The following is a 237,901-nucleotide window of genomic DNA, read 5'->3' on the forward strand; positions in this document are numbered from 1 at the left end:
TGACCAAAATGTCAGACCTGCAGTTCCCGAGACGCACATACTGAATTCTGTCTATAAGATAGTCCACGATCCATGCTATCAGGTATGAATCTACTCCCATCTCTGTCAGCTTGTCCCTGAGGAGCACAAGTTGGATGGTGTGGAAGGCACTGGAGAAGTCCAGAAACATAATTCTTACTGCACCACTGCCTCTGTCCAAGTGGGAGAGGGATCGGTGTAGTATATAGATGATGGCATCCTCCGCTCCCACCTTCTCCTGGTATGTGAACTGCAGAGGGTCGAGGGCGTAGTGGACCTGTGGCCTCAGGTGGTGAAGCAGCAGCCTGTCCATAGTCTTCATCACATGTGATGTCAGGGCGACAGACCTGAAGTCATTCAGCTCACCAGGACGTGATACCTTTGGGACTGGGGTGATGCAAGATATTTTCCAAAGCCTCCGGACTCTCCCCTGTTCCAGGCTCAGGTTGAAGATACGCTATAGAGGACTCCCCAGCTCCAACGCACAGGCCTTCAGCAGTCATGGCGATACTCCATCTGGACCCATTGCTTTGCTGGCACGAAGTCTCCTCAGCTCACTGCTTACCTGGGCTGCTGTAATTGTGGGTGGGGGGAAACTCTCTCCTATCCTTGTATCAGCAGAAGGATGGGTGGAGGGTGCAGTACACTGAGGTGAGAGTGGGTTAGGGTGGACAAACCTGTTAAAGAAGTTGAACATCTGGTTTGCTCTCTCCACGTCTCTCTCGATGGTGGCACCCCGCTTCGAGCTGCAGCCAGTGATGATCTTCATCCCATCCCACACTTCCTTCATGCTGTTATTCCGCAACTTCTGCTTCAGCTTTCTCCTGTACTGCTCCTTCGCCGCCCTGAGCTGGACTCGGAGTTCCTTCTGCACGCACTTGAGCTCATGCTGATCACCGCCTTTAAAAGCCCTTTTTTTCTGGTTCAAAAGACCCTTGATGTCACTTATAATCCATGGCTTGTTGTTAGCATAGCAGCATACTGTTCTTACTGGAACTACAATGTCCATACAGAAGTTGATGTAGTCAGTAGTGCAGTCAATAACCTCCTCAATGTTCTCACTATATGATCCCTGCAGGATATCCCAGTCCGTAGTTCCAAAGCAGTCTCTCAGAGCCTGCTCTGCCTCAGGGTACCACTTCCTGAATGAGTGTGCCACATGAGAGCTTGGGCATCAAACTAAAAAAAGAGTGGGAGGTCAGGGTGTAGTGTGTTGATGGGTGCAGAATTGGCTCAGACACTGGAAGGAAAGTGTGATGGTGCGAGGAACCTTATCAGACCTGGCTGATGTTAAGAGGAGTGTTCCACAGGGGTCAGTGTTAGGGCCGCTGCTATTTTTAATATATATAAATGATTTGGATAGGAATATAAGTAACAAGCAGGTTAAGTTTACAGATAGTGCCAAGATATGTGGATTGGCAGGTAATTTGGAATCTCTTAAATCATTACGGAAGGACTTGGATAGCATATAGGCTTAGGCAGATTTATGGCAAATGAAATTTAATGTCAGTAAATGTAAAGTATTACACATAGGAAGTAAAAATTTTAGGTTTGAATACACAAAAGGAGGTCTGAAAATCGAGAGTACACCTTTATGAGAAGGATTTAGGAGTCATAGTGAACTCTCCGCTATCAACTTCCAGACAGTGTTCAGAAGACATTAAGAAGGCAAACAGAATATTAGGTTATATAGTATGATGTTGGGAATACATGGTTTATATGGAGCATAGACAAGGAAGGAGCGGGTCCAGGAGAATGGAAACCGGAAGTGATGTCATTGGTGGCAGAGTTGTCAGTTGGCTGGTCTGTGACAGGAGAAAGAGAGAAAGTATTAGAGCACAGTGCCCACCCCTGATTTGGTGGTTAATCACATTTACTCAAGCTCATAAGCTGTCTCCTATGTACACTCACGTGACATACAGTATATTATTCCATGGGAACTTTTGGAGAAGTTATTCTAGTGATTCCTGTTTTAAAGGGTATTGAATGTGTCTGTTCATAATATGCATAATATATAATTCTGTGTTTATTTTTCCTAATAAGAATGATATATAATTGCACAGTTTTATCACATATGCATATTTAAAATAAACGAATGACAGTTTATTCATTTTATCTAGGACAGTTTAGGTAATGTTTGACCTTCTTCTTCTTTCGGCTACTCCTGTTAGGGGTTGCCACAGCGGATCATCTTCTTCTATATCATCCTGTCTTCTACATCTTGCTCTGTTATACCCCCCACCTTCATGTCCTCTCTCACCACATCCACAAACCTTCTCTTAGGTCTTGCTCTTTTCCTCTTGCCTGGCAGCTCTATCATTAATATCCTTTTCCCAATATACCCAGCATCTCTCCTCTGCACATGTCCAAACCAACGCAATCTCACGTCTCTGACTTTGTCTCCCAACCTTCCAACGTGAGCCAACCCTCTAATGTACTCGTTGCTAATCCTGTCCATCCTCGTCACACCCAATGCAAATCTTAACATCTTTAACTCTGCTACCTCCAGCTCTGTCTCTTGCTTTCTGGTCAGTGCCACTGTCTCCAACCCATATAACATAGCTGGTCTCAGTACTGTCCTGTAGACCTTCCCTTTCACTCTTGCTGATACCCATCTATCACAAATCACTTCTGACACTCTTCTCCACCCATTCCACCCTGCCTGCACTCTCTTTTTCACCTCTCTTCCACAATCCTCATTACTCTGAATTGTTGATCCCAAGTATTCAAACTCATCCACCTTCACCAACTCTACTCCCTGCATCCTCATCATTCCTCTGACCTCCCTGTCATTCAAACACATGCATTCTGTCATGTTCTTACTGACTTTCATTCCTCTCCTCTCTAGAGAAAACCTCCAACTCTCCAGGGTCTCCTTGACCTGCTCCCTACTCTTGCTACAGATCACAATGTCATCAGCAAACATCATAGTCCATGGGGACTCCTGTCAACCTGTCCATCACCATTGCAAATAAGAAAGGGCTCAGAGCCGATCCCTGATGTAATCCCACCTCCACTTTGAATGTATCCATCACTCCTACTGCAGTTCTCACTACTGTCACACTTCTGTCGTACATATCCTGTACAACTGTAACATACTTCTCTGCCACTCCCGACTTCCTCATACAATACCACAACTCCTTTCGAGGCACCCTGTCATATGCTTTCTCCAGGTCCACAAAGACACAATGCAACTCCTTCTGGACTTCTCTATACTTCTCCATCAACACCCTCAAAGCAAACATCGCATCTGTGATGCTCTTTCTTGGCATGAAACCATACTGCTACTCACTAATCATCACCTCACTTCTTAACCTAGCTTCCACTACTCTTTCCCATAACTGCATTCTCTCGCTCATCAATTTTATCCCCCTGTAGTTACTACAGTCCTGCACATCCCCCTTATTCTTAAATATCGGCACACAGTACACTTCTTCTCCACTCCTCAGGCATCCTCTCACTTTCCAAGATACCATTAAACAATCTGGTTAAAAGCTCCACTGCCATCTCTCCTAAACACCTCCAAGCTTTCACAGGTATATCATCTGGACCAATGGCCTTTCCATTTTTCATCCTTTTCATAGCTGTCCTTACTTCCTCCTTGCTAATTAGTTCCACTTCCTGATTTACTATCTCCACATAATCCAACCTTCTCTCTCTCTCTCATTCTCTTCATTCAACAGCCTCTCAAAGTACTCTTTCCGTCTGGTCAACACACCCTCCTCACTTGTGAGTATGTTTCCATCTTTATCCTTTATCACCCTAATCTGCTGCACATCTTTCCCAGCTCGGTCCCTCTGTCTAGCCAATCGGTACAGGTCCCTTTCTCCCTCCTTAGTGTCCAACCTCTCATGCAACTCATCATACACCTTTTCTTTAGCCTTCGCCACCTCTGTCTTCACCTTGTGCCATATCTCCTTGTACTCTTGTCTACTTTCTGCATCTCTCTGGCTATCCCACTTCTTCTTTGCCATCCTCTTCCTCTGTATACTCTCCTGTACTTCTCCATTCCACCACCAGTTTTCCTTTTCCTCCTTCCTCTGTCCAGATGTCATGCCAAGCACCATTCTTGCTGCCACTCTTACTACTTCTGCTGCAGTTGCCCAGCTGTCTGGCAGCTCTTCACTGCAACCCAGTGCCTGTCTTATCTCCTCCCTAAACTCAACCTTGCTGTCTTCCTTTTTCAACTTCCATCATTTGATCCTTTGTGTGTCCTCCCTCTCCTTCTCTTCTTCTTGATCTCCAACGTCATCCTACAGAACACCATCCTATGCTGCCTAACTACACTTTCCCCTGCCACCACTTTGCAGTCTTTAATTTCCTTCAGATTGACTCTTCTGCATTGGATATAATTTTCCTTGTGTGTATGTTCCTCCACTCTTATACGTCACTCTATGTTCCCCCCTCTTCTTAAAATACATATTCACCACAGCCATGTCCATCCTTTTTGCAAAACTATCCTCTGACCTTCTTCATTCCTCTCCTTGATACCATACCTGCCCATCACCTCCTCATCTCCTCTGTTCCCTTCACCAACATGTCCATTGAAATCCGCACCAATCGCCACTTTTTGTTCCTTGGGTACACTGTCCATCACCTCATACAACTTACTCCAGAAATCTTCTTTCTCATCCATCGAACACCCACTCGGCCTTTCTCCCCTTTCATTTAGTCTCTTGCATGCACAATATATCAATCTTCCTTCTCTCCAACATATCGGCTAACTCTCTTCCCTTATCACTCATACTGCCAACATTCAAAGTTCCTACCCTTAGTTCCACTCTCTTTACCTTCCTCCTGTCCTTCTGCCTCCTGACACGTCTCCCCCCCTCTTCAAAGTCAAAGTGAACTTTATTGTCATCTCAACCATATACAAGTATACAGGTAGACGAAATTGCGAAGCTCAGTGTCCACAGTGTAACAACATGACGTGCAAATAATAAATTAAAAATAGAATTTAAATTTAAAATTAAAACACAAACAAGACGACATTGTGCAAAGACAAGACAAAGAAGTAGTAGCAATATTGACGTGTAGTTAGCAATATAAACATTGATGCAATGTATGGTATTTGTAATCTAGATACATAAATATGGTCAATAGATATGTAATCTATACATATTAATAAAAGGCAAAGCCCTCACTGACTCACTGACTGACTGACTGACTGACTGACTGACTCATCACTAATTCTCGAACTTCCTGTGTAGGTGGAAGGCTGAAATTTGGCAGGCTCATTCCTTACAGCTTACTTACAAAAGTTAGGCAGGTTTCATTTTGAAATTCTACGCGTAATGGTCATAACTGGAACATGTTTTTTGTCCATATACTCTAATGGAGGAGGCGGAGTCACATACTCTAATGGAGGAGGCGGAGTCACGTATCGCGTCATCACGCCTCCTACGTAATCACGTGAACTAAAAACAAGAAAGAGATTTACAGCACGAGTCAGACGCGGGAACGAAGGTAAATGACGTTAATTTTTGAGTGTCTTTTAATACTGTGTAAGCATACATATTAACACATGTGCAATTAAACGTGTGCATTTACGGGGTGATTTCTCAGGCTTAAAAGCTCGCCTTTTATCAAACGCGGGAACAAAGGTAAATGACGTTGTTCACTGTCTTTTAATACTGTGTAACCATACATATTAACACATGTGCAATTAAACGTGTGCATTTACGGGGTGATTTCTCAGGCTTAAAAGCTCGCCTTTTACTAAAAAGGTAAATGCAAAACTATTTTCAATCATTCTATGATCTGCTTCTCACAACTGAAGGCACCGTGGCTGATGGTAAATGACGTTAATTTTTGAGTGTCTTTTAATACTGTGTAACCATACATATTAACACATGTGCAATTAAACGTGTGCATTTACGGGGTGATTTCTCAGGCTTAAAAGCTCGCCTTTTACTAAAAAGGTAAATGCAAAACTATTTTCAATCATTCTATGATCTGCTTCTCACAACTGAAGGCACCGTGGCTGATGGTAAATGACGTTAATTTTTGAGTGTCTTTTAATACTGTGTAACCATACATATTAACACATGTGCAATTAAACGTGTGCATTTACGGGGTGATTTCTCATGCTTAAAAGCTCGCCTTTTACTAAAAAGGTAAATGCAAAACTATTTTCAATCATTCTATGATCTGCTTCTCACAACTGAAGGCACCGTGGCTGATGTTACGTCACTTGCTGTCCAACCATAAGCGTTACCTGGTAGGTAACCAGCCACTCACTTCACTCCCTTACCGGAATCGAACCTCTGAGGTTTTCTTTTGTTCTTAATTAAAATTTAAAAGCAATACTTCACTGCTGCTAAGCCCCTCTAGCGCTGACGTCTGAGGTTCGATTACCGTAAGCAAGTGCAGTGAGTGTGTAATTACATTCACGGCATTCGTAGTCTGATTCACAATCTGATTGTATGGGTGGTTACCTACCAGGTAACGCTTATAGTTGGCCACCAAGTCAGGTCGAAGTGATCACTCGAGTAAAGGCAGCTTCATAAAAAAACAGATCCTTAACAAACTGTTATTAGTATACTTTCCCTCAATTTAAAAGGGTTTTATTTTCTTCTTAATAAAAATTTAAAAGCGGAACTTCGCCGGTGCGAAGCACGTGGATTTGACCGACTGACACATACAGACATATTCATGAGTGCAGGTACTTCGGAAAGAAAGCACCGTGTAAACCTAAAGTTTAAATTAAGTTCATAGACCTACAAAAGGTTGCCATTCATTTGAGGCAAGATTGCTTTTCTTCTGTACAACTATACGTTGCATTCTCAAGAGTGTGCTTGCACGGCTTCGGATATAGATATATATATATATATGTATGTATGTCTATATATAAATATGTAAGCTTATAAGTACTGCCTTACTTCTCTTTAAGAAAGGAAGATGTAATGATACTTGATTTAAACGATTCCATGTCTTCCTGGGTTTGCTTAGCTTATTGTCAATATCTTTACACGTTTTTTTAAGACTTATTGACTGAAACGGGCTTTCACGAAAAAAGTTAGGGCTTTGCTACAGGATACACCCTCCACAAGTTAAGCAAGTAAAAATAAAATATATATTTCTGTTTTATTTAAACCTTTTAAGTTCGTATGCATAGCCCCAATTGGCTGTTTAATTTTTTTTTTCTTTCTTCAGTAATATTTAATCTCCTTAAAGAAAAAGAACATATCCATTTTACTTTTTTTGTATCTCTTTAGTAATATTTAGTGTAAAAGGATAACCAGTATTTAAACCTTTTATGTTACTTTATACATTTATTTTATACAATGTTGAAAAATTAATAAGAAAGCTACATATTTTGGCAGCTGCTGCTTTAATTTTCAATGAAATGAAAAAAGCTCTCCAAGAGAAAACGTCAATGAAGAAGAAACAGTTTGCACTATCTAAAAATGAGAAACCCTCATTTATAAAAGTTTGCTACAGATGACTTAACTGAAAATAAATCAATAGTTCCTATGTGTATAATACATATTTATCTATTTCACTTATGCCTTTATTCCAGCAACTTACAACATCTGAGGTACAATTTGTTACATTACTTTTGTTTTTTGCAGCACAGGCAGGTGAAGTGACTTCCTCAGGGTCACACAGTGGTGTCAGTACCAGGATTTGAACTGACAAGCTCCGGGTTTACTGAAATATTACTGAAGAAAGAAAAAAAATGAAACGGGCAAATACGGCTATGCATACAGATGTCCATCCATCCATTATCCAACCCGCTATATCCTAAATACAGGAGCCAATAAGTAGATATGTATATATACAGTATATATACAGTATATATATATATATATATATATATATATATATATATATATATATATATGTGAATGTATGTATGTATATATGTATGTCTAAATTTATATATATATATATATATGTAGATATGTAAATTTGTATATGTATATATATGTATATGTGGATGTGTATATGTATATATACGTATGTATATGTAGATATGTGTATATGTAGATATGTATATATATGTATATATGTTTATGTATATATATAGTTACATAACCTCTTTAACACACTACTTCTCCGCTGCGAAGCGCGGGTATTTTGCTATATGTAGATATCTGTATATGTAGATATGTATATATATGTATATATGTATATGTATATATATATGTTTACATAACCTCTTTAACACAGTACTTCTCCGCTGCGAAGCGCGGGTATTTTGCTATATATATATATTTATATATATATATATATATATGACAGCAACACTCATAACAATGACAACACAATTACATATATATATATGTACTGTACATATGTATATATATATGTGTCAATCTATCTATGTATGTATGTCTATATATATATATATATATATATATACATATATATATATATATGTACATATGTATATATATGTGTATATATATCTAGATGTGTATATATGTAGATATGTAAATATTTATATATATATATATGTGTCTGTGTGTATATATATATATATATATATATATATATATATATATATATATATATATATATATATATATATATATAATATATATATATATATGTATATATATATGTATATATGTATATATATATGTGTGTGTGTGTGTATGTATATGTGTGTGTTTATGTATGTGTGTATATATATGTTGATATGTGTATATATATATATATATATATATATATATGTATATATATGTGGATGTGTATATGTATATATATATGTAGATATGTGTATATGTAGATATGTATATGTATATATATGTTTATGTGTGTGTGTGTGTGTGTGTATTATATATATAAAAGACAGCAACACTCATAACAATGACAACACAATTACATTGACAATCATGTTACGTTATTTTTAAAATGTTTCCTTTTTTTTTTCATAACCTCTTTAACACACTACTTCTCCGCTGCAAAGTGCGGGTATTTTGGTAGTTTAATAAATAAATAATAGATCTTGTGAAAGTTTAAGGGTCTCCGTGACCCCTTGAACCCTCAGACCAGACGTCAGACACCAGATTAACAAATATTGAATTTATTATAATAATAGTAATGTGCACCAAGCACCCTCCTCTCCACAACACTCATATAAATCAATACAATAATCTATCCTCCACACCCAGACGCATTGCCACCCTTCCACCCAGCCCAGCTCCACGTCTGGGATTTCCCACAATCCTTTTATAGTCCTTGACCCAGAAGTGGTTCTGTCCCTCAGTACATGTGACTTTCTGTCACTTCTGGGTCAGGTAGAAACTTCTCCTTTTCTTCAGCCCAGAAGTATATCATTTCTTCCATTCCCGTGACTTGGAAATACTTCCGGGCTATACGGAAAGCATAAATCCCTGGGCCTCCCTTCAGCGACTCCTGGCGGCCCCCATGGTATCCAGCAGGGCTGTGCATTAAAACTCCAAGGTCCATGAGGCCCTGCTGGAATTCGGGGCACCTGCATGTTGCAGGGAGGGCTCCATCTGGCGACCTGGGGGTATTGGCCAGACTGTATGGCTGGCAATCCCTCACAATCTACATAAAACAGAAATTATCAGTGTATGATAATAGTTGTTTAAGATGTGTAAACAATGACAGGTCAGAATGTTTCACAGCAGAAGGATATCAAGAGTGTCAAAATACTTAAAGGTCAGTATGAGATTTTCAGTTCTTTTTCTACATGCACACTAGTCTTTGCAGGAAAGTGGCTTGCATGTATAAAAGTTCTGTTTTTAGAGGTGGTTGAGGCAGTGTGGAAGATCCCAGGGGGCAGCATGGTGTTAAGGAGTCTAACAGCTTGAAGGTAAAAACTCTCCTGCAGCCTGGCATATCTGGGTTTGTTGATGCAGTATCTTCTCTTGGATGGCAGAAGTGTGAAAAATCCATGTGAGGTGTGTAAGGGGTCCTGCACAATGCTGCAGGCCTTGCAGACACTGCTTTTGTAAAATATGTCCTGTAGTGAAGGGAAAGGCATCCCAATAATGTTCTCTGCTGTCTTCACCACCCTTTGCAGGCGCTTGCAGTCAATGGTGCCTCTGTAGAACATGGTAAGGATGGAAGGGGGAAGACTTGCTCGCTTCAGCTGCCTCAGGAAGTGTAGTCTCTGCTGGGCTTTCTTGATTAGTGATGATGTGTTATGTGTCCACATAAAGTTCCTCAGTTATGTGCACACTGAGGAACTTGGTACTCCTAACAGTCTCCACATCTAAACCATTGATGCTGAGTGGGATTTTGGCAGGATGTGATTTTCTGAAGTCCACGATTATCTTTTTTGTCTTGTCAACATTGAGAGATGGATTGTTGTCTTCACACCATGCAGACAAACGTTTCACCTCATCTCTGTATGCTGTTTCATCATCCCTGCTTATCAGTCCCAGCACCGTCGTATCATCCGCAAACTTGACGATGTGGTTGGTGTTGTGTGTGGCTGTGCAGTTGTGAGTCAGCAGGGTGAACAGCAGTGGACTAAGCACACAGCCCTGTGGCGCTCCAGTGGTCAGTGTGATGTTGCTGGAAGTGTTGCAGCCCATCGGAACTGACTGGGACCTCTCTGTCAAGAAGTGCAGGATCCAATTGCAGAGGGTGGTGTTCAGGCCCAACCCGCTCAGTTTTACCACCAGCTTTTGAGGGATGATTGTGTTGAAGGCAGAGCTAAAGTCTATGAACAGCATCCTGACATATGTGTCTTTTTTATCCAGATGTGTCAGGGAGAGGTGAAGGGCAGAGCATATGGCATCCTCAGTTGACTTGTTTGAGCAGTATGCAAACTGAAAAGGGTCAAGGGAGGCAGGGAGATTACTCTTTATGTGTGACATGACTAACCTTTCGAAGCACTTTATTATATTTGGCGTGGGTGCAACTGGTCGGTAGTCATTTAAGCATGTCACTGATGACTTCTTCGGCACTGGTATGATGGTGGTCAACTTGAAGCATGCTGGGACTGACGACTTTCTCAGAGATGTGTTGAAGATGTCTGTGAGGACACCAGCCAGTTGACTGGCACATTCATTGAGCACATGACCAGGTATGTTGTCAGGTCCAGCAGCCATGCCTGGATTGACTCTGGATACAGTCCTCTTCATGTCAGTTATGGAGAGACAGAGTACCTGGTCAGTGGAGGGAGGTGTTGCTTTTCTCGCAGGCTCTTTGTTCTGCGCCTCAAACCATGCGAAGAAGTTGTTCAGCTCATCCGGAAGGGAGGCATCACCATCGCTGCTGTTTGGGTTGGGCTTGTAGTTTGTAATTGTGTGAACGCTCTGCCACATACGACGTGTTGTCTCTGGTGCTGCTGAATTGTTTGTTAATCCTCTGCGTGTATGCCCACTTAGTTCTCCTTATAGCGCGAGACAGGTTGGCTCTGGTCACCCTGAGGGCGGCCTTGTCTCCAGATCTGAAGGCTGCATTTCTGATCTTGAGCAGCTTGTGCACTTCTCTCATCATCCAGGGCTTTTGGTTGGCTCTTGTGGTAACATCCTTGGTAACAGTAACATCCTCTATGCATTTGGAGATGTAAGCCAGTCGCAGAGTCTGTGTACTCCTCCAGAATGATGGAGTCACCATCCATAGCAACCTCCCTGAAAATGTCCCAGTCTGTCAATTCGAAGCAACTGATGTTGTTGCAGGCTGGTTTAGTGCGCTTCAACAGGGACTTGTATGCAGGAACCATAAAAATGCTGATATGGTCTGAGTAGCTGAGGTGGAGGCGGGGTAGGGCCTTGTAGGCGTCAGGAGCGCTCGTGTAAACATTGTCCAGACAGCTTCCCCCTCTAGTAGCAAAGTTCACATTCTGGAAGAATTTTGGGAGAACTGACTTCAAGTTGACATGATTGAAGTCCATCCATCCATCCATCCATTTTCCAACCCGCTGAATCCGAACACAGGGTCACGGGGGTCTGCTGGAGCCAATCCCAGTCAACACAGGGCACAAGGCAGGAACCAATCCCGGGCAGGGTGCCAACCCACCGCAGGACACACACAAACACACCCACACACCAAGCACACACTAGGGCCAATTTAGAATTGCCAATCCACCTAACCTGCATGTCTTTGGACTGTGGGAGGAAACCGGAGCGCCCGGAGGAAACCCACACAGACACGGGGAGAACATGCAAACTCCACACAGGGAGGACCCAGGAAGCGAACCCGGTGTCTCCTAACTGCGAGGCAGCAGCGCTACCACTGTGCCACCGTGCCGCCCATGATTGAAGTCTCTAGCAATAATGAAAAATGCCTCGGGAGTGCATCATTTGCAGTTTGCTGATGATCTCGTAGAGTTCCGCTAGCGCCTGGTTAGCATTTGCGCTAGGCGGGAGGTAGATGGCAACCACCAGCACGCAACTATATTCCCTCGGCCGGTAGAAAGGCCGACACCTTACCGATAAAACCTCTATCAACGGGGAGCGGTGTCGCGCAACTGACGCAGCGGTCGTATACCACCTCTCTGTTCGCATAAACACACATCTCTGTCCGCTCAGAAGATGGTCAGTCTGTCTAGCTGGATAGCCGAGTCTACAGTGTTTTCCTGGAGCCATGTCTCAGTGAAAATAAAGATGCAACAGTCTCTCATTTCCCACTGCTTGGCCCGCTGCAGCTTTATAAAATCCAGCTTGTTGTCCAGCGATCGGACGTTCGCGAGAAGAGTGGACATTATCGCAGGTCTGGTGGGGATAGTTTTTAGCCTTGTGCTAACACCGCCGCTTTTCCCTCGTTTCTGCTTATGATCGCTGTGCTTGCATTTTCGCCAGCTCAGCTTCTCAGGCTGCTGATGTAAGCAAAGTCTGTGGAGCGTCTCTGTCACCTCATTGGATATTTTGGCGCAGTTTCTTCGGAAATTGAGCAGGATTTGCCGCTCGTAAATGTATGTCTGCGTACTACTATCACTTTAAATCTAGTTCTTTTCTTATACTTGTTGACAAAGACGAACACTAAAAACTGCAGACTCAGGAGCTCTGTAAACCCTCTATTTCTCCTTCTTCGGTCAACAGTAGCCCAATTTCCGCCAGCACCATGTTGACTAACAGTACTGGTGGCGGCCGTTGTTAACCTGGGCCTTGACTGATCCGGTATGGAAATTTGTATCCTTGTTCGCATATTGATCTGACAAAATTTTACACCAGATGATCTTCCTGATGTAACCAGGCTTGGGACTGGCACGAAGAAACACACTGGTTTGTGCATCCCCTGTGGCTGGGTTAGTGTTTGACCGTATGTTACTAATATTATGACCTGAAGAAATATAGTGCATGTTTCAGTACCAAATATAAATTTTTGAAATCTAAACCTCAGATTTGTTTATGATTAGTAACAAATTAAAAAATTGCTTGAGAATTTTTTTAAATTGACCATCTAATATGGTTAAAGGTTGTATTACTTGTGAGGAGTAACTATCATTAAACATTAACGATTTTGCAATGTCTCTAATAGCCTTTGGTAAATCTAAATTCATATCACAGAAAGACAGTACATGGTCACATGGTATAATTGCATTACGTGAAGTGCAAAATTAAGACAAGATAGTTGTCTGGTTTGGCATTGCATGCAAAGGCTGAATGAGCTGGTATAAAAATTTTCACCTCAATTTAATATAAATTATATTTAGTGGGAGTATAAGAAATACAGTAGGTTAATATGTGTAATGTACATGTAACTCAAATGTTGATGATGAATATGACAACTGAAAGGATGCCTTACATTTACTATGTACATTCCTTAAAAAAAAACACAATAGGAAGTCTATATTAAATAAGAATGTGCAGAACAATTTTCCATTGGAATGAACCACACACATTTAAGTATTATCATTTTTAAGCTAAAATAATGCAGTAATTCTTTAAAGTTTGCATTGATATCATTTCAGTTGACATGGGCAAAAAATTATCATAAAAGAAAACAAGTAAAGACTGACAACACAGAGTATGCATAATTACTACGAAACCACACAAACCTCAGTCCCACCTATGGGAAATCATTTTGCCATAGAAAACAGCCGCTTTGATGAGGAGGTTGAAGAATTTCTTTTGTTATCATTTTGGTCAAGTGGCTTTGTTTGCTGGAAGATGGGATAAACAAAAGACAGTGAGCCTAAATAAAAGCAGTGCAGTTGAAGTCCTCATTAATATCTCCACCAGTGCCATTTTGTTTTTATGTCTCCTTGCTTGGCTTATTAAATGCAATGAATAAAGTTATTGTTACATCTAATGATCTTTAATGTTTGTTTTAGATAATATATACTATTTAGTAGGATTATGTCATTTTTATTATTTATCTGTTTACAATAGCCACAACTTTAAAATTACTGGTAGGTGAAGTGAATAAGTTTGATTATCTTGTTACAATGGTGCCTGTCAAGGGATGGGAAATATTAGGCAGAAAGTGAACAGTCAGTTATTGAAGGTGATATGTTAGAAGCAAGAAAAATGCGCAAGCGTAAGGATTTGAACACACAGTGCATCACAGCTTGCTGCCTATGGGGTTGCATTCCCACAGACCAGTAAGAGTGTCCATGCTGACCCCTGTCCACCACCCTAAGTGCCTTCTTTTAGATAATGTGGACGGCTGGCTGCATGTGTGTTGTTTGCCAGGGAAAGTGGTTGCAGCACATAGATGCAATATGGGGAAAAATATAAACTGGCGGAGGCAGTGTAATGCCCTTGGCAGCATTCTGCTAGGACAATTTGGGTTCTGGCATTCATGTGGATGTTGTTTTGACATGTACAACCTACCTAAAGATTGTTGCAGACCACGTATGCCCCTTCATGACCACCAAATTCCTGGTGGCAGTGGCCTCTTTCAGCAGGACAGGAATGGTTTGAGGAGCATGACAGAAGTGTTCAAGGTGTTGACTTGGCATCCAAATTTCCCAGATCTCAATCTGATCATACATCAGTGGGATGTGCATGAAAAACAAGTCCGATTCATGGAGGCCCCATCTCTCAACTTACAGGACATAAAGAATCTGCTGCTAACATCTTGGTAGCAGATACCACAGGACACCTTCAATACAGTAGGTCTTGTGGAGTCCATGCCTTGAGTGATCAGAGCTGTTTTATCAGAATGAAGGGGACCAACACAATATCAGGAAGGTTGTTTTAATGTAGCTTCTCAGTGTATATTTTGTGTTTCAGTTGCAGTGTACCAATTGCACTGAGGTCAAGTACCCTAGATCCCACTTTTACTATACAAGAATTTTCAGCAAGTGGTATCATGGCAGATATTTTATAACAAAGTTTTAGAGGTACATGGCTTCCTTGTCTGTAATTTGTTTACAACAGTAACCACACATTCTTGTTAATTCTGAAAGACATTTCTCATGTTAGATTGGTATTGTTTTATTACATTTTTTTGAAGATTTCATTTAACATAGATCATTTTGAAAATAATAGTTGTCATTTAAAAATAGACTGTCAGAAATGAAATCCAGAGTTGTCAAATGATTAAATGTTTAGATCAGTCTTTTAGACCACAACAACCATAAAATTAACAAGCTTCCTATTTCTACCCAAGTAGTTAGTAGAGTATAATCTATGCAAAAATATGCTCTACCTTCCTCTTTTACCACTCATTAGATAGGTTTTATGATGTTGTCATAATAAGAGGAGTTTTTTTTGTAACAATGTTCAGAAATATGTTTTTACCCAATCTGGAAAACAGACAACCTAAAAAACATGTTCTGGAAGTAAAACCTGGGGGAGTGCCACCTCTCTTTTCTTCCCATTAAGAGCTTTAGGTAACAAGTAACATTTGGTTGATAAATCAGAGGGCAGAATATACTAACTTTAGAGGGGGAGAAAAAGAAATTTTAAAAACATACAACTCTTTCAAACAGTCTTGTAAGACAAAAACAATAATTCATCCATTTCACTCATAGAATTCTACAAATGAATGTTACCAGAAAACCTAAAAACATGCTTCGTATGAGGAAAGTCACATGCAAAACTTTCCTAACAAAGCTGAGGGCTTTGATTCACTGATTTTTGTATGTTATTACCAGTTAGACCTGAATTTGTTGCTGACTAAATTCACTTGCTGCCACCTAAATGGCATGATTGGCTCAATGTTAGCTGACCTCACATGAACAGTTTATTTTTCTAAGAGAGGTAATTCGTTTGTCAGGAAATTATCACATATACGACCTATCATCTCAAACTGGCCCTTTTAAGAACACACAGGCATCTGCAAGAGTACTCCTCCATTTTATGAGGCTGCACTTATCATAAAGCAACTCTTATGAATGTGGCAAGTCTAATTAACATAAATATGAAACCTGGGACAACCCTTCTTAGGTCTAGTATTCATGTCTGGTGTGTTTCTTTATTTAGTTTTCTTGTAGTTTACACTGGTTGGCAAGTATAAACACCCTAAGCATACTAGTAGAGAGAAGCCAAGCCAGTTACAGAAAAGTGAAACACTTTCTATCAATAGAGCAATCTCAGGATTAGGGAATACAAGGCATATAACTTTTGTATGAGTCAGATTTTATAATTACAATAACAGGGTTAGGTCATTCACCAAAGAGATGATGCTGCCTCAAGAGTTTAAGATTTAATGAGATTAGTCTACAAAGGTTTTGGATAGAGTCCAGAAAGGCTTAATATAATCACTGGATTAAATTCCCACAAGGGCAGCATCTCTTGAAAAATAGTATGAAGCTAAAGTACCTGGTTCAGCAGGAAGTCTAAGGCTAATGTTATACCATACTTTTTGTTTGATAAGACCTCCTTATCATATTTATGAGGGGGAAAAAAAGATTTGCCACATTGATATTGGGAATGCCTTAACCGGCATCTTGATGATTTTCTGGCATCATAGATCAGAAGTCAGAAGCACTAGGAAACTCTCCAAACTCTACTCCTCTTGCAGTAACATCTATAATGGAACATTTGCACCCATAAAGTTGGGCAAAATGTGATGTTTAGGCAGCAAAAACACTTCACTGACTGTGCATTAATTAATCATGTACTTTTATCATTGCTGTGACAGTAAAGATTTAAACCCTGGCTCTACACAAAAAATGCTCATGATGAGTAGCCATTATTTATTAAAGAATTTATAAAATTATGTTTATTGTTATGTAGTACTGTATACCGATAACAAGTTTGGAATGCTTGCACATATTTGCAAATAAATACAAGTATAAGAAAAGTACAAAATTTTGCAACATTTACATAATCACACATAGCTTTAGTAATACAGAAACCCATAAACTTTGATTAACATGTAGTATTTAACTAAACAAATACACATTTTTAAAATACTTTGCATTAATTGTATTTCATTAATTATAATTTAACATTTCTCAAACCTCTCCATATCATTTCAGTTTCATGGGATGCTGAAACCATTCACAATGTAAGCATCTCTGTTATGTACATTCAGACACTCACATGGGTACAATTTAGAGTCACCAAGTTAACCTAACATGCGTGCACATGGGATGTGGGTAAGCAAACAGAGTATCACTAAAACACCTCCTGCAGGCACAGGGAGAAAATGCAACCTTGATAAAGACAATAATGTATACCTAGGGTGCAGGATCAGTCAGGTAGCATTGTTAACCACTGTGCCCCGTGTCTCACTATTTTTGATATATTGAGGAGTGATCAATGTTTTTATTATTAAGGATAATAGCATTCAGATATTCAGATGATGCCTTTATCCAAGGCAACGTTTTAGATCAGTGTGCACAGTTGTTTTAGTTTTTCTTTTTTTTTTGGTAGAGTATGATTATAGTCAAATAGTGATTTGGAAGGTGGGAATTTAACTAACATCTTTGATGTGATAATTAAGGTGATGAAATGAGAGTCTTCTCATGGATGGTAAGTATGCAGATACTCAAGGTATAACATTATAAAATTAATGGGTAAGTAACATATAAAAATATATATATTTTTTATCTGTGGAGATTGTTTATTACTCCCCATGAGAATTCTTGAGTCCCTGCTTGATTCTATGACCCACTTTTCACTGAATCACATTTCACATACGTAATGTGCAGCAGGTCAAAAAAGCACTTCTGTTTGATTTGCATTAGATGGTAAATATGCAGATACTCAAGGTATAAGGATGGCTGTAAAGAATAATTTCTAGCATTGATTGAAGCAGGAGCATTTCTTCTGTTGCACAAATAATTAAACTTTAATAAACAAGGTGGTAACTTTTTTTCTCTGATAAAAATGTGAATACACAAGGCTGATTGCAGTTTCTTTTTTGTTGCTTAAAATTATTTTGTAATTTCTCATCTTTGTTAGGCCAGTTTTGCAAACTTTGGTTTACTAACAGTTGAGCAGATGCACTGAAGAATCTTATTTGTGGATCCTATTTTCCAATTACTGCAGTTGATGTAAACTCCTTCCCACAATTATAATCAGCAAAAGTGGGTAGAAAACTGGACATAAAATAGGGAGTGTAATATAACATTTCTTATCAGCCACCTATTTGTTTTGTAATATCTTAACTTAAAATATAAAAGCATAGTGCAGAGTGAAATGATGACTTAAAATGGTTGGACTCTGGTTCACAACCCTGTTTTCTTGAGGAATTTATATATTGTCCCTTTACTCACATGGGTTTTTGCTGTGGAGTCAAGTGTTCTGTCATAGTTAATTCATATATGGTTATAATGATTGCAGACTCCTGGTATGATGGTGCTTTTCAATGCACTTGCCCAGATGCACACTTCTGAGTTGAATGATTCTCATGTTGATGTTTATGCTACTCTAAAGTAATTATTTTTTTTCACAAGTATTACTGTTGCACATAGGCATTGACATTTAACATGAAGGTGCAGCTTACCTGTTCCTTTTTTGTGTTTTTTTTTTTTGTTTTCTGCCTGATGACAAATGTGCAAACAGGACTGAACCTTTCTACTGAAGACAAAATGTATGACCAATGAATAAGAGGGAGAAGGGATCTTCAGTGAATGTGCTTCCTGTTTGTTCATTCATCTGATTTTCATGAATGCCTGCATTTTGCACATTGTAAGCGTACAAGTTGATAGCTGACATATAGACACAAGTAACCTTACATTTTTAATGAATGCCTTATTACTTTTTGTTGTCCAGTTTTGGTTCCCATAGACACCTATTCAATCAGAAACTTTATTGCCTCTTTTCTCAATTAAATCATGAGATTGTTTTTCTTTTCTTTGCCATCACTTCAAACTACAATGGGTAAGTAACATATAAAAAATATATATCATTTATCCATAGAGATTGCTTAATACTCCTCATGAGAATTCTTGAGTCCCTGCTTGATTCTATGGCCCACCTCTCACTGAATCACATTTCACATACGCAGCAGGTCAAAAAAGCACTTCTGTTTGATTTGCATTAGAAAAGATGGGATGTTTTTTTCCTGTCATGAACTTGAGCAGTTCAGTCTATTTTAAGGCCTAATGTTTGCTCTTTTCTATTTAGGAAGCCAAGGCCACTGTTGCTTGTTTAGTTATGGAGCATGGACAAGTGTCCCAGCAAATAATAGCTCCTGTAATAGTGAGCTGGCATCTGATTACCATCCTGACCTTGATACTAAACATGCCTTGAGACAGCTGGCCCATTCTCTTTAAGGCCAAATCAAGCACTGTGATCCACACAATACACTTCCTGAGACTTGCCGTGGAACAAATCATTTCAAAACCTCAGTGCATATTAGGCTTGACTTTGTCTAAAGATATCAGTAGCTTAATTTAGGAAAGCATTGTTTAAAGTTCATAAAAGTGATCCAGTAGATAGTGACGCAAGGAGACAATTCTCTAAAATGTAACTTTTGTCAGTGTTGATCTGAAGTAATACTTAGTTTGGATAACATCAGTGAAGAATACAATTTATCTGTCCATCCAGTTTTCAAACTGGCCAATTCTTGGTTAACAGCAAGGGGATAGCCGTGTAATTGCAGCCTTTATGTTATTTACTATTAAACTAAACTATGAGAGGAATCTAACTTCTAACAGCTTATGGTAGTGTTTATGAAACAGAACATGGCTATTGATTAACTATTTAACTTGTTTAAATTTTTTTTTTTACCCAAACATTTGTGGCTCATTTTGAGAGATAAGTTGTCAGTGAGGCAGAAATTCATGATACCTAGCTGATTGTCTTGGAATGGCTATTGCCTTGCAGCGTGAATTAGCTCTGGCTTTTATTGACCTTGAGTTTTTATGAACGTTATATAACTTGACTTTCTGCAGCTGCAATATCCTTTTTGTAGCCGGGAGGTCAAAACTGTACACAGTACTTGAAGTGAGATCAAACCAGTGCATTATAAAGCATAACATCTTTGAATTTGTTTGCACACTGTACTATATAACCTAACATTCTGTTGGCTTTATTAATGGCTTCTGAATACTATCTGGCAGTTAATTGTGTTGAGTCCACTACATCTCCTAAATCCTTCTCATAAAGTGGACTTTTACTTTTTAAACCTCCAATTGTGTATTTAAACCTAATATTTTTACTACCTACATGCAGTGCTTTACATTTACTTATATTAAATTTCATTTGCCACAAATCTGCTCAAGCCTGTATATTGTCCATGTCCCTCTGTAATGATTCAGCAGATTCTAGATTATCAGGCAATCCACCTATCTTAAATGATGTCCGTCAAAAACCGCAAAGCTCCTCTCTTACTGTTTCCCTATGAATGGCAACTCAATTTAAAGTAAGTGTCCCTTCCTGTCTGCCCGGAGTACTCCTACTGACTACTGGGAATTGAAGTCTTCTCTGTGGTGCTGACACTAGTTCAACTCAATAACGGGCTTGTTTATTGCACAACAATATACAACAACACTGCACTCTAAGAAGCTAACAGAAGTGATGATTACACTTTTCCTATTTTTTGGGTCTCTGGAAACACCTCCATAACACTGCTGGTATTATGATATCTGCAATCACCAGTTCACTCCTCATCATACCTGAGATGATGGCTGATAAAAGCAAACACTAACACCTGCCTGTGTTCTGATCTTTTCATTACACAAGATAGTCTCCATGTTCTTTCTCAAACCCCCCCTGATTTCAAGGATGAACTCAGGTTATTGCCACTAGGACATCTTGCCCTGCCCAGGCTTTAGCCACACCCACTTGTACTTTTACCTATGGTGAGAGTGGTGGTGCACTGCTCAAATGTGCAGCATTATTTACATGAAATGGCCTTCATGAAAGAGCCATTATAAGGAAACCTTACCTGCTATCTCATCACAAAAAACATGTTACAAATGCAAAATAACATCTGCATAAGAAACAGGTATTTTGAAACTTGCAAAAATTCTGGTATGGTGATATACCTACTCACATGCGCCACCTTTTGGTCATTTGTTTTAACTAATCACAGTACATACATACCTTCCATTTTTCTTGGCTACATCTCTATATGTCATATGTATATTACTTATTATGAGAAAATTATGTGTGTATCTTTATTAATGTAAAAAATATGTTTACATATTCAATATTTAATTTTAATAAAAATATATAACATATAACACCTTTTGTCCAGTTTTTTTTATTTGAAAGCATACCACTTTAACCTGGGAAAAGAAGCTTAGTGAGAAAAACAAAGTGAAGAAAAAAGTATCCAATTATATTGACATGGAAACAGTTTTCACTATAACCGCTAAAACATGATTAATGCATCCCTAGTTTTTTTCAATAAAATTGCACACATAGAAAGGACACCTTGCACTCCACAAAACCTCTAATCTGGCCTACTTTTTGTGTGTTTAATGAATTATGACATTAGAGTATGAAATTATTGTGATTAAACGTTAAACATTGAGTCTTCAGGTGAGCCGAAATAAAAGCAGAAGATTTCACATGAAGATTTTCTTAACTGGCTATTTCAATGTATATTAGAAAACGGAAGAATGAATGAGCATTTAGTGACATTGTGTCTCTTACTGAAGTCACTGTATGACTTGTGCAAACTTAACACTGTAAATTGGCAGGCTGCTTTTGATTAGTAACTATAAATTGTAATTTAGGGTGAGCTATGCAGTGGTGATGCAAGACGCAAAAAGAAACCACTAAACTGCTACGTGAAAGGTGAGACATTCTCATGAGCTGTACCATATGTACTACTTTAATAATAACATATGCACATCACCTATGTAATTGTATATGTTTAACAGAATGGGAATCATTACTTCAGTTTGTAAAATGAAGCCTGTTACCACTCATATTAAAAATACTGAGTGGTACAGTTCTTAATGCAAAGAAAGTGCTAGTTAACAAACATATTGTATATAAATGTTTAGCAGATTGTTAGTTAATGTACATTGTAGCAAATAAGCCCTTTGTCCACCTCTTGAACCCTCAGGTACCACTCTGAACACCGGATGAAAGTATAAATATTCTTTCTTTTATTATTAAACGGTGCACAAAGCACTCTCCCTACCACACTATTCATACACAATTACTCACAAAACCAATACAATCCTCCACTCCCAGACACTTCGCCCTCCTACCTCCCAGCTCAGCTCAGTGTACTGGGCTTCCCACAGTCCTTTTATAGCCCCTGACCCGGAAGTGGTTCCTGGCACAACCCACAAGTCCGTTTCCTTTCGGGTCAGGGCAAACAGTCCTCTTCTTCATCCCGGGAGCACGTTGTTTCCTCCAGTCACGTGACTGTGACGCACTCCCGGGTTATAGGGCACGCAAGAGCCCACTAGCCCCCTTACAGCGACTCCCGGTGGTCCCCAAGGTATCCAGCAGGGCTGTGTATACAAACTACAAAGTCCATGAGGCCCTGCTGGAACTCGGGGCACCATCATGCTGTCCGGAGGGCTCCTCCTAGCAGCCTGGGGGTGGCAACCGGAGTCTGTAGCCGGTCGTCCATCACAACATGCAAATAATTATAAATGTCATCAAATGGTAATTCATATATTGGTAATACTTTATATTTCATTAACAAGTCATTAATAAATATTAAAGGATAACTTTGGCATTTTCAAGTCAGTTATTTCTTCACAAGCATGATACAGTATACAGTAATCCCTCCTCCATCGCGGGGGTTGCGTTCCAGAGCCACCCGCGAAATAGGAAAATCCGCGAAGTAGAAACCATATGTTTATATGGTTATTTTTATATTGTCATGCTTGGGTCACAGATTTGCGCAGAAACACAGGAGGTTGTAGAGAGACAGGAACGTTATTCAAACACTGCAAACAAACATTTGTCTCTTTTTCAAAAGTTTAAACTGTGCTCCTTGACAAGACAGAGATGACAGTTCTGTCTCACAATTAAAAGAATGCAAACATATCTTTCTTTTCAAAGGAGTGCAAAGCAAGCAGTCAAAAAAAAAATCAATAGGGCTTTTTGGCTTTTAAGTATGCGAAGCACCGCCGGTACAAAGCTGTTGAAGGCGGCAGCTCACACCCCGTCTGTCAGGAGCAGGAAGAGAGAGAGAGAGAGCCACAGAAAATCAATACGTGCCCTTTGAGCTTTTAAGTATGCGAAGCTCCGTGCAGCCTGTCCTTCAGGAAGCAGCTGCACACAGCCCCCCTGCTCACACCCCCCTACGTCAGCGCAAGAGAGAGAGAGAGAGAGAGGAAGAGAGAAAGTAAGCTGGATAGCTTCTCAGCCATCTGCCAATGAAATCAACTGGGCAAACCAACTGAGGAAGCATGTACCAGAAATTAAAAGACCTATTGTCCGCAGAAACCCGCGAAGCAGCGAAAAATCCGCGATATATATTTAAATATGCTTACATATAAAATCCGCGATGGAGTGAAGCCGCGAAAGGCGAAGCGCGATATAGCGAGGGATCACTGTATATGCATTTTCAACGTGAAATTTTGTTCAATAGTTAAGCATTTCCTATGCCTTTAAAAAAATATCTTGCTTTCGCTGGTGCTTTACAATGAAGAGTATGGGGCATGTAGGAAATGTTTTAGAAGGCAGTTGTCAAGTGTTGATCCATGCCATCCATTTTTCCAACGTGCTCGTGACAACAAAAGAGATCTGCTCATTTTATTGCATATTCGTGGTACTATTTTTCTCGTGACAAGGATACATTTTCTTTTTTTGCTTGTATTTGTTCTCATTTAAATACAGTAGTAAATCAAAACAAAATCAACCATGTGGCACAAAATGTTTGCTATGATTTGGTATTTCAAAAGGAAAGAGGGTGAACGGTTGTTGTGTAGGAAGATTGAGTGCTGAGTTATCATGCACAGCTGAATTTTATAATACTAGTGTTTTTTGTTCACAGATGACATGTTTAAACTATTTTACAATGTGTATGTAATCACAGACATGAATCAGTACTCAGCAACTGTCTGGGCTTGAAATATGGACATATCTTGTAAGTTTTTAAGCTTTTCCTAGGTGCCCCATAGATTAAATTGAAAACACATATTTTAATTTTTTTTAATTGCTTACAGAACACAAGTTTGCATATATACCATGTTTGTAAAGAAAGAACTGACATTTCCAGTAATGCTTCTTTGAATCTTTAGAAAACATGTATATTCATTTGTTATCAATCTTTTGGCATTACCTAATTTAAAGTTGTAACTTTTCATCCTTTGTTGCATATATACCTTTTTATATTTGTAATAGTTGGTACACACTTTCAGCCCCACTTATTGAAACTTATTTGAAAGACTTCAGTTCACCGTGGTCATAGTAAACACACAGCATTAATGTGTGTTGGTACTTTAATGTCACCTGATAAAGGAAACACTAGATATTATGTTTTTAGATTTAAGGGCAGAATTTCAATCCATTAACCCAACATTATATTGATTTCAGTACGTACAGAAGCATGATAATGGTACGCCTTCTTTTCCTTCTAAAGTTAAATATGATGGCCCTCAGGGTTGAGTGCTTGGACTGCTTTGACTTTACATGTTGCCCTCGGCGATGAAATAAAAAAAAAAAAAAATCTATGAAAATTAGATTCCAGGAGCAGGGGAAGAGTCCATGGGTTAAATAAGTAGGATGATCAGTTGTGTTTTCTTTGTTTTCTTTGTTTCTGTCCACTTGCCTGCAATGGTGGAGACTTCTAACATTGTACCTAGACAGGCATCATTATACTTTACAGGAAACACTGAGTAAAAAAATAAAAATGACAGATCATTAAGCCAAGCAGCACCAGTCCTACTGTGATTCACTCACTTGTGTGCCCTGACCTACCTCATTTCACCATCTCCCTCCCTTGTACACTGGGCATTACATGGTATGTCAACACACCTAAAAATATTTTTGGAATTTATGAGTCATAAATAATAATATACAATCTTATGTGAACTGATTCTTATCCGACAGGACAAAATCTTAATTAAAGGTTTTACTTGGCATTTCCAGATTCCAGTAAAAGAGGTAATTAATCAAAGTGTACAACCTAGGAACCTCAGATCAGCAAAGGTTTTTCCCCAGATATTGCAAGAGAAATCGGATAGATAAAATTAGGCAGAATGTTGGAACCATTCCGTAAAATTTCAAGTAAAGGCCTGATAAACTGTTTTCTTTGGAGTGGTTCCTAAGAAAGAGCTGGGCAAACTTAGGATTATTCAACATTTATTCTTCTCCAAGGGAAGTCTGCTAATGATATCATAGATGGTACAGTAAAAACAAATTCTAATCTGTGTGGAATGATGTTGGAAAAATGTATGAGGATGTGGAAGAAATCATGATTCCAGTAGCATAAGACCCACCACTATCCATATTACTAACCGAGAATGCTAAACCGGATGATGGACGCAGGCACATCCGGCAATGGGCTGTAGCTGCAAAAAGACGTACTGTGCAGGCGCAAAAAGAGTCCGCGAGGGTCGGCTGAGGAGCCGAGAAAGGCGGATAAAAGAGGGCGAGAGAGGCGGATGAGGGGCCGCGAGAGGCGGACAAGACCACAGAAAAAAGGAGTGAGCACAGGAAAAATTGAGAAATGAGGCGCAAAGAGCACCGAAAAAAGGAAACGGCACATAAAAAAGTATTCAAACGCAAGCAAAGCACGAAACACATTGCACACGAAACTAGACCCAAAAAAAAAAAAAAAGAGGCTCGCGCACAACCGCAAGGCACCCCCCCCCCCCCCCCCCCCCTACAGGCACCAGACGGGACACACACCAAGAGGGGGATTCAACAAGCCCATGGAACACAAAAAAAAGAACACAAAACCACCCCACAGACCCTACAAGCAAGGGACGGGACACACACAAATAGGGGGATTCAACAAGACACAGGAACACAAAAAGAAAGAAGACGCTCGTGAGACAACAATCCTCAACCCCCCCCCACACACACACATCCATAAGAAGTGACACCCAAAGCCACATATTCTAAAGTGAACATCAACACCTTCACACTAGACAGCATAGGTGTCAGCATTGGTGGATCTCCTTACAATAAAGCACTATTAACCGTTCAACTGCAGAAAAAGAAACATATTAACAGTGACTGCGATCCTCCTTATTACTTATCCATATTTCGCATGCTGAGAAAGAAACAAGTCATGAATACACGGTCACGGGTACAAAACGAAAAGGAAATGATAACAGGAACAAACACACGAAAACGAAAGAAACAACAAAATAGACGGCTATGTAGCATAGGTGGATCTCATTACAATAAGGCACTATTAACCGTTCAACCGCAGAAAAGGCTCCATATTAACAGTGAGTGCAATACTCCTTATTACTTATCCATATTTCTAAAAGAAAAAATGTCTCGACTCCAAAAACGCAAAGCTCAACTAAAGCTTCTAACTAACGATGTACCTAAAAGTAAAAACTTTATGAACTGCATTAGATCCTACAGTGGTTCATTTGCTTTTGCATATAACCCGGAGTAAATATCAGGCCACCAAAAGGCAATGGCCCATACTACTTTCGCATATGTGCACAAATACTGCATCGCATTGGAACAGTGCACCCTGAAACAAATCAACAACGCAAATATGCACAAATCTACATCCTAGATCCACATTACACAAACTATCAATCAAAGTGCTGCATCGCAACAGGCACGGATTCAAAACGAAACACCTCCCGTCTCAGACATACGTTAATGGCAGCGAAGGCTACAACGGGCTTCTCACACAGCACAGGCAAATCGATTACAGATCCAAAACAACACGTCCCAAATACTACACATGCAACAACGCGCCTCTCAAACGGCACAAGAAAAACATACACCAGTAAAATTCATTCGGATTAATGAATGTCATTTGCAATCATTGTCATTCAGTTCACTTCCCTGAAGAAACAACTGGTAATACAAGTTATACATTTACACGTTGTTGTCAAAAGGGTCAAATTCTACAGAGGCTTATAACTGACGATGTACCTGAAAGTGAAATCTTTATCAACTACATTAGATCCTACAAATCGGTATCCACTATGAACATTAACGGTGGCACTGCACGTGACATCCGTCTTGAAAAAATGTTGTTTATTGATGAATGTTCAATGGCATGAAGTCACTTACTCAACACCATTCATAAACTTCTACAAACGTTTATGAATAATAATATTCGATTTGGAGGAAAGGTACTTTTATGAGGAGGAGATTTTAGACAGTGATTAGCTATTCTTCCAGATGCCATGCACTCAGCTATTGTTCAGTGCACCTTAAAATACGCAGACAATTGGCATTGCTTTCAAAAGATACAGTTAGTAAAAAAGATACGATGTCCAGAACCAGATCATAACAATTGCTTATTACAACTGAGAGATGGTACACTCACCAATACAGCTGGACTTCAGGCACATATTATTACAATTCCTCAAGCCTTTATCTGCGACAACTTAGTTACAGAGACATTTGGAACAGCAATCTCATTAGACCAAATGCCCCTTTTAACACAACGCACTATATTATGTCCAAAAAATATTAATATGGAAAACATTAATACCCAAGTCATTCCATTACTTCCTGGAGAGACACAACTCTTTCTAAGCTCTGACAAACTTGACTCTGATCACAACAATAACCATCTTAAATGACCTTACAAGTTCTGAGCTGGAATTACCTTTTACACTTAAACGGCGTGTACAAAGAAATTTTCAAATAAACCTTTACACTGTGCCACACACTTTATTGTTTGCTTTCTATTTGCATCATCTACACCGTCACACTATTCTATATCTCATTCATACATCACGCTCTTTGTCATTCCCAACACCAGGGGTTGGCGAGCGAAGCGAGCAGGGGGCGGAGCCCCCTAGTATGTCAGATTTGAGCATTAAGATAAACACCATAGTTGGTCTATCTCATCTACCCTTTTGAAAGAAATCCAGTCACTCAGTGAGGCTGATCTTAGCTTGAAACTTATCATTATGGAGAGAATTTTTAATAGAAAGCATGAGTTTAGCACAAAGTTTAAAAATCAGTACCACAAAATTAGGATAAGCAGATAGCTGAGGGAAGATTTTAGGGTGTAAGACAATTTTTAAAGGCTTCATTGGAGTTACAGTTTGGATGCAGGATACTAAATCACACTAGCATGTACAAGTATTAACAGATGTAGCAAGTCCTGTTGGTTTTAGAGCATACTTGTGTATGGTGTGGTCCCTCTCTGCTCTCATTAGGAATATGATATTGTTGAAGCTTTCCCGTATTGTTGTTGCTGTGGATCTGTGGTGTTAAGAATCTCCAAAAAAAAAAAAAAGTTAATTTTTGAGCAAATAAAATCCATTCTATTAACAATTTCTTTCCTCACTAGTAATTAATGTTTTGTGACAGCTGATACTTTGATGCATAATATATGTGTTAATTATATGTTATATGTAACATTTACTTTATAGCCACAGATATGCCAGGAGTCAACGTCTTGGTGGGCACACTGTCAAGAGGTAAATGGGAAACATATTTTAGGCTTGACCCCAACACTAATTGAAAACTCATTGACTGTTGTATAAATATGTTTGGCAGCTTATGAACCGTACCTTTGTGACACCTTCTTAGATGACCTAGTGCAAAGTTCCTTAGCCCCCAAAAGATGCAGTGCTGTTAAAAGGGCATGGGAAGAACGGTCAATGATATGCGCACAACAAGCTGGGTAAAGTGAGTAGAGTATACTTTGGGGATACCTTGGTACATTAAAAAGAAAGGGAGTAACAGGTTAAGTTGGCATATTTAGGGGCAGTATTCAAGTTGTCCCAGTATACTAGATGAGATTCTTCTATATTTTGGGGATACCTTGGTACATTAAGAAGAAAGGGAGTAACAGAGGTAAAGTTGGCATATTTAGGGGCAGTATACAAGCTGACCCAGTATACTAGATGAGATTCTTCTTCTAGTATAGATTTCAAGAAAACTTTTACTAGTACATTAAAAATTAGTAGCTAACATTGGAATACATGTAAGTGTAAAACACAAACGGTGCAAATTTGCATATTTAAAACAAAACAGGAAATATGATTTTTCTGTTGGTGTATCAGTATCTTTGTGTATGGACCTACAGTATGAGAGTTACGTGTGTGATATGTGTGTGTGATACCCCTTTAAGAATATTACCCAGAATGATGTGCAGCCTGTCCTTGATTGGTAAGTTGTAGCAAACGAGAAGAAATGAATAGGAAAAACCTGTGTCTTGTGCTGTGTTTGCATGGCAGAGGAGAGTTCTTTTATTGGTTAAAGGTTTGGAAAACCTGCTACTGAGGGTCTGGGAGAAAAGTTATCAAATATTTTTAGGAGCACAATATAGTCCATGAGTGTTTGGACAGTGACACAATTGTTATCAGTGTGTCTCTCTACCCAAGTATACTGCTACTGAAAAGAAACAAAGGATATAAGCTTTCAGGGCAGACGTAACATTAAATCAAGGGTATTTACATTTAAAACGGTTGAATGGTATAGGAATGACAGCACTTCTTATACGTAACCACCACCACCCGGTATATTAAGGAACCAAAAATAACTGGACAATTTGCAGTTTAACTGTTCCTTGACAGGTGTGTGTTATTGCATCTTCACTTCATCAACAACAACATTTATTTCTATAGCACATTTTCATACCTAGAATATAGCTCAAAGGCTTTAAAAGATGTCAAAGAAAGAGTGACACAAAAATAAAAAGAAAAAAAATGTGTAAGAAAAGTAATGAATATATAAAATACAGAAAATACATACTAGCATAAAGCAGATACAGTATATAATTAGTAGAAAAGTAAAAAAAAAAAAAACTGCACAGGTGAGACAAATATGTAGGGGTTCTAAGTCCAAAAGACCCAAGCCTCAATGGACATTCATAATAATGTGACAATTTTAACACATCGGTTTTTGCTGTGACACAATGTGAAGGATTAATATTTTTTCATTAGTACTTGGGGAATAATTGCCCCAAAGGGGCAAAGAAAATCATAACAGAGTTTAGGAAATGTGCTTGTGGAACTGATCACGCATAAGAGATTTTAGAAAATATGCCTACAGTATTTATTTATTGTAGGACTAGCAAAATACCCGCGCTTCGCAGCGGAGAAGTAGTGTGTTAAAGAGGTTATGTAAACATATATATACATAAACATACTGTATATACATAAATATATACATATACACATCCACATATATATACATATATCAACATATATATACACATACATATATATATATATATATATATATATATATATATACACACACATGCAGACACATATACATATATATACATATACATATTTGTATATCTACATATATATACATATATATACATATACATATTTGTATATCTACATATATATAAACATATATACATATATATACATATTTGTATATCTACATACATACACATATATCTATCTATATATATATATATATATATATATATATATATATATATATATATATATATATATATACACACATATATATATATATATACACATACATATATATATATATATAAATATATATATAGCTGATTACCCAGTGGATTCGCTCACTGAGTGCAAGAGAAAAAAATAAAATGTATGTATAAAATAAGTTTAATTGCCAAATTTATTTTTCCACAAATAAAGAGTACTTACAATAACATAGAAATCAATATAAACAACATTAACATCATTATCATTTGAGAATATGAAGTAATATATAAGAAGCACATTGCATATAAATATAAATGATGAAACATTAAAATGTTCTTCTATAAAACACTACCGTGGCTATTTGTTTGTCTGTCCAGGATTTTAAATCAGCTGTAGCTCGCAAACCGTTTCACCTATTGACTTGAAATTTGGTACACAGATACTACGTCACGTCTACTATTAGCGTTCCCACACATATGAACATATATATATATATATATATATATATATATATATATATATATATATATATATATACACACATACATATACACACACATACACATATATACATATACATACATAGTGCGTTGCAACACGGGCTGTGATTGTTACATGGGAGGGAGACGACAAATCACAGCTTCCCGCTTTCTAATCGGGCTTGTGATTGCTGCTTTGAAGGATGCCCAGATCACACAGTATTTCCCCTTAGGAGAGGCGTTAGGCAAGTGTAATTGAATAGCGGTGCTGCAAGTTATTACTCTTTTTATCTTTATTTTATTTTATTGTAGAATCAACTCACAGCTGCGCGCACCAGTGCGTGCGTGGCGGATGCGTACGGCTGACGTTTTCATTGTCTACCACCTTCGCTAATCATTCTTGAGGCAGATTGAAGACTTAAGTGCCAGCTTAACTGAAAAATTAAAGAAAACATACAAAGTTTTAAAAAAAATCAGTTTTAACGGGAAAAGATGCCGACGAAAGAAGAGAAGCAGCGGGACGTTAGCTAAGACCCGGCAGTTAAAAGTTTCTCGCTACAGCAATTTTAACTCTGTTACAAAGTGATGCAAACTCTCGTTTATACCTCGTGTCTTCTCATTAAACTTGTATCTCGCGAATATGGCATTGCAAACGGCAGCGGGAGCGTTTCTATAAAGTTAAGGTTACGGTTTACACCGTGCTTTTTTATACCTCGTGTCTTCTCATTAAACTTGTATCTCGCGAATATGGTATTGCAAACGGCAGCGGGAGCGTTTCTATAAAGTTAATTTAGACTTACGGTTTACACCGTGCTTTTTTATACCTCGTGTCTTTTGAAGATGCTTGTATGCGTCACTCACTCGCTTCTTATTGTTTCGCTGCCTTGTCAATTGTGTAATGAATGTTTTCTTCTGCGCTCTTTGGGGCTCCTCCTTCTTTTCTACGTACTGAGTTCACAGTCAGTTCACGTGATTACGTGGGAGGCGTGATGACGCGACACACAACTCAGTCTCCTACGGCCATCTTGCTGCCTACCATTACAGTATATGGACAAAAAAGAGGTTCCAGTTATGACCATTACGCGTATAATTTTGAAATGAAAACTGCCTAACTTTTGTAAGTAAGCTGTAAGGAATGAGCCTGCCAAATTTCAGCCTTCCACCTACACGGGAAGTTGGAGAATTAGTGATGAGTCAGTCAGTCAGTGAGTGAGTCAGTCAGTCAGTCAGTGAGGGCTTTGCCTTTTATTATTATAGATCACAGGTTCCACTGGACTGTAAAATTAATGCAGTATCTTCTGTGTATAAGATAAGAGCGGTAGTTTCACATCCTCTTTCACAGCAGTCAGTGTGCTGCCGGTGTTTCAGTGATTTTTAAAGTTTGAGCGTCATCAGTCACGTGGTTGTAAAGCCTCGATCCAAGCTTTGATACACTGCTTCAAAGTAACGAGCTCCATTAAACCGATACCACCTTTGAAGCTTCTGTATCAAAAATCCCATCCATTCCAAACAGCATGGATGTTCTATCCTCCTTATACCCTGTGTGTTATTTGAAAGGCAGTGTAAACTAATTCCCCAATTACTAAACCAGAGAAGTTTACTTAACTTGTTTAATGTAGCAATTTGGAAAAGGTTAAACAGAAAATAGAAAAATTAAGCATTAACCTATAGAAAGCAAAGATAATACATAAAATAGATGAATATTACTGCTGCTGGCAGTACATATTACTGCTAGGGAGCATACAGCCCATATCAAGATCATACTGAAATTGAAACTATAAAGAAGAATTTAAACTATCTTAATACAATATTATATCCTACAATAAATACACACAAAGAATATTAAACATACCAATGATACTTTGAATAGCTCGAACAGAAAATAGATGGACAAGTGAATAAACCACAAACCATGCTTCTTCCTGCCAGTTACTACTGATTGCATCAACTGACATATTTAAATGAACTGCAGTAGAACAAAAGATCAAACACAGAACTCCTAAACACAGTCTTCTGAACACAGAACTCAACTAAAACAGTGGTAGACAAAGGAAGACCACTGAAGTGGGTAACTTATTTAAAAAAAAATCCTGTTTAACTGTAGGACAGATCAGAACACTGTCCAGCATTTAGGAGTATCCAAGTTGACCATAATGAAAAGACTGCACTAGCATAAATTCAGAGGGTTCATGCCAAATGCAAACCACTGGTACGTAAGCTTTAAGAACAGAAATGTCAGGTTACACCCTGCTGAAAACTACATCAGAAAACATACAGGCCTGAACGTGGACAGATGAGAGTTAAGACTTACCTTTATCAGAGTCACGGAAAAAGAAAGGTGTGGAAAAGGAAAGAGACAGCTCATGAATACTACCTGCTCTCTGAAACATGGTAGAGATAGTTTTATGGCTTGCACATATATGTCTACTATTGGAACTGGTTCCCTTCTATTTTTGATGAGGTCACAGTTGATTAAAAGAATAGCTTCAATTCTGAAGTGTCCAAAGACATCTAGTCTCCTCAGGTTCAACAGAAGGCATCAAAACTCATTGGGACAGTGCTTTCCACTATTGCAGGATATTGACAAAAAGCATAATGCTAAAACAGTTCTTCAAGGGCAAAAAGAAGAATGTTCTTGACTGGCTCAGTCAATCAATTGACCTGACTCTGATTGAGCATGCATTTTACTTGCTGAAGATATGATTGAAGACAATAAGCCCCCAAAATAAGCGGGAACTGAAACATGGCTGCAGTATGCCCCTAGCAGAGCATCACCAGGAAAGAAATCCAGTTTGTCAGAATAGTTCTGGTACCTTAAAATAGGGAGTACTGGATAAAAGAAGTACCTCAATTCTTATACCATTCGTCATTTTCTATGTAAGTACCCACAATTTATTTCTGAAAGTCTACGGTAAAGGATCATATCCTTTGTTTAATTTCGGTATCAGTCTGTATGGTTAGAGAGCCATAGTAATACATTTCCAAAACCTCTGGACCTGTGCAGCCTTGATATTCTCAATAAGATATGTAGGTTTTTTTCCCTGCTGTACTGTCAGCCAATCTTACACATCTGGCTAACCTTGCTTTCCGTTGCAGATTCTTCAGATGTTTTGCCTCAGAAGACTTGGTTCCTGGGTCACTCTTTTATCTAATGAGCTTAAAGAAAGACTACAGGTGGGGCACAACTCCGAACTACCATTTTTGTGAAAGGAAAGATACAGTAAAGGTAAATTGGCTGGGAAAAAGAGGACTAAAATAGGCAGAAAACTTTCTGCTGCTGCACAAGGCCACCAGGAAGTGGGGTTCATCCTTTGTGATTGGCCTCCTTATAGGCATCAAGACCTCTTTTCAAGTTGCTGGCTCTGTGGCCAAGGGTTAAACTTTTTTGGTCTTCCAGTGTACCTTGGCAAACCTGGAGGGACAAATCATAATTACCAATGGAAAAAAACAATGAAGAAAATTAACAAAGCATTGGATGTTTTTTATGGCTTTGGTGGGCGATGCAGTTTTACCCCAGGGGGAAATCTAATTGTACAGGGCTGTATAGATTATATATAGTGTCCAACTTTCTGATATAGTTAATGTTTTTAATAATATTAAGAATACTGGCTGTTTGACCAAGTTCAAAAGTACTGCTGGGTCAAACACAAAGTAAGGGATGAGCCAGGTTGGTGAGCAGCACGGTACTTGTGCATCAGGGTAATGGCAAGAAACCTGAGCCCTGGGATTGGCTTAGTTAGTTAAAATAGGAAGCTGCACTGAATGAAGGCTGACTAAGCTTAGGAAATGGTGAAATGCTGCAAACTGAAGGGGGTTGGGATTGTTTGGATTTCTGTGTATAGGTACATTTTGATGTTATTTTAACTTGTTAGTGATAAAACAGTGACTTCCACAATATTCAACAAACAAAGTGTGCTGTTTTGCCCTTAAAAAGGGGAGAGAAATGGTGGCTGTCAGGGCCTTCACACCTTAACACAATTTAAAACCTGTTTTTTCTAGCTAAAATGCATAGTCATTCTCTAAATATGGAAAATACACAGAAGTCAATTCATGAATTAATTTTGAAGAATTGATTGCTTTAATGTTTTATTCACAGTATTGTAGTTTTAGAAATTTGTTCTTTTAAATTTTGAGTTAAAATCTGTGTCATGGCAGTGGTTTCCTAGTTGCCTGACTCTGCTATGACCTGTGGGACCACTTCCAAGGGAAACTTCCTGCAGTAGACACCAAGGTGACCTCACCTTTACCCTATACACACACAAACAGTTGTACCTCTTGGACTCCTTAACCTGCAAGGTTATGTGTTTTTCAGACTACCCACAATTTAGAATTCATAGTACAAAAGCTTGTATCCTCTTATGGAGCTATAATCTTGTGAAATTTGATCAATAGAATTAAGCATTACAATTATCACAAAGTCTAGGGAAAATGTAGATATAACCAGCAACAGCAGTTAAATATTTGGGGTACCTCCCAAAAGGATATACTGAAAATATGGCACATTCTTGTGTTCTTGGCTTCCAGCTTGCTGGGAGGCTGATGGCTGTTATCTTGTTAAAGCTTCCTTTCAGTGTCTAGCTGAATCATTGCCTTTGCAAAATGCGAGTCTGCCCTTTATGGAATAATCCTTACATTCGTTACTTACTTCATTGTTTTCATAGTGACAGAGAAAGGTTTTCCATGTTCTCATGGATAATGGGGATAACATAAGTCCACTTGAGGTTTTAAATTGGAGACATGTCTCAGTTTGAATTGTGTGTAATGGAACTGCTGAACCATAATGACTGAAAGGGTGAACAGGCCTCCAAAAGCACACAGGCTAGACTTGGATTACACCGAGTCAGGGCCTCAGAAACAGGCCATACCCAAGAATATGGCTAATAAGAAAAAAGATTTTTTTGATTTTTATTTCAGATGCCCACTACCCTCTATTTACATGTATTACCCAAAAATGAATGAATTTGTATCACTTTTTATTATTATTCAACATTGAATCGTAATGCGTTGATCAATAGGAAAAGACACTTTAATGTCAAAATGAAAATACATCTCTACAAATTGATCTAAATAAAGCAAAAAATAACTGATCACATAAGTTTTCACCCTCTTTCATGTGATACACCTGTATCATCGGTGGTACAACTGATTGGTCTTGGAAGTTAAGGTGTTTCAATTGAGTGCAGTATAAATGCACCTGTATCTGAAAGATGTCTAGATCACGGCCAGGAGAGATAGCCAGCTTACCCATCTCTATCCCAGGCAAAAAGGTGAGAGATGTTGAAGCAGAGGTGACTTTAAAGTTCTTAAGGTTCACCCTGCAACTCTAGATCTCTGGTCCTAGCACCTGGTTATGAGACTTTAACAGGTTTGGTTTACCTGTTGTAGACGCTAGTCTCACAGACCTGTATTTAGCATCCGTAAGTTTGCTTAACCCTTCAGTAAAGACCGTAAATTCACCCACCCGAATGCCACCTGAATGTTTAACATCAGAAAAATGTAAGAATCTAGACCAAATTAATATTAAAAGAGTTTATATTATTTATTAAAGGACAACAATAAATTACAATGATAAAAGGTTCAATAAAACTATAAGTAATAGAGAAAATTAATATTTTTACAACATTTCAGAAAAAATGACACAAATTCAGACCTTCTTCTTTATCTTCAAAATGATCCATATTAATTACAAATCTTGTTGTGTTTTTATTTAGAATTTGTTTTTCAAAAGTATCTGGGAACTACTGCTATTTACTTAACTTCACTCAGGATTTTCCCTGCTGAGATGGTGCAATACTTCTTTTGACATAGATGGTTTCTTTTAATGTCTAGCAATCCCTAAAACATTTGCTTAATTTGATTTCACTTCTATTTGTCATAAGCTTCATGGTTTAAATTATTTAACACATTGACTGGTACAGTAAAAATAGGTAAGTTTGCTCTTGATGCCAATGTAAAATCAGAGTGCAATTTAATTTTATATTCATAATTGTATGCATTTTGGCATTTTGCAAAACTCACAATAAATATTTATTTTCTCTAAAAAATGTGTTTGAATAACATTGTAGTTTGTGCATGGAACAGAAAATTCTGTTTGCGCACTAGCTGCTTGATAACTCGGCAGGGTGAAACAAGTCATATCTTGCACAATTAGTGCAACGTCTTGCAATAATGCTGTGGTTTGCATTTCAACTTCATAGTGTTGAGCCGCTGTGCATTAAGGGAGATTTCGATGGTTGTGGTTCTACATATGTCAATTATTTTTGTGTAAAATAAATGTTTACAAATATGGCTAATAAGAAAAAAATAATTGTTTTTATTGTTATTTCAGATGCCCACTATCCTCTCTTTAAATATATTACCCAAAAATATACTCTTACTCTGTGGTGGGTTGGCACCCTGCCCGGGATTGGTCCCTGCCTTGTGCCCTGTGTTGGCTGGGATTGGCTCCAGCAGACCCCCGTTTCCCTGTGTTAGGATTCAGCGGGTTGGAAAATGGATGGATGGATATACTCTTACTTGGCACTATATTTACAAGATAACTCCTATTTGGCTTCCATGTATAGACTGCCTACTATAAGTTTGCTTGTATTTTGCATTCAATGTATTAAACATGCTATTATGATTAAATAGTTACTTTTTTCAAAGTGTAACAGTTCAACTGTTCAGTTTTTTGAGCAACTCAGTACAGAATACTTGAGTAATAAAATCACTAGGTTGAAAAGTTCAGTTTTCCATGCTGCACTTAAAAGATGCATTATTGTTTGTGCTTTGAACTGATACCCTTATCTTTGTGTTTAGCTCATTGCTTTATTTTCAGTTTTTCCAGGTTAACAGTTAGGTCTTGAAACTCGGGTATCAAAAAACTGAAACTGACATATCATCAGTCCATTTCTGACCTACTATGGATCTTAAGCTGAGCTTTAGCTATTGGGCCAGGGTGTTCTGTTTTCTTGACCAAGGTCCAACTTTTGGTGAGTTGTTATTGTGGCTTAACCCACTTAAACACAATGAAGACAATTAATACTCCAAGCAACTCCATGTGAAGAGGACTGAAAAGCGTAAGTCTGGGAATGGATACAAGAATATACCTTGGAGTACTGTATAGTTAAATCAATCATTAACACATTGCAGATAAATATGAGTTAACTCATGTAGGTGATCTATACCTGTAGATGGACATCACCCAAGAGTTATCTCGCAAACCCTCTTCACGGCTGTAGTGTGAAATATGAGGATAATGGCTGTATGAGATAAGAATTAAAAATCAGCATGGCATCACAGAACATACAGTGGTGTGAAAAACTATTTGCCCCCTTCCTGATTTCTTATTCTTTTGCATGTTTGTCACACAAAATGTTTCTGATCATCAAACACATTTAACCATTAGTCAAATATAACACAAGTAAACACAAAATGCAGTTTTTAAATGATGGTGTTTATTATTTAGGGAGAAAAAAAATCCAAACCTACATGGCCCTGTGTGAAAAAGTAATTGGCCCCTTGTTAAAAAATAACCTAACTGTGGTGTATCACACCTGAGTTCAATTTCCGTAGCCACCCCCAGGCCTGATTACTGCCACACCTGTTTCAATCAAGAAATCACTTAAATAGGAGCTGCCTGACACAGAGAAGTAGACCAAAAGCACCTCAAAAGCTAGACATCATGCCAAGATCCAAAGAAATTCAGGAACAAATGAGAACAGAAGTAATTGAGATCTATCAGTCTGGTAAAGGTTATAAAGCCATTTCTAAAGCTTTGGGACTCCAGCGAACCACAGTGAGAGCCATTATCCACAAATGGCAAAAACATGGAACAGTGGTGAACCTTCCCAGGAGTGGCCGGCCGACCAAAATTACCCCAAGAGCGCAGAGACGACTCATCCGAGAGGTCACAAAAGACCCCAGGACAACGTCTAAAGAACTGCAGGCCTCACTTTCCTCAATTAAGGTCAGTGTTCACGACTCCACCATAAGAAAGAGACTGGGCAAAAACGGCCTGCATGGCAGATGTCCATGACGCAAACCACTGTTAAGCAAAAAGAACATTAGGGCTCGTATCAATTTTGCTAAGAATCATCTCAATGATTGCCAAGACTTTTGGGAAAATACCTTGTGGACTGATGAGACAAAAGTTGAACTTTTTGGAAGGCAAATGTCCCGTTACATCTGGCGTAAAAGGAACACAGCATTTCAGAAAAAGAACATCATACCAACAGTAAAATATGGTGGTGGTAGTGTGATGGTCTGGGGTTGTTTTGCTGCTTCAGGACCTGGAAGGCTTGCTGTGATAGATGGAACCATGAATTCTACTGTCTACCAAAAAATCCTGAAGGAGAATGTCCGGCCATCTGTTCGTCAACTCAAGCTGAAGCGATCTTGGGTGCTGCAACAGGACAATGACCCAAAACACACCAGCAAATCCACCTCTGAATGGCTGAAGAAAAACAAAATGAAGACTTTGGAGTGGCCTAGTCAAAGTCCTGACCTGAATCCAATTGAGATGCTATGGCATGACCTTAAAAAGGCGGTTCATGCTAGAAAACCGTCAAATAAAGCTGAATTACAACAATTTTGCAAAGATGAGTGGGCCAAAATTCCTCCAGAGCGCTGTAAAAGACTCATTGCAAGTTATCGCAAACGCTTGATTGCAGTTATTGCTGCTAAGGGTGGCCCAACCAGTTATTAGGTTCAGGGGGCAATTACTTTTTCACACAGGGCCATGTAGGTTTGGATTTTTTTTTCTCCCTAAATAATAAAAACCACCATTTACAAACTGCATTTTGTGTTTACTTGTGTTATATTTGACTAATGGTTAAATGTGTTTGATGATCAGAAACATTTTTGTGTGACAAACATGCAAAAGAATAAGAAATCAGGAAGGGGGCAAATAGTTTTTCACACCACTGTACCATTTCACGTTCAGTTAACTTTTTTCTTATTAGCCATTTTTTGGATAGCATTTATTTTTCAAAAAATAACTAACATATAGAACCACAACCATCTGAATATCTCTAGCGTCTCATCACTACCAAGTTGAAATGGAAACTATGGCTAATCAATTGTAACAAATTGTTCAAAATCTAACTTGTTACACCCGGCCGAGACATCTGAGTTGCACAAAGCCATTGACATATAGCTGACGTGCACAAAATATTTTCTGTTCCATGCCCTAGCTGTGACTTAACCCAAATAGATTTTTTTTTTTTTTTTGAGAAAAGAAATTTCTGTTGCAAGTTTTTTTTATATATATATATATATATAATAGTAAAATATAAAGTAAATATTGATAAAATAAATATTGTAATACTAAAAATGCATTTGATTGATATAATAAAATAACACTGCAATTTTACATTGGCACCTGGAACAAGTTTGCTAAATTTCAATGTATTTAGTGTATGGCACATCTATAAATCTACTATCAACAAAAACTGAGTAATCATACAAGAACAAGACTAGAGTGTGAGTCAACCAGGAGGCCTATGATAACTCTAAAGGAGTTGCAAGCTACAATGGATGACATTGGAAAGACTGTGCATACAGCAACTATTTCCTGGTTATTTCACCAGTCACAAATTTTTGGGAGAGTGACAAAGAAAAAAAAAGTTTAAAAAAAAAAGAACCAAGAGTTTGCCAGAAGGCTAATCAGAGATTCTGAAGTCCAACAGAAGAAGGTTCTTTGGTCTGATGAGACCAATATTGAGCTTTTATCAGTCAGACTAAAAGCCATCTTTGGCATAAGCCAAACAAAGCACATTATCAAAAACAACACCGTGAAGCATGGTGGTGGCAGCATCATGCTGTGGGTGGGGATGCTTCTTTGGAGGAGGCCCTGGGAGACTCACATAATGTAAGTATTTCTGAGAATAGAAAGATGGATAAGTAATATATTAAACATCTTTTACTAGGTGTTCTACCTTTTTAAGATGGGTTGAAATCTAAGCAATCAATGTAGACTTCTCCATTAACATTTGCAGTACACCATCTATTGGAATGTATTCTGTAATGCTTGTAGTAATAAAATGAATTGCATTTGTCATTCCAACAGGTGGCACATCACAAACATTTGTAGTAATAAAATACATTAACTACAAATACTTGTGATGCATCATCTGTAAGAATGACAAATTCAATGTATTTGTCTCTCATATGTAATTTGGTATGAGCTTCATAAAAGTAGTGTTAATGTTTGATGTACCAACTGTTGGAATGACAAATGCAGTGCATTTTATTACTACAAATGTTTGTGATGCGCCATCTGTTGGAATGATAGAGCCATTGCAACTGGATGGAGACACAGATACACAAACACTTATTCTTTTATTAAGGACTAGCAAAATACCCGCGCTTCGCAGCGGAGAAGTAATGTGTTAAAGAGGTTATGAAAAAAAAAGGAAACATTTTAAAAATAACGTAACATGATTGTCAATGTAATTGTGTTGTCATTGTTATGAGTGTTGCTGTCTTTTATATATATAATATGCACACACACACACATAAACATATATATATACATATCTACATATACACATATCTACATATACATACGTATATACACATCCACATAAACATATATATACATATACAAATTTACATATCTACATATATATATATATATATATATAGACATAGATATATACATACATACATTCACATATATATATATAGATATATATATATATATATATATATATATATACTGTATATATACATATCTACTTATTGGCTCCTGTATTTAGGATATGGCAGGTTGGATAATGGATGGATGGACATTTGTATGCATAGCCCTATTTGCCCATTTTCGTTTTTTTTCTTTCTTCAGTAATATTTCAGCAAACCCGGAGCTTGTCAGTTCAAATCCTGGTACTGACACCACTGTGTGACCCTGAGGAAGTCACTTCACCTGCCTGTGCTGCAAAAAACAAAAGTAATGTAACAAATTGTACTTCAGATGTTGTAAGTTGGTGGAATAAAGGCATAAGTGAAATAGATAAATATGTATTATACACATAGGAACTATTCATTTATTTTCAGTTAAGTCATCTGCAGCAAACTTTTATAAATGAGGGTTTCTCCTTTTTAGATAGTGCAAACTGTTTCTTCTTCATTGACGTTTTCTCTTGGAGAGCTTTTTTCATGTCATTGAAAATGAAAGCAGCAGCTGCCAAAATATGTAGCTTTCTTATTAATTTTTCAACATTGTGTAAAATAAATGTATAAAGTAACATAAAAGGTTTAAATACTGGTTATTCTTTTACACTAAAATATTACTACACAGATACAAAAAAAGTAAAATGGATATTTTCTTTTTCTTTAAGGAGATTAAATATTACTGAAGAAAGAAAAAAAAAATTAAACAGCCAAATGGGGCTATGCATATGAACTTAAAAGGTTTAAATAAAACAGAAATATATATTTTATTTTTACTTGGTTAACTTGTGGAGGGTGTATCCTGTAGCAAAGCCCTAACTGTTTTCGTGAAAGCCCGTTTCAGTCAATAAGTCTTATGTGTGTGTTTATGTATGTGTGTATATATATGTAGATATGTGTATATGTAGATATGTATATATATGTATATGTATATAAATGTTTATGTGTGTGTGTATATTATATATATAATATATATATATATATATAAAAGACAGCAACACTTATAACAATGACAACACAATTACATTGACAATCATGTTACGTTATTTTTAAAATGTTTCCTTTTTTTTTCATAACCTGTTTAACACACTACTTCTCTGCTGCGAAGCGCGGGTATTTTGCTAGTATATATATATATATATATACATACATATACACACATACATGCAGTTTCAATAACATAGAAATCAATATAAATATTAACATCATTATCATATGAGAATATGAAGTAATATATAAGAAGCACATTTCATATAAATATAAATTATTAAACAGTAAAATCTTCTTCTGTAATTTGCTACCGTGGCAATTTGTGTGTCTGTCCAGGATTTTAAATCACCTGTAGCTCGCAAACCGTTTCACCTATTGACTTGAAATCTGGTACACATATAGTACGTCACGTCTACTATCCGCTTTATGGGTGATGATTGTATTACTCTTTTTATGTTTATTTTATTGTAGAATCAACTCCTATCTGCGCACACCAGGGCGGCCGTGGGCGGATGCGTATGGTGTATTCACTCCATGTTATCGTGCATTGCGCTGTCACTGGTATTTTGATAAAAGAATTTGAACAACATATAAGAAGCGTATAAATTATTAAACAGTAAAACATTAACATTTAAGAAGTAAAGTTAGATTAAGTACTACTGCAGTGCCCTCGGGTATACCTCATTTTTTGTTTGTCCATTACATGCTTAAATGTATACATTTTTTGGTGTACCTACCAGAGAACATGCGACATATAACCGAGCGTGGGAGAAGCATGGATTTTAAACACGCGTTGAGTTCATCTGCTGGTCTCTCTCGTGGAATAACTGGTAATGTTTGAATAAAATCTACAGCGAGTAAAACGACATTACCTCCTATTTTTTTTTTTACGATCTCTGAGATGTTGCTTTTTTCGGTTCAAGGCTTCATAAGCTCTTTTATGTTGTATGGTGTACTTATCCCAAACCATCATCTTTGAATGTTGCAAGACTTTCGCCTTGTATGTAGATCGGGGTAATTACATTCATTGCATTCCTAGTCTGAATCACAATCTGATTGTATGGGTGGTTACCTGGCACTGTAGGGTTGCCACCCGTCCTTTAAAATACGGAATCGTGCCGCATTTGAGAATGAAATTGCGCGTCCCGTTTTGAATCAATACTGGACGGGATTTCTCCCGTATGTTTTTTATCATTTTTTTTAAAGCAGCGTCTCATGCAAATCATCCCACATGCATTTTATGAAGATGCCTCCTTTCCTACTTTTGATTGGGTAATACTTGATGTCATCGTTAGTTTGATTGGTCTTTTTAACTGTCCAGTGAGGAGGGCGTGTCTTTTAAGTAGAGTCTGGAAAGTGTTGGCACTGAGATGTGGCGTCAGCGCCAGAGTTGAAGCCCCTAATGTTGCGGTCAGCAAGTCGGCTAACATCCACCATGTGCCGTCTTTCAGTTGCGAGAAGCAGATCATAGAATGGTTGAAACTGTTGCCCCTAACGTTGCGCCACGGCGTGTGGTTCGTTTATACCTCGTGTCTTCTCATTAAACTTTTATCTCGCGAATATGTTATTGCAATCCGCAGCGGGAGCGTTTCTATAAACTTAATTTAAACGTACGTTTTACACCGTGCTTTGTTTCCCTTATGAACATGCTTGAATGCTTCACTCGCTCCCTTCTCAATTGTTTAATTAATTTTTTGCTCTTCGCTGTTTGCGGCTCTTCCGTCATTTCCCCCTACTTCGTTCTTTTATCTCGCGAATATGTTATTGCAATCCTTAACGGGAGCGTTTCATTAAACTGATTGAAAATAGTTTTGCATTTACCTTTTTAGTAAAAGGCGAGCTTTTAAGCCTGAGAAATCACCCCGTAAATGCACACGTTTAATTGCACATGTGTTAATATGTATGGTTACACAGTATTAAAAGACAGTGAACAACGTCAGTTACCTTTGTTCCCGCGTTTGATAAAAGGCGAGCTTTTAAGCCTGAGAAATCACCCCGTAAATGCACACGTTTAATTGCACATGTGTTAATATGTATGCTTACACAGTATTAAAAGACAGTCAAAAATTAACGTCATTTACCTTCGTTCCCGCGTTTGACTCGTGCTGTAAATCTCTTCCTTGTTTTTAGTTCACCTGATTACGTAGGAGGCGTGATGACGCGATACGTGACTCCGCCTCCTCCATTACAGTGTATGGACAAAAAATATGTTCCAGTTATGACCATTACGCTTTGAATTTCGAAATGAAACCTGCCTAACTTTTGTAAGTAAGCTGTAAGGAATGAGCCTGCCAAATTTCAGCCTTCCACCTACACGGGAAGTTGGAGAATTAGTGATGAGTGAGTCAGTCAGTCAGTGAGTGAGTGAGTCAGTCAGTCAGTCAGTGAGGGCTTTGCCTTTTATTATTATAGATGAATTTTTTATAATTGCATATTCCTCATTGCTTTGTATGTGTGTATATACCCTGCATGTACTGTATTTCTCCTCTCTTTTTTTCAGAATTTACCTTTTTTTCTCCATTTGTGGAATATGAAGAAAACAATATAATAGTGTCAAAATATTGACTTTGAATGTTTGGCAGACGTACTTGTTTTAAGCATTCCTGAAAAAGTTTGACAATTACCAGTATTATGTCTTTCTGTGTATCAATGCGTAGTAATATTCATAAACCTCATTAGATTAATTACAAAAAGCAAACAAAAAAAACCACCACGGCAAGAGTTTGAATCAACATTTATAATTTACAACAATTTTAGAGCAAAGGATAAAAATCAGCCTATCTATAGCAAAATAACCTCATATGTCCTCTCAGTTTCCCCCCACATCAAACTTCCGCGTAATGTACTTAAAAGATTTTTTTTTGCTCTAACTACGTCTGTAAAATGAGCAGTGATGTCGTGTTTTTTTATTTATAACTTTGGATTATGGATGTGCTGCCAATGAGATAAGAGTAGGGTGAAAACTGGCTGACCCCACTCAGCCAGATGGACAGCTAAAAAAATCTAAAAAATATTCAGAAGCTTTTTTCTTTTCTGTTATGTATTTATTTAGTTTTAATAAAATAACAATCTTGGCTGTAGTTTCCAGGCTTTTCCTGGCTTTACCAGTAATTGTAGCAGGCGAATGGCTTGTTTAAGTGCACAGTGTGAATGAATGTCAGAATTCTCACCCTTTTTGCCCTTGACTGTAAGCAGATTCCCAGTTATGAGCAGCTGTCCCCAACACACACATGCAGCACACCTGCTGTTTTCAGACACAATGACAAATGGCTTTGACGCACAAGATTAGGATTTGCTGTAAAATGCCTTATTTATATTTAGTCAATCAGTCAACAGTGAGCATCTAATTAAACCAGAAAGTTCTAAATGTGAGACTCAAAAACCATAGAGAAAAAAATCGATTTTAAGATGAGGGGCACCAGTGGAAAGTTAGGCAAAGTGGCATTCATTCATATGCAGAGAAAAATACACTTTGAAAACAGTTTTCAATAATGAGTCATTTAACCAACTGTTTAAAGTAAGTAAACAGATGCAGTGATGGTAGAAGTCACATACTCTGCATAATCAGAATGATTAACCTCATTATACAAACTATGAGGAACTAAGAGAGCTTTGCTTAAAATAAAAAAAAGTAATTTTAAAATTAATTTGCTCCATTGATTACATGAGAGACTTATTGATTTATTAATTCTGAGGTAGCAGATAGGCTGTGACTCCCTGTAAATTGGATTAAACGTGTTCAGTAAATTGATGGATGGGTATAGACTCCGGACTCCTTGTGAATGTACTCTGGCTCTATCCTATACTGTGTATTGTCTTCGGATATTGTCAATAATAATAATTGTTTTTACATTTTTGTAGTCATAGTGTAGTCTTATTGTAAAATAATTTTGCATAGAAATATCAAATTCAGACCATCCCGGGATGCTAGGCATGAGTGTAAGTGTATGTGTATGTCCTGCATTAGACCTGCACCTTATCTTTGCCCCTGATGCTGCTAGGAGAGACTTTAGACCTTACAACCGAATATCAATGGTTTGATGTCTTTGCAAACATTGTGATTGTTAGAATGTGCTTAACAAGCAGTGACTAGGGATGTTTTACTAGATTTTGTAAACCAAACATGCTGCTGCATTTATGTATGTCTTCTGTTGGCAGTGTGGGACCTCTTTCCTTTCATGTTTGACTGTCAAGCAAGTTGCCTCTTGGAAGCCAAGGAGAAGCGACTCAGGAAGTGCGCCTCCTTCTAGGATGAGGAATGGTGAGTTGCCAGGAAGGGCAGTCCTCTTACCTGAATCTGGTGTTACCATGGGGACCTGGGAGAGAGAAACATGCTGTGGGAAGGCTATCCTGAAAAGCTGTGCGGAGGGGGTGTGTGAGAAAGCAAAGGTATGCAGGGTCAAAGGGCCTGTCCATATAACCTGGAAACAAACTAGCAGAACCAGGGGTAAATTTTACATGCTCTAAAAAGAAATATTTTTTCTAGATAAGAAGTTGCATTTTGCATATCATAGAAAATTGGAAAAACATAATTATGTCGACAAAGTTTGCAGTAAAGGTTTTAACAATATTTTAGGTTACTGAGATAAATTTACTACTTATTTAATTTTTGCACAACAGCACCAGGTAGTGACTGAAAGAACGAGATTGTGAATACAAGCGGCTGAAATGAGTTTCCTCTGCACGATGTCTGGGCTTTCTGTTAAAGACAGGGTGAGAAGCTCAGTCATCCGGGAGGGGCTCAGAGTAGAGCCGCTGCTCCTCCTCATCGAGAGGAGTCAGATGAAGTGGCTTGGGCATCTGATCAGGATGCCTCCTGGATGACTCCCTCGTGAGATGTTCCTGGCATGTCTAACCGGGAAGAGGCCCCGGGGAAGACCCAGGACACGCTGGAGGGACTATGTCTCCCGGCTGGCCTGGGAACGCCTCGGGATTCTCCCGGAAGAGCTAGAAGAAGTGGCCGGGGAGAGGGAAGTCTGAGCATCTCTGCTCAAGCTGCTACCCCCGCGACCCAATCTCGGATAAGTGGAAGAGGATGGATGGATGGATGGATGGATGGACAACAGCACCATCTGCTTGGTGATGGGGTTCAATGCCTCACTTGCTCTTAATGCCGAAACACAACTGCAGATATTATCTTTTGGGATAAGAGACTAGAGTGAAGATCTAGAAGAAAATGTATATGGAAACGGGAAAACCCCATGCAGGTACCTATTCCAAAGTTTATATGTAATATCCATGTTCCAACACTGTTAGTGTATAATACATTTATACACAAGCAGTACAGTACAGTGAAATTCTTTCTTGTCCTTCCAAAATGTAACACATTGCCACTCTGAAGTGCCATGATAAACAGGAATGTATTAAACTGCAGAACAGAGTTTTGTTAGTGTATAATACATTTATACAGCAGCAGTACAATGAAATTCTTTCATGTCTATCCAAAATGTAACACATTGTCACTCTGTTGTGCCATGATAAGCAGGAATGTATTAAACTGTAGAACTGAATTTTATGTAAATGAAAACAAAAATCAACTCCCTTGTTAGGTTTTTTACTCAGAAACACTCTAAGCTTGTGCCCAGTTAAGGGTGCTATACAAAAATAAACGGAAGTCAATTGAATATTAATTAACTGAATTATCAAACCCCTTCCCTCTACAGTTAGATTCCTTATTTGACATAGAAAAAAGAAGGCCAGGATAAAAAGTGCCCCTATATTCAGGGTGTCCTTTTGGGATAGGTGAAGCCCTCTGCCATAATACATGGAACAGGCAATCCTTGAAACATTAAAAACAGTATTTTAAACAAGAAGTGGGACCCAACAATTAAGGCAGAATTGTGGCCACCAAGAAGAGTGAAGGGTAGGTCTTAAGGCAGGGGTCTCCATCTCCAGTCCTGGAGGGCCAAAGTGGCTGTAGGTTTTCATTTTAACTTTTTTCTTAATTAATGGACAGTTTTTGCTGCTCATTAACTTCTTTTGCCACAGTTTTAATTGGTTTGCTATTTAAGACTCAGATAGCCAAACAGTAATGAGGTACAAAATGAGCCAATATATGACCAGCAACCTGTGTCCATCATAGAATATCTGAAAATAAAGAAAGGTGAAGGCTTTGGTCATGTTGATCTGTTCAGGTCCACAAAATATTTTGACAGTGCTCTTAGATAAAAAAATCAACAGTTTTGGAAATGTCTGCTGTGGCAGAATGAGACCACCAAGAAGCCATGGAATTAAATAATGAGTTTATTTAAGAGTGCTAATCTAATTAAGAAACTGATTGGAGTGAAATTGTTTGGAGTTTGATGCCCCGATTTAGCTGGTAATCTGTTTTCTTTCACATCTCATTTCTGTTTGGGTGCCATTCAAGGAAAAATGGAAACAAATCAGAGAAATAAATGTTGAAAAATAAGTCAATTAAAATGAAGGGAAAAGAAGTTAATTTGAAACAAAAAATGGTCACCAATTATGAAAAGGGTTAGAATTAATATCTGCAGCCATGGTAGTGCTCCAGGACTGGAGTTGGAGACCCATGCTTTGAGGCTTCCAGAGTGTGTTCCTGACTCAAAAGTAACCCCAGGGTGGGACTGAGAAGGTAGTCACTACCAAGTGGCTCACATAGCAAGAGTGATTTGGTCAAAGGAGATTGAATTTGTGAATTCCTTCAGAAAATGTGTTGTTTTTATGGCACAGTATGTTTAGTTAGTGGAGAAATAAATGAACCAACCCTCAATACAGATGTTTATTGATTTACTTTGAGCCTTCCCATTATTTAATCCACCATTGTGTATTTTGTTTTTATTAAAATATTTTGATAAGGATGCTTGATTTAGTATTTCATTCTAAGCAAGGTTGCTACACAGTGTATACACTGTGTTATTGAAAACACATGTAAGCATGATGAAAGTTGGAATCCTATATGCAGAAAAACTCAATATATTGGTAATGGTAATGACAGTGAGAGGTAATGTGCATCAGGCCTGGCAGTTATGCAGCCTTTAGTGGCCATCATTTTGATGAGCCTTTTAGATATCTGGACATGAATGAAATAATGACATTCCCTATTTTATAATCCCGGATTATTAGGTATGCCAAACAAGGTCGAGTTAATGGTCTTCCTCCAGATTACTAATGTCTGGATTATTAAGGAAGCAGACAAACATGTTTTACTGCTAGTGTATCTTTTAACCACCCCCTGTATTACCTTTTATTTAGTCCCCATAGTACTTCAAGAATGGGCAGATCTGGACAAGTATATAGCGTTTGGTCAAACTGGCCACTTAGCCTCCTCTGTGTGCATTCCAATGTGCAGAAGGGTGTAGCCCAGTGTCCATAATATTGAAAAAGTTTTTTTTTTTTAACATTTAAGTACAGGCAGTAATGCTTCCAAAAGAAAGTTTGCATGTCATGTTAACTTTGGCTATCACGTAAACCTAACAGTTTCAGGGTGGTGGTGTGACGGTATTAAAACTACATCTGAATGACATGAAACTGGCTGCAAGAAAATAGAGCTCTTCAACCCTAATTGCAGAGTTATACAGTACAGTATATACAATCACTGAGCAAGTTGATAAAAAGAACTAAACCAAAACTGGGTATGACCTTTTTTTGCTTTCAAAACAGCCTCCATTGTTTATGGCATGGATTAAACAAGATGTTGGAAGCATTCCTTTGAGATTCTTGTCCATGTTGACACAATTGCATCATACAGTTTCTGCAGATTTTTTAGCTGCATGTTGATTCTGCAAATCTCCCATTCTACCAAATTCCAAAGGAGTTCTATTGCAATCACATCCAGTAACTGCCACTGAAGAACACTGAACTCAACGTCATGTTCATGAAACCAGTTTGAGACAACATTTGCTTTGTGACATTCTGTGTTATCATGCTGGAAGTAGTCAATAGAAGATTGGTAAATTGTGTTTTTTATTGGTAAATCAAGCATTGATCGATTAGTATTAACAAGCCCAAAATGTGCCAAGAAAATATTCACCACACCATTACACCACCAATATTACCACCAACCTGGCTGTTGACACAAGGCAGGTTGAGTACATGGATTCATGCTATTGACTTTGCTGTTCTGACCCTGCCATCCATGTGCTTAAAAGAAATTGAGATTCATCAGACCAGGTAACATTTTTCCAGTCTTTAGTTGTCCAGTTTTGGTGAGCCTGTGACCATTGCAGCCTCAGTTTTCTGTCTTTTTCCCCTCTAAAGGAGCAAAATCCAACCTGGTTTTCTGCTGTTGTAGCTCATCATCCTCAGTTTTTAACATGTACATTCTGAGATGCTTTTCAGCTTACCACAATTGTATAGAGTGGTTATCTGTGTTACTGTAGCATTTCTATCAGCTTGAACCAGTATGACCATTCTCCTATGTCCTCTCTCATCAACAATGTATTTTCGCCTATAGAACTAGAGCCCACTGAATGTTTTTTGTTTTCTGTCCCATTGTGAGTAAACTCTGAAGACTGTTAAGTGTGAAACTCTCAGGTAATCATCAGTTAAAGAAATACTCAAACCTGTGTGTCTGGTACCAGCAATCATGCCATGGTTGGAATTACTGAGATTACAATTTTTTCCTCATTCTGGTATTTCATGTGAACATTGACTGAAACACCTGAACTCTGTCTGCAAGAGTTTATGCATTGTGATGCTGCCATGTGATTGACTGATTAGATAATTGCATGGATAATCAGGTGTACAGCTGTTCATAATAATTTCCTCCATGAGTGTATGCTGTCACTGGCCATTTTATTAGATACTGTATAACTATAGTATTTAGTATCATGTAGGACCTTGTTTAAGTTCTAGAACATCCTGAATCCTTAAAGACATGGGTTCAGCAAGGTGCTGGAGACATTCCTTAGTGATTTTGGTTCATGCTGACCTAACAGTGTTATATAATACCTACCTATTTTTACCCACATATTCATATTCTTATTCTGTGTCAACTTGAAGATGTTTTGCTGGTTTGAGATCTGGGGATTGAGCAGGCTATTGAGTATACTGAAATCACTGTCTTGATTGTAGAACCAATGAGTGCTTTATGACATAGTGCAATATACTGCTAAAAGTAATCAATTGATATTCAGAATGTTATTAAGTGACAAGATAACTTTGCACACCATTACATTACTACCACCAATTTGCACTACTGGCACAAGATATGATGGATCCAGGTGGATTCCTTGCCTGTTTATGCTACATCCTGACTTTCCAATGTGTACTTTTGAGCAGAAATCAATATTTCTCAGAGCAAGTGACATTTTCCAAAGTTCAATTGTTCAGTATTGATTAGACGTGAACCCAGTATGCTCCTCTTGTAAAGTAAAGTAAGAGGGGTATCTTTGAATATTCAACACTATATCACATCACTGTTATGAAGAACTCAAGTATGTGTTGTTCTTTCTGAACATTATATTCTGACCCTTGCCAATTGAGAGTATGTTTTCACTCGCACAGCAGCTTCTCTTTGGATGTTTTTTAGGCTCCATATACTGTGCTGCCTGTACATAAATCGATCTGATTGGTTTGTGTACCATTTAGCACCAGCCGTGAATGCAGTCTACAGAAGTAACAAGCATGACAAGCTCATTTAACCAGAATAAGACATCCTGTTTTAACCATAAGTATTACAACAAAAAAGTACAAAAAGTAAAAACAAAAATATACCTTCAACGTTAGGAATGATGACAATGTGCAGCTTTGGTAAAATTTGGGAGCATCTTTAAACAAATAATAATTTAATAAACAGTGGAATTATGTAATAAGCAAAGGTTGAGGTGGTGGCAGAACAGAGAGCTATGCATGGGATTTGCGGCCAGGATCAACAGTTATATAATTCTATTGTGTTTCTGTTCATTATATTAAAATGATATGTAGAGTAGGAAATAATGTCACTTTAGCAGTACTGTATATGAATCCTTTCTCAAATAATAAATATAATTTAAAACAGCAGGTGAGTTTGTTGGGTTGGTTGGGTAGGGATTGGGATACTGTTTGGAGTTGGGGTTTATTGTAAGTATTGGCATTACATTTCATCATGAGCACGATAACGGGCAAGATTGCTGTAAGGGAGGTGGGGGTTTGGCAGGGATGGGACCCAGGACCACCAATGAATCAGAGACGCAAACGCACCCACCCCTGCTGCCATGGAAGAAGAGCCGGTATTGCTGTTAAACAATGCCGACTCAAGTCCCAGAGCTTGGATTCCTGATGCCTGCGAATCGTCTATGACCCATCTTCTCCTGCACAGGACTCCATCCCTGGTCCATGGGTGCTGGATACTGGATTTAATTTCTCCATCTCAAGGTGGCATCACTCTTCCTCAGTGTGCTCTCAGGGAGTAAACGCTGCTAATCTTCGCACGCTCACCTGTGGTTATCCCGCAGCAAGCTATTGTACTTCTATCAAGGCTGCTCTTTTTTATGTGAGATCAGTGTCTAATAAAACTTTTATTGTGCAAGACTTTATTATCTCAAATAAACTGGATTTCTTTTTCATCACTGAGACCTGGATTGTAAATGGTGACTCTTCATGGTTTACTGACTTGGTACCATCAGGTTATTCATTTTTAAACTTTTCTCGGCTAACTTGTCGTGGTGGGGGCATTGCCACTGTTTTTAAAAGTATGTTCTTGTGTCGAAGCCTTACAAGGGGTCCGTTTAGTAGCTTCGAACTGCAATTTTTCGAAGTGTGCAGCTCCCCTTTGTTGTTTGCTATGGTTTATAGACCTCCTGTAATTAATGATATCTTCATTTCTGAATTCTGTGATCTCCTGGCTGATATTACCCTCTCCCATGACAAAGTATTTATTGTTGGTGATTTTAACATTCACGTTTGTTGTCAATCAAAACTTTTGGTTAATGACTTTTTATCACTATTGGACTCATTTGATTTTATCCAGCATATTAATACACCAACTCACTGTCTCTGTCACACCCTTGATCTTGTTCTTACATGTGATATTTCAGTTAATAATATTGATTTTTGCTATGTTTCTTTTACTGATCACTTTTGTATAATGATGGATTTGAATATTACTGTTGATGTTTCTACTACTAGTTGTGCTCCACGCTGTTCTCGCTTTTTAAATTCTTTTATTATATATCCGAATTTAAAACCGTATTCTCTAGTCTTGATGTACATGTCCAATATGATGGTATCGATGATTCTGTCTTAGAATTTAATTCTTCTTGTAAAATGGTTTTAGACTCAATTGTTCCGCTCAAGATACGTTGTAATAAGGGAAGACCTGCTCCCTGGCTAAATGAAAATTTGCGACTGCTACGCACTTCAAACTGTGGAACGGCGTTGGAAAAAAGATGGACTGATTGTTTCTAAACAGATTTTTAGGACTTCTCTGTTCAACTTCCAGGTTGCAGTTAAGAAAGCTAAACATGATTTCTTCGCTGATTTAGTATACTGTCATTCTAAGAATTCTAGGGTCTTATTTAATTCTATTAATGTGGCTGTAGCTGCGTTTTCCCAAAGTTTCCAAAATTCTGCAGCTTTAACTCAAAAAATGGGATTCAGCAAAGGCCTGACGCGCAGAAATGATTCCACAGACAAAATATCTTCATTTTTAAAAGTTTAGTTAAGTTTCAAAGTAAAACAGTTCACACAAAAAAAAAATTAAAATAGCAAAAAAAGGAAAAATTATAATAAGAAAAATTTAGTTCTAAGCTTAATCTTGTTACATCTTAAATCGTTACTATTCACTTATAATTTCTGAACCATTTCAAAACGTTTCTGAACCATTTCAAAGCGTTCAGAAAACTGTATGCTTATCCCATTTCTAACTTGAAAATGGGTCTTTCAAGTCCCTGTTTACTGGGACCTGCTCTAAACACAACAAGAGCTTATTAACACACTGTTTCTCAGTTAAAGCAAGAAGGTTCTATCTCTTACTCACTTATAGGAGGAAAAGACTATATCATTGACTATGACTATGGAAGAAATTATATTCTATTCAAATAAAGCAAACATTAATATGAGTTTAACTCAAAACTTTAACTTTCTATGATTGGCTCTTACATTTCCGGCCCCTAATTGTCTATTCAAGAGTTGAGACAATTACTATACTTTACTTCAATATGAGTCAGTTAACTTTATATTAACTATTGTTTTCAAATCACTAGCAATAACACAGCAAACAAACATTTTAAAAATTTCTCATTTCAAACATTGGCTGTTTCTTGAAGCAGGCACAGTTTGTTCACTGGTCTGTCCAGTGTGCTGGTTTTGGTTTGCACGCAAACTCTTCTGACTGCACCTTTGGCATCTGGCATTGTCTTGATGACTCGACCCATTACCCAGGAATTGCGAGGTGTAACTTTATCTACAATTAAAACAACGTCCCCTGGTTCAAAATTTCTTCTTGGTGCAAGCCATTTTTGACATTCTTTTGTCCATCTTTTCCAAAACAAATCAGCCATGTATTGAATTTGTTTCCAGCGTCTTCTTGGGTATGGTTCATTTTCTGAAACGAGTTCAGGTGGAATTTCAGGTTTTGTCTTCAGTAACAACAAGTGAATAGGTGTGAGTGGTTCCAAATCATTTGGGTCATCTGATATCTTTGTAAGGGGTCTGTTATTGAGTATTGATTCCACTGTACACATCATTGTAGGAAGGTTTTCATCATCGAGTGTTTGTTGGTTTAGTGTTGAATTTAAGATCTTTCTTATGCTCTTGATTTGTCTTTCCCACACTCCACCTTGATGAAAAGCTGATGGTGGATTGAAAATCCATTTGATTTGTTCTTGCATCATAGCGTTGCTGATTTTTTTGTGTTCCAATTTTTTAATAGCTTCTCGTAGCTCTCTTTCTGCTCCAACAAAATTTGTTCCATTGTCTGAGCGCATGATTTTAACTTGTCCTCTTCTATCCATAAATCGGAGTATGGCTTGGATACAAGAATCAGTGTCTAAGCTATGTGCAATCTCTATGTGCACAGCTCTGGTTGTTAAACATGTGAAGATTACTCCTTCCCTCTTGACTAGGCTTCTTCCTCTTTTGACTAGAAAGGGGCCAAAGTAATCGACTCCAACATTTGTAAACGGTGGTTGGTTTGGTGCTAGGCGATCTTCTGGCAAATCTGCCATTTTTTGCTCACCTACTTTCGCGTTGTATCTTCTGCACGTTGTGCACTTTGAAATTATTTTTCTGATAACTGAATTTGCTTGAGGTATCCAGTATTTTTGGCGGTGCGAGCACATAATTGCGCCGACAATGTCCAATTCGTTTATGAATGTGTTGCAATATGAGAGAAGCAACATGTGAATGCTTGTGTAGAATTGCAGGATGTTTAGCATCTTCGGGCATTGCAGCTTTCCAGAGTCTTCCTCCAACTCTCAGTATTCCATCTTGTATGATCGGGTCAGGTTTATAGATTTGACTGTTCTTTTTAACACAAGTCTTTTTCTTTAAAGCCTTTAATTCTTCTGGAAATTCTTGCTGTTGACTGAGGCGGATAAGCTCTGTTTTGGCTTTAACTAAATCGTCTAGAGAAATTGGACTTGTTTTTAGAGTCAGTTTATACCTTTTCATGTACTTTGCGATGAGTGATTTTTGTTTTTCTGGATTACTTTTAGTCTGACTGACTTCTAGTTGGAATGTTTTTCTTTTATTTCTTAAGTTCAGCATTAAGTCTTTAAACTTGAGGAACCAAGCCACTGCTTTCTTCAAGCGATGCCAATCTGAAAAATAGTTGATTAGTTTGTTGATGGGCTCGGTTGCTTCCTCTATTTTTGTCATGTTAACTGCACAAGTTTTAACTTCTGGATCATCTTCAAAGAGTGAATCGTTCAGTTGATCTGGTCTTTTTGGCCACTCCCTTTCAGGCTTCAATAAGAAGCTTGGACCTTGTGACCATGTAGTGCTTTTGAGAAAGTTTTCTATGCTTAGCCCTCTGGATGCTTGATCAGCTGGGTTAAGGGCAGATGTGACATACATCCACTGTGAAGGCTGTGAATGATCTCTGATCACGGAGATTCTGTTGGCAGCAAAGGTCTTGAACCGAATGCTTTCATTTGAAATGTATTTTAGCACCGTGGTGCTGTCAGTCCAAAATGTAGATTCTTCTAAGGGCATTTGAAGCTCACCTTTAAGCATTTTGTCCATTTTAACTGCCACAACGGCTGCTATCAGCTCCAATCTTGGAATCATGACCTGTTTCAATGGTGCAACTCTTGACTTGCCTATCAGGAATGAACAATGCTTTTTGCCCTCTTCATTGGTTAAGACAAGGTAATTGACAGTGCCATATCCATCTTCAGTAGCATCTGCAAAATGGTGCATTTGTGCTGTCTTTATGGTTCCAAACCCGGTAGATTTGAAGCATGTGTTCACTTTATAGTCTGTAAGTAACTGCAAATCATCCATCCATTTTTTCTATTTCTGAATGTGTTTGACTTCTACTTCTTCATCCCACCCAAATTTCTCTTTGCATAAGTCTCTTAGAATAAGTTTTGCTGGCAGTAGGGCAGGCGCTAGAAAACCAAGTGGATCATAAACTGAGCTAACAACAGACAGAATACCACGCCTTGTAGTGGGCTTGTTTTGTAACTTAATCTGAAATTTGAAACTGTCTGTTTCTGTGCACCACTGGACACCCAGGGCACGCTCTGTGGGAAGAAGACTGTGGCTCAAGTCTAAGTCCTTTTGTTCATGAGCTCTGTCTTCTTCTGGTATAGACAATAAAACTTCTCTGTTGTTACTCACCCACTTAGTCAAATGAAATCCCCCTTTGAGGCATAGAGCTTGGAGGTCCTTTGCCAGCTTTATTGCTTGTTCTTCTGTTGTCACTGACCTTAAACAGTCATCCACGTAGAAGTTGTTGAGAACGGTGTTAACTGCTTCCTCAGGAAATGTATCTCTGGCATCTTCGGCTGTTCTACGCAAAGCATAAGAAGCACAACTGGGTGAAGAAGTAGCACCAAAAAGATGTACTGTCATTTTGAATTCTTCAAGGTCTTTACTTAGATTACCTTCAGGCCACCATAAAAAACGTAAAAGGTCAGTGTCTTTATCTGGTACTTTAACCTGGCAGAACATTGATTTAATGTCTGCCATTAGTGCTACTGGCTCCTTTCTGAATCTTGTAAGGATTCCAATGAATGTGTTAGTTAGGTCGGGGCCTTTTAATAATTGTTCATTAAGTGAAATCCCCTGATAGGTTGCTGTGCAGTCAAAGACCACTCGAATTTTATTTTTCTTTAGATGATACACATCGTGATGTGGAATGTACCACACTCTGCCTTCATTGCAATTTAGGCTTTCTGTGGGTACCTTGACAGCGTAACCCTTGTCTATAATGTCTTTCATGAAAGCTTTATAGTCTCCGTGGAAACCTGAATTTTTGCTCAATTTTCTTTTAAGTCCAATAGCACGCTGTTCAGCAATACTGCAATTGTTTGGCATTTTAAGTGTTTCATCCTTCAAAGGCAAATTTAAAGAATAGTGGCCACCTACCAGACTCGCAGATTCTGAGGCTATGCACATGAACTTGATGTCTTCCTGTGACATCTCCTCCTTTTCTTCACAGCTGCGCTCTGGAAAATCTGTGTTATACTGTTGCAGCAACATATCCTCAATCTCTGTTATTGACACATGATTGATTGAATGTTTGGGCATCTTACCACTTTGTTTTGTAAGGTCATCTATCTCTTTGTATGGTCCACCAACCACCCATCCAAGTACAGTCTTCATAGCATAGGGTCCACCTCCTTGGCTAGGTATGATTCGCCACTGCTCGAAGATTTCTGAGCAGTTGATTCCTATTAAAAGATCAACTTGAGAGTCAATATGAGATAGACGTACCTCTTTAAGATATGCCCACTTATCGATATCTTCTTGTAGTGGAATATTTTCTCTGTCCACTGGAATGGAAACCTGTGTAAAGACCTTTGGCAAATCAGTATATTCATCATCATTGAGACCACAGACTTGTAAATCTGATAAGACAGAACTTTGTGTTAGCACTTTTGAATCATCATCATAGTTATTCATAGTTTTGAGAAATACTTGTGTTCTTCTCCCTTGAAGGTTTAATTGTTTCTGGAGTCTTTCAGTGCAAATTGTTACTGTACTGCCTTGGTCTTTAAAGGCATATGTTTCTACATACCTTTCACTTTTCTTTGATTTTACCTTAACAGGAACTACTTGTAGTGCACACTCTTCTCCGGCCCCAGTAAAGGCACACGTTCCAGTCTCTGTTTCCTTTTCAGCAGGTGTTACCACATTGGCTGCAGCTTTAGATGTTGCTCCACTGTCTTTTTTGATGTGCAGGATGTCTGGGTGCTGAAAAGAACACGTCTGACATTTCATTCTTTCTTTACAGTTCTTACGCAAGGTGCCCCTGTTTGAGACAGCGAAAACATAAACCTTTAGATTTTAAAAAGTCAATTCTTTCTTTGTGTTGCAATTCTTTGATTTTACTACATTCAGCAAGAATATGTTGACCATTGCAAAATACACAAGGCTTTTTAAATGCACATGTATCATTAGCAGACTTTTTGACAGAGATTTCTTGAGTACCCTTTTCGGCAGTAACAGATATACTTGTAGTGAAAATACCCCCGATCTCTGTCCATACTTCTGAGGAGGTCTGGCTTTCTCGGTCTTTTCTTTTTTCTCTATACAAGTGTCACCTTGTGAAACGGCACTGTGCACAGGGTCTAGAAGCATTTCAGCTTCGTTACGCAAAAAATTAATTAGTTCAGGTATGCCAGGTCTCGTTTTATTTTCTTTAAGCTTATAAGCATACCTCATCCATTCGTTTCTCAGAGAGAATGGAAATTTCTTAAGCACAGTGCGCACATTATGACTATTATTGAATTCTCCAGCATTCCCTGAATCATTCATAGTGTTCATGCAGATTGAGAGGAAGTTAGCGTAACCTCTTAAAGCTTCCCCATCGTTTTGCTTTATTTGAGGCCATTTCAATGCTTTATTGAGGTATGCGTCTGCTACGAATAGCTCATTGCCATAATATCTTTCAAGCAATCTTCTAGCTTCTGAGTAGCCTTCATCTGGTAACATTCGTGAACAGCCTTTAACTATTTCTTGAGGCGAACCTCTGGTGTACTGGATCAGGTAATCTAATTTATCTTGTGAATTTGCTAATACACCCACAGCGTGATCAAAGGCTCTGATGAAATTTGCATAGTCAAGTGGGTCACCTGAAAATAAAGGGACCTGTCTGTGTGGTACTTCACCTCGTGGTGCTGGGGTTGGTGGTGGAGGTGGTGGAGTAGTAGCTCTGTTTTGTTGGGTTAACGATTTAGCCATTTCAATAATTGCTTTCTGATATTCGGCTTGATTTTGTGCTAGCATATCAACGAGATCTTGTTTATAAGCCTGCGAAGGGGCCCCTGAGATAATTACTGGTCGTTCCTGCCTTTCCGACTCGAATTCATCCAACCTTCGTAGGATTCTATCGAGTGTCGATTGTTCAACCAACACTGCCGAAGAAGGTGATGATGCTGCAGTGCTTTTCTGGGCTGAAGAGTCCAAAGCGCGCTTTAACTGCGGAGAAGCCTTTCGCACCTTTGACTTTGAGTGATCCCGTTCTTGCAATTGCATCTCTTCGAATTTGTTAACTAGCTGTTCGTCGGATGTGTGTGTTAACAGTCTATTTGCATCTTTCAGCCATAGCTTTGTAACATTAATAAATTCGTTCCAATTCTTAGAGCTTTCGGCGAATGTCGTTTTCTGTTTTTTAATTGCTCCTTCTTTACTCAGTGCTGATATTAGCCTTTGATGCAACTCCTCTATCTCACTGTGCGTCTCGAAAATTTTTCAAGTCTTTCTGCTACTTCTGAATGATTTTCTGGAGTATCTTTAAGACTTTCTATTTCAGCTATAAGCACAGAAAGTTTATCTTTCCTCTGACTTATGTGACCTTTAAGATCTCCGATTACATTCTCTGGCTTCGAGTCTGTACTCAAGTCACTACTAACTTCACTGGAATTATGCTTAGACATTGCCATGACAACAGCTCAAAAGACTGACAGCTGGTTCTCCTGACGACAACAAACGTCACAATCGGCACGTTCCAACAAAGCAGATACTTCCTTATAGCGAGGCTTCAAAAACTCAGGCGAAAGCAAAAGTGATCATCCACAAAGTCTTTTATAATATCACAGTCTCTTAAAATCTTCTCAAGTTCAGGTGCGGTGACCTTGCTTTCATTACGATAACGCAGAGATAGAAGATAAGAGCACAGTACCTCAGGATGACTCAGTTCTTTGTCTTTCATTGACGAGTTCTGGAGCAGAAGCGTCCTCAGTCCTCAGATGGTAGATTCCAGTTTCAAGACCTTAAGATGGCAAGTTTTCTGACGAAAATGTAGCTTCATTTTCCCAAAGTTTCCAAAATTCTGCAGCTTTAACTTTAAAAATGGGATTCAGCAAAGGCCTGATGCGCAGAAATGATTCTACAGACAAAATATCTTCGTTTTTAAAAGTTTAGTTAAGTTTCAAAGTAAAACAGTTCACACAAAAAAGAAAATTAAAATAGCAAAAAAAAGTAAAATTATAATAAGAAAAATTTAGTTCTAAGCTTAATCTTGTTACATCTTAAATCTTTACTATTCACTTATAATTTCTGAACCATTTCAAAACGTTTCTGAACCATTTCAAAGCATTCAGAAAACTGTATGCTTATCCCATTTCTAACTTGAAAATGGGTCTTTCAAGTCCCTGTTTACTGGGACCTGCTCTAAACACAACAAAAGCTTATTAACACACTGTTTCTCAGTTATAGAAAAAAGGTTCTATCTCTTACTAACTTATAGGAGGAAAAGACTATACCATTGACTATGACTATGGAAGAAATTATATTCTATTCAAATAAAGCAAACATTAATATGAGTTTAACTCAAAACTTTTAACTTTCTATGATTGGCTCTTACAGTGGCCATTCACCCTCATTCTGTGATGGGATTAAATAGTACTGTTCTTTCATATGAGCAGTTTATTTCATTCTTTATCAGTAAAATTGATACAATCTGCTGTGGTATTGTTCCAACTGGCTTTGAACTTCCTACTGTTAATCATGGCATTGTCTTGGAATCTTTTGATCTTGTCTCACTTTTACAGTTAAAAAGTACTATTGACACCATTAAACCTACTCTGAGTCCTCTTGATATTGTACTACTACGCCTCTTAGTGGAAGCCTTTGATATTTTGGGTCCATCTTTACTAGCCATTATCAATGATTCTATTAGTGAGGGGGTTGTGCCGTCATTTTTTAAACATGCTGCGGTTCATCCCTGTCTAAAAAGGCAGAATTAAATCCTGGAGTTTTAGCCAATTTTCGTCCGATTTCCCAATTAGAAAGAATTATTTATAATCAATTGGTTGATCACCTTAACTCCAATAATTTATTTGAGATCTACCAATCTGGCTTTAGGCGTTATCATGGTGTTGAGACAGCCCTCCTGAAAGTATTCAGTGACATCTCTATTATTACTGACTCAGGTGGCGCTGCAGTCCTTGTCCTCCTTGACCTGTCCGCTGCCTTTGACACTATTGACCATGAGATATTGCTGTTGTGGCTTGAATATCTTGTTGGGCTTAAAGGGGCTGCTCTTAACTGGTTCAGGTCATATCTAATTGGTAGACACTTTTCAGTGACTTTAAATTCCTCTTTTTCGTCTGCTTCTCCTCTTAAATGTGGTGTTCCTCAGGGATCCATTTTAGGTCCTGTTTTATTCTCTATACACCTTCACCCTATTGGAGCTATTTTTAGGAAATTTAACATTTCTTTTCACTGCTATGCTGATGATACACAGGTTTATATTCCCGTCTGCAATTCTGCAATGAATCAACTACACAACTGTCTTTTTGAACTAAGATCCTAGATGGCTAATAATTTTCTTGATCTGAATCAAAATAAAACGGAGGTGCTTATAGTGGGTCCATCAGCTAAAGCCCAAATTTTCTCTGTCTTTTGCAAACCTCAAGTCCGCAATCTTGGTGTTATCTTTGACAGTAACCTCTCTTTTGAAAAACAGATTAATTCTGTAGTCAAGAGTTGCTTTTTCCAGCTTCATCTTTTAGGTAAGATCAAGCCTTTTTTTTATCTTCTATGGATCTTGAGAAAGCTACTCATGCTTTTATCTTTTCTCGCCTTGATTACTGCAACTCGCTGTATTTTGGGATTAGCAAATCCCTGATACGCAGGTTACAGTTGATCCAGAATGCTGCTGCTCGCTTTCTGGTTTGGGCAAGAAAGTCTGATTCTGTTTCTCCAATATTAGCTTCTTTACACTGGCTGCCTGTCAGTTTTCGAAACGATTTTAAAATCTTGTTGCTAGTTCTTAAATCTTTAAATGGGCTTGCTCCTGCCTATTTATCTGAATTGCGTGCTTTACACCAGCCATCTAGAGTCCTTAGATCTTCTGGTCAGTTGTCTCTTGTTGTCCCTCGTACCAAGTGTAAAACTAAGGGGGACAGGGCTTTTGCAGCTGCTGCTCCTCGCCTGTGGAACTCTTTACCTCATCACATAAATGAATCGTCTATAATTGAACTGTTCAAAACAAGATTAAAGACTCATTTCTTTTCACTTGCTTTCCGTGACCTTCAGTAATACTGATGGTTTCCTCATTGTGATTATGTAATCTTATTTCTATTTATTATTTATTTATTTATGTTCATTTATTTTATTTCTATTTATGTTATTTATGTTAATTGTATGTTTTTTTCTTCTTCTTTTATTGTAAAGCACTTTGGCCACAGCATTCCGATGTTGTTTTAAATGTGCTATATAAATAAATTGACATCCTTCCACTCCTCACCTTAGACAGCTCTGTCTTCTAATCTGCCTAGTGTATAACTTGGCAGCTATAGCAAAAAAAATATTGGTATTGTTAAAAGTGATCCTGACAGACACTTTTTTAGGTAAAAGCATAGTCATTTAGTGATACTGCAACACAGGCCTCTGGCAATTAAACTTGTATAGAGAAAGCAGCATGAGGATCTAAATGCAGTTTTATCAAAGTTATCAAAAGTCATTGATAAAGTTCATCCTGCAGAATTCTTTTGAAATAATTCATCATCAATTAACAAACTCCCGAGCGATATATCTTTAGTGAAAAACCTTAACAAGTTCTTAAAAAACTATGCATGAGGTATTGGGACAACAGAGCAAATAGCTAATTAAACTAACTTCCGTCCATCCATTTTCCAACCCGCTGAATCCGAACACAGGGTCACGGGGGTCCGCTGGAGCCAATCCCAGCCAACACAGGGCACAAGGCAGGGAACCAATCCCGGGCAGGGTGCCAACCCACCGCAGGAATTAAACTAACTTGATGGCCCAAATTGTTTTCACACATTCTGGCTCCCACTCCCTCTCAGTATAAGCAAGTGCATTGTTAAAAATATTCTTTTAACGAGCAAAATACATGCTTCCTTCAATAACCGCATGTCATCCAGGTTATGTAGCAGCAAAGCATCTCAACACCATCACTACACCATCTCTGTGTTTTTTTGTAAGTATGATGATTTTACTGTCGAATGCTGTATTTGGTTCTTTTTTTTTCGTTATTTATTTCGCCTTATACAATTTCTTGTATTAGGAATTTGTTAGTTTTTGCATACCCCTTTGGGTCAGAGCGCAGGGTCAGCCAGTATCAAGGGCTCAGCAGAGTAGGATCTCTTTTGGCAGTGACGGGGATTCGAACTGGCAACCTTCTAGATACCAGCACAGATCCTTAGCCTCAGCCACCACTAGTTTTACATCAAACACCGTCGGATCTATGTCATTCAAGGAGTTCTACTTTTGACATTACCGTCCATAGGACATTATTTCAAAAGGCCTGAGGATCATATAAGTGTTTCTTTGCAAATGTGAGACGTGCACTGATATTACCCTTGGATAACAGATTTCAATCTTTCTACTCTCCCTTGAATTCTATTTTTCTACATGTCTTTCATTTCATGGAATCATGAACACTGAGTTAGCTGATTCCAGAGAGGCCTTCAGTTCTTAAACTGTTCTTCTGGGATGGATATGTAACTTCTTGAATAAGAAGTGCCCTTGGGGTAATTTTTTCAGGCCATTTTTTCTTGGGAAGATTCATCACTGTTCCAATTGCTCACTATTTGGTGATAATAACACTGTCCTCCTACACATTTCTTGATGGATAAAGCTCAACAACTTTTTTTCCTTGTGGAATTTTCCTTAGTTTAGGCACAGTATTTGTTTTGAAATCTTGTAACTACAGGTAAAATTCTGTTACAATGAATATCTTTACAATGAAATTTTCATTACAACGAAGTATTTTTATGGTCCCGACAGCTTCCCCATATGGCGCGAGTCTATAGAAATCTCATTACTACAAAGTACATTCAGCAGATACTTCATTACAACGAAGTGCCCAAAAGACCTTGAAATGCCTGAATGAATCATCCACAGAGCAGGATAGGCATGCAGGCAGGCAATCTATCTTTGGGACATCCTTGATTTACAACAAACCTCTGCTCCACAGTTTACATCTGAATTGTCTAATTTGTAATTTTAAATAAACTGACATAATTTAAGTGTACTTGCATACATTTCGTCTCACAACGTAGAAATGACAACGCTTTTTTTACATGGTCCCCCCCCATGTCATGGCACCATAATGTTTGGGAGAATTGCTGTCACAGGTGTTTGTGATTACTCAGGTGCGTTTCTTCTACAGACTACCTTTGGACTCAGTATTTGCCATTGTTCAACATGAGGGCAAGAACTGTGCCAATGAAAGTGAATGAAGCCAATATAAAGCTGAAAAACAAGAATAAAACAATTAGATACATTAGTAAAACCTCAGAATTAGATAAATCAAATGTTTGGAATATCATTAAGAAAAAAGAATGCACTGGTGAGCTCAGTTATCTCAAAGCAACTGGTAGACCAAGGAAGACCCACACTGCTGATGACAGAAAACACCTCACTAAGATAAAGAAAAAGCCCCAAATGCCTGTCTGACAGATCAGAAACAATCTTCAGGAGGCAGATGTGTATGTATCAGAGACTACTATCCACTGAAGTTTTTGTGAATAGAAATACAGAGGCAACACTGCAAGATGCAAACCACTAGTTAGTCATAAAAACAGGATGACCAGATTACAAACTGCTTAAAAATGCTTAAAAGAGACTCCAGAATTCTGGAAAAAGGTCATGTGGACGAACCAGACAAAGATTAACCTGTATCAGAGTAATGACAAGATCAAAGTATGGAAATGAAAGGAACAACCAAAGATCTGAAGCATACCACCTCATCATTTAAACATGGTGCTGGAGGTGTTATGGCTTAGGCATGTGTGACTGCCACAGGTACTGGCACACTTACCTCCATTTATGATGGAAGTGCTGACAGCAGTGGCAAAGTGAATTCTGAGATGTATAGAAACATCAGCTCAAGTTCCAGTAAGTGCCTCCAAACTCATTAGATGGCACTTCATCCTACAACAAGTGAATGATACCAGACATAATGCTATGGCAACACAGGAGTTTTTCATACAGTAGTTACAAAATGGAAAATTCTGGAATGGCCAAGCCAGTTGCCCGATTTAAATCTAAGTGAGCTTGCCTTCCATATGCTGAAGAGAAAACCACGAAACAAGCAGGACTTGAAGATAGTGGCATTAGAGGCTTGGCAGAGTACCAAAGAATATACTAGGCACCTGGGGCCTCGTGTATAAATGGTGCGTACACCCATTTCCATGCTCACTTCAAGATGTATAAAAACTAAACTTGCCATAAAGCTATGTACATTTTCACAGCATGCCAAACCCCCCACCCGCCCCCATGTACACGCTTTTCTGCTCGGTTTTGCAAACTGACTGCACCAAGCGTCAAAGCAGTGCTTCTATTTCTGTGGTCTGCTTTTCTTTATTGATTCATATCTTTGATGCAGATTTTTTCAAATGTACCAAAATTAATTGCATATCATTTACAAATTTAATTTACTTGATTGTAATCATACTTTAACAATATAATGGTGCACGGAATGGCCAGACTATTCCAACTACAATGGCAGCTTTAGTGTTGGTAGAAGACATTGTAAATGAAAGAATTAGAAGAGAGTGCATTTTTACAGATGATGATGACTGGCTTCTAAGTCAATTTCAACATCTAAGAGATATCCTCTTGGAGCTGTGTGCTGAACTGGCACCAGCTTTACAGAGGCAGACTTTGAGGAATTGTGCTCTACCTGCTTGTTTGTAAGTTCTGTCCACCCACAGGTTTTTAGTCACAGGAGCTTTTCAGCGTGAATTTGCTTGAGATCGGGTATTTCACAAACATCACTGAGTGGCTCCATGGCAGATGTATAGGATGGTATTATCCACTTATTATCCAGATATTCAAGATTTCCTTACACTATGGATGAACTGGAAAACATAAAAACACAATTCGCAGCAACGTCTGGTGTTCCAGATGTAATCGGAGCAGTCAACTGCACACACATTGCTATTGCAACAGTGCTGAACAAGTTACATCAGCCAGGGATGAATCAGCAAAAGAATGAGCTGGCATTACATCATATATAGCTGTAGAACCTATAAAAACAGCAGCTCCATAAAGTTGCCGTTGCTTTTTCCAAAAAGTGCGGCAAAAGGCAAGCAGTCCTTTTAAGGATAGCGAGTCACCTCAAAGTAAAGAGCAGAGAATCGATCCGTTGTGTCACTCTGTGCTGACGCTACACTATAAAGGCACCTTCAGAGAATGATTTTGCTTATGTAAATAGAAAGCATTCCCACTCTATTAATGTGCTGCTCTATTGTGTTCAGAAAGTGTGTTGTAGTGTGCATGTACCTGAAGAGATGCACTATGATGAACCTGACCCTGACCCACCAGCGTTACAACTTCATTTGAATGTAATTAGCAGAATGTAAAAACAGGTAATCAGATGCAGCAGTTATTTTTTAACCAATTCATTTAATTTGTGGTCAGTATCACATAGTAAAGCCCTTATAATCCTCAGTTCATTGGCCACATCTCTTACAGCATCCACTATTACATTTTGTGACTCCAGAACAATTCATCAGCACACAGCCAGATGGCCTCCCAGCGGTTTCCAAGGCAGAGGTGTGTGTGCAGCTAGCGCCTGAAGACCTGAGGTCATCATACAGGGGTCAGCTTTTGCAATATTGTCTGAAACAGAATAAACAGATAGTGGGCTGTGACTCACCTTTTCATGTCGACTGTGATATCTGACCACCTTTTTTTTTTCTTTTGGGCACTGTGCGACTTTCTGAACTTGAACTTTCAAGTGTTTCCACCACGCTGTTATTGCTTATGACATTGCGTAAACCAACAAATAGTACATTTTTCCTTGACTCCACTTCACATTTGCCAAAATTCCTCTTTTTTCACATGCCTTTTCTATTGTTTTTTAACGTTGACTGGAAGGTGATATTTATATTAATTTGCATATTAAAATATGCAAAATTCTGAGCGGAGGTGGGGTGGGGCTGTAGGCACATGACGTGTGTTATATTTCACAATCGTTGGAATTTATTAAGGGGAAGTGTATGGAACATGGAGTATGCAAAGATTTATGCATCTGGATTTTTTTTGCGTATACACATTTCCACTTTTGTCTGTATGCTATGTCTAAGAATCGCAGACTTCAAGCAGTCATTGCATGCATGGGATGTATGACAAAGTATTAAATATGACTGCTTTATATACCTGTCATTGCTATGTCCTAAAACCTAGTGGACCATGTAGAAAAAGTGCTATGTGACTGAAATATACTGTATGCAAATACCCTTAAATTAAAGTCTGCAATGTACATTTTAATCATACCTGAATTGTTTGATTTGTAATTCTAAACTGTGGAGCAGAGGAGTAATGTTCCAAACATTATGGAGGACACTGTAGATGGATTGATACTTTATTAATTCTGAAGGAAAGTGCAGATTACAGCAGCAGAAAAAAGGCACAAATATTCATATAACAAGAATTATAATAATCCTAAGTACACTAAAGGTACAAATACACATATAATAAGAATTAAGTTATAGTTTCACAGTACAGGGTATCAGTTATTGACACAGTATATTGCAGATAGCATCAATGTGTGTTAAGATGTCTGATGGACCTACTCAGTACTATTCAGCACAAAGGGAATAAGACCACCTCGTCTAAGGGGTGACTCATTATAAAGCCTGATGACTGAGGATAAAAACGATCCCACATATAGCGCACCTTGGATCAACACAGTTGTCTCAGTCAGTTACTGTAGGTGCTCCTCTGTTTAGCTAAAATCTCATACAGAGGGTGAGAGTCATTGTCCTGGATAGTAAGCAGCTTGCTGAGTGACCTCTGTTCTACCACTTCCCCGAAGCGAGTCCACTCTGAATCCAAAGGTTGAACTCGTCTTTTTAATCACTCTTATTAGTATGTTGGCATCACAGACACTAATGCGTACTTAAACATATTAAGTGACAATTTAGAAATGGTTTTATTTGTTTGCTGTTTTCCCTTTATTCAGTATTACAATTTGTTGATCTGAAGCCATTCTTTGTGACAAATACACAAAAGTAAAATACATCAGGAATGGGGAAAATATTTTTCAACAGCACCTGACCCTTATTTCACATTAAAGTCTGTTTGCAAAAGGTTCATAAAATTAATTCTGTATAAATGATGGGATGCAAACTTTTTTGTACTTTCACCAGTCCTCAAGAACAATAAGGAATTCTTTGACATCTTTATTACTGCTTGATAGTTCCATCCATCCATTTTCCAACCCGCTGAATCCGAACACAGGGTCACGGGGGTCTGCTGGAGCCAATCCCAGCCAACACAGGGCACAAGGCAGGAACCAATCCCGGGCAGGGTGCCAACTGCTTGATAGTTTTTCAGTTCTAATTGTCATGAAATTCTTTGCTTTTAGTGACAGCTACAGTCCACAAGGAAAGTAATGCTCAGATATACAGTGGTGTGAAAAACTATTTGCCCCCTTCCTGATTTCTTATTCTTTTGCATGTTTGTCACACAAAATGTTTCTGATCATCAAACACATTTAACCATTAGTCAAATATAACACAAGTAAACACAAAATGCAGTTTGTAAATGGTGGTTTTTATTATTTAGGGAGAAAAAAAAATCCAAACCTACATGGCCCTGTGTGAAAAAGTAATTGCCCCCCTGAACCTAATAACTGGTTGGGCCACCCTTAGCAGCAATAACTGCAATCAAGCGTTTGCGATAACTTGCAATGAGTCTTTTACAGCGCTCTGGAGGAATTTTGGCCCACTCATCTTTGCAAAATTGTTGTAATTCAGCTTTATTTGAGGGTTTTCTAGCATGAACCGCCTTTTCAAGGTCATGCCATAGCATCTCAATTGGATTCAGGTCAGGACTTTGACTAGGCCACTCCAAAATCTTCATTTTGTTTTTCTTCAGCCATTCAGAGGTGGATTTGCTGGTGTGTTTTGGGTCATTGTCCTGTTGCAGCACCCAAGATCGCTTCAGCTTGAGTTGACGAACAGATGGCCGGACATTCTCCTTCAGGATTTTTTGGTAGACAGTAGAATTCATGGTTCCATCTATCACAGCAAGCCTTCCAGGTCCTGAAGCAGCAAAACAACCCCAGACCATCACACTACCACCACCATATTTTACTGTTGGTATGATGTTCTTTTTCTGAAATGCTGTGTTCCTTTTACGCCAGATGTAACGGGACATTTGCCTTCCAAAAAGTTCAACTTTTGACTCATCAGTCCACAAGGTATTTTCCCAAAAGTCTTGGCAATCATTGAGATGTTTCTTAGCAAAATTGAGACGAGCCCTAATGTTCTTTTTGCTTAACAGTGGTTTGCGTCTTGGAAATCTGCCATGCAGGCCGTTTTTTGCCCAGTCTCTTTCTTATGGTGGAGTCGTGAACACTGACCTTAATTGAGGCAAGTGAGGCCTGCAGTTCTTTAGACGTTATCCTGGGGTCTTTTGTGACCTCTCGGATGAGTCGTCTCTGCGCTCTTGGGGTAATTTTGGTCGGCCGGCCACTCCTGGGAAGGTTCACCACTGTTCCATGTTTTTTGCCATTTGTGGATAATGGCTCTCACTGTGGTTCGCTGGAGTTCCAAAGCTTTAGAAATGGCTTTATAACCTTTACCAGACTGATAGATCTCAATTACTTCTGTTCTCATTTGTTCCTGAATTTCTTTGGATCTTGGCATGATGTCTAGCTTTTGAGGTGCTTTTGGTCTACTTCTCTGTGTCAGGCAGCTCCTATTTAAGTGATTTCTTGATTGAAACAGGTGTGGCAGTAATCAGGCCTGGGGGTGGCTACGGAAATTGAACTCAGGTGTGATACACCACAGTTAGGTTATTTTTTTAACAAGGGGGCAATTACTTTTTCACACAGGGCCATGTAGGTTTTGGATTTTTTTTCTCCCTAAATAATAAACACCATCATTTAAAAACTGCATTTTGTGTTTACTTGTGTTATATTTGACTAATGGTTAAATGTGTTTGATGATCAGAAACATTTTGTGTGACAAACATGCAAAAGAATAAGAAATCAGGAAGGGGGCAAATAGTTTTTCACACCACTGTATGTAGTACAAAATTTGACTCTTCTCTTTCCATGGCAAAAATAGACACATAAAATAGGTACTTGTTATGAAATACTCATGAATGTTTTTCTGTTTTTTTTTTATCTTGTACCCATTTATTCCTGTGTTTTGTGCTCTGTGCAAGAAGACATTATTCACATATTTTAAGGAAATGGAATGAAAAATAAAAACATGAAAAGCCAAAAAACTACACCTAAATTGACATAGAGAGAATGTGTGCACAGACATAGAGACATGGCCGTGACATAATCCAGTTTATTCATGAAAGCATGCTAAAATTGACATGTTTTCTGTTAAAGTAATGTTTTTGTGCTGTTGTAAACTAGAACCCCACTATGAAAACAGTCCCTACAAGATTTCATTTTACTCCTCAAGTCTGCGGTTTATCTCACATCTGAAATTGATGTTTATTCAGTTTAAAATGAGCACCTCTGACTCCCTCTTGTGGACAACCGCAGGATTTTGTACCCCTTCAGGAATAAATGAAACAATTCAGATGTTAAAATTTTATATTTATTGGAAGTGTTTTTTCTATTTTAAGTCAAGACCTTAGACTACCTACTGTGGACATAGTAACCACACTATTTCGTTTCAAATCTTAAAATGGTGTGTTTGCTGCTAATGATTATAGTGTTTATTTACTAGGATCTCTGACTCACTCTGAACCTAAACCCACACATTTTCATTCCACATCTTAGGTTTTTACTCATTTTCATTCATTCATTTTCTTATCCTAATAAGGGGACACAGTCCACCAAAAGAAACAAATGCCCACACAGTTGCAAGAACTATTTAACCCAATGCATTACAAGGTTTGTTTGCTTCTTTAACAGAAGGCAAATATGAGTAAGAATGGCAATGTTCCAGTGGCATACAGCAAATAAAGCAACTAACTTCTTTCCACAGGTTTGGAATCAGTAAGCTGGTGCCTTTGATTTCCTCTTAAGAACATGTCAACCCTCCCTCTTAATCTAGTTTTAGTGTCATGGGGAGCTTATGTGTTTCTTGCAGCATCGGGCACAAACCATAATTCAACTCTGGATAGGTTTCAGTCCCTCACAGGGCACACTCACTTGTAAGCCCTGGTGCACCCATACCAGCTCTATTTAAAGTTGACAGGCATCTTAATTTGCATGTTCCTGAGAGGTTTAAAGCAATATTTATTCTGTTTTAAATTGAAATCTCTCACTCCTGCTGTAAGTGTATTAAGTCTATTTCTTGCCATTCTTCAGATTAGTAGAATAATTCCAGTCTTCAGGTGTTTGTGTTTGGAGGTGAATTACAGATGTGAAATGAAAATGATCTCTCTGTGTCAACTGTTAACATCAACACTGTATGTGCAGATTGACATGACATTTAACCAAGCAGGGAGAATTTAATAACAACCACTTAGTTATTTAAGATTTCATCAAGGAACATATTGATTATATGTGACATTAATAGAACATGTAACATCCATTAAATAATTTAAAAAATAAGACCTTTGACAACAAACTACCTGAGTTTTTGGTCGCAAATTGTACATCACACGACTCCCATTTATGTCTACCAGCATTGTATGGGCAATTTGGCCACCACTAACTTCACATGCCTGACCATAATTAGAAAATATGGAAACCTTGGAAAAGAACTGAAGAAAACCAAATATTTAGAAAGTAGGCAAAGACTAAAATATTTTATCTCTTCAAAAGGATCCACCTTCACTATTTTTTTTTTTGATGGTGATTAATATCTAACAAAACAAAATCTTTATTTTAAATCAAAAAGCACACCAACCAGAGGTGTATAAATCTGTGTCAAGTAGTTCAGAATGGTATTGTCAGTATAGGACAAATTAGCCAAATTTTCTAGAGAAGTAAACATTATTCTTATGTCACAGTACTGGGCCATCTGATAAATGAAGGTCCATGTATAAATCTTACTAGTCATATAAATATGATCAAAATTGTATCTCGCAAAGAATTCATTTATGTTCTTATTGAGAAAAAGGAGAAACAATTTTTTTATTTTATTGGTATTTTTGAAATCACACAACATTCCATACAAATAAATCAATTTTTACAAAAATAGGATTGAAAAAAAATCAACCCCCTCCCCTGAGAAAGAGAGCTAGGCTAGCAGAGTAAAACTGAAAGCTAGTAAAAATAAGTAAATAGTTGAATTAATAAGTGAATAAAGATAAATGGAGAAGAAAAAAAGGGGAGAGAATCTGCTTCCTAGGTACTTTAAAAGCTTATTTTTAATTGTTATTGATTAGATCCTGCCAGGTTTTGAAAACTTCTACACAGATCCTCTAAGTAAGAATTTGATTTTTTCCAATTTCAAATAGTATATAACATCAGTTACTTACTGACTTAAAAGAGGAGATTTAGGATTCCTCCAGCTGAGCAAGATAAGTCTATGTGCCAATAGTGTAGTCAAGACAATTACAGTTTGTTTGTCCTTCTCCATTTTAAGCCCATCTGGGAATACACCAAACACAGCTATTAATGGGATAGATAGATAGATAGATAGATAGATAGATAGATAGATAGATAGATAGATAGATAGATAGATAGATAGATAGATAGATAGATAGATAGATAGATAGATAGATAGATAGATAGATAGATAGATAGATACTTTATTAATCCCAAGGGGAAATTCACATAAGAGGGATTGTGACACCAATGCTGTCTGATAGGCATTTAAAGATTGTGGTCCAGAATAATGTTAATTTGGTGCAGGCCCAAAACATGTGGCCTAGTGAGGTTGAAACTTGATTGCAACGTTTGCAGGTTGGATCTTGCCCTGAAAACATTTTGGACAATTTTAAGCGAGACAGATGTACTCGATATATAATTTTGAGTTGAATAATTGTATGCTTTGTGCATATGGAGCTCGAGTGGATTTTCTGCATCCTTTTCCCACTGTACTCTTGGATCTTTGAAAGGGAGGGACTGTAAAATGGTTTTATATATTGCAGAAATGCTGTCTGAGTCCTCAAGACTGATCAGTTTTTTTTCCGGCATAGAGGTAGGTGGGAAAAATTGGGCAGGTTCTGTTTAACAAAGTTTCTGATTTGAAGTTAGTGAAAGAAATGTGTTGCTGGAAAGTTAAATTTGGAGTGTAATTGTTTGTAGGATGCAAAGACGTTGTCTATGTACAGATCTCTTAAGTGATTTAATCCCAAATGTTTTCTAGACATTAAAAACTGCATATGTTTGAGAGGGTGGAAAAAGGTGGTTCTCGTGCAGAGGTGCCACAGATAAAAGCTTCTTTATCTTAAAATGCTTCCTACATTGGTTCCATATTCTGAGTGAGTGAAGCACAATTGGGTTGTTAGTATATTGGTGATAACTTGCATTGGGGTTCAAAGCAAGGAATATAAAGAAGTACTGCAGGATTTTATTTCTTTTACGGACCAAGCCGATGTATGTTCATCTATTTGTGTCCATGTCCAGGTTTTAATAGCTTGTATATTTGCTGCCCAGTAATAAAATTGAAAGTTAGGTAGAGCCATGCCGCCTTCCACTGTAGGTTTTTGTAGGGTCGCTCTTTGGATACGTGGGTATTTTGAATTCCAAATAAATGAGGTTATGGTTGAATCTAATTTCTTAAAAAATGATTTATTGATGTATATTAGAATGTTTTGAAATAAAAAGATTACATCTTGCCTGAAGAAGGGGCCTGAGTTGCCTCGAAAGCTTGCATATTGTAATCTTTCTAGTTAGCCAATAAAAGGTGTCATTTTGCTTGACTTTTCTCTACATTCATAATGGCTAACACGGTACAGCACCCTAGTACTACTTGAAATAAAAAGAGAAGCTTAGGAAGGATATTCATCTTAACAATGTTAATTCTTCCAGCTAAAGTGAGATGAAGGGTTGGCCATCTATGCAAGTCTTGCTGAACACCCATGTACAGTATACTTCTGCTTTCCAGCGTGTAGTTTGCAAAATGAAAAAACAGTCTAATTGGATGCCGTGTTGTTAAATTTGTTTAATTTATGCAAATTATTTTCCTCTATCCTTCTTATGTACTCAAAAATTCATTCTGATTCCTTGTATCCATTTCCAGTTGCTCAACAGATGAAGCTGTTTCTGTAACTTTAAAGTGTTGATCAGCATTTTATTATTTTGTTTACTTAATAACTGTCATTGTCCTAAAGTAGAATTGTTTAATTTTTATGACTGTGACTGTCAGCATAAATGTGAAATTACAGACGAGGACCAGAAAGGCAGGAACAAAACCTGGACAGGGCGCCAGTCCATCACAGGGAATTTTCTCAGATAACAGTTTAATTATATGATAAGTATTATTAATTATATTTTTAGGATTTGTCATTATGATTGTGCACATATGCTTCCTTCAGCTGCACATCTACTAAAATTGGAATGATACAGAGAAGATTAACATGGCCCCGGCACATGACATGCTATTTTGTGAAATGCTCGTATTTTGTGGGTGGCAAGGTGTCATAGTGGTAGTAGGAAACAAGAGTTCACATCCCAAGTGCTCTCCGTGTGGCGTTTGCATGATCTCCAGATGTTCACATGGGTTTCCTCCCCTAATTCAAAGACAAAGGTTAAGTGAACTGTGAAATGTTAGATTGACCCCACGATGAACTGATGCCCTGTTAGAATGCTGGAAGCAGTGTAGACACAATTCAGATTCAGACTCCTTTTGCTCATTGCTGTATATAAACTATTAGTAGAGTTCCGGAACTCTGTTTTATAACCCAGCAGACAAACAGTATTGCCATTAAACAGAATTAGAATTTTCAATAAACTGACACAACCGTGTTTTTTACTCATATGATATCACTGTTTCAGTCTACAAATTTACTCTGTAGTTTCTTTGCTAAGCACTGCCCATCAGTTACAAACCTGGAATTTTCATATCACAAAGACGGTGTCCCATCTCAATGAGCCATAGAGGGAGAGCCCCTGTCGTACTGCAGATTTGACAGTTTCTAAACTGATGAGCTGTGAGCCAGAACAGAGCAGATTTGATATATCCCAGAATATTGTTTCATTATGAAGTAGTCTTTTGATCCATATGATGCTGTTAAGGCAGTTGTGCTTCAACTATCATCGTGCATGTTTGTCACTTACTGATCAATAATGCCTTGCTGACAAATCTTCTGGGCTATATATGAGTTACTGCACTGTGAGAGAAGGGCTCCTAGACATTTTTTCTGCTTTGGAAGAAGAGAGATGGGTACTGTGTGGTGTTTCCTTCAAAACAGACAAATAAGACTAACAAAATACCCCTATAACTGACAGGAAGATCTGTGGAACTGAAGCTAAGGTCTGTGATATGGTTTGCATAATTGTAGCTAGTAATCTGTGAAAGGAGAAAATTAATTGCATATCTTAAAATAGTGTTTTATTCCTAAGCTTTTGACAACCTATCAGGTGTCATCAGAGGAAAATGATTAGACATACAGGAATCAAAAGCAATATATAGCAAATTCACAAGGGGAGGGGTGAATAAGGTCCTTCTTTTTAAGCGTGCGTAGACTGGGTTCATGTCCAAATGTCTGTTAATGTTGTTTTCATTTGAGAGCCATGATTCAGTCAGCTCTCTGGCACTTTTAGTATTAGCCCTGAATTTTACTTGCACTGTTTCTCAGTTGAACGTGTGTCCAAATAAACTTGTATGTGCGTGTATCAGAGATACACGTCCTTCCTTCTGACAGTGTTTGATGTTCTTGTATGCGTGTTGCGAGTGTTTTAGATGTTTGTCCCATGTATTCAACTGGGCAGTCACTGCATAATATACTGTATTCTGTGTCTCTGATGCAGATTTCTTGCTTTTAACATTAAAAAGAACAGTTTATAGAGTGTTGACAGGTTTATGGATAGGTTTTTTCTGTTTTCACAGTTTAAGGATGGCTTCTTTCACCTGCATGTTGTCTGTTCACAGCAAAATCTTCCACATGCAAGCACCACACCTCAAATCAACTCCAGGCCTTTTAACTGCTTAATTGATAATGACATAATGACGGACTTGCCCACACCTGCCCATCAAATAGCCTTTGAGTCAATTGTCCAATTACTTTTGAGCCCCTGAAATGAAGGGATTGTGTTAAAAAATGCTTTAGTTTCCTCACATTTTTATGCAATCATTTTGTTCACCCCATTGAATTAAAGCTGAAAGTCTGCACTTCAACTGCATCTGAGTTGTTTCATTTAAAATTCATTGTGGTAATGTACAGAACCAAAATTAGAAAAAGTTGTCTCTGTCTAAATATTTATGGACCTAACTGTATACTATTTAAGATAGTATAGTATTAAGATGGACACCGTTTCATTAAAACTTAACTCGCCCTTGATCAAACACAGATTCTTAACCTGTAGACTATCGCTATATGTTCCGCCTCTTTTGCTGCTGCTGTTTTTCTTTTCTTACACTTACCAAGCTTTGGCTATAAACATTTCACAGCTTCAGTGCACCCAAGACTATAGTCCAATACCTTGGGACTACTGTTATTGTAGCTTCTGTATTTATGAGTGTTGTATCTCCCTCACCCTGACTGACCCTGCTGAAAAAAGAACTCAGTTCCTCAACTCTCTGTAAGAAAGTAGAACAAAATCCACAAGCAGAAAAGCAGGTTTAACATATCTTAATCTTTAAATATTATAATCAAATAGTTATTGTGTCATGCACAAAAGTAAAATAAAAATGTGCCTATCCAAAGTATATAACCTGATAGTTTTAAATGTTTAATCTCGAGTGGGACTCAATCTTTTAGTTACAATGATTCTTTCTGTTCAGCTCATCTCTGGTCAGCTCCCATTTGCTGTTTCTCAGCCTCCACCGTTGGAGCATTTGCAGGTAAGAATGAAAGTCAGAGATGGAGAACAAACATCTCATCATATATTCTAGTTAAAAGATGCTGCAATGAGAAAACAGAAGTTTGCAAGCAACTGTTCAGTTTTGGTTATTGTGATAAACTGAATCATGAAACAGCTAAAAGATTGTCTTTTAGGCAGAGAATTTCTGCTGATCACTGCTCCTGTTTACAAAGCATAGCAACCAATCAAGAGTTTAACACTTAATGGATAGGCTGGTTCCTCTGTGCTCTAGACATTTATTGATCCAAGTGCTGCACTGGTAAGTCTCATTGAAATGTCTCTCGTCCTTGCATACATGAACACAGGTCAAACAGGTATCCTGTGCTCTTGTTATTTGAGGAGAGTTTTCAGTATGAGACTTCTATTTTGATGTGCCTGGGGTATTCATGTTATTTTTGTCAACTGTCTGCTTGAAATTTATTAAAGGGGCATTCCCTTATTTGATTTCCATCTACAGTTTCTGCCAGACATGTGTGGAATGTAAATTATTGAAGGGTTTCTACACTCCTGTGTCTTTTATGTTTCTGTTAACAATCACAATTATTTCTGTTAGCTAAAAACCATTAGAGGTAGGGACACAAGTTGTGCCCAAGGATTACTGTGAGAGAATGATGGATCATGAGATGGATGAGCAATAACAAGACTTAGTTAGGCAAAGCAAGGGTTCAAAACAGTAAGATAAGAAATAATAGAAAAAAGGGCAAGACGCTGATTAGAAGTCAGGAGCAAAAAGAAATTGTAATCAGAAGCAGAAGTCTAGCACTAGAACCTAATTGAATTTAGAAACTAACTGTAGTAATGAAGACTTTGTCAATAAATGTATCCACCAAGGGATAGTGCATGAAGTGACTGTCGCATTTATATATTGTCACTTCCATGATTTCATTAGAGTAACAATTATGGTCAAATGTTACTTTCAAACAATGTCACTTAAACAATGAAAACAAAATACAGGCAAATCTGGTTAATTCAAATTAAAATTAAAAAAAAAATACTGCTCTTATATTTTAAGGGTCAGAGCCCTATTGGCATTTTCTGGGTGGCACCTGACTCATTTGGGAGCCCTTAGCTGCCATCTGTTGTCTTAATCTGCTTAATTCCCTCAAAATATCTACTTTCTGGGTCTCCTTTACTCCTACAGTGTGACTGGCTCCTTGTGGCCCATTTTTATCTAAACTGTTATTTTGAGGGCCTCCAATTTTAAATGTGTGGCTTGTTTCTATTTAGTCAGTCAGTGCATATACAAGCACACACAAAACCGGCATAAAGTGATCGGGTTAATGCAGAAACCTGGTTTCTTAAAAACCTCTGATTACATGTGCTAGTCCACGTATAGAGTAATCATTTGGCAAAACACTCTGATATCATAAAAATACTTTAAACAAAAGGTTAAACATCATCAATGGCTGAGGTGAATCCGAAAAGAAGCATGAAGCTTGTGTCTTCTGAACAATGTTGGGAATTGTTACATTTAAAAGTAAAGTTACATTACACATTCCTCACAAAAATAATACTTAATATGTTATATAGTTGCTTGTTATAAAATGTATACGTTATAACAGTGCATTACTTTACCTTTTTTTCATCTATATGATAAACTATACATTTCACTGGCAAGCATTTTTTAATAAATTCTATGCCCAGAGCTGGCTCATGCCAATATTCACTTTGTGTAAGCAAAAAGAAAAAAACACTTTCATATGTTGAAAGAAGGAAAATTAGTTGTTTTTCTATTTATTTTATTTTTTTTAAATTGCCAAGGGATGAGTTACTTAGTAGCTGGCATTCCACTAGGTAGATAAGCAGCTTCAGTGCTGACTGTACGAGAACCAATAGAAGTTTCAAGACTATCAAAGTCTCATTAGAATTCCATCTAGTGGGGCAATGGCAAGCAAGCTACCTGAAACAGCGACATAAAAGAGCAATTGGCATCAGTGAACACCACAGTGGCCCAGCACTACAAAATTAAATAAACCAATCATAATGATTGGGCACTTGTGATGATGCTTTAAAGCAGCATCAAGTCAAGTTGGGGAGCATGTACTGGTACAGTGCGTTGCCACACCCACTACACGATGAAACAACTCGGGATCCCAGTTGGCAACACCCCAGGCAGACACGCAGTCCAGTTCCACCCCCTGGAAATGACCCTCTATCTGCCGCAGTCAGATGTTACATGGGTGACCCCTTGCCCTGGTCCAGCCACTTGGGTCCCCAACAATGAGGAAATTACGAGCTGGATCAACCTCGGGGAAACGCACCACATGGCCGTAGTGCCATAATTGATGCTCCCTCACAATGCAGGTAATGTGCCTCATTCGGGACTCCATAAGCAACCGCTCATGCAACACAAAGTCAAACCAATGGTACCCAAGGATTTTCTGGAGAGACATAGTACCAAAGGAGTCCAGTCTTTGTCTCAGGTCACTGGATAGCATCCATGTCTCGTAACCATATGGCAAGACAGGAAGCATCAGGACTCTAAAGACTTGGACCTTTGCCCTTTTTCATAGATATCTAGAGTGCCACACACCCCTTTCCAGCGACCTCATGACCCCCCATGCTCTCCCAATCCGTCTACTGACTTCATAGGAAGAGTCACCAGAGACATGAATGTCACTGCCAAGGTAAGTAAACCTCTCGACAAGGTCGACACTCTCTCAGCAAATAGACACACTGCTGATGGCTATGCCCAAAAGGCCTGGATCTTGGTTTTTATCCAGGACACTCGCAAGCCCAGACATTCAGTCTCCTCACTTAGTCTCTTGAGTGCCCCAATCAGAGCCTCCATTGACTCCGCAAAGATCACAGCATCATCAGCAAAGTCAAGATCCGTGAATCTTTCTTCACCAACAGATGCCCCAAAGCCGTTCGACCCCACGACCTTGCCCAACACCCGGTCCATACAAGCATTGAACAGAGTACGAGCAAGAACACATCCCTGATGAACCCCAGAATCAACTGGGAAAAATGCAGAGGTTCTGCCTCCACTATGTACAGCACTCACAGTACCAGCGTACAGGCCAGCCATGATATCCAGCAACCTCGAGGGGATCCTGCGAACCCTCAGGATGTCCCACAGGGCAGCTCGATCGCACACTTTACAAAAATTGACAAAGGCTGCAAAGAAACTGCTGATATTCACGTTTGCGTTCCATGAGAACCCTCAGTGCCAGGATGCGGTCTATGGTAGACTTCTTAATCGTAAAACCAGGCTGTTCTGGTCGCTGATAGGTGAGCAAGTGATCACGGATCCTATTGAGGAAGACCCTAGCAAGGACCTTACCCAGCACCGAGAGCAGTGTTATCCCCCTGTATTTGCTGCAATCCGGGCGATCACCCTTCCCTTTCCAGATAGGGACGACAAGTCCCGTTTTCCAGTCAGTTGGAATAATGGTAGTCTCCCAAATGGAAGCAAAGATTACTTGCAATGCCAGGAGGACAGCTTTACCACCAGCCTGAAGAAGTTCACCCCGGATACCACAGATCCCTGCAGCCTTTACCCCCCTCAGCTGGTTCACCAACTGTGCAATCTCAGTTGGGTGGTTCTCAGCTAATTGGAGGCTCAGCCTCAAGGACCGTGAACCCAGAGATATCCAACGTCCTAGCCGGAGGATCAGCTTTGAACAACTGCTCAAAGTAGCCGGCCCAGCGAGTCACAACTGCAGTGTCATCTTGCCTGACAGATGAACTGAGTATAATTTAAATTTGTAGTTTGTCAACGTAATAAACATAACAAAATACCAGATCCTTTCTTTATTTGCAGACCAGTATAAAATCCTTCATGGATTGCTGTCTGGAAACCCTTGACGAATGCATTGTTGAGGTGGGGGTCAGGCACCTGGCCAACCCTTAAACTCCGCCAATGGCTGTTCACCACGTTTTACAATATCAAACTACCACTTTGATATAATATACAGCCAAAAACATGTATAGAAAATGTAGTATTAATTAAAATGTTTGATGTATAAAAAAAATGAATGCACCTTTTTCAATTGCTGTCTTCGGCACCTGTATGTCAAGCACCCTTCACAGCCTCCATATTTTAAGTAAATGCCAAAAGGCATGGAAAGTGTTTTTTATGTAAAAAAGTAACACAAATCTGTTTTATTATTATTATTATTATTATTATTATTATTATTTAAATAAAGATGCCATTATTAAATAAAATAAGTATTGCGTTATTTTACTCATTGCTTTAAAGTTATTCTTACTATGTAACACGCATTACTTTTAATGCGTTACCCACAATCATGGGTTTAGTAGTGGGCGGAAAAAGAGTAATAATTACCCAGGGCCAACTGGGTGGGGGGCACTTGAAGCCTAGAATAAAAAGGAAGGGGCTCACAGAGATTGCTTATATATGGGGCCCAGAGTTCTGTGCTGCACTGCTGCCCCCAATACTGCTCCCAAGCAGTTTGTAAAGAGAGAGAGGTCAGGAGCACATGTTGATACAGTGCATTTCCGTACCCACCACATGACAAACCAACTCATAATCCCAGATTAGGACCTGAGTGCAGCCATGCAACAGGTGACACCTTAGCACCACACTAATTCAGATGGAATGGAACCAGTGTGAGCTTTTTTATGGTGGCTGGAGTGCCAATTCTGCCACCAACCCCTAGGTTTTCCCTGTAGGATGGAGCAATTGCAGGTTAAGGGTCTTGCTCAAGGCCCCAACGAAGTAGAATGTTAATTTTTTCAAAGTAATTTAGTTACATTACTCATTACTTACAAAAAAAGTGTTACAAACTGTGCATTGCTTTTGTGTTACTTATTCTTTTTTTGTATGAAAAACTAAATATTTCACTGGCCATCATTTGTTATTAAATCCTAAGCCCAGGCATGAAACAGACCAGAAACACAGTCATACATGATAACTTTCTTCTGTTTAATAATTATGTCCTTCATGTGTGGTGAAATAATTCATCCTGTTTTTAACATCCTTGACCTTACCCACCAATGATTTGTGGTATAAACACTGGCTACTGTATCACCCAATCACACTGTTTCAATATATCTATAGCAAAGAGCTGTAAAAAAATGTAAATTGACACTTTATTAATATGTGTCTGTTACTAGGTTGCATGTAGCACTCTTTTCTGCTTAGTTCGATTGAATAGCAACATACTTGTACATTTGCTACTTGCCTTAAACCCAGTGTTAGGTATTAAGTAACACAGGTATAATTAGTAAGCATTAATATATAATTGTATATTGTGTATAATTAATAATAACTCAGGTATTTTTACTTCAATAAAATAAGTATTGCATTGTGTTACACGTTACTTTAAAAAATAATTGGACTTGTAGCACATGTTACTTTTAATGCGTTACCACAGCACTGCTCCCAATTGTGCTGCTGAGCTTAGTACTATATGTTCAGCTTATCAACATAAATTTAGCGATTTCAGACCGATAAGGAAGGAATAATTCAATCACCCAAGTATTTGCCACAGAAATATCTTAGTGGACTCACCCCCTTTGTACATAACTTGGTGGCATGATGATGCAGTGGTACCACTGCTGCCTTGCAGTAATCAGACCAGGGTTCACGTCCTGTATTCTTCTTGTATGGAGTTTCCATGTTGTTTGTGTGGGTTTCCTCTGGGTGCTTCGGTTTCCTCCCACAGTCCAAATACATGCAGGTTAGGAGGATTGGCAATACTAAATTGGTCCAAGTGTGTGGTTGGGGTCGTGTGTATGTGTTTTCGCCCTGTGATGGACCGGCGCCCTGACCAGGGCTTGTTACTGTCTGGCTCCCTAAGCATGCTGGGATAGGCTCCCACACCCACCACTGCAACCCTGTTCAGGAATAAGTAAGTTAGAAAATGACTGACTTTGTATACAACCACTATGTGATTTACACACCACACTACAGTGATTTAGTGATGAGAATTGACCCAGCAACTTTATAATATAAAGTTCAGTGTTTTAACCATTTAGACAAACTAGAAGAAACCCATCCGGAGTAACATGTAGTCAGAGTCTGCACTGATGAAAGGTAAACCCTTCCAGAAGCCAATGTGGGCAACACAGTGCAGCTTGGTGGCCAAAATCATGTAGTGTATACAGTATAAAGGGAGTACCATATTGAAGGAAGTGTCATAAGGCACTGACCCAAAACAATCTTTATTCCACTTAATCATAAGACACTGGTAAGTTCTAATAGATTATCACAAGAGCACTTATTTATAGTATAAGCTAGTCTGTCAAGAATCATTTCAAAGCGCCTGTTTAGCAACTTAAATGTTGGTCTTAGAACAGAGATGATGATCCAGTGGTTGTTAAGGAATGTTACCCTTAAGTCATTTTTGGAATTAACTGACACTAGAAATGCCTAACAGCTTTTGTATTATTGGCTAAGAAATACATATTCAGAGTTTGCCCTGTTTCATCCATACATGCCAGCCAAGAGGAGTGGTTGAGTATTCTTTCCTATCCAAGAACAGGATATGCTGCTGAAGATCAAATCAGAAGAAAGTAGAGCCAATCTATGGTTGACCTTAAACCTTATAAAGGCAACAGAATTTTGCAACCATTTAGTGATCATCTTTGTAATAAAATGGGCCATTAATTGCTAAAATATTATTGTTTGAGTAGAGAATTTCTATTTTATAGAGCATATCAATTGATCCTAGATTGTATATCTCGACATTTGGTGGCTCTTTGTCTTCCAAACAGCAGGAAAATCTTGTCTTTATCTATTGCTGGTTGGAACTCTGGGCAAGGGTTTGCTTTGAATATTGGGAAAATAATACTGTATATGATGACATATTACAGGAAAATGGTTGGGAGTTAAGACGATGAGCTGCACTGGTTTTATAAAGACATAATGCAATTTTGATAAGAAAATACTGTTCAGGTCAGCATAGTTTATTCATCCCAACTTGCCTAACTTGTTCATTTTCATCAGGTCAGTATTTGAAAGTTATCAAAGTACTGTTGTTTACTGCTTGGTAACTTTCTCATTTATCTATAATTCTATATTTGAATAAAAAATGCTAATGTTTTTGTCAGTTGAATAAAAATATTACTATTTGTATTTGAATACAAATTTGCTAATGTTTTTATTACATTTATCCTTCCATCTGTAGCAAACCCCATTGTGGTTGCCCATTGTATACTAGTGTTATAGTTTTAAATGTTTTATTGAGCTAGGCCTAGTAGGATGCCAGAAATATTTAAATCTAAACCTACCATGATTTCTTCCATTAATGAAATATCAGCTCCACGGTTGCAGTCCTTACCTTTTTATTGAATAATTGGGAATAGATGGAGATGGTAGGATATTACCTGTGTATACGAGACAAGAGCTGCTTAAGGTCATATTTAAAAGTGCATTCAAACACGTGAAACTTTCTGCCATAGAACATACTGTAGATAAATTGAGTAAAAACCTGTCAACTGATAAGATAAAAGTTTAAATGAAGCAAAGTGGTATACTGTCAGAATTCAGAGAAGGATTCAGAATCACAGAAAGGAAAAACTATAAATCTCAAGGGATAGGTAAAACAAACATCAGCTAAGCCAAACCAAAAACAAGAGTTATGATTTAATGTCAAAGTACTGAGCAAGGTTCTGGAGCCTGTTTAAATTACGAGGTGGACTTCATCTAAAGAAAAAATTACATATACTGTAGGAGTGCTTTGTACAGCATCAGGCAAAACAATAAGTAGGCTCTTGTACTGCCACATGCACAGATACAGGAGTCTCTGGCAGCAACTCATTGTAAACAAACCTAAATAAAGTGACTTTTGCTGCACAGAAAGGGGGTTTCCAAACACTACCCAAACTGCATCCCTGTAACAGCATGGGCACAATGTGGCCTTTCACTGAGCACTTCTTTCCAAGATTTCCCTCAGCAAGCTCAGCAATATACATTTCAAATGGACCATTGCCACACTCACCATGGCACCCTGTTTGCATTCAAAACAGAAGCTTAAGGATTTTCTGTCTTTATTATTATTATTATTATTATTTTTATTTTATTATTATTATTATTATTATTATTATTATTATTAATGCAGACCAGGTCAGACATTTTTTAATGCTTGGTTGAGCTATGCAGCTAGCTACTTGTGTATCAATGATAATAATATGTATATATAGTCTTATCGGATATTCTGTAATATGTAACTGTTCATTAGTTTAGCTTATGGGAGGAAAAATGTTTGAGGGACCACAGGTTTTCATGAAAAGAGGTCTTTGTTAACATTGCTCCACCTCCATTTCACTTGACCAGCTTCTTTTTTTTTTTTTTTACATACTGTTGCATTGAAGGCAAGCAGTGCAGCTCCCTCATTAGCAGAGGTTTGATGTCAGACACGTCCTGAATGTGACAACTCCTCCAGTTTGTGCTTCTAGGCCTACCTCTGCAACATGAAGATGTTTCTAATCTTACTGTTCATTGCTTTATGGGGTAACAGTTTGGCAAGTGTGAGGGTACAGGACAGAAGATTTCAGAGGAACACAAGAATTGATCCCAAGCCAGCTAACAGTCCTGCTTCACTTTCTTCAAACCTATTTCCAGGTAAGCATTCATCTTTGAAACTGCATTTGTGTGTAGCTCTGAAATGTTTGTATAAATAAGAATGACAGCATACTGTGAAATCAAAGTCAAACCAATGTCTCTTTAATAATTAGTTTCAGAACAAAATGAAATTATTTGAGTCAGAAAGCAAATAATTGGATTATATTCCAAGTCCTACTAAGACAAAAAAAAGGCTGGTTCAGTAGGTTTGTTAACAAAAGTGTGTTTTAATTCTAGGTAAGAATATTCCTAAAAGCTATCACTTTTTATTATTTTCAAAGTCATAAGCTGCAAAAAAATGTCAGTGATAGTGAATCATGTCCCCATCTCACCCAGTTTAAGGGCAAGCCCAGTGCAGTATACTCAGATAAACAGTCTTCTCGACATGCACAATGATAATGAACAGATGTACAAATGGGTTCAGAGAAGATAAAGGCCAACTCCAGCATTCATTCATTTTTTCACAAGCACATACTGTGTCCTGACTGCTCTATGACCAGCAGAACTCACATGAGACTCTCTGCAAGGCACGTGCAACACATGAAGCAAAAGAAAACACATGCTCACTGACTCCTGTGGGCCTCCACACAAGGACCACACATCTGGTGGCTTCTGAATTGTACATCATGAATCATGACAAACAGCAAGATTTCATCCATTTGATTTAACATAAAAACTACTTTTAAAAAATTAGTGCTACGTTCTACTTTAGTCTCATATGAATAAATGGTAAAATTTAAAGAAGTGTGAAAAAGGAGATTAGTGCATTTAGGAGAAGAAAAAAGTGGTGAAAGTTAATTGCACACTTGAAAATTTAGAAAGCCACATTTACACCTGCTGTGATGGTAGGCATTGCAAAACTGCTTGTAATGTAAAAGTCAACCCAAGATCATTATTTATCATGTTAGCATTAAGAGAATTGTCAAGAATGAAGGCCAGTGTTTTAACAACTGCATATATAACTAAAATAAAACACTGAGTTATTTGAATTCTTATTTTTTTATATTTTCAGAATTTAACAGTTTAGAATATGCCAACTGAGAATATTAAACAAATACTGAACAGTCTGGTGACTAAATACAGGAAAGTGGGCAGCACAGGGGCACAGTCAGCCGTGCTGTCACACAGCTGAAGAAAACTCCGGGTCCTAATCTGGGATCCTGAGTTGGTTTGTTATATGATGGGTGCGGCAATGCGCTGTGTCAGCGCATGCTGCTTTCTTCTCTCTCCTCCTTAGACCCTGAGCTCTGCTCCTTTTCCTGTCTGTGTGGAATTAGCACATTTTCCCCTTGCCTGTGTTTTTCTACACATAATACAATAATGTGCATGTTAAGTTATTCTGCAACTCTAATTTGACATTAGAGTGTATGTGTGTCTCCTGAGATAGACCGATGCTCCTCCTGGTGACTCCCTTCAAGTCACTGCTATTTACCATATGCTGGTGAGATAGGTGTAGGCTTCTATGACTCTGAACTATTTTGAATGGATTGGGAAATGAATGAGTGAATGGACAGAGAGAGAACAATGTGGTACTAAAACCAAATAAATAGCCAAGATGTAACCATTTAACCATGGGTTTTCAGACAAGATGATCTTTATATTTACAAACCTTTAAGTACTTTTAGAATATTTTTTAAAACTGGAAAAAAATCTTTAGGACTGATAGCTAGCCAGTGTTCTTAAATCATATAAAAAGGGAATTGTGGCAACTTTGATATTGTTAGACCACATAGTTTAGTGTGCATTACAGGAGCAATAATAAAAGGGATTATAAGTGTCAAAAAAGCAGACATCTAATAAATGTGTGGTAACTGACAATGAGCACTGGTTTGAAAGAGTTTTAATAATATAACGGAGTTTTACACCACACCACACTTAATCCTGAGCAGAGTTTCTTAAAGTTTGTGTCCTGCTAGGTAATGCACATACATTAAACGTTTCAGCTTTTTTCTACAAGTTTGGAATTTTTTTCAAAGCACAAACAATCAAATTCATATATAAAGGAACCTTCCCAGAAAAAAAGGGTGCTTTGTCAAGCAATTGTTTTATGAGGACCATACAACCCAGTAAAAAACCATGAATGCCATTAAAGAACCATTATTTTTAACAGTGTGGGGAATTTGTTTCTTGGTACAAAGAGAACTGTCTGCAACTCAACATCACTTGGGAATCTTACAACTAGTGTGGAAATATTATTTGAAAGGCTGAGACTGGAACACCAGTCAAGAAAGGTTAAGCTTAATCTGTGCAACACAATTATGTGGCCTAATTGTGAATACTTTATGCCATTTTGATCCCTTTATTTCAAGACATAATGGCACTAGAGAAAGTCAAGTGGAAAGCATTAAGTAATGAGTAAAGACTAGATTGACCATCAATTAGATACAGTATAAAGCCATTTGTTCTGAGCATCAAATCAGAAGTAACATGAGAAGGAAAGATCAGGGACCCAAACAACAGATTTAACTGCTCTTTAGGCAGATTTGTCATATACATGCCTTCAGTGAGCTGTGAACAGTACATCTCTAGTTGTAACTATACTGAGGATGAATAAGTCACCTGAACGGTTCTCTCAAGTCGAGAAGTTGCTCTGCTCTGTTTTTTAACCTAAAAAACTATGAAGGTTGTCACAAACAGCTGCTTATAGATGCAGCTGTGATTTTGAAGTTGTTAAAAAGCTTGTAACAATAGGAGACATTTTTTCTACAAAAATTCAGTTCTCATTTCACTAATTTGGATTTATCAATCCCATGCTTTTTATATGCTCACAAGGCCCAATTTTTGTTTCCCCCATTGAGGGCAATTGACCTCTATTCACATGAATGAATATGTCTATTGGCTTATAGTGATGGAGAAATTTAGATTTTGTCATTTGCATGCTCATTCTGCCTTTGTTTGCACTCTGGGTTATGGCTGAATGAGACCAAAAGGTAAAAAATCATCTCAAAGAACAGGAATGCCACCCTTCAAACATTAAACTATATATTGTCTCAATCTGGATTACTGTGGATAGCAGAGGACAATTGCTCTGTAAAAATATTTTTTATTTTTCTTTTATTTTTTACATTTTTTTAAAATTGCGATTAGCAAGCCGCCACCACCACCCCCAACTCCACTTCACTCTTTGGCAAAATCAAAATGATCACTTTATAAATTTAAAATGAAGGACTGCACTTAGCTTTTCTTTTTAATTCATTTTGTTTAATTCCTGTGTTGTGTAGTAATAATTATACTAAATCTTTCATTTAACATGACTTATTTAATAGCAAGCTACATACATTTTATGTAAAAAGTAAATAAATACATAAGTAACAATAATGGTAACAGATCTTAGTGATACCTAAATCTTTGATTATAACAACTATGTTCTAATAGTGCATACTTGAGGGCTATAGACTGCCTTCTTGAAACAACGCATCCTTTATGTAATCCTGCATCTGCTTTAAATGAATTCAGGCTTAGTACTAGTATACAATCCTGACTCCTGCTGGATATTTGCAATCATTTCAGAAACATACGGAGAGCAAAACACAGTAGTACTGTCCACAAGACACGATGAGGATTTGCTCTTTCGCCCAACCCATCAAGAAGATATGTCAGATTCATGCAGTTATAAGACTATTCAATTAAAGTTTGTAAAGCAAAACAAAGATGTTTGTAGACTATTAACTTGGGAAATAAAAACTGTAAGGGAGTTGTTTCAGTTATGCCGCTTGAAGTTGAACAGTCTTATTGCCATGTGTATCCAGAAAGGATGCTTTTACAATGCATTTCGTCCTTATAGTCTCTGTTATCGTTAGTTATGTACCCAGTATAGTACACTGTGCAGTTTTCATAAGGCTTACAAGGCCATCTCACAAAAGACAAGTGGTGCTGTTTATCAGAGAAAACTTACATGGAAAAGATAGCAAAACAACAGTTCCGTTTCTACATTTAGGGCTAGTGGGACACATCTCCTCTATATGTTGTGCAAAATAAGTATTAAAAATCCCTAAATAATTTATTAATATAATTTTTACATAACTCTCAATTTTGTCGTCTTAAGCAGTTTTTTTTCAGTTTTTCATCATTTGCTCAATGTAATTTCTTATCTAGAAAAATACTGGTTTTTGTAGTATTTAGAACTGTTTTTGTGCTGGATGCTCAACAAGCCTGTTTCTGAAAAGTCCCATCCCAGTACTATTTTAAATGTAAGACAATACTTTAAGGAAAAAAAATTGGATCAATATCAGGAATGCATCAAACACAGACATTATGCTGATCAGAGTAGCTGAGCAGCCTATTGATCCTCACTCATAGCTGTGGAGGACCTCCTGAAAGCAAAAATTTTGAAAAAGCCACCAAACAAGCCTTATAAGTGCTCTTTGACTTTGTAGTATGATGCAGAGTCCTGATGCAGAAAGGACAGATAAGTAGAAAATTGTTTATCAACTGTCTTCTGATCATGCACTGTCCTGTAAATACCTGGTAAGTACTTCCTACCCCAAAGGCATTCAGTTCTAATTGCTGTTAAAATGTATAACTTTTCTTAGTGTTTATTCATGTTAGGGTCCTAGGGTGACCCTATTCTTTCTTTTATATTCTTTAATGATGTAAACCTTAACAAAATGTATCAAATCCCAAACTCTAACCACACTGTCAGGTATTGTGCTTCAGCACTTTCATCTTCTATCTGTAACACCAGGCAATTAGGCATAGTAAAAGAACAGGCAAAAGAAAGTTACACATTTATTTGTGTATTATACATACTACGTTTTATTATAACTAATGCCATCATATAAAAACTAACTGAATGTAGCTTCACACAACCATATAACCTAATACTGCTTGGCATGTAGTTTCAGATAGTACATAAACTTGTAGTTACATTCACTTCTCTCCTTAGCTAGCTTATTGTCTGCATAGGGTCAAGTAGCCTGCCTGTCTCAGTATGGCTACAGAGAAAAAGCTGGTCTTGTCAAGATGGAAAAAAATGGCTGAGAGTCATTTTCTTTGTTAACTCTGTATTTTTCTTCTTGAACCAGTAAAATAAGCCATCTCCCTACTGCATACTAATTCTGTTTAGGCATATTTTCTCCCCCATTCTAGCCCTGGTTTTCCCCCTAGAAGGGGAAGGGATGTCATAAATACTACTAATCTATTTCACCCATTTCAATCTCTGTCTGCCTGTTAATGGTTTTTCATCTCAAGCTAGCTGGCCACTTTCACTTTGCTTATCCCTTCCTGGGGGAATGGCTCAAAGAATGTCCTTGTAAATCTAGTTGAATGTGGGTTGATGAATGCCCCCAATGTGACAGCATTCTTAAATGTGTGGAGAGATTGACTTGTTTAAAGAAAGCTGTCAATAATTAATTCTTAAATGACAATTTACAAGCAATTATCAAAATATTAAATGTTAATCTACATTATAATAGCCAATACTGTATGTTTTCCTGGTTAACAACTGGTTGTGTGGCTTTCAGTTTACTTAACATTTAAGTCTGTATTTCTGTATTTTCTTAGATGAAGATATAAAAACAATGCGATGCCATTTGTAGTAGCACTTCTGCTTTGCAGTAAGGAGATCATGGGCTCATGTCCCAGTCCTCCCTGTGTAGTAGCTCATTGAGTAGTGAGAAAAGCACTATATAAATGTAAAGAATTATTATTACTATTATTTAAAACAGACCAGGCAACAGAATTCCGTTGTTTAATTGATTTTTAACTAAAGTGAACAAATTGTGAATTTGCATATCTTGCTAGTCATTAAAGTCAAAAGAGGGACAGATATTATTATTATTATTAGGTATGTTATTATTAACATTAGAGATGTATGTACACATAAAGGAAAATTCTGGTATGATTCCACCAGAATTTTAATGTCAAAACACTACTGAAAGTGAAATTTGGTTTTGGAAAGAAATGTGTGCAAATTATAGATGATTACACAACCTGAATCAGTACAAGGTAGTCCAAACTTAATCAGCCCTGCATATAACCTGTTGTTGAGTCTGGAGTGTTTGAATGCCCTTAAGCTTCCTGTCAGAGTGCAAGGAGTTGCAGAGCCCATGAGAAGGGTGATAAATGTTACCTGTTTATGGCCAGAATCCTACCACAGTAACAGCTGTTGTAGAGCTGCTCAAATGAGACCATTAAAAAGCAGGAAGAAGAACATGTGTAATGGGAACGTAATTGCAGCTAGTCCATCAGACTTGTAGTTTCTGCCATTTGTGAAATGTATCTATGTTGATATCTGTTGGCATTACATCTTGAGGTCCTTTGACTTCATAGAAAATATTAAGAACGTTTCTCAAGGAAAGTCCTCAAGCAACAGTTGTAAGGATGAACCCATTCTGAATGATTAGTTACATTATTAGTATTGCATTATTAGTGGTTATTATTTGTTGATTCATATGTTCTTTTATGGCTGATACACAGTTTCGTTCTGATATGAATGTGAACACTGCACTGCCATTGAGAAAAGTGTTTTAGATTGCATACTTTATGTACTGTGTAAGCATTAAGTACTGTTTGACATGTAACTCTGCATACCTTACAAGAATTGCCAAGATGGCCATTTATAACAAATAAACCATGTTTAATTATTAGTGAAATGTCTGTTTTTCAGTTATTGAATCTATGCAATAATACATTTTACTAGTTAAAGAGTGATATTTAGGTGTTGTGTAAGATGTATGATGTTAGTGTTAGATGGTGTCCCTGGAATAATGGCCAATAACCCTATATAGTCTGGTAGTGAATCAAAGAAACTTTGCTAAAAATTGTATTGCACTAGCTCATTCCATTCTCAAGTTTGCTATTTTATAGGACGTGGAAAAGTGCATCTGAAAACTATTTTTCCCCTCCTTCTCCTCTGTCCTTAGCTAATTCTGTACCTTTAACTGAACCCACAAATGAAAATGAATAGTGTAAAAAGTTGTGTTTGCTTTCTTTTCACAGTAATCATTCATTATTCCCTCATAACCAGTTGTGTATTTATTTAATTATTTATGTCATTCTTCTTGTTTTGATGGGGGATGGGAAGCATGTGAAGAAAAGTTTGTAAAAAGTGATGAATAAATAAATGAAACTTGATTGACTTACCAAAGGGTTCATCAGCATTTATCATGTATTAAATCAAAATCTTTCTTTCAACTGCTCCCAGTCTAAGTTAGACAATCAATCTACACAATCTTTTTTTCCCCCTAACATTCAGTGCTATCCAAATTGAGAGTGATATTTAAACCTTATGACCACTAGGGGTCATGTTTTGTCTATTTCTACAATTCACCTCCCTTGAATAAAGTACATACAGCAAGTATGAAGTATAAATAGCATTTATTGAGGCTTCTTTAAAAGTATATATAGTCTGTTAACTAGCTGCCCAATCTTTCTGATGATGAATACAGTATTTTTAAGAATGCAAGGAATTTTCAAAATAGCTAACAGAAAGATGCGTTCTCTTACTTAGTTTGCTGTTGAATACTGGTAATTTTTCTACTACAAAGAGTAATTCATATATTGTATATTTCATAGAAAAGAATAGACTGGGTTGGTGTAGAGTGATTACGCATAATATTTTTTTATTAACAGCCTGCCATATTTTTTTATTTGATATACCTCCTACTCTTTTCAACAAAAATAATGATATTTGATAATATTTGACTTTTGATAATAACTTGGTTTAACTTTTCGTTTTCTAAAAGCACTCAGAGGCTGTAAAAAAATTGTTCATTGGATAGAGACAGAAAATATGAAAAGGAACCCATGTCTCTGATTCTCCAACTATTAGTTAGTACTCTGTACTGCTTCAAGGTCGTATTGAAACTTTGTGTCACTAACTGTTTTTGTTTTTTTGTTCTTTTTCCTCTTTTGCCACACTTTGGAAGGTGGTCACTGTCTTGTGAATGGAATGGTCATGTTTGAGAGTGCTGTTTGGTCCCCAAAGCCTTGCAGTGTCTGTTCATGTAAGCGTGGGAAGGTGAATTGTGAGAATATGCTGTGCAGCTCTTCTGCATGTGTAGGTCCAGCTTGTGTCCCTTCAGGTAAGTAGGCATCACTCACCCTACAAGAATCTTGTATGCAAGTATTGCATGGCCTCCAAGGACTTACTTTGGGTGCTCTCAGTTGCTTAGGTTCCTAATAACTGTGTAGAAAATTATTGTAAAGTAAAACTTGATAATAGATAATATTGTTACTGTATTGATTTGGGTATCCCTGTGCAATTTTGCTGCTTTGAAACGTATAAAGACCTGTGCTCCAGTGGATTGCACCCATCCATCTTATAAGCTCACTTATTTAAATACAGAGCTGTAGGGAGCCAAATTGTGTTTGATTAGCACTAGTCAGGAACCAAGCCTAGAAGAGGTAGCAGTCCATTTTAGGAAGCTGTCAATCTCACACTACAAACCCTAATCAACCTAAAGAACAGGAAGCCATCACTCACACTAGAGGCCATAATCAATCTAAACAACACATACAAGGGATGTGGGAGGAAATCAGAGTGCCAAGTGAAACCCACATAAATACAGGGAAAATATGCAAACTCCATTCTGACAGCTGAAATGCTGAATTAGCACTGCTAGCCCCCAGACAACTCAGGAATGTTGACATTGCTAAGTTTGTTGGGCTTCAGTGAGTTTATGAGGTTCTAAAACACCCATTGTGAATTTGTGTACACACATCTGTGTTTGTTTCTAGTTTGTGCCATATAAGGCTTTAGTATCTCAGTTGTAGTAGTTACCAAATCTTAATTGCTATTACTGAAGCACTGGCTTACACAGCCTTGGATAAACAAATAAAACAATGACTTAATGAATTGAAGTTTTTTTCTGTTTTTGTGTGTATTTTCAAGTTTTTACAATGCACTTTTGAAATATATTACAATTTAAGAAAAAACTTTTGTTAAAGTACAAGGCAAACGTTATGGCTGTAGGACTTTTATTGATGCTATTGTCCCTCTTTCACTCAATGCAAAATTGACTGACTCACTCACTCTCTCCTCAACAAAAAACTTATTTCTTGTTTAATTTATAAACTGAAATTTGGCAGGATTGTACATCTTGAGCAGTATGTTTTCACTAAGAAAGGATGTTTTAATATATCAATATTTATGGCTTAAAAACAACCCCTACAATAGAAAAAAAAGCCCAAAATCTTAACATGCTTTAACAGATTTGATTGAAATCTGAGAATGTAATAGAAATGTTTTTTTCTTATGTTTATTGCAATACCGTAGTGAGTAGGCTATGCTAATGCACTGTATCTTTTCTGGTGTATGCAAATGAAGGCCGCCAGTAAAAGTGATGGACAGGACACACAAAGATCAGCATGGAGCAATAGGAGGGAACAGACATAAGAAAAACAGAAGCTGTCCTAGACAGGAAAAAGAGACAAGATATGTGTCATGGAGAGTGAGCTGTATACTGGGAGGAGCACAGTTCAGCCAAGCTCAAGTAAAATGACACAACATAAAACTTGAGTGCAGGTGCCAAACACTGTGGCTGTGATCATAGTTGTTGCATCACTAGAAGTAAAGAGGGAGGGAGGGAAAGATGACGAGGAAGTGGTATTCTCAGGTCCAAGACAATCCAGGAGTGACAACATCCCTAGCTCAATTTAAATGTTAACACAAGTCAAATAAATGGTCCACCCATGACAAGAACTAAGAGGGGTTGGACACGGTACATGGTTCATGATATTATTTCTTTTCAACTGATCTTTTCTGTGTACTCCTTACTGCACACCTGTTTTGAGCCTCACTGCTTCATAAAAGTTCCTCCCTTGGTTGTCATGTGTATTCTTTCCTGTACACATGAAGCTTTCTGTACAATATTTACAAGGAAAAAGCAACACTAAAATTAAAAACGTTCAGGTCATTGCATAGACTACTCGAATATGCAGCCTGCAAATATCATTACTGTTTGTAAGTTTAAGTAAAACATTATTCCGGGTTAGAACTTTATTGCCTTTATTATAATACTCCACCCCAACCAAATGGTGAACATACAACTGCCAATAAACTCCAAAGTAAATTCTTGAGTGAGTCTTATAGAAATTTCAATTCTGCCTTATTTATATAAGCAGTGAAGCGTGATGAGGCATCATTTCCATGCTGTGCTGTTGAGTGACAAGTACAATATCAAATATTCAATGATAAGTTGCATCATACCGTGAGATCATGCAGTGATGAATATCTCAAATACATTGTTACTGTTATTTCCAATAAGCCCCAGTTTATAATTTGTCGAGAAGTGTTGTCAGAAGAAAGTATGAAGTCGTCAAAGCTACTTCAACATTTAAATGCCAAACACCCAGGCAAAAAAGACAAGCCCGTGGAATTCTCTAACAGAAAGCTAAACTAACTTCACAAGGAACAAGCTGTTTTTACTTTGGCAACCACTACTAATTAAAAAGGATCACTAGCAAGTTAAAGAGTTGCATTTCACATTGTGAAAGCAAGTAAGCCACATGTAATTGCAGAAAATCTGATTTTACCAACAGCTGTTGATATGGAGCAAATAATGTTTGGTGAAAAAGAGTCTGACAAGCTCAAAACAATACCTCTCTCAAGTAATACGATCCAAAGAAGAATAAGCGACATGGCAGAAGATGATATTATCAACAAAGAGCTGGTGGTGGATTTTAGGAGGCCCAGGCCCCTCACAGACCCCGTGATTATCAGAGGTGACTGTGTGCAGAGGGTACAGACCTATAAATACCTGGGAGTGCAGCTGGATGATAAACTGGACTGGACTGCCAATACTAATGCTCTGTGCAAGAGAGGACAGAGCCGACTATAATCCCTTAGAATGCTGGCGTCTTTCAACATCTGCAATAAGATGCTGCAGACGTTCTATCAAATGGTTGTGGCGAGTGCCTTCTTCTACGCGGTGGTGTGCTGGGGAGGCAGCATAAAGAAGAGGGACGCTTCACGCCTGGACAAACTGGCGAAGAAGGCAGGCTCTATTGTAGGCATGAAGCTGGACAGTTTGACATCTGTGGCGGAGCGACGGGCACTGAGCAGGCACCTGTCAATCATGGAGAATCCATTGTATCCACTGAACAGTATAATCTCCAGACAGAAGAGCAGCTTCAGCGACAGACTGCTGTCACTGTCCTGCTCCACTGACAGACTGAGGAGATTGTTCCTCCCCCACACTATGCGACTCTTCAATTCCACCGGGGGTGGTAAACCGTAACATAATACGATGTTATTGACTGTTATATCTGCCTTGCACTCTCTACCTGGCACTTTTTAACTTGCACTGTGTTTTTATCACTCTTTAATTAATATTGTTTTTATCAGTATGCTGCTGCTGGAGTATGCGAATTTCCCCTTGGGGATTAATAAAGTATCTATCTATCTATCTATCTATCTATCTATCTATCTATCTATCTATCTATCTATCTATCTATCTATCTATCTATCTATCTATCTATCTATCTATCTAATCTAATAATAATAATAATAATAACAATAATAATAATAATACAATTTGTTTAAATCTTGATTTCTGGACAAATTCAATTGACAAAAAGACATTTTATTCATTCCAGTGCATTCAAGAATTTATATAGTTTAATATAGTAAACTAGCCAACCCGTGGCATAGCAGTTGAAAGACACAGTTGTCCAAATGGGGTGGGTTTGAGGATACGACTGTGAGTGAATGAAAAGATGGAACTCCGGAGAGAGCAACATACAATTGTCCGTGACTGAAAACTGGTTTTGGCAGATACAGGCATATCTTTTTGAAAGTTTGGCCCTGTGCCTTATTAATCGTCATTGCAAAGGCCAATCTAACAGGAAATTGTCTGTGTGTAAAAGTAAAAGGCAAATTTGAATCTGATGGGGTCAGGGATATCTCGGAAGTGAATGGTGATAGTAGCTGGAAGCATTTGGGACATTGCCACAATTTCTGCCTCGCCACCATAAACTCCGGAAATATTCATGTAGTCAGCGTATTGTTGAGCAGACTGTATGACTATGCTTCCGTGACTAAGAACATCGCTCTGTCGTGAGTACCCCATGCGTACTGCCTGCTAATGCCTCGCGAGCGAGGGTGGACGCAGGAGGAGGGTTAGAGTTGGTGGGCGTGTCTCTTTCGTGCATACCCCATGACATTGGAGGAGGGTTAGAGTTGGCGGGCGGGGCTCTGTTGTGCATATCCCATGGTCTTAGAGTTGGCAGATAGAGGCATGTCTTTTTGAAAGTTTGGCCCTGTGCCTTATTAATTGTCATTGCAAAGGCTAATCTAACAGGAAATTGTCTGCGTGTAAAAGTAAAAGGCAAATTTGAATCTGATGGGGTCAGGAAATTGTCTGCATGTAAAAGTAAAAGACAAATTTGAATCTGATGGGGTCAGGGAAATCCGGGGAATAAGGACAGTTTGTGAGGTAGCAGCTGTGATAGTTTTACACTCCAGTAGATTGCCGTGAATGCTGGTAACAGTCAGGCGGGCAGGCAGGTGGTGCAAGCCAACAAAAACACTATGCTCTTAGTATGGTGTGAATCAGGTTTTTGTAGACAAAGGTTTTCCCTGTTCCTGCAGGACCATCTAAGAAGAAGCATGTTTGTCGCGGATGGGAATCGCTGTGTGCAGCGTGTAAAACAGTTTGCGAGGATGGACGTGGTCGTGCGTATCCCATGACGCGGGAGGAGGGTTAGAGTTGGCGGGCGGGGCTCTGTCATGCGTATCCCATGGTCTTAGAGTTGGTGGGCGGGGCTCTGTGAGTTGGCGGGTGTGGCTCTGTGGTGCGTATCCCATGGTCTCTGTCTTGCGTGCCATGGTCGGCTGCTTAGTGAATTGTTGGCGGGCGTGGCTCTCTGTCTTGCGTGCCATGGTCGGCTGCTTAGTGAATTATATATATAGATTCTAAGCACACACTATGCTGCTTTGATTGAGAGGAAAGACAACTTCTATTTCTCATACTAAAAGTCCCAAAATTTTTTGTACCATACAATTTCAAAATTTGAGATTTTCAGTACTTGTCCAGTATTGGCATACCGTGCAGCATTAGTTACAACTAAAAAGCAGGAATTGATCTATAGCAGGAAAATTTTATTCATGGGCAAGGACATCATAATAATTTGGAATTGTTATAAATAAAATTTTAACTGGGTTAATTATCAGTTTTCCCTTTTGCAATACAGGTAATTAATCAAATAATTCGGCAATAATACCTTACCTTTCTCTGTAGGTGGTCTCCAGCCTTTAGACTTGTATCAAGGTAACTGAGGCACATTCATTTTACAAAACAGAATAATACAATTTATTGATAAATACAAGGATTATAGAAATATTATAACTGCATATATATGCCCTCATATAAGACACAATAGACAGACAAACATATAACATATAGGCTGGCTGTTTATTGGTATTTAGAGTTCTGCTTTATCTTGGCACAGATAAATAATTTATGATACTTTATGGACTATGTCCGATGTTGTGTGGAGTTTTTGCTTTGTTGTTTTTCTCAGTTCAAGTGGAAGATTTTTCATGCGTTGGAGTGCACTGTGCGTTGGAGTGCACTGTGCTGCTGCTTTCTCAGCTTGCGTTCTGCTGTCTTTTGCCACTTCATAGTGAAAGACATTAGACGTTTAGGCCGTAGATTTAGATGCTGAAGTTCCCTTCTTAAAGTACTGGCTTCTCAGCCTCATCAGACTACTGGCACACAGCTTTGATTTGTCAAACTGGGTCTCAGCTTCTGGATAACAAAGGAAAGAGTTTGTTGAATTCGGCGCTCCAAGAGCAGCTCGTAGCTTTTAATTTGAAAAGTTATTTTGGAGAATGTGCACAGAGTGCCCTTGGAGGAGTCCCAGAGTTTTCTAGAATTACCTGGAGTATTCCAGTCATTGTGTTCAATTCATAATTCTCCAATATTCTCTTTGCTTCTCCCCATTCTCTGCCATTTTTGTTTCTTCTCACTTAATTTAAGAGATGGGTTGCATGTTGTTTTAAAGGAAGGTGGAATCTTCTCCTGATTGGATTAAAGTCATTTTCAGCTACAAAATCAGTGTCTTCTAATAGGTGGGTTCTTCTGTCCATCTTAGTTGTCATTCCTTGAATTATAGGTTTTTGTTCTTGCTTGAGTCCATTTCGCACCTTCTGGCTCAAGAGGTCTGCGGAGGTTGCCTCTGGAGAGATGTGAGAGCAACTCCTGATTTACACCTTTGTTGTCAGATGAAGTCCCTGCAGATCCTGGTACAAGCTGGAGTTCAGACACTTAATTTGGAATGCAAGGAAGAAGCTTAGAAGAATAGGCAGGTAGCATGTTCAAGAGTAAGGCACTCTAGTGATGTAATAATATTATACACTAATAAAAGATTTAATAAAAAAGTGTATAATTGTAGACAAAAAGTACTTAGTTACATAGTTGTTCTGATACAGTATATCTGATTATCTGACAATATAACTGGGGCCTGCTGTCTTAAGAAATTCTCTAAGCAAAGCAGAGTAATACAGCTAGTTTATTAATATCACTGTTTTACTTCATAATTTTTATTTTGGCTGTTTAATGATAATGCTGACATGATAGCTCAGTAGTTAGTACTACTGGCATACTGCCACAGAAAACTGGGTTTCAGCCTGGGCACTCTGCATAGAGTTTGCATTTTTCTCCAGGTCTATGTAGGTTTTTCTCTGGATACACCAGCTTGCCTTCCATATCCCAAAACTATTTTTGTTTAATTTTTTATAAACTCTAAATTTGCTTGATGTGCTTCATGAGAGACTGACATACCATCCAGGGATATTTCCTGGCATTTGAAAATCAGGTAGGTATACATGGTCAGCATAAGCATAATGATATAGGCTTCATTGCTGATAGTTTTTTGTTTTTTTTTGCAGATTCAACATATACATTCCAAAATTCAAAAATGAAATATTTTTGGATAGATGTTTATTTTTTTGGAAGCAAAATTATTGATCTGAGAAAAGGTATGACCTTTGTGCTCTCTTTCTTTCTCTTTTCTAGATCATAACCCTGCAGCATCACTGGTGCCAGGAAAGAAACTTGGAAGAAAAATTGCTCAGGCATCTCAGACAAAAACACCAGCTGACAGGATGAAGCAAAAAAGTGAAAAAGTCCAGGCTGCCGCCAGCCCCCAACAGGATGTGCAGCAGAATGGCAAACCAAGAAAGCAAGAAGTGGTCTCACAGAGAAAGGAGGTTAAAAAAAAAAAAATCGAGCTGAAGTTATGAGAGAGAATGAATGGGGGGGCAGGGGGGGGGGGGGCAGGGTTAACAGGAAAATGTATGTATAATATTTCACTTTAGTCCTCCTGGGACAGCAATGAGTAACAATACTGAGTATACATTCACAAATGACGCTGGACCAAGTAAACAAATACACATGAAAAGAAAATGTTGAAATATTCTGCCATCCATCCACTCCACTGTTTTCACAGCTTGGTTCTCCTGAGTCACAATCCCACATGTGGTGGACACTGTTAATTTAAATGCATAGTAAGTGACATAAATATTTAGGGCAAATACGATTGCAATACTCAGATTGGCGGTTAAATGTAACTCAATAAGACTCCAAAACCATTTTCATTTTAATGATCCATAAAGAGGAAAGCTTATTACATTTTTTCAGTTCTTTCGTCACAGAATCTCTCAAGTCAAAAGTAAAACAAATTCTATTTAGATGCAGTATTGGCTGATAGAAGGGAAATGTAAAAAAAATAATAATAATTGGTCGTTTCCTTATAATGTTATTTATAATGTGTAAATAATGTTAATAGGTACTGTTTATACTTAATAGACTTGAATTGTCTATAAGGCTTAAAAAATAGAAATTTAAAATAAGTTAATGTTATTTTCATAAATAATATAATAATTAGTAAAGAGAAGGAATTTTTTTCACTCTACAGATACAGCCAAGCTTGTATTGTATTGTACCTTACTGTGCGCAATCATACTCTTTCAGAAATTGACTGCACTAGCTTGAAAATCCACCAGGTGGGGCAGTGAAAGGTTTAAATTGCATTTCACCAGTAAAGAGCCTGTTCAGATTCAGGTCAAGTCTCAGCAACCGTCTTCTCTTAAACTATAGAAGTTAAGTTGAACACCATTTAAACTTTTATTGGCTTTAAACTGTTATTATTTCAGGTTTAAATCCTCACAGAGAAGGTACAAGCATTAATAATAATACATTTTTTAATTGTGCTTTTCAAGCAATTCAAGGGTGTATTACAAGATAAAACCATAAAATGGTATCAACTCTGTAGATAAATATTCAGTGAAAATGTATACCCTAAATTCCCATTCATAAACATTCTGTGCATCATTTTGCAACTCCTATAAAGGGATTGTTGTTGTTGTTGGATTATTGTTTATGTTGTTATATATCATTTTGCACCCCGATGACAAATCCATTCCAACGTTCATTACAAACATGTTCATTACAATCTGTTGCCAATAAACCAGTGAAATATTAAATCATTATAGATATTCATTTCTTTAGGTTGCCAGTTCTATATTAAACTTCCTATTGAGAGGTTTCTAAAAAATAGGTATTTTTCCACTGTGATACACAAAACAAAACTTCAAAGTAGCATCAGATTGAAATTACTAGTTATTAGTAATATAGCGCTCACATCATTCACAATTTTATTTTTAATAATGCTTATTTACTATTCTGATTTAAAAATACCTGCATGTTAAGTGAAATGCTGGGGTCGACCCCCAATCTCGGCAACACAAATTAACTAACTGATCCACTAAGCTATTTAGCCACTGTAGGAGCTGAAGGTGTCAAACTCATGGTGATGTTTTCAAAGATAATAGATTCAAGTAATACTTTCAGTAGCAACTGTCTTTACATGTATACATTATTGAAATCATAGAGTTGCACCAGTTGGGTTTTTCCTGGCTGATTACGCTTGCTGTTTTGTGTTTTTTTTTTTTTTTTGTAATGTGTCCAGAGACTGAGAGAGTTTAATTCAGTTTATAATAATTCGATAGTTATTTTGATAGTTTATCAAGCAGTTATTAAAACACATTTTGGCAGCTTTGGGCACTCTTTAATTAGCAGCTGAACTCAAAAGTGCAAGGTTATTATTTTCAGAAAGTTACTGTAAGTTGCAGAGGATACATTTTTCATTTTCGTTGCTCGCTTCATCTAGCAATCTATTTTATAATTATGCCTTCGTGCAATACTGTTCACCAGCAAATTAAGTTAAACTACTTAAATAAGACATGTCTGTTAGAATTAACTTCAGGAAGCTGTCCTAAACCAAAAAGAGAGGTTTTCCAACTTTACATTGAGAAGAGGCAGCTTCCAAATTTGCTCCATAAAATCAGACCAGCATTATTGTCAATGATTCCCAGCTGTGTGTGGTGCACACATTTTTGTTGTGTCAGGATTGCTTGTTATCATTTTGACTGAGCATTTTGATTGCTTCACAGTGTCTGGTTTCTTTTTTCTTCTTTTTAACTTAGTGGAATGTGGACTTTCATGCCATATTTTCAGCCCATAGATGTGAAGGAATGTCCTACTTTTATCATATACAGAGACAACACTTTCTCTTTTTATGTGCAGGTTCACTAGCACTAGAACAGGCCTAAGAAAGTAGCACTGCAGACATTGTTTAATTTGTTTTAGTGAAAGATGTAACTACCTTAACGAGCATTGCTTATATGAGTGTCTTACACTTTTTCACACAAATCATAAAATCAGTAAGTAAAATGCTGGTTTGCCAATTGCATGTTTTGAGCAAAAAAACGTTCATTACAATCTGTTGCCAATAAACCAGTGAAATATTAAATCATTATAGATATTCATTTCTTTAGGTTGCCAGTTCTATATTAAACTTCCTATTGAGAGGTTTCTAAAAAATAGGTATTTTTCCACTGTGATATCAAATGTAAGTGTTCAGAGAAATTAAAGTGTATAAACTCAATAAAATCAGAACATACTTCACACTTCAAAATGTTTTCCAAATTAGCAAGTGACCTACAATAGTAGCTGTAAAATTTGTTATTAAATGTGTGCAATGCAAGAATAAATGAAGCAATTTATCATAAACACATGATGCATCATGAGCATCACCTTTTGGTCATTTTTGCTAGCCAAGCTCCTACCACAGTAGTTCTCTTGTGAAATACCACAAGCAGAGGTTGATTCACACCTTTTTCTTGGCTGGCACTCTCTATGTCCTTTAAATAATATAATTCTGAAAAATACAGATTCAAATTAGGTAGAAAGGACACTTGAGTATTAAAAAAGTGATCAGGCATCCATTATGAGACAAATTCTAAAACAAAGAGGTTCTGAGGCCTTTTTATAAAAGAAAAAAATGTTTTTCCCTTTTGAATGTCTAGAATTGGGGTGAAATTAAATCGTCACAAGGGCATATCTGTATGTTATCCTTGACCATGCCCAAATTATTAAAATATACTCTTTGTTTGACTTTTTACACTAAATAAATACATTTAAGTGGTAGTTTGGAGGAATTATCCCAGTCCTCTTCTGGAACACCATAACCTCCAGCTCAACGGACAGCTAGACATCCTCACTGTCTGCTTGTATACCTGCCCATTAACATTCTGAGGAAGCAACACAGAACCTATTGCATCCTTTATTAAGCCCATGCTACTCTTATTGCAAGTCTTTTGATTAGATTATGTTAGAGTTCCCCTTGGGATTAATAAAAGTTTATCTAATCTAACGTAATTAACAAAAAAATTGATTATACCTGGTCCATCTCCCGTTGTTGTTCCCTTCCTGTCGCAGCTATGCCTTGCACAGCTTTGTCACCATGGTACTCTGTAAAAATAGTAAGAATAATTAAGACCATGTACATAATGAAGTCACTCCCAATTCCAGTGTCTAAAGCTGTCTTGTTTCTAAAAACAGAAAGCCCCCCTTATGTCCGAGAGGCAAAAAGAGAGAAAAATGAAGAAACAGGATGTTAAATCTGGAAAACAGGAAGTGGGTGGCAGTACCATGAAACAGGAAAGAAAGAAAGGAAATATGAGAAAGGAAGAGAAAGCAGCTAAGACTTTTGAGGAGAAGGAAAAGGTGAAATTTCTTACAAAGGGTACCCAGCAGACTAGTCTCAAGTGGTTGGATGGACCCAAGCTGAATGCACCAAGCCACCCAAGGCTAAATGATCTAAATGATTTTGATGATGCAGACAGCAATGAAAACAATCATGAAGATATCTATGATGATCTAGGAGACTTTTTCTTTGGAAGGACACTTCCTGATCAGCCACGCCCATCACGCACAAGACATGCCATCATGGAGTCACTTCCAGTTGGCTGTATCCTTTCTGAATCTACTATTGGCTGCGGTGGTACCAAGATGACCCATGTCCCTATCCTGAATGATCCTGGTATCAAGACACTTTACTTAGCAGGTTAGAAGACATTTTGTATTATGTGTGCTACTAAATGAATGTTAACACATCAAATGGATGTTTGCTCACTGTAGGTTACATTGTATATAATCCATATAATACTGCATTTAAAAGATGAATGCTACTGTTGTGTCAGCTGTCATTGATGGGCGTGAGGCTTCAGTTAAAATGCATAAAATGTGCCCATCGCATTTTTTTCATATTCAGTTAAGTTAGTTCAGGGTGACAGGCAGCTGAACACCCTTCCTGTCCACAACAACTTGTGGATCATGGAACTTCTAGCTGATGGATCCAACATTCTGGGTTTGAATTCAGTGCCTGGATGCTGTCTGTATGGAATCCATACATTTGCCCATTGTCAACAGTTTCATCCAGTGTCACCAAAGATGTAATGTTAATTGTTAGTTGTTCCATGGTTGGCTCCCACCTTGCTCCTGATGCTACCAAGATATGCACTGGCACCCTGAACTGGATTAAGTGGAATTGAGAATGTGATTTTATGGTAATTTTTACATTTTTATACATTAGTTTTAACCTTGCTTTTGCACAACTGCATTAATATGTTTTGAAATGTTTTGTTTTATAAATTAAAAAAAAAAAACTAGTGCTAAATTTTACCTTGTGCCAAATCAAGTACCATCTCCCTGTCTTTCTTTCACTCCACAATGAAGTCAAACAAACTCCAAATGAGTGATATTTTTAAAATGTCTTAAACAGAAATACCGTATTGACACTAGTATTAGAACAAAATGTTATTTTATTTCTTTATCCGCCCTTCTAAAATGTTTACCTACTTTTAGCATTTGGATAGATAGATAGATAGATAGATAGATAGATAGATAGATAGATAGATAGATAGATAGATAGATAGATAGATAGATAGATAGATAGATAGATAGATAGATAGATAGATAGATACTTTATTAATCCCAATGGGAAATTCACATTTGTAGCCACAGGGGAAATTTGTTATCTTTACTTTTGTCAAAAAGGCAATTACCGTAATTATTATTGTGTATTTTAAATGTTCTCTCTAGAAAATGAAATATCCAAGATTCCTGCTGGGGCTTTCTCAGGACTTACAGGTCTGGAGTGGCTTGATTTGAGCAAGAACCGCCTCAATGACTCATCATTTTCAAGTGAACTCTTCCAGGTAAGGGCCAGATTACATTTGTTCAATTATATATCGAGCACATCTGTCTCGCCTAAAACTGTCTAAAATTTTTCCAGGGCAAGATCCAACCTGCAAATGCTGCAATCAAGTCCCAGCCTCACTGGGTCACATGTTTTGGGCCTGCGCCAAATTAACATAATTTTGGACCAAAATGTTTAAGTGCCTTTCAGACAGCCTTGGTGTCACAATCCCTCCTAATCCATTAACAGCTGTGTTTGGTGTTCTTCCAGATGGGTTTAAAATGGAGAAGGGCAAACAAACTGTGATTGCATTCACTACACTTTTGGCACGCAGGCTTATTTTGCTAAACTGTAAGAATCCTAACTCTCCTCTTTTAAGTCAGTGGGTAACCGATGTTTTATACTAATTGAAATTGGAAAAAATCAAATATTCAATTAGAGGATCTGTACAGAATTTTTTTAAAACCTGTTAGGATATAATCAATAAAATGTTAGAATAAACTCTTAAAGCACCAAGGAAGCAATTATCTCCGCATTTCTTTTTCTTCTCCATTCATCTGTACCGGCCTATTAAACTCATCAATTTAGGTATGTTTACAAGCCTTAAGTTTTACCCCACTGGCCATGCTCTCTCTCTCAGGGGTGGGGGGGTCGACTTGTTTTTCAATCCTATTTTTTGTAAAAATTGATCTGTTTGTATGAATGATTACAACACAATGAATCAAATTATAAAAAATAAAAAAAAAGATTACATTTGTTCAGGAATTATAATATACATACTGGACTTGTATAGAATAGCATTCCTAGTTTCTCAGACATTTTGCAAATGGCATCCCTTAGACACTCCTTCCAGTTGCCTCACCCTATTTTTTGACATTTGGCCTAACAAGGAATAGCGATTTCTTATTCTGCTCTTAGCGACATGGACATGGACATGGATTACCTCTTACTAGGGCAACACAGTCTTGCAATGGTGCCTGAGCATACATCCCTAAACTTAACCAACAGTGTGTTATTTTTCAGGATATGGCAGAATTACACTCCAGAGCCTTAGTGTTTCCTTTCTGGACATCATTTTTCCCATCTAGCTTCAGGATATATAGTTAAGGTCTTTCTTTTTGTATAGCCCAACAAATCGCAGTGCACCCTCTGTTAATGGGTATATGTACAAGGGATTATAGCTCTCTTCATCAAATGTCTTATATCACCCTAATTCTGCAAATTCTTAAAACTTTTTCATACTCCTCATTATGAACTTCTGTCTCTGATTATCACATTTTCCTAGGCCAAATATTGGAGGACTGCATTTTTCTGTTTGAGACACTTAATATCACCTCTGCTCTGTTTTTCAGCCAATTGTGTAAGGAATACAAGGACTAGATCTTCTAATCATATTATCCATTTGAACAGCAACATCTTTCTATATATAAAATCCGTCTGTATGTCTGCCCACTTTTCACGAGAGAACTACTTAACATATTTAGATAGGGGTTTTTTTTCTGTAATTTGCTTGAACATTCCGGTTGATTTTGCAACTCGTCTCATTGCGCCAAGTATCATAGTACCAATTTATTTGCATGAATCCAAGGGAGACGCAGCGGGCCAAGGGGAAGGAGGCAGGGCCCTCCTCACTCACGCTGCAGCCTTGGGGCGTGTACCTTACCTCCGCTTAGCTAGCAAATGAGAGAACTACCTGACAGATTTAGATTGGGTTTTTTTTCTATAATATGCTTGAACATTCCAGTTGATTTTGCAACTTCTTTCATCACACTAAGAATCATAGTTCGCTTGCAGGAACGATATATTCATGTGGGCTGAGGGGAAGGGGAAGCGTGACGTCAGTAATGGGGAGCCGGGCAGAGCCCTCCTCACTGTCCTGTTTCACTACTATGCTGGCGGAGCCATGGGGGACAGCTAGTCTTGCATAATCTTTAACTGTCCAATTACCAAATGGGCTTGATAATTATGTATCAGAAGATAGCAGTAGTTTTAACCTACTATTCACTGATTACATTATTAATTCTAACTATGCACATGTCTAAATCAGCAAAGAGACTATACTATTGCTCTCAGTTAACAAATCTGATAATTGTCTGTCTATATGTTTTGTTTATGTATTTATTGTAATAAATTTTATCCATGTTCTTTCAGAACCTAACAAAGCTGAAGAGGCTGAACTTGGATGGGAACTTCCTAACCAAGATTCCACTCCTTCCTCCATCATTAGAAGAGCTGAAAATGAATGACAACAAATTGAAAGGCTTAGATCAGCAATCTTTTAAAGGTGACATTCTTTAAGACATTGAATATTGCTTTTGTATTTGTCAGTTCAGTGAGAGTGAAAGCAAATATAATCTTGTTTCAAACAATTGCGCCTAGAGCATCACTATGTGAACCAGCCCAGGGATTTGGTGTGATTCATTTGTTCACACTTGCAAGGAGAGGCCATTCATTTCCAGAGTTAATAACATTCACATAATTCACTCCTAGGTAGGTGAAGGGGGTCAATCAGCAGATTTATAACTCTTTATATAAGTTTTATTGGCGTAAGTTTTCATTAAGAATAAACAAATATTCTAAGCATACCAATTAGGATACCAATCAATTATTAGGATAACTAAATTCAGTAAATTGATGGATAGACTAAAGTAATATTTTTATAAAGTAGTAAAATGACTCCCAAACACTGCACCCTTATTTCCCCTCAATATTTACATGAAGCTGTAGCGCAGTGACTACTCCAAAATGTTTTGGTTAAAGAACATATTAGGAGCAGGTGTGCAGTGGTTCATATGTTCTACTTTTCTTTTTGTATCTGAATTTGAGATAATAGTTCATACTGTCTCCCATATTGGAAAGATAAAAAAGATCAACTGCTTGTGAAAGTATTTGTTTGTATACTTAAAAATGAAAGTATCAAAGAAGCAAAAACTAAGAAACAATGCATAAAAAAGAGAATTTGTACTGTTTTTGCCTTCTAAACATCCAGATATTAGGCCAGTACACAGTAAATAAGCAAAATGTAGCTATTCTAGTTTGGAAGACAGCTAAATGGTCTCTTACACTCTTTGATATCTGGCTTGGTAAGTTTCACTTTTCCCAGTTCTTGCCATTTCTGGATTTTCTAATGGCATTGTGCATGACTACCTCAGCTCTAAATTTCCCTAAATATTTTTCAAATTACCCTGGTGAAACTTGTTTGTAAAATGTCTAACTGGAAAAAAAGTGGTAAAGAACTGCTAAATCCTTTTTATCAATATTGTCTGTACATGTGAATATACTATAACAAGATAGTTGTCCATACTGTGGAGGCTATGCATTAGAATTAGGGTAAAACAGTGAATGTATTATTAAGTCATTTCTTACATGAGACCCTGAAATGCAGGTGCTCTCAGTTGTGGTCATCTGCTCAAATCGAGCCCTATATAACTTGTCCCTGGATCCAGCCAGAGCCAAAACTGCAACGACAACTTTAATAACAGATTCATCAGGAGCACAAGGAGTCACATCACCTTTGGACATCCTTATTGAAACTAATAATGATGGAAATCCCACATAAACCAAGCATTCAAACATATGCACTTTGGAACGGGCAGCTTAGGAAGCTTGACCCTGAAGGGAGGCACATGCAACATTGGGATAGAAGCAAATGACACAGAAATAGGTAATACTCACAGGTACTTCTGGACAAGAGGCAGGGGGCACTAGGGCAGGTTTCTCTCGACAATGGGCATAACACACTTGAACAAAATCTCTGGAGCAGGAACCGTAGGAAAGAAAGTAGTGATAGCTGAAAACCTTCCACCAAAAACTAGTAATTAAAACAAATGACCTCTTTTGACCATACTTGCAAATCTCAAAATTAATTTAAAGTTTACTTTTCTCTGAAAACCTGAAACATTTCTGTCTTCATACAAAATCTCTTCTTATAAATAAAAAAAATTCTTAGCCTCTGCCTCTTCTTTAAAAGCATTCAGCCAGAGTTCTGCTGCCAGGCTAAAAACATAAGTCTCTCTAATGTAGATAACAAGTTTCAAGGAAGATGAGCAGAACAATGCATCATCTGAATTTATCCTGCAGCAAGAACAAAGTAGTTTTGCCAGTTGAAATGAGTAGGTACATACCAGGAAACAATGGTAGAGTAGGGTTTGCAGCAAATTAAAGTCAAAATGCTATTTTCTACCTTGTTATCCAAAAACTAGTTTCTAAAATCAAGCACAGGTCAAAACACAACACAGAGAGTAATTGAACAAATTCAAGAAACATCAAGATTTGGAAAAACCAAAAATGTTTAATCAAAATAAAAAATATATATTTTTAGAATAACTGTTTGGTACAATGATAAATCATTTATCAAAGCCTGTGCCCCATTGTTATTTTTCTTTGTCCCTCTCATCCTGTTGTTGCTTCATTATTAATCATAACAGGCAACATAATGTAGCATTAATTTAATTTTGAGTATGGTCCGAGCCCAAAGCTGCCAGCACCATGAATGTCTCAATAAACTATTTGTCAAATATGCAAATGACCTTGTGACTTTGATAGAAGACTAACTTCCCATCTTTATGAATCCCAGTGTATTTTAGCTTAGGCTGTCACATGTTCATGATAGTGAAAGGGTGACCATGAAAATGATTGCAAGAAAGCTGTCATTCCCGTTGAGATGGATCTGGAAAACCCAGAGAAGACTATTTGATCTTGCAAAAGTCCATAATTTTGCCTTTTTTTCCATACTTTTTACTATCCAGAAGGATTTTGCGCTCTTCATGGATTGCCATGAGACAGTTATTTGCTTACATGACTGTTCTATAAAGAAATGCACCTTGAGTTCTTTTTATTGAATAATGTTCATTGTTTAATGCCTCTGAATTGGTGTCAGTCTTAAGCAGCTTTGGCTGCCATCTGATATCAAATCAACTTTAACAACTCACTCTCCTGATAACCACCAAATCAGCATATGACGAGGTGCAGTAACAATGCATACCATAAGAACATAGAGTGTAATGATAAGTGGTTCACATCACTGTCTCTGGCCAGTTGTGTCCTCACATCTATTAGAGCATATGTGAGACTTTCTGAGATGCCACAATGTGCCCCTTACCTTCTGTGGACCATTGCTATCCTTAAAAAGACAGACTCTCTCCTACTTCCAGCAACATAATACATTCTTGTTACTCATATACCCCCTAATCTTAATAAATGTGCCTAGGTTCTTCTGAAAATACTTGAAGAAATCAAGTCAGAATTTACCCTTTGAATAAAGTGTATGTATGACAGAAGTAGACACAAGTTAGTGACAAAAGTTATAGATCTGTTCAATTAACGAACTGCAAAAGCATAAAGTAATGAAACACAATACAGGCTGAAAGCTCAGCACCAAAGTGGGTTGGTGTGTGTGTGTGTGTGTCTGTGTACATGGATATGCTGTGGTGTCCTGTCCACTGCCCTCTGAAATGCAATTGTGATGTGACTGTTGTAGAAAGATGGCTAAGAAAATAGATGCAATGATAAACAAAAGGGTAATACAGTTGTTTATGTAAGCTTCCACATCAATTTATTCAGGTTTAAACTACTTTAGAGAGTGAATGGTTTACAAGTATTTTTAATTTTATTTAAAAAAAAATAGAACTGTCATCCGAAACCATTAAAATGTGAATGAGCTCCACTTTGCTTTATTTTGTTTACAAGTACTGTACTTTTCAATTGTAGGCCTTTCAAAACTTCTGACATTGGAATTGGAAGGAAATGGTCTGCACGATGGCAATGTGATCCCTCTGGCTTTTAAGCCTCTCATCAGACTCATCTATCTAAGGCTGGATGAGAACCGTTTCAGAGCTTTGCCATCAGGTCTGCCAAGCTCACTTCAGGTAAATGTATATATTCTTTGAGGTTTAGTTTTCCGATGTTCCCTTCCCAGAAGAAAACAGCATAAAGGGATCTTGTAGAATTGAAATTACAGCTTGATTCAATGCTAATCACATTTTTTGCTTTGATTAGTATTCATAATTGTGAATTGTTTAATTAGTAATATCCCATTGCACCTTAGTAAATGATTAAACTAGAAATGGTACAAATTTTTAAATGATAAAACTTTCCAGAAGGATATGTAAGCCATTCAGAAGTAAGTATGTTGATTGAACATGTTTGTGTTAGAGTGATTTGATATTAGTAGATGACATCCTAAAGTGGCCTAAAACTCACACCAATCCAGAGGCATTAAGCAATGGATAGCATTCAGTAAAGAAAAGTCACTATGCATGTCATTATAGGAAATTTAACTTAGCAAATCATTGTCACATGGTTTACAGTGATACCTGGAAATCCATGGAGAGTGCCATGTCCTCCTGGATTGTACAAAGAATAGGAAAAGGCAAAATTATAAATTCTGAATGATCAACTAGTCCTTTTGTGATGATGTTGTGCTGGTTTTTCCAGATTCTTTCCAGCAGGTATGACAGCTTTCTTGCAACCATTGTCATGATCACCCTCCCACAATCTTGCCCATGTGACCAGTTAGGCCACAACACATTGCACTTCGCAAAGGTGGAAAATTAGCCCTTTGCTAAAATGACAAGCTCATTTGCATATTTGACAAATAAATTATTGAGGTGTTCATGGTGTTGGCAGTGTTGGGCTTGAGCTACACTCATGGCGTCCACATTGTTTATGTAGCTCTCATATTGCCTGGCATGATTAAATGCAGCAGCCACATGATGAGAGGGGCAGGGGAAATAAATATAGAGCACTGGCATTATTGTGTCAGTTGTAATCCCGGGCCACCTTAAATTCCTTCGCACCTCTCCATTAGTGTCTTTTGTTTTGTAAATGTGTCAATCATCACAAGCAGCAAGCAGTCTGCTATCTCATCTCCCCACTGCCACAGCTCAAGTCGCAAAGAAGATTTTCAGAGCTCAAGTGTGTATATCTGGGTGTGAGGTGCCTGGAATTGTATAGGGTAAATAATATATCGAACAGTGTCAGATCAGCTGTAAATGTATGGTATAGTACACCCCCAAAATTCGCGAGGTTTACGTTCCTAGAGCACCCACGAATTGTGAAAACCGTGAATTTTGGATGTGGTAAAAAAAAATGCCTATTTTGATAGTTTAAACCCTAAATATGCTCCCAAAACACTTTAATTTAATTTCAAACTCAGCTTAATACATTACCTAAAAAAAAGAATGTAAAGGTAAACCTGTATACTGTACTGCTATATCTCCCGCAGTGCTGGAATGTAAAATACTGATGTTACCACTATATGTACTGTAATTCATGCAAGCGCATTTTCATTGCCAGAAGCCTTAGAAGGTGCAGGGCGTTTCAGTGGCATCTTGGGGCTTTAACCCTTAAACTGCCACATACTTGGGGGTTAATGAATCCCTGCACTTTAAGTAAACGTCACAATTCACAAAGAAAAAGTGAAATTTTAATAGAACACATTTTTTTTCATGCAAAGTGCATCACAATTACTGCAACACAGATCATTTTACACACTGCCAATGAACTGTAAAAACTATTTAAAAAAACTACTGGAACAATATGTACAAGATGCAACTGACGCCATGGATGAAATTAAGTAAATCACCGAGCCAACTGCGCTTGAACTGGCAGCACACAAGCACACAGAGGTAAACGCTGACTCTGTTTCAATTCCAGAGACAGTGAGGCTGCAGTGTGTCACGCTTGGGTCACAGAATTGCACAGAAACACAGGAGAATGTAGAGACAGGAACTTTATTCAAACACTTCAAACAAACGTGTCTCTTTCAGAAGTAAAACGAGTTCAGTATGAAGTTTGTTCTCAAATAGACAAACATCATAGGGGAGCACAACGGGAGCGGGACCCCCAACAAGAGAAGAGGATGTCTGGGGGAGGAGAGAGAAACAAAGCAATCAGCCAAAGGGAACAGGTGCTGTTCAGGCTTTTAAGTATGCGTAGTGTCGCGCGAGAAGCATATCACGTGACAGAGCAGCCGCAAGTAAGGGAGCAATGTGAAAGTAGTTAGTAGTATCAGCGTTTTTTAAGAGGGTTTTTTTGAGGAGCGTCCATGTCTTCTAGGGGTATGTTCAGCCCCCCAGCTCACAAGGGGCTGGCAATGGTCATGAGCTGGCTGCTCAACGAATGTACGGCACTGACTGATCAGCTCCTGAGTGCTCACAAATGGCACAGGGAAATGACTGTAGCTGATTGTGGCAGTTTAAGGGTTAAGAGCAACAAAACGGAAAACACAAGAACACTCAGCTGGAGATGCATCACAGTCAATCAGCAGCAGGGACAAATGAATAACGCTGCAGCGGTCCGGTGCCTCTAAGATTCACACCGTTGAGAAGATGGCAGTTTATTTATTTTTATGGTGGAGATTCCAGGGACATACCCAGCCTTGGCCTGACCTGTACATTCTCACAAACAGAGACAAAAGCAAAGCAATCCGGTACTCAAACAGCAAATAAAGAATGTAATGAAAACAAATGAAAACAACGATACCACCCTGTTCCCCTTACAGCGATTACACATTAAATACAACAAAGCACCAACAAAACACACACAGTAAACCATGAAAAACGGCAACAGATGAAATTTGATGATGAAAATAGATAGTCCAGAGATCTGCACGTTGAATGGGAATGTAAAGATAGTCCTACCGCTAGTTCTTGAAATGGTGAAGATGATGGGTTCAGGATCGCTTCTTTCTTTGCAGGATGGCCATGAATCCACTTACAGTCCTCATGTACACAGGCAGATGGCAGACAATGCAGACGGCAAACACGAAACGATCCAGGACAAAACGAATAAGTACAGGTAACCCAACAGAAGGCAGGCAGAGAGACAGGAACTTGAAACACAAATTACAAAAACTTTTTTTTTGCTTTTGGTCAAGGGCCCCCTTTTTAAATACCGCTCTGACATCCTTTGACCCCAATAGCCCCAGCACCCTCAGCAGAAGACCAATCAGAGCCACTGCAGGGACTGCTGGGAGTCGCAGTTTCAAATTCTATTGGCTACTTTCACTATCCCAAGCCACATTTCCTCTACAGTTGCTTCCTGTTCTCTCTACAGTACAGTATTGCCACAAAAAAAAAACATAAAAATTGCGGAGGATATTTTGCGGTTTCTCCTAACAATTATTAGATAGGTTCTAAAGAAAAATCTGCGAATGACTGAGGCCGCAAACTCTACTGTATTTCTAAAAGCTTAGCTTTTTTTCAGTTTTATTCTCTCAGTCACGTTCACACTCTTCCTTGCCCCCCCTCCCCTTTTTTTGATTTGACTCTAACAGCGCCAGTACAGTAATATGAAAAAGTTTGGGAACCCCTCTCAGCCTGCATAATAATTTACTCTACTTTCAACAAAAAAGATAACAGTGGTATGTTTTTCATTTCCTAGGAACATCTGAGTACTGGGGTGTTTTCCAAACAAAGATTTTTAGTGAAGCAGTATTTAGTTGTATGAAATTAAATAAAATATGAAAAACTGACTGTGCAAAAATTTGGGTCCCCTTGTAATTTTGCTGATTTGAATGCATGTAACTGCTCAATACTGATTACTTGTAACACCAAATTGGTTGGATTAGCTCGTTAAGCCTTGATCTTTATAGACAGGTGTGTCCACTCATGGGAAAAGGTATTTAAGGTGGTCAATTGCAAGTTGTGCTTCCTTTTGACTCTCCTCTGAAGAGTGACAGCATGGGATTCTCAAAGCAACTCTTAAAAGATCTGAAAACAAAGATTGTTCAATATCATGGTTTAGGGGAAGGCTACAAAAAGCTATCTCAGAGGTTTAAACTGTCAGTTTCAACTGTAAGGAATGTAAATAGGAAATGGAAGGCCACAGGCACAGTTGCTTTTAAACCCAGGTCTGGCAGGCCAAGAAAAATACAGGAACGGCATATGCGCAGGATTGTGAGAATGGTTACAGACAACTCACAGATCACCTCCAAAGACCTGCAAGAACATCTTGCTGCAGATGGTGTATCTGTACATCGTTCAGCGCAATTTGCACAAAGAACATCTGTATGGCAGGGTGATGAGAACGAAGCCCTTTCTGCACTTGGTGTTGTATCGTGATCGAGACCGAGAGAATAAAAGCGAAAAAAAACCCGCTAATTTTTACAAGTACTATAAAATTACACTTGCTGTTACAGACACAAATGAAATGTATGTTTTTATTGTATAATCTATACTAATAAAAGGCAAAGCCCTCACTGACTGACTCACTCACTCACTGACTCACTCATCACTAATTCTCCAACTTCCCGTGTAGGTAGAAGGCTGAAATTTGGCAGGCTCATTCCTTACTGCTTACTTACAAAAGTTAGGCAGGTTTCATTTCGAAATTCAAAGCGTAATGGTCATAACTGGAACATATTTTTTGTCCATACACTGTAATGGAGGAGGCGGAGTCACGTATCGCGTCATCACGCCTCCTACGTAATCACGTGAACTAAAAACAAGGAAGAGATTTACAGCACGAGTCGCACGCGGGAACGAAGGTAAATGACGTTAATTTTTGACTGTCTTTTAATACTGTGTAAGCATACATATTAACACATGTGCAATTAAACGTGTGCATTTACGGGGTGATTTCTCTGGCTTAAAAGCTCACCTTTTATCAAACGCGGGAACAAAGGTAACTGACGTTGTTCACTGTCTTTTAATACTGTGTAACCATACATATTAACACATGTCCAATTAAACGTGTGCATTTACGGGGTGATTTCTCAGGCTTAAAAGCTCGCCTTTTACTAAAAAGGTAAATGCAAAACTATTTTCAATCACTTTATTGAAACGCTCCCGTTAAGGATTGCAATAACATATTCGCGAGATAAAAGAACGAAGTAGGGGGAAATGGAGGAACAGCCGCAAACAGCGAAGAGCAAAAAATTTATTAAACAATTGAGAACGGAGCGAGTTAAGCATACAAGCATGTTCATAAGGGAAACAAACCACGGTGTAAAACGTAAGTTTAAATAAAGTTTATAGAAACGCTCCCGCTGCGGATTGCAATAACATATTCGCGAGATAAAAGTTTAATGAGAAGACACGAGGTATAAACGAACCACACGCCGTGGCGCAACGTTAGGGGCAACAGTTTCAACCATTCTATGATCTGCTTCTCGCAACTGAAAGACGGCACATGGCGGATGTTAGCCGACTTGCTGACCGCAACGTTAGGGGCTTCAAGTATGGCGCTGACGCCACATCTCAGTGCCAACACTTTGCAGACTGTACTTAAAAGACACGCCCTCCTCACTGGACAGTTAAAAACACCAATCAAACTAACGATGACATCAAGTATTACCCAATCAAAAGTAGGAAAGGAGGCATCTTCATAAAATGCGTGTGGGATGATTTGCATGAGACGCTGCTTTAAAAAAAAAATGATTACAAAAATACGGGATAAATCCCGTCCAGTATTGATTCAAAACGGGACGCGCAATTTCATTGTCAAACGCGGCACGATTCCGTATTTTAAAGGACGGGTGGCAACCCTACAGTGCCAGGTAACCACCCATACAATCAGATTGTGATTCAGACTAGGAATGCAATGAATGTAATTACCCCGATCTACATACAAGGCGAAAGTCTTGCAACATTCAAAGATGATGGTTTGGGATAAGTACACCATACAACATAAAAGAGCTTATGAAGCTTTGAACCGAAAAAAGCAAGATCTCAGAGATCGTAAAAAAAAAAATAGGAGGTAATGTCGTTTTACTCGCTGTAGATTTTAGTCAAACATTACCACTTATTCCACGAGGGAGACCAGCAGATGAACTCAACGCGTGTTTAAAATCCATGCTTCTCCCACGCTCAGTTATATGTCGTGTGTTCTCGGGTAGGTGCACCAAAAAATGTATACATTTAAGCATGTAATGGGCAAACAAAAAATGAGGTATACCCGAAGGCACTGCAGTAGTACTTAATGTAACTTTACTTCTTAAATGTTAATGTTTTACTGTTTAATAATTTATACGCTTCTTATATGTTGTTCAAATTCTTTTATCAAAATACCACTGACAGCGCAATGCACGATAACATGGAGTGAATACACCATACGCATCCGCCCACGGCTGCCCTGCTGTGCTCAGATAGGAGTTGATTGTACAATAAAATAAAATAAAGTTAAAAAGAGTAAAACAATCATCACCCATAAAGCGTGTGTGTGTGTATATATGTGTATATATATATGTTGATATGTGGATGTATATATATATATATATATATATATATATATATATATATATATATATATATATATATATATATATATATATATATATATATATATATATTCACGGCATTCGAAGTCTGTGTCACAATCTGATAGTGTGGGTGGTTACCTACCAGGTAACGCTTTGTGGTTGGCCAGCAATCTGCTAACATCCGCCACGGTGCCCTCAGTTTGTGAAGAGCAGATCATAGAATGGTTGAAATAGTTTACTGTCAAATAAATGCAAAGAGTACACGACACGTGTTTCGCCCTCATTCTGGGCTCATCAGGTGTACACACTCCACTGCACTCCCTCTCGGGAATCGAACCTCGGACGTACAGACTTCGAATGCCGTGAATGTAATTACCCCGATCTACATGCTGTCAAATAAACGAACCACACGCCGTGGCGCAACGTTAGGGGCATTGACGCTGACATCCGAGGTTCGATTCCCGAGAGGGAGTGCAGTGGAGTGTGTACACCTGATGAGCCCAGAATGAGGGCGAAACACGTGTCGTGTACTCTTTGCATTTATTTGACAGTAAACTATTTCAACCATATGTAGATATGTATATATATGTGTATATGTATATGTATATATATGTTTATATGTGTGTGTGTGTATTTTATATATATAAAACACAGCAACACTCATAACAATAACAACACAATTACATTGACAATCATGTTACGTTATTTTTAAAATGTTTCCTTTTTTTTTCATAACCTCTTTAACACACTACTTCTCCGCTGCGAAGCGCGGGTATTTTGCTAGTATTAACAATAAGAGCAGCTCACTACTCAAAATGGTAAATTTGCCAGGGAGCTAATTTCAAACTCACGACCTCAGGATTATAAGGCAGCAGTTCTAACCACAGCACCACGGAAGCTGTTGTATTGTACTTGCACCTTTTGTGAAATTGTTTATTTGATATTTGGCCATCAGCCTTCACACATTATACAGTCATTGTCTACATTTTGTCATTTATTACTAAAACATGAAAAAGGTTTCTGTTTTAATGATGTGTTTACATAGATTGTTGTAGACACAAAACACACATCAAATTATTTCCCCTTACAATTCTAGGTAGCTCACTCCCAGATAATCAATCAAGGCAGGAACTGGGAGAACTTCTTGCCCGTTCTGAGGCGGTGGGGGGATGGTATAGCAGGCTGCTTGCTGCTTGGGCTTATCGACACATTTAGAAGACAAAAGACACTGACAGAGGTGCGAAGGGATTTAAGGTGGGCTGGATTTATGAGTTTTTTCGTTGGCTCTGGTAATTCTAGTGTTAAAGGGCCATTATTTACTGATGGTAACTGTAATACTTCTTTTGAACAGCACTGTATGTGTGTGTAAGCATTTTGAGCGTGTGAAATTTGCAATAGAATCAGTGATTCACATACACTCTTAATAATAATAGTTATTTGATGGCATTGCATGGTTCTTTATTGAGTTGTGTAGTTCCTTGTAGAACCATTGCTTTACAAAGCACTATTTCCATTTGTGAAGGTTTCTCTGTTGGTTCTTTGTGCTTGAAAAACTTTCTAACGTACAAAATAAAAAAACTGAAATCTCTAATGTATGGTAGGCTACCTAGCAGAATGCTAAGAGACTAAGATAACCTGGACTTAGCCTGCATTATTGTATGTAGCGAGAGTCCTTTTTAAATCATGACCCATTGGTATTTCACAAATCTGTTACCAGCTATTCATGGTTATTCGCTACGTGACACCTGTTAGGGATTTAAATATATAAAGGCTCTTTCTTGAACCTTGATCTGAATAGGTAATTTGGGAAGCAATAATGGCTCCCCCCTTTGGCATTGTTCTGAAAAACCACTCTGTCACTTTTATTTTTAAGAATGTCCAATTGGCATTCCATTGTTCTTTACATTCATTATAGTATGGTTGGGCCTTCAAAACCCCAATGAAAAAAGCCATTTTCAAAAATGAATTTATATAGCATGAAATACTGTATCAGAAATCATTATGTCATGAAATGTGCAATAATTAAATTGAGTTGATTTAGACTATGTGAGAGCAATACATTTTAATTTGCCATGAAATCCATTGTCGCTGTTAATTTTTTGCTCATATTAAAAGATTACCCTCCCCAGGAGTGGTCGACCAACAAAGATAACTCCAAGAGCAAGGCGTGTAATAGTCGGCGAAGTCACAAAGGACCCCAGGGTAACTTCTAAGCAACTGAAGGCCTCTCTCCCATTGGCTAATGTTCATGTTCATGAGTCCACCATCAGGAGAACACTGAACAACAATGGTGTGCATGGCAGGGTTGCAAGGAGAAATCCACTGCTCTCCAAAAAAACATTGCTGCTCGTCTGCAGTTTGCTAAAGATCACGTGGACAAACCAGAAGGCTATTGGAAGAATGTTTTGTGGACGGATGAGACCAAAATAGAACTTTTTGGTTTAAATGAAAAGCATTATGTTTGGAGAAAGGAAAACACTGCATTCCAGCATAAAAACCTTATCCCATCTGTGAAACATGGTGGTGGTAGTATCATGGTTTGGGCCTGTTTTGTTTTGTTTGGGTCAGGATGGCTTGCCTTCATTGATGGAACAATGAATTCTGAATTATATCAGAGAATTCTAAAGGAAAATGTCAGGACATCTGTCCATGAACCGAATCTCAAGAGAAGGTGGGTCATGCAGCATGACAACGACCCTAAGCACACAAGTCGTTCTACCAAAGAATGGTTAAAGAAGAATAAAGTTAATGTTTTGGAATAGCCAAGTCAAGTCCTGGCCTTAATCCAATCGAAATTTTGTGGAAGGACCTGAAGCGAGCAGTTAATGTGAGGAAACGCACCAACATCCCAGAGTTGAAGCTGTTCTGTACAGAGGAATGGGCTAAAATTCCTCTAAGCCGGTGTGAAGGATTGATCAACAGTTACCAGAAATGTTTAGTTGTAGTTATTGCTGCAAAGGTCGGGGTTGGGAGGGGGAGGTCACACCAGATACTGAAAGCAAAGGTTCACATAATTTTGCCACTCACAAATATGTAGGCCTAATATTCAATCATTTTCCTTAATAAATAAATGACCAAGTATAATATTTTTGTCTCATTTGTTTAACTGGTTTCTCTTTATCTACTTTTAGGACTTGAGTGAAAATCTGATGATGTTTTAGGTCATATTTATGCAGAAATACAGAAAATTCGAAAGGGTTCACAAACTTTCAAGCACAATGTGACGATGTGAGTTCAGCTCCATGCTCCTCTTCTATTAGGGAGCCCTTGAACCCATCACCGTCGGTAATGTCACCGATGAGCTAAACAGTGGGGCAATAAACAATTGAGCAAAGGAATGGTGTATAACAAGTGCAATAGTGCTTTTATTAAAACAAATCCAAAGTGCAAACAAAGTGCAATAGTGCAGTTCCTTCAATAAATAAATAAATAATCCATTAAAAGAAAAGTGGAGGTTAAAATCAATAAACTCTTCTAAAAACCAAGAGGTAAAACAGTACAGGAAGTAACAATGTTAAAATCAAAAAGCCCAGTGTCTTCTGTCCTCTGGCAACTCCCCTGCTATACCCGTATGGGCGCTCTACAGGAGAATTGCCCTCCTTGCAGCTGTCCTTCTTTCTGCCTGCTTCCGCTATTTGGATTGCCTCACCGATCCCTGGCTCCGGTAGGCTCTTCCAGCCAGCAACTTGGGTTCCACAGCAACCAGGGCGCTCATGCTGTGGAATACTCGCCCCAAGTCCAACTCCCGCTGCCTTCCAGAGTCATCCATCTTCTGGTCACGCCCGCCCTGCAGAAATAACTCTGCGGGAGCGACCACTGCTGCTACACTTCGGGTGCTGGCCATACACCCAAGCTACTAGTATAGCTGCTGACGAGCCTGCACTCGCTCGCTCTCCCACACCGACTTTCTCCTCCTGCTACTTCCTGCGACCTCCGTTTCTTTCTCTTTCCTTCTCTTACTTCTATTTCTCTCTCTATTTTCCCGCTCGCGCTTCTCTATATATGGAGAGAGGACATAGCAGCTGCAGCCCATTAGCCACAGGAACAATCATGGATGTGGGCAGTTTCCCACCTGTGCACTTAGGTGAAAACCGCCCACACCGCAGATCGCCCTGCGGATTGCTACAGCCACCACGCCCCCTCGCTAAACCGTGAGTGCGGCGATTATTTAGTTAAATAAATCGGCCTTTGATGCAAGAGCTGTGGACCCATAACACCACACACAACTGTACTGTATGTGAAGAGTTTGAACCTATATGTGACACATTTACAAAACAAAAGACGCTGAAGAGGAGGTGTGAAAGAATTTAAGGTGGCCCAGGATTACAAGTTTTTTGTAGGCTTCAGGGATTCTAGTGTTTAGAGTTTTAAACACAGTTGATTAATAAGAATTTGTATTGTTCTTGTAAAAAAAAATCCTGGTAAATTAGCAGCTAAATAAATTTATAGCTGTTATTATTTTAATAAGCAATACTGTTTACTGAACTCATTTTCTCTTATATTCTTAATTTATCAAATAATGGAAGTTATGGATACATTGATACAATATTACATACAGATATAGGTTTAAACTCTTCACATTCAACAGTTTTTTCAACAATTTAAGTCAAGTCATAAGCGTACTCAGTTGCCAGTGAAGCATCTCCAGCACCACATTCTACTTTAATGCTCAACAGGGGACATTATAAGAGATACATTTTGTAGATTAAAATAATATGGAGTAGTAATTCATTATTACAGTATAAATGAAGTGACTTGGAGAGCTCTGGATGTTTACTGTCATTGCTTATGTGACCAGTAAGCCTGTGATTCTCGAAAGAATCGCAAATCCAAGAATGGCAAATAGTTTCTGTTCCCTCCGATATTTGGATGGATGAAATATCATGGACGGTGGGTGTGTCCGGGGAAATGTCGTTTAATTAAATAAGCATATCTGTCTTAAAGCGGTTTCGTTTTGTGGATCCGTGAGTCCTTTGCCTCTGCTGACGCCGACTGCTGGCACAGTGGATCACAGCAAGTTTAGTTTACAGGTTGTGTTGTTCGGGTGCTACCCACTGACTCTGGGAAGCCGCTGGGTTTGACTCTGGGGCGCTGAGGGGCTGTGCGCATGCGCTGCGGTACGTCCTGCATACGGAATGAAAAGCGATGGAGGGTGGGAGCTTCCTGGTAAAGTTTTCATTGAATTAAGTCTAGATATTTGTACTAACATTAACCAATTTATTAAAACAAAAATGGAATTGTAATTGTCACATCATGTAAGTCCAAAATGTCTTTGAGTTGTTGCACTTATAAGTAAAACCAATATCGGAGTGGAAAGGTTTAAATGAAGTATTTTGGAAAGTAAACATTCATAAAATGGTAAAAACAAAATAGTTAATCAAATATCTCTTTATAAACAACATTTTGAGTAAAGATAGCTTGCTGTTCCTGAATTAGTTGTCCCTGGTATGGAGTAGTTAAAACCTTTACTTCAACGTCACATGAATGGCGAACTCTTGAAAAGGCAACATAAAGTTGTCCATGTGCAAATACAGGCTCAGATAGGTAAATGCCCACTTTGTCCATGGTTTGTCCTTGGGATTTGTTGATAGTCATGGCAAATGCCGCCTTAATGGGAAATTGCCGTCGTTTTAAGTTTAAAGGGTAATTCCAGGACAGAACTTGTAAAGTCAATTCTGGGAATCAATGCAGTATTGGAAGTATGGGATCCCGTTAGCACTTGTGTCTCAATAACATGTTCTGTCATGGTATTCACGACTAAGCGTGTACCGTTGCATAAACCATGTTTAGTATTAAAGTTTCTTAATAGCATGACTATTGTCCCCACTTTAAGGTTAAGATTGTGTTGGGGTAATCCGGCCGGGTAAATAGTGTTTAAATATTCTAATGGGAAATGAAAATGCTCAGTTTCGTCATCAGAATCAATACTGTCAGTACTTAGAAAGACGTGTCTTTCTCCAGGAAGTAATGCAATCACTTGGTTATTTATGTGATCAACGTCAATATTCTTTGGACATAATATAGCTCGGTGCGTCAAATGTGGTATCTGGTCTAATGATATCGATTCACCAAAAACCTCCGTTACCAAGTCGTCGCAGATAAAGGCGTGAGGAATTTGAATAATATCTGGGTGAAGCTGAAATACATTGGTAAGGTTTCCATTTCCTAGTTGCAACAACCAATTGGTATATGCTGGATCAGCACACCGCATGTTCTCTACCAAGCTTAGTTTCTCAAAGTAATGCCAATTTTCTGCGTATTTCAAATTGGACTGAACAATAGCTGAACGCATGGCGTGCGGAACAACAGGCACGCACTGTCGAAAATCTCCTCCTAATAAAAGTACCTTTCCTCCAAATGGAATATCATTATTCATTAACGCTCTGAGAAGTTTATCAATGGTATTGAGTATATGACTGGATGCCATCGTACATTTGTCTAAAATCAATAGTTTTGCCAGACGCATCTCATTTGCACTGTCACTGTGCAGTTTAATAGTTGAAACTGATGTTTCCGTGATTGGAACTAGAAGCTTGAACAAAGAGTGACATGTCCGACCATTTATTAACAGATTAGCCGCTACCCCGGTTGTAGCTGAAGTGACAATCAACTGTTTCTTTGCAGAAAAAAAATGTGAAAGTGTTTTATAAAGGTACGTTTTTCCGCTTCCCCCAGGGCCATCAAGAAAGTAGCATTTGGGTATTGGGCTGTTGTCTTCTGTGGCAAGAACAATTTTATTAAAAGCAGCAGATTGTAAGGTATTTAAACTGGCAATCATTCTTTGCGCAATTTCTTGCTCTTCCTGAAGATTTATTGGCGCTGAATGCAAATCAGGTAATGAAGGTGGAACATTTGGCAAATTGAAGTTTTCTAATGTATATCCAAGGAGTATGAGAGCAAACTGAATGTCTTTAAGTGCATGGGCTTCACAGTTGACGCAAGAATCATCGCTTCCATGCAGTATGTGGCATATGTCTTCTATCATTCCTGCCTTGTTTGTATTCCAGAGGTTCAATGGATCTGATGGGGAGGAAAATGCACAGATATAAGCAAACAGCTGGCGAACTTTATCTGGCATTGAATACGATATTGCATCATCTAGAGTTTTTTGCCAAATTGTATCATCCAATAAAAATCCTTTTTCGTTTACTGCTTCCTGGAATGTCTTGCACAGTTTGATGGCGTTTCCAACTTGAACAGTTTTAAGGTTGTTAAATGACGTAGCTGCAGTTTCATGTTGAAGAAGTAATCTTAGATAAAACCTTTCCGGCTCCTTAATACTCACAGTGTACATTCGGCCTATGACTTTATTACCGCATTGCTGTTGTTTTCTCCAGAATGTACCATTGGCAACCCAAACATAGTGAACAGGAATTTCCCAATACTTCCACTGGTGAGCATCTTGATCTGCTTGATTTAGCTTAAACCACGTGGTAAGTTTAGTATCTCTTGTAGCTGCTCTCTGTGCTGCTTGGACTTCATTCCCTGGTCGAAAACAGACATTTTGCTCGTCCTCCAAATGAGCTGGCAACCGACAAATGGTGTGGCTCTGATCATGCATTGGAAAGCAAAATATTCTCCAAATGGCTTCTGGATCACTGGCGTACCGTGAATCCACATACATTCGAGTCTCATCGTGATCATTTGTTTCAGACACTGAAACATTAGCACAATCATGGCCCTTGTAACGTATTTGAATAAATACTTAACGCTTTTTACTGTAGCGCAGATTTCCACATTTATATGGCAGTTGTATCGTAAACATAAATAGGGATTGTATGGCACCACCCAGGTATTGTCAATTGGATGACCTGGTACAACTTGCAATTCATTTGTCTGTCTTCTCATATACTTAGGATATCTGTTGATGTTTCCAAGTGTAACCTCTTGGAAATCTTTGGGGAAGCCCTTAGAACATTTGCCATTCACCATACATGGACTGTTTGGATTTGTATTGCCACATGGTGTATGGATCATATTTCTGATAACAATTTGAAAGAGATGTGGAGAATTGTGACGGTCTGGAATTTCAGCTTTTACTATTTTATTGATGTCATCTTCTGTGCAAGTTTGCATGTTCTCCCCGTGTCTGCGTGGGTTTCCTCCGGGCGCTCCGGTTTCCTCCCACATTCCAAAGACATGCAGGTTAGGTGGATTGGTGATTCTAAATTGGCCCTAGTGTGTGCTTGGTGTGTGGGTGTGTTTGTGTGTGTCCTGCGGTGGGTTGGCACCCTGCCCAGGATTGTTTCCTGCCTTGTGCCCTGTGTTGGCTGGGATTGGCTCCAGCAGACCCCCGTGACCCTGTGTTCGGATTCAGCGGGTTGGAAAATGGATGGATGGATCTTCTGTGCAAATTTTGGAATAATCATCAAGGATTATCAAAATATGGGTGTGCGGCAAACCTTTCTTCTGAAACTCTATAACATGGATAATTGCTGTAACAGTCCCAAATAGAGATTTTTTCTTGATATCCTCCAGCAAGTTATTTAGTTTGAGTCTAAAGACTCTTGCAACTAAATCAGGACGATGTTCTACTTTTTGCCATGGCATAAGATTATTTGTAATTTCTTTCCATTTAGGATTGCAAGTCATAGTAATAAATAGATCAGGTTTGCTAAACTTTCTAACAATAGCCATTGCATCTTGGTAATGCTGCTGCATATTACGTGGGCTGCCTTGAAAGCTAGATGGTAAAATAACCACTTTTCCAGCAGGGTGATCCACCACGTCCGCATCACGATTTATGTACTCTATCAGCGACTTGTAGTTATCGGCCCTCAGTGCAGACTGGTTGTTTTTAATCCATTGGAGATCATTTGATTCTGCTCGAACGTAAACATCAACTATGTATTGTTGAGTTAGCTTTCCTGCATTGATTAATGGATTAAACTTGTCTCTTACTGAGAGTCTGTAGGAGAAATATTCTTTCATTGATACCCGTGATCTTTTCTGTGCTTGAATTTTTTATATCTGCAAATTCCAGCACTCCATCCTTCCCGGCCAGTTGGAAACAAAATGGGGTATGTCAAAGTATCAGGGTTAGGAAAACAAATGTCCACGCATTGGAATTTAGGTTGGTTGGTTCCATCAGGATGTAAATGCATGACAATATCACGGTGAAACGGAGGCTCACCGTCTTTACTTTGAAACACAATTGCCATTTCATTAACGATGGGAACATTGTATCGTCTCAGATCGTGTTCTTTGTCCTTTATTAGCACTAAGGCAATTTTAGTTGGTGCCACACCGTCCGCCTGTGCTTTTGTATTGGCTTCTTTTTCAACCTCATGTAGCATCTTTATAGAGTTTGCTAATGGGTGATTGTTTATGACATCAGCTACGTTTCTCATTATGAGCTCTGTGCATTGCTTGTTTTCAGGAAGGTTCATTCGTTGATAAACTGCGTAATCTAGATCTAACACGTACATTTGGGCAAATTTGCGTTGTTGATTTGGCTGAGGGTGCATTGTTCCAATCCGATGCAATATTTGTCCACACACGCGAAAGCAGTATGGGCCATTCCCAGGTGGTGGCTTGATATTTACCCCGGTAGATGCAAAAGCAAATGAACTATTGTAGGATCTAATGCATTCCATAAAGCTTTTACTTTCAGGTACATTGTTAGTCAAAAGCTTACGTAAATATTCAGGATATTCATCCAAAGCAGGCAGCTTAACTTGACCTTTTTGACAACAACGTGTAAACACATCAGTTGTGCTGACAGTTTTTTCTTCAAGGAAGTTAAGTGAATGACAATGACTGCAAATGACAGTCATTAACCCCAATGAATTTTCATGAACAGTGGACTCATTATAGAATGCGTTCTCAGCTAACTGGCGGAATTGTTCAGCGTCTGTCCGTCGTTCCTGTCTTTGTGTTTTTCTTTGTTGGAATACTGACCGACTTGGTAGCCCTTGTGCAGTTTCTTTTTGGATCTGTGCCTCTCTTGCATGTAGTGTTTCAGAAACGCGTTGTAGGCACCTTCGTTCATTGTTTTCATCCGTACGGGCTCGGTTTTGTATTTGTAACCATTGAGCTCTTTGTTTTTGTAGCCGTGATTCCTTTGCGTGTGTTGTTTCAGAGGCGCGTTGTAGGCGTCTTCATTCATTGTTTTTATCCATACGGGCTCGTTTTTGTATTTCCGTTACTTGAGGTGTTTCGTTTCGGAGCCGTGAGTTCTTTGCTTCTGGTGTTTGTGAAGCGCGTTGTAGGAGCCTTCGTTTATTGTTTTTATCCATGGAGTCTCGTTTTTGTTTCTCTGTTACTGAATGACCGTTATGTGATTCAACCATGCCACACAGACTGCTGGCACAGTGGATTAGAGCAAATTTAGTTTACAGGTTGTGTTGTTTGAGCGCAACCCACTGACTCTGGGAAGCTGTGTATTTCCGTTACTTGAGGTGTTTCGTTTTGGAGCCGTGAGTTCTTTGCTTCTGGTGTTTGTGAAGCGCGTTGTAGGAGCCTCCGTTTATTGTTTTTATCCATGGGGTCTCGTTTTTGTTTCTCTGTTACTGAATGACCGTTATGTGATTCAAACATGCCACACAGACTGCTGGCACAGTGGATTAGAGCATATTTAGTTTACAGGTTGTGTTGTTTGGGCGCCACCTACTGACTCTGGGAAGCCGCTGCGTTTGACTCTGGGGCGCCACGGCGCAGTGCGCATGTGCTTCGGTGCGTCCGCCGTGCATAAAGTAAACTGTGGTTTAGTAATATAGATTATGTGGAGTCCATTGCAAGTAAGGGTGCTTAAGTATAATAATGATGTTGTTTATGCAATATCTCACTAAGCAAAGTGCCTGTTCTTAATAAGCTGTTTAGTACAGATAATCAATAATGCTTAAAATATTGTGTCCATTATCATCAAAGTAGTTAAAATTTCCACTACTTACGTTTTAGCTGAAATTTTCTGGAAAATGTTTTAATATGAGCAAAAAATGTACAGCGACAATGGATTTCATGGCAAATTAAAATGTTTTGCTCTCACATAGTCTAAATCAACTCAATTTAAATATTACACATTTCATGACATAGTGATTTCTGATACAGTATTTCATGCTATATAAATACATTTTTGAAAATGGCTTTTTTCATTGTCAACTAACTAACACACGGCCCCAGAGAACGGCCACAGAACAAACAAACACAGCAGGATTTGGCGCCCCGCCCAAAGTCAAACTGGAGAGAGTACGGATGCCGCACACGTCCACACTACACAGCATAGTGAAACCCGAGATGGTACGGAAGGCACAGGCATCACCGCCATATTGTGAGTGGCACTACTGCGGAGTGAAGTTAGGAATAATGTGCTGCTTGGGATTGTACAAACCGCTGAACGCTTTACACCAAATCCAACACACACGAGCCCACCTGGATAAGATCAATGAACGCAGGCGCCTACAACGTGCGTCTGAAACTGCGGAAGCAAAGTAGGCACGGGTTCAAAACGAACAAGCTCGACTGACGGATATATAACCACGAGCCCGCCTGGATAAACAATGCGCCCATAGCTGAGGACTAACGACACAGCCACACAGAAAAGAGGATTCTGCACTGCACCCCAGAGTCAAACGTAAGACACTACAGGGTCCGCAAAGGTCCACAAAGATAGTATGGAATATATAAGAGCACACCCATCAAAAAAAAAATCAATCGTGTAAAAGCACATAGTACACACAAATCATGTGTTCTCAGCGCATATAAAGCGTATAAGGACAATACGGAGAATAGAGACCCAATGGCATTGGAGAGAAAAAAAAGGCACGTAAGAGATTATGAAAGCAGTGGAATTTGAAAGGCTCAAACGAACGATAGCACGATACACATGCAGACAAAGGTACAGAATATGAAAGCGGTAAAATTCGAAAGTATTGTAGCGTCCCAGCCAGGTTGAGGGCTTTTTGGTTTTAAGTGACTGTTAGGTCTGATTGAGGGAAGGCGGAGTACAGCACGGAGGACTGATAGCGGGGTATTGATTTGATGCGGTAAGGGGGGGCGTTGGAGAGGGTGCTAGAAAGTTGTGTTTGGGGTTAGGAAGTCAGCGATTGTACAAGTAAAACTTTTGTGACACTTTATCATGTCAGTCACTACAGTTTCAAAGAAAAGATAGAAACGATTGCATTACCGCAAACAAAAGGTGATTAATCATCAGAACCAGGTTTAATTGAAAAAATACCGGGACAAATTGAGGTCTGAAAAAAAGAGTAGACAACAAAGTCTTTTTGCATTCGCATCATTCAATGGACAAAACGTGGATTTACACAATAATGGACCATATGCTATGAGAATCTGTGGTCCCACAACAGTTAAAGGAATGACAAGTTAAATTTCAAAGAGTACACAATTCGGTTGGGTGTATATTGATGATTTCGGAGAAGCGATGCAATTTTACCAGGCAAAGAGAAAGGTGATGTATATATTCCGCGAATAACATTACACTCAAAGGAGATCGTGATATGCCATTCGTAGTAAAATGTTTACAGTTTACTGTGAGAATAGCTTTTGCTATGACAATCAATAAATCACAGGGACAAACAGAAAAACTCGGATTATTTATTATAGAAACAGAAACAATATTCACTCACGGGCAGTTATACGTTGCATTGTCACAATGTGTCTCCAAACAATATTGTTTTTAATGAAGCTTTAAAGTAAAAGTGAAAATAATGAAATTGAAACAATTCCAAAAAAAAAAAATGTAAAAGTTGTATATCCAATTAACCAAACACAGGGGTTGGCGAGCGAAGCGAGCAGGGGGCAAAGCCCCCTAGTATTAGTCATCAAGCCAGTGCACAGAGTACTTTAGCGATTTGTTCATGCTCATTTCTAAGAAGGACTGGCGATTTTATTGTTGAGCTGTTACACTGCCTTATTGGTTTTAACATCTTCTTTTGCAACTTTATTCCCTAGTTTGTCCACCTAATTTTTTTCCTAGATAATCTATCTTTCTTCAACATCCCAAAGAGATGTATTTTATGTTAACTGGTAACTCTCCACTGACTTGCCATGTAGCATCCTATTTACAGTTATACTTCATTCTTGTACTACAATCGAGATGCTTTCTGGAACAGGCTTTAACTCCTAGCAATGCTGGATAAATGGAAGTTTGTTTGGGCCTTATTCTCAGTTCATCCATCTTTGAAACATTTATCCATATTTTGCATGCTTAGTTTATTCAAGTTGTTAGCTGTGTTTGGAATTCCAATCAGTCATAAAAAACAAATACTTGTCATAATGGAAGATCTCTCATCTAAAACTGAGGGCAACCTGGCTAGATAAGATAAGCAAAGAAGTTAAAACATGGGCATATGTGGTTGTGCAGTTGAACAAATAGATGTTTTAGGCTGGGAAAATATTTCTGTCAAAAAAAGGATGTATGTTTCATTATGAGGAATTATGTTGCAGTCAGCGGGCTGAAAAGATTGAAACCAAGCAAACTGTTAAAGATGGTAAGAAATTTTTGAGAATCAGTAGTATTCAGGGTAGCACAGCCATTCAAAACTGTGTATATAACACAAGATAATATGGCAGCAAACAAAGAAATCCCATACAGGAGGAAGAGAGGACAAACACCAATATCATAAAGTCAAGATTAGTGTGAGGGAGTAAGTAGCAACAGCAAACAAATCATTGAAATCAAATGTTTTTTTCACAGAGCTCATAGTACTTGGGTGTTGTATCGTGTTAGCCATTATAAATGTAGTGAGAAGTCAAGCAAAATGACACCTTTTATTGGCTAACTAAAAAGATTACAATATGCAACCTTTCAAGGCAACTCAAAGCTTGCATATTGTAATCTTTTTAGTTAGCCAATAAAAGGTGTCATTTTGCTTGACTTCTCACTGCAGAGCTCATAGAGAATACAATTCCAAAGAGCTTTACCCATTCACACACCCATTATATATTAATTTGGAACATAAGCACATCAAATTATTTGCTCGAAAAACAATCAGAGAGTGTGAGGCAACGACTGCGTTGGCAAATGTGTAATTTAATGTCCAATGACTTAGTCACTACACCAAGGATCTTGTCAAGAATGATCAAAGCCATGATTGCTGTCCATTGCTTTCATGACTTGATTCTGACTCAATATATAACAATTATTTGGCTTAATAAAAACAGTGGTCTGTTCTGCATCCATTCCATTTTTACTGTGTTTATCTGTTTTGCTTCAATATTTGTTGGTGACTCAGAACAAAGCAAGTTAAAGTTGTATTGTAAATGTGCATACTACAATGTAATTCTTACTTGTGTATCTCCTCAGAGATAGCATACAGTATTTACAAAATGCAGAATAAAACAGCATGCATGAAATGAAACATATACCATATATACAGTTATATACCATATATTCTATATGTAAGAGTACTAATGTATGTTAAGCTTACACAGCAAAGCAGCTGCAAGTTCTTTCCCAGTTGTGTATGCATGACACACACTTTTGATTCTGTAATTCACTTCAAATTCCTCAATGACCTGTTTGACAATTTGCACTTGTATAGTATACCCATCTCCTCAATTTGCTTAGCCATGTTTTGCAGTTGCAGGATCCAGCATGTCTTAATTCCCATTTTTTGTGTCTGTGTATGTGTCTGTTTTATGTTGCTTTGTTATTAATTTTACAGTTTCTGTTGACATCATAGTAACACCAATTTGTGTTTGTTTTTGTTTTTTTCTCAGGATGCCGTAGTTTTCTTTTTCATTAATTTTATGGTGGCACGGTCATTTTTTGTAGCAATGATGCCTGTTATTGGTTAAGTGGGTTTAACTTAATGCCACTATTTAAGATGGTGGCGCGAGTTTTGGTTTCACAACCAAACAACAAAGCCTCATATTTAGCACAATTAACAAAAACATTAGATCAGATTAGTGTTAGTATTTTGTTTTTTTGGTACTATAAATTTCACTCAACATTGTGGGGTTTTAACAATCATTTTTTTGTTTTTTTTTAATAACTGACCCCATCCTGCTTAACAACAAATCTCTTACCATGTCCAAGCACCTTGGTCTTAAGTTAACAGTCCATTTTTTAATTTACTCTCAGCTGTTTCAACCCATTGTGAACATTAGGCATTGCAGTGATTTCTCTGGCTGCAAGTAAACTTTACCTAATACTTTAGTATCACTGGAACCTTAAATATACATAGTCATAATGACATGTCACTTTTTTAAGTGAAATTAATATTGTAATTTATCTTTATTGGATGCAGGAGCTGCACATGGAAGAAAATTTAATTGAAGATATTCAGGAGGGCATTCTCAATAAGACCCTGAATCTCGTTGTGCTGGTGCTAAGTAATAATCACATTCAGGAGAATCGCATAGCTCCACATGCTTGGTTCCACCTCTCGTGAGTAGTCTCTTAATTTTTATGACATTTAAAACTTCCACAGAAATGTGGTGGAAAAAATAATGGCAATCATGTCAAATTCCCAGAAAATACCATATATACACATGTTTCTGGATATGGCAATAATGTTTTTGTAATAATCATATTTCATTATAATAATAATAATTAGTTTACATTTTTGTGCTTAGCTGCTGTATCATTTATTTTAGTGCGCAGATTCAGGGATTTCTGTAACTTTTCTGTCCCTAATATTTTTGCAGCTGAAATGCCAGCTAGTACCCTTGCCAGCCTTGTTGCTGATCTATGGTACAGCACACTAGTTCATAGTCCTTTTAAAATTTGTAAAGTTTTGGCAATTGTTTTGCTAATCCCTGTTTGTGATAAATTTCCCCAAATTTGTGTCCTGAACATGGTCCATTGTAATCCCAATTTGAAACCACATCAATTTCTTTTTCAATGGCCAAATCATTTACTTAAGTGTAAAATTTCACATTGTGCCCAACAATATCCTGACTGCATCTTGTGCGGTTCTCTTATAGAAACACTTTTCTAAATGAACAGTCAGCATTGTGAATAATCCATTATACAATAGCCATAAAAGGGAGTATTGCTACACATTATTCCATTGTAACAGTAGAACCTCTACAATATTTGAAACTGATACTCTCAGTGTTTAAAAAAAAAAAATACTGTAAATTGCATAAGATTCAGACATAAAAACCATATCGAATTTTTTCTGTAACAATAGGCCTTTTAGATCAGCATAACTATTATCTCATGTGTACCATAACATTTAAAAAGAGAATAATACTATTACATTATCTACATTCAATAACATAGACAACAGTAGAAGACACAAATGACGCCCAGGTTTGGAGAAAAGCCTAAGTTGTGGTATCTCTTGTGGTCTGCAGGGGGCGCACCAGCTCCCCAAAACTGACACAAACAGTCACAGACACAAGTTCTTTCACACTCATGGCTTTTTTTCTGGGGGAAACTGTTTCGGTTTCCACCAGCCAGAACATTACAATGCACCTGCCTCTCTGCTTCCTCCTCCACTCCTCCTCCAGCAAGCTTTGTCCCTCTTCCTTTCGACTCTGGCTGTTGGAGCAGCAGCAGCGGGCTTCTTTTACCCTGCACCTGGGAGAGCTTCTGGTGGTGCATTAACTTGGTCTGGAAGGATTTCCAGGTGAGGTGGAAGCCCGACAATCCCTGTGGCACCCCAGGAACCCAACAGGGCTGAGCATTCAAACCCCAGACACAACTGCACAAACACATGTCCTGGTATAATAAAAAGGTTTATTTTCATAAATATCTTTTGAACAGGCTTAAACAGTAGAATAAACACAACACAATTTTTCTCCTCCACACTTCACAGTCAAGCTGTAGCTGCGTCTTTTCGAGGTACACAAAGTCGAGCAGCTGTTGGCAAGGCAGGATCCAGCATGAGTCAAATGAATAAAAAAAGAATATTTCTCAGTCAAGTAAAGTTCGTTTTAAAAAGGTTTAGTGAACATTCAAAGCAAAGACAAAAAAGAAAAAAAGTTTCTTCTACAAGCTTAGCTTTTTTCTTGTTAAACTTTTTATACTTAAAGATTGTGTTATTTCTATATGGAAAACTTTAATTTGCTTTACTTAATATATTCAGTACATTCTAGGCATATGGCCCATTCAATATGGTGAATACATTCAATATGGTTTAAAACTGTTTTCCTTCCATGTCTTATGAAATGCAAGGCAGATCATGAACTGGGAGTAATCGTTAGTCAGAAGGACAAGAAATAATTATAATATTCTATTTATAGGTTAGCTTTTGGTGGTTATTAATAGAACCTCCCATTGACTATGCACTAATATATAGGCAAACATTTTAACATAACTAAAAAAATATTTCTGTCAATTTAACTTTAATTAACTAATGGCTCTTACATGAGCTTTGTCCATTCTCTGCACTGAATTCCAGTTCGCCTGGATGAAGTGAAGTGGTCTCTTTTTTTCTTGGACCCAGGAGTACTTCTGGTGCTAGGTCACAGCCCGTTGGAAGCAATTACAGGTCAAATAGAAGCACAACAAAGTAGGTATCATTAATCCTGTCAGCTTTACATAGTGAGTGGGGAGCCACTTCATCCACCACAAATGTGCAGCATCCACCTAGATGATGCAAGAGTAGCCATTTTGTGCCGGTATGCTCACCACGCATTAGCTGTTAGGTGGTGAAGGGGGAGAGACAGAGGATGATTAAGGGGTCAGGATAACAAGAGTGTAATATGCAATTTAGTCAGGGCATCGGGATAAACCCTACTCTTTATGAAGAATGCCTAGGGATCTTTTATAACCACTGTGAATCAGGACCTCGATTTCACATCCCATCCCGAAGGACAATGATATTTTTACAGCACTGTGTCCCTGTGACTGCACTGGGGCATTGGGATCCACATTTAGATGACAGGATAAGCACCCCCTGCTGACCTCACCAACACCTCTTTCAACAGCACCCAAGCTTTCCCTGATTGTTCTCCCATCCAAATATTGGCAGGCCTTAGTTTCAGGTGGATTACCTGTTCTGAAGTGCATGTGGTATGACAGGGATGGGGGTCCATCCCAGCAGGGACACAAGTCCCTCCATACCTTCCAATACATTGTACACGAAGAATGAATTTAGCTGACCCATAACTTATTGTGTGCTATTTCCCCACTCTGATTCTCTTTGATTCTCCATTAAGATTCACACCACAGTTGCCAAGTACCTGCCAAATAATACAAGAGTACACAACATGTGTTTCGCCCTTATTGGGGCTCACTAGGTGTACGCACTTTTGCATGTTTTAGGAAAAAAATCGAACCTCGGACGTCAGCGCTAGAGGCGAAGCCCCTAACATTGCGCCACGGCGTGTGGTTCGTTTATTTGACAGTATGTAGATCGGTAATTACATTCACAGCATTCGTAGTCTGAATCACAATCTGATTGTATGGGTGGTTACCTACCAGGTAACGCTTGTGATTGGTCAGCAAGTCGGCTAACATCCGCCACGGTGCCCTCCTCAGTTGCGAGAAGCAGATCATAGAATAGTTGAAATTATAATCAGATTGTGATTCAGACTACGAATGCTGTGAATGTAATTACCGATCTACATACTGTCAAATAAACGAACCACATGCCGTGGCGCAATGTTAGGGGCTTCGCCTCTAGCGTTGACGTCCGAGGTTCGATTCCCGAGTGGGAGTGCAGTGAGTGTGTACGCCTGATGAGCCCAGAATTAGGGCGAAACACGTGTCGCGTACTCTTTGCATTATTTGACAGTAAACTATTTCAACTATATATATATATATATATATATATATATATATATATATATACTGCTCAAAAAATTAGAGGAACACTGTATAGTATCAAGTCAGTGAAACTTCTGAGATATTGATCTGTTCAGTTAAGTAGCAGAGGGGGTTGTTAATCAGTTTCAGCTGCTTTGGTGTTAATGAAATTAACCACAAGTGCACTAGAGGATCAGGAACAGTGAGACGACTACCAAAACAGGAATGGTGTAACAGGTGGGGGGCACTGACATTTTTCCCTCCTCTTTTCTGACTGTTTTTTTCACTAGTTTTGCTTTTGGCTACAGTCAGTATCACTACTGGTAGCATGAGGCGATACCTGGACCCTACAGAGGTTGCAAAGGTAGTCCAACTTCTCCAGAATGGCACATCAATACGTGCCATTGCCAGAAGGTTTGCTGTGTATTCCAGCACAGTTTCAAGGGCATGGAGGAGATTCCAGGAGACAGGCATTGCTCTAGTAGAGCTGGATAGGGCTGTAGAAAGTCCTTAACCCATCAGCAGGACCGGTATCTGCTCCTTTGGGCAATGAAAAACAGGATGAGCACTGCCAGAGCCCTACAAAATGACCTCCAGCAGGCCACTGGTGTGAATGTCTCTGACCAAACAATCAGAAACAGACTCCATGAGGGTGGCCTGAGGGCCTGATGTCCTCTAGTGAGCCCTGTGCTCACTGCCCGGCATCATGGAGCTTGATTGGCATTTGACATAGAATACCAGAATTGGCAGGTCCACTACTGGCGCCGTGTGCTTTTCACAGATGAGAGCCGGTTCACCCTGAGCACATGTGACAGATGTGAAAGGGCCTGGAGAAGCCACGGAGAATGTTATGCTGCCTGTAACATCGTTCAGTATGATCGGTTTGGTGGTGGGTCAGTGATGGTCTGGGGAGGCATATCCATGGGGAGACACACAGACCTCTACAGGCTAGACAATGGCACCTTGACTGCCATTAGGTATCAGGAAGAAATCCTTGGACCCATTGTCAGACCCTATGCTGGTGCAGTGGGTCCTGGGTTCCTCCTGGTGCACAATAATGCCCGGCCTCATGTGGCAAGAGTATGCATTCAGTCCCTGGAGGATGAAGAAATTGATACCAGTGACTGGCACCCATGCTTGCCTGACCTAAATCCAATAAAAAACCTCTTGGACACTATGTTTCGGCCCATCCGACGCCACCAGGTTGCACCTCAGACTGTCCAGGAGCTCAGTGATTCCCTGGTCCAGATCTGGGAGGAGATCCCCCAGGACACCATCTGTCGTCTCATTAGGAGCATACCCCGACATTGTCAGACATGCATACAAGCACGTGGGGGCCAAACAAACTACTGAGAACGATTTTGAGTTGCTGCAATGAAATTTTGGCAAAATGGACTAGCCTGCCACATCATTTTTTCACTTTGATTTTCAGGGCATCTTTGAATTCAGCCATCTGTAGGTTGATAATTTTCATTTCCATCAAACAATGTGCATCCTTTCATCCTAACACATTACCCAGTACATATCAATATAGATATCCAGCATGATTTTTTTTCCCATTGAGATATGATGTGTTTTCAAAGTGTTCCTTTAATTTTTTGAGCAGTTTATATATACATCAATCAGACACAACCTTAAACCCACTGAGTGGTGAAGTTAATAACATTGATTATCTTAGTACAATGGCATATGTGAAGGGGTGGGATAGATTAGGCAGAAAGTGAACTGTCAGGTCTTGGATTTGTTTGAGGAAAAAAAATAGCCAAGCGTAAAGATCTGAGCAACTTTGAAAAGGGCCAAATTGTGATGGCTAGACCACTGGTTCAGAGCATTTCCAAAATAGTAAGACGTGTGGGGTGTTTCCATTATGCAGTGGGTAATACAAGAGTGTTTGACATCCAAGGCTTATTGATCTGCATGGGCACCAAAGGCTAGCCTGTTTGGTCTGATCCGACAGTAACACAAACAGATGAAAAACTTAATGCTTACTTGGTGCCAGAACACTCAGTGCATCGCAGCTCGCTGCTTATGGGGCTGCATAGTTGCAGACTAATCAGAGTACCCATGCTAACCCCTGTCCACCGCCTAAAGTTCCTATAATAGCATCAGAACTGGAGGAATGGAAGAAGGTGCCGTGGTCCATTGAGTCACATTTTCTTTTAGATCATATGGAAGGCTGGATTTGTGTGTGTCATTTATGGAAAGAAGGCAAGCTGACGGAGGCAGTGTGATGCCCTGGGCAATGTTCTGCTGGAAAACCTTTTACCCTGACATTCACGCGGATATTACTTTAACACATAGCAACTACCTAAAGATTATTGCAGACCTCATACACCACTTCATGGCAACAGTATTCCCTGATGACAGTGACTTCAATTCAGTAGGATAAAGCGCCCTGCAATGCTGCAGAAATTGTTCAGGAGTGTTTTATGTACATTACAAAAAGACCAAGGTGTCAACTCAGCCACCAAATTCCCCAGACCTCAATCTGATTGAGCGTCTGTGGGATATGATTAAAAAACAATTCCGATCCATGGAGGCCCCATGTCACAAGTCATAAGGCTTAAAGGATCTGCTGCTATTGTCTTAGTGCCAGATACTGCAAGAGGTCTTGTGGAGTCCATGCCTTGACAGGTCAGATCTATTTTGCGGCATGAGTGAGACCTACACAATATTAGACAGGTCGTTTTACTGTTGTGGCTGATCGGTGTGTGTGTGTACTATACGTATATGTACAGTATGTCTGATAAATAAGCTCACATGTGCATATGAGACATATGGAAAATTATTACTTTTTAAACAGTTAAAAAAATATGTTATACTACAAAAAACTTCAAAATAACAAGCAACAAAACTTAGATACTGGTAGAACAAAACAGGTTCACATGAAAAATTAATATATATTATAGAGAAAAAAGAAATAGAAAACTTTAACTGCCTACTTTCATAGGGCTTGATGCTTATAGAAAAGCTAATGAGATTCATCTCACAACAATGTACCTTACCAGTTTAAAGTGAATCTTGTGGAAAAAAAAGATAAATAAAGATAAACATTTCTTAGAAAATAAGAATGGCTTAATGTAAAATAATTAGCTAATGACCTGTCCAGGGCTTACCTATTAAAACATCAGGAGAGCAACTGATAAACTACAATATAAGCAAGGAATGATGGGAAAGGATAATTCAAAGAAATCACGACAGGTCACGTGTCTCGATTAATCCAGTCATATGCAACGAGTTTAAAGATTCAATAAACTTCTTTGCATGATCTCAATGGACAGGCAGATCATAGGTCATCTTTGGGAGGTATCCTGGCATGACAGAATTCTGTGTCCCATCTGTTAATGATGACTGGTACTACTACATGTTAACTAGGCTAGAATGAATCGGCATATTTTTCTTCAGTATTAAAAATTCAATGATAGCATGATTCTTAGTAGGGTTTTCCCTATTGATGTTGACTTAGTTATGAAACAATAAACATCTCTCTCTCTCTCTCTATATATATATATATATATATATATATATATAAAAAAAATCCAAAGTCTGTATGTCTGTCCGCTTTTCATGAGAGAACTATTTAACAGATTTGGATTGGTTTTTTTTTTCTATAATTTGCTTGAACATTCCGGTTAATTTTGCAACTTCTCTCATTGTGCCAAGTATTATAGTTCACTTTCAGGAGCGATTTATTCACACTAATCCGAGACAAAGGCATTCTGAGGGGAAGGAGAAGCGTGACGTTAGGAGTGGGGAGCCAGACGGGGCCCTCCTCACTCACGCGCCAGCCTCCATTCAAATCGCTCTACCTCTAGCCACGTTTTGGAGTGGACCTTGCCTCCACTTAGCTAGTGATACCTGTTTGTTTATTGATTTTTAAAGTCTGTCCTGTTTCACTACTATGCGGGCAGAGCCACGAGGGATGGCTAGTACACCGTAAATCCAAACGTTAGAAACATGATATTCACATGTCACTGGAAAAAAAAAAAAAAAAAATATATATATATATATATATATATATATATATATGAAAGAAGTCTAATCCTTAGCCTCTTACAAAATCAGTGGCATAGAAATACACTTTTCACAATTAGGAAAAAAACTTCTTGATCCAGTCGTAAATAAACTGGAAATGTGTTTTTTGCGTTCATTAATTCTATCCATCCATCCATCCATCCATCAATCATCCAACCTGCTATATCCTAACTACAGGGTCACGGGGATCTGCTGGAGCCAATCCCAGCCAATACACATATTCTTAAATTAATTTATTACATAACATGTGAACACTAATTTTAAAATTACTTTTGTGGATTTAGTTACTCCTTCCAAATTCAATAGCAGTAAAGAATGGTAGAATTGTGAAAGTGTAGTTGTGCTTTTTAGAGTTGCTTTAAAGGAATTTTGTAGTAGATTTCAACTTTGAGAGAACTGAAACTGAGCACCAGTCTAAGCTTTCATAATTTAGAATTAGTAGAAATGTAAACATGCATATGCCTTTGACTAATGTGCTATTTCAGACAGGATAAAAAACAATCTGAGGTTATGGCAGTAAGTATGAGTTATAAATTCCAATTTACTTGTGTCTGCCACATTTAAGCAGGAACCTAGCGGTATTTATTTCATTTACTTGAACAGGTCTTTGTGCACATAGCAGTGACTTTCAAACCCACACTCTGTATAGTCAGTATCTCCACTAACATATAACCATATATAGAAATGTCCTTTGTGTGTTTTATTTTCAGCCCAGAAGCCTGTATTTAGGGCTAAATTGGTCACCAAAAACTGAGAAAATGTGCAATTAAGAGGTTAAGTTACATAGTGCTTGTGTCCAATGCAAAACACCATGTCAGCATAAACTGACTCTGAGAACAAAGAGACTTCTGAAAGAAAGTGATGCTCAAGCAAGTTTCTGTGTTATTAGGGTAACCTCTACGTAGTTACAAAACATTTTGTACTTTATAAACCATTTGCTGGACTTTTCCACATGTAAAGTTAGCTGCAGGTATGCAGAAATGTAGGTTAGAATATGAAAATATACTCTACAGTATGCCCATGTGTAAAGTTTGAGGCAGGATGGTGACATTCAATGTATTTGGGCTGATCAAATTAACTTTCTGACCTAATATCCTGTTAACTGAAAGAAAGTCTACTTACTTTGTTTTTTCTGTTTTGCTGTTCTAGATTTATAACTTTGAAAATGTTAATGTTGCTGTCATTTCATGAAAGGTTCATTGTGTAAAGTTACAATTGTAGTGTTACCAGCTCTAGTCAGAACTAATTTATATGAGCTTAAAATTCAAATGCAAATTAAGGTTCACTTATACTTTTCTAGGGTAGAAAATATTTTGATGCTGCAGCTATATAGAAATTAACCCTGTGTTTATCAAAATTATATATTGGTACCTTGACCCATCACAAAAAATATTCTTAGTTCTTTGGTTTTTTACAATTTTTGAGTCTCAGTTCCGTAAGCAAGAATTTGATCCCATGTATAAATTAATAATTGCACAAAACCCTTCAGAATTTACCAGGTGAGTAATACATTTTCTAAACAGGTACACATCTATGTGAATATTAAAATATTTACTCAGGTAAAATGCTGACAAATTCATTTATGAACAATGAATATTGCCCAGGTGGGCTGTACTAATCTGTAAATTAGTACAGTACTATCATTGTACTGAATTCTGTTTTAATTAATACTAAAACACCGCATCACCTTATCCAGAAGTAATGCACTTTGAAGTATTTAAATTTGTCATCAAGCATTTCTTTGGTCATTTAATTAACAACTTCAGAATTACTACATTTAAAAAAACAGTTATTTCATCTTGCTCTTCCTTTACTGGCTGTGGTGCAGAGTTTCCTGCTAGAGAACCACTCAGTGCAATCTCATAGTCTGTAAGTTTTGAACCAGATGGGAGCACTCTTTCTTCTCTTCTGCTCTAGTTGACATTTGCTATCCAAATTATATTTCATATAGTCATAGGAACAAAATCATCCAACTTCTATATTAAGAGGAAGTAGACTTGGATCATTGTGACGTACTTATTCTACAGGAAACTGTGCTTACTGAATCAGTAAATCTGGATGCATTAAGCCAGAATTGGTGGTGGTGCTCTAGGTATAACAGTTTCATGAGAGAAAAAAGGAGTTTAAGAAAACTATGATTGGGTGTTACAAGAGGGTAAAACATCACAGTACAAGATGCAGAATTAGCCAAGATTCAGTATTATCAATAATGAAGAGGCCATTGTCACTACTGAATAGTTTTTTTCCTGGCGCAAAGTTTAAGAACATAAATAAATGTGCAATATCATCTAAAACTTACAATGTCTAAAGGCATGATGCATGTGTGCTATCATTAAAATACCCTTATTATTCAGCACCTTATTTTGCTTCTTAGTGTATAAGAGGTCAGTATTTTTTCTTTATGCTGCTGTGATAATAAAGTTTCCCTGCCAGAAATGATAAGCCCAGAAAAAACGAAAACAAAAATATATATATATTGAGTTATTATCTCCAGGTCACAGCGCATATTGTTACAAAGTTTTGGGAGATTTTCACCAATCAATAAACTTCCTTATATCCGGAGCAGGATTTGTTGTTAATTGTATAGTGTATTTTTGATATTTCAGAAAACAATAGGAAAAGGCATGACAATAAGTCTTTACAAGAGGAAAATTTTAATACAATTATTCATGATTTCAATGCTAACTCTCATGCATGGAAGAAGATACATGAAAAATATTCTGAAATATTTTTAACCTCCTTTAACCGCCACCTTATCGTGGTGGAGGGGTTTGCGTGTCCCAATGATCCTAGGAGCTCTGTTGTCCGGGGCTTTATGCCCCTGGTAGGGCCACCCAAGGCAAACTGGTCCTAGGTGAGGGATGAGACAAAGAGCGGTCAAACAAACCTCCTATGAAGAAAAACAATTTTGGACGGCGTTTTCCCTTGCCCGGACACGGGTCACCGGGGCCCCACTCTGGAGCCAGGCCTAGAGGTGGGGCTCGATGGCGAGCGCCTGGTGGCCGGGCCTGCACCCATGGGGCTCGGCCGGGCACAGCCCGAAGAGGCAATGTGGGTCCCCCTTCCCATGGGCTCACCACCTATGGGAGGGGCCAAGGAGGTCGGGTGCAGTGTGAGTTGGGTGGTGGCCGAAGGCGGGGACCTTGGCGGTCCGATCCTCTTGGGCTGGCTCTTGGGACGTGGAATGTCACCTCTCTGAAGGGGAAGGAGCCTGAGCTAGTGCGCGAAGTTGAGAGGTTCCGGCTAGATATAGTCGGACTCACCTCGACGCACAGCTTGGACTCTGGAACCAATCTCCTTGAGAGGGGCTGGACTCTGTACCACTCTGGAGTTGCCCCCGGTGAGAGGCGCCGAGCAGGTGTGGGTATACTTATTGCCCTCCAACTTGGAGCCTGTACATTGGGGTTTACCCCGGTGGACGAGAGAGTAGCCTCCCTTCGCCTTCGGGTGGGGGGACAGGTCCTAACTGTTGTTTGTGCGTATGCACCGAACAGCAGTTCGGAGTACCTACCCTTTTTGGAGTCCCTGGAGGGTGTGCTAGAGGGCATACCTTCTGGGGACTCCCTCGTTCTGCTGGGAGACTTCAATGCTCACGTGGGCAATGACAGTGAGACCTGGAAGGGCGTGATTGGGAGGAATGGCCCCCCCGATCTGAACCCAAGCGGTGTTTTGTTATTGGACTTCTGTGCTCGTCACGGATTGTCCATAACGAACACCATGTTCAAGCATAGGGGTGTTCATATGTGCACTTGGCACCAGGACACCCTAGGCCTCAGTTCGATGATCGACTTTGTGGTCGTGCCGTCGGACTTGCGGCCACATATCTTGGACACTCGGGTGGAGAGAGGGGCGGAGCTGTCAACTGATCACCACCTGGTGGTGAGTTGGCTTCGATGGTGGGGGAGGATGCCAGTCAGGCGTGGTAGGCCCAAACGTGTTGTGAGGGTCTGCTGGGAACGTCTGGCAGAGCCCCCTGTCAGAAGTAGCTTCAACTCCCACCTCCGGCAGAACTTCGACCACATCCCGAGGGAGGTGGGGGACATTGAGTCCGAATGGGCCATGTTCCGTGCCTCTATTGTTGAGGCAGCTGACCGGAGCTGTGGCCGTAAGGTGGTCGGTGCCTGTCGTGGCGGCAATCCCCGAACCCGTTGGTGGACACCGGCGGTGAAGGATGCCGTCAAGCTGGAGAAGGAGTCCTACAGGACCCTTTTGTCCTGTGGGACCCTGGAGGCAGCTGATAGGTACCGGCAGGCCAAGCGGAATGCGGCTTTGGTGGTTGCTGAGGCAAAAACTCGGGCGTGGGAGGAGTTTGGGGAGGCCATGGAGAACGACTTTCGGACGGCTTCGAGGAGATTCTGGTCCACCATCCGGCGTCTCAGGAAGGGGAAGAAGTGCAGTGTCAACACTGTATATGGTGGAGATGGTGCGCTGCTGACCTCGACTCGGGACGTTGTGGGTCGGTGGGGGGAGTACTTCGAAGACCTCCTCAATCCCATTAACATGCCTTCCAATGAGGAAGCAGAGCCTGGGGACTCAGAGGTGGGCTCCCCCATCTCTGGGACTGAGGTCACCGAGGTGGTCAAAAAACTCCTTGGTGGCAGGGCCCCGGGGGTGGATGAGATACGCCCGGAGTTCCTCAAGGCTCTGGATGTTGTAGGACTGTCTTGGCTGACACGCCTCTGCAACATCGCATGGACATCAGGGACAGTGCCTCTGGATTGGCAGACCGGGGTGGTGGTCCCCCTGTTTAAGAAGGGGGATCGGAGGGTGTGTTCCAACTACAGAGGGATCACACTCCTCAGCCTCCCTGGAAAAGTCTATTCAGGGGTCCTGGAGAGGAGGGTCCGTCGGATAGTCGAGCCTCGGATTCAGGAGGAACAGTGTGGTTTTCGTCCTGGTCGCGGAACAGTGGACCAGCTCTATACCCTTAGCAGGGTCCTGGAGGGTGCATGGGAGTTTGCCCAACCAGTCTACATGTGTTTTGTGGACTTAGAAAAGGCATTCGACCGTGTCCCTCGGGGAATCCTGTGGGGGGGTACTCCGAGAGTATGGGGTACCGGCCCCCCTGATAAGGGCTGTTCGGTCCCTGTACGATCGTTGCCAGAGCCCGGTCCGCATTGCCGGCAGTAAGTCGAACCCGTTTCCAGTGAGAGTTGGACTCCGCCAGGGCTGCCCTTTGTCACCGATTCTGTTCATAACTTTTATGGACAGAATTTCTAGGCGCAGCCAGGGCGTTGAGGGGGTCCGGTTTGGTGGGCTCAGGATTGGGTCACTGCTTTTTGCAGATGATGTTGTCCTGTTTGCTTCATCAGGCCGTGATCTTCAGCTCTCTCTGGATCGGTTCGCAGCCGAGTGTGAAGCGGCTAGGATGAGAATCAGCACCTCCAAATCCGAGACCATGGTCCTCAGCCGGAAAAGGGTGGAGTGCCCTCTCAGGGTTGGTAGCGAGATCCTGCCCCAAGTGGAGGAGTTCAAGTATCTCGGGGTCTTGTTCACGAGTGAGGGAAGAATGGAGCGTGAGATCGACAGACGGATCGGTGCGGCATCCGCAGTAATGCGGGCTCTGCATCGGTCTGTCGTGGTGAAAAAGGAGCTGAGCCGCAAGGCGAAGCTCTCAATTTACCAGTCGATCTATGTTCCTACCCTCACCTATGGTCATGAGCTATGGGTAGTGACCGAAAGAACGAGATCGCGAATACAAGCGGCTGAAATGAGTTTCCTCCGCAGGGTGTCTGGGCTTTCCCTTAAAGATAGGGTGAGAAGCTCAGTCATCCGGGAGGGGCTCAGAGTAGAGCCACTGCTCCTCCGCATCGAGAGGAGTCAGATGAGGTGGCTCGGGCATCTGATCAGGATGCCTCCTGGACGCCTCCCTGGTGAGGTGTTCCGGGCACGTCCAACCGGGAGGAGGCCCCAGGGAAGACCCAGGACACGCTGGAGGGACTATGTCTCTCGACTGGCCTGGGAACGCCTTGGGATTCTCCCGGAACAATTAGAAGAAGTGGCCGGGGAGAGGGAAGTCTGGGCATCTCTGCTCAAGCTGCTGCCCCCGCGACCCGACCTCAGATAAGCGGGAGACAATGGATGGATGGATGGAAAACTGATCTGGAACACTGAACATCTCTTAATTATGTTTTAAGACACCATGAGCACACTGATGATCCCCAACATTTTAATGACATATCAGTGTCTGAATGTGCTGTTGATTTTGAGACTGCTGATGCTGTACTGACATCTTCCGATATTACATTGTCATTCTCCTTTAAAAGGCTGTAATTTTTCATTAAACCTCCCTGTTGTATGACTCTAAATAAGATACAAAGCCAAAACATTGGCTTCTTTCTGAAACTGCCTGTTTTTAGCCATGGACAAGTTTATTTTGGTATATGTTGGATTGTTTTCACCTGAAATGTAAAAATATTCCAGGACAAACAAAACCTTTAATACTGTTTACAAAGAATTTCTATAGATGATATTTATAGGCAGAATAATAATAACAACAGTAATAATAATATGAACAAACCTCCACAAAACAAATTTTCTCAATGGATACAGCTAGTATCGAATATAAGTACATTAAATAATGTAAATTCACACAGATTCCAGTGCTATCTCCTGAGAATGTAAAATCATTTGGTGCTGGTTTCGCTAAAGGAATAGTGTCATATTTGCTAATTCAGGTTCTAGTAAGCAGACAGATCACGTTTTCTGTCTAGTGTAATATTGTTCACTAAAGCAGCTTTTTAAGTGAATGTTTAGCAAACAGCATTCAAACTAAAAAGATGGGCTGGTTTTAAATTTTTATTTTTAATTTGAATTCAATTACTAATACAAGTGCACATGGTTTAGGATCTGGTAATTAATTCTATGTCTAATTGTGCTCTCTTTTTTGATTTTCAATTGATTTATATTTTGTTTCATGGTTTAATGTTTGAGATGCACCTCAACTGAGATTTTGAGCGGCAGCTACGAAAGAATAACAAGTTGGAAAAAAGACAACCCATTATTTAAGATAATAAGGCTGCATCATGAATGGTGCTATGATTATTCAACCAGGCAATTTTCTGTCATATTTTGGAATAAAATAAAAGGTCCCCTTTAGTTAGGACTAAGACTGTCTTATTGAAAAATCAACTCCTTTCCTTAAAAACAACCCCTGTTATTAATAAAGTTAATGCTTTTATTTGTACAATTGGTCTTTAACAAGCATGAAATTTCCTCTTTAATAAATCAAATTTTTAGGAAAATGAAATTGTTACTGTTGACATGTAGCCATGAGGTGGATAATTCATTGTCAACTAGGGAGTCCAATGTAGCCTTTGTTTCACAAACAGAGCTTTTCCAATTTTGGGTTTTGCCTATTCACTATCAGGATTATAAAACTCCTCCAAAAGTACACAGTTTTCTCACCAACTTTACGTTGACTGCTCATTTTTGTCAAGTGAAGCTACTGTATATGTACTATTGGCAGGAGAACCTAAACTGTACTTACTACAAAACATCCTCCATAGGCTAAGAATAAATAGAACTTTCATGTTAAGAAGATGCTTCATGTTCACCTGTTTATGGCCCTGGTGAAGTTCAAAAATAGCAATTAATAGCAATAGCATCATAGCTATCTGTGAATCTTCTCTGCTGTTGCTGAATGCTTAGTCATCGTACAAGTTTGATATTTACAGGGTGAGTCAAAATTATGTTAACACTAATGGATTATTTTTATCTCGACCACACCTTTCCATTGCCATGGCCTCCACACTCCCGTGATTTGACGCCCTGTGATTTCTGGTTATGGGGTATGTTGAAGGAGCATGTGTATAGCAGGAAAGTTCATGATATCAATGACCTGAAGGACAGAATACAGACTGTGGTATCATCTATTCCATGTGAAACGTGTGTCCGGGCATTAAATGGTACTGTTGCTTGTTGATTTTTGTGTGTTGAACATGATGGCGGACAGGCTGAGATATTCCTGTAAATCATCTTACACATACTGTATGTTTTGTGAATAAATTGTTTCTGCCATTCAGATGTTAATATAATTTTGACTCACCCTATATTTGTCCTTACTTTTCCTTGCATTCAAAATCAATTTGATTTACAGTTGCAACCTTCCTCATATCATTTTTGAGGTGAAAAATAGAAAGTTATCCTTAATTTGACACTAGTACATTGCATGATACACTCACAAACATTCCCACACAACACCCACGCAAGGTCAATTTAAAATCAATAATTAAACAAACACCTAGATCTTGTCAGATGCAGAAGAAAACTTGTTCTTTACATATCACGTGCCACCACATTCAGCAAGCTTCTTTTGTCCTCCTTCTGGCACTTATCCCCTCCATCTTCATCTTGGTGCACCTTTTCACCCAGTCATCTTCTGCCTTTCATTTTACATGCCAAAACTACCTTAGTCTGTTTCTTCTCAGAAGACATTTCCTCTTCCTCTTAAATTGGTATTCATGATTTTCATCTCTGTTTTACCAGCTTTGCTTTATGCTTAGTTTTCATTAGCAGTGGTCCACTCTCTTAGAGCATACTACTCATACGCAGCTTTAATAAATTTTACCCTTAAATTCCGCATAGACATCTTTACAAGTCAGAATTGGGACATCTACAGGAACTTTTTCCTTGTACCTCCTACCCTGGTTATCACTGCTGAGCCCACACCCCTGTCACATTCAACATGCCATCTTAGTAGCAGAAGTTATTTGCTCTCTCCAAAACAACTCTGACATTGACATCTTAATTTACACTTACTACATCAGCATTCTGTATCTCATTCACACACGTTCTATAACCAAAAGGCTGCAGTTGTCACTTGTAGGCTTCACTTCACACCTCTACATTCTTAATGTACCCACCTTTATCACACGTTCCAGTTATCAACATTGGCACCATCATTTTTCAGATATAAGTACACCAACTTTAGTACTGCCATCAGTTCTGCCCTGACAGAAAGACTTGTATCTTCCACCATTCCAGCTAAACATTCTTACACCTTTACATTTTCACCCCATTTCCTATATACAGTATACATCTAATATCTTTCTTTTCAGAACATCAGTCCAATTTTGCCATCATACTCCGAATTTTAGAAGTCTCAATCCGTATACTGTATTCTCTCCTTCACAATTCCTACTCAGTATATCACCTTCATCTCCCCTGCCACCAGACTGACCTCTCCATAATGTATGAAGTTTAGAGCCATCATAAATCAAGTCATGCTCTTCTGTGGTTCTCCTGGTTTTCCCACCTTTCTGTTTGACAAGTGGACACTTAAATACTTGGAGAAAATCCATGCAGACCCAGAGATAAAGGCACTCCACACAGACAATGAACATAGGGGAGGATTTAATCCTAGTATTCTAGAACTGTGAGGCAACAAGGTTCTTCTGCTGCCCTACTCAAATATTGTTTTTTTTTATATTTTGCTCCAGTTTTACTAGTGACCAGTAGCAAATTATTGTGAATTATTCAAAACATACATTTTAGCATGTTAATCCAGATGGCAGTGCATGCTTTTAAAAAATATAAAAGTTATGTTCATACAACTCTAAAATGGTCCTACACGAGTCTATATATTAGCCATTTACTGTGGCACAAGTATGCCCTGAGATGAAATGCTGCATGGTATGGCACTGACTCTACACAACCCTGAACTGGATAAGTGGTTTTAAAAGACAAATGAATGAATGAATAAATGAGTGAGTTTATACTAGCACTGTAGTTCTATAAAAGTTAAGATGTAGACACTACTAGCTCAACATCTGTAAGAATTCAATGAGTGTTTACAATACTTTGGCAAAGAAGTTTTTCAGGTGTCAGGATTTTCTGGTTCTAGTAAATGTTTCGCATTGATAGATGTTTGTGAAGCTGGTTTTGACCCAGAGGGATGGGATATCATCAATTTTCCATTCTGTATTTTTTACGCTGGCATTTGTGTTCTTAATGCTGAATAGAGTAAGTGACACCATGTAATGCATTTTTGAAATAGCTGGATTTTTGGAAGATTTAAAGATGTAATGAATGAAGACTATATAGAACAAGTTAGGCTGAAGTATTATGAGCTTTTTGTCAGCTCCTTCAGGTTCAGGTGTACATATTGTTCTTAATCTTCACTTACTTTTTGAAGTTGATGCTATTGACACAGTGAATAACTCCATTACTCTGCTGTGTACACTGTTTATTTTAGAGGAGCTTGTGTAAGGGATAATTGCAATAGTTTCTACCTTTCAGAGAAGTTTTGTTTGCGCCCCTAGAATGTCAGTAATTTTCAGCATATTGTGCATTAAAAAAATAAGTATGGTTCAATGCTGAAGGTGAAAACACACAATATATTCATATGTTGCCAACTTGGAGTTACTCTAAATTACCCAATTGTTGTTCTGAGTGATTCATCTTATGTCCAGAACAGGTGAGCATTCATACACTATTAATGCCTAAGGAAGCTGTGGCATTTTTAGGGCTTTTGGACAGCATATTTGCAAAATCTTCCATGATCAGGGAGAAACTTGTGGTTAATGATCAGAGTATTGCCTGTTGACTGTAGGAGGATTTGGAGAACTCTTACCCAGCATTTAACTCTAGTATCACCTCTCATGATTAGTATCATCAATTTTCTCATCCTGTCAAGAGATAATGGATTGTGAACATGAGGCAAAGGCCTGAAAATCTGATTTAAAAGTAATTGGAAGTGAAAGTGAAAGAGACATGGTGATTTTTTTGAGCAGGGGAAGCAAGGTAGCTGCCTGAATTTGGTTGAATGTCAAACTTGGTACTAAGATGCAAACAGGGCACTAATACTTATTGTTTGTTACATATCTTGTGAATTCTATCTGGTATTTATTAGCCTAGAAGACAGTCTTGTTTCAATTTAGTTTAAAAACTTTAACACACTGGAACTCTGACTTCATACGGAAACCATTAAGTTTGAATTCTAGTGTTTCCCATGGGGTGCAGTAACAATTTGATAAATTATATTGGCTTGCCCAGGATTTATTAAGGCTTGTCTAATTACACACTGGGTTGAAACTTGTTGTTTAATCAGAAAGTTCTGTTTTTGTTCTTAGGAGAAATGTGGCAAGCATATATATTTCAGGCATGTTCAATAATAATTTTTACACAAGTTAAAATCAATTTGAGATGTGAATGGTTTGTTTGTATGGCTAAATTTCATTGAGAATTGTGTTACTTTTTCAAAGAGCAATTCAAATGATCATAAAATGACATAAATCTTGTACCATTTTTTGGTCCGAGTTCATCACTTTGCAATTAACTAATTTGATCTATTTTGTCTGTGTGAGAGCCAAACCTACAGTATACTTTACAGAACATCACTTTTTATCAAGGGAAATGCCTATCTCTTGAGATCCTCTCAGCCTTCTTTCTGCTGTCCAGCCAAGTTTAACATTTTTCTCATCTATGACTGCCCATTAGAGCAAATACAAGGTGTCTGTGATGTAACACTAAACTTCCAAAAGAAACATTAAACGAAAAAACGTATAAAATCAAGAAAGTACAAAAAACTTGTAAACAAACCAAGAACAGCCTCTTCTGTGACTCAGCATGTGTTTATCTGTCTTGCATCCCTTCTTATCTATTGATGTATACAGCGTTTTTCCATAGTATTCTGACACTTGACCATTTCTGTAATTGTTTTTCACCCTTTTAAAATTTAAACAACACAACTATTGTGTATTTATGAAAAACCATATTTCCTTTCTTCTTCTTCAAAATTTTTCTTAATATAAAGCCATGTAACACTGAACAATAACTAAAATAAATGTTTATAATAATTTTAAGCTTTGGTGCTTTGAAATAAAAATAAATGTTCAAAGGGAACATATTTTCAGTGTGGGATCTGTTATTGAATAAAATTAGAGAACTGGTTTAGGATCTGAATACTTTTCCAACATATGCCAACACCCGTCAATAACCAATGCATATATAAATAAATAGTATCATTCTGTTTCTTAAAACAAATGTGCTTCAGTTAACTTGTAATATATCTAATGGCTGGCAACCCCATCTGCAGAGAAAGGTAAGGAAAATAAAGAGCCTTAACAAAATGTCTCATTATTAATAACATTGCCATTTCCATTCCCCACATCTTAACTATTCGAGAGGTTGTAAGTAAAGTAGGCACTGTGGCAGGGAATTAAAATATTAAGTGTTTTGGTATAATGCTGTTTTTTAAATGGATGATACTGTGGTTCAGCCTCATGGGTTCAACTTCTGGTACTCTTAATTCCACTCCTGGTTCTTGTCCATTTGACAATTGCACATTCTTTCCCTGTCTTTGTGGGTTTTCCTCTCACATTCACAGAGATGTGCATATTAGAGTAACTGGTGATTCCACATTCACCCAGTATCCAGCCCACTGTGATCTTGAATTTTATTAAGCACGTTTGAGAAAATATGTATTGTGTATTGTAGAATTCTGTGCAGTACATCTAGGAACATGTATCATAAACCTGTGAAAAATTCCATAGATTACCACCAGGTGGCAAACACAATACATCAAACCAGGACAAAACCAGTAGCTGACTTATTGTGGAGCAATATTAGCATCCTGTCTTTCTAATCAATAGGCTTAACTTTTATATATTAAGACATGCAAGTGTTTTGGTATATATGATATAAATTTGAGGAGGAAGATACCATGTGAATAGGGTAGCAGGCATGAAAGAAATTAATTTTCTCTGTAGAGGTGTGTTCAAATAGCACTTTGGTTTTTCAAACAATTTAGTATTCAATTGGGACAAAATTATGGCAGCCATTTGTACTCTTCTATCATCCATGCTTAGTCCAGTTTAAATAATTGACTGGAATGTGTCACCAGTTCATGTAAATCATTTACTTCTTAGTTATATAAACACATAGCAGAAAGTTATGAATTTACTGAGGAAATAATGCCTGAATTATTTCAGTGCATTCCATTTTATCATTGAGTGGGATATTTATTTACGGAAATACCAGAGAATCATTTCATTGCAAAGCTTTTCACTTGCTGCCAATAAGCTTGAGAATTCATAATGTTGCTGTTAATATAATATAAGCCCTAGATTTGAGTATTGAACAGGTACCAATAGATTTTGACCAACTTGTTCTAAGAGGGCATCAGGGTTATTTTCTTTCAGAAACCCTGAAACATAATACAGACTCAGTCCTATCACACAGATATGTTTTAAATGACTACTAATGACCTAAGTCCATTTTAAGCAATGTTTTATAATGTGCTTTTTTATATTTCTTTTAACAACATAATTATACAAAATGCAAAGCACTTAGCCGATTGAAGTCTCCGCAACAGCAACTGGATTAAAAACTGAATGGACAATGTATTTGGTAGCCATTTTGTTCAATTCAGGGGAAACTTCACACAACTAAATATATTACTTATTATTTGACAGACGCCTTTATCCTAGGTGACTTACAACATTTGAGATACAATTTTTTTTTTTTGTTTTTCCAGTTGGAGCATAGACAGATGAAGTGACTTATTTATGGTCACACAATATCAGTAGCAGGATTTGAACACCCCAACCTCAGAGTTTGAAGTCTAAAGCCTTAAACACTACACCACACAAGCAGCATTGAATCAGGCTTTGTATGCTGGGGTTTTCATGAAGGAAATTGGCAAATGGGTATCAAGAATAGACTGCTCCCAAAAAATACTAGTCAGTAGAATACAGTGGAACCTCGGGTCACGACCATAATTCATTCCAAAACTCTGGTCACAACCTGATTTGGTCGTGACCTGAAGTAATTTCCCCATAGGATTGTATGTAAATACAATTAATCCGTTCCGGACTGTACGAACTGTATGTAAATTTTTAAGCACAAAAATAGTTAATTATACCATAGAATGCACAGTGTAATAGTAAACTAAATGTAAAAACATTGAATAACATTGAGAAAACCTTGAATAGAGAAAAAACTAACATTGCAAGAGTTCACGCTACAGCCTTAACACTTTTTTTTAATGAGTTTTAAGCACTGGGAAAAAAAATTAACATTTGAAAAATCCTTAATTTATACAAAAGCTAACCATAAACAACCAAGAAAACTAACCTTGCATGAGTCGAGTTCTGGCATGAAGGAAGTGAGGAGGAACTGGGTGGAGAGGAGATTACAGTTTTGAGGTAAAGTCTATGACGATGCGGGTTCGCTGTATGCTCCCATCTCGCTTCCGGGATCCCTTAAACCCGTCACCGTCGGTAATGTTTCCGATGACCACGACAGTGAGGCACTACAATGGAGCTAGGGGATGGTACAAAAAGTGCCAAGTGCTACAATACAGTTTATTTTTGTATAGCCCAAAATCACACAGGAAGTGCTGCAATGGGCTTTAACAGGCCCTGCCTCTTGACAGCCCCCCAGCCTTGACTCTCTAAGAAGACAAGGAAAAACTCCCAAAAAAACCTAGTAGGGAAAAAATGGAAGAAACCTTGGGAAAGGCAGTTCAAAGAGAGACCTTTCCAGGTAGGTTGGGCGTGCAGTGGGTGTCAAAAGAAGGGGGTCAATACAATACAATACAATACACAGAACCAATCCTCAATAAAAAATTTAAAATTTTTTTAGAAGTATGGAACAGAATTTAACAGTAGATGATATCACATCTGCGGTGGGTTGGCACCCTGCCCAGGATTGGTTCCTGCCTTGTGCCCTGTGTTGGCTGGGATTGGCTCCAGCAGACCCCCGTGACCCTGTGTTCGGATTCAGCGGGTTGGAAAATGGATGGATGGATGATATCACATAATAAGATTTAGATAATTTTAGACTCCTGGAGACCTCATCCATCAAGCTGCCTCCCCCATTTGGCCATTCCACGGCTGAAACAGTGTTGGGCCAGCCAATCCGATGAAAGGACCCCTCTTTCTCACGATTTCTGCGATCCTCCATCAGAGATGACTTTACCTTAGGCAGGCAAAACAACTTGGCAGGTGGGCCGTGGCACCAAGTGCCACATTTGAGTACCAAGAAGAGAAACAGAATAGGTGAGAGTTAGTATCCAGTTCTAACTATCATGTTACTTATGTTTTAGTGCTAATGACTAACAACAGAGATGCAGTATGTACAGTTAATCAGCAGCTCTAGTCAGGATATGCTAAACTGAAGTAGTGAGTCTTCAGCCGGGATTTAAAAGCTGAGACCAAAGGGGCATCTCTTATAGTAGCAGGCAGACCATTCCACAGTTTAGGGTCCCTGTAACTAAAAGCTCGACCTCCCATTGTTATTTTATTAATCCTTGGAACCATAGCAGACCAGCATCTTGAGATCTTAATGTGCGCTCTGGTTTGTAAGTCATGATAAGTTCAGACAAGTAAGCTGGACCTCGGCCATTTAATGCTTTATATGTTAAAAAAAGGATTTTGAAATCTGCCCTAAACTTAACCGGGAGCCAGTGTAAGGATTTAAGAACTGGAGTTATGTGTTCGTATTTTCTTGTTCTTGTAATAATTCTTGCAGCCGCATTTTGTATTAACTGGAGGCTGCATAAAGAACAGTTTGAACATCCAGTGAACACTGCATTGCAGTAGTCAATCCTACTAGAGATAAATGCATGAATTAATTTCTCAGAATCCTGTTTATTTAGAAAGCGCCTTAATTTCCTAACATTTTTAAGATGGAAGAAACATGTTTTGGACAACTTTGTAATATGCGCTTTAAATGACATGCTAGAGTCAAAGATAAATCCTAGATTGCGGGCTGATTCAGTAAAATTAATTGGGATTCGAACTGAGTTAAATGATGACAAAATATTGTTATGATCAGCGTCATTCCCTCCAACAATTAACATCTCTGTTTTATCTGTATTTAAAGACAAGTAGTTCTCATTCACTGCGGTGGGTTGGCACCCTGCCCGGGATTGGTTCCTGCCTTGTGCCCTGTGTTGGCTGGGATTGGCTCCAGCAGACCCCCGTGACCCTGTGTTCGGATTCAGCGGGTTGGAAACTGGATGGATGGATGGATAGTTCTCATTCATCCACTCCTTTAATTCGCTAACACAACTAATTAAAGACAGCATTGGAGAAACTTCATCTGATTTAAATGAAAGGTATAACTGGGTGTCATCTGCATACGAGTGAAAATTAACATTATGTTTCCTAATGATAGATCCCAGTGGAAGCATGTAAAGTGAAAACAGTAAAGGTCCCAGTACTGAGCCCTGCGGGACACCATATTGAACTTCTGTGTATAATGATGGAGTACTGTCAGCATATTTCTGTACATATTGGAATCGATTTGATAAATAAGAACTAAACCAAGCGAGCACGGTGCCTGTAAGCCCAACATCATTTTCTAGCCTGTGTAGTAAAATAGAATGGTCGATGGTGTCAAATGCTGCACTTAAGTCCAGCAACATAATTACAGTGGAGTTTCCTTCATCGGAGGATATCAGAATGTCGTTTACAACCCGCGTTAGTGCCGTTTCTGTACTATGACCAGTGCGAAAACCAGACTGGAATTTCTCAAATAAATTGTAATGCGTGTGATGGATGGCCGGCGAGAGTTTCCGGCCCTCACCCCCAGGCCGTCAGGTGGAGCTCTCCCGACAGCATGGACGGGCCCCGTATTCCAGCAGGGCCTCATGGACTATGTATTTTTTATGCACAGCCCTGCTGGATACCTTGGGGACCACCGGGAGTCGCTGTAGGGAGGCTTGTGGACTCATATATGCCCTATAACCCGGAAGTGCGTCATAATCCCATGACAGGAAGAAACGACATGCTCCCGGGTTGAAGATAAGGACTGTTTACCCTGACCCGGAAGGAATAAGGACTTGTGGGTAATGGAACAGAAAACATTCGGGTCAGGGGGTATAAAGGACTCTGGGAAAGCCTAGACATTGAGCTGAGCTGGGAGGTAGGGTGGCGAAGTGTCTGGGAGAGGAGGATTGGTGTTTGTATTTGGAGAATTGATTTATATGAGTAGTGTGGAGTGGAGAGTGCTTTTGCACGTGATTATTGTAAAATAAAAGAGTCTTGGACTTTTACCTGGTGTTTGGAGTGGTACCTGAGGGTTCAAGAGGTGGATCAGAACCTCAACTGCAACATGCGTAAGGTGTGACTGAAGCTGATTGCTGATATCTGTTGGTATTTTGCACTGTTGATCTGAATTTCCATTTTTTAATTTAGTCACTGTTCTAAAAAGTACCCGAGGATTTTTATTATTGTTATCTATTAATGTAGTATAGTATTCTGAGCGAGCTTTAAAGAAGGCTTTTTTATATTTATTAACACTCTCTGTCCATGCAATTTGAAAGACATGTAGCTTTGTTGTTCTCCATCTGCGCTCCAGTTTTCGACACTCTAATTTAAGAGCTCGAGTGTTTTCATTAAACCAGGGCGAGTTTCTATGTGCTTTGATCACTTTTGTTTTAAGGGGAGCCACTGTGTCCAGAGCATCTCTCAAGGTCACATTATAATGTGATGTTAGCTGATCTAAATTTTTTTCCACATTTACATTTGATGTTAACTGATCTGAATGGTTTTCCGCAGTTACACTCGACTTACTCAAAGTATCTATAAATTTTGAAGCAGAATTACAATCTAGATGTCGCACTGTCTTTGTTTTAATCTCGGAGTGTGTTGACAAGGGCAGGACTAAATCAAATGTAATTAAGTAGTGATCGGAAATAACTTCATTTAATGGAGTGATATTTAAATTTTGAATTTCAACTTTGTAAGTTATAATTAAATCTAATGTGTGGTTATGATTATGAGTTGGACCTTTGACAATCTGACAAAATCCTACTGAATTTAACAAATAAGTAAAACATTTGCTAAAAGTGTCAGTTTCCACATCAATGTGTACATTAAAATCCCCCATCAGTACTACATGATCATAATTTATAGCCAAATCAGATAGTAGGTTGCTAAATTCAGTCATGAACAATGAATACGGCCCTGGTGGTCTGTAGACTAGCACTATAATTGTGTTGGAATCTGTTTTAATATTTTAAATGAATGCCTCAAAGGATGTAAAGTTGCCTAAATTTTTAGAAGTGATTTGCATTTTGTTACAATGAATTATTCCAAGGCCTCCTCCTCGACCAAAATCTCTAGACTTATGAAGGAACGAGTAGCCATCTGGTGACGCCTCAGCTAGGGGGACAGTGTCACATTTACTAAGCCAGGTTTCAGTGAGAAGACACAGATCAGATTTTGTACTTAATATAATATCATTTACCAAAACAGCTTTAGTGCCAAGAGAGCGAATGTTCAATAAGCAGCATTTAAAACTGCATGGTTCTTTCTGAACTGCTGATGTATTTTTTGTTTTCATTTGAAGTAAATTTCTATTACAGATGTCCCTGGTGGAGAGTCTGGTTTTATCCCTTGGTCTAATTATACACCTTATTTTTTGGTTATCAATTAATTTAAGGTTTGTATCAAGACTAAATTTACTGGATGCCCCATGACAAGGATTATGGGTAACAGCTTCAGGAAAGTAACAGGTGGGATAAACAACAGCCTGTGATTTAAGATCACATGACTGCGCCCTGGATGTTGCTCTAATCAGTCAACCAGGCAGTTTTGCTGCCATATTTTGGGATAATACATAAGATCCCCTCCAGTTAGGATGAAGACCATCTCTTCTGAAAAATCCAGGCCTTTTCCAAAAATCATCCCAATTGTTCACAAGCGCTATGCTTTTGTTTGCACACCAGGTTTCTAGCCAGCAGTGAAGGGAATGCAATCTGCTATAAATCACATCCCCTCTATGTAATCTTGGTAAGGGGCCAGATACAACTAAATTCCAACATTTTCTTTTGGCTTTGATGCATAGAGAGATGAAGTTCCTCTTTAATACCTCAGATTGCTGTGAATAAATATCATTAGTGCCGACATGCAGCAATAAGAGTAGATACTTCATCGTCGGCGACACGGTCCAATGCGGCCTCTATGCCAGAAATCTTGGCCCCTGCGAGGCACTTAACATTAACTGCTGGTTTAACACAGTTTGGAATTCTAACATTCCGCACTATGGAATCGCCAATTATGAGCACTTTCTTATTCTCAGTTTCCACAGGCGTGCTGTGGAGTGCTGAGAATCTGTTCTGGGTCTGAGTTGGTGACCTGGGTGCTGGGGGACTACATTTTGGATTCTTAGACCCCCGTCTTACTGTTACCCACTCACCCTGTGGCTGAATTGGTGCTGCTGACTTCGGCCGTGCACTGACTACAGTGGGACCAGGAGAGACTGAAGCCGAATCAGAAGTAGCCGAATTGTCTAAACAAACCGAGTCGATCCAATTTTAGGTTTGCCTAATCGCTATCAGATTCCTAACGTGGTCCTCCATTTCGCGTATTTTCCCGACCAACTCTAAATTAACTAAACACTTTTGGCAGGTGAAGCTGTCTACAATGTTGGCCGGAAAACCTGAACTGTACATGCTGCAGGACAAACAACATATAAACGTGCCCTCAACGGGTAGAGAACAGATAGAACTTACGTTTAGTATTGATGTCATTTTCTCCGTTTTCTGTAGTTACTTAAGTGCTTTCTGCTTCAGAGACCGTCAGCTTTAAGTTTCCACCACCCGCTGAGCGATCGACTTTAGTTTCTCACTGCCGGTTATTTCTACTGGTCAGCTGCCGGCTTTACTTCAGATGAACTAGCTCGGGTGTTTGCAAAGGGCTACGTGCATGTGGGAGATGCCGCTGCTCTTTGCTTCCGCTCGGTGCTTCCGCTCGCTGCTACGCTCGTGCTTCCGCCTAAGTGAGAGAGAAAAGGAGAGAAAATCAACAAAACAACAATCAAAAACAAAGTCCAAATTAAATAAAGTGCAGTGCTTTCAGAATCCTTCAGTGAATAATCCCAAAAAAACAGAAGTGAAGGTTAAATTCCAATAGAAAAAAGTCTTCATTAAATACAATGAGGTTAAAACAATGCTGGAAGCAGTCTCTTTAAAAACAAGCCCAGTGCATTCTTTAACTGGTGACCCCCCCTGCTTCTCCCTGTCCAGGCTTCGCAACAGGGGAGCCACTCTACCTGCAGCTGTCCTTCCTTCTTCCTTCTGGTCTGGAGGCCTCCTGATCCCTGGCTTCGGTTGCGCACTCTCCAGACCGAGACTTGGCTTCCCTGGTGACCAGGATGCCCACGTCAGGGAATTCACCGCCCAAGCCTCACGACTCCTGCTGCCTTCTTGGCCTTATGTGGCCAGCCGTCCTTCTTCTGGTCACTCCTGCTCCTTGATCGCTCAGCTGGAGCGACCGCTTCCTTCTGCCCCACTGAGTATCGGCCAAACACCCCTGCTTGGGCTCACTGTCCAGCTGCCTGCCTGTGAGCACGCGCTCGCTCACACCGGTTCTCTCCATACTGCTTCCTGCTTACTTCCTCACTCCGCAACCTCCGTCTTTCTTTTCTTTTTCCTCCCTTTAGCCGCCTCACACTTCTATTTATGAAGAGAACGTGGCAGCTGTAGCAACCAGCAGCCCCAGGACCAATTACGGATGTGGACAGTTTCCCACCTGTGCACTTAGGTGAGAAATGCCCACACCACGAATTCCCCTGGAACTACTTCAGCCACTCAACCACCACGCCCCCTCGCTAAGCTGCATTCGCGGCGATTATTTATTTAAAACTGAGCTCTTGACATGAGCTGTGGACCCGCTATACCACAAAGTCCCTCTGCACGATGTACATCTGACCGAGAACAATGTACTGTACAGGGAGAGACTGAACACATGCACAAATCACTGGTGTGTACGAACCAGAAGGGAAATGAAATAGAGCACAAAGAGTTCACAGCGAATGCACAGGGAGAGACTGAACATGTGTGGAAATCTTTGGCGTGTACGAACTGGAAGGGAAACTGGCTTGTTTATCACCCGAGTGTGTAGTCGTGAACAAATGCAAAAGTTCGGCAAACTTTTTGGTCGTAACCCGATTTGTACGTGTTCAGAGACGTTCGTGACCCGAGGTTCCACTGTATCAGGTTATACATATAGTCTCTGGTCATTGATGGGATATAGTAGCTAACAACTCAGTCAAGTTCTGCCTCTGTGAGTGTAAAATGAGAAGTTGCTGTTGCAGTGCATTAAGGAACATAAACATTGGATCCTTAATGAGTCTAAAGACAGTGCCTGTTCTGATGAATTATTGTTCCTGTTGATTAACCCCGGTTATAATGGATCTTCTAATCTGGCTGTTGGCAATGTGGACTGGTGGTGGCTTGGTTGTGGTGATATGACATGTGTTTTTACAGCACACATTAGGTCCCTGAAGTAGTGAGGTGATTATTGTACATTTCATCTTGGCAGCAATGCACCAATCTTTGATTTTATTGCTTTACACCCTCTCTGACCATAACCTATCATCTATGGGAAAGGAGTGAAAGCTTTAGATTTGTCAAAAATTTCAATCTCCTGTTTTCAATGGATTTCAGTATTTTAGCGTCCCCTGATACTGAAAACATTGATATCTTAATGATGGGTGTGTCTGTGTGTCACAGTTTCTTGAGGGCAATCTAGAACTAAAATGGCTGGACAGAAAAATACCAAACTCGAAACTTAAGACTATTATGAGATGACAATTTGCTGATTTGTTTTTGAGCAAAATTATTCAAGAGAAAGAGGCACCCTAGAAAAACCCTCAAATACCGTAATTCTGCAATTAATTGTGAATTCTTCTCGTTACTTTCTATCGTAGTGACTTATTTTATGATCAGAAAGATCAGCATCAGAGCAGTAAATAATTGCTGAAATGTTGTAGAATAGTTTGGGTAACTTGGTTCCTAGAGCGCAAAGCCTACTGACTCTCACGTCCGAATTTTTTATTTTTTTCTTCCCTTGGAGGCTTTACTGTATGTCTCAAAGCTTAGAAAGATTCTGAAAGGTTCAAGTAACATGAAAGTGGTTTCAGTGTAAGATGAATACAATATTCAGTCACTAGAAAATAATGTCATCAGGCCTCTGTGGTATGTAGTCTAACAAGCTGTTTTAAAGATTAAAAAAATCCACTAACCTGCAGCAATTATAGGATAAATTAATCAGTGAGGGCTGGGATTTTTCACATATTGCTCAGTCCATGTCCTAAATAAATTAATTCTGTTTTAAAGACCACAAGGCAGCAGAAGTGTTTGTAAAGCAAGAAACTGGTACATGGTGGAAGTGGAGGCCAATATGAGGAAACTCCAAGTAAGGAAATGGGGGGAAAAAAAGCAAGAGACAGAGAATGGGTGTGATATAGTGGGTACACAGCTCAGAAGAAAAGCCCAGTTTTTAAATAAATAAATCACCGCACTTGCGGCTTAAAGAGGGGGTGTGGTAGTGTGGCCGGAGCAGTTGTCGGGCACTACGTGATGCAGGCGTTTCCTCACTTAAGTGCACAGGTGAGGAATCATCCGTATCCATAATTGATGTTGGGAGCTGCTAATCGCTGCACCTGTGCCACGTCCCCATTATATATAGTAGAAGCGTGAGTGTGGGGGGAGATAAAGAAAAGCGGAAGAAGGTTGTGGGAGAAGAAGGAGGCAGGAAGCAGAAAGCCGGTGCGCGAGCAAGTGAAGGCAGGCTCGCTGTCGAGAGCAGAAGGCAGCTGAGAAGTGAGCCCTTGCAGGGTGTTTGACCGGCACCCAGGGATAGACGGTAGTGGTCGCTCCTGCTGAGCATTATTGAGGAACAGGAGTGAAGGGAAGGAGGATGGCTTGTCGCATAAGGCAAGCGCCTGGTCACTGGGGAACCCAAGTCTTGGTCTGGCAGAGCTCTATAGGGACTGAAAGGCTTCCAGATTGATGGGAGAAGTCAGCTGCAGGTAGGGCGACTCCCCTGGTGCAGGGCCCGGAAGGGAGAAGCAGGGGAGCCGCCAGAAGAAGGCGGCACTGGGTTTTGTTTAAAAGGACTGCTTCCAGTCGTTGTTTTTAACCTCGTTTTAACTGGATTTATTTATTGGATTTTAACCTCCACTTTGTTTCACTGTTTTTTTAATGGATTATTTATTTAATGACGTTTGGAGCACTGCACTATTTATTTTGAACACTGTTTTTGGTTGTGTTGTTTTTTTAATTAAAGCACTTGCACCTTTTTGCAACATCCCCTTGCTTCGTTGTGTCCTCACTATCCAGCTCATCCAGATACATTAGCAACGGTTTTGGGTTCAAGAGCTCCCAAAAGGGAAATGTGAGCATTGGAGCAGAACCTGCATCGTCACAATGGGTTAGCATCATTAAGGCGGCAAAGGTTGCATGGTCTATAGTGCCACTGGGAATTGAAAAAAATAAAAGCAATTAAGAGACTATGATGTTCTTAAATATAGTATGTTTACCTGATAAAGTGACGTCTCCAATATCACAACTATCTAAAAAAATTAAGCTCACTGGAGAAAATATCAGGCACTGCTGTCTAAATCTTGAATAACAGCACGTAACTCCTTAGTGAAACCAAGGAACAGCTGTAATTCTATCTGACATGGATGTTACCAGTTTGTGCATGTATGCAACATCAATTTTTATCCACTGTTTGAGCACAAAATTCTACAGTTTGGCTAGATTGGTTGGATGGCTCAACTGGTGTGTCATTTGATGCTCCAGATAGTCCACAGATTATCTATGGCATTTAATTCTGTAGATTTTGTGGGCCAGTCAAGATGTGAGAATTCTTCAGAATTGTCTTCATGATAGTCACAGAATGGTAGCCATTCTGTATTCACACTGGTGATGAAGCACAAAAGGTTAAACACCACCCAGATCATCAGAAAGCCACCTACTTCTTGAACAGTATCTTTCAGCAAGAGCCTCTTCTACAGTACTCTGCTCCAGATATCCATGGCATGCAGTTCCCTTCTGTGTGTCCATTCAGAAATGACTTGATGTTGGCCTGAATTGACTGTCTGGTGGGAAAGCAGATTGCTGTCACAATGTGTGGCACACAGTAATGCTCCTATCTGTAAGCACTGTCTTTTGACAGTAGTTCTGGAAATGATTATCAGTTAACTAAGATGTTTGCCACTGCTGGAAGTCCTGTTGGTCTGTACATTTTGACACTCTTGCAACTTCGACAACCACCTGATCCCATTTTGCCAATCGTTCACACCTGTTGTGCGACCCAATTTTAACAGAGAGAACCAAATACATGCAGCACATTGCTACTCCTCATCACTCTACAAACCTCATAACACATGACACAGCTATTTGTTGGATGGTATTGATACTAGGGTGCCTTTGTTGATGTCTGAAGTATGTGTCACTTCTTCATGCGGTAACTAATTTTTTTGTTCATTGATGTTATATCCTCATAACCACAACAACATTTATTTCTATAGTGCAATTTCATACAAGTAATGTAGCTCAAAGAGCTTTACAAAATGACAATGAAGAAAAACTTTAAGAACAAAAGGTATTTTACGATTGACAGAATACAGTAGATTTAAACTTAACAGTCAGTCTATATGATAGCTTTAATTCAAATATCTCTGCCTGCCTCTTTTTTAACTGTTAATATACAATAAACTAAATGTTCTTCTTATTAGATTTACAGCATTGTTGCTATGTCTAAATGCTTTGCAAGTCAATTCATGAACTCTGTGATAATGTTCCTAAGCTTGGCAAATTGGGCACATTTTAATAATATTCATTTTATTTAAAATAAGGCAGAACAAGCAACTGTTGGCTCTGCTATCCCACTTACCAGAGATGGGGCTCTTTAGTATCAAACAATCCTTTAATTTTTACAATCATCAGTAGTCTGGTGAAGACTTTACAGGTAAAAGCATTGTGTCTGCAACCTTCTTTTACTTTTCTCCCTTTAATTGTTTTCTTTTCCAGAAAATATTAATGCACAAGGCATTTTTTGTCTCTCTCTGTCTTGATAAACCTTATAGACTGATAGTCTAATAGTAGAGCCATTGAGATGTGCCAAACTTAGTACAGAGTAATATTATTTTTAATATTTTTTGATTTGCATGAAACAGTATAGCAGCTTTCATTTGGTTGCACTCTCTGGCCAGCTCATTCTTTTATAATGAACTAGTGAGAAATAACAGTGAACAAATCTGATCAAAGTTCTCATTCTTTTTGTGCATCATGATAAACATTTACAGCATGTTTCTCTCATTTTTGCACATCCTACCTTTTCCTTAAGCCTCTCAGCTTATTGTAGCCAGCTATAGTTTCAAAGCATAGGTGACTTAATTTGTGGTGCTGTTGTTCAAAGTCATTCCATTCATCCATATATCCATTCTTTTTCAAGCTAATCGTTCCATTTTATCACCTTGCTGACTGTCACTGTTGCTGAGCTTGTTATGGTTAGTTTGGTGTATTGTTTTGTAATGCTTTATTCATGAAAACTTAGATATTTTTGATACTACTGGTTAAGTTTATTATTTATGAAGAGGTTTATGTTTAGGAAAAATGCTGAGTCAGTCTACAGTTTTGTTCATAATAGTGTGTAGCTTGCAGTTATAAAATAATCAGTAATCACACCTCTGCAATTAATAATTGAAATAGTTTGACTGACATACTGTATATGTTTTGATTTTTTTATATTTACACATTTAACTTTTTATGTACTAGGAAAAAAATCATTTGAAGTAATGTGTGAAATTATACAAAATGGTTAGGCATGATTTTTAGGATGTACAATGCAAAATCTTTTTTTAAGTGCCAACAACTAGACTGCAAGATAAAAGATAAACCTGACATTCAGGATGGAAATCTTTTGCTGTACTTGCTAGAATTTTCTAGGTAAAGTAAGAAGTAGGAATGAATAAAGATGTACATAGTAATTTAATTATTTATTGGATTAATTGCAGTATATGAAAAATGAGCACGATGAATATCAGCTATGCTGCGGCTGTCACTGTAGCTTAGCATCAGTATGCCATCTTGAAAGACATCGAGTCATACAGCCAATAGGCCATTTCTTCCAAATCAAACCTCTGGGTAAAGCCTGGCAGGGTGCAAAACAAGAGGAGTGTTCCTGATTATTTCTAGGTCTAGAAACTGTTCTGCTGATGATAGTTATGTGTTTCTTCCTGTGACCTAACCTTTTTTTAAAGAAATTAAGCTAGCATTAAACTTATTATTCTACAGTAAGTATTCAAGTGTTTTGCTGTTGTGCCCCTCTACCACATGTTTTGAGGTATATGAGGGTGTTTTTTGTTTTTTTTATGAAAAGGTCAGGCTTTTAATGCTGCAAAATAAAGAAGATTTGTTTTCATGGAGCAAATATCTTCTGTAGAAACAAGAGGTAATTCAGTGGAAACAATTCTTCTGATACACGTACTCATTAATTGTATGTATTAAACCATTTTCTCAATCTGTGTCATTAAGGGTAGAACTTAGCTTCCCTTGCTTGTATTGCACTCTTTAGTGGTTAAATGCATACTTAAAAGTTATTTATAACATCCAAAGATATATAGAAAAATAAATAAAATTAGTTTTCATTAAATAAATATATTTTACTGATACTGTAACAAATATTCAAGTAAAAAAATCTGAGTCAGGCATTGAAAATAACACGGAGCAACAGTCAGTTCAGTTTATTCTCATTCTCACCATGTATCTGCTAAGGATTAAATTAAAAAAAGATGTCAGAAAAGGCAGCAGCAGAGACTGTTTAGTCTTTGGCACTGGATAATTACACTAAAACTTTGCAAACTGGTTTAAGTGGTTTAGTCATCTACATTATTTTATTAAAGTTATCAGTGGTTACAAGATACACTGATTGAATTAAAGTGCACATCCGGCAAACCAGCCACTTAAGCAGACCTGTTCTCACAGCCTCCAAGCAGACAGTGGTTTTGGGAATCGTAACATTCATAAAATGAGACTATGTCTGCAAAATGAAAAACAGTAATCAGCTAGAAGTAAAATGGTATCTGTGTATCAAAAAATGTAAAAACATTTTCTAAATTAATTTATTATCTCCATTACAAAGCACTGAAGGATTACAACGTCTTAGACCACCTCTAACTTTAATGATATTTGAAAAATTGGCATGTTGTAGTGTAACAAAAAGCTATGGGTTTTAGACGAATGACATTGTAAATTGCGATGCCACATTTCAGGAAATAGTCTTTCTAAGCTGTTGTCAGCTGCAGACCCTCAATAATGTCCTTAAGTTCATTGCCAAAATGTTGCTTTTTAAAAACATCAAGCATTGTTTACTTGTCCAGATTATTGGCAGATAACATATTCTCTAAATACTTCAGTTAACAATTTCCTTAAATGAAGAACATTTTCAGAATAAAAGGACTGGGCAACTTAATCCTTAACTCAAACATTTTCTCTCCTGAAATGACATCTCAAATAACATATACAGTATAAGCATGCTAGAAGCTCAAGGTGATGTTCAGGTCTTTCTAGTGTTATCCTTTGAATAAAAAGGAACATTTTTCTAGGAAGAGATCTAAAAGACTCTTCAACATTTTAATGTTTAACATTTAATTAAAAGGAAATTAAAAATATATATTGATTAGAGTTTACCAGTGCTATTTTAGGACATGTAATGGCAAGGTGGGGCTTTAGTTTGAGCTACTGCTTCCCAGCCCAGTCACTGTCTGTGTGGAGTTTTCTGTAGTCTCTCTGGGACTTTCTTATTTATCCCAAGGATGTGCATTTTAAATTAATAGATTCCTTTAAATTGGTTGATTATAGGTTTGTGCGTGTAATGGCTGCTTCCAATCCAAACTGGGTTCACCATTGTCCCTAGTGTTACTGCGATGGCCATCATCCTCCTTCTGGACTGGATTAATAAGGTTTGCTGATAAATGGATAATAGAGTTAGTGAAAAAGTGCTTGACAGGTTTGGTGCCATTGGCACTCTGGCCTTATGTTTTGACTTGGTAGAGTTCTATATTACTCTGCTTTCCCCCTTTGTATTCTTTAATATGTAGCCTTTGTCAGAATGCCTCAAATCCCATAGACTTACAACTGTTTATAAGGTAATGTACTTTATAACTTCTCCCCACCTTTATAACTTCTCCCCACCTTCCCTACTACATCTATAACCTTAGGCAATTGCACAGAGTGAAAAAAGACAAGCTGGAATTAAGTTACAACTTGAAAAATGTATTATTGATAATATTCATAAAATAATAACAATAAGCAAATTACATTTGAGTATTGGCAACCATAAAACCTGAAAAATGCTGATATGTAATTTCAGGCGGTACACAGACTTGTTAGTTACTCAGAATGTCTCTAGTTAAGTCATCATTTCTAGTCTGCTTTTTTCAGAACAGGCCACATGCCTGTCTTAATATGGCTGCCGAGTTCTGCTTCTCAGTGTGGTTTTCTTTTCAGTCCACAGCATGTGAGGTGCTTCTTCATCATGATGGTGTGTGTATGAGAGAGAGGGAGGGGTAAAGCAACAGAATTTATACATTCTTTGTCCAAATCCTTAAACCAGTAGGCCTCTGATTCAAACCAGTCCCAAACAGCTACTTCAGACCAATGTGAGCACACAACACCTTTCACACCTGCCACCAAAACCATTTGTTGAGCTGATGCTTGCCAGCTAGGTAATTTGGCTTTCCTGTGGGGGTTAACTGAGAGAGTGCTGCAGAGAATCACTTGCCAAACTGGGTTTGGGCACTTCCCCCGACCGTGTCATAAAAGTTCTCACTCAGTCCTAAAGACTGGGGTTTCTTAAACATCAAACCATTGCTGTTCTTATCAATGAAATAACACTAATATTACATTTCTCTTTCTAAATTACAAATAAACACATTGTGAGGGATGGCCGGCCAAATATTCCGGTCCACACCTCCAGGCCGCCAGATGGCGCCCTCCCAGCAGCATGGAAGGTCCCCAAATTCCAGCAGGGCATTATGGATATTGTTGTTTTTATAAACAACCCTGCTGGATACCATGGGGACCACCAGGAGCAGCTGTAGGAAGGCTTACAGAGTGCTACGTGCCTTATAACCCGGAAGTGCGTCGTGATCACATGACCGGAAGGAACGACGTGCTTCCGGGTTGAAGAAAAGGACTTTTAATCTGACCCGGAAGTTATGAGGACTTATGGAGTGTCGGGCTGGAACCACTTCCGGGTCAGGGACTATAAAGGATTCTGTGAAACCCCAGACGAGTGAGTTGAGCTGGGAGGAAGGGTGGCTAAGTGTCTGGGAGAGGAGGATTGGGAGTAAGAATTGTGTATTAATAGTATTGAATATTGTATGAGTAGTGTGGAGTGAAGGGTGCTTGGTGCACAGTATTATAATAAAAAGAAGAAGAATTATACTTTTACCTGGTGTTTGGCGTGGTACCTGAGGGTTCAAGGGAGCGGTAGCGCCCCCTACTGCTACAACATACAAAATATTTATCAACTTATATAGAAAATATCACACCACAACACCTTAGTGCACCTGCTAAGAATTAATAAAAACAGTAAAGTTTACATCTCTCTGCATTAATGCAGGTTTATTTAACAGCCCACAGACATGCAAAATAGTTGGTAATGCCCTTCAACTGGGCCTTTAATAGCATGCTATAGTGTGATTTTTAGTCTCTTTCAGTATTTTTAACACAAACAAAACTAATTAACTGATATATGTACTATAGGCAACCCCCCATTTTTAACTGCAGTTGCTGCTTTGTAATTTTTCTTCAGACCAAACATAGCTTTTTTTTTTGCAAATTTTTAAAGAGAAGGTTATTTTTTCACTGCCAGTCAGTCAATCGTTCTCCAACCCGCTATATCCTAACTACAGGGTCACAGGGGTCTGCTGGAGCCAATCCCAGCCAACACAGGGTGCAAGGCAGGAACAAACCCTGAACAGAGCGCCAGCCCACCGCAAGGCACACACACACACCAATTTAGGATCGCCAATGCACCTAACCTGCATGTCTTTGGACTGTGGGAGGAAACCGGAGCACCAAGAGGAAACCCATGCAGACATAGGAAGAACATTCAAACTCCATGCAGGGAGGACCCGGGAAGTGAACCCAGGTCTCCTAACTGCAAGGCAGCAGTACTACCACTGTGCCATCGTGACACCCTATTTTTTCACTGTCAGGTATATATTATTTTGCAACATTAAATTATTTCCAAAGTGGTTTCCAAAGTAAAATTATTTAAAAAAAAATACCTACCCTGTTCTTGCATTTTAAAAAAAAAAGGGGCAGGGGTCCAAATGTGAAAACAAAAGCCTTAAAATTTCCACATTGAAGTAGCAATGTTTTTCAGCTTTAACAGATGATGCCTGCTGTGTTTCTGAGGCATGCTGGTAACAACACAAGTAAGCTAGAAGTAATACATTTTATCACAAAGACTTTGTACTACAGTATTTTCTTTAGGTAAGAATATGTTTCATGTTCGTATGTCTGCTCACAGTGGCCATTATGAATAGAGTTTTGACATTTTCCACAGGAACATCACCAATTGACCGTAACTTGAGGCTGCATATTTTCCTCCTTCAGTCTGTCCAGTTGTGCTTTATCAATGGTTATGTTCTGCCACAGCTTGTATTAAATGATGCTCTGTACAAAATGTGTAAAGGGTCTGATTTAGTAGCAGAGCAGTCAGTATGCCATGAAATTACTTTATTTGAAAGCACATCTCCTGTCAAACTATTTTGACCGTATGTGATTAAAAATGTGCCTTGGTAGCACTTGCTTACTCAAATCATATTTTTTAATATGCAGTGCTGACCCACAAATTACAAATCACATACAGACACGATGGTTTAAAGGCAGATGTGCACTGAGATTATATGGGTATTTTCCTAAATGGTGCCTCATATACAGACATTTTCCACATTGCATCTATTTTTCTTGTTAAAGCAGTCTCAGGTGCGTGTCCATATCAAGAAAAGACTAACGAATATATATTGTCACATTTTATATGTTGTCACATCTGCTGTGTGCGTGCTACCTCTTCACCCAGGCTTACTCTTTCCACTCTATGCAATCATTTCTTTTCTCCTTTTGGAAACTAATTCAGGTTGTGTACTAGTTATTTCAGTTTGCTTGATATTGTAATGTCATTTTCAGTGATTTTATATATAGTTCTAACTAACTGAAATTCTGAACTGTGGAACCTGCAGGAGGGGAGATGGTGGCAGGGGCTGCTTTTCTACTATTTAATTTTTGTGTTGTTAAGTGTGCCACATTTTCAATGATTATTGTGTAGCTGTTAGAAGAACAGAGACAGCAATTCACCCCCAGGAAACATCATTGAGTAACTCTGATTTATGATGGCAGCAAAAAAATATGTTTTTGAAGTGAAATAGTTATGCTAGATGAACTCACACCCCAGGGATGAAAGATTGCCACAGAGGGAGATGAGCAGTGTGGTGATAGATAGATAGATAGATAGATAGATAGATAGATAGATAGATAGATAGATAGATAGATAGATAGATAGATAGATAGATAGATAGATAGATAGATAGATAGATAGATAGATAGATAGATAGATAGATAGATAGATAGATAGATACTTTATTAATCCCAAAGGTAAATTCACATACTCCAGCAGCAGCATACTGATAAAGAACAATATTAAATTAAAGAGTGAAAACAATGCCGATAACAGTGCAGGTATACAGACAGACAATAACTTTGTATAATTTTAATGTTTACCCCCCCCCCCCCGGGTGGAATTGAAGAGTCGCATAGTGTGGGGGAGGAACGATCTCTTCAGTCTGTCAGTGGAGCAGGACATTGACAGCAGTCTGTTGCTGAAGCTGCTCCTCTGTCTGGAGATGATAATGTTCAGTGGATGCAGTGGATTCTCCATTATTGACAGGAGCCTGCTCAATGCCCGTTGCTCTGCCACGGATGTCAAACTGTCCAGCTCCGTGCCTATAATAGAGCCTGCCTTCCTCACCAGTTTGTCCAGGCATGAGGCATCCCTCTTCTTTATGCTGCTTCCCCAGCACACCACTGCATAGAAGAGGGCGCTCGCCACAACCGTCTGATAGAACATCTGCAGCATCTTATTGCAGATGTTGAAGGACGCCAGCCTTCTAAGGAAGTATAGTCGGCTCTGTCCTTTCTTACACAGAGCATCAGTATTGGCAGTCCAGTCCAATTTATCATCCAGCTGCACTCCCAGGTATTTATAGGTTTGCACCCTCTGCACACAGTCACCTCTGATGATCACGGGGTCCATGATGGGCCTGGTCCTCCTAAAATCCACCACCAGCTCCTTGGTTTTGCTGGTGTTCAGTTGTAGGTGGTTTGAGTCGCACCATTTAACAAAGTCCTTAATTAAGTTCCTATACTCCTCTTCCTGCCCATTCCTGATGCAGCCCACGATAGCAGTGTCGTCAGCGAACTTTTGCACGTGGCAGGACTCCGAGTTGTATTGGAGTTGTATTGTATTGATGCACACAGTCATTCTTTTTCAAAATGGCTGAATCTCAAAAACTATATATTTTTTTCCTTTTCTTCCTAAAATAACAAGGATACACTGTTTCACAATATGTGTGTAGTCTCAAGGCATGTATCAATACTTGATAATATTCTTGGCTTGAAAGGCTGGTGCATTTGGTAAGTTTTCACTGTTTTGTTTTTAGGTTTGGGCCTGTGCCTCATGACTTCCATTTTAAAACATAAGAACAGGCTAGGTATTTTTTAAATGTTATAACAAATCCTTCAATTTAAAGAAGAATTTCCTATACAAACTTAATTTATATCATTATTGTGAAGAAACTTTTACTTGAAAAATACTAAACATCCTTTAAGGTCTTACATACTAGTAATTGACTAATAGATTCATTCCTAGCTCCTGTTCTAATGTGTTCCCAATTAGATTGATGTGTGGGTCCTACATGGTGTAAATATATATATACATATATATATATATATATTCACGGCATTCGAAGTCTGTGTCACAATCTGTTAGTGTGGGTGGTTACCTACCAGGTAACGCTTTGTGGTTGGCCAGCAATCTGCTAACATCCGCCACGGTGCCCTCAGTTTTGTGAAGAGCAGATCATAGAATGGTTGCAATAGTTTACTGTCAAATAAATGCAAAGAGTACACGAAACGTGTTTCGCCCTCATTCTGGGCTCATCAGAATAAATGCAAAGAGTACACGACACGAAACACGTGTCGTGTACTCTTTGCATTTATTTGACAGTAAACTATTGCAACCATTCTATGATCTGCTCTTCACAAAACTGAGGGCACCGTGGTGGATGTTAGCAGATTGCTGGCCAACCACAAAGCGTTACCTGGTAGGTAACCACCCACACTAACAGATTGTGACACAGACTTCGAATGCCGTGAATGTAATTACCCCGATCTACATGCTATCAAATAAACGAACCACACGCCGTGGCGCAACGTTAGGGGCATCGCCTCTGACTCCGAGGTTCGATTCCCGAGAGGGAGTGCAGTGGAGTGTGTACACCTGATGAGCCCAGAATGAGGGCGAAACACGTGTCGTGTACTCTTTGCATTTATTTGACAGTAAACTATTGCAACCATATATATATATATATATATATATATATATATATATATATATATATATATATATATATATATATATATATATATATAAAAATGTATTATTATTATTATTATTATTATTATTAAAGGTGTAAGTTCCTTCTGCAAGGAAATGCCAAGCTAGCACTTTGTTACTCAATAATGAACCAATAATAACAAACCAATGAATGGATTGGTATATTCTCCATAGTTACGTCTCCTATGTTACTTCTGTACTGAAATTGTAGGCTTAAGGCAAAAGCATTGCAGGCTTACGATTATTAATTTTTTGTGTTATCCATAATTATTCATTTAACATTCCACTGCTGCAGTTTAGGAAATACAGAGCAGTGCTTGTGGCTTGGATGGTTTCATATTTATACAGTTATTTAAAATACAAGTTTGTGCTGAGTTCATAAGATGCATGAAGAAAATAAAAACAATCTTAAAGAATATACCATCTGCTAGGCATATTGCGTATTTTATTTCTATTGTTTATGTCTGAACTCATTCTCTGTGCCCCCTTTCTCTTCCCTCTCACAGCTGGCCTTTCTCCGTGGAGCCTTATGTCACTGCTGCAGTCCCTGCACATTTCACTTTTTGGCCTTTGTTTCAAACACTTTATTGTTGAATTAAACTTTTTTTCTAATCTTTTTTTTTATCCTTTCATTTATTTTAGTTCTCCCTTTGTTCAGCTGGTAGATTCCAGAATATGTTTTTATTAAGTAAAGGATGATCTAATTATGAAATGGTATATGCTGCTGAGAAAAGAGATAACCAAACTCTAAATCCTCATCATATATATTTTTTTCTTTTTCAAATAATAATCTGATGGTTTTGCAAGTTATTGCAATGGGGTTCATTGCTGATTCATGGATCCAATATCCTAGGTTTGAATCATATACCCTGCAATTATACATGAAACGTTTGCACATTCTCCTTGTGTCTCCTTGGGTTTTTCTCTGGCCACACCTCCCCCATTTTAAAAGACTTGCTGGTTAGGTTATCTGCTGATTCCATATTAGCCACTCTGAGAACATGCAAACATGGGTTTGTTTGTATTGTGCGCTCCAAATGGACTGGTGTGATGTCCAGAGAGGTTTCTTGCTTTGTCCCCAATGTTGCTGGGACAGATGTCAGTCTTACCTTTCATAACACTGAAGTGGACTAAGCACTTTGTCTCCTCACCTGGTTTAGACCAGGAGATACTGTTGGAAATGCTGCCTGTGATGTCATATTGCTTTTGCAAGAATGATTTTAATTATTGTGCAAGGATTGATAAATTAGTTTATTAGGGCTTTGCTTACTGTTATGTTCGTGGTTTAATAGAATGATTTTTTTACTTGTACAGAGTACAGTGAAATTCTTACTTACATGTGCATACCAACATGCTGCCACTCTGGTGTTATTTTAAGAGGAATGTGGGTGTAACGAGTAGGGGAGCAGGGCTCAGGGGAGGTGAGGTTGACATTTTTTTTTTGTTTTGTTTTCATTGAGTGATTGATATGTTTGATGGCTGGGAATGGAAGCTTGATATATTTTACTGTATTTGGATGATAGGATGTTGGAAGTTCTGGGGGATTTGGTTTTTGAGATGTAATTTAAGATGTTGTTGTGTATCATATTTGTTTTTTTGTAGTTTTGTAATAAGGAAAATCATTTATCTATGTTCTCCTATTTGAAAAGAGAACCTCCTGTGTCATAGCCTGCACATGAGACAGATGATTTTTAAATAAATGCAGTATTTTGAAACCAAATCTGTGATGTGGATAAACAACAAAAAAAAATGAATTCAATATCGAGAAGTCAATCTCCACTTTAACTGATATACTGTAAGTAAAAAGCACGTGGGTAACCATTATGCATAGTCTGACTGATGGCAGAAGAGACACATTGAATTTATTATCATTTTTTGCTCTATAATCTCATTAGTGTTGTAAGATTCTTTTATCAAAAGACTGCAGTCCTGGTTTGTTATGTTTAAAGTGTCAAATTATATTTGCTTCTGGCTCCTATAAAATTTGACCACATTGATTTCATAGTTAACCGTAATAACAAAAAAAAATAATCATAGAAGAATCTAAACATACTCCTCAAGCATCACTTTAATGAGAGGCAGATGTGTACCCTTTTCAGTGAGATGGGTTGACAAAGGGTCACTGCAAGGGCTGCCAAAAAAGACTTGTTCCTGTTTCTCTTATTCCATGGTCAGCTGACAGGAAGCAGACTAAGGCAATAAACAGGCAGAGAGATTCTGGTGGGAGTCATTATTGCTGGTTGTCCTGTTTGGAATGTTTGAGGCCTTGCTCAGCTCAGTGATCTTCTGTCAGGGCTCATTTCTTTACTGCTCTTAAGTTATTGTGCTTGACTGGCATTCTGTAAGCTGTGGCAGCGTTGCATGGTCAAATGGTTGCAGCTGTTTCTATGCACCAATACAAATATCACAAGCAACAGAACAAGAACTGGCTGATGTTGTGTGTAGCCTGTCAAAACCTCTCAGAGCGAAATATTCATTAATTGAGAAATTCATGACATCCTGTTTAGTGCATGGAATTGCTTTTGGGTATTTGCTGTAAACAAGGGTTGTTAGGGAAAATGTTATCTCTATAGTATGTTGTGAGCCCCTCTTATTTTTCTAACATTTCTGTAAATTCTAGCATAGTTTAAAATGTTTTGAAGCAATGAAAAAAATAAAATCAAGGTTTCAGTGGTAGTGGATTATTGGTTTCAGTGATTTTTATGTTAGATTCTAGATTTTACCCTATTAATACACACACACACACACACACACCTGAAATTAACCACTTTCGGGCCCATCCAGTACTTGGATGGGAGACCATCTACGAAAAGCTAGGGTTGCTGCTGGAAGAGGTGTTGGTGAGGCCAACAGGGAATGCTTATACTGTGGTCTGTGTTTGGGTTCCCATGCCCAAATGCAGTGATAGGGACCTACAGATGAGACATAAAACCTACTGTAGGTCCCTGTCTCTCCATAGTCATTAAAATCCCTGAGCATCTTTCAGAAAGAGTAGAGTTTATTCCTATGTCCTGGCTAAATTGTCAGAACTGTTTGTTTAATCTAAAGAAGTTTTGGTAATTTGAAAATTTCACACAGGTTTCTCAGTTGCTGAAATAAAATATTTTTCAAAAACATACTGATACACCCATCATAGCTTACTTTCCCTATAAACATTTTGTTAAAATTGCAGGCACTGGAGACCCAACTGCCAGTCTTCAGTAGCAACTTATGTAACTGTAGCCTGTAATCAAGACAGTGGCAGAACCCATAGCGGGTTCTGTAGATTACAGAAAATTTAATTCTCTAGATTGTCTGTTGGCAATGCATGTTCATATGGAAAATCTGGTGAGCGATTGATAAAAGAAAAAAATCACATGAATTTATTTCTTGAACTAGTTGCAATGAAACAAGAGTCTAAATGAGGACAACCATGAGATGAGCTATAAGACAGTAAAGATTTTTCCATGAAAGACTCTGTTCCACCTATTTGTTCATGAGTAGCAAACTGTATAATTGTGATTCAAAATAAAATCATTTTCAATATTTAGGAAGTGACGTAAAGCACAGAGTTATTAACATTAATTAAACTGTAAATCAAAATAAAATTCTATGTCACTTCTATGTCATTTGAACTAACTTCAAATACTCTTTACTGTAGCTGAAAAGTGACAGCCATATTTCTGTTAACCACTGCTATTTTTGCCATTTGCAAAAAAAAAAAAAAAAAAAAAAAAAGACACAAAACAACTGCTATTTAAGAACAATTAAATTGTTTCTTCTTGGGATAATCTATTTATTTTTTCTATGACAGGAAACTGGAAGCTATAGATTTATCCTACAATAGACTTGTCCATGTGCCGTCCTTCCTCCCTATTAGTCTACGCCAGCTGACCTTACATCACAACCAGATTGAGCGAATTCCTGGCTATGTATTTGCTCACATGAAGCCTGGGCTTGAGTTCCTTCATCTATCCCATAACAAGCTACGTGATGATGGGATCCATGGTGTGTCCTTCATGGGACTGTATCACTCATTAACTGAGCTGTTGGTGGACAACAATCAGCTACGTACCATACCAAGAGGCATTCTTAATCTCAAGTCCCTGCAGGTGTTACGCCTCAATGACAACCACATCAGGTAAGTTTCTCAAGTAGTAAAGTGTGGAGAGTAGCTTTGAATTCAATTTTTTGTCTTAGTAATTAGAAATAACCTTACTTTTTCAAAGGCTTGAAAGGTCATGTGTCCAGAGTACAATGAAATTCCAACTTGAATGCCTTTCACAGACATGCTAATAGCACTCTACCCCTCCAGAGAAATCCATTCATCATCAAAGTTAGTCTTATGTACCTAATGTACTTTCCTCACAAATAAAACAATGGCACTGGTTATTTACCATAAAACATTCCAGTGCTTCAAAATATAGTCATATTTTTTGCTGTTAACATTTTCGGATACAGGACATAATCGTATATTAGAGCTTAACACAATATGAATGTGTTTTCTGGAAGCAGTGATTGTGAAAATGGTGCTTCATTTTTCATGAATACAATGTTGATTTTATTTATAATTTCAACATAATTGCATTACTAATTGCATAGCAAAGGAACAACATTTTTAATGCTTTTTGGAAGAAAACTGCCGATTGCTTTAAATCTATGCTACAGATTAAAAAACACTTTAGGGATGTTGGCACAGCTGAGGACTGGCATTGCTTCCTCACAGTAAGGAGACTGGATTTAATTTCCTGGGTCCTCCCGAAATGAAGTCTGCATGTTCTTCCGGTGTCTGCATGGTTTTCCTATGAGTGCTCTGGTTTCCTCTCTCAATCCAAAGACATGCAAGGTTAGGTGAATTGGTGATACTATATTGGCCCTAGTGTGTGTTCGGCCGGCGATGGACTGGCATCCTGTCCAGGTTTTGTTCCTGCCTTGTGCCCTATGCTAGCTGGGATAGGCTCCAGCACCCCCCTGACCCTGCTCAGGACTAAACAGGTTAGAAAATGACTGACACAGCTGAGTTTTGTAGTATAAAGAACATATGCAATATTTCAAAAAGAGCAAACTCCACCTTTCACTAATTTCTGTTACTTTTCTCCAGAATTCCCAATTATTCCTAACTGAAAGGCATCAGATTCAAACAAAAATACTGGTCACACCTGACTTTATTTTTTGATTTATTTGTTTGTCATGCATACTTGATACTTGTAGAATTAACTACTTTTTTCAAACTCCATTGAGAAAGTTCTTGTATCAAACAAATGTAAAGGCACAGTTCATCCTGCTGACACTTCATTTAAACAGACGTCTTCTTATAATACATAACCTCCCAGATTTTCATGTTGAAGTGTTTTCTCCTCTAGGTATGTTCCACTCAACTCGGTCTGTGATACCAGAGTGACAGAAGATTCCTCACTGATCTCGCTGCATCTTGAGAACAATCTAATTGACCGCCGTCAGATTCCTCCTACTGCCTTTTCTTGCATCAAGACATACCACAGTGTTATACTGAGACCTCAGAAGTTTGAAGAGTGAGCTTGCAACACCTGCTATCAATATATGCTTCTTTTTAAGCGATTGCTAGCACTAGCAATAGCACTTATCCTACCTTTTATATTTTGAAACATGTTAGAAGTAGTTTATAAAATTTAGAATAAAAATGTAGTTCTTAGGTAAACCTCTGTACCAGCAAACTGTAAGTGTGTCACTCCAGTTTGTCTCAAAATAGACTGGGCAAATATAACAACTGTGACTCTTCTGTGATTATGCTAAAGAATATTATTAATGTTTTAGTTCAATGCTGAAGTTACATATAACTACTGAATTAAACAACTTATGGAGAAGATGACACAACGTGTTACACAGTATTGTTTGGGCTTCATGTTTAATTAAGTTTTGCACTGTGGAGTTCACATGCCACCATCTTTTTTAATTGGGTTTCTTACTGCAGTCCAGTATTATGGCATTAAATTGATTGTTTACTCTTAATTATCCCTTGTATTTTTGACTTTGTGCAGTCCCTGATGGACGGCCATGTTGTATGCCTATTGCTTCCAAAATGTGCACAATTCCATTCCTTGTTACTCTGCTTTTTGGCAAAACAAATTTTCAAAAAAATAATTTCTTCTTCAGCATCTGGATTGAGACACAATTTAGCTGTCTTTATTATGTACATCATGTCATGTGATTTTCTAACCCCTCGTAATCTGGCCCAGGGGCTCAGCTGGAGCCTGTCCCAACTAGCATTGCATGCAAGGCAAGAAAAAACCTTGGACGGTGTTCCAGTACATTGCAGGGCAATTATGTGCATTATATATTTTTATTTTGCGGGGGCCACCTGGAGAAAGCAAATTACATTCCTCGTGATAATGCTTGACATTTCCAGAAACCAAAAAAGTTCCACTAGACCCATGTAAAGATTCTTTCTTTGGCTTGGCAGTATCTGTGCAACTGATTGGAAGTATGGCCATGTAGACATCTTATGTTCCAGGTCAATGTTGGTCATCTCTCTAATAGGTGTATTGTTTCTGGTAGTTCTCTTTGAATGGGACCTGTGCATTAATTTTATTTAAAATGCAACTGAAAGTCTGGCCTTCTAGGTTGTTTTACCTGGAAAACCTCGCTTGCGGATAGAAGCCTGTATTTGTGTGGAAGTCCCTGGAACTGCAGAAAATGACCTAATGCTTTAAACCCCGTAATTGTGTGAGTAAACAGTTATGCAATAAGACACAATAAAGTAATTTTGAGTCTTTAAAAATGTTTGTAATTTTTTCAGTTGTTCTATTAATGTAGCAGAGGTGACTAGAATCATTGTTTTTAAACTACACCTTATTGTTTATGGTAATGTATTCGACCACAGTAGCTATTTAGGACACTGACATCAGGAAACACTTCTATCCAGTGCGAAATTACACCAGGATTAGCATGAAACTGAGCTTCACATGAAGCAAGTAAAATGCCATTGAAAAAAATCTTTACATTTTGGTTAAATGCTGGAAAAGGACAACATAAAATTATACATGCAGCAGTTATTTTTCACTGTTTTGGATGACAAAGGTGGTCAGCTGCCATTAAAACTTCTAGTACATAATAGTCACAAGTCAGGCACCTCAGACTCGAGCAGACAGAAGCAGGTTACAGAGTGAGACAAAGTGTTTAGTGGGACATTCCATAAGCATTTATGAAACACTCAACTTGAAAATAAAATGCACATTTCAGCTTAAGTGAGCAATTACTGTAATTAATCATGATACTGTTCTGTGTTCCATTTTATTACAACTATATGATGTTACTTTTTGTGGAATTTCATATGTTCCAGTTTCTAAAACTTGCCTTTCGACATCATCACTTTCTGTGGCCACTGTTTGAATTATATTCATGCAGTCTGTTAGGAACTTGGAGTTCAAGCACTAACGTTTCAAACAGCTCCAAAAGCACTTCCAGAATTGCCTGGTTTTGGGGGGGATTTACCGTCAAACCCCTAATAAAATAAAGGTAAATACCTTCTTTATAAAATAAAACATTCTCTGCAACAACAAGAAGATCCAAAGAGCACAAAAGGCAAAAAGGAGTTGCCTAAAATAATAAGGCAATCCAAGTAAACATAATCCCAGAACACACTCAATTACGGAGTCAAACAAACTGAGCAAAAAGAGCACAGCACACCACAAAGGACCATGTCCCAAAAAGATAAAAGTGCACTCCAACCCAAGAAGAATTGTCCACTTAAGTCCGGAGCAGCAACTTCACACAACATTATACATCACCTTTAAAGACTTGGTATCATAAAATGTTATCTGTTCCAAGGTAAGTTAGAACTTTAAATATCAAGTAAACAGCCAGCCTCTTCTGTGTTATATATTTGTGCTGTCTGTCTTGCATCCTGTTTTCTATGTTGATATTTATTCAGTTATTTTATTTCTATAATCCTTGTGATTATCAATATTCATTCTGTTTCTTAAAACAAGTGTGCTTCAACTACCTTCATATAACTCTTAATGGCTAGAGACCACCTCCTACAGATAAAGGTAAGGAAAGGAAAGTAGGAACCTTTGCAAATTATTTAATTAACTAGCTGTGCTACCCATCTAAGATAAGTTCAAATCTAAGTAATCAATGTAGACTTCGGTGTTAAGGTTTCCAGTACACCATACAATGCATATGTCTCTGTTATATACCATTTGGTATGAAAGTCATAAAAACTGTGATAAAGTTTGGGATGCAATGGAATGACAACTGCAATGTATTTATACAAGTATTACTTAAAATATTTGTGATGTGCCATTGTTTGGAATGACTGAGATAGCAACCAGATGGAGAGGCCCACAGACACTTACCCTTTTATTAAGGTGGATTACTGGTGTTGCCAAAGACAAAACTGATAACTAATTCACTAATTTAAGATCATTTTTTTTCCCACCCCTGGAGATGGGCAAATTAAAATCACTCATTTTCCCATTTACTATGTACACAACTTTTTCCAGATGTAACTGGAAGGCTTTAGGGACTTTCAAAACTAAACAATGTTTTTGTAGAAGAATTGCATGGATGGAACTTGCAAACTTTGTTGGGCTGAATGGCCTGTTCTTGTCTCGATTGTTCTAATGCTCTAACTGTTAATAATATTTTAACAAAAAAAAATAATGCATTTTGATCTTGTAACTAGATAATTAGTAGTATGTGGATTATGCAACACAACATGAGAATTATTCTCTCTTTTTCATGGATGTTTTTCACATTGTTTGCCATTGAGCAGCATGAGTCGCCATTAGTCTCGATTATATCAGACTTTTTTCTCTTATTCTGCATGAAAACGTGACGTTAAAATGTTTTCAGTGCCATCACTAAAAACCAACATGGGGTAATATATTAAAAAAATACTTTTGGGTGGGTGCAGTATTCCTTTAAGGGTCTGAATGCAACATGCATTTTTATATTTAGGATCTTAAGTACAGCAGCATAGATTGTCTGCTTATCTGCCTTCTTAAATTAAAATAACCATCATCCATTCTTATATTCAGTTTCTGGGGCTGTTTTTTCTAGTATGTGGTAACGGGAAGATAGAGCCTCTCAACACAGAAGCATACCTAAAATGGACATCAGCCCATCAGTGGACATTCGCACTAACACTCGCCAGACCATGTAACCAACAGAGCATTAGTGGTGATGTGAGGTGAAAGAAGAGGCAGTGGAAGAAACATACTCAAATACAGGAGAATATGTAAATTCCGCACAGAAAATGACTGGTCCATGAATCAGATCTTGGAGCAAACTACCATACTACATCCACTTCTTCATTCTACATACACTGTAATCAGTAAATTATGTCTACTTCTAATTTGTAACATCGAGAAACACTTCCATCAGCACAGTGGCAGCAATACACTCTTGACAAGTTAACATTATTAGATAAAGTAAAATAATGTGTTTAAAACAGTGAAGAAACCTAGTGTTCAAACACACGTCTCTTAAAGTTTTGTTTTAGGATGTAAACAGGAAAGGACCATGAGGTAGGAGTTTAGCTTGTGTCAGTCTGTTTTTTTTGGCAATCATAGATTTAACAAGTTTTCACACTTAAAAGTACTGATGTTATAAAAATAATAAACTTGTCACAGTGCCATCATTTTTTCATTATTTCATTTTCTCCGCTTGACATGTTTCAGTCATGGACATAGACTTGTTATTTTACTGCCTGAAATAAAGGAAATTCCAACGCTTTATTTACTCTTTCAATTTTGAGGACTCAAGGTCCTCAACCAGAACAACAATTTTCTAGCAAGAATAGTAACAAAAGCATTCATAGATCTACGTCAAAGGATGATATGCTCTAAATGCTGTATATGTTCGAGATAATACCCTTTTCTTTATTGCTTCCCTTAGAATGTATTCTATGATTTGTGAAGTGGCAAAGCTTTTCTGCTTTGCTCTGTTGCTTTTAAATCTACGTGTGTGGGAAATGGCTATCTGGATTGAATTTGAGATTTTATTTACTAAAGTTTTTGTTGCAATATTAAAAAATTACATGTTGGACTTATTCCTTTGGTGTTAGATGCTTTTCCTAAAGGTGAATATATTTATCATCAGTTTGTTCAATTTTCCCCAGATAAAACAATATTCTATCACTGCATTTCCTGAAGTGTTTCCCATGTTTTTCTTAGTTCCGTAGTAACCTAAAATACTTGAACTTCAGCCGATACAGAGTCACTAACCCTTTGGATGGATCTAAAATTCATCTAAACAGGTCAGTGGTTGAGGAAAACTCCACAGTGGTATGTGCAGACAAAAATTACACTGTGCCTGTCATGATATACAGTGTGGCCACACTTAAATGTGACAAGTCTTCTCACTTAGAATGTTGCAAAAATTACCAAGAAATACTGTAAAGTTCAAAAACTGAAGAAGATGACTTAGCAGTGCCCTCCATGTTTGGGACAAAGACACATTTTTTTTCCCTTGATTTGCCCCTCTGTTTCAGTTTAAAATTTCAAATCAAACAATTCAGACATGATTAAAGTGTTCATTGCCAACTTGAATTTAAGGGTATTTGTATACATTTCAGTCACACTACACTTTTTCTACATGGTCTCCCCATTTCAGTGTACCATAATGTATGGGACAAAGCAATGGCAGGTATATTAAAGCAGTCATATTACGTATTTTGTTGAGTATCCCTTGCATGCAATGCATTCTTGAAGTCTGCAATTCATAGACCCCACCAGATGCTGAGTATCTGCTCTGGTGCTCTGCCAAACCTCTAATGCAGCCATCTTCATCTCTTGCTTGTTTCGGAGGCTTTTCCCCTTAAGTTTTCTCTTCAGCACATGGAAGGCATGCTCACTAGGATATAAATCAGGTGACTGGCTTGGCCATTCAAATATTTTCCATTTTTTAGCTTTGAAAAACTTCTCTGTCGTCTTAGCAGTATGTTTGGGATCATTATCTTGTTGGAGGGTGAAGCGCCATCCAATTAGTTTGGAGGCATTCACTACAATTTTAGTATATGTTTCTGTACACCTCAGAATTTATTATTCCACTTCCATCAGCAGTCCCATCATCAATGAGGTGTGCCAGTACCTGTGACAGCTAGAAAAAAATGAGAAATAAATGACAAATGCTCTGAAAAGTAAGGGCTTGTAAAATCTGCTTAGTGTATGTCCAACATGGTGGTTTTCAAGTTCTATTTAAGCTTTAAATGCAAGTCTAATTTTTCAGTGGTGTCTTTTGTTGTGGTTTCAAGTAAAACTATTAATAAAATATGGTATAGACAATATATAGATGGAATATCTTAAGTATGGGGGAAAGAAGGCAGCTGAGTGGGTGCTCAGAGTGGTGAGGTTGGAGTGGAGGGATGAAGAGATACCAGAAGATTGGAGGAAAAGGATAATTGTACCATTATATAAGAAAGGAAGTCATGAAGAATGTAATAACACAAGAGGTGTAAGTCTGCTAAGTGTGCCAGGTTTGGCTGGAGCAGTATTTGGTAAGTTAGAAAGAGGCTTTGGAGGCACAGAGACATCAAACCATGGACAAATTTAGTGTCTATAATGCACTAGTTGTGCTGGTAGCCTTGTATGAAGCTGAAAGGTGGACATTTGGCCAAGCAGTTAAGAGAAAACTGGATGTGTTTCACCAAAGATGCTTGAGACAGCTTATGGGAATTGTGGTATAGCGGGTCCACAGCTCATGTCAAAAGGGCCAGTTTTAAATAAATAATCGCCACACTCGCAGCTTAGTGAGGGGGCGTGGTGTGTGTGTGGCCGAGCGGTTTCTGGGGAATTAGTGATGCGGGCAAACCTCACTTAAGTGCACAGGTCGTCTGCATCTGTAATTGTTCCCAGGAGCTGCTGATTGCCACAGCTGATCCACGTCCCCATAATAAGTAGAAGCGCGAGGCGCCTAGCGAGGAAGGGAAAAAAAAGAGAGAGAGAGAGACGGAGGTTGCAGGAGAGGAAGGCGGCAGGAAGTAGCGAGGAGAAAGCTGGTGCGTGAGTGAGTGAGAGCGACCGCTCGTAGGCAGCTGGACAGTGAGCCCTAGTGGGGTGTTTGGCTGACACCTAGGGCAGTTGGTAGTGGTCGCTCCCACTGAGCATTGTGAGGAGCGGGAGTGACCAGAAGAAGGTTGGCTCGCCGCAGAAGACAGCGGGAGTCGGGAGGCTTGGAAGGTGGATTCTCCAACGTGAACGTCCTGGCCGTTGGGGAAAGCCAAGTCTCGGTCTGGAGGGAGCAGAACCAAAGCCAGGGATCAGGAAGCCTCCAGACCAGTCGAGTGGATAGAAGGTCTGTTGCAGTTAGGGCGACTCCCCTGTTGCGAATCCCGATAGGAGGAGCAGGGGAGCCGCCAGGTAAAAGAAGGCACCAGACCTTATTTTTAAAGAGACTGCTTCCAGCTGTTGTTTTAACCTCATTTTAAAGGATTTTTTTTCTATTGTTTTTTTTTTTTTAAACCTCCACTCTTCACTCATTTTTATGGATTACTAGGGGGTTTCGCTCGCCAACCCCCGTGTTTGGTTTTCCGGATACACACTTTTAAGATTTTTTTTTTCTTTGAATTGTTGCTATTTCATTAGTTTCACTTTTATTTCAGAACTTCTGTAAAAACAATATGTGGAATCTTTTGAGTCCAAATATCCTGAATCTTTTAAATGAGGTCAGTGAGACATGTGTTTAATGACTTTGTCAGGTTAGAGATAATGAAAACTGGAATTCAAAAGACCCCAAAAAAACATAGGCGCGAAACACATGCAGAGCAAGATACAGAATATGAAAGCAGAAAAAAACGACAGTGTCAAAAAAAGAGAGTAAACATCGCATTAGCGCATTAAAAAAGAGGAATTATTGCTCGGAGAAATAACTAAAAGGCGAATAGAGATTGAATATATGGAGACAGGTGATATGTCAGAAGTATGTAAATATTGTAAGGCTTTGAAGTTTAAGTTAGAGAATTTCAAAAACGTGTTTTACCTCATATGCATTTATTGTTTACTTTGCAAAAAAAACTATTAACTGATGATGATGTAGATCGCTTTGTCTGTGCTGAAATTCCAAACGGAGAAACCTATCCTGAATTATCACTAACATGCTCTGCATGTGTTTGGCCCTTTTGTTTTTTAACCTCTTTATGACATTTTACTTTGTTTTCTACTGTCTTATTTCTGATCTCGCTTTGTCCCGCTTTTTTTTCAATGACACCTGGTCCGTGGTGATTATTTTTCCTTTTTCAAGTATTAATTTCCGTTTGTTTGCGCTACTGCGATCTTTACTTTCCTTTTTTATACTATGTAATTTTCCTACTTTCATATTCTTTAACTTTCTCCACATTTGAATCGCGCATACCTTTTTTTTTTTTTTTTTGGAGCCTTTCGAATTGCACTTCTTTCATAATCTGCTCTGCATGTGTATAGCGCCAACGTTTTGGAACGTCTTTATGAATTTCTACTTTGTCTTTTACTCTGTCTTTTAATTCTGAGGCTAATTGGACGTGCTTTGTTTCAATTCCATTTGTTACGGGCTGATACTTACTTGCCTTATTTTCTGAATTTGTACCTAGATTATTTTTTCTTTTTTCTCTCCCAACGCTTTTGAGTATCTTTTCTCCACGCTGCTTTCTTCTTCGCTTCGTATTGTCCTTATACGCTTTATATGCACTGAGACCCTGGATCTGTATGTGCTCAAATCCTTCACAAGACTGAATGTTTTGCTGCCCTGTTGTCTTATTTGATAGATTGTAAGTAGGGCGTGTCTTGCAAGAATCTCATGTTCTACGTCATCACGAGACAGTCCTGGGTCAATCTCTTGGCAGAATGTCTCATGTTTACAGTCCCCGCGAGATGCACCGTAGCAAGTCTCTTTGGTCTCGCGGGTCTTTTAAATGTCTTCCGAGAAGATCACGTATCGTAGCCTTGCTTTTGCTTTCAAGGCAAGGATTTTTTTTTTATAATAGATTTATTTAATGATTTTTGATGCACTGCACTATTTATTTGGACACTGTTTTGTTGTTTTTAATAAAAGCACTTGGCACTTTTTGCACCATCCTCTTGTTTCATTGTTATGCCTCACTGCCAAGCTCATCAGTGACATTACCGATGGTGTCGGGTTCAAGGGCTCCCAAAAGCAAGATGGGAGCATGGAGCAGAACCCACATCGTCACAAGAATAAGATGGCCAAGAACGATTAATAACGAGGATTTGGCTGAAAAGACTGATGAAAAGGAGCTGAATAAAATAGACGTATCGCAAATGATAAGATGAGCAGAATATGTATAGTGCATGGATGACTCGAGGACAACAAGAAGAGTGAGATGATGGATTGGGTTAGGAAGGAGAAGAGCAGGAAGGCCAAGAAAGAGGTGTAAAGATATGGCGATAGAGGAAGAAAGAGGAAAAAACATGGAGGAAGTGGCACAGGATAGAGAGCAGTAGAGAAAGCTTTATAATAGGTGGGGACGCAACATCAAAAATAACGGAATAATGGCTAACTAACTAAATATTAACACAAATTTAGTTAAGTTTTTGTATTCAACAAAATGTAATAATAAAGCTTTCTTTATTACTCAAAGAATTAATGTCTCCACTACAGCCACCACTGAAGAATATAGACATGTGCATTAGCTTGATGCACTCAGTTGGTTTTTGTTAGTTGTTTGTGTGATAATGGCTCTCAAGCTAGTCTTATTGTTTCTTTATAATGATTTAATGAACATCCACGCAGTAAGAGGAGGGCACAATAATTTAATACAAAACATTTTATGACTACATTCATTGTTGTGCTGTTCTGAGACTTTGAAAATGAATATATTTATGTATGCATTTCTTGCTTTGTCATCCATAAATGGCCTTCAAACAGTTCATATTCAATAAGTTAATTTTTATTTTCTACAGATCCTTTCAATGCAAGCCAAATAACGTTTACACAGAAGGAAAGATTACAGTATAAGCCACACACAATATGTGAAAAAGAGCAGAACAGATCATTGTGCAGGCATAAAGTGTTGCCTGTCCTTCCTTCAGGATGTGCTGCCCAGTGATTTCTATTTCTGATGTTCTGTGTGTGGCAGATGTGCTTCCAGCTGTTGTGCATATTTTATTACGAGTCTTCTTTGGGAAAATCATACATGTGAAAATGTCATAACAGTTATGCTTCTAATTATATGACATTGCGTTCAATAATTTATAATGAAGAAGGATACTAGAATCCCATGAGTGTTTTTTTTTTAATAAGATGACACTGACCTCGCTCAGTTGTGTTCTCAGGAATCCCCAAGTGGAACAGAAAATACCCAACAAGAGGGTCCAAAGTAGGCAACATCAAAGTATACCACATGAAACATGATCTCCCCACAGAGGGAACTGAAAACCACATATGGACCCAGAAGAACAAGACACCCAACATCAGATCATAGATCTTTTACAGGCTGACAGCCAAACATTTGTCAAGTTCTATTTTTTCAACATTTTTTTTAATTATTTGCAGGTGTGGCTTTCTGCCGTCCTAATAAACATCTTCTCTGCTATATGTAATTTTTTCTCAATGTTTGTAAAGTTTCTAACATTACCTATCTGAAAGACAGCAAAGTTTTCACCTGCAGGCAACAAGGTCAAACCCAGCAAATAAAAATGTGAGCATGAACTGCTGTGCTGTGCTTCTCTTGCCTTCTGTTGAGATGAAAAACAAATAAACAGGTTTTAGTTCAACTCCTCTTCTTTTAATGGCTTCCTGTTTGCGTGTTTCTTAGGGCCACATTAACGTCGGTGTATAAACTGCTTACTTCTGTTTGAACAAAAATTTAACTTCCAGGTTTATTTCCTGAACTGTGAAAATGCAGGTTACTAATGGTACCACGTCAGTCATTTATTTGCAAGCTTTAACATCTGAGAAGGCTCTCCGTTTTTAAAATATCCTTCACAGCAGTTTTTCATTCATGTATTCTTTGTACCTTTATTTTTTTCTGGTCAGAGATGCTCAGATGTGGCAAGTGCAAGTCGGAAACCAAAGCTGGGATGTCAGTCTGTCTCCTGTTTTCTTTCAAAAGCCTGACCCATGCATCACCTCAGAATAAAAAGTAAAGAGACAGTGAAAAAGAAAAACAAGTGTAGATTTCAACAATATTCAGTGGACTACTCTGTGCTGAGAGAATGGTATTTGTGAGTTTTGAGAGTGAATACTGGTGCTGGCCATGACATTTCTTGGCTCAGTTCCAGATGGGATGCTGAATGAGTGCACTATTAAACGCTGATTCAGTTTAGTGGAAATGAGTGAACAACTTGACAGAGAGGAATTCATTTGTCAAACCTTCCTTTCAAAAGAAGATGCCCTCAGTGGCAGATGTCAAACACACAACTAGATAGTCTGAGAACAAATAAAGAACCTTGTAATGAGTAGAAGGTCATTGAACTCAACAGAGCGTGGTATTTGCTGTTTATCAAGCATAGAATTAAATCATTTTGAGCTTATCTTTGAAAGGCTTAGAGGTCTGTTTTTCAAGGACATCACTAGAAGACGGGCTTTACGCCTCTTGAAAACTTTCATCGAAGTCATCTGCGTGATGTTTACTCTTAACCCATTGTGAATGCATGTCCTTTCAGAACAGAGATTAGACACTGTGCTGCAATGGGATGTATTTATTTTCCTGATAAACTGACACAAATCACAGTCCTTCAAGTACTCCCAGCCTTGGCACATTTTTGCTTTATTTCACTATTTGCACAACTGTTTGGGATAATCAAAAGTTGATGAAAAACACTAAAAACTATACTAAGTGGGTGTACCAACACATCACATCTTTTGGTCTCCTTCTCCTTAGGCTAAATGAATTTCAGTTCTTTTGTGCGTGCGTGTGTGTGTGTGTCCGTGTGTGTGTGTGTGTGTGTGTGTGTGTATACAATGGGTCTGGCTGCAGTTTGGTGACTTTAAATGCTTGTGACAAAAGATTGGCAAATGCTGCAACAAAATCTGTAAATAACAAATAATGGCACGTTTTACAAAAGATCAAGCAAAGAATCTTAATAAAAATTAAATGGTATTTAAGAGCATTGAACATCAATGTCATTTCTATTTCTCACTGAAGGCGTATCTTCCAAACCTACGTCACTTCCACCTTTAGCCACGGGCCCCTGAATGATGTCACAGGGTCTTGTGGCTAAAGGGGCCTGGCACTAAAGATCTGCAGCCAGACCCTCCTTCATATGATTCATTAATGGCAGCCAGTTACTTTGTGTGGCGACTATTTTCTGTTTAATTTTTAATCCATTGTTTGTTTGTTTTGTGTTGACAGCCAGGTTGGCACCCCAAAAATTATAATTTTGCAAGCCTGTTATTCCCTTTGACTACCACTATTGCATTTATCAAAATATTAAATATTAACCTCCATAACAATGTTCAAGCAAATTTCAATTAGTCTTATATGGGTAGAAGTGGATGTGCAGTATGCATGTGTTTTTCTGCAGTGGTCTGGCACCCCATTCAGGGTTAATCTCTACCTTGTATCTAGTACTGAAGGATAAGGCTTTATTCTGCCTGAAGGTGAGAAGAAGACCAGGAAATGAAACCTTATGCCAAACCAGAAACAAGTCAAAACTGTAAAGACCAATGCCTAACCATAAACCAGGATATCAAAGTCAGAGAGAGAAACTGTAGAATCCGAAAGTAGAGAAAGAATATGCGATACGTTTGATATAGTTTTTATCCCAATCATGGATACCGAGTGAATTATTTCCCTGGATTTAAAGGGTCACGTCGATGACACACAATGTGGTGTCATGCTATGTAACTTCTATGGCAACCCGCAACTCAGTGCCAGTAATAGGAACAATAACCTGGTTGCGCACAAGTGTAAAACAAAATAAGTTTGCGGCACCATGAATAATTAATCATTACATTCAGGAAACATTTATCTTTGAAGAACCCACACAGAAGGTGCTAGAGGAAAAACAAGCCCAAATTTCCACCTACTGTATTGTTCTAAGGAATATTTTAAAAGAGAAAAAAAATTCTCAAAGTGCACAATTCATAACAAGCTTGAGCACTTCATGATCTGGTAATGGAACATGAAGGTACACAAAATAGATGGACTATTTTTCAAAAACAGCTGTCACCTTACATTTTTATTTCTCTGACAGTAGTTGTTAAGTTGATTTAGTCACTTATTTCTAACCTGTGTTTAAAGGGGTGGTGTATCCTATAGGGCCTCATTCCTTTTATGACACAAATTATTTGGAATATTTAAATAACATCAGAACAAAATATGTTGCAGCACTCATTGTGAGTTTTTTTGGCAAAAAGAACATTACCTTTGCTGTCTGTTGTCTCAAACTACTTAAAGCTGTCATATTCAAAGGTCCACAGAAACCTCAGAAAACATCTCACCTGCTCCCACCTCATCTATATGAATTCCGGTTTCTGATTGCATTGGGTATAAAATGTAGTGTATCTCCAATGTGGAGTTGATTGGACTTGAGTTCTTGTTTTTAACATTTCACTTCTTAGTATTCTGTTTTTTAGTTTTCTTACAGCGTATGTAGGGCTTGTAAATTGAAGTCTCCAGGTACATCCAATGCCAACAGTCCATGCCATGTGAGTATATTCTCATGGCCAGAAGTTTAACCAATTAGAAGAAGAACACAGAATATCTGTTAAACATCACTTTGGCTTTTTCCCATATTTCTCAATGACACATCTCTTTTACCCTAGCTTTGTGGTTTGTATTTGCCTCATGTACGTATTCTACATCTTCGCTTTATTCTGGTCCATTCTTTCTTTCAGTGTCCAAAAGACCATAAGTCTAAATGTTTACACAATACTTGAGGCTCACATAATGTGCAGTCATTAGTTTTCTTGGCAAAAGAAAACATCTCCAGAGGTCATTAGAGTCCCAGTTGTCTGGCCTGAATTAATTAACTCAGTGTTAGGGAACAGAACAACAGGGATGACATTCTTTATCAGCAGATTTGATACTCCACCAAAAAGCAGTTTCCTTTATTTCAGCAGCAGTATTTGGCAGCATAAAATTTTATTTAGCTATACATCCACTCTTTAGAATGTCTTCCTTTTTTCACATGTGACTATATGTTAAGCATTGCTGTCTAAGTGCTTCAAGAAAATGGGTTCAAATAACACCTTGGTCGCCACCACTAAGGAGTTTATTTGTACCCTCTGTGTCTGTGAGGATAGCTCCCTGGATTACTTCCAACATCTCAGTCATATATACATTAAGAATTAATTGGTGAGTCGGAGTAAGTGAGGGTTTATGTGTTAGTGTACCAAGCAGTGGACCGCCACCTTTTCCAGGGCTGCTTCCTGCCTTGCTGTCTCCCAAATTTCTAAATCTAACAAAGAAGGTATGGAAAATGTTGTTTTTTCCATCGCAGGTTAATTGGGAGCCTGAAAAATAAATCAAAGACACTTTAATCATTGATCGGTCTGCAGCTGCTGGACACTTGTGTGATAGTTGCATTTGAAGGTCTCTTTTTATAAGCTGAAACATACATCATATGTCCCTTATCATTTGACATTTCTCAGAAAGGAAAATAATCTTAAGAAACCATTGGCCAGGTTAATTAATGTCCTATAATGTCTAACATCTTATCTACTTCTTATTGTTTTCAACCTTTAGAAAAAAGTTAGCACAAGCAGTTTTTAACCACAGAAAAACATCACATATTACATTATATGTGTAGGTGCCCCACAGGACGAATGGTAATCCCACCAAGGATAGAAGCGGATTCCTTACCCAGCTGGGATGTCCTAATGGAAGGATGGAGTAACTGATGGCAAAACCTGGCCGGGACGCCTTATTATTCCTATTCTGATCGGGAAGCCCAAAGACTGCAGAAACCAGTAGAGGAGCAGTTCATCCCCCACCATTCTAGGTGGCAATGCTTCTCATATAGAGTCCCAGTATGGACACCCACAAGGTTGAAAGGGAGTTGGAGTCCGGAAGTGCAGCCCTGTTGGGATCCCTGGGGGATAATAGAGGGAGGTGCCAGGCGAGGACCTCCTTGGTTTGTGTATAACCCGGAAGTGCATACAACAGGCCACGTCATGTCACAGGAAGTACTCCCGGGTTCACTTTAAAGGGAGCCCACTACCATGGCTCAGGGAGACAGAGTCAGGAGGCAATGGGTGAAACTCAAAGCAAGTGGAGAAGAAAGTAGAGTTGTTTTAATTTATCATTTATTGTATTATTGTGGCTTGTGATTGGGACAGGACTAAGAACATGCCTGAGAGAAGAATAAAAAATCATTTATTTTATTCTATTTACATCTTGCATTACCCCAGTCCCAAAGGTATCAGGTCCAGGTGAACTGAATGACTTCCGGCCTGTTGCTCTGACGTCACATGTGATGAAGACCATGGAACAGCTGCTGCTTCACCACCTGAGGCCACAGGTCCGCCACGCCCTCGACCCTCTGCAGTTCGCATACCAGGAGAAGGTGGGAGCAGAGGATGCCATCATCTACATGCTACACCGATCCCTCTCCCACTTGGACAGAGGCAATGGTGCTGTAAGAATTATGTTTCTAGACTTCTCTAGCACCTTCAACACCATCCAACCTCTGCTCCTTAGGGTCAAGCTGACAGAGATGGGAATAGATTCATACCTGGTAGCATGGATCGTGGACTATCTTAAAGACAGACTTCAGTATGTGCGTCTTGGGAACTGCAGGTCTGACATTGTGGTCAGCAACACAGGAGTGCCGCAGGGGACTGTACTTTCTCCGGTCCTGTTCAGCCTATATACAGTGGACTTCCAGTACAACTCGGAATCCTGCCACGTGCAAAAGTTCGCTGACGACACTGCTATCATGGGCTGCATCAGGAGTGGGCAGGAGGAGAAGTACAGGAACCTAATCAAGGACTTTGTTAAATGGTGCGACTCAAACCACCTACACCTGAACACCAGCAAAACCAAGGAGCTGGTGGTAGATTTTAGGAGGCCCAGGCCCCTCATGGACCCCGTGATCATCAGAGGTGACTGTGTGCAGAGGGTGCAGACCTATAAATACCTGGGAGTGCAGCTAGATGATAAATTGGACTGGACTGCCAATACTGATGCTCTGTGCAACAGAGGACAGAGCCGACTATACTTCCTTAGAAGGCTGGCGTCCTTCAACATCTGCAATAAGATGCTGCAGATGTTTTACCAAACGGTTGTGGCAAGCACCCTCTTCTACACAGTGGTGTGCTGGGGAGGCAGCATAAAGAAGAGAGACGCCTCACGCCTGGACAAACTGGTGAGGAAGGCAGGCTCTATTGTAGGCATGGAGCTGGACAGTTTGACATCTGTGGCAGAGTGACGGGCACTGAGCAGACTCCTGTCAATAATGGAGAATCCACTGCATCCACTAAACAATATCATCTCCAGACAGATTAGCAGCTTCAGCGACAGACTGCTGTCACTGTCCTGCTCCACTGACAGACTGAGGAGATCTATCCTCCCCCACACTATGCGACTCTTCAATTCCACCCGGGGGGGGGTAAACGTAAACATTATACAAAGATATTGTCTTTCTGTATACCTGCATTGTGATCACTCTTTAATTTAATATTGTTCTTTATCAGTATGCTGCTACTGGAGTATGTGAATTTCCCCTTGGGATTAATAAAGTATATCTATCTATCTATCTATCTATCTATCTATCTATCTATCTATCTATCTATCTATCTATCTATCTATCTATCTATCTATTAACGTGTGGTGTATTGCGGGATCTGTGGTTTGGGGCTCTCTGGCGCCCTCATGTGGTCACGTGTTAAAAGTCAATACTGTATGTGAACTGAGGTTGAAAAGTCAAAATATGAGCCAAGGCCACTGCATCAGTCAGCATTCCAATCTTTAACTTCCCAAATCCCTTAGTATAATGTAACATTGGACAGAGTAATATAAAGTTTTGTGTGTTCTCGCAAAGATAGAGTTGTGTGATTTATTTATTTTTTAATTTTTATTGATTTTATTGAAATCACACAACATTCTACACAAATAGATCAATTTTACAAGAATAGGATTGAAGAGTTGTGTGATTTAATATACAGTCATAACACCAATTTACAGCTCTATTTGGGAATGGCCATTTGGCCATATGTTAGTTTGGGTGTTTGCCGGTCAGAAACACTACAGGTAATTTCATTTGGGCTGGGTGGGTATGGTGTTGCCCCACAGTACACATACGTCAACTGCCAGTATGGAGTAACTGTGTTTCAGCAGCTGCACATTGGGTCTGTGTAAGACAGAGTTTCTCAAAGAATGGATCGTGCCGCCCAAAGGCTACGGGTTGTCATCATTGGTTCGCAAGAAAGTTGTGGTGGAACACTTAAGCGTTTAGCAGCACCGTGTCATATATTTCTCAGTTTCTAAGGGAGTTTGCTTTACACAGTGAGATTTCAATCACACTTGTTTTACACTCATTTCACAGAGGGGGAGGTTTACAATTGCTTCTAGTGGGTTCTTAATGAATTTAAAAAGGCAAAACTGGGGTGCAAGACTATATATTGAGAAACACCAGTGTACAGAAGGCAGTGCAGAAGGAATACATAAGAATTATCCACGTGGAGCAGCACTGACCAAAACAAACGGTAAATGGCCTTCCAAGAGTCACACAACATACGAGACTCTGTGAAATAATATAATAATAATAATAAAATATTTCTTAGTGCAGCTGGTTCTGGCAATTTCTTCAATATTATTACGCTATTGTTTTCATAAGGCCCTCAGCTATACATTCAAATCATCTCAAATCTGTCTTCTGTAAATCGGCTCATGATTATATTTCATTCATTGACATCCTAACTCTGTTTGAAGAAATAGCCTGCCATTACCAACATGGATGGTGCCAGAATGTTTTCACAGAGGTGGCACTGTCTAATGGCTAAGGAAAAACGACAAACTCCAGGCAAACTTTCATTTAGAAGTAACATACTGTATTAATCTATAAACTAAAGAAAAAAATTTCACTACAAAGTATATGAAAAAGCACTAAATGTTTAATTGAGCCTGTGGTAGACAAATAATAGTGTAGCAGCTGTCCACTACTGTCCTGAAGATGGACAGGCTCATTACCTAATTGACTTTGATGGCTTACATGGGGACATGGAGTACTGTATTCTACAAGTTTTAGTAAGATTTGTGATACTTTCTATATGCCTGGGAACATTCAAGAAATTGAATGATTGTAACTATGTCTTGTTCTCAGTGCATATTGGTTATTTTAAGAGATATTTCCTGTGGCCCCTAAAAGCGGACACGTATGACTAGGAGTATAATGCTTTTTTTGTTTTGTTTTTTTTTGTTTTTTTTTTGTTTTTTTCGGAAATTTGGGGCTATGAAATGGCTTTGGCATTTCTAGGTGTGGCTTAAGCCCTCATGTGGCAGCACACTGACTACCAGTTTCTGATATAACATACTATTGGCAGCAATTGCTGTATGTGTTGTTATGTTTGTTCTTTGATCCTGGTTCTAAAAATGTTCTTAAAAGTAATTTTTTACCAGTTACTTCCACATATATTCCATTCTGAAACCAATTTTGTGTACAGCAGAAAGAATCAACCACTTATTGGCTGAGAACCCTAGTGGTAACACGAGTTGCTCACTCCAACAATGAAAAACCTAGTACTTCAAACAAAAGACTGTCACACCTTTAAGGTGGAGGATGAAATGGCTCTTCAAGGAATGCCACCAGCACTTTCATACAAGGAAGTATGTAACATCAATAAAATAATATCAGCACTCATTATTTCATGTATTTACTTTCTTCAGCACATCATATTTAATTAGCGCTGCAGAGATCTAGGTTCAAAATCTGGTCTGGTCATTGTCTGTGTAGAGTTTGCCCACTTTGTTTTTCCTATGACTTCTGAGGTACACGAAAATTCTCATAGATCCATTAGAACATGGGAGGGAGAGAGATGTTGTCAGATGGGATGGAGCCATCCTGAGGAGCTGGCCACAAAAGGTGCCAGTGCAGAGGAAGAGTGTGTGTATGTTTGTGTGTGTTTGTGTTGGAGAGAGCAAGAGATTATCAAAATCTTAAAAACTGGTCCTTGTTAGATCCGCCCTGCTGCGTAAATCCATTGGCCTGGATACATGGTGGCTGGGGATTCATTGGATTGAGTCATGAGTTGGACTGAGTTGGGGAAGTTGAATGCAGATGGTGTTGTCTGTGGCCACAAGCAATGTAAGGTAGAGATGGTAGCAAGAACGTGCAAGCAGGAGCACAGCAGGTAAAGGATCATTGGAGCCACAAGAAAGGAGCCGTGGAAAGTCGCAATGGCATTGGAGGGTGGCCGAGGAAGGAGATGCAATCCAGTGTCAACTATGGAACCATCTATAGACAGGTGTGTGCCTTTCCTAATCATGTGCCATTAGTTGAGTCAACCACAGATGGACTCCAAACAAGGTGTAGAAACATCTCAGTGATGATCAATAGAGTGAGATGCACCTAAGCTAGAAGTATTATAGCAATGGTTCTGAATACTTTTGTCAATTTGATATTTTAGTTTTTTATTGTTATTTTTTAAATAACTGTGCAAAAATTAGCAAAAAGCAGTTTTTGCTTTGTTATTGTGTGTTGATTGATGAGGGAAAAAATTAATCTAAAAGATTTTTGCTTAAGTACGCAACATAAAATGAAAAAAGTGAGGGGTCTGAATACTTTCTGAAAGCATGTATATAGAATATTTTTGTGAATGAGATTAGCTCAAAATGCTTTACAACAATTGCTAAAATAATGGAGTTACAAAACAAAAGTGAAACCTGAAGAACAACTATTTGAGAAAAGGTTCTTTAAGATGGTAAAAATGAGAAAACACATGCTAATAAGGTCAGTATTGCCACGTGTACCATCCAGCTTAATTAACAAATACTACAATCTGGGATGAGAGGAAAACAAACACTCCACATGGTGAGGAGGCTGGGGAAAATAAACCTCTTGGTGTTCCAAGGCCAGAAGACTGCTCAAAGTCTTCTCGGGTTCTTCTTTACAAGGATGCAGTACTCTTTAATATCTTCATGATTCCATGACCTGGATATTTTCTCATCTTTATCCCCTAACTTATGCTTTCCATCACCTTTTCAAAGAGTTGCTTGGAGTGTTCTTTTGTTGTTGTTGTGGAGGTTAAACCATGATATGGACTCATTCAGATGCATTACAGTGCAATCAATTGAAACACCTTGACGACTGACAGGTCCATTGAACTAATTATGCAACTTGTAAAACTAAACAGCTGCACAAGTGATGATTTAGGTCTGTCATATTAAACACTTATGCAATCAGTTGTTTTGTGTTTTTTATTTGGAATTAATGTAGACTACTTTGCAGAGACCTGTTTTCACTTTCACATTAGACAGTCTTTTCTGTTGATCAATGTAAAAAAGCCAGATTAAATTGTCTGTGATTCATTGTTTTGTAGCAATTAAATGTGAAAACTTCCAAGAGAGTGAACACATTTTATAGGTGATGTATAGCAGAGACTGTGTGACCAGGTCAGATAAATAAATAATATTGTAGCAATGTTGACCAAAGGAGCAGTGTGAAAAAATGTATGACAGCTACATATGAATCTCTAATAACATCAGGCTCTGAACAATTCAGCAAAAACAGATGGCTGATGCTACGCACCATATCTTTGTCGCTTTTCAGAGAATTCTAGCCTCTTCATTCAAACATGTGTCATCTCATCCGGAGAAGCGCTTTTGGTGCAAAATTCCATTGCAGCATCCATTGACACAGCTGTGGAAGTGAAAGAGCCAAGAAAACCTGCACCAGAGCAGATGCACAATCATCAATTGTCCAAGTAAGAAACTCTGTGCTTTATTGTTGCAAAAGTAACAGTGACATGATGGAATAATTTTCTACAATATTTCTTTTCTTTTTTTATTTAATTTTGATTAGGTCTTTCATGAGGTAATCTCTGAAATAGAGGAGAGACCAAGGAAAGAATCAAGTTCTCTGTGTGCTTCTTTCACTGTTGCGCTCAAACACACAGATTTCAGGTATGAACGAGTAATAGCTGCCACTAATCTATAAGAATGCCAACATGGAAGGGACACTCAACTAAGGCAGTGCATAGGGTACCTAAACATTATGCCTGATACACTCTTGTCCTACTTAAAAAAAAACACCCTGTATATACTGCATGTCTGTTTCTATATTTATATTACTCCATATATTACATGATACTTATGTTTCAGCATTATGTTTTATATTTATATTACTCTTCTTTTTTCAGCTATATATAGCTATTGTAAAGCACACTGGGCTCATTACTCAAATTGTGCTTAATAACAGTAAATCTCTACATATAAAAAATCTGTCTGTATGTCTGTCTGCTTTTCACAAGAGAAATACTTAACGGATTTAGATCAGGTTTTTTTCTATAATTTGCTTGAACATTCCAGTTGATTTTGCGACTTCTCTCATTGTGCTATGTATCATAGTTCACTTGCAGTACCGATTTATTTGTGCAAATCCGAGAGAGACACAGCAGAACGAGGGGGGGAGTCTGGGCCCTCCTCACTCATGTACCGGCCTCGGGCATAACTAACCTCCTCTTACCTACCGAACGAGAGAACTACTTAACAGATTTAAATCACGATTTTTTTTTTTTCTATAGTTGAACATTTTGGATATATATATATATATATATATATATATATATATATATATATATGCGCAGAGTCACACAAGTACAAAAAAGAACACTGTTTAATTCTTCATGGGGCAGCTCTATTTCCCACTCCCCATTTCAGAACACAATAAACAATACCAAGCACAGCAATACTGCTCAGTGACCTTTCATTCTCTCTTTCCTTTTTTCTTTCTCCTCTGTCACCTCCACTCCTCTCCCAGGAGGCCTTATCCTCTTCCTCCCTACTCTGGCTCCTCGAACAGAGTGAGGCGGCCTACTTTATAGTGCACCCGTAAATGCTCCAGGTGTTCTTTGATCCTCTTCTGGCAGTATTTTTGGGTGTGGTAGAAGTGCTGAAGTCCAGGGCTGCTGTCCGGGCACCCCCTTTCAGAGACCACGGGCCCCAGCAGGGTTGAGCTTCTAAGCTCCAAACCCATGACCCCGATGTAATCCAGGGGGATTGCCTCTCATGTTCCGGGGGAAGTATTGCCATGAACACGTCCTCTCCCCCCTGTCCTTTCATCAGAGGGGTGTCCCGGCTGTGCAAGGGCCCTGGCCGTCTGCCACACTAGTAATCCATAAAGGGAGAAAAAGAATCATGTATCTTAAAATAGTTTTTTATTCCTGATCTTTCAACAACCTACCAGGTGTCATCTTCAGAGGAAAATGATTAGACATACAGGAATCAAAGGAAATATATAGGAAAAGAGGAGGTGGGGGCGTGAGGGAGGGTGGATCAATAAGGTGGGATTTGGAGGGTGTTGGTCATAAAATCAATCAAAATATAGATAGATAGATAGATAGATAGATAGATAGATAGATAGATAGATAGATAGATAGATAGATAGATAGATAGATAGATAGATAGATAGATAGATAGATAGATAGATAGATAGATAGATAGATAGAGAAAGAGTTTGAGAGTTTTTGTTTTCTCATTCTCATCCCAACAAAGTCTGTTTTCTGCTAGTTACACTGTATCTTTGCTTTGGTGTACATTTGTGTTTTCAATAACAGTTTCACATTTAACCACATTATGATCACTGTTGCTTATTAATATGGTACTTATTTAATATTCTGCTATTATTGTTCAATAAGGCTAGGTCTAGGAGGTATTGCCATGCCTTACACTTGAAGAAAACTGAATGAAACAGTCATTTGCTGTAGTTACCGTTCCCCTTCTAGTTCCCCTTCTATATTTCTAAAATAAATTTTTGCAAAATTCGGATCACTGTTGAACGCTCCATCATTATTCCACATGTCTTATTTATTTAAATAATTTGCTAGTTTGCAAAATATCAGAATTTGGTGGCCTGTAGCAAATCTCCTGTCATCAAATGGGAGGACACTGGCATGTCACCTTCTGTCTTGACCTTGAGAACCTGAATGTTATTTTTAACATGTACCATCACACCTCCTCCTTTCCTTCCTTGCCTGTCTTTTCCTCTCCACCACTCTCATTCAGTCATGCCTCTGTAGTTCTTGCAGTATCACAGCCCCAGGCCAATACTGTTCCCTAATGTTCATATATTTATTTATAATGCTTGTCATACTAAGAAATACATATTTTAAAAGCAATGTGCTACATATTGTGTTTTGGCCTGGTCAATGCAAGGAAAACTCATTTAGAATTTTACAGCATTAATGCAGCTGCAGCACTTAAGAGAATCATTCTCTCTCTCTGTCTCTTTTTTAACGTTTCCTGAGGTGTTTTCATTGCACTTCTCCTAGAGCTGTTGGAATGTGCAAAAGTCAGAAGGGTGGAAGGTTACAGAGGTCTGCAATTCATAAGTCCCAGTATTGAGTGGTCAGCAAGGTCCAATGGTTATTTGATTTTTCAGTTGAACAAGTGTGGTAATTCTGACGTGTGAGTTGGTGTCTTGCACCACAATGACAAGACTGAGTCTCAGTACTTTAGCAAAACCAGCTTTATTCCTCTCGAAACTGATACGGTAAGGTTATTTATTGTAGCAAGATCTACCATTCTACTATACACAGACACAGCAAACAGGCAGGGTCAGGGCCATGTCCGTGGCCAGGTTATAATGTTCCCTGCATCACCCATCGTTCAAACCAGTGCTTTGATCGTGGCAGTAGTCAGCTTGTAGTTGTTTCTATGGCACTGCAAATCTGCCTTGGCGGTGGACAAGCAATCCTCAATAGATGCGGCAGTCGAGCTTCTGTGTGTTGTCCTGTTGGGTAGGGTCTCAAAAGAGCTCAGAAGTCTTACTATATATATATATAAAAATATATATCAAATAAACGAACCACACACCGTGGCGCAACGTTAGGGGCATCGTTAGGGGCAACGTTAGGGGCATCGCCTCTGGCGCTGACGTCCGAGGTTCGATTCCCGAGAGGGAGTGCAGTTGAGTGTGTACACCTGATGAGCCCAGAACGAGGGCGAAACACGTGTCGTGTACTCTTTGCATTTATTTGACAGTAAACTATTTCAACCATTCTATGATCTGCTCCTCACAAACTGAGGGCACCGTGGCGGATGTTAGCAGATTGCTGGCCAACCACAAGCATTACCTGGTAGGTAACCACCCATACAATCAGATTGTGACACAGACTACGAATGCCGTGAATGTAATTACCCCGATCTACATGCTGTCAAATAAACGAACCACACGCTGTGGCACAATGTTAGGGGCATCGCCAATGGCGCTGACGTCCGAGGTTCGATTCCCGAGAGGGAGTGCAGTGGAGTGTGTACACCTGATGAGCCCAGAACGAGGGCGAAACACGTGTCGTGTACTCTTTGCATTTATTTGACAGTAAACTATTTCAACCATTCTATAATCTGCTCCTCACAAACTGAGGGCACTGTGGCGGATGTTAGCAGATTGCTGGCCAACCACAAGCGTTACCTGGTAGGTAACCACCCATACAATCAGACTGTGACACAGACTACGAATGCCGTGAATATATATATATATATATATATATATATTGTGACGGATGGCCGGGGTCCATGCCTGGCCGAGATGCCCTTTCAATACATCTGCCAGGGGGACATGGGTGGGAAGCTCAGTATCATCCCTGGATGCTAGATGACAGCCTTCCTGGGTTGCAGCGGTGCCTCCGACTCCCCCAGGGCTTCATGGGGGTTGGAGTTCTATGCAGCTCTGTGAGGTTCCACAGGCGCTGCCAGGGGGTGCTGCAGCAGGAGCTGCTGGCCCCTTTTGGGCACTGGTTTCGGGTACCCAATAAAAGGGAGCCAGCGACCACCACTCAGCGGCCAGAGTCAGGTGGGAGGAGGACAAAGTTTGCTGAGGAGGAGTGGTGGTGCTAAGAGGAAGAAAGTGCTTGGTGTATTTGTATACTGTGCTTGGGACTGTGTTGTGGCTGGAGGGATTATGGGGAAGACGTGCCCTCCAGCAGAAGAATAATAAACAGTTATTCATTTCACACATGCCTCCCATGTCCAATCTGTGTCGGGTGCTATACAGCGTCCATCTTACAATATATATATATATATATATATATATATATATATATATATATATATATATATATATATATATACTGATCCCCAAACCCTTGAACCCACCAACACCACTATAAGTTTAGATTCATTCTCCACTTTTCTTCCTTTCCTTTCTTTTCCCTCTCTTAAGACAAGTGTTGTCCACTGCCTTCCAACTCTGACTCAGCTGGAAGAGATCAAGTGGCTTCTTTTATGCCAGATCCGAGAGCACTTCCAGTGTTACGAGACTACCGACTGGAGGCACTTCCGGGTCAGGCGGAGGTTCCCTGAAGTATGGACAATTTGTCCTTGCACTGCAGAACTGCGCTACTGGATTACAACTCCCAGCCAGCCTGCACACATCTAAGTTGGCATTATAGATCAGGAGGAGTACTACCTGCTGTGTCAGGGGAGTAAATAGTCCATATAAGCAGTCTCCCTTCATCCTTCCACTAAACTAGCCTCCCAGCCAGGTAAAGGACCTTGAACCATCCTGGCCAGAATACCAGTTCTTGCCTAGTGTCTATTACATTATCTATGTATAAGTATATGTACAGCCGTGGCCAAAAGATTTGAGAATGACACAAGTATTGGTTTTCACAAAGTTTGCTGTATCATTGTTTTTATATCTTTTTGTCAGATGTTTCTATGGTATGCTGAACTATAATTACAAGCATTTCATAAATTTCAAAGGCTTTTATTGACAATCACATTAAGTTTATGCAAAGAGTCAGTATTTACATTGTTGGCCCTTCTTTTTCAAGACCTCTGCAATTCACCCCAGGCACGCTGTCAATCAACTTCTGGGCCAAATCCTGACTGATGGCAGCCCATTCTTGCACAATCAATGCTTGGAGTTTGTCAAAATTTGTGGGTTTTTGTTTGTCCACCCACCTCTAGAGGATTGACTACAAGTTCTCAATAGGATCAAGGTCTAGGGAGTTTCCCGGCCATGGACCCAAAATTTCGATGTCTTGTTCCCCAAACCACTTAGTTATCACTTTTGCCTTATGACACAGTGCTCTACCATGCTGGGAATGGCATTGTTCATCACCAAACTGTTCTTGGATGGTTGGGAGAAGTTGGTCTCAGAGGATGTTTTGGTACCATTCTTCATTCATGGCTCTTTGCATAAACTTGTAATTGTCAATAAAAGCCTTTGAAACTTGTGAAATGCTTGTAATTATACTTCAGTATACTATAGAAACATCTGACAAAAAGATCTGAAAACAGTGAAACAGCAAACTTTGTGAAAACCAATACTTGTGTCAGTCTCAAAAATTTTAGCCATGACTATATATGTATATGTTGTAACAAAGGCGCTATATTGCGCCCGACCTGACACAGAAGGACACAGAGGCATGTGTAAACTAAAGACACGTTTTATTTTTCTTCACCCGTGGGTGCACGTCTTCCCCGTGTCCCACAGGCAATACACAGTCCATAAAGCACTATCCCAACACAACACAACGATCCTTTCTTTTACCACCACTCCTCTGCAAGCGTAGTCCTCCTCCTCCCGACCCTGGCTCCTCGAGTGGTGGTGGCTGACCCTTTTTATAGCCCACCCGGAAGCGTTCCAGGTGCTTGACCACCTGGTCCTAATTGCACTTCCGGGTGGGGCCGAAGAGTCGTCTAGCCAGGCTGTTGAAACCAGACAGCCCCCCCTAGCGGCCCCCCCGGGCCCGAACCAGGCTGTGGAGGACTCCATCTCCCATGGAGCCGTGCAGGAGGTTGGGGAATCACCGTTGGCCAGGGAGGCTGCCACCAAGCGATCCGGGGGAGGTACTGAGCTGTCCATGGCTGCTCCCCCAGAACATAAGTAGCAGGGGCGTCCCTGCCGGGCATGGGACCCGGCTGTCCGCCACAATGTATATGTATAGACTCCAAGGAAAGAAATTGAGGTTTACAGGTTACTGAGCATTTCAAAACTTTAATAAATAAATGAAATGTTACTAGCCCTGCTACCCATCTAAGATGAGTTGAAATCTAAGTAATCAATGTAGACCCCAGGTTGTTCAGGGTTAACATTTGCAATGTGCCATCTACTGGAAAGTATTTTTTAATGCATGTAGTAATATAATGCACGGCACCTGTCATTCTAACAGATGATGCATCACAAACATTTGTAGTAATGAAATTCATTACTACAAATGTTTTGAAAAGTGTTTGTGATGCACCATCTATTGGAGGGACAACTGCAATGCATATGTCGCTGTTATATGCCGTTGGGTAGGGGTTTTGTAAAAGCAGTGTTCATTTTTGTGAAGCGCCACCTATTGGAATGACAAAATGCCCTGCATTTTATTGCTTCAAATGTTAATGATATCACATCTGCTGAAATGACAAAGACATAGCAACCAGACAGACACAGGGATACACATACATGCTAGTTACACTGTATCTTTGCTTTGGTGTACATTTGTGTTTTCAATAACAGTTTCACATTTAACCACATTATGATCACTGTTGCTTATTAATATGGTACTTATTTAATATTCTGCTATTATTGTTCAATAAGGCTAGATCTAGGAGGTATTGCCATGCCTTACACTTGAAGAAAACTGAATGAAACAGTCATTTGCTGTAGTTACCGTTCCCCTTCTAGTTCCCCTTCTATATTTCTAAAATAAATTTTTGCAAAATTCGGATCACTGTTGAACGCTCCATCATTATTCCACATGTCTTATTTATTTAAATAATTTGCTAGTTTGCAAAATATCAGAATTTGGTGGCCTGTAGCAAATCTCCTGTCATCAAATGGGAGGACACTGGCATGTCACCTTCTGTCTTGACCTTGAGAACCTGAATGTTATTTTTAACATGTACCATCACACCTCCTCCTTTCCTTCCTTGCCTGTCTTTTCCTCTCCACCACTCTCATTCAGTCATGCCTCTGTAGTTCTTGCAGTATCACAGCCCCAGGCCAATACTGTTCCCTAATGTTCATATATTTATTTATAATGCTTGTCATACTAAGAAATACATATTTTAAAAGCAATGTGCTACATATTGTGTTTTGGCCTGGTCAATGCAAGGAAAACTCATTTAGAATTTTACAGCATTAATGCAGCTGCAGCACTTAAGAGAATCATTCTCTCTCTCTGTCTCTTTTTTAACGTTTCCTGAGGTGTTTTCATTGCACTTCTCCTAGAGCTGTTGGAATGTGCAAAAGTCAGAAGGGTGGAAGGTTACAGAGGTCTGCAATTCATAAGTCCCAGTATTGAGTGGTCAGCAAGGTCCAATGGTTATTTGATTTTTCAGTTGAACAAGTGTGGTAATTCTGACGTGTGAGTTGGTGTCTTGCACCACAATGACAAGACTGAGTCTCAGTACTTTAGCAAAACCAGCTTTATTCCTCTCGAAACTGATACGGTAAGGTTATTTATTGTAGCAAGATCTACCATTCTACTATACACAGACACAGCAAACAGGCAGGGTCAGGGCCATGTCCGTGGCCAGGTTATAATGTTCCCTGCATCACCCATCGTTCAAACCAGTGCTTTGATCGTGGCAGTAGTCAGCTTGTAGTTGTTTCTATGGCACTGCAAATCTGCCTTGGCGGTGGACAAGCAATCCTCAATAGATGCGGCAGTCGAGCTTCTGTGTGTTGTCCTGTTGGGTAGGGTCTCAAAAGAGCTCAGAAGTCTTACTATATATATATATAAAAATATATATCAAATAAACGAACCACACACCGTGGCGCAACGTTAGGGGCATCGTTAGGGGCAACGTTAGGGGCATCGCCTCTGGCGCTGACGTCCGAGGTTCGATTCCCGAGAGGGAGTGCAGTTGAGTGTGTACACCTGATGAGCCCAGAACGAGGGCGAAACACGTGTCGTGTACTCTTTGCATTTATTTGACAGTAAACTATTTCAACCATTCTATGATCTGCTCCTCACAAACTGAGGGCACCGTGGCGGATGTTAGCAGATTGCTGGCCAACCACAAGCATTACCTGGTAGGTAACCACCCATACAATCAGATTGTGACACAGACTACGAATGCCGTGAATGTAATTACCCCGATCTACATGCTGTCAAATAAACGAACCACACGCTGTGGCACAATGTTAGGGGCATCGCCAATGGCGCTGACGTCCGAGGTTCGATTCCCGAGAGGGAGTGCAGTGGAGTGTGTACACCTGATGAGCCCAGAACGAGGGCGAAACACGTGTCGTGTACTCTTTGCATTTATTTGATAGTAAACTATTTCAACCATTCTATAATCTGCTCCTCACAAACTGAGGGCACCGTGGCGGATGTTAGCAGATTGCTGGCCAACCACAAGCGTTACCTGGTAGGTAACCACCCATACAATCAGATTGTGACACAGACTACGAATGCCGTGAATATATATATATATATATATATATTGTGACGGATGGCCGGGGTCCATGCCTGGCCGAGATGCCCTTTCAATACATCTGCCAGGGGGACATGGGTGGGAAGCTCAGTATCATCCCTGGATGCTAGATGACAGCCTTCCTGGGTTGCAGCGGTGCCTCCGACTCCCCCAGGGCTTCATGGGGGTTGGAGTTCTATGCAGCTCTGTGAGGTTCCACAGGCGCTGCCAGGGGGTGCTGCAGCAGGAGCTGCTGGCCCCTTTTGGGCACTGGTTTCGGGTACCCAATAAAAGGGAGCCAGCGACCACCACTCAGCGGCCAGAGTCAGGTGGGAGGAGGACAAAGTTTGCTGAGGAGGAGTGGTGGTGCTAAGAGGAAGAAAGTGCTTGGTGTATTTGTATACTGTGCTTGGGACTGTGTTGTGGCTGGAGGGATTATGGGGAAGACGTGCCCTCCAGCAGAAGAATAATAAACAGTTATTCATTTCACACATGCCTCCCATGTCCAATCTGTGTCGGGTGCTATACAGCGTCCATCTTACAATATATATATATATATATATATATATATATATATATATATATATATATATATATATATATATATATATATATACTGATCCCCAAACCCTTGAACCCACCAACACCACTATAAGTTTAGATTCATTCTCCACTTTTCTTCCTTTCCTTTCTTTTCCCTCTCTTAAGACAAGTGTTGTCCACTGCCTTCCAACTCTGACTCAGCTGGAAGAGATCAAGTGGCTTCTTTTATGCCAGATCCGAGAGCACTTCCAGTGTTACGAGACTACCGACTGGAGGCACTTCCGGGTCAGGCGGAGGTTCCCTGAAGTATGGACAATTTGTCCTTGCACTGCAGAACTGCGCTACTGGATTACAACTCCCAGCCAGCCTGCACACATCTAAGTTGGCATTATAGATCAGGAGGAGTACTACCTGCTGTGTCAGGGGAGTAAATAGTCCATATAAGCAGTCTCCCTTCATCCTTCCACTAAACTAGCCTCCCAGCCAGGTAAAGGACCTTGAACCATCCTGGCCAGAATACCAGTTCTTGCCTAGTATCTATTACATTATCTATGTATAAGTATATGTACAGCCGTGGCCAAAAGATTTGAGAATGACACAAGTATTGGTTTTCACAAAGTTTGCTGTATCATTGTTTTTATATCTTTTTGTCAGATGTTTCTATGGTATGCTGAACTATAATTACAAGCATTTCATAAATTTCAAAGGCTTTTATTGACAATCACATTAAGTTTATGCAAAGAGTCAGTATTTACATTGTTGGCCCTTCTTTTTCAAGACCTCTGCAATTCACCCCAGGCACGCTGTCAATCAACTTCTGGGCCAAATCCTGACTGATGGCAGCCCATTCTTGCACAATCAATGCTTGGAGTTTGTCAAAATTTGTGGGTTTTTGTTTGTCCACCCACCTCTAGAGGATTGACTACAAGTTCTCAATAGGATCAAGGTCTAGGGAGTTTCCTGGCCATGGACCCAAAATTTCGATGTCTTGTTCCCCAAACCACTTAGTTATCACTTTTGCCTTATGACACAGTGCTCTACCATGCTGGGAATGGCATTGTTCATCACCAAACTGTTCTTGGATGGTTGGGAGAAGTTGGTCTCAGAGGATGTTTTGGTACCATTCTTCATTCATGGCTCTTTGCATAAACTTGTAATTGTCAATAAAAGCCTTTGAAACTTGTGAAATGCTTGTAATTATACTTCAGTATACTATAGAAACATCTGACAAAAAGATCTGAAAACAGTGAAACAGCAAACTTTGTGAAAACCAATACTTGTGTCAGTCTCAAAAATTTTAGCCATGACTATATATGTATATGTTGTAACAAAGGCGCTATATTGCGCCCGACCTGACACAGAAGGACACAGAGGCATGTGTAAACTAAAGACACGTTTTATTTTTCTTCACCCGTGGGCGCACGTCTTCCCCGTGTCCCACAGGCAATACACAGTCCATAAAGCACTATCCCAACACAACACAACAATCCTTTCTTTTACCACCATTCCTCTGCAAGCGTAGTCCTCCTCCTCCCGACCCTGGCTCCTCGAGTGGTGGTGGCTGGCCCTTTTTATAGCCCACCCGGAAGCGTTCCAGGTGCTTGACCACCTGGTCCTAATTGCACTTCCGGGTGGGGCCGAAGAGTCGTCTAGCCAGGCTGTTGAAACCAGACAGCCCCCCCTAGCGGCACCCCCCGGGCCCGAACCAGGCTGTGGAGGACTCCATCTCCCATGGAGCCGTGCAGGAGGTTGGGGAATCACCGTTGGCCAGGGAGGCTGCCACCAAGCGATCCGAGGGAGGTACTGAGCTGTCCATGGCTGCTCCCCCAGAACATAAGTAGCAGGGGCGTCCCTGCCGGGCATGGAACCCGGCTGTCCGCCACAATGTATATGTATAGACTCCAAGGAAAGAAATTGAGGTTTACAGGTTATTGAGCATTTCAAAACTTTAATAAATAAATGAAATGTTACTACAAATGTTTTGAAAAGTGTTTGTGATGCACCATCTATTGGAGGGACAACTGCAATGCATATGTCGCTGTTATATGCCGTTGGGTAGGGGTTTTGTAAAAGCAGTGTTCACTTTTGTGAAGCGCCACCTATTGGAATGACAAATGCCCTGCATTTTATTGCTTCAAATGTTAATGATATCACATCTGTTGAAATGACAAAGACATAGCAACCAGACAGACACAGGGATACACATACATGTTCTTTAATCAAGGTGCTTTTGTTAAGTATGTATTCTGTTATTCTAAAATTAAATTGCGGTTGAAGACCTGAGGACTTTGACTTTGAAACTGGTGCAAATCTAATAAGGAATCACTGCTTTTTCAAAGTACTGTGCATCCAGTATAGCTGCACACACATACACATATACAGTATTTTTTTTTTTGTCTGGACAAAAGAAATGCAAAATGAGCTCATACTATTGCTGACAAAATGTGAGGATTGTTATGTTGATTTATTTGCAATGTGAAGTGTTTAATTTCATTAATATAGTTTGAAACTTGTTAATGGTAAATTTGGCACAAATATTAGGAAGCTTTTCTTCACACAGTGAACCATAGACAGTTGGGATAAGCTACCAAGTAGTGTGGTGGACAGTAAGGCTTTGGGGACTTTTAAAACTAAATTTATTGTCATTTTGGGAGAATAAAGTGGATAGAACTGTCAAGCTTTGTTGGGCTGAACGGTCTGCTCTCTTCTAGATTGTTCTAAATTTTCTAATATTTTAAATTATTTTTAATTTGCAGTTAGAAATGATGTTTTGGATCAAATGACCTACACTTACTAAGGCATTTTAAGAAATATTTAAAATTTAAATAGGAGTTTAGAAAAGGAAAAACAATTTAGTGTGATTGTTCAGTACTTTGGAAACAATTCCTCTTTAGTTTATTAATTAGGCCCCATAACTCCATCCAATCCATTCTCAAAATAGTTTGTAATTGTGATCAAAAAAAGCACTGTGGTTGCCTTATTCAAACAAATTTAAACCTGACATTACTTAGTTTTCCTTTGAAAATAAGGAATAATTATCAGTATTTTTGTCCAACAAGTCTGGAAAATACACTGATATAATAAGCAATGTCGGTAAGGCATTAATAATATGGGCCATAATCATGTGGTTCTATACAAAAGACATAATGATACACTTGTTTCTCTATTTATGTCTAAGGTAGTATTAAGCTGTGGTCTGTTTGCATCCTCTTTTGATTTATTTTTGGATGACTTTTTTCCATTTATTTTGCTTTTCATCTGCTCACTTTAAGGAGTAAAATGTTCTAAATATAAATTATGACCTACTTCAAAATATATACAAAACACCACCATAGTTAAACTAACTTACATCATTAAGGTGGCACAATTTGTAGGTTTGGTACCTCAAAGCCCTTAAATATTTCTTTAATTCCATCAAGAAGATCTCCTTGCGCTTTATTGTAGGGTTCTGTTGGGTTTTCTTTGGTTTCTCGTTACAGGTCAAAGCAATCTATGAGGGTTTGTGGGTAATCCTGATTGCCCTGACCTATGAGGATAGATTTAGGTGCCCATCTCTAAAGCTTCATTCACTTTTGGGCTGTTTAATTCTCTGTCTCTTTGATAATTGTGGATTTGATACGAAGGTCAGAAAACGAAGGAGTAAGGTAGTAGGATGCCCAGTGTTGTACAATATGCATTATGCTCAGTAATTCTTTTGTTGATTTCTTGAAGTTCACGTATTGATTGTAATGGTCTGAGTTGAAATGTATAACATCTTCAGGAGAAAGTTAAAGTAGCGATGACAGCACATGTGGTGGTTGTATGAGGTTAATGAATGCCTGAAGATGTTCTGTATGTTTTTCTGCCACTGCCAGAATCTTTCTTGCCTCAGCCGAGTAAATCAAGCATCCCATGTGTCAAATGAAAGTTTTCATTTCAAGCTTACTTGCTTATAGTGGTTTTGGACACTCTAGTCACTATCAGAAATAGCGCTATTCTCCTGCATTTCCTCAGCTTAGAAGGACTCTGTGTCTTTCAGACAAATCCATTTTGAGCTATTTCACGCACACTCTACCAAAATAAGGAGTGTTCTTTTGATGTGGCTACAGTTTCTTCAGTGGGTGCAACATACAATACTTGTGGCTAATTTAAAGGGTTTATCACAGTCTTATAAATTTGTCCTCATCCACAATGAAATGATATGAGACAAATTGATTAAAAAAACTACTCGTCAGCTGGTACAAGAGATGCTGCTTTTAGAGAATGATGATTTGACACTTGCTAAAGCTTTGGCTCTTGCTTTCCAAATAGAATCTGCTTCTCAATATGCAAATAAAATAGCAGAAATACACCTAAATCACTAAAGTGCCATTCAAGCAATGAATGAGCAGCAAGGCAATGAATGTAATTGTACATCTGACTGTTATTCCCATGCATCGGTACAACAGATGAGTCCTGTAACAGCTCAGTCACACAAGCACTTTAGCAGACATGTGCTTTGTGCTTTAGACTGATGTGCACAAGGTCAATCATTTAGGTGATGTTGGTAGCCAAGCCATTTTAAAAAATGGTGCAGGTCAGCATGAAATCCCAGAAATGGAAGCTTTACACCAGATAAACAACGTCCTGCTGAGTCCATCCCTACAGTTATTCATATAGTTTGTTCCTCGTTTTCCATCTATCTTACTGTTGTCTACATTCCCCTTTTCCTTGACAAAGGAGCTAAAGTTTACCTCCTAAATATGAACACCTATACAAAAATTTACCACACTTACCACTTCAGCAGCCTAATCTTACCCTTTGCAGATCTGACTAGTTCCAGAAATTGATGTGATGGGTCTTGTGCAATGCCTTGTAACATGTAGAAGAAGTTGTTTTTGATTACTCTTTCCATATCATAAGGCATGGCAACACTAGTTTAGGCTTTGACTTATTCAACAGTCTAGGGTTCACACTATGAGACAATAGTGGATTAATTGTCCTGGATGTTACCTCGCTGTGGCATCAAAAATGGCCTGCCCTGTTTGCTAGGTCACCAGAGAACTTTGTTACATAACTTCCTTCTCAAGTTTAGCCTCTGGATCTTGTTCCCTTAGCCCTGCAGTGTGTTGTCTCCACAGCCAATCCATGCCTCCCCATGGATATCAAATCTGGTCATAGCAGAAAAAGCACAGTTATGTGTGGATCATGCCAACTATTAAAGAGCTCCTCATTTACTTCCATGGCTCAAAGGTTTGTTTAAATCTTCCCCTTCATTATGGTTACCTTGAGATTCCCCTACATGAGGACAGCATGAATTTGACTGCATTTCTCACAAATGTTGGACTTTTGTATTACACCAGAATGCTGTTTGGCCTGTGCTCCCCCCCATTGTTTCTTTATGTCTACTGCCCAGGCTGGGTGCCATGTTGAAGGTTTCTTGAACGACAGTGTAGTCCATGGCCCAGATAACGCTCTTCATGACAGAGCATCTGCTTAGCAGCCTTTTCAGGTCAGTAAACTAAATGTAGATAAGTGCTTGTTTGCTACACCTGAAATTCGACTTTGTTTTGTTCTGCTTGTCAACTCAGGGAATGTCACCCTTACAGTCAATTGTGAAGTCCATTCGTCTTGCTTGAACTAGCTTCACCTGCATAGCTGGGCACATTTCTTGGAATGACAGCTTACTACATGAGGAAAATGAGCTAGGCACAGAAGCATCCTAAGGCATCAGATGTTGGCCATGGTTCACCAGGGTCACCATGGTATTGTAAAAATCCATGTTATTGTAAAAGAAAAGCAGTGCTGCAGGGATTTAACTGGATGGCTTGACACTGACCAAATCTTAGAGGAATTGTGCATTGATGTGCACCATGTTTATGAAGTGGTCAGACTGGGCCCACACCAAAGCCACCTCCCAACCCTTGGTATTGAATTAGATTTCTGAGGTGAATTAAAATATGTGCCACCTCATGAACATTTCTTGGCAGTAGCATATGACCTCCAGACACAGTGACCTGAGGTCATTTCCATGGACTCAGTCACAGCTGAGTCTCTCATTGATTTCTTGGATACACCATTTGTTTGGGGTGACTACAATGTAGTACAACAGACGATGGATGACAGTTCAGCTCAACTGTATTCTCTGATTTTGTCCAAAATTGGGGCTTATGCCACATTAAAACATCCCAGGCCAATGCCCATTTTGAACTTCAGACACTAATAAAGCTGTTTCTTTCAAGGAGACACCGTCTCAGACCTTGCTACAACACAGAGCTTTTCAACATATTGCACTCAGTATTTCCCAGCCAAACCTATGTTCATCTGCAAGCTGGAACTACCTTTGCACAGGCTTCATCCACCCTAAAACTTGTTCCTCCACCAAGTTGAAGTAACAATGCAGAAACAACAGGCAAAAGCTCAGCCTGAGTCTAATAGGAGAAGGATACATGGATTTCCAATGTGAAGATGATGGACTCGGTCAGGGTTTGCTGGCCATGTTGCACTGACATGCTCCACTCCTTTTGGTCAGTGAAGAATAGAAGGAGTGGAGCTTTTCTTTTGCTTATTGTAGTCTTTGGCTACTCCATGTGTTATTTCCACTACCTGTATTCTTTATTAATAATAAAAGCACACTTTTATTATATACTATACTTTGGTTTCCTAGACATTCATTGTGGGTTTTGGGACCCATTGAGTATTTCTTTTTTATTTTTCTTCTGTCCAGATCAGCCAAGAAAGTTTTTAAACTTTCTGATCCAAGTGGTGGTGAAACATACTGCTGCAGTTATTCAAGAGTTTATGGAGAAAGCACTGTGACTTCACCATTTCATTCTGTAGAGGTGCAAGAAAAAAAACACAGGAAATGCTCTAGCTGAACATTACGTCTCTCTAATGTGCCAAAAGCTTTTGTAAAATGCTATTACAGGATAAGCTGTTTATCTTTCCCTTTGTTGTATAATGAAATGAAGCGAATGGTCTGAGTTATGTCACAACTAAATTTCTCCATCCATAAATACCACACACCAGTGTACTCATAAGAAATTTCTAGAGGGTTTTTATTTACAATATTATCCTTATGTTTCTATAAGCATTGAGTGCAGCATACTGTATAAGCAATTAAAGGGTGGAGCTCATCCATCTTTTGCCTTTATATTCTGGTAATAAATAACTTATTTCAATTTTAGTTTTATCAATGGCACAGGCACAAAACAAGATGTTTTATGGCACTCACTGACTTCCATGACCTGTTCTGTCTTACTTGGTTTTGATTTTAATCACTGTCATACATAATGTGCATTTTAAACCAAGAAGAATACTCACAATGATTTAAAAAACAATATTAAGTCTGAAATAGCATTAAATCATTCAGTTTTGTAAAGATCAGTAAAGAAGGAAAATCTATGCAAAAGAGCACATCAATGAAACTGGAAAATGAAGAATAAACAAAAATCTGCAGTGATAAAAGAACAATTCATCATAAGAGCTCAGGCAGCAAGAAATTTTGTAGGAAATATTGAAAGACTAAGAGCAGAATGTACAAGAATACAAAGCTAGAATGTGCCACAGCTTAAAGCAAAATGAATTATGAGGGATGTTCAAAAAGTTTCTGCACTTTTATGTTTTCGTTGGAAATGGTGAAGGTGGGAGGAGTAATAATTGGCCATTAAAAAGTTGGTACAACGCTGGGAAAATTGCATCTCGAACGAAGGTGACTATGTAGAAAATCGATGTAATTTGTTTTTGAAATTCTTAATAAATAGAGTTAAAAAAAAGTGCGGAAACATTTTGAACATCCCTCATATAAGCACACTGGGGGCTATCTATAAATTGTTCATGTATTTGTCTTCCACACAACTCAAGTTCATTTAAAGAACAAAAGTGAAGCACACTTTTAAAAAAACAAGCCACATGTTATAGTTGATGGAACTAACATGATGTCAGAAGTGCTGTGGGTGGAGTAGCAAGGCTGAAATGGAGAAAGCCTGCTGGGTTAGGAACAACAACAACAATGTATTTCTTGTATAGCCCAAAATCATGCAAAAAAAATGCCTCAGTGGGCTTTAACAGGCCCTATTTTTTGACAGGTCCCGAGCCTTGAGTCCCTAAGAGGACCTTGCAGAAAAAAAAAATGGGAGAAATCTTGGGAAAGGCTACTCATAAGGAGACCCCTTTCCAAGGTAGGTTGTGTAATGGGTGTCAAAAAATGATGTAAATACAACACACAAAACAGAACACAAATAAACCTCTTCACAGAGCTTGATGGCCAATCTACCATTGCTACCTTAGAAATACAGTGCAATAGAATAAACTACTTTGTTCTTGCACAGCGTACCACATCAAGTACAGATAAGAAGACATCCTTGCAGTCAGAAGCCCAATTTGTCACTAGAGAGAAGGAAGTTCTCCTTTAGCTTTAATGACTTAATCAAATGGCCTGAGTTAAAGTCCAGCAAATGAGTATGTGCAACAAGGAGGGGCACCACAAAAGTGATGTCCTCACCTGTGACAAGTGGTATTAGATAATGAAAAGATGCTGCAGCTTCATTACCAGGTGTCATCTGATAGCACTTAGACAAGAGAAAAAGGAAGGTAAACCTGTGCCCTTATTTGTCAATATAAATAACATTTTTCTTCAGTGTGACAAGAGGCCCCTTCAATTTATTATTGGGACATACATCCTGTCCAGTAAGGAGAACATATCTTGATTCCTTCAAGGGGATTGTGTAATTTAGCATCATCAGATCAGGTCAGGTTGGGGAGTAAGCACTAGCACAGCCTATTGTCGCTCCCACCACATGACAAAACAGATCGAGATCCTGGTTGGAAACCCCCCACACAGACACGCGGTACAATTTCACCCCCCAATGATACTAGCCTTGTCCAGCCATCTTGGGTCCTAAACAATGAGGATCCAAATCACCCTTGGGGAATTATGCCACATGTTCATTGTGCCATAACTGATGCTCCCTCACAATGCAGGTAATGTGAATTCATCTCAGGTCACTGGATAGCGTCCGTGTTTCACAACTATATAGCAAGACAGGAAGCACCAGGACTCTAAAGACTTGGACCTTGTTCTTTTGCAAAGATAGCGGGAGTGCCACACACCCCGTTCCAGCAACCTCATGACCCCCCATGCTCTCCCTGCCTGTCTACTGACTTCATAGTAAGAGTCACCAGAGACATGAATGTTGCAGCAGAGGTAAGTAAACCTCTCGGCATGGTCAGCATTCTCTCCACAAACAGACACACTGCCAATAGCTGTGCCCAAGTGGTCATTAAAGTCCTGGGTGTTGGTTTTCATCTAGGACACTTGCAAGCCCAGACACTCCGACTCAGCACTCAGTCTCTCAAGGGCCCCGATCAGAGCCTCCAGCATTGTTGGCAAAATCAAAATCAATGAATCTTTTTTCACCAACGGATGCCCCACAGCTGCTGGACCCCATAACCCTGCTCAACACCCAGTCCATGCAAGCATTGAATAGAGTAGGAGCAAGAACACACCCCTGGCGAACCCTAGAATCATTTGCCAGTTGCTTTAGTATCATAATATTTCAATATTACAGTCCAGGCATTACGATGGCAACAAACTGTTTCTCATTTCCATATCATGCATTCAAACTCTTTGACAGATTATTGAAATAATACAAGTTTGAACAGAAGTTAAAAGACAAAAAATATATTTACTAGTTTGGATGAACCTCAAATCCATCTCTAAAACTGTCTTGTCTTGTGCTCCAGTATGTTGACAGTACTGTTAAAAATACTTTGGTGTAAATGGTAAGCTATAACCCAGGACATTTATAGCATTCTGAATTCTGAATGGGATGTAAAATCATTGCAGCACACAGTCTGGTAATAGACCTTTCATGGTTCTGTTCTTCATGTGGTGGATCCATTCAGTTCCAGACTGCAGTATATAAGTTCTGTTCTTGAGAATTGATTGCAGTCTTCAAATGACGAAAAGGGAAAATTGACACTTTCTAATTAACCTTAGGTTGTTATCCTCCCTTGGGTTCAGATGCTCAGTGGGTGCTAAATGATATATTTTATTATAAAAAGGAAGAAGTCCATTGAGAACCTTAGAAGCTGCAGAGCAAGAATGAGAAACATATTTTGCCGGAAGCAGATGCCTGAGTACAGGAGGGGTGCAGCATGCATTTGTCCTCTTGTGACGTTCAGTCTGCAAAAAGATCACAAACAGAGTACTACATTTGTTTCAGTGTAATACATCTGCACTGCTGTACTCATTTCCTTAAATTAATAAATGTACCATCAAATAAATCAAGCCTAGATGAGCAAATATTTGGTGTTTATTTTGGAAAAGCTATGAGGCACCATGTGTGTGTCAGCTGTATGCTTAAGGCATTTAAATACTGGCATGCTGCTAACAGCTCTCACAGCTTTCATTCTTTGTATTGCTGAAATTTAACATTATTATTGACTGCTGTGCAAGGAAAAATACACTTTGTGCAACAGTAAGACAGCACATTACAAATAAACACCTTTATCCTCCATAAAATAGTTAAAAGCAGACGTGTGGATAAACGATTGCTTAGATCAGTACTTGCTAGGGGTCCTTATTTTCATAATTGGTTGAAGAATGTGTTGCCATTTAAGAAATCCTGTTTTGAAGAACAAAATAAAAATGAAGTAGGTAATGGAGATTCTGAAAGTTGCCTGGCAAAAGAGCAGGAAGGTAGAACGCAAAAATTTTTAAACAGGAAGTCAACGGAATGACTGCAAAATCACAATACGCAAAAGAAGTCAAAGGTCAAACGACAAAGCCAAAGGATTCTGAGCTACATTTCTCTTTATAATTAGAAGATTGGGAAGGTTTTTTTGAGTTAGTGTCTCCAAAAACTTCAATGAGGAATGATGCCCTTTGTACTCTCAAATAGCTACCCACTGATGGCATCACTGTTAGGACAGAACTTTTGTGAACATTTTTCTGTTCCTATTTTCACTGTTGTAGTTGATCTTGCACTTGTTGTGGGTGTTTTGGGAGTCAGAGGATTTTAATACTGATTTAAATCTTTGGATTATCCAATGCCCTTCTTGTACTGCTTTGGCTTCTGTTTTAGGTCATTAATTCCTCCACCCTTTTGTGATCCCATCTTTAGGACAAGCAACCTGCATTGTCATGGGCTTATCTACAGAAATAGTGATCTTGGTAATTGATGGGAAAGGTTTAAAGGATGGCTGAAAGTTTACTTCCCTAACTAAACTGTGGATCCAATCCCTAAGCAAGTCTTCCTTTCCTTTCCTTTTCATTCCTTTGTAGTAATTAATGCAGTGTATATGTATATTTTGATGTATTCTGTTTTAAAGGTTTTCCTTTCATTTCAAATTATTTTGAGAAAAGTTTATTTTTTAGGTCCCATCTCATTCTTTTTGCGATGCATTATGAGGTGTCTTGTGACCATGATCGTCTCACTGGTTATATCACAGGATGGTATAAGTATGGTGATGGTTTCAACATGTCTCATCCCTCGGTTGGATAAAATTCAATAAAAACATTTGTAGTGTTAGTTAGCTTTCAAACAAGTAGGCCGAAGTGTGAGGTTTCATTTGAAGTGCATTTCAAGGGTGGATTTCTATTTGGACAAACATAATGTAAACCCCATGAATCTGACTTAGTATAGGAATTATTTGGACATAATCAATTCAGTCGTCTATATGAAAGTGAGATCCCAACAGCTTTAAACAAGTAGTTGCACAAGATATTGGCAAAACAAGCTATTAGCTAATTCATCATCATCATGAAATCTGAATGGTCTTCCCTCATTTGTGCAATTTCTAATCTACTACTGAAGCAGTCCAACTATTCCTATCTGCTTGCAACAAACTTACTAGTGTTCAAAGGCCACTTTCTTTTTTTGTGAACAACATTTTTCAAAAATACGTGTGTACCTGTTGAAGGTATGGAGACGGTCTGTGACAAGTTTCCCTGTTTTCCCAGTTTTTGTGCTGGGGTTTTCTTCTGAGTCTTGTTCTGTTCCTCAATGAGATATCCATGTCCAGTTAGTGGCCAGCTTTAAACTGTGGGTGAATATGGCCTGTATTGACTGCCGGTGGTTCTGGGTATGCTCTGTATGTGTCAATGAACTGGAGAATGTATAGATGGGTAAATGGAAGGAGGTTTATTCAGTGAGCTCTGGAACTGGAAACAGGAGGAGTCTTTGCAGTGCTCAAGTTTGTTCAGTGCGGCCTTCCCTTTCTTAAATTGGTAATACAATGTACCTGAAGAAAGATGGGTAAAGTAATGAATCACAAATCACACAGTTGTGTGCCAGCAAGAACTGAAAGATGAGATGTTATTACATCAGTTACTGGCTGACAAGAACACGAGAATGGCAGTCACAGCTGACAAAGTTAAACGTACGGTGACATCTATGTGAAAAATTAACAAGGTGACTTCAAAATAAATAATAGATAAACAACAATGTAACACAATCATTAAGCAGTTAAAACAAATCTCAGTATATCATGGCAGGTACAAGTAATGCTACTGTATATTACACGTTGGACTCAAGCAAGGCAAGAACAAAAAAATAAAAAAAATTAGCATGAAAATCATTGGAGGCCTGTGGTCTGCGTGAGATGCCATTTCTATTTTTGTGCCTTATTGGACTGGCGAATTCCCAATTCTCATGAAGCACAAAAGAAGAAAATAAAATAAAAAAAAAAACACCATCTAAATAAACACACTTTACATGTGGCCTGGCTCACAATATGCAAGTAAGTACAGCAATCTGAATTAAATCCATGAAAAAATAAAATGGCTTCATCCTGTGGTGTGCGACAGACGGCTGGTACACTTCAACCTGATTTGCTTTTATGATCTGCAGCTCAGTTTTAAAGCTGCAAGTCAAGCACCAGAAATCTCTGCCCACAAAGGAAACTGCATAAGAAGGTGCCTGTGCCTGTGCAGGGCCCTTTTGTTTTAACAGTAATGCCCAAAGAGGCAGTATAAATTTGGAATAGAAACCCTATAATCTGCCAGTATCGGTGGTCAGGGTGTTCTGGTTGCCAGATAACCAAAGAGCAACAAAATTCATTGAGGGTATTTAGCCTTTGGTTACTTTATATTGCAGCTCAAAATGGCGCAGGCCATCTTGTGAAGCCCATCTTGGCTGTTCACTGGCCTTCTTTCATCCAGTTTCAGGCCTATAGTTTCCTTTGGCTATGACACATATAGTAACAAATAAAATCCTTCTTCCTTGAAAAGGTAAGTTTCAAAGGTTTTGCCAAACAAAGCATTTATCCAGCACCCAGTTACAGTCAAGAGGCTAGATGTTTAACCTCACCTAACGTAAGAGTCAAACGTTTTCTTCTTTCAGATCATTATTACTAAGTGGGTCATGAACTACACTGTAAATTCAGTAGACTATGATGAGGTTAGGATGTGAATTAGCACCTCCAAATCTGAGGTCATGGTCCTTTCCCAGAAAAGTGTGACCTGTTTGCTTCCAGGTAAGTGGTGAGCAGCTGACCTAGTGAAAGAGTTTAAGACTTATTCTCAAGTGAGGGGGATTGATAATTGTAAGATTCAGAGATAAATCTCTACAGCAGTTTTAGGGACACTGTACTGGACCATAGTGATGAAACACTAGCTATATCTTCAGTCAGTCTGCATTCTCATCTTCACCTATGGTCACAAGCTCTGGACAGTGACCTAAAGAATATGATTGTGAGTAGAAGTATCTGCAGTGATATTTCTACATAGTCTCACTATCTGTGATAGGGTGAGGAGTCCAGCATAGATTCTTAGACTTGCAGTTAGGATGCCCACAGATGCCATTCATGGAGTACTAACTAGCAATATATCTGTTTTTGCCCCAGGATTTTCTGGGAATATACCAATAAGAGGTGAAAGAACCTACTGAGCATAGGGTGGACTGGTCTGCCCCAATTCCAGTCCCTGCTTTTTGCTGCCCCAGGCAAAAGTAGGCAACTGCTATACATATAACAGGTCAAAGAGCGTGTTTCTCTCCCACGAGTCGCTATTGATGTTTGTTTGAAGTGCAGAGTGATTCATGCAAGTCATACATTGATGTCAGATCATACAGCAGGTGGATGTGGGGGTACATCCAAAGCCAACCCATCCCGAAACCATCAGCAATGTCTATTATAGCTGATAAAATGCCATCCCCCAAAATCTTTGCAACCGTAGATGACTGCCTACTTTGCCAATATGGTACATGCCAACCCTGGTATGTCCATCTTAGCATGTTGTCACTGTATCCAACATCAGAATAAGTGGAGTGAAAGTATTGTGAAGTATATAATGTATATATACTACATGATGTAATATAAACAATCTAATATTTTTGCATTTTCCTGTCTTAGTTCATTACGACAGAGTGATTACTTTGGATTAGCAAACTGATCTCAAAATACCAAGCAAAAATTTAAATTACATGTAATTAAAATGCTCAATTGAAGAAGAGAAGTACAACAACTAAGATGTAACAAGATCCAGCAGCGGCTTAACCCAAACTGTCCACGAATTATAGACACAAAACGAAGGTTAAACTCTTAAAGAAAGCCTATATATTCATTTTTTTTATTTTTTTAAAACATTTTATTGAATTTATTAAAATCAAATAACATTCCATACAAGCAAGTCAAATTTTGCAAAACTAGATTAGAATCAAATGCCTACATTTTCTTGAGTAAAACTGAACAAAAGGTAGTTTATAAAAAAGCTCTTCAGCGGGGATCGTTCGTCACATCATGTTTGCCAGCTGGCATCAGTCTGGCATTATTTTTTTCATTGTAGCTATAAAATTGCTTAAAACAGTGTTGGATTCTATACTCTCATGTGTTTGTGTAAATAATTATTGCTTCGATTCCAACAGCTCCCCTGGATTGTTTGCAGCTGAGCGCTGCCACATCTGGACTGCAATGTCAAGTCTTTTGGCATGGTGAAGAATAGAGGCCTTGTAAGAGAATGCTAAGGGAGAGCAGACATGGACTTTGTATGAAAGAGCGCTGATGCAAATCCTATGTTTTTATTAAGTGAAGCATTACAGCAGCAAAAAAATAAATATATGAAAATATTCAATGTTAGAAATATGCAGCTCAGCCTAAGGTGGTCAGATACTGAATAGTTTAATTTTTTGACTTATGACAAAATGACATACTGTACACTTTAAACTTAACACACCAGCTTTTGGGAACTGATCACCAAACTGGACAAGTCCTGACTGCTCGGCAATGCTGACACTAACGGTATTACAGCTTATAGTATCTGATGTGATGTGAGCAGAAGATTATTAAACTACAAGCAGCAGGAATTCACAGCAAGGTGTCTATATGAGCATGGAGTTGGCTTAAACACAAAAAAAGATAAGTTATCATGCAAGGATACTTTAATGAATCATTAGATGTCGAAAGGTGGTTCTGTCAACCAGGGTCAGCACTGAGGTTGCTGCTTTTATGAATTTGTATAAATGGGGTTTGTTTCCTGCCTTGCGCCCTGTGTTGGCTGGGATTGGCTCCAGCAGACCCCCGTGACCCTGTAGTTAGGATATAGCAGGTTGGATAATGGATGGATGGATGGATGGATGGATGGATGGATGGATGGATTTAAAAAAAATGTGACAAATGAGGTAGCTAAAGTTGCAGAGGTCTCCAAATTAATTTAATCAGCAGGGACTTGAGAGGCAGTTAAGTATCAAAAGGCACAAAGTTCAGTATGGGGCAAGGTAATTTAATATAAAAGTTTACTGTATTTGTTGAACACGTTAAATTTAAGCAGACCATGCTTGAGTAGTCAGCTTGAAAATAAACCATATAACACAGACGTGCATGTCCTTGTGCAGTTTTCTCTGTTCTCAAATGGAGAAGGACAAGGAAAATAAAAAGTCTTGAGGTCTTGACCAGATTTTCTTAATACAAACCTTGTATCATCAGCATGTTGGAAACTACAGCAGTAAATTCATTTCTGTCTACCTGAGGAACAAAAGCAGCACCCATGCATTCATTCATTTCAAGGATTGGTACAACGTAATTGTTGTCAAATTAAAAATATGCATAGCTCAAATGAACATGATAATATTATACTGCAAACGTAGTGAAAATCTTCAAGGTCTCACTTAGGTATATAACACAAAAAACAGAAAAGAGAGTGGCCCATATTAGTTTCAGGTATGGTCCACTAGGAGAAGACTGAGGAGCAGACCGAGGACACTCTGAAGGGTTTTTATTTCTCAGCCATCCTGGGAGTGTCTGGATATTATCCAGAAAATTCTAGAGGGGATGAAAACTTCTGATTAGCCCATTTCGGTGTGCTTCTGCCTGACCAAGGAAGACAAAGTTTAATAAAGATGATGATAATCTTGATGATATGTTCATTTCTAAATTCAGCAAAAGCAACTGTTACAAGTTGTAGTGCACTTTGTATACACAGTGGTTTTTTTTTCTCTTGTGCTCCCATTCACATTCTCACTCTCATTTAGTCCAAAAGGAGAAATCTTTCTCATACTCAGATTTCTCAACTAAAGTCACTGAATGTACTGCTCAGGCTTTAATGTAGATGCGTTTCTGTGTTCTTCTGTGTTATTTTTAAGGAATGCAAAATCACTTTAATGGAGAGCTTTCTAAACTGATTGCTATGACGCAGTGTCACAAAGGTAATGCTCTAATTTCAATTTTAGTTTCGATTTTCAAAAGAAGATCAAACAAATCTACAGTTGTGCTGCTAAATAGTCCAAAAATTAATATTGCAACACTTTTATTAAAAATATATCTATGGAAAAATATTCAAATGTCTCTTAAATAACTGGGGTGCTGCATATATGTTGTGGCTGGGTGCATTCATGACATCTCTGAAGACAGTGAGGAAATTTTGGGGCACCAACTGGGTTGGCCGTTTTATTGTTCGGAGACAAAAAAAATCAAATAAAGATAAGCAAAAAAAAAAAAATGTTTGTTGGCGTTTGTCCCTTCATCGGGAATGTCCCATAAAGAAAACAAAGGCAGTCACTCTAACGGAGCTCCATGCAGAAGGTTGCTCTGGCCAGTAATGACGCCTCCTTTCAGGACACCTGTGGTCTTTTGGTAGCTGGACTAGAAGGAGTGTGGCTAAGTGCCTTCACCAGGCAGCTTCTCAGCACTGCGGGGAAAGAAGGAGCTGAGAGTGTGAGTCTGTGGTCAGTTTTTTTTTTGTTTGTTTTTTGCTTGTTGACAAAGTTAAATTTTTGTTTATATTCTAACACAATGCCTTTTTGTTTTTGCAACAGGCAGCCAGTGTTGTGCTGGCTGTTATCGAGGACATCCATTTCAGAATTCCTGGGACACAATTGTTAGTTATGTCAAAAAAGTGCCGGTGAAAAGGTCATTCCCCAGTTAATAACCTTTTACTTAACGACTAACTGCAACTCTACTTTTAAATTTTGGGTATCAAATCTCTGCAAAATCTCTGGGCAAAGCTAATCGCATTATACATTTGTTAAATCAATGCCTGCCATTCGAAAGTGATTGACAATACAGTACAGTAATACAGTACAATAAATAGTAAATTACAGTAAGTAATTTAAATAAAGTACAATAAATAAATTAATTAATTAATTAAATCAGGTACAATGAGTACAATACATTAATATAGTACAAATAAAGAAATTTACAGTGGAAATTTTTCACTGAAATGTAACTCATACTCTGGTAAAGACTTCTTTCTAACAGACATGTTAGGTTTAGAATACAGACATCACATGTAGAGAACAATATTTATCGGCGTCATGATCACAAAGAAATGTGCAGACGTGGAAAGGCTTCAGAGTACTGTATTTTACATTTTCAGTGTCTGCCATCTGGGTAGAGGCTGTGCCCTGATGCTTCGCCTAGTTTAATTGAGAACAGCTTGGCTGAATACAAGGGGATCTCACTGCTGTTTAGAACACTGCTGGAAGCCTCTTTATATACTAAAAAAATGAGCAATTATGCTGCAGGATGTAAATAAAATGTTTATAGGCAAAGATCTGTGCACAAATCCAGAGGACTCTTGTTAGGGAAAAAGTCTTGACCCCACATTCCTCTTCATGATCACCGATTCACTTCGGCAATAATATACAAAGCTCTTAAATATATAGGAAATTGACTTAGCAAAGACATCTAAGGAGCATATCCTGCAAGATGTTGGTCTTGCATTGTAATCACAGATACAGTATGCTAACAATTCTTAATTCACACAAAACTCTTATAAATTGAATTTACAAGAGCATCTTTAGCAGATAGCTGATATCATGCAAATCTTTAGGGAAGCACATCTCTCTATTATAAAAGAAAATCTTGAGACAAGACAAGACTGTTGCCAAGAGATTTTTTCAAGTCCCGTCCTCCTCTCAACCATTTCCGGTTAACGGCCCATGCCCATGGTCCTCTCACCTCTCGTTTATGTGAATGCTTTTGTCAGACAGTTCCTGCGCTCTCAACTCTTATACATTTTTACGTTTTCCTCACTTTAAGTTCCCAATAAAAGAAGACTTATTATGTCCAAATCTTATTGAAGAATTTCATCCTGAAGTGTTATCAACAGAAGAAATGAGTAAACGGGCAATCCTAGCACCGAGACATGAATTAACGTGAAAATTGTTAATCGGTTACACACCAAATTGTTTCAATGCATATCAATAGACTATGTTGAAACAGTTGGTGGTGATGGTGCGGAAGATGAAAACATCAACTTGCAATATCCCGTAGAGTATCTACAACCGTTAACACGGTCTTGCACCGGCCAAATTACTGTTGAAAGAAGGATGTATCGTAGCGTAATGTTATTGCATAACTTATGTATGAGTGATGGGCTATGCAATAGGACTAAATTAGTTGTATTCAAAATTGGTCGAACAATTCTGACATGTAAAATTTTAACAGGCAACAAGAAAGGTAATGTAGTATATCTTCCGTGAATAACATTAGACACCAAAGGAAATCTTGATATGCCATTCGTATTAAAATGTTTACAGTTTCCAGTTAGAATACCTTTTGCTATGATAATTAACAAATCACAGGGACATACATTCGAAAGGTCGGTTTATTTATTAGAGAGAAAGAAACAATATGCGCTCACAAATAGTTATACATTACATCAGGGGTGCCCAATGCGTCGATCACGGTCGACCGGTAGATCGGAAAGGTAGTGCAGGTAGATCGCGCTACGTTCAAAAAAATGTTTTTTAAACTTTAGTCTATCATATATCCTCGCTATGACATTTGCCATTTGATTGACATACAGGGCGGCCAGCAGGCCCAGTCTTAGGTATTATGGGGCCCTAGGCGAAAGGGGGGTCCAGGGGCCCCCTGAGGGGGGCGGAGCCCCCCTGGAAGCTCTGTGAAATGCGTGAAAATTAGACCAAGGAGTCGATCCGGGGCCCCCCGGACGCCGGGGCCCTAGGTGGTCGCCTACTTCGCCTATGCCTAAGGCTGGGCCTGATTGGGACAAATAATGCTGTAGTATATTTAAGTGTATATGACAATTGCTCACTCGAACAATTTGTTTTGGGGGCCCCCAAGAAGGCGGGGGCCCTAAGCTATAGCTTGTGTAGCTTATACGTAAATCCTGTACTGGCAGCCAGTCTGAGATCTCTTTTCTTCTAATACACTGGTCATCCTGCACGCACGATCAAACGCACGAGCTACTGCAAAACTCCGGCTGTGATCTAGTTAGCCTTCCAATTTATATCGACTACAGAAGGGATTTGAAAAAAAATTGTTTGGGGAGGGTATGGGCTGGATGTGGAATTGGAAGAGGGTTTTTTTTTCTCACAGTGTCACAATCGAAGTGCGTTTGTCTGATCTGTCAATCTATCATTGTTATTCCAAAGAAGGAAAATGTGGAAAGGCACTTTCAAAGTGTTCATAAAAACTACGAAACTGACTTCCTTACGAAAAGTGATCTGAGCAAGAGAAATGAGAGGGAACTAAAATCGCAGTTAATCAGACAGCCGTCATTTTTCACTCGGCTGAATTCAAAAGCAAAGGCAGACACACAGAAGCATCATTCCGGGTGAGTCACTCGATCATTAAGCATAAGAAGTCCTTCCAAGATGGAGAGATGATAAAGAGGCCTTCGTTGTGACAAATGGCTAGGGAGAAATTCCTGCTGAGATTTCAAGACCCCTGGCCGGAGAAAAAGGAGTTTCTCCTAGTCATTAAACATGCAGAATACAAGCAACTTAATAACGATCAATGGCCGCTAGACTTGGCATTTTTTTCCGATCTGACCAACATGTTGAATGAGCTTAATTTATAGTTGCAAGGAAAAGAGAACTCCATGGTCAATATGATTAGCTCAGTTAATGCTTTCAAACGAAAAATGCAACATCTGTCCTCAAAGCTGCAGCGTCTTTATTTGGGGAACATCCAAAACCTCGCGTCAGAGCTGGAGACGCAATGGAAAGCATGTGTGCAACTTGACAGCATACGCTACACAGAGCAGATTGTAAATTGCCTATCAGACTTTGACGGACGGTTTCAAGACTCAGCTTTAGGAGATCGTTCCTCCCCCAAACTATGCGACTCTTCAGTTCCACCCGAGGGAGCAAACGTTAACATTATTCAAAGTTATTGTCTGTTATTACCTGCATTTTTATTACTCTTTAATTTAATATTGTTTTTTGTATCAGTATGCTGCTGCTGGAGTATGTGAATTTCCCCTTGGGATTAATAAAGTATCTATCTATCTATCTATCTATCTATCTATCTATCTATCTATCTATCTATCTATCTATCTATCTATCTATCTATCTATCTATCTATCTATCTATCTATCTATCTATCTATCTATCTATCTATCTATCTATCTATCTATCTATCTATCTATCTATCTATCTATCTTTACTTGAGCCAATCGCTACATTTAAGTGCTATCCATTAGGGAAGATGTTGAGGGTGATTCACCGGCATCAAAAATTGCAACACTGTTTCACCTAAAACTCCTCTACAGTGGAGGATGAGATTTTGGCACTACAGGATAACATTCACCTGAAGTATGGGGCTCATGGACAGTTTTGGAACTTACTCACAGAGGAAAAGTACCCAATCGGAAATGTGCTACCTCCTTGACTGCATTATTCAGCTCTACTTATTTATGTGAGTCAGCCTTTTCCCACATGAAGATTATTAAATCCAAATACTGTAGTGACCATAAATGTATTGAATTGTTATTGTGCCATAAAGGTTATTCAGTTATGCAAGGTACGACAACATATATTTTATGAATAAAGTATACTTAGTATATATATACTAAGTATATCTCATTTTTAATGTAGGTAGATCATTTCGACCTGGTCATTTTAAAAGTAGATTGCAAGCCAAAAAAGTGTGGGCACCCCTGCATTTCATTGTCATGATGTAACTCCAAACACAGAATCAAAATTCAATGCGTTATTGATGAAAGGTTAATTCCAAATATTGTTTTTACTGAAGTTTTACAGTAAAAGTGTAAGTTTAAAAAGTATTTTTGTGGTAATTTCAAAGTCAACCAGAACGAAGACATATAACACAACAAATACCTCTAACGCAATATGAAACATCATTTTCTTTCAATTTATTACATTTTACTCTTTTTTACTATGGTTAGTTACTCGCTGTAATGTAAACTAGTTAGTTCTATTATGTATATGTAACAATTCCCATGACAATAATAATCTGTTTAAATTGTAAATCCGCTTCCCCATACGCGAGCGGCAGAGCCGCAAATTGGCTAGTGCGTAGGGCCCACCCCGGGGTTGGCGAGCAAAGCGAGCAGGGGGCAGAGCCCCCTAGTTTACTTAAAAGGTAAAATTGGATGTTCTAAACGTGAATAATGGAATACAAATTGAGCATCCTGAATCCAAAATTCCTGGGACTGGAAATATTTTGGATTTAAGATTGTGGAATATTTGCATATCCTTAATTGGATACCATAGGGATAGAACACAAGTCTAAACATCAAATTTATTTATGTTTAAAATACAGCTTTATACACATAGCCTGAAGGCAATTTTATACAATGTTTTTGCATGAAATAAAGTTGCAACAGCAACGACAAACAACGGCAGGCTTTCCATCTCCACCTATGATACTGTGTTTTGATTTAAATTTACACGGAGAATAAGCAAACAACACAGTGAGCAATGCATGTAGGTCTGATGGCGACAATCGTTCATAACAAACTGGCACAAACAGAGCATGAGAGCCAATGTTCCCTCTAAGCCATTCCCTCTTTTTCCTGTCTGCACTTTTGAACCACCGATGAGGTGTTATCACGCCACTCATTCACCATCCTGCATTACTAGGGTGTTGTACCGTGTTAGCCATTATGAATGTAGAGAAAAGCCAAGCAAAATGACACCTTTTATTGGCTAACTAGAAAGATTACAATATGTAAGCTTTCGAGGCAACTCAGGCCCCTTCTTCAGGCAAGATGTAAAGATTACATCTTGCCTGAAGAAGGGGCCTGAGTTGCCTCGAAAGCTTGCATATTGTAATCTTTCTAGTTAGCCAATAAAAGGTGTCATTTTGCTTGGCTTTTCTCACCATCCTGCATTGAATTTTGATATGGCCGTGCAGCTGTTATCGTGTCTTTCACCCTTTGGTACTGCATAGGTGGTTCCAGAAACCCCTCCAACTTGTATAGTGGTGTTTCTTGCCACTCGAAATTCAAAGGGGGACTAAAGAAAGATGTTGTAAACAGTAAGTACTTGCTCATGTATTATTCACATTTGCTAAACAATAAAAAAAAAATAGAACATTGGCTAGACCCCTGCATGGGCAAGTGAGATCAGGTGTAGAATTTTTCACTTGTGGTGTCTTGATGGTGATCAAAAAGTTTCACATTTTGGAGCATTTCAGATTTTGGAACCTGTTTATATGTGATGCTGAGACTCAAGGTAAGAGGGTGCTTCCTGGAGAAGTGTCTGCATACATTTAACCAGATAGGGAAAACTAAATATATATAAAAATATATAAAAGTGGTATAAAGTATAAAATGGCATAAAGTGTCATTGAGATATTGGTAATCTTATGACACTCTTTCAAGGATAACTTTAACACAGCTGCATCTTTTGGACCAATATTTCCTTATTTAACACAATTAGAAAAAACGTGTGAGCCTAGACGCTAAAGGGTTATTTAAAGATTTTCTCCAACACATTTTAAAAAATTTATAAAATTAAGCTTTAATACTCTTATATTTTGACTCCTGATACCATTGGTCAAAATGCAGAAACTAGTCGTTGGTTGGGTCAATCTCACTGCCAACTCACACACATTACCTCTCCTGCTTACACCAATAGGAGATTCTGACTACCTTTGTGCTGACTTATGTGGGATTTCAGGGTATATTGGTGTACCCAGATTGACATAAAAGGAACATACAAGCCCCACACTAACAATGACTGGGCAGGTCACTAGAGTGATGATAAAGCAGTGCTAACCCCTGTGCCATTGCTAATGAGAATTCAAGGCAACCCAGCAATTAATTTCTCTGTTTAGGGGGTGTCTTTAGGCTAATGTTTTACCCTTTGAGGTTCAGATGCATGACCTGTATGCTCCAAGGCAAACATCATACAATGTGAGCTACCCGCTGACTACTGCTTTGATGGCACCCGCTCTGTCTGTTCTTCTGTCTCCAGTTTAGTTTATTAGTAGTCAATCAAGGGAAATGCTGCTTCTGTGGTGTGCTCATTAAATTGAATGCTCATCTGGAGGGCAGGGTGGCAAGAAGGAAACTATTACTTAAGAAAGGAAAAATAAAATCTTAAAGACTATTTGGAATTTTCTAGAGAGAACATGGAAGATTAACCTAAGATGTGGCAAAAAACTTGTGGTGAAAGGAGACAAAAATAAAGTTTACTGCCCAAAATGCAAAGTGTTATGTATGGCACAGACCTAATCCTGCCCTGCTCCTCATGATTCATGGTGGGGAGGTAGTAGCATGAAGTGCTTCAGGAAACCTACACCCACAACCCATTTCACCAGCAATTTTTTGTGTCACATCATTGTGTATGAATGTGTATTGTATGTGGAGCATTTTATGTTTACTTTTGGACCGTTTAAGCCAAGGTTTGTTTCCTGTTTAATATTTATTGTCTATTTTATTGTTGTTTCTGCTGTTTTTGAAATACTATTTTTCATGTGCTTTTGTTATGTAATTGTTTGTTAATAAAGTTATATTTATTTGTTTAATATTTACGTGTTATATATTTTTCTTTGCCTATTTTATTGGATTTCTGTGGGTGAAAGCCCAAGAAAAGGAGTCACCGTTGGGTCACTGCTGAGGTATCACCCCTGGCCTTTATAATTCAGGCTGGAGAGTAGGCCTGTCAGAGGTCTATTAAATGTGGTGGAGCAAATATTGAAGTAACACAATTTTAAGAATAACAAATACTTTTGGTGGCGCAGTAGTAGCGCTGCTGCCTCACAGTAAGGAGACCTGGGTTTGCTTCCCAGGTCCTCCCTGCGTGGAGTTTGCATGTTCTCCCCGTGTCTACATGGATTTCCTCCAGGTGCACTGGTTTCCTCTCACAGTCCAAAGACATGCAGGTTAGGTGCACTGGCGATCCTACATTGTCCCTAGTGTGTGGGTGTGTGTGCCCTGCGGTGGACTGGTGCCTGCCCAGGGATTTGTTCCTGCCTTGCGCCCTGTGATTGGCTCCAGCAGACCCCTGTGTTAGGATATAGCGGGTTAAACACTGACTGACAAATACTTTTTGTTGGCCTAGACAAATATTCAAACAACATCATGTTTAATGAATTAAACACTTTGAGTTACATTATTTGTATGAAAATATGCTATATAAATAAATGTTGTTGTTGTTGTTGTTGTTTTAACAATATGTAAATTTCAGTAGAGTGAACATTTTTTTGACCAAAAAAATAGATAATAATGCAATCCAAAAAATACTTAATGCCATGCCTATACTTTCGCTGAGTCTTGGAAACCCTGCAACAGGCAGTCTCTTTCTTGTTAGACCAAAAGAAAGGGACAGTCTGTTGCGAAATTTCCAGTCTCGGGATGTCTTGGCGAGGCTCAATGAGAGTGTAGGTGCAACATCATACAGGTATAGGCAAATTTTGAGTCAGTGTGCAGGTACTGAACTGTTCGCGTTTCATTGTGCTTCCTAAAGGTTTTTTTTTTTCAGGAATGAAAAAAAATGAGAAATGATGTCAGTTTACACTGAAAAAAGTTACATCTAACATTCATTTTCATTCTGTATTCACACCTGTATTTCTATTTTAAAAAATTTACATTGAACATCTCATTTTCAAATAAAATGTTTTTTGCAGTTTAAGAAGCACTGTTTTTTTATACAGGTATTGTCAAGCTTAGGTCACAAAGTTGCACGAGAGACAGGAAGGTGAGTCCAGGTTTCCAAGGAAAATACAGGGACTTTATTACTGTAGAGAGAAGGCAGGTACAATCTCAAGACTTCATTCAGTATAGGAGCTGTTACTTCAGTACTCAAGCACTCGAAATAGAAGCTGCAACACCTGGGCAATCAATCTGCTTTAGCTCCCATCTTCAGATTTGAAGAACCCCAGCGGCTTGGAATTACCACTGTGGCAGACCAGGAAAGTGCAAAGAAGAGAGGGTCAAAGCCAGGTATTAAATGTTTTGGTAAGCTTGATCTTGCACAGGATAATCAATTGCTTTGGCCTTGGTTTACTGTTTACCAGACGCAGCAGAGCAGCTACAGAGCTGTTCTTGCGCCTCTGCCATTAGAAAAGGTAAATTGCTGATTATCTATACTGATATGGACTGGGTAAAGTGTTAGGAATGAAAGGATACCTCATTGTTTGATGGAAATGAAAATTATCAACATACAGAGGGCTGAATTCACAGACTCAAAGAGAATCAAAGTGAAAAAATGATGCGGCAGGCTAGTACATTTTGCCGAAATTTCATTTCAGTAACTTAAAATTGTACTCAGTAGTTTGTATGGCCCCCACGTGCTTGTCTGCATGCCTGACAATGTTGGGGCATGCTCCTAATGAGACGACAAATGGTGTCCTGGGGGATCTCCTCCCAGATCTGGACCAGGGCACTACTGAGCTCCTGGACAGTCTGAGGTGCAACCTGGAGGCGTCAGATGGACCGAAACAAAATGTCCTAGAGGTGTTCTATTGGATTTAGGTCAGGCGAGCATGGGTGCCAGTCAATGGTATCAATTCCTTCATCCTCCAGGAACTGCCTACCTACTCTCTCCATGTGAGGCCGGGCATTGTCGTGTACCAGGAATAACCCAGGACCCACTGCACCAGCATAGGGTCTGACAATGGATCCAAGGATTTCATCCCGATACCTAATGGCAGTCAAAGTGCCGTGTCTAGCCTGTAGAGGTCTGTGCGTCCCTCCATGGATATGCCTCCCCAGACCATCACTGACCCACCACCAATCCGGTCATGCTGAACGATGTCCTTTTGTGTCTTGCCCTCCTTATGAAAGGTGTCAATGGTCGTCTTTTGGACAACTGTCAAGTCAGCAGTCTTCCCATGATTGTGTAGCCTACAGAACTAGACTGAGAGACCATTTAAAGGCTTTTGCAGGTGTTTTGAGTTAATTAGCTGATTAGAGTGTGGCACCAGGTGTCTTCAATATTGAACCTTTTCACAATATTCTAATTTTCCGAGATACTGAATTTGGGACTTTCATTAGTTGTCAGTTATAATCATCAACATTAATAGAAATAAACATTTGAAATACATCAGTCTGTGTGTAATGAATGAATCCAATATACAAGTTTCACTTTTTGAATGGAATTACTGAAATAAATCAACTTTGTCATGATATTCTAATTTTATGACCAGCACCTGTATATGCACAGCCCTGCTGGTTTCCATGGGGACCACCAGGAGTCGCTGTGGGGAGGCTGCCGGACTCTTACTTGCCCTATAACCCGGAGGTGCGTCATGATCACACGACAAGAGGCAACGACGTGCTTCTGGGTTGAAGAAAGGGGCTTTTTATCCGACCCGGAAGTGTTCATGATCACATGGACGGAAGGGAGAAACACTTCCAGGTCATGGACTATATAAAAGACTCTGGGAAACCAGCACACTGAGCTGAGCTGGGAGGAAGGGTGGCAAAGTGTCTGGGAGTGTGAAGGATTGAGTATTGTAGTGTTTATTGATTTATGAGTATTGTGGAGTGGAGGGTGCTTTGTGCACTGTATTGTTCAAATAAAAGTAATATTTGGACTTTTACCTGGTGTCTGGAGTTGAGTCAGAGGGTTCAAGTGGACGATAAGGGCCTCAATCTGCGACTATATATATATAGTCACAAAAATGACCATAAGAGATTGCGAAGGTTTGGGGCAGCCACCCGTATAATTGTTCCCAGCTGCAAAACTGATTAATGAG

At 38.8% G+C, this 237,901-nt stretch overlaps 1 protein-coding gene and 1 non-coding gene across 2 annotated transcripts; both read left to right on the forward strand.

Annotated features, from left to right (window-relative positions):
* Positions 1-75,785: 75,785 nt before the first annotated feature.
* LOC114661437 (U6 spliceosomal RNA) lies at positions 75,786-75,888 on the forward strand. Its single transcript, XR_003717824.2, has one exon. It is a non-coding gene; the product is annotated as a U6 spliceosomal RNA (small nuclear RNA).
* A 10,682-nt stretch (positions 75,889-86,570) lies between these two features.
* On the forward strand, positions 86,571-181,602 carry si:dkey-32e6.6 (extracellular matrix protein 2). Its single transcript, XM_028813569.2, has 10 exons — positions 86,571-86,819; positions 94,688-94,843; positions 101,780-101,973; positions 105,668-106,172; positions 107,210-107,325; positions 109,458-109,590; positions 113,016-113,173; positions 134,718-134,857; positions 179,429-179,755; positions 180,978-181,602. The coding sequence occupies exons 1-10, from the start codon at positions 86,669-86,671 to the stop codon at positions 181,147-181,149; spliced, it is 2,052 nt and encodes a 683-aa protein (XP_028669402.1). The 5' UTR covers positions 86,571-86,668; the 3' UTR covers positions 181,150-181,602.
* Positions 181,603-237,901: the final 56,299 nt, after the last annotated feature.

The sequence above is a fragment of the Erpetoichthys calabaricus genome, chromosome 11 (assembly GCF_900747795.2).
Source record: "Erpetoichthys calabaricus chromosome 11, fErpCal1.3, whole genome shotgun sequence".
Lineage (NCBI taxonomy): Eukaryota > Metazoa > Chordata > Cladistia > Polypteriformes > Polypteridae > Erpetoichthys > Erpetoichthys calabaricus.

Excerpts from the sequence above, each read along its gene's own strand:
- si:dkey-32e6.6 (XM_028813569.2), top strand. The coding sequence starts at position 86,669 with ATGAAGATGTTTCTAATCTTACTGTTCATTGCTTTATGGGGTAACAGT. Across the intron at positions 94,844-101,779 it reads TCCAGCTTGTGTCCCTTCAG|ATCATAACCCTGCAGCATCA; the intron begins GTAAGTAGGCAT and ends TCTCTTTTCTAG. Across the intron at positions 107,326-109,457 it reads TTTCAAGTGAACTCTTCCAG|AACCTAACAAAGCTGAAGAG; the intron begins GTAAGGGCCAGA and ends ATGTTCTTTCAG.